We start from the raw sequence: 210297 nt of genomic DNA on the forward strand, positions 1-210297 counted from the left end.
CACTGAGCAAGGAGAGCAGCAGAGAGATAGGCTGGATGGAGGGAGGGGAGTGGGCTGACCAGGGGAGAGAGATAGAGAGAAATAAATTTGAGAACATGTGAAGGATGAAGTAGGGGAATGAAGTGGCTGGATGGAATGCGTTTCGGACACATGAAGGATGGGGAGGTGGAGGGGTAGGGGGGTCACTGCTGAAGAGGTGAGTCAGACACTGGAAGGCTCAAGGCTCCACTGATATGCAAGTTAAGTTTGGCCTAGACAGATTTAGTTGACATGATGTACTGACAAAAAACCATAAATCTCAAAAAAGGCAAATGTGGAATGTTCTTAAAAGAAAACTTAATTCTAGCAAGAAGCCAAGCTGATACTTTTGTTACTTGTTGCAAAGCTTTTCAGATAACAGCTTCTGACGTCCAACCATCTCTGACCTGATGCAACACAGGTGAACGGCCTTCCGTTTTGGTTATCAAAACGAACAAGGACACATTCTCACACTTTTGAAATCTTTCAGCACTTCAAACATTTTTCCATTCCCAGCCATTGTGATGGTGTACCTCAAAGAAATGGCAAGAGCTTTTAAGTGGTTATGAAACAGTCTTAGATTCATTGAGTGGACTCCATAAGACCTACATAAGCGGACAAGACCATCAGCAAGAAGAATATTTTATATTCATATTTTCTATATGGTCGTTCTTAAAGCCTGTACCCAGGTTTGAGTCCCCTGCAAAGTGATATATATATATATATATATATATATATATATATATATATATATATATATCGGAATAAAATAAAAGCTAAAAGGGACGGTGACAGAGCTTGTGACTCAACCTTGGTCAGTTATTCAACAGATTGAATTGGCCCTCTGAGACATACTTTTCATTAGTATGTGAATTCATGTTGGTAGTAATTAATCTTAAGAAGCCACAAATCCTATCCCTATGCATCCTGCAAAAATCGGTATAAAAAAAAAAATGAACATAGTATCAACAATTAGTTGCTTTATCTTTCACTCGCTTCCAAAACAAATACACGAATTAGACAGAACAGGATCTTAACTAAATGAGATGGTGGGGCTCTTTAAAACACTTTTGTCTGGGCTGCCACAATCAACTAATATTAAAATCTGGGATTTTGCACTCTTCAGCCAATATGCTGCAAATGAATGAACAAGAAAAAAACAACAATGATTCAATGGAAGTATAACTTGAGACATGACAGTTAATGTGCCTTGTATGCAGTGCACGAGTGCAGCACTTTAATTTAAAAAAATCAAACAAACCAAAAACCCCACCAGTAAACAAACCAGGGGGACATTTACTTTAGAGAAAAAATTCACAAAACAAATTAAAAGTATATAAACTTGATTGCAAAAAAAAGTTGCCATAAAAAGGATGTAATGATGGAAACAAAGTAAAAACTGCAAGCAACACACTTTTTTAGAAGATTTCTTTTTTTGTCTGATTGACCTGAAAAAATAAAGAGTCCATATTGAAATGGAAATGAGCCATGTTATTCAGCTACAGCTCGTTCAATCTTCAGAACTAGATTTCCCCTATACTGTATGCTGTCCGTGTGAATGTCATAAATAGTTTACTGGCATGTTTATCAGTCTATCAGCACCTGCTTTGGACACAATATTAGATCTTGTGGACACATGGCATCTTGGCAGTGAATGGAATACAGGCTGAGCTAAAGCCCTGTTCTGGGAATTCCACAGTTAGTGATTTCAGACTCAATAAAGGCACCATGTTTTACTTTTATCCTTGCCTGAGGAGAGAAGGCTGACTCACCAGAACGCCAAAGTTATTATTAGAGCCTCACATGTGTGGAGAAAAGCTATGCGTTTGTACGTGTGTGAAAGACAGAGAGAGAGACAGAGAGAGAGAGAGAGAGACAGAGAAAGAGACAGAGAGAGAGACAGAGAGAGAGAGAGAGAGAGAAAGAGAGAGGGACACTGAGCTCCAGCAGCAGTAAGTGCATGCAGGAGCAGCATGAGGAGCTCTTATCTGCCGCCTGCCAAGCCCTGACCAGGGCCCTGACTCCTGCTCTCCCTCCCTCTATCCCTCTCTAGCGGGGCTTCCCACTAGTCTGCTAAAGGCAAGGCGGCCAGGTGAAATGAGCAATTCCCATTCAGGGACAGGAGCGTCGCGCAGGCTCGCCTTGTGAAATGGCTGCTCACTTTGGCAGATCAATGCACTCCCTTTCCCTCCCGCACTGCCACTGAGTGATAGCCAGGAAGAAAAAGAAGGGGAAAAATGAGTATGGCTCGAGAGAAGGGAGATGTGGTTTTGTGCACGTGTTTGTTTGTGTGTATGTGTGAGTGTGTAGAGGGGGTAGGGTGTTAGCAGGGCATTTAATGATATTTGCCATGGTTGCTCTGAGTGAGCGCTGTTGAAGGAAAATGGGAAATGCTTTGCATATATTCAAAAGACATGCAATATTGCTGTTGCCTCTTTGGGAAGAGAAAGTGGAGTTCCCCGTCCCACCGGATATGAGAATATTCAGCCAGTGAACTGTAAATTTTGCGGATATGAATGATATTAGTGACTATCATTAAAATGCTTAGTTGGGCGAAAATGAATTCAATATCTCTACAATGATGAAATCCATTTGTCATTTGACATTTATGGCACAGGGACATATTTGTCATATAGTTTCAAAGGCAAAATAGCGAGATAATGATATATGTATATTGTAGACTAATCTCTAGAATAATCATACAAACTCAATAACCTGGGGATATCTATTACTATACTGTGTATATGTTCTTTGCATAGCATGTCTTTGCATTTCATTAACTTCATTTTGATGAAGCAGAATGTCATGAATTAGGATCATGAGAAGGCTGTTGGATTCCTTTACAATTACAACAATGTAAAATTACAGTATACATCCCAGATTAAAAAAAAACATTTAATTTGTAAAAATTAATGATATCTTGTTTATTATCCTCAATATCATTATTAAATTCATATTCAATTATATGCTGCATAAGAGCTATAATTATGCCCTTTTTAGTTGTTACATTTTAGTGGTACAGAGGTCTAAGCTGAACCGCGCTCCAGCAGTCTCTTCTCATATATCAAAATCATCCCCACAGAGAAATCACACAAACTCTCACCACATCCTGCACTTGCAGGGCCCCTGAATCATGTCTGGCTGCGGATGATTCCAACAATGCACTTTGTTGATTGGTTATTGGTTACATCATTGGCTCACGAGTGCCAAGTGATTCATGGTCAAATCTATTATTTAATTCGCAAAACTCACCCATAAATCTACCATCTGTTTGATTAATGCTCATGATATTCTGCTCATTTGAACAAGGGCATCAGGTATCTATTTGCTATAGTGTAAGCAATAACAGTGGTATTTGATTATTGTACTGTGTATATGTTTTTAACCTTAATACAATGTATATTATGGTTAAGCCTTGCAGCAGGGCAGCCTTAAGTACAACATCTTTCCAGACCATCAATAGTATTGAATGAGCATGATAAAATATGGTTAATAATCTGTGCCAGAAGAAAAAACATTTAATTGCATCATCCAGATACCAAATGTATTTTCCTCATGGGGAAAAAAACTGTAAATCAATCTGTGGATCAGGAGAATATGTGTTGCAATCACAGTACGGACCTTTCTTATATGAAAACCATTTACTACTGAAATGAATAACAGCAGTTACTTTTTGAAAAAAACTATTTATCATACAAAGACTGCACAGATCTACAATTCAACTGCTTTTGGAGTGGTACTTTGAAATTGTTAGAAATCAAAGTTGCTACTTATCACCCTTTTTTTAATTCAATACAAGTCCAACCAAGGACCTAAACTAATCATATTAAGATGAAATGTTTAAACAATTTTATTCTAGTTTTCCTCTTTGATTAGTTGATTAGTTAAGGTTGTTTAAGGAAAGTTGAGGTTTTTCCTTTACATATAACTTTATTTCCTCTCTGTAGTTTTATTATGCTGATGAAACAGTATTTTTTCAGACTAAAAAGTTGATGTTTTGAATTCTTAACTCTCATCTATGGCAGTCTCCAACTGTATTACCAGTATGAAGCTAGATCAGAAACGATGAGTTCAAAGGGAAATTGAAAGCAACCCGAGGTCAAGGAAAAGAGATCTTAAGCGCACAATTTGAAAAATCTTAAATTTCCTACAATCCCTCAGTTTTATCTAATAGTTAACAAGGAGTTCAACCACAAAGCAACCTCACTAAACATCAATAACATCTAATTTACTTGGGAATAATTTGTTCATGTTTTGTAGCCTTCAGTGTTCCTGTAAGCATAGCACACAGCTGTGCATCTCAGTGGAGGGGCAGATTAACATTTAGAAGAAAATGAAATCACCTTACTCCCTCTTGTACATCACGAAGGAGTCATAGTCTCTAAGCAATCCAGACCACTTCAAATTCATTAAAGTGTGCTTGCCAAATCTATTCTGACTTAAAATGACACACTGAACAAACTGAAGACATGCAGTGCCTTAATGAATGAGCAATGAATTAGGGGTTCAGTTTGAATAAGGAAGTTCAGAAGCACTTGACCTGAAGCTACATTTTATTCTGTGTATAATGTAAAAACGTGCCTTTTATAGTCGTGTCATAATTACAGCTGGAGTCTTAATCATTTGGTAGAACATATACTCTGATGTTACAAAATGCATTTTACAGTTTTACTATTCAATTTTACAAGCTCATGAAGGGTTTCACAAGTAATTTAAATGTAACCCTTACTGACTTATAGATATAGAAATATCCTGAAATCCCCATTGCTTTTGGTAGGAAATGTAATCTTCACGTTGCCAACCTTATATTGAAAGATAGATATTTCAGTGACAAATTTGGCAGACAAATTGATTTAACCTTTACTGCTGATGTTCAAAGAGCTCCCTTATTACAAAACTATGACTACATTCTTATAAAGTATTTATTTAGCCTATTTTCTCTGTTCTAAAAGGTAATCTATCATCCTTTGTTTCCCATTTCCAAACCCCTGAAGTCTGAACATCAATAAAGCCTGAGGTAAAAAATATTGTCAGACCTATGCAGACATGACAGCAATAAAGTGCACTTGATTACATGGTTGAAAGTAAGGACAAAGAGGCAGAAGAGCATAGGATAAGAAAATAGAAAAGCCTCTCAGCTTTGATCGCTCTCAACATCTTGAAGTTAGAAAGTCCCGTTTGTGTGCGTTCTTGGCAGAGGCAGATGCAGGAGGGTTGCATCTTGGTCATCAACTGTCAAGGCAGTAATGAACAGTGTTTACTAGTAATACCATGCGCTGCCACATTTCAGGGTGTGAAATGTCAAAGTGTCCATTTTCCCCAAGCTAGTCTGAAGCAACACTGTCAAGCCTTTGGCTGTAAACAATGGGAAAAGAGAGGCAAGACAGCAACAAGGAGCTTTCTCCGTTTCACCCATTACAGTCAGAGTGAGTGGGAAAGAGTGGTAGAATGTCAAGCCTAGAAAAATAGAGATGCTTGCAAAGGGTAGAAATAGTGAATTCCAAGTGGATTCCATTTGGCAGACACATAATGATAGCTGTTAAACAAAACTGAGGGAAGGAAAGCAGTCAGAGGCTGAAAGGGGCACAAAGACGCTGGAAGACAGACAGAGGATATGAGACAGACAGGCAGAGAGACACCTGCTGTTGCATCACCTGCTGTAATAATAGTGTTGACATTCAAATAGAAAGCTCTGACAATAGGAGCAGGCTGAGGCAGCACCCAGTATGCAAATAAAAAGAACACATCAGGAAATATTAGCTAGCGTCAGGACTTTTCATTGCACACATTGAAAACCACTTGACCCTTTGGCATCCCACAAGTGCTTATGTATAATGTGTGTGTGTGTGTGTGCACAAGCACAATTGACACATTAAATGAGCTGATTTACCTATTTAAGTCTTTTCATTTCATGCTAACCGTGCATCCAAGGCTATGAATAGGCTGCTGATGTATCTCTGTTTATACCATGTACAAACAGAGTGTACGGCAGCCATTAGATGCAATGAGTTTAACCTCTGCTATAGTGTATAGGGTTTGTTTTTCTTGATTGGCATTCCAATTCCACTCACACCTCCACCACTTCCTTCTCGCTGTCATGCTATCTTGAATACCCAGGTTAAACATAATTCAAAAATAGAAAGGATCATTAGTTGGCAAATTCATTCTTGACTCACTCTTTCATGCACCCTACATGGCCCCAAAGGGCCTATCAATCAAAATCAGATACAGCTGATATCACATTCACCATTGCACATATTTCATTCCCTTTTAAGTGCTCAGCGGTCTTTTGTATCAATGTAGACCTATGTTGATTGGAGTAGAAACTTTTCATGTCTGAACTCAGTGGGATTTGAAGGACTGCAGACATCAGCAGATCCTCGCTGATGCACAGGTCAATACCTATTATAGTAAAAGCAATAGTCAATATGGTGCTCTCACATTACCAGCACTAGATGTGGTTGCTCTCTAAAGCTGCGACGCGTTCTACAGCACTTTCATGACGAATCTGATGGTTTAACAACACTGTGATTGTTTGCCTTGTCAGATTCTTTTTCTTGTATTATGTGAGGTAAAATAAAAATAGATAGGACATCAACAGAAGAGCTTCACTTCTCCACTATACAAAGAATAAACTCTATTATAGCTGGCAGTTCCAAAGTCTAGATTGATTGGGTGTTTGCCATCAATGCTCTGTGGAGAAGTCTGTGCTGCTCGGAGCTTGCCAAAGCACTGCCAGTTTTAAATCACTCCCAAAAACTCATCTTTATTGACTTTTCTTTATGTAATCAACTTTAACTAATTGGTCTGGATTTGTCTGAATGCGGTACTCTCAATCTACTAGCATGATCGTCAATGGACACAATTTGGGATTGTCAGACCATGTTGAATTTACTTTGCCTCACTATACCTCAATCAATATGCAGTTCATCACACTTGAGGAAATACTTTTTCCATTAAATGACTGCTCTTTCGTATTGAGCAGTAACACGTTGCAATAATCTGAGCTTTTACAATTTTCTTTGAAATGTTAGCGCAGTCACGTTTCACACAATACTCAATCCCCCCACATTCAAATAAAATGACACAGTATCCTCACTGTGATCACTTTGCATGGACTGTTTTGATACAACTATGGATGGAAATAAACAAAATGAAGGGATTCATCTCTTTCTTTATATGGAGAGGAATTGTAAAGATCTTTTGTCAGAATATGACACAAAGGTCAGCTGAATGGTGGTATAGTGCTGCAATCAGTTGACAATGATTCATTATATTTCACACTAGCAGAAGCAAAATACGTAATAAATGAGGTCCCAATTAGGAGCCATGTGGCACTCCATATGTTTACTGATCTATTCTCAATTATGAGATGCAGTCTATTTTACAATAATTTAATTAGCACGCAATTAAATAGTGATCATCAGGTTGGCTTAGAGGTGCTTTGTTACCCAATCTCCCTACCAATTGTGTCTATCCAACTGCATTAAATGCAATCCAAGAATAAATGTTTGCTTCAGTTTCACAGTCTTTGTTTTTAGTTGCTTTAGTGTAAAAATTCCTAATATGTAAATAATAAATAAAAATAAAATACCTTGTATAAAGTTTTTTTTTTAAAAAACTGTCATTGAATTTGGGGTTCAGCAAAAGTGGCCATAGTGCATTAATATTGTCACAAAAAAGGAGCTGCAAGTATTACCATTGTGCTTGTCATTTGTTAAATCTTAGTCATACATGGGGGGAAATGATTAAAAAGAACAAGACTGTAGAACTTGAATTTCTGAATGTATTCAAAAAAGGAAAACGAAAGAAAGGGAATGCTCCCATTTATAAAAGGGAGCAGAGGAGTGCAGACAAGCTTGAGCGACTTTAAAGTTTTCTATGGGAAATGAGATTTGCAATATGACAGAGCTCCTAATATCCTTACGCACAGCTTTCCAGCATGTATGCTAATGCCCTGTCTTGACCAGAAACACACAACAGGAAAAGTGGGCTAAATAAAATGAAGGAGGGAGCTGTGAAATATAATTCTGAATGCCTATAACGACTACAGTATCAGCCGTCTTGGATCTGTACTTCTTCATTCGGATGTTCTCATTTGTATCCACACCTGTGTCATTCACAGCCTTACGTCTTAACCTAATTTCATGGTCTATGGGTTTGGATGGATGGCTCTGCTGCAACTTGTACACTGAAGGGAGGAGAGAGAGTACCATCAGTGTGTGTGCATCTGTGTGAGTGCACTCGCACAGTAACACAATTGTGGAAAAGCGGATGAGGGATAGAGAGAGAGAGAGAGAGAGAGAGAGAGAGAGAGAGAGAGAGATGGGTGGGGGTTGGGGGATGCGCTGCTACAATAGCATAGAGAATTGTAGTCACTGCCAGATATTAACCTTTTAACCTTGTACTTTTCTGTTAACAAAAATACATTAAGCTCCTCTGGATAGCTGACAGTGAATTGGGGTTTTACAGACTTTCACTGAGCGTGACTGAAGGATCAGAGGTGAACCATTTTTTGGTAATGCACTCCAATTACAGTAAAAGTCTACTAAAAACACATATGTAAAAGCGAGGTGATATATTGCAGAATTTGGTAATGTTATTACCTTTTATGATCTGAATGTTTTGACTGTAAAAGGTACATCAGGCAAACATGCTCCAAATTATATATAATGCACCCAATAACCTTAAAATCACAGCAAAGAGACATGTGATTAGATAACTGAGGTGCCTCGATTAAGTGTGAGTAATTCCTGTTAATACTACGACAAATTGGTCTAAGAGCTTTGTACAGCCTAATGCCCCCAAACCTTTTTTTGTCAGTGTAATTGCTCAGTATATTCTTAAGCAAAGTGTCAGCAATGCCCTTTTAGTTTGCCAGAGTATCTTCTGGTGTAATGGCTTATTTAGCCAAACCAGGCATGACACCAATTATACTGGAGGGAAATCGATTCCAGCAAAGCACTCTGCTTGGACAAACAATAAAATGATCAAAGTGACTGGATGTTTCCCTTGCGACAGGCAGCAAAATGAATGTGTACTTTAAACTTTTTTTTCCCTTTTTTTAAAATACTTTAGGTTCTCTTAAAAAGAAAAACCTAGATAAAAAGAGATACATATGTGTCAGCCAGATGCAAATCACACGCATGCATATCAATACCCATAATGAGGCTGCATTTGGATGAATTGAGACAGTAAAAATCTGCAATTCTTGAAGCGTGACATAAATACGCAAATACAAAGACAGACGGAAAAAATAAGCAAGAATAAAGCATTAAAGAATAAAAAAGATAAAACTACAACGGCTTCTACATTTCCGTTGCAACAACACAAGGACGATTAAGGCCCATCGCATTCCTTCATTGCCAATTTTCTTTTCCATTTATGTCTACAGAGTTCTACCAAAAGACACAATTCAAGATAATTGCTTTTCCGCACATTAATTGATAAAGCTGGTGACATTTTATTTCAAGAAACTGTGGCTCAAAATGCAGATTTGTTGTCCATTGTCCAAGCTGTGTGTTCTGTTCATCAAGTGCTGTTTGTTCTTCAATGGAAATGTTCTAGCAAGTACACTTGGGGAAAAATGTCATGGTAGAATAAAACCTCTTCTTACCAATAACTTTTAATTCCCCTCTTTAACATAAAGACTTCCATGAATTAGCTCAAGGTGTTTCAACATAAGCCCTTCCAGGAAGGTGATTGTTGGTGTGCTAGGTTGGACAGCAATGTCTCTTGATAGTCATTTTGTCCTTTTTAATTTATGTACACATTATGTACACTATGTGCTCAGAGAGAATACACAACTTATATTAATTAAAAGGTTACCTTTGTCTGGCACAGTAGAGGACCAGCGCCGCTGTATTTTATTATCTCTTACCTTGCCTCTGAGGCATTTAATTTTCTATGTTGTCATTATACATGCGAATTCTGAAGTTCAGAAGGGAAAAAGAAGCAGTGAGGCACAGTTTGCACTAAGCTTATATTAATTACTGTTGTATCTTCCTTGTGCTCTGATGGTACAGTCCTCACTGAAATATACAGTACTGTGGAAGATATTAAAATCATAATGAATATGCTAATAATCTTTATTTCATATTCAGAATCCCACAATGTTTTTTTATTCTAATGACAATAGTGCCATTTTATGTGGGCTATAATAAGTGCATGTAATTACTGATATTAGAATAATGTGAGTGTGTCATAATACAGTAGTGCATAGTGCTGAGTGCTAGGCTACAGAAATTACCATATAGTGACTGTTCTTGTCTGATTCCTTTTGTCTGTTGCCCCTGTGCCACTCCTTGTCAATCTTCATTCCTGTTTCCAGACACTAGTCTGTCCAAGATAGATCCCTCATATGTCAGAACCACACAGACTATTTCCTGGAGTCCGCTGTGACTGTCAGGCTCCACGGACCATGAAAGCCATATATGTGATGCCCGAAATTACCTCATCGCAGAATGCCACAGACTCCCACATTGGCGTGGTAACAACTATCCCTTCAAGTGACACAGAGGGAGCTCACTGACACGTTTTAGGCAGTTCTTTGCCAACAAACATAGTGGGACCTATTTCACATTCTCAGGCAGAAACATAAAATAAATCCATTTTACAGTATGTGGGTAGAAATTGAGTTGAGCATGAATTATCAGGTTAGTGGTGTCCAGGACATTCAGTAGGTTAAATCATAGATTTTGCAATAAAGAATTATGTGTTTCTGGCATTTTAATAAGGCACTATGGCACCCACAAAATACGGAATCAAAAACATTGTAAATCTGTGTTGAATTTTTGGAATGCGGTCTATAATGTCAGCACTCAGCAGCCTTATAATCTGTCTCCTGTCTTAACAAGAGGTGTCTGAGGCAGAAGAAACCCAACTCTCTCTGGTACAATTATAGAAGTGCACTGCAGTCACTTAGCCTGCTAATACACGGTGTGATATTAATTACTGTTTGTAAACAATGCACTTTGCAGAGATTATTGCATGCACTCGGCATCCTCCATTTGTGTTTGGTAATTCTCACAAGTGATTAAGTGGTGAAGCTGGGACAGCTGTTCAAGATGAGTTCATTGGCATGTTTAATTAATTGCACTTGAGATAATTATTCAATCATTACTTTGATTAATTTTCTGCATCCCAGATAATGCATCAAACGTCTGCTTGATGTCAATAGTTTTGAAAGTGTGAGTAGAACAAGGCTAACCAGTTTTGGGAGCGTGATTTAGCTCTAAATTCTGTTTTGTGGAGAAATTAATGTTAGCTGGTTGTGATATGATTTTATTATCATGGCTGCATGGTTGATTTGAACGATGTTAATGCTCACATAACACTAAGGGTTTCCTAACACCTGTAAGGGCTGCATGTGTATCCTTGTGTTTCTAAAACATCAACACCCTGTCACTGCTCACTTCAATGTTTCGAGTCGATTCAGTCCGCATTATGTTTGAAACATGCTTATTCTTCACCCCCTCCGATACGCAGGGTAGTGGCAACATCCAACTGAAGGAAAGCCAGGCAAATCGTTTGTGAGAGATCTTGTCAAACAGATTAATTCCCACCCTGGGCCTCGGGGTTCTGGGCCGTTTTTCTGTCATGCTGCTTTGCCAGGCTCCCTCTTGATAATACCCCAAAGATAAAATTAATTGTGCAGGGAGATGTGGGATGGGGAGTATCTAAAAGGACCTTGAGCAACACATGAAGCTCTCTTTTTCTCTCCGCTCCTCTGCATGTGAAAACACAGAAACAATCAAACCGTCAGAAGCATGACACATTGCACCAACGATCAGTAACTTTGTTAGGAAGTTTCTGGAAGTGGAAAGTCCTGTGAGAGATGTGAAGGGACAGAATCAACCCTCATGAAATATCCTTGTCTAAGAATGTCCATGCTCAAATTACCATCAAAGTGGAATCCCTCGCTTCATCAGCGGTTTAAAAGGAGGGCTGGCACGCCGATATTTGTCTACAAACGTCTAGTTGTACATCTGCAAGTTTACAGACATGTTCCACTGTTCTTTGACACTGACAATCAGAGTTCAAATGAGCTAAAGATGTGACAGCTGTATCAAATTCTGCACTGGGATCAGTCCACTGAGGAATCAACAAGAACAAGAATAAGAATCGACAGCCGTGCTAGGAGCTCTGTGAGGATGTACTTAGACACTCCAGAGCTTTGAGCTAAGTGCTAGTGTCAGCATGCTAACATGCTCACGATTATGATGATGGGAATGTCTTTAGTTTTTAAGGTATTTGGTCAGAAACCACTGGTTGATGGGGTGTTACATGAAAAGTCAGGGGATCACCAAAGTACAATTCTTCCTTAGGGCATCGGCTATCAGTCTGATCACGATTTAGCCTCTGGGGGCAAAGGATATTCAGATAATGGATATTTGAGCCAAGACTTTATTTTCCATAGTTATTATTTACAGTCTGATTAGCAACTTGACATGCAAGAATGGAGATGGAGTTGAGAGATAGGTTGCATTTTGCTCTCCACATGGACAGTTCACCTGCAGTCAACCAAAGCCCACTCAAATGTGTGACTACAAACAAGCAAACTGTTAAATATGGTCCTTTTCCCTACAGATTCATATGCAGCTTCTGTTTATAGACAATATGCATATGTGACATGACTGTGCTCACCATATGTCATGACAATAAACCTAGAAGTTCTTGAGAGATTTCACGAAAAAACCTTCAAATGTCAATACCATGGTGGAACTAAAAGATTCAGGGGATCCCTAAACATTAGGATTCATAATCTCCAAACCATGAATATCTGTACCAAACATCAGTATAGTTATCGTAATAGTTGTTAAGATATGTAAGCCATACCTCAAGTGTGGCTAAAAAACATTCCTCCCGAAAACATTTCCCATTAAGCTTTACTATACAGTATAGCAGTCAACAGCAGTCACACTCTAATGCAAAGCAGACCTTTCCCACAACCTCCTGTCACCACAATCACCATCAGAACATTAGCTAACAAGTGCTAATCCCTGCTGTGACTTTGTGCAAGCACACAATGTCTTAGTCTTTCAACACTGCCGGTCTTCAAAAGCCACCGAAAGACCAATTTTACCAAGAAATATTCCATAGAGAGGAAAGCAGATGAGCAGGTAGATTGTGGCAGCTGTACTACTTTTTTCAATAGCCCCTTGGCACTTGAGTTGCCCCTGTCACCTCCACTGGCAGATGGTGCAAATGAGCCTTTATGTACCGCTGCTAGACACTGTGGACAGGCAGCCAAGAGAGATCCAGGTTTGCATGGGTAGAAGACTGAAACAAAAGTATTTTTTATTTGGTACGGTCATGGTCAAAACACATCAGCGACTGCTGATGGTGGAACGTTTGCATAACTACGACTACGACTAAATCAGGTTTGTCCGCGGCCTTTTTTGCTGTGACAAATGCAGACTAGAGTGACAGTGTTGTTGCAATATATTTTTTGTTAGCACAGACGTTTGGGCTGTCAAGATTCACAGTGCAGTATGAATAAGAGATGAGATCATTGAATTTTTTGTCGGTACAGAATGCACATTTGGTTTTTTGTGCGAGGAGTCTTAGTGTAGTCAACGTGTAGTCCAAGAATGTTCTGTGCTTACTGCAAAACAGCCCTTGTAAAGAATATTATGTTTGGCAGTTTCCCTGGATATGTATTTGGATCTCATTTTAGTGATCATTTCACACACATACTTGTGCACACTCACGATGATACACAACCACACAAAAGCAGTCACAGTCCCTAGGCAGGCTACATCCAACAGTTTTGAGTTCAAGTAGTCGCCGCTGTCACAGTGTGACATCATCAACCGGGCTGGCAGAGGCCCAGTGGTGTCCTCCTTTGGAGCCAGAGATCTCCTCCAACAGAACTCATCCCGTGATGCTGCTGTGTCACTCAGGGGCCCAGACAGGCAGTGAGCGAGGATGACAGCCGGGAATGAGAGCTCAAGAACAGGTAGAAAGTATTGACAGGTCCCTGGGGAGCAATTATGAGAGAAGCCTAAGGGCTTGCTAAAAGGAACCATGTGTAAGTCTATTGAAACAAAGCCCCGACCTCTGTTAAGGGATAACAGTTCTTGCTAGTGAGATAGTCACAAAAGCAAATTTGATGCTCAACTAGTGACAGATTAATCACATGAACTCCAAGGAGACGGTCAAACTTAAGATTTTAGCTTAAAAGCAAGTTAAACTATTTGGCTTTTCTGTCATCTGTGAATCTGTAAAACAGAAAATGCAGTGATGTGATTAACAAGCTGACCTTTTTCAAGCTTTTTCACTGCTCAGCATTTGTATTTTTAAGCCTCTAAAAATCCAACAGGAATAAATTCAATAGCTGCCGTTGACACTCAGCACATCACTCTCCATAAAATACCTGCAAATGATCAAGGCAGACAGATAATGGCTTGGAAGAGGACTCGGTTTGCTGCCCTGTGACAGACATTTCCAATTAAAAAGGGTAAATAACTTGAGATTCATCTATTTCACCCTGTCCTGAAATTTATCAGTCCATCGTGCTTTAAATCCGCTCACCCCTGAAATGGTAATATCACAGATTTGGATTTCCTTGGCAAAGAAAAATGTCATACAGTTCCAATATCCTCACACTCCTATTTAAATCTCCCTGCCCTGTCTGTATCAGAGCTTTCATGAGGCAACCCAAGTGTGGGAGGGAGCTAGTGATAATAGTACACCAGCATGATATGAACAGTAGTTGGGACTGAGTTTGCAAAACTGTTGGATTTGATTTTGTGCATAACTTGTATATCAAGACACTGTATTTCCACAGGCAGGAATGGGATCTAAAACCCTAAACCTTCACCACCCATGGGGGCTGCTAGCACTATGTATAACCTATATTAAATGCTACTAAGCTATATGCTGAGCTACATTACAGTGTTTTATTAAAGAGCAGAGCCTTTTTCTAAAATAGTGCAAACATTGTTGTAGCAGCAAAAAAACAAGTCATACAGCAGTAGGTTTTTAAAGAAACCAAACACCCCAAGACTCTTACATTCCCCAGTTGGCCAAAACTGCCTTGCCTAACTATGACCTAAATCTGGCCCAGCTGGTTGCACAGACTCATGCTGCAGGTGTGATGAATGGGCCACCTTTTTCCCAAAGCTTGCCCAAGTGCTAATAGCTGGAGCTAATTCTGAGCCCAAATCGCCTCATGTCTGCATCAGAAAAACCCAGCCCAATTTTAAAGCTCTGGTGTCAGAATACAACCGAGCTTGCTGCCATTCAGCTGCAATCCCAGCACGACTCAGATGGCTACCTGGGCTACTCTAGATTAATTTTTACATTGCTTCTTTTTCGATTAACTGCAGCCAACATTAACAGAATGCTGCATCATGATAGTGGGGACGATCCATGGAAAAAAAGTCTCCCTTTTTTGTAAATAAAGTGACATGACTCATTAATGTGATGAATGACCATGCAATTCCCCAGGACCTCAGCATCAAGCCTCGGCCCAACCCCCTTCAGGCGTCCCTCTTGTGGGCCATTCCGGGTGAAAGCCGAACATTTAAACGTGTGCCTCTAAGTGCTGAGGCAAGCAGGTCCGCCGGCCAAATGGTTGCTCTTTTCAGCTGTTGGAGCTCCCAAGGACCCATTTCACTGTTAACATCAAATCATTAAATTCACCACATACTCAGTCACTTAGAGTTATAGGGAGATAGATAGCAAGACAAGGAGAGAGGGTAAAGTTAAGGAAGAAAGAAAAGAAAAGGTCATTGTCAGCTGGAAAAGCTAAATAGGCCACATTATTAGGTTGGAAAAAAATAGAAATAAAACTGACACTTATCTCTGGTCTTAATTCTTAGTTCCTTGTTGACCACAAGTGTAAATGACTGCATTTTAGTTCATAAAGGAGGGGATCGATACGATATTTGGCTAATGTGTCACTGTCAAAGGATCTGATAGTATTCTGCTGGAATAAAAATGTAATAACATCTCCAGCTGTGTCTGAAAATATCTGATAGCATCATACCTTCAACTCGTATGAATACACATTCAGATGTGGGCTAGAAGTGGAACCTTTCATGCAGATTTTTGAAAGGTTCCAACAAGTTCACTTTTTCTATACAAGTTTCTGACTTCTACTGCAAAGAAGAAATGGTGTGTCCATTCATTTTTTTTTTTTCATAAATAAATGGTATGAATGGAAACTATCCACAGCAGATGGTGTATTCCTTTAGATGTTCAGTATTTCTGGCTAAAGTGTTTTCAGAGTTCAGCCATTGTATTATTTCTTGCCAACTCAGGGTAAAAAACGTACTGTCGACAACTATCTTCCTCTTGTTTTGAAGGGAAATGTTTTATAATATCTGATATACATAATTTTAAATGGTCATCGGAGTTGTGTACAGATATGTGCTCCATGCATGCTTGTGGCTATATTTTTCTTTTATGTCGGACAAATAACTTGATACAAAACATCTAAATATGCAGTCTCATTATATCACTGGCTGTACTGTATAACAATGGCAGATGATTACTTGCAGATATGCAATTATGCTTATTACCTTGGCACAGGGAGCTCATACAGGATAATCTATTATAGCTAGACCACTTTCAAGACATAAAGTACAGAGGTGGTGTACCCTTAGCTCCAATGGGAGACTGGACTTGGTTTCTATGGGAACCAAAGTGCAACACAACCCAGTAAATGAGGATACAGCTGCTGTGCTCTCAGCAGAAGCAGTATGAGGTGGAATGAATGGGAATCTATTAAAACTAATAAAGGTGTACAGGCCGGGAGGAGAGAAAGGAGAGCACACTTTGTTTAAAAGAAAGATAGTTGGGAGAAGCACGGCACAGTGCACTCCAGGTTGTGTTTGACTTTGCCACTTTCATTACTTTGAGCTCTGTAATCTTGATGTTCAAGGCAAGTAGAGAGATAGCAGGTGAAGGCCGTCATGTTTGTACTAGTCTCAGTTGGGTACAGTATGAACTTACAGGTGCACCATGAGCTCGGAATCACTCGGATACAGTACTCTACGCTTCTCAAAAGATGAAATAAATTACTTTATATCATGTTGTCCTCCTTTGTATTCAGCCCTGGCTTCCACTGGCAATCAATTTTCTAAATCAATCAAGTAAAATACACAAAGAGCATGTTCTTCTTTTACAGTTTTATTTGTAGAATCTGTGTGCCTTTGTATTAGGGTTGTTGTTTTAATTGACAAATTTAATGAGCTACCAACTCGTTAATGGTGTAGCCTACAAAGACTGATTGACTAAAAGATTATGAGAAATGCACCTGCACTTATTAATACACAGCATGTGGTCTAGTGCATGCTGCTTATTAATTAGTAACTCCAGTGAAACATGTGCCAAATTCCCAGTCTGTACACCAGTTCCCCACTGAGTTAAGTCAAGTAAAGATTTCTCTTCTGTTTCCTTTATGTTCTATTTCCTTAACCCTTTATCGGGCGAAGAACCGTATTTGGTAACTTCAGTGGATATCAAAACTGGGTAATATTTTGAGAAAAAAGTAGCAAAATTTCTAGATTAAAGTGGCAAATCTACAAGAAAAAAAGTTGCAGATTTAAGAGATTTAAATTTGCAAATCTGTGCGAAAAAAGTCACAGATTTACGAGAAAAAAAAGCAACTTTTTTCTTACAGATTCACCACTTTAAATCTCAGAAATCTGCGCATTCTCGTAAACATTTTTCTCAAAATATTACCTCCCTCCCCTGGGTCTGTATGTTTTTTTAAACATTCTGGCAGTATGTAGTATCCTCCAATATTCTCTATGGTTGAAATTTGGAATTTGAAAGTATTTCAATGAGTGTCCTATTAAGGGTTAACAACAAAAATATGTGATTTATTTTATTCATGCAACCTGTGAATGTATGGTTATTTATCTTTACATACATTTGGGCAAATGTGTGTGTGCTCTGTCAAGTTTGGAGAATAAAAAAGTAGCAGCACCAGTCAGATGCCTCCCTCGAAGGGCCGTCTGTTTAGGCAAGCGCCCCCCTCACCCGCGTACATGGCATGAATAGAACAGAAAACAAATGTGTCCCTCCTTATGGTACGTCAGACGACAAGGCAGTCCAGATTTTTCAGAAAGTTTATTATAGGGCTAAATCAAAAACTGAATTTCAACACAATGCCATATGAAGCTTTTGCCTCAAGGGCCTGATTTCCTCATTCTCTGGTGTTTTAACAATGAGGCTGCACTTGTTTAAGTGGCCCTTGAGTTCAGCCTGTTTTCTGTAACAAAGTTCAAAGTACCCTAGAGGAGCAGACCACATCTCATGGGAGTGTGGCGAATAAAATCCTATCAGGACAGTCGTTATCAGACACATCAGGAATCATGCACAAAAACAAACTACAAACCCTTTTTAATCGACTTGTTGATCACTCAAATGTGGAAACACCAATAAACCATTGACAGGATTATGTGTTACATCACCACACCACATGCATACATGCATGAGATGCTAACAGTGAAGTGGAGACCCACTCAAAACTAAAAATAGTGCTTCAAAGTGCTTCTACTGGTCACAAACTCGACATGTTACTTTGACTTTTGGGACACACTGACATATGATTTACATTTTGGAGGGATGATATGATTTTTTCCTGGGCTTTGCCACAAAAAAACTCATCACATTTAAAATATGAATTAAACATTTTTTTTAAAAGGTAGCTGTGGTAGACATGTTGCTTGGTCTGTTGTCAAACATGAAAAAAATATTGGCCTTGTAAAAAAACTTTAAAAGTATTTTCAAAATCAAATTACAGCTAACAGTACACTTAAATTCTTAAATCATTTGAGGTGAGAAATATGCCATGCAAGAACGGAATCTTGATTCATATTTGATCAGCGCTGCATAGTTTCATGAGTTTTGCAAGTCGAACTGAATTTATCAAACTAGCTCCATATTAAGCAAACAGCTGTGCTTGGCCCATCCAGGGCTAGGACAAGTAGAAATCTGTCTGCCAGAATAAACCAAACAAGCTCGGCAGGTCTGTAAGGTGTCCTGGCCAGGAAAAAGGATGTTCTTGGAATGACTAAATGTCAAATGTCCCAACAATAAATAGTAGACAAGATTTTGTCAGAAACATTAAATATGCTAGAATATCACAGGAAAATGTGGCCATGATGGACAAAGGCATCCTGTAACTTTTGATAGCCTTGGTATTACTTGAGTTTGACTTCTGTATGAAATGAGACATGCACCTGCACAAACTGCTGCCTCAGACAGGATGATCCTCTTAGTGCCTTAGCAATCTGGGACACTATTCCCACTACTTACTTTTGCCAATTTGCTCCTGGGAGCCCCTGAGTCCTTGTCTTCATTAAGGGAGTTCCTCATTGATCAATCACTGTCAGAGAAGCTGCTCTGTAATTGCACTGTGGCCTAATCATGACTGACGTCTCAACCCCCCTCCCACTCTGTCACAGGTCTCAGGAGAGAGAATGTTCCATGACTTTCACACCTTCGACCTCAAGGTAGGCCTCTCTAAGGATTTTACTCTTCTCTCTGTGGTTTATCTTCAAAGCTATATGGTTTTATAATAGATATTATAACTCAAATTCAAATATTGGTGGGGGTGATGAGGACAGGTAAGTCAAGATAGCTGATGTGAGATGGATATTTTGAAAAATTGAGAAGCACCAGTGACATCACTGCTTTCTTATTTCTTATTTCTACTTCTTTTTGAAATACAACAAACTGTTGCTGATCATCACATGCACCAAAACATGCATAATTACTGACTAGAACTGCAAATAACAATATAAAAAGTCACAGAATACAACTACAATACAATAAGGCTTCAGTTGTAGGGCTGCACTTCCTGGCCTGAGTTCTCGATATTCATCATTCATACCACATTTTCACTGTGAACTGATTTATATGTGCTGTAAGACTTGCACTCTGTTTGTCACATTCAGTGAATAGGCCCTTACATCTGTCAAATGCATTACAGTGAATGTAAGACAAAACACAAGTCGTAACTGCGACAAATTAACAGCCCTTGACGTCTTTACTGAGGCACGTAGAGTGATCCACGAGCAAACAGCTTCAGAAATATGCATAGTTGCCTATATAACAAATTAAATGTTTTGTTAAACTACCCTTGTTAAAACTAATGCCTGACTTTTCTGCAATTGCAATGTTGTTATCAGGATACACTAAAATAACCTATCTAATTACCTTACATCACACACTCTGGAGCACTTATAATGAGCACCAATATACAGTATGTGGACTTTAAACTATTTTCTCTCTCATTAAAAGCAGAAGCATACCTTCTAGATACAAACATGCACACATCTGAACAGGTTATGCACGTACAATACACACTTGTGGCCCTGTCAAAAAATAAACTAAATTCCATCGAAATATAGGTTGCATTATGAAGCACATTACTTATCGGTAAATAATACAATTTCACCTCACAAAATGCTTCTCAAGGGGTCATGTACAACACCTGACACATTAAAGATTGATGTTATGTATTATGAACTTGCCACTTGTGTTAAACTAATGTTTATAGCAATTAAAATAAGGTGTCAAATAGTGTTCATTATTATGTAAAGTGTTGGAACTTAAAGTAAACAAGAAAAAATTCACAAAATACATTTTTTTCTCTAAGACTACTGATTCACAGATCTCTGCATCTGCAGTGCGTCATCCATGGACTCCCACAAACCTTACAGGAAAAAAAGTTTTATAACTATTCTTTTTTGGCTGCTTGACTACACAAAAAACACTAACAGAACAACTATTGTTCCAAACATAACTTAAAAAGTCAAATTGAGAAAAACATCTCTAAATTTATGTGAACAAAGCCAGCTGTGGAGTGATACATTTTACTGGCTTCAGGCAGAACAAACAGTCCAAAGTAAAAAAGTGTCATATATAAAATCACAGTTACTGTCACACAGCCTGGTTGTGATATAGAGAACATCTCTGTTCTGACCTTAAACTACTGAACTTTTCTTCCTCCTCTCCAGAGTTTTGTCGGTAGAGTTGGAGAGAGAAGAACACCTTTGAGCAGCAGTGGTAGCAATGCATTAATAAAGCCAAATAGTGATTCAAATTCAAGCCAGTACATTCTCATAAGATGTCCTTAAGAGCATGTATTTATAATATTATCTTTGTGAAACAGATAATCTGCTGCAGTGCTGCACAAAGACAAGCTTTATTCAGCTGTAAACTCTCTAAAACATGATTTTTCTTTCATAAAACTATGCTGTTCATTGATTTTCTTGTCTAACAACTAACACATGATGATGAGCAGCTGGTCATGGGACACCAGTGAATACTCCAGAATAACGTTTAAATATTCCTGCTCACGGTTAACTTCACACAACTGCAGCACAGTCAAAAAAGATGGCGAGTTTGCCATCAGCTTCTTAATCTGCGGTGTCACACCAACACAAATCTTTGGAGAACGAATTGGAAAAGATGCAAAATGATGTAAAAAAGATCAAGAGCGATTTTCTGGATTGAAATTGATATCTCTGCCATGATATTAAACCCACTGGGATGCAAAAGTTGAGAAAACTTGATGTGATTTTGTAAAATGATTTGCGAGTCTCCCATTTTTGTCACTGAAAGGGGTTTCGCACACCCCAGATTAGTCTCAGGCCTCTTGTGATCTTGCATTAGCACAAGGTTATTCATGCTTACAAACAGTGATTGGACTGAACGCCTACTAGACCTGCATTAAGTACTGTGTGTGTGTGTGTGTGTGTGTGTGTGTGTGCGTGTGCGTTCGTGTGTAAACATGGTGAAATTCTCCTCTCAACATGTGAATATTTTGAATCATTTTTTAAATTATTTAGATTTTTAGATTGCAGTTAGCAGCTCACGTAGGGTTTAACGCATGTATGTACATGACATGATCTGACATCTCCAAGAGAGGGCATGGACACAATTGCAAATACCCCCCTCCTAATATGCTAATGCTTTATCCCATGCCGTATTTCATGCAAATGCCTTTCATCGTATATTTTCAAATGTCATTTATATGACAGCTGTAGCACAAGCATTCATAATGTTTTGACTAGGGGGGAAATTGCAACACGGATCTCGGTCATTGTGAATTCTGCCCTCAGTCAGAATAAGTCAGGAATGCTGAACTCTCAGTCCTACAAACCTGATTGTTCTGTGTAACACTGAAAGCATGTTGTTGATTAATGCTAAGACAATACATACAAAGGATTATATGGAAATTGCATTTCCGCTATTGGACCTGGTCGAGATAATTGAGTGATATATATATATATATAAATATATATATATATATATATATATATATATATATATTACAATGACAGGTGGGTGGAGTTGGTCAAATAGGAGAATACATCTGCACATACACAGAATTGTACAATAAGGCTATACGCAGTGCTAACACAACTCAAATAATCATCCTGATAGATTTCAGTTTGTCTATTTGTAACATCCACACAACGATAGTTGTGTAACATCAACAACTAAAGTAAAAATTAAAGTGTGGTATTTCCCTCCCAGCCGATGAGATTGCAGGCACCTTGGCATTTACTAAGCCGGCTATGTCATTGTTTGCGATACCGTTCAGGACCATGTACTAGGAGGAAAGTTTTACATTTAAAATGCAATCAGCACAATCACCACAAGCAATCAGTTCCTCTTCATTTCACCTGATCGAGCCCCCCGCTAAAACGAGCCTGTTAAATAGAGCATCTTATCAGGCCTGGATTAAGTCTTGACTTTGATTAACATCTGTAGTCTGAGTTTAGAATGTCAAAGTTCAAGTTTGGGGGAAAATATAGTTTTTAAAAATGCAAAAGCACCAGGTGTCATTATCAAGTAAGACAATCACAGTGGCACAGGGTTTTTGGTCTTTTGGGAAGATAACACATTACAAAACATCTGAAAAACAACAAAAAAAAACTTGCCAGAAAAGGTTGACATTTTGGGAAATGCATTTATTCAAGTTCTTCCAAAAGTTAGAAGAGAAGACTGGTATGTTCCTCATACACTAAATATGAACCTGGAGCTAGCAGCCAATTAGTTTGCCTTTGAGAGACGACATCTAAAACCATTTCGGCAAATGAGTTATGCCTCTTTTCCACTCAACAAGGACTGCCTACAACCAAAGCTCACCCAAACAGGATGAACCAATACTACTCAGACTACAAACAGAATACAAATGGAAACCAGAATGTTTCCAAAATCTCATATCATTGCCTACAGATTCTGTATTATTTTCCATATCATCATGACTTGAGAGTAGAGTCAATCCTCAAATATGAAACTCTCAGCAAGAAAGCAAACAAGCATAGTTCCCAAAATCTTGAAATATCCCTTTAAAGTTCCCCTAGACATTAAGATTCACATCATGCATGTTGTTCTTAAAAAAAACTGTGCAGGAAAAAAAAATCAAATAATTTGTGTTAGGAGCAGTTGTAGAGAGCACATTAACATAACTGGGAACAAATGGCTTCGAGAGACCAACATACTGTGACATAAATTACACAGGTGCAGTTGCAGGTGCTGGTGCCACCTGCACACCTGCCCACTGCAGAGAGAAGAGGAGCGATACAGAATCAAACAGAACACCACACAGCATTTGTATTATGTAAGGCTTTGCACTCCTGCCTTGAAGTTAATTCTCAGTTTATCCGATAATAATTTGTAATTTGAGACCTAAATAAAATCATTCCAGTTGTTTGTCTACGCTGCTTCAGTGGGACATGGATTTAATTGTCTATTTTCTATCAACTGCAGGAGTTTTGCTATTTTTGATAGCATTGTTTAATGACTGAATCACAAAAGAGCAAAATATTATTTCCTTATTTTCCTGTGTAATTATTTTTAGATTAACAGTGCTGATACAGCATGGCGAGGCAACGACAACTTTAAGAAAACACTTGATGATTTGAATGATTTGCAAAAATTAAAATGTATAAAAGTGCTGTATTTGTTCATTAGAACATCCACAACAAGCAGTGCTGACTGACCAGCTATGAACATTTTATGAATTTCAATGTCACTACAGCTGAGCTCATTTGGGGAAAGGCAAAGCGAGGCCACAACGGGACAAAATAAACTGTCGCCCTGTTCACAGAGGCGTGGAGAGGTGAGAACACCTCCCCGGTACATCCTCAGACACATCTGTGCCCATGCCCCTCGAATGATGTTTCTTTTGTGGAAGAAATAGGTCAGCCGTGAATACCTGGCTCCTTCCATCTCAAAAAATCCTTTAACACACTTAATTAGGAGTGTAACTATGTGGATTTATTGAGTGTGAATTAAACATTTTTTGTTTTCATGAGCTGTTGTTGGGGAGCTGCACAATTTATCTATTAACAAAGGGAAGGCATTTCATTTTTCCACAAATCTTACATTTAAGAAGCTTCATTAGGAGCTGTAAAGGCACAATAATGCCAACTTGGCCCACATTTAGACACTGAATCATTCAGATAGCACTGCTGTGATTGCTTAATTAAATGCCCGGCTGTGTAATGACTTTGCTTGAAAAGGAATTAAATGTCTAAATGCTGCAGAATCTGCGTTGAGCTGAACAGAAATCAATGGGACATAGTGCTGGAACCCAAGGTGTTTTCCGACTTGTTTAGGGTGAACGCTTTGTATTGATGCTGTCCCTCAGTCAGTGAGTCAAAAGCTCATTCCTCTTGGTCCAAAGCATTGATTGGTGGCATACCAACGGTGTGCTTACTTTGTGCTTTCTGGAGAGGTCTAGGAAGCTAGTTTACAATGCCTTACAAGTCAGCAGTGTGTGTAAAGCTCCATTTATATTTAAATAGGTTGGACTACTAACATCCTTTATTTCACCCTTGAAAAATAGAGATATCCTTTCAAAACAATTTCAATATATTCAAAGGGACTATAAAAACATCAAACACATGATCAAAACAAGAAAAAAACGCCTCGTGGTTGTATGCCTCTGTCAACCAGTCACGTTGCAGGTTACATCCATATCTGTCTAAACTCATATATGTAGTGCATACTATGAAGTACTTTAATAAAAGGGAGTGACTCCACCTTTGGTAAAATAGAAGTTCACAATCACTATATTGAAATGTATCATTCTAGTGAATAATTTCTTGTAAAAACCACGATGTCTGCAGTAAATGATAATAGTGTAAAGGTGAGCTTTGACCTTTTGGATATTTTCTTCTCATAATTAGCATAGACATTTTGAATTATAGCCATTATGGATTGATTTTTTTTAATTTGTCCAATACATTGATTCATGAATACATTAAAAAAAATTGATGATGACAGCTTCAGCAGTACTTTGTGTTTAAACTAAGAGGGATACCTTCATTAACCGATCAAGGAGATTTTCATTTTCATAATTTTTACAATCACACATAACACATACAAGTACCCCGGAGCAGTTGGGGGTTAAGTGTCTTGCTCAAGGGCACCTCAGCTGTGCCCAGGAGGGGAACGGGCATCTCTCCAGCTACCAGTCCACACTGTATTCTTGGTCTGTACAGGGACTTGAACTGATGACCCTCCTGTTCCCAAGCCAAGCCCCTACTGCTGCCCACTAATTAGCACTAACTAGGAATTGTTGGCTTTCTAACACACTAATGGAGTGAACATGGAAAATGCTAAACGATATTATTTTGGCATTGCCATTGTGAACATGTTAGCATGTTGTCAGTAGAAATTAGCTCAAAGCCCTGCTCATGACAAAGCTGTGCATTACAGCCAAAAAGAGTATTTTTTCCCCCTAAAGTCCGCTTTATTAGCAAAGCGAAATACACATTTTACAGAAATATGCAGCAACAGAGGTTTATGCAATAAAAGTACTTATAGTTATATATTCAAACAAGTTTGGCGAATATTTTACATTTGGACCACATGTTTTCACAGCTTTTTGGTTGCAGCCAGTAGGTTAACAATGTTTTAAAGTCAATTTTAATTGCAAAAGATGAGGAATTTCTCAGAGGCAGAAAGTGAAACGCTGACGTCCAACAGCTGCAACACAACAAACTGGTTTTGTTTGGCAGCATAAAAAGTGAAAAGGAAGGAAATCAGTGCTGCGGTCAGCAGAGTAGAGGACCATTAACCTCCCGGCGAGGTGGGAATAGCCTATTTCATTTATGCATTGTGATATATATAGCCTAATAACCTATATTATATGCAATTATTATTATTATTATTATTATGGAGAAATATAATTCACTTCCTTTACATTTAGTAGTAATTATGTCCCAGTCAGAGGAGCGTGTGGCAGCGCTGATTGTAAATGTTTCTATTTGGGTGAAACCACTGGTGGAGGAGACGCTGACACTCCGGTGTCAGAGCCAGATAACGGTAAATATCAGAAGACAATAACATTTAATAGCCTCAGCTAGTAATCTGTTCAAAGAATTTCACAGTTGCAGGGTGCATTTAATTTTAATCAGGATTTTTGTGATAAATAATATTGCCTAAACATGCTTTGGTTTGTCAACATAAAAAAAAAAACACGGCAGTGTTTTATCAGCTCCAGGCATCGATACAATAATCTAAGATCAATTCTCCAAATTAGATGTGTGGACTTCACGCAGACTCAAATTTGTGTACATGAGCTAAGAGCAGACTGAGATCTGACCGTACCCTCCGCTCACGTCCAAACTGATAAATGCCGAGCCTTGCATATAAATGATCGTACGCCCACTTTACGCTCACTTTCTGGCGTACGCTCGTTTGATAAATGAGGGCCAGTGTGTCCAGAGCAAGCCCTAATTATACTTGTGTGTTTATGCTACAAAATATTGCATTCAACAACTGGTATGAGTTTACAATGTGTGCTTGTTGACCATTCAATGGCAAGACAGAATGGCAAAATTTTTCTCAAAATAACTTTTAGAGTCCAGATTTATCAGTCTTCCAGAATATTTTCAGAGTGTTTTACCATGAAAGCCTGAAGGCAAACATTAAAACCCATCCCACATGGAAATAGTTCTTGAAAGGAGTGCAGCCAACTAATCTCACAAACATTTGATTGAACCAAAGACCTTTAGAAACCGCCAAAGCTGGGAAGGGCGCACAACTCCTAAAATGACAACCGATTATCAAACTGCCTCTGGCTCGAGACACTGTAATCCCCCAGATGTTGCAGTCTATGAAATATGAGAGTCTGAATTAGATCTCTCAAACAATGTCAGCTTGTCTGCATTCGTAAACCCTCAGCATTTAAGTCACAAAATTAAGTTGACCCCGTCAGAAAGCTTAAGGACATGTAACAAAGCCCTCGGCAGTCTTATTACTTCATCTGCTTTCGTCTCATCTCCTCTGTGTAATAAGTTCCCACTCTAGCAAGACCACTGGGGCTAATAAGGGTTTTATCTGCTTTTGATATTAGATATTAACACCTCATCAAAGTTAAGCCAGCGGTAGGCTCGCGTCCTCCCTCCAAATTTACATTAGCCTAACAATGTCTCAAAAAGAAATCTTATCAAATTCAAATTAAGGGCGAGTTGAATAGCCAGAAGGACACCGCTACCCATCACTCAAGGAACATGTAATTTGGTTCTGCTGCAAAGAATACAAGCCTTCTTTGTAAATCACTGAGATCATAGTTTTCATGCAATAATGTTAATACTTTGAATTTGCTGCTCATAATCCTGAGCCAAAACAGAGCACATTTGTAGCATATGAATGATAAATGTTTAGCTGCTGGGTATGAAAATAGTTCTGAGTGACACAATCAGGATTTGCGGTTTTGAAATCTCTATAAATAGCAGCTCTAGTCAGCCAGTCTTTGTGAGTTTTACCTGAGGGGAAACACATTTGTAGCATGTGTTTTCATCAGACACTCGACACAGGTTGTAACCCTGTGGTTAGTTAGAAGTCATCTATGAATTAAATGCACATCAAAACTAAACAATTGTTAGCGTTTTATAAAAGCTATTAGAGAGAGAGGAGTTTGAGAATACAGCTTGTATAGCTCAAAAAGAACACGCCGATGTTGTTTTAAGTGTCTTCCTTATTTTAGAAGTCTTATTTCTTCGTAAAATTCTCAAGGTAAATCCTGTATCTGGAGCGAGAGTGCAAAGGTTTCAGACTTCTTATCATCCCTTGTGGCATCCTTTGTCAGGTTGTGTGAAAAAAAAAATGAAATATTAACTGGAAAATATAGCTTGGAGAGATAGAAAATAAATTACTTCAGTGTGGCAGGGAAAAGAAGATTGTGATATTTATCAAGTCAAGATGGAAATGCCTGCTAAGTCTGCGCCTCTACCTTGAAAAATTAAAGAGAAATCAAATGCCTTGGAGTACACAGCTATTGTGATGTAAAAAGGTGTGTGTTTATGTGTGTGCGTGCCTGCTTACTTGTTTTCTCAGTAATTTATTATTGAAATGTTATTGCTCAATATCAGCTATTTTTGGTGTGGTGTGTGGCAAAAGATAGAAGTCTCTATATGACCGTACTGCTTCTACATGGACTTTGCACAGTGACATTCTTATTATACATCTTTTCTTTCTGGAGAGTTGACTCACACAGTCCACAATTAGCCAAGCTGTACTCTCCAGTCTTTTAACACTCAACAGATTTTCTGTGAAACAGCTTGACTGGCAAAATCTATAATTGTACAGATAAGTGAACATGTTAGCTAGATAAAGGTTAAACTATCAGGGATATGTTCTCCATCCATCTAAAGCCAATTTTACACATTCAGCTCAAGCAATAGTGGGTGGGTAAGGGGGGGAAAAACCTGGCAAGTCAATATTGATTGATCTGAAGCCTTAGCAATTACCTCCATGTGCAGAAGACCATGTTAAGGTCAGTATTATCTTAGCTCATTTTATGGGTCAGTGCTCTGGCTTTAGCAGAAATAAATTAATGGGGTAAACACTTTAGTTCACCTTGATGAAATTTACAGCAAGTGTAAAAGCTTTGCAAAGGTGGAAGGTACAGTGCCGGGGAGTGACCCTTGATATTTTGCTGAACCTTCAGGAACTTGGGTGGTAAAATGCAGTCTATAAATAACAATCAATCCCCTACAATGAAACTGTAAGGGTGCAATGATAATGCTGTATAAATGTAATGAGCCTATTAAATTCATACACTTCTTAAACCCATTTTGTTTTAACTGCTGAATGATGACAACTGTCTCTACAAATGGCATCACATAAATAGCCACAGTTACAAAATATAACATTTTCAAGTTGATATAATACTGTATGCTTCTGCTTCTTGCACTTGCCATATGCAATGCACTTTATATGCAAATATGCTATCATACAGCAAAGACTATGTGGGTGTGACAAAATGTTTTAATACATCTATGTAACTGTGCATTTAAGACCCATCACAGTCTATCCAATAATAACAAGAGTTCTCGACTTTGCATGTTATTTCTTGACACCTGTATGTATTTCACTAGAGGGAACAGGGGGAGCGTTATTAGTCAACCAAAACATTCCATCAGCTTTCGGTGTATCGGCATTCTTCTGTGGCCTTCGGCTGACTCACAAACAGCTCTGTTATGTTCTTAAGCCCAAAATAAATTCAATTTCCAATGCAGTGATCTCCTTAATGAAAAGTCAATGTCCCTCACTCATTGACGAGCTCCCAGGGGGACAGTCAGAAAGATGAATTTATCAGCAGGCCGGAGACTGCGCCCTAGGGGACACCACCCCTTATGATCAAACAGAATGCTACAGAGTGTGTCCAACCAGTCCTCCATTATTACCCAGCTTGTGCTCTTAATGTGAGCCGACGGAGGAGGGATGACAGTATTGATCTAATGAAAGTGCTATTTATTTTCTCACAAATCCTCTCACCAGTGATTACAAAAGCACTCCACTATTGCGGCCAGCCTGTTCTCAATTTGTTAAGTGTACTGGGTGACAAGTTGTTTGCCTCATATGCATGCAGTGTTATCTTGCCATGCTTATTTCGACAGAGGGTCATGTAATGTTAAAACATGCCACTGCAATATCTTTTAGTAATGTCTTTTTGAACAAAAAATGTAAGCATAAACCTAATTTTACAACAATTTCCATGTAACTCTTTTTTTTTTTTGCATAATTTCAGTGGAAGTTCTGCATTGTTGGGCTGCATCCAGTTCAGAGGTTTTTGATTATTAATAACACCATGTCTTGTCAGCAGCTCTCTGTGATAAGGGGGACATGAGGTTGTTGTCACGGCATATGGTTAACAGTACTATAGATAAGCTTTAATCCCACTAGGCTCGATGTAATGCATAGCAAAAGTGATGGCAGCACAGAACATACACATGTGTAAACATCGACTGCGGTGGGGGGAATAGTGTCGAAATTATACACGGCAGAGAGAAGAACATGAAATAGGTAGCTTACGACGCAGATGTAATTTGTGCTCATCACATTCATTATTCCATAAGTGCAGCTCTTGTGTAGCTTTTACTCATGTGACCCACAACAGGAAATCATGTGTAGTTTAACATGCATGAGCATATTCTACCCGTGGCTATGCACTCATGAATAAAACACGGAAATATGGATAATGATCAAACTCATATGTTTAAGCATGAACCGCTATCCAAATACTTAAATGTGACTCCATACCGTTCTCATAATAAAAAGTTTAAGAATGGATGATCATTTAAAAAAGATTAAATCTCTCTTGTACGTATATATTTTTTAAGTTACTAGTATTCCGAAGCAGTAATTGCATATAGTTTTAATTGGTAATCATTATGTTATGTATTTTGCATATCTGATTAGCTGCACTGGTATGTGCTAAATGTTATTTAGATTATCAAATTATAGTCAGAGCACATACACTTACATATTTGTTTCAATATTGAAGTAAATTAGTGTGTATTGGTATGATATACATAACATCAATAACTCAAGGGTTTCCCATGGACTATCGGATATTACAGTACTTTTATTAAAAAATGCACAAAAGTTGGCTATAGCTGAGTTTATGGCATAGTAACCATGTCAGGTTTGCTGCAACATATGTAAAGCTCAGTTATGGGATTGGTTATTTGATACTGATAAGGACCAGAAATCTATGTATTTGTAATAAAAAAAATGATTTAATCATAGTCAAAAGACATGTGCACTCTGTCAGGATACACCTCAGCCATCCAGCATTTATAAATTTTTTCTGCTATTCTGTGTATAATTTATTTGACATTTATCACACAAATGTTATTTTAACATGCATATATAGAAGCATGCATACTATTCTGACAATTAATAAGTGTATATATGTTGTATAAAAATATGTGTCTTGTCTTCATATGTAGGATGGAGTAAATATTTGAGCATGGCACACACACAAAAACAAAAACTAATTGGCTAACTACCTATGGTTATACTATAGGTAAAATAGTAAGCCGTCGAAAACGTATAGTATCACGTCCATAGAAAGTGCAAGTTTGCCATATAAAATGTTTGCAGACTGCTGTAGATATGGCTGCTCAGCAAATCATAAAGTTTATATAACAGGAATCATTTTTTTTACTATATTTGCATCCCATGAGAAAAATACATACCATCCATCGCAAAAGGGGTCTAATTTATTGGATCCTTCACAGATAGAGGATCTCTGTTCATCTCAGTCTCCAATGTGTGAGCCTCTCTCTAATGTGGCTGTACTGCCCATAAACAGACATTGAGTGATTAGCGCTGCTCTGCCATTGACATCATTTGCATTTTAATAGACCATAATTACAACTCGGGGAAAATAAATTGCAGTTTGAAGAATGTTTGAATTACTCCAACTCTCCGGCTCTCCTTGCGAGATAGCACTGAGCATATGCAGGAGCTGCCTGGATGGTTAATATCAGGTTCAGAAATGTACAGAGAAGCAGGATTGCAAACTAAAAGGAGCAGAAGAGGACAATGTGGGCTGCATTAATGTCATTCATAGCATAAATCAACGGTTTTGATACTGAACATTTTTCATAAATTAGATGAAACACACTGCAAATTGGGTAGCAGTATGTTTTACAAAACCACTGAAAACTTATCTGGTACAGAAAAAAAGAACATTCTGGTAGGAGTTCAGCGTTGCTTAAGGATACTTCACTGTACAAATAGCTGTTGATAGACACACTGACTATTTCTGGGTCCAAATCTGTGACCTTTCAGCTACAGTACATGTCTTTTATCACGAGGCCCCCCTGCCGCCCTCCTGTAGATTTTTACTTTCTCATTAATGCCTGTGATAATTGCAGTTGTCCGTTTAATATCCCCCAGTCTGTCTTATCGCCGCACCTCACCTGCTGAGATGTGACACCTTCCTAGGATTTGCCGAGGGATGTCTAACCCTGGCAGCTAAAGCCCATGTGACCCTGTAAGCAAGAGTGACAACACAATAATACTCCCCGCGCCTAATCTTTCATTGGTGGATTATCAGATTAGAGGCCCCAGTTGTTTATGGGCTCGGTGACTATCGAAAAAGTTGATCTGTCAAGTTTATCTTACACTTGTCGTATCAAGGCAGTGTTGGACCATACAGTTGGCTGTGGATGGAAGATAAGGCCGACATAGCTGAATGGAACCGCCGGAAAATGAGAAACAAGGCTTTTCTTTTTACTCCAATGATACACTTTATCTAGTTTAAGAAATGGACCCTACCAAAAGCATTACAGCTCTTTTGGATTCACTTGATTTCTTTGACCTCTTTGGCGTAACAGAGCTGCCCTTTTTATTTTATTTTGAAAGGAGATATCAGAAATCATCCACCAGTTTAAGACTCAGGTTAGTGGTTAGGAATCAAAACTTTCAAAGAGGACATAATCCATCCCCTTTCAAGCTGCCCCTTTGTGGCATTTCAAAGACCTGAACCCATATAGGTTTCCTATCAATCTGTTGTTTTGACAAAGTAACAGGATAGAAGGAGTCCATTACTGGACCTTTGGATGGGGTTCACTAATTCAGGCTAACTGGTTTCTTTCCATTACAAAGCAGTGACTCTGAAGGTCGCGGCCTCTTCAACTGTGACTGTCAGAAGATATCTGTGAATAACAGTCACAGATGAGATCACTATCTTTATAAATCTGGTCTTATCGGATTTGCAAGGCAAGGTGTAAATGTTTTGACATCACCCCTGGTAGGATGGGAAGTTGAAATTCCAATTACTGGAGAGGCATCATTTATATGATCAGAATGATAAATAAGCACAACAACCGTAATGATAGAATATTATTCACGCTGTTTTGAGCAAACTGTACAAATATATCTGTCTCCTGTTTATGTATGCATGTTCAGAATAATTCTTTGTCATTTTTGCAAATTACATTTTTTATAAAAATGTTAAAAGGATGCTTTATGTGGGCTAAACTTAAACATTTTTTATCATTAAAAATTGGGATAAATGTAGCGTCTTGTTAAATGTTAACATTTTACTCCCCAGACTGAGGCTTTTGTGAGTTAATCTAACAGTGGTTGTGTCATTACATATGAAAACATAAGTTTTTAGCAGTCAGTCATTTGGTTTGGCTTCATCATCAGGTCAAATACCTGCAACATTACCTTAAGCATCAGCTGTCTAATGCTAACTAGCAAATGTTAGCATGCTAACACAGTCTCCTAAATTGGTTAATATTCCAAAAAGTACACCAATAGAGTAAACATTAGCATGTTAGCACTATAATCAGCATGTTAGCCTGCGGACATTAGAATCAATCGAAGCACTGTTCTCACAGATCCATTACTATGGCTGAAGACTCTATTGGCTGTAAGCACGCAGATCTGAATGATAATGTTGGCAGCAGAGGCTGTCACACATGTTTTCTAGCTTTTAGCAGAAAGAAAACTGTTGAATTTACAGGGCATTTTGTGGCTTACTCCTGCAGAATCCTCTGTCAGCAAACCCCTGCCAACTATATTCCACATTCACTGTATTTAGTGGATCACATTCATCAAACAGTGGCTTAACTGTTTGGGGATGCATGTCATCACAGTTGTGATTCATCTAAAGCCCCTTTGAGTATTGGGGCACTGGAAAGTGCCAAACAGCCTTAGTTTGAATTTATATGTATAAGCACATGACTTATATTTCAGAATAGTAACAGCAGAACACCCTCCTAAAAGGATAATAATGATTTCCCTATGCCCATTCCCATCTTATTTATGGCACAGCAGACTGGTTTGTCACTTCCAGCCAGTGTGATTATTCACCTGGCGTGCATATTATTCTAGCAAATACCACAGCTATAAAAAATTTTCATATTTCATTCCAGGGGTTTGATGAGAATGCACTGAATCCCATTTTCCAAAATATTGGGTACTCCGTGCGACAAGAATATGGCTTCCCTGATTACATTATGCCTCGGAGCTGTGTTTAGCCAAATGTGCATGACTTGCAAGTATAATGTACAATAGCCTGCTGCTAGTGTGTCACATTAAGAAAAGAAAAAGAAGATGGAGAGAAGGCAGGACAAAAAGGTCCCCTTTCATCATGCTATTTTCATGTAGATGAAATCCTCCAAGTTGAATTTCTCCGTCACTGAAAATTAAAACTCAGTGAAGGTTGTGTATTTCTAGTTACAACAAACTGTAGGGCCGTGAAATACTGAAATGTCTTGAATGATTGTATTTTAAATTGTGGCCTTGAAAGAGTTTAGTGTTTCAGATATTAAAATACATTTCGTTGGCTCAAAGTCATTTCTAACATAGGGAGCAATCACTTTTGAGCCCAGTCACATTGTTATATATTTATATTTGAATGTATTTATGTTATTAAAGGTCTTTGTTAATATTATTACATGTCACTGTAATTTCATTAAACACACACACACACACACACACACACACTATTCTTGAAATAATTATTTTTTACTCAGAAACTACCCATTTCATTCTTTCAAAAGCAGACAACTCTCCGTATATAAGACCAAAATCATTCCTTAATACTAAAACAAAGGGACCTAAGCCACAACTGGAGGCAGTCAGTAGCACAGATGTCCACCACATGGAGTGGACGCAACTCATTTGTTGCACTTTGCAGTTATTTATATATTTCCTGGGTCTGATATAGGCAAACATCTGTCACCTTTGCCTAAGTGCCTGCTTGTATGATCCATGGACTATGTTTCAGAATAAAACACCCCCATATTGTTTGGCTCTCCGATCCTGAGCTCAGGTGCAGAATCCTGTTAGGCATTTGGAATGCCCTGCTGTTGCAATAGAGGCAGGCAAGTCCCAAACACCTGGAGACCTCATGTGTGCCACCTGAATTAGCAGTCGCGGCCAAGCTATCATATGGCTTTGCTTTGTTTTTCAATGACATCATACCTTCCTTTCATTTCTTTTTTAATTATCATAGTCAAGAGTAGGTTTGCTAAGCTAGAAATATAATTCCCTAAAGTGTATTTAAATATATATAGCCTCTGAGTAATGAATCTATGGATATAGGTACACTTATTTAGTTTTACAATATTTGTGGAATAAATAAATAAATAGACTTCAATGCTTGTTTGCTGGAGTGGTCAGTGCCATAAATGGCCTTAATTGTTCCTGTGCCCATTCCCATAGGCCATTTGCTAATGGCAGTGAGCCCACCCCCAAAGTAAATTAATTAAATGGGCATAGTGCCACACTTGTGGAACAAAATCTGACGCTCTTGTCTGAAGCATTTGAAGTGTCACTGAAGATAAAGGATGTCGGAGAGCTTCTAATTCTCAGAGCCCAGCCCCAAATAGCCATCTGTATTCTCATTTCTGCAGCACTCACTAAATCAACACTGTCGACACAAGCCTGAGGATGCCTCGGCACAATCATGCATGACAACATCAAAGCTTTTCTTTATTGCCTCTCCTCTTCATTTTTCCCCTCCTCAGCCCCTCTTAACTGCTATCTGGAGCTAAAAGCAGTGGTAACCGCGGCAAATATTATCTTTGGGGTTAGTGCAAACACTGAAAATCCAAGCTGTCTCTTGTCAATGGCTTCAGTCGCAGCTGAAAGCTATGCTCAAGGATGATTTTATCCTGGCGGAGGCGCAAATTTAACATGGGAACCCGCATGCATATGGATTACAAGGAAAGGTTTGTAGCCTGATGTGTGAAACTGCGGCCTTAGAAAAGACCTCCTATCCTTTATAATAGACTGTTCAGCATTCTTCAGGATCTTCCCCTAATTGCATGTCTTTGTTCCTACCTCAACATATTGACAACCATAAATCTCTAAAATGTCGAATGAGCCAAATCCCCAGATTTCCATGAGCGGGATGTTTCAATGATAAGCTGGATCTGTCATTGGGGAGCCACTCAGCACCCACAAACAGATTGAGCAGGCATCCAAGATGGATCTGTCGACACTTCATTCTGCATATCTCTATTTAATGATATTATATTTCATTTCCCGAGCAAAGAAAACACCATTACCCAAAGCAGTGAGTTGGAACGAGCCATTCTGCAACAGATTCCAGGCCTCCTTGGTGGTACAGTAATTGAATTACAATCGCATATGACACAAAGTTTGGAAATTATTGTATTTGTTTCCATTTGTTCCTTCTGTGTTACATACTAAGCTCAACTTTGCACACAGTTGAAAACATTGAAGCATACAGAAGCATAGTACTGTCAAATACTACAATAGAGGTTCTAAGATCTTCAGTGGACACTTAATTCCACATGGAGCCTTACTACAAACTACAAAGAAAGTATTATGCTATGCACGGATGTGGGTAAAATAATATGGGCTGCCGTCTGTAGCATGCCATACAATTCCATCAACTTTTTAATTGAGCATATAGGAAGATATGGGTGGCCAACCAACAGAGAGGTCACAAGAAATGGCCCTTGGGCAGCATTTAGGTTGATTTCTGACAATCACTCTGCCCGGACCCATATTGATAACTGCCTGAAATTCATTTCGCTGGCAAATGTGGTTAAGTGCTTTGAAAGCCATTGGGGTTTTTCAAAAGTGTGCCCAGTTGTTTTGACCACAGATTGAAAAGCAGTTATCATTTCAATGGGAGCGATATGCTCATAGGGGAAAGGACAAAGAGGTCAGCAGAAGTGGAGTAAGTGCTCCCTCAGGCACAAACACAAGGCCATTCAAAAGGCCCCACAGAGAGACCAGAGGAAATTGATTTCAGCTTTATTCCTGGTCAAATGCATGACTCTGCTGGCGGGTGACCCAATGGTGGACCTGTCCACTCAAATTAGGAAACCATTTGGAAGATATGGCCACATGTGAATGGCCTATCACAATCTATGAATATTGTGCCACAATAACATTATTTCACACATCAAAACATCTAGAGGTCATCCAGTGCTCCTGTTTTGTGAGTGATGATCTTTTTGTCGGGGCAGACCCCCATCTACTAAAGTAGTTTGTGATAAGTGCACTGTATGGTCTCCACTGGCAAAACTGAACAGTGACACTGTAAAACGTTTCTGGGCCACTGTCATTGGCACAAATTACATAAAGACATAAAAGCTTTCGCTAACGGCTGCATGCATTTTGACAAAGGAGGAATTGGCACATATTTTTTTCCCATTGATAATGGAGAGAGAGTGCTTTCAGCTCCGCTGAGCGCCCCCAACACCGATCACCCATCATCATCCCCCTGGAAAAGGCAAGAGGGGTGAACGTAGGGAGGTGGAACATGCAGTATATCAGCTGTCTGATAGTTTTAACACCAGCTCAGTTGACAGGTCTTTGAATGGCTATGTATTTATTTACTTAACTACTTAGTTATTCACAAGCAGAGAGGAAACCATTCACATTGCCTAGGATGTGATGGTAATGCTTTAATTAGAGTCTCAGTTCGAATTTCCACGCAATCTGTGCTCTAGTGCATCAGTGCACCTAAACTAGAGCTAAGAGACTGGTTGAATTCCATGTGGTACAGAAACTATATTAACATGGCACACATACAATTAGACATGCAATTCTTCTTTTTAGAAGGAGTGGTAGTCATAGCAGTGAAAGAACAGCTGTGGCTTTGTTCATAGCATGTACAAAAAATCCTTTCTGAAAACATGCCTGTAAAGATGAAGACCATTCAATGATCAAAAGCCCAATGTATATTTAAGCTATAGTTTGGATCAGTTAAATATACCCCCAAAAAACTTTTTCTTTAGGGCTATTATTTGGTAGAAAGTACTCCCAATGCAAACTGTTAACAGCAAGATCTGTGTGATATCCTGAAACACCAGGGCAATGTTACTGGAAAGACACATATTTCTTTTTTTAATCTCTTCACAAATCTCACCACAGCAATTGAAATTCCATTCACCACCATTGTATTTGGGTGTCAGCTGATATCTTATAGACTGGTGTCTCAAAATGTGTTATCTGTTAAAGTTATCCACATGGCTCGGTAAATAAGTGAGAAAATATGTGATTTGGGTGTACAGAGCCTTTAAGTGTGCACAAGCTTCTTTGATAAATCTATTTTTTAATGCCATTTGCACCATTTCATTCATTGGCATTGTCATTCACCTAGTCTTCTTCCTCAGCAAACTCATTTTACAGTCAATGTGGTGGCCTGTCGGAGCTCTGTGCTTATAGCCACATGCTGTGTACATACATGATTTATGTATGTTTTGCTTGCATTGCTGCTTTTACAGCGGTGCAAATGTGGTTCAGTTAAGACCTGATTTTCAGCCATACAAAGAAAAAAAGGCTCATGTTTTTTTTCACCCACACAACCACCATGTTTATACACTACACTACAGTATATGAAGCAGGACAGGAGCATTGGTACGGAAAAGAGGGTTGTACCAACTATTGCTATGTTGCTTCAACACCACGGACCTCAGGGCTTCGCTTGCTGCCAAGCTGCAGTCACCCACAGAGCCGTGTGCTTATTTTCTCTGCCCTCTTCTTGACCATATGGAGCATAAGGGTCATAGGGACACGGTGTATCACAGATTTGTCTGTGTGTGTGAGAGTGTGTGTATACATGTGCGTGTGTATATCTATTGCCTGTTTGCAAAATGAGCCAAATCTGCTCGCTAGTGTCTGTGGATTTGGCAGCAGGGTGCATTGATTTTGTCAGCATTTGCATTTTCCTGCCAGCCAAGAATACTTTTATTAGCTCAACCAATATAGCTGCAGAAAACAGTTCATGTCTTTTCACATTCTGCTGTGTTGGACTTAACACAATGGCTGTGTTCCTTTCTCAGCTTATGCAGGGATTCCTTTTTCCCATTAAATTCAAAACCAAGACTTGTCAAGCCAGTATGAGCTGTTTCTGTTCCTATAAACCCTGGACTATTCCATGGTACAAGTGGAAGGAAACCCCTAGATGATAAATGTCAATGCCAAAGGTCAAAGACACTCTATAGGCACAAGATGATGAATTGTTTTTTACTCCATTGCCAGCTGATCTGGGGTCAGCTTGTCAGAGATGACACGGTGACATAGTAGCAACCTCTCATTTAATCACCATATTAATTCACCCATCACAAAGCCCTAATGACACTGCCGCTGGCCGATTAATCTCCGAATTTGATTTAGCAAGTGTCCATTCATCATAACTGACTGTTTCAGTATGCAATCAATATGGCCCTTTTAGCACTTCGGACACCTAGACCTCAAGAGGTACACAGTCCTGGTGTGAAGAGTGTTATGATAAAGTAAATGCTTGCCCAGGCCAAAGGGGAGAAGCATCGATTATGTAGCAGTGCATACATCAGCAGCACTTTTTCCTCAGGTTCTCTTGAAAGCTTCTTGGGACATGAAGCAAAGGGTGCAGCACAGTACTTGTCAATACTCATCAACAGTGAACACGTGTCTATCACTTCATAGCTTGATAAAACATGTCCACCCTGACCACAAGAGTAAATAATTCTTAATCTTAGTTGGGAAACATGTAGTGATACAGCCTCCTTGCTCGCGGCTCCCAATTTACTTGCGTAGACTTGTTTATATTCCTGTGTCTTGGAATAAGCTGCGTTGCTAGTGCACCTTGTCAGTATCCCTGCATGCTTGCGCTTGGACACACTCTCGCCCATACATACACACGCCATCAAGCCGCGGGGTGAAGGCAGCTCTGCTCACTCAAGGGGAAAGTGAACAGCTGTGCCTGTGACAGCTGGAGCAGTCATGACATCCCTTCACCAAATATCAGGGATGGCTTAGGACGCAATGGCGAATCAGCCGAGAGGGGTCCATTTACAACCTGGACGAGACGCCGAGGCTTTAGCCTGCGACCAGGCTGAAGCGACAGAGCTCAGTTTTTCCTCCTCGCATTTGTGGTGATAATGTGAGAAGTAATGAGTTTCTCCTTGGTCTACAGCCCATATAATAGTCCCCCATTTGCTTCAAAACAAGCCCAATGGAGCAAATTAGATAATGTTGTGCCTGTGAAAAATGAGCTGAATACTAATGTTTATTTTCAGAGGTCCAGTTTCGATGATTCCTCATCAGATTCTCACCAGAATGTTGTTCCATTGCTTACATTTTCTAATCTTATCTGGAACAACGTTTTCTTCTTCGGAGAAAAACATCTGTTAGATGGCTCGAATAAAAAATGTAAGCTGTACATTGAGAATTCACTCTGCTTTGCGAACTAAAATCGGTGGCATGTCAATCATTTCTTCTTACCCTGGAGATACATTAAGAATGCAAAATGTTATCGCACATAAACACTTTTTCTAATCATCCCCGAGTTTGGGTTTTGTTTGAAATATTAAAAATGATGGATGTCTAAAATGTGTTAGAACAGGTCGTAATTGTGAAGGCAGCATTAAAAAAAGAAATCAGTGTACTATGCAAATGAGCATAATCACCTTCAGCCCCTTTAGCACCAGACCGATTTTAATTACACCTTAATTTCATGTATAAATACCCCCAATTCAGACGAGCTGCTGCAGTAAGCCCCAGCAGAATAGACTGAGTGGGAGGACTGTATAGGTACAGATAATTACAACGTGCTGTTATGGACTCCTGATTATATGAGGTGGTGGCCAACATACTGTCTCCAAATACCAGTGAATGAACCTCACCGGGGTGATAGATTAAAGTATACCACAGCTATGACAGTGGTGTCCTGTGAACTGAGCAGTATTTCACACAAGGCCAAGACGGTTTCATTTTATCTTGAACATTCAGCTTGACCAGTGATGTTAAAGCAAGATAACTAAGACAGCAGTCTTGTCACTTCATATAGCAAAGAGTATAAGACTCAGGGTAATATAAAATCAGTCATAAAATGAGTCTCACACGTAGGGTACTGGTTATGTGGTTCATTCAGAAGCATGGTAGAGCTGGATTTTCCCCTATCAGATGTTCTAAAAACTGTTCACTAAGTGGAATTTTGAGACTGCTTTATGTGTAAAACAGACATTTAAAAAGGTTGCCATCTGAAGTTGTCTTTTTCCTGAGTGAGGTTATTTAAAAACCAAAGTCTTATGGTCGTGTTTGTGGGCACGTTTGTGTTTCCAATTCAGTGCGATTTGTCGACGGAAAGTCTCCAGCTTTTAATTAAGTTGATAACATTAACTGACTTTACAGATGCAACCACATGTTTGCTTTTTCCTTTTGATGTCATACATGGAAATAACCCAAAAAAAAGACATATGTTTGGTGAGGTTAATGCTCTCTACCTTCAGTATTACCTGGAAAATTAGCCTGGAATGAAAAAAGCAAAGCCGCAGTCCATCTTGAGGAACCATTAAAATTGAACTATAAATAGAGGCTTTTTTCTCCTGCAGGGACTGAAGATTGAGCATTGTTGAAAACACCGGAGGAACATATGCTGAGGCACAGCTTGTTGCGGCCTCAGATGTTCCTTAACAGTTGATTTCCTCAAGTTGCATTTCCTTTTTCACCACGTTATTGTGCTAATTATTTTTCGGCACGTTCCACATGGGTGGCTCACGGCGCGGACCGCACAAACTCAGTTTTTTTTTCTTTCCCCAGAAGCACCTAACACAAGGGCTGCTGAATATCAGCCCAGCTGTGTGACACATTGGTTCCTCAACACTATTGACTGTTTTGAAATGCTTATGAGAGCTGATGGAGCATTTTCTTGCTCTTCGCTTTTGCAGCCAAATAAGATTTGTGCAGACCAAATTTCCTGCAGAGTTGCCCTCACAGTGTTGATATTCAGGTAAATTCATATATAGAAAAAAACAACATTGTTTATATTGCCTGTTTAGGGTGATTTGTATTCCTCTGTATGAACTCCATCTCCTACCATGCTGGAAAATATGAACCAAGTACTTCTTTTATTCACAAAGTGCACAGTGATGCCACTGGAAATTGCCGTAGACAACAGACAACACACTGACATGGAGGCAGAACAGCATTGCACTAAAGAAAATAAGTGTGTCATTGTATTGCTTGTCACGCAGAATTTTCCGGCTATACATTTTTCACATTTCCCTCAAACATGCTGCCTGGAACCTTTGTTGTCTGCTGTGATGTGAAATGGGTCTGTACTGTGTGTGCACACCTGTGTACCAATGTTACAGTTTGAATCTGAACTGTTATTCTGTTATTCTGCTCTGAGTAACTACTGCGGTTTGACCTGACTGTAAAATCTCCTGACTTCAGCGTACCAGATATGATCTTGACTGAAATGCCAGCATGGAAATTCAGACTAAATCTGTCACTCTCTGTGATGTTTCTGATCATTTCTTTTTGGCTCTTACAAGCAAGCTGATAAAAAAAAATCAGCCCTGTGGGTGTTTTTTTCCCTGTAAAAAGAAGTTGAAAAAAAAAAAAATAGATGAGCCAATGCATATTTCACGTTCTTTTAAAAGAAAGGAAAGTGCTGGGTGTTCTATAATTTCAGACTTGCCTACTGAGGTCAGGGGTTCCATGCTTGAATGCCCACATTTGCATCTTTGACTCGCTCTGGCCCAGTGAGGAAGAATGAGCTGTTGCATCTCCTCTGATGTGCAAAAGTGAGAATGTACAACAGTATTCACTGAACTACATGCGCTCCACTGATCTCAGCGTGAAACTATTTCACCACAGCAGGGTTTGCCTTCTCTCATAAAAACTATACAAATGCAAAACCACATGAAAATGGGGCCAAGCTTTTATGGCAGCACATGAATAACTGCATCGCGATACAATAAGCCAAATATTCTAGCAAAAATTTGCTGCCTAATTCTATTTACATTTACTTTCAGTTAACAGCCCAATGGTTGTCATTCTGTGCCTATTTTTGCAGTTTATTTAAATTCCTTTGTGTGGCAAGGTATCTGCACTGGTCTCCTTATCACCTCTGTTTTCCATTCCCCAATTATGATTCAGGATCATAACAACAACATAACCAAAGGCATTTGCGGTTGCTGGGCTATATGACCCTTGTTTGTCATTCCCAAGCTACTACGCTCAGGATCCATGCAGGCAAGGTGAAATCTGCATCCATTCCTCATATTTACATATAAACTAATGATTCCCCTGTGGGCTGGCTGTGGCCTTCCAAATACTCTACGTGGTGCAACTGGGGTGATGTATCGTACATGTGGGCAACTGAAGTTGGTGACTAACCCAGTATGATACATGGTTTCACAGCCTAATTGCAGCTCCCAGCTGAATAGGCCATAAGCCAACAGAGACCTACTGACCTTGGTAAAAGTAAAAAAGGGCCCCATGCCTCTACATGACCCATTTTGTCAGTGAAAAATCTCTGCTGGACATTGAAAAACTCTGGAAGGCTATTGTGAATGGCCACATTTGCCAGCAGTTACGACACGGGCAGGGATGTCAGGAAAGCTGCTTGTAACTGAGAAAAAAGTCAACATCTGCCACATACCCTGGGGAGAGTACAGTGAAGTTATACAGTAAGCAGTGCTTTGCAATATTTCTGAGGATAGCAAATTTGAACAGCATGAAACAGCCTTTTATATCTATGGCCTAGGCCTCTGCACCAACTGTTCACATCCAGGATGCAACATTAAACAAACCACATGTCTGTCTGCATAACTTAACCAATATTGCTACATACTGTTGTGTCCAACTATATTAGACACACCTGGAGGAAATCTGCTCCGGTGGTGGTATGCCATACAAAGATATTGATGAAAAATAACACGCCATCTTTCAAAGAGGCAGATGCTGCCCTCTTTGTTCTCCGTCTTCCTACCCCGTCGAAGCCAACAGCTGTTCTTTTGCTGTGCACTCCAACAGCCAAGTAAAGGCAGGAAACAGATAATTGAAAATGTCGATCTCATTAATTATCACGGTGAGAGTTGAAGAGGCAGCTTTCATTGGGAAATAAATGGCTCATTCTGATAGTTTCAGACCTGAGTGCTTACAAAGCAAAATCATTTTCAATGACAAAACCTTTTGCCAATACTTAGCGATCTCAAAAGCCTAAAGTTGCATTAAATATATTTATATTGAAAATAGATCAAAGGGCCATGTGTAAAGGGGTGACTCGTAGTGAAAAATCAGCAGACAATAATTAGCCCTATGACAGCCCTGTGACACTTCATAACATTGTTCAGCTAATCTAGAAAAATAAAGTTAAAAACTATGAGGGTAAAAACAACAATATAAGCATTTACACCCAACTGCCCAAGGGTAAATGTAAAAGCCTACTAGATGATGGTGTGTTTTCTGGACCATGTGCAGCACAAGACCTTTCTTGTCCAGCTGTTGTGACATGAAGATCCCCTCAAGTGCAGTTAAAACACAACCCTTGATATCGCCACATCAACTGATTTGGAGTGAATGCAGCCTCAGAACTGAGTATGTCTCTCAGGAGTTGGTAGAAAACAAAACAGAGCTAAAACAAGAGTGAATATTATGACTTAAATTCAGTTGCCCTGAAACGCAACTCCAAATCAATGGAAATGTAGCTTTAGAATGGGTCAATAGACAACTGGTTTCAAAAAAGTGAACAGTATAAACTTGAAACGTAAGTAGCGGGGCAGTTGGAGAGTACCAAACGCCAAGGCCATGCCCTATCTTGCAATGTTAACTTAAGTTAGAAATATTTTCTGTATCTGCCTTGCGATTTGGGACTGCTTCAAAATGTTAGGGTTTTTTTCCTTGGCCCGTGTTACACCCATGCACCAAGCTTCATGCAAATCAGGAGAGAAGTTTTTCCATATTCCTGTCTGAAAAACAGACAAACGAACCAAACCAACTGAACCGAAAAGACAGAAAAAAAGTCCTTAGAAAGTAATAATAATCCAGTATTGCAGGTTTCACTAAAGTTTTGTGTCACAACACAATGCAATGCATTGGACAGGCTGCTGCTATCATTTAGACAAACACTAAAACTTTCACACAAACCCAAGGAAATTGTGCAAACTCCATAGAAAGCAGAGCAGCCATTGACATTTCTGCTGCAAGGCAATGGTGCTGTCCATTGAGCCACGATGCCATTCTCACTCTACATTATAATGCACTACATTGATAACTTCCCATAGTGGCATAAAAGAACACAAATTAACATAAGCCATAAGCCACATAAGTGGAAAAAAGTATTTCAGCTCAAACTTGCAACGTTGCAGACAGAATATACTTTATCTTTGCATTGCAAGTGCTTGCTGTCAAAACTTTTAAAAAGTTTTTTCAACAACTCAAATGTACAGTATGAAGCCACTCCCCACAAGACAAGAAGAGTTTATAGACATTTTGTGACTAAGTGCTGCAGATTATATACTCTTGCATGGTAGATTTAAAACCACTCTCTCATTTAGAGAGGTGCCAGCCAGTGTTGTACCTGTAACACATACTACAACTCCTAATTGATTTTACAAGGCAGCTTAGGCTCTAATTGCTGATTTGCCTGGGGAAATTCTTGATCCAAATGGCTTAGCAACTTCTTTTGTGGTGTGCTGTTTGGAGATTTTCATTCATGGGAGAGAAGATAGGACGGGGATTGAATGAATGCATCAAGAAACAAGTTGTGTGCTGCATTTAGAGTAAATGCAGATATGAGCACCCTGACGAGCAAACAGATGCATTCCATGTACCTTGCGTTCAGCCCACATCCAATTTGAAAGTTATCTTTTTTGGGGATGGCACGGCAAATATTGTTCACATTTGGAGTATGATGATAATGATGATGATAACATTTTTGACATTACATTTTTTTTTTCAAGATCAGGAGTGCGAGAAATAATTGCAGTGTGGAAATAAGTGCAAAATTGCTTTCAACGTGTTTCACAATAAAACATGTTCTTCTTTTATTTTTGTTAAAGTGAGGAAGAAACTAATTGGATGTGTTTTAGAGCAAACTACAGTATTTCATGACATTTGACACCATATCCGATGCAGATGAACAATTGGATAACAATATCAAAATGATCTAAGTGATGAAGCACAGCACATTGGATTCCAATGTGATTTATTTTCACTTACTTAATAAGTAGTTCTGTACAAAAGAAACAAACTCTATCCCCTGGGGGCTCAAATCTTGCAATCTCTATTGCTTTTCGTTTTGAATAAAGCTCTTTTTCAAAACACATGAATTAATTGCCTTGATGGTCATCAGCACAGAGATAGTAAACGCATCAATCAACAGGAAAATCTCATTCAAATTATTGCATGACTATTAAGCTAATGTAGTTCATTTTCACAGGCCTAACACTTTGTTGAAGAAATCACGTTACTGCAGTGGACAAGGGCAGTTTAGTCATCTGGCTGCAAACACTCTTCCTGCTCCATAGACAATGACTACAATAGTGACTTTGTGAAGCAATGCATTTGCCATTTTCCCTTTTATGCTCCAAAGAGCTTTACATAAAGGTCCAGAATTGTCAGCATTGCTGGAATGTAAAACTTATTTCAGAGTCAGATTTTAAAAATGTAATGGTGCAAAAGTCAATGTCGTATTCCCTCTATACAGCAGCTGCAGCCTTTCCAGTCATGTGGCTTCGCAGTAATTCACTTTAAGTTGTTCATGAGCAGGATTCAAAAAGACATTTTGGAGGTTGTCCAATATAGCACACAATGAATATTTAAAACTGCAACAAATCAATATTTTTATGTTAAAAATGGACCAAATTACTAGATGTAGTACAAAAAGGGTCAGTCATGGTGATAACCCAACTCTGCAGTTCCCCATAGTTCTACGGAGCATTTTGTTGTTTTTCAGTTCTTTCTTTTTTGTTACAGCCTGAAACTTTACTGTGTTGTTTCACTCTCAGGGCTCTCATAATCAGCAGAGGCAGGCAGCTGTTTCCAACAAAGAAAGCTTTGATTAACTGACTATACACTACCTACCCAACACCAAACCATACAGACAGAGTGTGCAACTAGATGGCAAACATAAGGGGTCATATAGGCCACTTTTCCCTTGCTTGCTAACAACTTTGCCATAATAACTTCATTTAGTGATAAGCTTGTTTGCTTTGCCTGAGTGGCAATAAATAAATACATTAATTTAAAAATCGACTTGTTTTTTTCCCCTATTAAACATGAGTCAGCTGTAATGGTGGGGTGATTTCCTCTTGGTTGCACATAAAATAGTTTTGCCTTGTTAGTTCTGATTTGTTGTGAAACACCATTCTCACTTTATATGATATTGTCTCTCTTGCAGCCATTTCATGCCCAACCCCAGCTCAGGCAAAGAATAAACAGAGACATTAAGGTCATTTCCTGGCAAATTAAATTTTCACTGTCCTCATCTTTTTTTATTGTTGGTTGTAGCCCATGCTTTTTTGTTCTTTATCTTTTACAACATAGCGACAAAATATATATTTTATTTTATCTCATAAGGGCATCTTAATGGCATACTAAACTAAATTGTACATTGTTGTCCCTCAAACTGATGGTTTGCCTATTAAAACAATGCATGCAGTAGGAAGATTAGGATTAGTGAGCTTTAATTAATAACTACTTAACATACATCCCTTTACCTTCAGCTGAGATGTTACATTTCTCTTATATAACTGAAAAACACTGGTTAGAATCAGGAAAATTAATATGTTATCATAATAATATCATGTAGTAATGTGCCACTGAGACCTTAAACATAACTCTAAATATATTCAGCACATCACAGGATCAGAAAACCATCAATTTAATTTTTAAAGCACAATGGTCCATCTTTAAATCTCTGAGGTGCAGCCTGACTCTGATCAGCTCACACATTCTGTGTTGTTTTGGCCCTCATTTTCAAATCTGCTCCTCAAACACCCGGGAACTAAACAGTATGGGAATATGATGGGAGTAATCTGACAGAATATATGCAGTTTCATAAGACTAGCCAGGCAGAAAATAGATTGGGGGTTGCGATTTGAGGGAGTTAGGATGGGAGTGGCGAGGGTTACAGAGAAATAATGTGTCACTCACAGTGCAGACTGCTGCCTCTGCAACCGAGGCTGAGGCATGACCCGCAGCCTCTTTCATGTGATGAAGCCTGAACATTTGTACCTTTCACCTTCAGCTGCTTTAAATGTTCTTACAGAAAAGAAACAAGAAATAGAGACTAGACAGGAAAAGAGAACCAATTCGACACCCTTTTTCTCATCATCTATTTTATCTTGCGCTGTAATGTAAGCCCAGTTATTTTGTATGTGCTTTGACAGAAGTGCAGGGTAATTATTGAAACATATGGATGGCTGAGCCCTCTCTTAACCCTCTCACTAATGATGCTTGGCTATTACAGAAGGGCATGGGAAGGACACTTCTACCATTAACTGATATATCCCACCAGAGATCCATGACTTATCTTACACTTGTTGGCTAAAGAGAGGCTGTTAGAGCTTTATAGAGAGGTGTGAAAAAAAATCTGACACATATGACCTTTTTTGTGTGCAAAGTATTCCTAAAAAAAGGGACAATGGACACTCCTATACGAAGCAGGATACACTTAATGTGTATAACCCATTGGTTTATAGATTACCAGTTTGAAGAATTATGTCACCATTCTTGGTCTTTGAAACCAAAAGGGACCATATTAGGACAAAAGTTTGGAGCTAAATTGTTAGTAGTACTAGCACTAGCACTTGTTAGTAAGGAACAAAAGTAAACAGCCCACTCCTTAGAGTGTCCGGTAGTACAACTGTGTTTTGGAAATGTGTCACAATTAACATTCATGAACTGAGAGCACACTGTGAAAGGTTCAAAGGACTAAGATGAAAACAGGAACAGCACCTAAACTGGACAACAATGTTGTAAAGACCTGTCAACAACAAGGTAGCCTTGCCATTGAGCATATCCTACTTGATCAACCAACTTACAAAATGAAAATCATGCTGTATTGAAGAATTCTACAATTCTACAATGTCATTTAGCAGATGCTTTTATCCAAAGCAATGTACAAATGACAGTAATACAACACAAGCAAGGATGAAGTCAAGAAACATAGCAAGAGTAAGTGCTGTGGGTTAAGTTCGAGTCCATTAGGACACAAGTGCTTTATAGGTCGCAAGAGCGATCAGTGCCATACTTGTCGTAGTCGTCAGTGTAGATCAAGAGTGAAGGTGATCAGTAAAGAGTTGGTCTTCAGTCTCTTCTTAAAGATTGAGAAGGACTCAGCAGAACGGATGGAGTTTAGAAGTTCGTTCCACCACCGGGGCTCTACAGAGGAGAAGAGTCTGGTTTGAGACGCAGAGCCCTTCAGTGGCAGAGGAGCCAGACGTCTTTCACTCGAGGAACGTAGTGGACGGGAGGGTTTGTGAATCTGAACAAAGGAGTTTACACAAGAAGGGGCTGTGCCCGTTGCTATTTTGTAGGCAAGAGACAAGGCTTTGAATTTGATGCGGGCTGTGACCGGGAGCCAGTGCAGAGAGATGAGGAGCGGAGTGACGTGTGCTCTCCTAGGCTGGTTAAAGACCAGACGCACTGCTGCGTTCTGGATCATCTGCAGAGGCTTGGTGATGCAGCAGGAAGACCCGCCAGTAGTGAGTTGCAGTAGTATAAACGGGATAACACAAGGGCCTGAACCAGGTGTTGTGTCGATTGCTCGGTCAGATAGGGTCTGATTTTCCTGATGTTGTACAGGGAGAATCGACAAGATCGGGCAATTGAGGATACATGAACCTTGAAGGTCAGTTGGTCATCAATCATGACATCCAAGTTTTGTGCAGAGCTTGTGGGTACAAGTTGCATGGATCCAAGCTGAAGATTGATAGGCTGATATAAGGTGGACGGGTTGGGATGACAAGGAGCTCCGTCTTTGAGAGGTTAAGCTGAAGGTGGTGTTTTGTCATCCATGTGGAGATGTCCACAAGACAAGCGGAGATGCGGGCCGAGACTGTGGGGCCATTTGGTGGGAAGGAAAAGAACAGCTGGGTATGATTGCAGATGATTGTGCCAAGTGAGGTGGTGTAAATTGAGAAGACTTGAAGTTAGTGATTGAGACAATAAACTCATTAGGAAATTGGTTACTGTCATAATAAATCAAGTAAGAAGTAGGGGGATTTCCCCATTGACTTCCATACAATTGGAGTTAGAATTGCCTCCTGCTGGCCATTAGAAAAAATGCAAGTTTAAGGAACTTTCAAATTGGCTTCACTTTTCTGACCGAGAGGTTGTCGATGGGTAAAAACATGGAACTGTTAAGATCTTTTATTCCATGACAAAATCTTGTGTCCTTTTTGTTCTCTCCACCAAACTCCTAACTCTGCCGAACTCTCACCAACGTGCTGACAAAACATTTGTTTTATCATAATCAGTTTGGATAGTGTGCCTCTCATCATACTGGCATCTTTTTTATAACGAAAAGAAGACAGCGCTGGTTCATGTTTTAAAAGAAAACATGCTGAACAGCTCCAACTGTATTTCACTGCATGTTGTTACCAACAGTGTAAAGCACCCACTGATGTACTAACAACATTTTAAAAGGGTTGCTCTCTGAGGCTGATGGTAGTCCAGGTTTGCACATAAAATTACAACAATTGCTTAATCTTTGCTACATCAAAGCCTTTCCATTGGCAGCAGACTCAATTTAACTGTAGACGACCCACTTCAACTCCATTAACTTTCTTTGCTGAATGGGATCGGGGAAGATGCCTCCCCATAATGCCAGCTCGCTTAGGGCAATTTTTCAGCTTGGAAGCTGCAGCTCTCTCTCATGTTAATGGACCCAGCAGTTACCCTCCCCAGTCCATGGAAAACATGCGTACATACCCCAGGTACATCACAGTGTGACCCAGCCAGCTGGAGCTTTTGTTCATGCGGTCTTGTGGCTATGGGCAAAAGTGATGGTGCTACACAATGGACTAAAAGCTTTGGCGGACAGCAAGAGTCCCACCACAATGGCTGTAGCCGCTCCAGAAGCAGCAGTTGAAAATAGCTTCACTACTTCAGCTATACGCAGCACTTACACAATTTAGCTGAAATGGTCTTCTGTTAAATAGACCTCAGCATCAGCAGCAGCTATATGGAAGACATATTTGCATTGGATCATTAAAATGTAAAGTGGATATGACAGGCATGCATAGCATTGTGAAAATCTCAACTCTAAACTCGGACAAAGTTTATTATGAGACCATATTTGGTGTTATCCAGGCCATTGCCACAACCTTACTGCGCTGTTGATTTTATCTTGAGGCAATAACGATGAAGTGAGCCACAAGTCCAGCTGAGTGGGGGAAACTACAGAAAAATGAAGGCCAGCAAGTACATCTGTTTAGTCATTCTAAATGAAATTATTTTAGCCCACTAGTGGACCACCTCAACACATTTCTCAACTGGCACATTGCACACATCTTTGATTGGTCCATAACACCACAACAGTTCTCACATCCATCTCTCCCAGTTGCTAATTGAGACAGGAGAAAGGCTTCCACCATTCCATTCTTCCCCTAAACGACTATGGGACGCTGGAGACCAGATGGTCTGTCTGCGAATGTCACTGGTGGCCAGTTGTTACATTTGACAATGTGGGCTGATCTGGCAAGTATCAGTACAATTTTTGCTGCCTTCAAGAAGGAGCAACTGGGAAAATAGCACTTGGATTGATTTCATCCCTCATTCGGCGCACAGCAAATATTTTTGACAAAGACATATGGTGGAGAGAAGTGAACAGCAGCAGGCTGCCCAGCCTCAAGCCTGAGCCGTTTTCACTTGATTGTTTCAGGCAACATGCGCATTTAGACAAGCAATGTATGCAATGTTCGCATGCAGGCAGGCTGACAGGCACACACGCTGCTTCAGCTCAAACACAGACACAGAGGCAAGTAATAAATCTCTACAGAACCACAAATATCCCCCACTTACAATATTCTCCCAAGAGCCTTTCCTTTTTTTCTCAAAGCATCATAATGTTTACAAATATAATTCAATATATTGCTTCATGCTGGTGTTATTAAATCATATTCATCAGCCTACATGAAGTCAAACTATTTGTCTCTGGACCACAACACTGCATGCCAGATGTTGGCTCTAACATGTCAGGAAGGAAGTAGCAACGCTGCCTCCAAGCTCCACCTCAGTCACCCTGTCTTCAGCTGAACCAATCTTTGAGAAATAGAGTCTTTCACCTTCAGTCTATTTGGAATTGGGGGAACCAACCTGACGTTCAAAGTTGCTTGCTGAAGCAGAGTCCCTGTCTGGGCTTTGGCAGCTGGACTGATAGCCAGCCCTGTGGAATGGCAGCTGTTGAAGGGCTTTTTAAATTGCACCCAGGTTGATGGGTGGCTGTCAGGAGGGCAATGGACAGAGAATTTAGAACGGGGAGAGGGAAAAAAAAAGATCAGGGAGGGAAGGGTGGGAGGGATGGGGAGTGGGAGTGAAGCTGGGAGGACGGTGACCCTGACACCAAGGTGTACAGAGAAAGAAATGTTTCAAATCCTGAAAAAATTAAAGCATATGAAGTGAAGGCTTTGGAAAAATGGTGAATGGGGAGTGGGTGGGGGGACGGGCATTAAGGTGAAGAGGGAGGGGGTTGACATTAGTGTTTGAATAAATGGAGCGCCAAGGCCTGTCATCACCAGGGTAATGTAGGTAGGCAGCACATCACCACTGTTCATCATGTTTGATATTCCCAGACTATGTTTACATACAGCAGGATAATATCACTTTCTTTGTAAGCTTGATCGCTTGTCAAAGATACAAATGGAAATGTCAAACGTCTGCAGTCTCATTCTCCTTTTCATAGTGATACAGTTACAGTAGCCTTTGAGCACATACAATCTTACTCTTCTGCTAATTACAATAGCAGTGACATGTCTCCACTGGCTTTTGAATAAAAATCATTGTGAACGCACAATAGCTTTTTAAATTAAGCAAAGTGGAGATACTGTGTTTTGCCATTTACAGTGCAGTGGAACACTGTGGGTGTCACATAATATGACTCTTTCAGCCTCTCTGACTAATCTTGCCTTGCTGTGGTTGTGCTGTGCAACAGATGGTGTTTTAAGAAGGTCATCATGTCTATTTCCCCAGTTGTTACACATGCTCGTTTCATTATTTGGGGATATTTAAGGCACAATCTAGAACCTGTCAAGGTGTTGTCAAACTGCGGCTGAATAGACACAGTGCTTGTTAAATCTATTAGACTTTGTGGAGATCTCTGTGGAGTGTTTGAGACTGAAATGTCCTGATGTAACACTGAGCAGCAAATTATTATAATAAACTATCCAATTAGTCATGTTAAGTGTACTCTTACAGCTCTGTAGAGTGACTAGCAGTAATGTCTGCCATCCTTACATTTTTCATACTATAATGTGAATACAGTCTTGGGCACCATTATGTGTGACTGTCTGTCTATTTTAGGAAGGAAGGAACATTATTGTCTGGAGCTGTTCTCAGATTCTAACAGGCTCAAGAATTTTCAGTTGGAATGTATTTTCTGTATTTTGTGTATACTCTCACAATATTCAGCATAAAGCAAACAGATTTAAATTATTCTGTTTGTATCTCCAACCAACTGGCTCTGTGAGGTTCTGATAGCACCAGACTGGTTACATTCATGGCCAATTATTAGCCATAAATCTACGAAGGGTGGTAGGACCTCTGACAGGTGGCTCTCTTATTGCCTGCTGATTGCTGAAGTGTAACTATTAATCATTTTCTGTGTTCCCCGCCGGTCTAGAGGAGGGCCGGATCAGACACAATGGGGCTACCGATTTCCTCTTTTCTAACTCTTTGTTGTATTTTGCAATATATATCTTAGATGCAAGACAAAATTGAAGCTACATATCATTGCAGATTAATTCAAAATGGTTTTTTTTTAAGCTCAAGTATCAGATTTGCAAAATGTCAGTTTTCACAGATAACAAGCTGACATGTCGACCAATATTAAGTACTATACAAATACTATTTCATTTTTTGAAATGGTAAGGATTTGTCATTTGCTAGTAAACGATTGTATGCTTGCAATGCATTCATTGAATCCAGGCGCAGCACCCATAAGCATGTGTCTAGAACAGCTCTGTGATTATACGCCAGGAAAATGACAGCATACTGTACATCAAACTGTAGCCATTTAGTCTCAGTAACTCCATGATATAGCTTGCATATAAACTAGGAATAAATTCCCCTTCAGCATTTTGACAGCAGCTATTCAGATACTTAGCCCTCATACTCTGCAGTCATATTCCTCTGCCAGAATCAATTGCGCTGGCAACCATTGCCAAGCCTGAATTTTATCTCCCAGCTGAAAAAAAGGGGGAAGGGAACAGAGCATGGAGATATGCTGTTTATCGGTCACACGACTAATTCTCTCTCCCATCTCTCTTGATTCCCCTTTGGAAAGTGAACTTGTATTAATCTACGAGACCTTGAGCGCCTTGTGCACACAATCAGCAGTGACGTGCTCCCTTTTTTCTCTTTTTTTGGTCAATCTCTGACCTTTTGAGTGCCGCCCACATTTTAATTAGTGCGAAACTAAAAAGCTGCTCAGTGCCCCCCCTAACTCCCATTTCCCCTTTGTTCTCACAACTCGTTTTTTGTGCCCCAATGAAATCCCTGTTAGATATACCACATTCAAGCAGTGATTGAATATCAGTGGTGAAGAAGGGGTTTTTGTAACGGCTTGGAAAATTACAAGGGCTTAAGTGTCAGACACATATGCCTGCCAAATGTAATCAGTGAGTAATAAATGTTTGCCCTTTACACTATAAAAAGGCAGGCAGTACCGAATGTGTGCTCAAGCTCAGGGCAGCAGATCACTGCGCTGTTGTGGCTGTGATTAAAATTATTTCCCAACAACAAAACCTACTGCTATGTTCACCCATGCCTCTTGAACTCTTTCCCACAAATGACATCAACTCCTTATCATAACAGCTTTTATGACGGTGAATAAACTCTAATCTAATGTGTGTTATTTTTTTGTGTGTGTGTCCTGCAGCTCTTGAACTGTTGGGAAGGTTGCTTGAGCACTGAAAGGTAAGCCTTTACAATCACATTTGAAGCAAGAATCACTGTATAGTCAACAACAAAGATGGGTCATGGCATTTTAAGCCGGGTTTCCATTTCTGCTCAGTCTCAAGGCTGTGTGTGTTAATGCTGGTTGCAGCAGAATGGATCCTCAGAGGGTAGAGAGTGAAGGCCTCTTGCTCTTTTCTCCCCACTGTTTAATTAGCATGGTCTCAGAGACTGGTGTGCCGCTTTAGCAATCACGAATCCTGCCCAGCCAATAAGAACTTGTGTTCAACCACGTCTGACAGAGATAAATGGCATGCCGCAACATCTCAGCCTCACCCATCATCTCTGTTACCCATGCAATAGTGCATTGTGGGAAGACTAGAGGAGTGCCACAAATCTAAGTGGGCATGTGGGTCATTCAATACCAGCATAAATCTGTGTGGGTGTTTTCAGTGTGTCTGTGTGTACGCCTTGTTTGCGAAATGAAGCAGATCTGCTTGTGTTTACATTGTATGCACGGTTGTGTGTTTGCTGAGCATACATTCAACATCCTGACAAGATTCAATATGTGCAAAGTGGAAAAGTTTGACATGAAAATACACCCCTATTATCAGTCGTTGCCACAAAGTGGGTCTGCATTAGAGAAGAGTGCCCTATATTTCCTAATTGGCGTGCTATTCATCTGCTCTGTTTCACCCAAATGAGGTTTTAGGGCTGGGTTTGGTCAATAGTTTGGAAAATTCATGATGAGTTTATGTAGCAAATGTGAGCCCATGACAAAAGACTAGGAGGATGATATATTCCACTCTCTCCAATTTGAAGCACTTTGGAAGGTTAGATTAAAAGAGTTGTTTGAGAGATGTCTGAAAATCGGTCCAGCATTGAAACAAGAAAACTGTTATTGAACTGGTTATTTAACTATTAAATTGATTTCACAAGGTTATTTCAAGTCAGCTTTGGCATTATGCCCTCTTCTCGGGCGACACAATGAAGCTACTAACTCTACAACATGTGTAAAAAGGTCAAAAGTCAGTTTAAGATTACAGCACAGATTAAACTGAAGTGGGAAAATACAATAATCTTCAAAGTTTACGCAATTGTGTTGCAACCGACCACGCTCCACAATAGAATACATTTTTTTAGGGATTTATAGCTGTTAATAGCCACTCGTGAACGTCTCAGTTAAAGGCAACATGCAAGCATACTGAACTCATCAGGTTGAAGCTCATCCAGTTGTCCTGTCCAAACAGGAGAATGTAAACCTGAGATCAGCTTCAGTTTACATATTTACATAGTGCAGTTTTAAATAATTGTTTCCGGCCTAATATATATTTACATTTAATCAATTTCCATTAGCTTATGAATTTAGAGGCTGTTCCAGATAAAGAGTAAGATAATTTCCTACATGAACTATCTAATGTAGTTGATCTAAAAGTAATTGATTACCTATTGCTGTGTATTTATTTCTATCATATAAGCCTGTTTAAGTTGGGACATGAACTGTGCTCTATAGACCCAGAAAGCAGTTCAAGGACAATTCACAAAACTAGTGTGACTGAACAATGGTAACTTACTACAAGTAGGGTGTCTTTATTAAAAAATAATTTCCCCTACATCCTGACACTTTCTTATGACTAACACACACTTCACTTATGGGCTGGTTTCAGCAGTAATTGCTGCAGCGTTTTCCCCTGTCTCCTGTTTCAGTGGATCATAGTAAGGGAACAGTTTGTAGCAGTGAGGGCATAATTAGTGATAGGCCTTGGACATGTCATACTCTGTTAGTCAGCCTCGCTTTAATTCCTTTGTCTCCTCTCTGCTCCTAGCATTCAGCCAGGCAGTGTGTACGGAAGTGTGTATCTTTGCTCAGGCGTTACAGTGCGTGCGCATACATAATGTATCTAGTAAAATTTAATTTGACCCTATATAATACTATTATGGTAATAATAAAGGAAATACATTTTAATCAGGATGTACGTTTGTACTTACATGCTCATGTTTGGCTTTTCTGTCCGTCTGTAGTGGGATACCTGTGCGAGTGCCCCTTTGATTTCCTCTGGAATAAAATAAAAGCAAATCATTTTGTCTTTGTCTCTCAAGCTAGAAAGGCTTTAATATTCAGCTGGCTCGCAAGACTCATTCTACTATAATTAGAGAAAACCTTTTTGGGCTTTCTGTATACCTTTTTAAGCAGTTCCCTGTAGCAACAAATTTCATAAAAAAAGCTTTTGTGTGATGCCAAAAGGTAGACTGGTGATTACTGTCAAAGGACGCTTTTTGGCTTGATGAGTGTGTGTCTATGTGTGTGTGTGGAGTTTGCAGTGGGGTTTCTCAACCTAGGCTGTTGATGTGAGGGCGGATGAAAGCCGCTTTGAGGATACAGTATACAGCTAGGAGGAAAAGCTCTTCCTCCGCCACCTTCCTTTGCTTTTCTCCAATTTTCCCTCTTCCTTCATCTCCATCCTTTCTACCCTCTCTCATTCTGCTGCCACTCTACCCTTGCTATCTCCTCTTGACTGCCTCTCCCCTCCCTCTGTTGTTTCCCTATCCAATTTTCCCTATACATACAGCACGCTCGTTCTCTGTTGGCTCTTTCCCCCACCATCTTCCTGCCTGCGCTCATCTGGAACTGCACTCTTTCTGTCATCCCTCTTTTTACTGTTTTCCAATCACTCCTGACCTATTCTTTTTCCCCCAATGTGAGGCTGGCAGCAGTGAAGGACACTGCCTATAGCATGCTTTGTCCAAGAAACAGAAATCAACAATTAAACAGCCAAAAATTAAATGTAATGTCCAGCACATTTCTCTCAAAATGTGCACTCTTCGAGCTCAACTAATGTGCAATACGTGCATCTCATTTGAAGATGTAAATTTATAAATGTGGAGCACGGGGTTCAGGTGTGTGCCCAGAGCCATTTTAGGGAATACTCCTTCAGCCATAGCACATGGCACCTCTGCAGATAGCAACCCTTGTGCTTCTGTTCTTTCATCACGCTATATTAGCTTTACAAAGAAAAGAAAAAAAAACTCTGCAGCGTGTTTGGAAATGACCCTTAAACTTAAAGCAAAATCAGAAAACAGGCAGCTCTGCTTGATCAGATTATTATTATAAAATACAATTCAACAAGCAAGATATATGGTGGAAGGTATGTATTTATTTTTCTATTTTTTTATGTCTGCGGTTATAGGCGATACAGGACAGCTGGTATTTAAATTGTATTATCACATCATTGTCACTTGCATTGTGCATATTTACCAGAATACTTGTTATTGTTCAATATAAACATAAATGGCACGTCATAAAGATTGCATCAGGGTTGTGCTGTTGTTATGTTAGACTTTACCCTTTCAATTACCCCTCATTAGACAGACAAGACAGACTTCGACTTTGGCTGATGCAGAAAGTCCACTGGTTGCACAAAGCTGTTTTGTTCTAGACTATTTTAAGTAGCACTAATTTTCTATGTATTTGGGGTAATCTAAGAGTGCTTTCAAACCAACAAATATGGCTGACTGAGATAAAGCTTCATGCTGCCTAGCTCTCTTCACAGCAGCACTAAAATATAAAATAAATATTTCTGGTAGAAGAATTTAACAGTTACAAGGACAGGTTAGACTCAATATTTAGGAAAGAATTATGACTTTATGTGGCTATTCTGGTCTCTAAAAACCCTTTCATTGCTTCTCACAAAACGTGTGAGCAAATGGAGAATTATGGTTCTTGTTTTCTTTTGTGTTAGTTGTCAACATGTGTTATTGATTCTTAACATGGAAACACAGTACAAAGCACTCTGGGTGCTGGTGTGTGGGTAGGTTGGTTAAAGGTGAAGTGTTTGTTTTTGTGCATCTGTGTAACTCATATTAGTCTGGTCTCAGAGCACAATGCGGACTGATTTGACATACCTTTGTACAACCAGTGCCTTGCCTCATCAATCAGTCAGTCAATACTCCAATCCAATAATTCATTCTTGAGATTTCTCTTTAGACATACATCTCAAATGCACTGTATCTTATCCCTGCTCTCTCAAGCCTCTAGCATTATTTGCCAGATTATAATTCACCATCTACTATTTGAAGAGCCTAGGCAGCTTGTTTGCTATTGATTTTATTTACAAGGCTTCTATATTTTACTCTGTGCAAATCAGAGCAATTGTTTCCAAGTGCATGCATGAATCAATGCTTCCCTGGAGTCTGCGCTGGCGACTGCATGCAGCTCAATACCTCCAATTTATGTTTTAATTACGATGATCTACTAAGTGTTGGGAGCTCGGCCCTGCTCTCACAATCAGCATCAACAAGCCCAACAACATGCATTGTATTGTACATTGGATTTTACTGTCTACATATGCGGACAGTGGTTTTGACTGCATTCACCAAATTGCATTTCAACTATGCTGATTTGTAGAGATGATGACAGAGAGTGCAGTTGCAAGGAAGTTGCCCCTTTTGCTGACACAGCTGACTCGAAACAGAAATGACATCTATACAATAGGAAATTGGTTTAAAAAGATCTTGAAAGCATTGCAGTTATTTTCATATTTACAACACTGGGTTGACTTTTGGGAAGCCACATGAAATAGCAGGTAGCGGTTTATTTTATGATTTGCTATCAATTGTGCAGACACAGAGTATAAAAACAACAACTGCTCAGCCCTGACAGCCTTGTTTGGCAATGTGGCTCCAGACTGGATTTTATACCCCTCAATGTTTGTTCTGTACTGTTTTTGTTTGGCAGAACAGTATATCATTTGATCACCTGCCATTAGAAGTGATTGCTCAACTCAGTATGCCATATAAGTGGCTTCTGGCAGGCCTGAAAGCCATACATTTATTGACTCCTGTAATTAGGGCAGATCAATAAAAGGCAGTTTCTCTCACTGCTTCCCAGGACTGTATTGGTCTGTGCAGTTCTCTAGGACTCCACAATGAAATGCTGAAGAACATGTTTATTGTGTATTTTACAAAAATATAGCAGCACAAAAGATTTTTACAATATCAATTCAATTCAAAATCATGAAGACATACAATGTAGTTTTATGGAGAAAGAGACCACCAGGGCTCCACTCTGCTTTCAGACATTTTCTTTCTTTATAATTTGTTGCTGTTGTTTTGTGTTACACCATTTGCAGATGCTCCACCAGCAATACCTAATATAATACAGTGGAAAAACGGCCCCATAGTGTGTTGCTGTCAAGCCTCTTAAGTTGATAGCTGTGTCTTTGCACACTGCGGGAAGAATCCCTTTCTGTCAAACAACAGCTGGTGAAGACAACATGATGCGGAGGCCACGGACGAGTGAGCCATCAAACCTCCGACTCTGACAGTACTTTGGCAAGCCACGTTTCATAAGAGTCTGTCTCACTCTGCTCTGCTTTTATGGTGCATGAATCAATGATAATTATTCTGTGTTCTCACTTGAATGGCAGAAGTATCCCCAATGCGGCAACAGTCAAAAAAGGGGAGTTTTGGAGGGATGGATCAAGGAATTCCCAGAAATTAGCATGAATGAAATGAATCACAGTTCCCCTGGGGTTATGATTCATTAGCTGGAAAATGTTCGGTTCAGAATGCATCAGCAGCACTGTGCCAGTACGGCTAATATAACATAAATATTGAGTGGCAATGAAAACCAAGGTTACACTATGCATGACGCATGCCTGTTGACATAGGTTCAAAAAAGAGTTGTGGAAGGCAATGAATGGACAAGCTGCTCTATGGCTATGGGTGACCCAATGGGGTGAAAAAGGTGAATGAAAAATGAAAGCTGTGTAGTATGTTCCATGTGAAGTGTAGATTTGATCAAACATGCTACTCAAAAGCTTTCAAGCAAACGGTGTTATCAAATCAAAGCCCAACAACCTTATCCCCAGCTCCATCAGGGCCTAATTCCATTCCAAACCAGGCTCCCATTCTCTTTTCCCTTATCCCCTCTGAAAAGCCCAGTGATTAGAAGTAGACTTAAAGTCGACTATAGCACCCCCACACACACACCTCACCCTACCCAATTCCTGACGGAACCTTTTTTGAATCCCCAAAGCCTTGGCTACTTTATCAGCATCAGGGGATCAGGCAATCTTCCCCCCCCACACACACACTTCAAACGGGGAGCCCAATGTGTTCCTCGGCCTTAGGTGTAATCTCTTTGGCTGTTGACAGATCTAGCAAAGGGTCAGCTGTGATAACAGGATCACTCAGGTGGAGACAGGGGAGGGGACCACTAAAGAAAGGGACAGACGCTAAAAAGAGAGAAATATGGGCAAGTGCAAGGTGAGTTGTTGCTGGTGAAGTGGAGCTGCCTGTTCAGATGAGGAAGAGGATTTTTGTGGTGCACATGCAAGGCCAAGGAAAAGCATGGAGTTGCGTGCCCACACATGATGAAGAGCTGCATTCAAAAGCACACTCAACCACTTATTAGATGGCAGGAACTAGGGTTGCAATGTATGGGAGCCCTGAGAGGCAAATGTGGAAAAAAAAAAAATAATTGTGATGCATTTCGAAGTCTAATGAAAATATTTCTAAAAGGTTTTTTTTCAGAATATTCTTTCGAGAGTTCCTTTGCTCTTTCTAAGTATTTAAGTGTCTGTTGTTGTAATATTCATTTTGGCCACCAGAGGGTGAAGAACATATATAAGGAACATAATACAATACATTGTATGTAACTTGCGTTTATGATGGGCGGATAAATTAAAACTCACCTGGAAGAAAACATGAATGCTTTTGGGCATAGTGCTGCACTTCATCCTCTTATGGTCATAATTAGTATAAAACACTTTATAAATGATCATTACATTTTTTTTTTTTATTACCTGCCAAAGGAGGTCACCAGTGTGGAGGCATAGCAATTTAGTAAAAAGATTATGGAAGTTTTTACCTGGGAATATTTTTTTTTATTTTTATACAGAAAAGAAAAATGAAAGGGAACAATTTAGATAGGACATATAATATATCATCTTCTTGTGGCTAGGAATGATTAGCCAGTCAACAACCATTTTATTTCAATGACTTGTTTAAGTCATATGCAAAAAAGATATTCCAGCTCAAGTGTGAAGGTTTTCTGCCTTTTTTCTGTCATTGTACAGCACTTTTCTAGTCATAGCCACCATTCAAAACCCTACAAGTCAACATTCACCCATTCACACACACATATTCATACACTGCTGAGGGTACCATGCAATGTGCCACCTGATCATCAGGTAGTTAAACATTCACACTCACCCGGACACCGATGGGTCAGCCATCAGGAGCAATTTGGGGTTCAGTATGTTGCCTGAGGATATTTCAACTAGAGATGGGTACCGAATTCGGTACTTTTATAGGTACCAACCGAATTCCGTCTACTACCGAGTACCGATTCATGTGAAATCAAACGGTACCATGTTTTGGTAGCTAAACGGCGTTAACTTTAAACTGATCATTGATTTCATTTTTCATTGATGTCTTTGATTAACAAGCGTGCTGACGATCACACTATTTTTAATTTTTTTTATTTACCTCCTCGTCTGGTCCTGTCTGCTCCCCGCGGCCACAAGCTGCTGCCCTCGTCCACCCCGGCGCAGAGACGAACAGCCCGGCTCTAGGCCTGCTAGCCGCCAGCTGCTATCTCTCCAATGTCTCTACCCGGGCTTGGCCTTCGTCTGCCTCCAGATTGGACCTTCCTTACTCCGTTTGCTCTCTCCATTCTTCTGTAGACCAGTCATTAGCAGCTAGCAGCTACCAGCTAGCTGCTGCATCTCCGCTAATACTCCGCTCTTCAACTCAGGAATATTACCTGCCACTTTACTCCAAACTGATTGGAATTGAACGCGGCTGTTCTCGCATTCAGGCTGATTGTTTACTTACTTACTTGATTCCTATGGTCTATGCCTAGTAATATCAGGTTGAATGCACTTATTGTAAGTCGCTTTGGACAAAAGCGTCTGCTAAATGACATGTAATGTAATGTAATGTAATGTAATGATTGTGACAAGCGTAGACCGCCCTCTGCCAGAGCTGTGAATGGTTGGAATTTCCAATGGAAGTGCAAAATTGCTCACACCTGGGGGTTGTTGCCAACCCTAGATGGCCACTTAATTGCTCACTTGAGAGATTCAGACTGCCCCAGCTGAAAAACTCTTACTGCCCCACTCAGTATAGATTTTTTAGTGAATTTCTGTATATGTTGCCAGTATATACTTTCACTTCTCTTAATGCAACGCAACCAGAGGACTTTCGTCTGGGTACGAAAGTCCTCTGGGCTTTATTACCACATAAACAAACGCAAAAGTACTGAAAATTGGTACCGCTGAGTACCGATACCGATTCCCAGGTACCGGGTATCGGTACCGTATAGGTTCAAATGTGAAAGATACCCATCCCTAATTTCAACACATCAAAACAGCAACCTTCGGATCTCTTATCTGAGCCATTGCCTTTGTATCAACTACTTAAACAATCAACAAGTAATAATAAACAGATTAATCAGTAATGAAAATATTCAAGAACAGGAAAATCAGCAATTGCTGCCAAATGCAATATTTAAAAAGAAAAGTCAGTTGTGTGTATTACAGTGGAAATAATAGAAAAATCCAATATTGGGTTACAAACTGAGCCCTATTTGACATGGCTGGCTGCCTGACAGAGCAGCGAGGCACCCTGACAAGGCAACTTTGGCCTGTCTTGCCCAGTCTGCCTCTTGCTGCATCCACTAGCACTCTGACCTGGCATCTTATTAAAACGGCTATCAACCGTAGAGAAAGAAAAATTGAAGCAGTGGACATAGTGGAAAAAAAGGAAAGGTGAAAGGTCATGCAAAACTGAGCAGCTACAATGACAATTTTACGCTTGGGCATCTAGTTGACATGGAGCAACAAACACACATAAGCCATTACTTACACCACACACGCAAAGTTTTAGTAACACATTTTGTTTGCATATGGACACACTGACATTCATAGACTCTCTCTCTTCTCTCTTTTTCTGACTCTCTCTCTCTCTCTCTTTCTCTCTCTAACACACACACGCTGAGAAGCAGCATGGTAGGCAGTGACACAAAGCTAATGCCTTGTCACACAGGCTGTCAGCAGATTAGCCAGTGGATTACACCCCAGCCATTAGATGTGCACAGAGCGAAAGGCCACAAACATGGCAAAGAGAGAGAGGAGAGGAGAGGAGAGGAGAGGAGAGGAGAGGAGAGGAGAGGAGAGGAGAGGAGAGGACATAGTGTGAGACTGGCAGTGATAGGGCACTGGCATTAGGGCATAGGAAACAAGTAACAGAGGATAGGTTAAAGGAGAGGGAAGGAAAGGAAGACAAATAAAGGTTGGTTAAGTAGTGCAAAGACAGAAGTCAACGTGACACAAAAGAGATTTTAGGTGGGAAGATATAAGGATAAGAAAAAGGGATTGGGTCAAAAGAATTTGCTGCTAGAGCAGTGGTAACAAGATAATCAGACAGACAGGACAGAAAAGGTAATAACAATGGTAAAGGGAGAGACACTGAGAAAGGCAGAAAATGTGTGAGGAAGGATGGGAGAGTATCCAACAGCACACGAGGGAGCAGAGAAGAGGAGGAGAAGTTGTGCAGGGAGGAAAAAATAAACAAAACCAAACGGATTGGAGGAGTGGAGGTGATGAGAGAGACATGAGAGGGGAGAGAAAAGGGGACGAGGATGCTAGAAAAACAGAATGAGAAGGGAGGAGAGGGTAGGGGAGAAGTGGAGAGAGATGGAAATGAAAGGACCAGGAGAAGAGATTAGAGGGGAGAGATGGGATGTGAAGCACCAGAGGAGGGGATGGAGAATACTCTGCAATACATCAAAAACAACGCAGCACGCAGGCGGCAGACTGATGGTCAGAAGTGGAAGATGGACCTTTATGTAGAGTTTGACAGTGAAAATGTAAAGATGGATTCAGTCAAGGACAGTGGGATATATTGAGTCAAAAATCCATGATTTTATGATTGTCCTATTTCATATTCAGGGATCTTTTCCTTCTTTGGTTAGCTGAGCTGATCCGGTCGAAAACATTGCCAAGGTCAGGTTCATGCGTTGTGACACTTAAAGCTGCAATAATTAATTTGTCTGGCTACTTGGGGGCAGCAGCACATGCTGAAAACATATCATCTGACATATAAACGCCTCACAAAGTTGAAATTGTGAACGTGCAAACAGTCGCCTTTTTTTGTAACCAGCAAACACGGAGTATGATAAGCGTTCATTTGGAGTCACACTTTGGCCATCTGACCAATGGAAATTCAATATAACTCTCCAATCAGCTCTCTTTTGGTCTCCACCAACTCCTGAGGAACTTCAGCTGGCTAGACATTCAACATTTTTCACCAGCTACTAGTTAACTTTATCTCTCACTTAATGCTGGGCAGGTTTACAGTGTGATGCTAGGTTGATGCTAGTGGAGATGGAGCAGGTCATAGCACTAAATCAGTAAGCTGAGGAAAAGCGAGAGAAAACAAAGATTGGTATAGCTTGGAGGAACAGCAGAGTTGGGTGGTTATTCTCTGTGGGTTAGCCACTATGAGTGATTGTGTTCACACTGCACAAAAGCATTTAAACATTAATAATATAAAAGCATTGATGCTGCAGCTTTAAAGGAGACATATACTTATGTATCAGGTTGTTCAGTAGCAGTCAGGCCACCAACTGGACAAGTTTGACCCAGCTTGACTCTGCATGAGTGTTAGAATGTATTTGGTTGGATGCAAATATCTCACCCCAACCTACATTTGGTAACTGTTTAATTTGCTTTTGATTTCATAATCTTGATCAGCAGATTGATTTTGCCAGTTGTCACATAGTCAAATTTTCATTTTTTTTGGATCTAAATGTTTATGTTAGTCCTAATCTTACAATTTTATTTGACCAGTTTGAAAAGCTCTTTCTTAAATTCTAAATTGTTAAAAAAAAATGTAATGTAATTATCAATGAGATTATAATTATTATTACAACTACTACTACCACAGATTACAGTCTCTGGACATTAAGTTCACAAAGACACCCAGCTTACTGTGACTCTTTTCAAACAGACACTCTGCTTCCCTCTAGACGTTGCTAACTGCAGATGGCACTATTGATGGCAGCAATGTCGAAAACTTTTCAAGCACTTGTCAGTTTAACTTTTACCACGGCACTCTTGTATCACCATCTGCTGAATAGAATGAAAGCAAATCCCTGCATTGTGAGGCAATAACGACTCTTAGGCTTTTTTTTTTTTGTTCCTTTCCCTTATTCAACCAGTCTCCGGTTCCAAGTGGAGAGGTGTCAGGCTTTCTCAGTTGGTGTTTCATTTTATGATAATCTACTTCACTGTCCGTGCCGTCACCACCACCTACAGCCCCCACCACAAAGCCACTTTGTGGATGTAATGGCACATAATTGTCTGCTGGATTTGCTTGTTAGGGGCTTCATTTCGAGCTGGTATTTGTGCAAGAATGGAAGGGAAGATGTCGAGTTAACGGGGGCTAATGGGAAATTCTGATATCTATTCAGCCTGGGAACTGTGCTCAGACAAGCCATGAGAAGCATGTGACACTTTCTTCACAGCATGCATATGTTTATTGTGTAAACTACAAGTGCACTATGCGATGTGAGCACATAGCGGTATATTCCCTGATTATTCTTGTTGACTGAGGTAGGAAGGGCTTAACATGCTTCTGTGTTTTGCATGTATGCCAACATGCGTGTGTGTGCATTATGTTTGTGCATGCGTGCATACGTGAGCGTATATATGTGTGTGCGTTTGACAGCAAGGCTGATGTCATTTAGGACGCTTTAGTTGGTTGAGTGATTTGAATGTGTGCTGTGGAATGAGCTGAGTCTCAGAAGTGCCGGAGGGAGATGGGGGGAGACTAAATGTGTGAATCCCCACAGGATATTTAGACTGTTTATTATGATAAGCCTCTGTGCGCACAGATCCTCCACATAAACATGCATAAGTACACACATAAACTCATGTGCACACATGTAAAGAAAGAATGAAAGAAGGGGTTACAGATGAAGATGTGGAGAAGAAATGATAAGGAGACAAAGAAACGGAAGGAAATAGAGTAAGAGATGCTCTGAGGCACGTGATGCACATTTGTACAGTGATTGGTCCATAGTTCACAACCTATAAAGACTAATTCCACACCAGCCTATCCATAGCCATCTCATGTGGGAGCCATTCCACCTTTTAAACCTCCTCTCACTTAAAGCGGGCCCAGATGTAAGTCAAGGGGCTGCTTTGGATTAGCCAGAGAGAAAAACTCATTTCCTTTGCCATTTTACGAGCATTTAATTTGAAACAATTAAGATATTACGGTGCTGCGGATTCACTACACAGAGTGACAGCTGGGAGCAATCCCATAAACCCCTGAGCCAGTGAATGAGGCACCTTGCTTCCCTCTTTTGCTCCACTCGCCTCCTCCTCCTCCATCTCCTCTCTGTTATTTCATTGAAGCATTTAGCTTCAGGCTCTGTTGAGGTGAATGTGCTACCTTTGCCTCAGCTGAGATCTCGCCACTACCGCCAATTACTTTAGCAGCTCATAAATGCACCAGTTGGCTGATGATAGAATGGCCTAATTTCCCAAGACTAAAGGGAGGAAGCGAGCTCAGAGGATGTTTACCTTCTGGATGGCTTTTTCCATCACACCTTTTATTGCGTTATTGGATTTATAGCGTACGTTGCATGACTCATCTTTGGAGAATTAATGAGAAAGATGCAAACTACAGGGGGCAGCAAATGGTAAGCTGAGATGCAGATGCTTGCACTGTATATTGTGGCTCTGTGGTCAACATCATGAATAAGCTCTTTTCATAGACTCCACTGGATGAATTGGAATTGGAACACTTGTTTGGCATCATGCAGTTGTTTATTTTGTGGACTTTGATGGCACATATATTGATGGCCCTCCATGTCCTATCTGTCCTACACTTAAAAAACTTTGTCACTCCTTGACTTGGAATTCAAGCCAGCTTTGTCAGCACCCACCCATCAATTCACCACCTCCTCCTGCCTTCCTCACTGGCATAGGAGGGCATCGGAGGTGTGAAATTGATGAAGGTGTGCTTGTGAAAATGTCAGCAGGGGATCACTGGCCAAAGAGAGAACGAGAGAGAGAGAAAATATATTTTGGGGTGGAGGGGGTGACAGATAGGAGTGGAAAAAGCTCCTTTTCATGAACACTGAACTGTAAAATGGAGGACCCAGTGCAAACAATGGCTGTGATCAATCGGCTATGGTGAGAGATTTCTCGTAAATACCCAATGCCAGCCCGCACAAGCTGAAAGAGAGTGAGGGAATGAGGGGAAGAAAGGGATGGAAAGGGGGCGGCAGAAAGAGACATAGACAAAGATGAGGTATGTGTCACTTTTAGTTTGGGGAAAGAAAGTCAGAGAGGTAGAGAGTGTAAAGAGTGGGTGTCTAGAGGGTAAGGAGAATGGGCAAATAAATGAGCAACGGGATAAGATGATGGCAGGAGAAGGGAAAAGGCTTTTAGAGTTGGGGATATTTAAATAAATGAAAAGCCAATGAAGGGAGATGGGAAAAGATCAACACACAGAAAAAGCAGAGCGTGTGAGTTTTTGTTCAAACACACCCATGTGAATTCAGGCAAGACGGAGAAAGTACAAAGTAAGGAAAAAATGAGATCCATAACAAAAGTATCCCAACAGTGCCACATTATCACATCAGCACTCTTCATCATAGTTGTTGTGGTTTACTTCATCATATCTAATCCGTCCATTTCTGCGTATAAAGGGGCCTTCCCAAGTAGATTTATATTGCACTCCTCAGGAAACAGAAGTAGAGTATAAAACTATATGACAATGAGCATGTAACAGTGAAAATGTCAAGAAGTAAAAAAAAAAAAGACTCAAGGTCAATCCTATCGGCTAAACAGGCCTCCAACTATGGGTGGCAAGATTCTACCGATCCAATATTTAATTTGACTTTTTGATTTTAAGGCCATGATTCAATTGAAATGTTCGATTTCAGCTTTTTTTTCAGCACTGATTGTGATGCCATTGTCAGACTGCAGAGTCTTGATTTGTCAAGATCCACTTATCATTGTTTTAATGCCTTGAAAACTGTCATTTGCATAGAACAATACTTTCAAAGTAATTTGGGGTGGTGGGGTATGTAACTCGCTATGTTCAAATTTTCATTTACAATCCTACTTTGATTTCAATAATCAAAACTCAAAGCTTTTTTCAATCTAAAAATCGAATTAAATTAATTAATTAAAATGTGACACCCCTGGCTGCAGCCAACAATTGTTTTTATCAGAAAATTATTAATGTCTTACACTTAAAAGAAGTATCATTTAGTCAATAACATGAATTTCCCAGAGCCTATAATATAAGGTAGGATAATTTAGGATTGACAATGATAAAAGCAGGAAGAAGCAGCAATTTTTCACATTACAGAAATTGATTGATCAGCCTTGACCATTTTAGTGCTTGCCCATAATGTACAGTATGCACATACATAGCATAGCATTTAACGTGCATGTTCATTCTTTTGGGATGTTCTGCATTTGCAAGGAAACGGCACACAATAAAAGCAGTGCAGCTAATGCATCTATCAGTATCCATGGTGACAGATGTTCCCTGCTTATGGAGGAGAGTGTTCTTCCTACTATTTATCTGCATTTATCTGGATGTATACCCTCCTCTCTAATAAAGAGTGCCCTCCATAGCTGCACATGTGTCTTGATGCAGGTTGACAATCAGTAGTAAAGTGCTTGCAGGGTTTAGATCAGGGTCTGTCTGTCATCCACTTCCACTGGGTCACTTCCCTTCTCTTGACACCTCCTCATTCTCCATGTCCATTTCATAATCACAGAACCAATGCCAACTTGTTAAGCACTTATTACATGAAGCACAGCCCCCACAGGCACATTTGCATATGCAGGCTCCCACTACACACACATTCAGATAAATTTGCACAGTTTCACCGGACAGGTGTCCTCAGCTGAGTTCCACAGAGGGACTTTGTCAAGCAGAAGTTGACTCAATCTGTCTAAACCCCTTTCCCTCGCTACCTCTATCTCTCTTTGTCTCTCTGCGCAGGCTGCTGCACACCATGGCTGCTGACGCCATCCCAGTTGATCTCTTAATGGACCTAATTGCTTTTCAGCTCATTGCACCCCATGCCAACACTAAACTAAATCAAACCCAGGTCCCATGCACAAGCCTCATCGCGAATCTGATTTCACTTGACATCATAATAAGGTGATATTGACTAACCATGACTCAGCAGTTCCAGAATAGATGACTAAGCATGTGCTTCTCATCACAGCGCGCCCTGTGACAGGCGAAGCTGTTTGGGTCATATAAGAGTTCAAGTTGCCCTCTTTAGGAGTGCAGCCATTGTGTTTTCACTGACAATATGCTTGTGACCCTCTCTGTGGCAGACAATATTATGCATTGTTGCATGCTGAACTATGGATTATAAGCGCTGCTATACACAAGGAATGGATGCTGTAGTCATGTCTGTTTCTGTGGTTTCACTACCCTGGCCTTCTCGTGCCACACTGGTGCCATCTTGGGTACTCCAGTCAAAAGCTACTTGAAAGCTAATCAAATCTGATCAAACATGTAACATTAGCCAGCAGTCTGCTTCTCCAATCTCAGGCAATGTCACGCTAGACTAAACATGTCGCCAGCTTCGCCAGAATTTAAGACTACGTGCAGTCAGTTTGGAGGTATTGTGACACCAGGCTGCAGTCAGCTGCTCCAAACATAGTTAATATCTAACAGAAAACTGTTGGCAGCAGCACCAGTAAGAGCTAATGTATAACCACAATGCTCTTAAACCTATTTTCTAAATCAGCTTATCCCTATGAACGGCAGGGTTCTTTATGAACACGACATTTTATGCCAAATTTAGAACAGCTTTGCTTTATTTTACATAGAATATTGATGTCATATATTTCTGTACACTTGTCAAAGTTAGCAACATTCAAACCCAAGTGTGATGACAGTTTTGGGGCTGTTTGCTCATGCTGCCTGCACTGTCAATCAAAGATGATCAAACTACAACCACATAGTCCTGATGAAGCAGACAAGATAAGTCTTGAGTGTAAAACTTTTAATAAATAATAACTGAAGATGTTTTCCTCAAATTTTAACTTCAACTATTGCTACAGTCATGCCGATTTAATGTGACAAAGAAATGCTTAATAATTGAGAACATTTCAGAAGGCTTTAAGATACTGCCTGATTGTGATCCAAAAACTATTTATTGAGTCTTATGTGTGATTAATAGCAAGGTTTCTAGGTTTTTCAACCATCCTAGGTGGAGGTGATGCTCTAGGGGGATGATTTGGAAACATAAATAGGGGAAATTTAATAATGTGGTTCCAGGAAGGGGTAAAGAGTGTTTCTCCTAGGGGGACATGTTATATGGCTGTCATTGTTTCCAAGTTATGTAGGTCAATAAGTGAATTATAAAGATGTTCTCACTGGTTGTGTAACGCTTTGGATATGACATCAGACCAATAAATTAACCACTTCTTCCCTATCATGTACATAATTATGGCTATCAATGCTCATGAAAGCACGGCTGTATGCTTAGCTATCCATCATGTCTGACAGATTCTAAGAAGGAGAGAAGTATTAGGTGTCTCGGCCAAGGACTACAGTTGGGTGTTGGTTTACATTTTGCGCGCCTTGGAGATGTGTGTAATATCACCTTGGCATTTGTCGCCCCCACCACCACCACCACCACCACCCTTCTTTCCCTCTCTTGACTGCTTGGGCAGCGGCCATAAACAAGTCAATCTCAACACATTGGATTAGATTTATCCGCTTAAGATAGATTGTTATCCCAAAGAGCGTGAGTCTCGCTTGATGGGGAAATTAATTTTACGATGACTGGTTTACTTGATCAGGGTTGCAGGGGAGGAGGGGACTATAAATGTATCAACTCTGGGGTGTGAGGAGCTGAAAACAACAGTCCTTGTTTTTGATTCAGACAAGTTGTCTCTCTTCCCCGCAGTATTATACATGGTGTTGTCTTTGGGTCGCAGAAACTAGAGTAATGACTTGACTGACAGTCATTTGTAATTTGCCAGCAACTTGTCAAGGGTGAAAAGGCCTGCACCTCGGGCTGTAGGGAGATTGACAGTGAACGATATTGTATTTTCACGTCTGTCTGTCTAACATTAAATGTGAAATTGACAGTTTTGTATGCAGAATTATGAATAGGCTGCATGATCAGAAGTACATGTGACTTATCCAGCATTAAAATGCTGTCCATGGAGGAGAAAAATCATTCTAAAATAACTGTCAACCCCCTCAAATCTAGAGTGTTAAACTGATGGCAGTTATTGGATTGAGTTACAATATAACTGACCTCAGCCTATGTGCAACAAAATCCAGTCTGAGCCCAGTACTTATTGTAAAATTACCTTCATTACCTTATTTCAGACAAAAAGAAAATCATTTAATTTTATGTTAACAGCTTGATTGATGTTCTATCTGTGTTGCCTGCCAACTTCTCAATCAGTCATTTTAAAGCTACTACAAAGAAGAAAAGTATGACTTTAGGAAGTAGTTTTATTCCCACCAAGATAAACACTGCATCCTGTAAAATAAATGACATAGTACAGAAGGCCACCACTGAGATAAAGTTTATAATTTATGTACATTCAAGTACGTTCATACGTTCCACCAACTTGTGAGTCAGAAGGGGTTGTCAAGGACTGAGCTTGTGCTAAAAGGTTATTAACTGTTATTAACTAAAAGGTTATTAAAAATAAGACTGAAGCCAAGCCAGTGGCTTGGGGAGGCTGTACTTGGACACTGAAGTGCTTTAAGCTAAATGCTATGACTAATGCTCACAATAGTCAATAGTAACAGGTTAATATTTAGCTTTTATAATGTTCAGCGCCTTAGTTTAGCTTATTACCACTTGCAAATTAGAGTTACAAAACAAAGTACAGCTTGAGGCTGATACAGATTTCATTAGTTTTACAGGTATTTGGTAGATGTTGAAATATCTTAAAAGATAAGTAAAAACTGCTGCGCCTGCTGGTGGCACTAGAAGAAAAGAGGATTATTAAAGTTATTAGGATTCATCCACTGGGGACCACAAATGTCCAACATGCTCTCATACCATAAATTATTGCTCTATATGACAAAACAGCTGTATGATCACATTTTAAAACACAGGTTTAACATCGTTAAACAGAACTAGTTTTAGCTAGATTTGGGCAACAAGACTACCAGGTTAATTTAAGGAAAATATAATGCTTTGGGTTAAAAAAACAACAACTATGTGACACAGTTCTGTTACATGATGTAGTTATGCTACGTGACATAGTACATGATGTGGCTATGAAACCATATAATGTAGTATTTAGCTAAAAAAAACTTAACGTTAACCTTTGTTTTTACACAGGCACCAACAACACTAGTACCCCTTTTCGATCAAGGCAGTTTCAGGGCCAGTTCGGAGCCGGTGCCTAATCTTGAACCAGTTCTTTGCTTATCGACAGTCAAAGAACCGGCTCTCAGCCAGGAAAACTGGTTCAGAGTGGCACCAACTCTCTGCTGGTCTTGAACCACAGACCACTTATCTCAGGGGCTGGGGGCAGGATTAGCATGACAAGCAAGACAAACTAAAATGTGTATCATTAATTTTATTGTATTTGTTTAACTGCAATGTGATTGACATGTGCTAGCGTTAGCGGGCCAACATTAGCTGAGAACAAAGTCTATCATAACCATCTTATGTTCAGTGTTAATAAATGTAATCGCCATCCATATCTATCAAGACAAGCAGCACATATGTGCTGTACCAGTCTTGGATGCGGATGTAAACTCGCAAAGCCATGAGACATTTGTAAAGAGACAATGAAGTCTGCCATTGCTGTTATTATACATGCTGAGAGAGCGGAGACGTATATAGACATATACAGTCCCGTAATGATGTGGCTGTGGATAAGTAAACAGGTTCTGACATGGTTTGCAAGTTGAACCAACTGCGAACCTCTACCATTACAGCAAAACAACTAGGTTTGCATTGGTCAAAAAGGGATATAAGTCTCCTGGGTGAAAGTCCTGTCTTAATTTGATCCATTCATCCACCCTGACCTCCTTCCTCCAAAGACTTTGTCACTCTTTATCATGCCACTTGCTCCCATCATGGATACTATAGCCACTAGAGGAGACTGTCTAACAACAAACATACATATGGGTAGTGATACACTTCTTGTACGTTGAACTATACAGTCGTACATTGTCTTGAATGTTCATACACATTTCAATGAAAATGTATCCAGTAGTTGGCAACATTTCTCCATTCAATTGTGACACTTTACATGATAATAAACAGAACAAAAATAATTAAATATTCATGGTGATATTTAGCTGCTAATAAATCCTAGCCATAACTAAACTCATAATTGACTATTGCATTCAAATTATTTGGCAGCCTATAAGACAGCCCACTACCATATTAATGTTATATTAAATAATTTAGTATTACAAATACAAAAAGAAACAAAGAAGAATTTAAAAATATTCAATGCTAATTAGTTTTGTGCAATCAGAATTGTCCCCACAGATTTTCTGTGTAGGCAGGTACACAGAGCAACACATACATCAAAAGATTTGCTTACATTATTCATCCAAAGCAAATGCATATCGAGATTGTATAACCTTTAGCATCTTTGGCTGCATTTGCATTGTATTTACATAGTGAATGTCAATCAGTGCTACACTTTGCCTGACCCCACACACGTATGGATGTAAACATGCCCGAGGCAGTACATCAAACCCTGTTGGCTCATATAATAGTAATGTGTTGTTATTGTCCTACAACAAAGAAAACATTTGCCAAGTGAGTTAAATGGTCCTCCTACTGTCAACAGTATAAATCAGCAAACTTGCAGCATGTGGTAATGCTGCATCTCAGCTCGGCACTCAGGATATCTCCGTCTTGGATCCTTCTTATTGAAGGACAGTTGGTTTATAGACTACTGTGTCCTGGTTCAGTCATGATAGGCCAGCAAGGCGGCCTCTTGATAAATCCTACCCTGGCCCCGATTTGTCAACAAGTGCTGCTGTATTACTGCTTTAGCTGGTGCCAAGAATATGAAAGCACAAGGTTAGAGGCAGAGCAGGATTGTAAATCCAATAACTAGTGTCATCCAATTATGTTTAAAGATCTTGAATACACGCGAGGAATTTGAAAAAATAAAATAAATAAATAAATAAATAAATAACAAGCCCCCTGCAGTCATGCATTTGAGGTGAATGTCATCATGCCTCTAAAGCTAAAGGACTGAAATCATTTTATTAAAGAAAGCAGAGGTTTATCAAAGATGGATATTTTCTTTATAACCAAAACAACGTCCCGACCTTCAGTCTATACCCCTGATAAATACGAATATTTTCAAATGAACTGCTTAATTGAAAGTCAGATAATCAGACATTTGTGATCTACCATACATAGTGTCTCTAGACACAACTAGCTATCACTCCCACGGTGTTTTCTCATTGCCAGCAGTTGAGGGGCAATAGTTCACATAACAGTAATTTCATCAAGTTTCTTTATTGTTCATTGTAACAAAACCAAGACTTTCTTTTGGCCTATAAATCTACATGCGGAGGCTGTATCAAATTCTGCCCTTAGGAAACGGAGCTTGGTATAATTTGCAGGTATAAATCACCATCACAGTTACTCAATCAGATACATGACAAGTCTGAGTGCAGGTAAGAAAACAGATCTGCTGACTGCAGTAGTCTGTCTCTCCGAGTACTATTGTTGGATGCTAGATGTTGGTGTCTGCAGGGCTAGGTTGTTCATCAGAAGGTTTGGGTTGCTGCCACAAAAGCAACTTTTCTCAAAACACAATTGGTCATAGTCATCTGTCTCCTCGGGCCATTGCTGTTATTTTTCTGTAGCCCTACATCAGAGGACTATGCACTTGACTGTGTTATCAGGAGCAATATTGTCCCTTTATGCATTGTTGTGCACCATTATGTCTACTCAGTAACGTGAATGTGAATATATCACGTCTTGGAATCATTACATGAAATGTGTGATCATTACACATGGATTATAGTTTACTGCTCAACTCAGCTGCTCTGTCAGGCTGACCTTGGAGTACATAATGTGAATGCAGCTTTCTTTCATACAGCAGCAATGCCTTTGATAGAAAAATAAACAAAATGGTAGATGACAGGCTTGCACACAGATTCAAGCAGAGTCTGACATCAAAATCAATATAATATCCCTGCAGGGACCTATAGTGTGTCTATGGCTCTTAGTGATGAGTTTATAGTGACCTTATCGTACATGATGGTATTTTTTAATGAAGTTTGCACTGACATTACCCTAACCAGAAAGCTCCCTGTATGCTAAGCTCCACCTATACCCTGCTTAAGGACGAATATAAGGAAGCAACTAAATACACTTACTCAACTACTCATAGTATTACGATAGAGGATATTTTAAAACAAAGTGAGATTGCCATGTCATTTTTAAAAAATGTATAAAGCTGACATAGGTTCTCACAGCCTGAATGCAGAAACTGCACTTTTAAATGAGCCGTGAGGACTTCTATAGGGTTTTGATGTCACAGCTATGCTATATATGGATAGAAAGTGCTGCTACAGTGCCAATATAGTGATTTACTTGCTGCAATGATGATGCAGAGACACTGAGCATGCAGATGCAATAGACTTTTTAACACTAATCAGTCAGAGCAGACTGAGCTTTTTGGGAGGGGAGCTTAAAGAGACAAACGTTAAAATTTCAGACACAGGGTAAATACACATTTAGTCAGATAGGCACTGTGCGAGAAAAATATGTTTTTTGAACATTAATACATAGTATTAGTCTAGTAGAAACTCAAAATACACATATTAACCTGATATATTCACCTAATATTATCCTAAATGTGCACAATATGTGCCCTTTAATTTCAATTGTAGTATTTTTTTTTTTTTATACTTTATGCTCAGATTTCACTACAGTCCAGGAAGTAATATTGCACTTCTGACTACTATTTTTATGGTATACAAATAATAGTATACAAAATATTTAGATGCTGTTTGTATTTAATGCAATAGCTTCATCGTGTAAAATTAAGGAAAAGGTCATTTTGCCTACATGCACTTGTTACTATTCATCAGACAAACACATACTGAGCAATTTTTGATCTACTCATTCTCAACTTCATTTTTTTTACCTACTATTCCTCAAACATTTGCATTAATTCTTATTATACAGTCTTATATAACATCCTTCTGCATAGCATAGCTATATGTGTAGTATATGCAGACACATGTGGTCCACACACTCTCTTCCTCGAAAACAGCCATGTCCAAGTGCACATTCCTGCAGTGGACTTGGGGGGGAAAGTTGATCCAGGAGAGTTGGGAAAGTGGGACCTCGTTGAGTGACGTCACCCCTCCTACTCACACACACCTCTCTCTCTCTCTCTCTCTCTCTCTCTCTCTCTCTCTCTCTCTCCATTCTCCCGTTTTTCTCTGCCTGAGGTTCAGTCCGCGCTCTGGTCTCGGCAAAGAGAAAAAGACAGACAGACGGACTGACAGACAGAGAGTGAGAGAAGGAGAGAGAGAGAGAGAGAGAGAGAGAAAGAGAGAGAAAGAGAGAGAGGAGAGCGAGAGAGAGAGAGAGCGCGAGAGAGGGAGCGCGAGGGGCTGTGCGTCCCAGCCACACCGCACTCTTCAAACACAACCAGTCTCGCCACGTTCAATCCAATGAAGATCTAACGAGCACAACACAGACAGACCCAAACCAGAGAATATATCACATACACGCTTCACGTGCGTGTTTTTCGTCCTATCGCCCTGAAGACCGTTAATGCGTTGCTGACGGGAAAACTCGAGGAAAGAAACGCAATAAGAGCGAACAAACGGGAAAAGAAGAACCTGAGGACGGATTTCTTTCCTCCACGTTATTTTATCTCCCCAGGACTAGACTGTCATTACTGGATGTAAAAAACTCTCGACTTCTCTTTGCACAGAAAAAAAGGAGAGACTGAGTTTCAAACTGACCGCAAAATGGTGATAAGGTAAGAGTGTTTGGCGAGCCTGTGAGTTTGGAGGTTGTGACAGTCGGAACTGAAGTCGCTGCCGCAGTGATTTCAGGTGTGCGTATGAGCCTCATGAAGTTGGCTCAACATATTGGCTGGAACCAGTTACACCTATTTGGACTGGCGGCTTACCCCCCTAATGCATACATGATATATGTTTTGAGCGTTATAACCGCCCTATTTAGCCTATGTGTCTGTAATTGTTTTATACATAGTTTGTTTTATTATGAATGCACGCAACCTTGGATATAGCGCGTTCCAAGCCACGTTAGGCTAAGTAAAACGCCACGAATGGCACAAAAATACCTCCGTTAACTGTGTGATCAATTTATTTATAATATGTGTCTGCACATAAATTACATCGGCGAATGTCCAGGTGGAATATTTTTGTAATGGTGTGCAGTTTGTGTTGAGGTTTGGAAAGACGATTCATGTCAAAATCATTTAAAAAAAAAAAATCATCATCACGCAGGTTATTAGAATAAATATATTGCATTGTTTTAATATATCGTTTTGAGTTAGCTCAAGTAGATTTGTTGCCATTTATGTTGGAAAAAAATAACAAATCCCGCCGGCTCAAGCGTGTTATTTTAAGCTCGCTGTCATGTAAATACAGTTCATATTAGTGGACCCTTTTAGAGTTGTGGAAGCCTTTTCAGCGAGTCGAATGTGAAGAATTTTTCAAAGTGCATTCCTGCAACTCTCCAGAGATCTCTCATCTTATCTGTCTTATTTTTAGAACGCATTTTATTTTCGCGGGGTTTAAAGTTGACTTTGCTTTTTAAAGAGCTCACATGTTTAAATAAAAAAAAAGGAGCCAAATATCAATGAGGCAGGCAGAGAGTCAGTCACGCAACATATTCTGTCAATCAGGTGAAAGTGAACCTTTATTTCCAGTAGAGCTGTGCACACCACTTGTGCTCAGTGTGCCAGTTAGGCCACTAGGGGACTCATTCTCCTCAGTGACTTTAGAAGGGGTTTTAGGTACTATGCCTATATAGAAAACAATTTCAACATTAATAGTCATATTGGTGTGCAAAGCTCACAAAATAACTGGACAAATTATCCATAACTTGGTTTTAAATTAAGAATTTTTAATTTGCAATACATATTAGGATGCTCTGTGCTGTAAAACAAAAATATCTGACCATATGCTTTGTAATATTTTGCTGTCACATGAAAAGGAAGAAAAGGCAGTGATTGAAGCCGGAGTAGGCCAGTGAGGTGATGGAAGGTCCAGTAAGAGAGAATGTGTGTGTGTGTGTGTGTGTGTGTAAGCATGCAAATCAGTGTGTATGTGTGTTTGCTCAAGCAATTTCCAGTTTATAGCCAGTAAGCACACCCAGCACCTCCAGTCTGTCTTACATGTTTTACTGTTCCCAGCTCAAACAATTAGCACTTGCCCAATTTTGACACAGCGCAATTAACGCTGTCGCCACACGTTCGATTTCCAATTTTGCTGTTGCGACAGCAGCGCTCAAAAGAAGAGACAAAATGGATAAGGTGGTGCTCGCTCAAAGTGCTGCTATCCAAAGTCGCTGAAGGGAGCAAAGTGTCTCAGTCAAGGAAAAAGCAGCACTGACACCGCCATCTTCTATCATATATCTCCTCTTCCACTTTATTTCTAAATCCGCCAAAATAACATAGATTATTGTGATAAATCTTGATGTAAATTGTGAACAGGAAATTCCATATTGTAGCGTAAAGGAAATGAAAGGAGAAATGAATCAAGCGTTCACCAGTGTGTATGTGTGTGTGCGTTTGTCTCTGTGTGTGAAGGATACAAACAGTTCATGGCATGCAAGCCATTAAATTGAAAAATGATATAAAGGGTTTAGAAAGTGCCTAAAAGGAAGTTGGGCCATTTTGCGTGCCTGCCGATGTACTTTTTCTCCAGCTTTTTGTGCCCGAAGCACATTTCGGAAATCATATCCCACATTTTTGACAGTGTCTAGAAGGGACAACGGGGTATTTTTAAGAGTGAATGTTAGAGCCAAGTCAACAGTGTCTTTCAAATGTCCTTTTTTACTTGCATTACTTCTCAAATGTACGCTCACCTGTCTAAGTGTTTTTACAAGCACGACTACATATGCGGGCGAAATGTTTAGCTCATCGATATAAGCTCATTGACAGCAGTGCACTTAATGTAACAGAGGCATCTCAAAGGACTACTGGTGCTTTCAACATTCCCTTATCCAAGTCCTTCTTCGGCACAAAGCCAAGCCCTCTTACAGACAAGTGTGCCTGCACCTCACAGTCCCATTGTCATAGCACAGCCAAATAGCTCTGACTCACTGGTTTATTTTCAAGTGCAGGCAAAAAAAAGTGAGAAAAAACTTTCTGTGCAAGTATGTTTACGTGTGCCCATGCCTGTGTGTGAGCACTACTTCAGGAATTCCAAGGCCAGGGCCCCTATTACGAGTGTGGAATGAGAAATCAACACTTACATTACAAAAATGGATACGTAAACATAGAGGCCACAATTATCAGGCGCCGTGGTGTTGGAGCAGGAGGAGATGGAGTGCCAATAGGTCTGTTAGCAATCAACCCCCTCACTGCCTGCCCTCTGTAATCCAGTGGGTGTATTCTAGCTTATTTTGTGCCAGCAACAGCCCTTAACAACTACCCACTGACTGGCAGGCCGGCTGGCTAGCTGGCAGGGTGGGTGGTTGGCGGATGCAGGGAAAGTTTGCCTTTTAGAGGTCATGTTGGAGGAAAAAAAGGCATGAGGGCAGCGAGGTGTCATATCAGCGTTGGTATGTGTACTGTATACTGTACATGTATATATATGTACATGTGTGCATGCATTTCATTTGAGTTTTCTCATGTTGATCAAGCGCCGTGTGCGCCTGTGCGTCAGGGGCCTCCAGCCGACTACAAACCCACTTCACTGAGGCCAGCTTGATGCATTGTGACAAATGAGAAAGCAGTTTGATTTCGCACAACACTGAGCTGCACTCCAGCATAATGAAGTGATCATGACTTTACCCTTGGTTCACTTTGGCCCCGGTCCCGCTGTGTTTTTCCCCTCTATTCAATCGCTTCACTCACTTATTTACTTGGCAAGCATTTCCTCCCGTAACCTCTAGTACTGCATAACTAGCGTCAAGGGTGGGTTGCTTGATAAAAACCACCGCTACGGGGCATTGGTTTTACACATAGGGGAACGCTAGCAGTTTTTTATTGATATTCAAGTTGCCACTGGGTTGGAATAATAAGAAGCCTATTTTCACGCCCAGGCAAAATCACCTCTACTGTCCATCACCTTGTCAGGGCAGAAAGCTGAGGCATAAATATTATTTGGCAGTGGAGGGAGCACGGGGCTATAGCTGAGCTTGTTCTTTCCTGTTTACTCTTATATTATGTGTTATACTTGTTTTCTTTCTGTCCTTCCTCATATTCTTCTTTCTTTCTCTCTGTCTCAGATGAGTCTCATCAAAATGATGAAAAAGTTCCCTGTCTCCTTTCCCCTTTCATCCTGGTTTTATAACATGTATCTCCTTTAGTGAAATTGACTTGCATGAATTCTAACACACAAAGCATAGTGTCACTTTCAACATGCTTTAACTTAACGTTGGGTACAACACATTTAATGCTTCACCTAGAGGCTCTGCCTCCAGGCTTGGCGTACAGGGGGAGTACCGATGTGTCAGAAACAGGGAGGACTGCTTTTTGCTGCAGCTGTCCTTTGCTTGCAGATTGGGTTTCAGGAGATATGATGGATGCCAAACGCCTGTAGCCAGTTGTGAAGACATGGGGGGGGGTATGTTGGTATGGATTTGGATCGGGGTCAGTGGCACTGGCAGAGGATTGGAATTCTGCCCTTGACCTCCATTTTGGATCATCCCCTATCTAGCAACTAACAGCCTGTCACTATTGGCACTATAAGCGAGTTAGGGCTAATTAGAAGACAACTAAAAAGCAAGTGAAAGATATTAACTCTGGTTCGAATATTGCAAAAATCTTGGATATATTTTTTAAAACTTCACTTTTATTGTGTTGCAACTCAAAACATTATTTCTTTTTATGCCCTTCCCATTGTCTCATTTTCTCTTATCTTAAATTTTGGAAAGGCTGAGAGCAAAATCCACTGAGGTTCATTTGAATAACCGGCGGAATGAGGAAATAAAAGCTGGAGGAAGAAAAAGAAGTGGCGGCCGGCTCTGTGCATTCATGTCACACAGCTTTATCAAATTATTCCACAATAGCAGCCACACAAGTGATGGAATTTCAATTAAAGTGTGACAGTTTTAGAATGTGTTTCTGCTCGCAAGAGAGCTGGTAGGGGTTGTGTTTCAGGGGTTGGGGGGCGAGGGAGTGGACGGTGGGGAGGGTCCCCTCCAGAAGACATATTTTCCAGTCTATATTCTCTATATATCCATCTTCTTCCTCACTTACCCCCATCCTCCATCAAAAGGGAATGACTTAGCTGAAACACTTTTGTTCAGAGGCGCTCTGCAGTTAGAGCCTGGAGCCGGGCAAAAATGGGGTGTTATGATAAAGGTCTCTGCGACGAGAAGTCAAAAATGGAGCCTTTCGTTGATAGGCTCCTTCCGAGAACAATTACGCTACCTGCTGTGCCAAATAGAAGGGTACAAGAGATAAGTGCAAGGGAGGGGTGCTCAGCTCAAGCTGGTGGCTACCTCGTAAACTGGGAAAGAGCAACGTATATATATGACCCTCGGGACTGTAAACTCTTTCGGGGCTGAATTTGTAACACACGCAAGCTCACAAACACTAGTGCACATACAAAAACCAAATATGAGCCGATACACACAGGAAAAAGTAAAAGGCCATGTAGTGTTTGTTGCTGCTGCAGCCCTGCTTAAAATGATTTGCATACGATAAACATAAAATAAGACAACTTCATTTTAAATTAAGCCTAAGAACAATGGTGATTGAGATTTGTATTCCTTGGCCATTTGCGTTTCCCAGACTCCCACTGGAATTGGCAAAGAGGAGAAAATTCCATTAAAAAGTGCAGTGACATTGCCACATAGCAATTTCACGAATGAGGAATGCATTTAATAGTGGATGGATTTTTCATAATTTGGAAGTGTTTCCCCAATTCGTGCCATAATTCTTGAAGTGACACGTGTTGTAATGGGATCCAGTGCCTCACAGAGTCTGGCACCCACATGTCCACAGGGAGATGTTTAAACATGTATGGATATTTCACTAGTAAAGTGAGAAACATTGGACAGAAAGAGTCTGGGAATTGGGACTAATTAACATCATCACTACGTAAATATTGGTTCTGTATGATTCCTCATTTATCCTTCCCTTTTTTCTGAATTCAAATTTAAATTCCTGCATCACTGCAAGGTTAGGAGTCAATGTTTAAATTCTGTGTAACCCCGGCATTCTCTCTCTACTCAATCTGCAATTATAGCTAGCTGCTTTGAAGAAGCCAGGCGGAACTAAAATGACTTTTCATGTCCGGTATAATGACTGCCATTTGGAAGCGAACATGGAGAGAGAGGGTGAGAGAGATAGAGCAACAGCGGAGAGAGTGAAACGAGATGGAGGGAGGGGCAGAAGGAGGGAGAAAGGGGGACAATCAGTGGATGAAAATGGTTTAGGTCACCTCTGGTTCTGACCAGACGGCCCAAACCAACCGCCTTTCCCTCTGTCATTCCTCTCAGATGAATCCACCACATTTTGGTTCTTTTCTTCCCTCCCTTTGCTGCTCACTGAAACTTTCACCCTCTTGTCCCTCTGTCTCCATCTTTCCTGCCATTGGTCACCATTCATTTGCCATCAACGGAAGCTTAGCAGCTTTAAGGCGGATTACAAGATGAATTGCACAGAGCGAGACGCCGTATATTCTCTTTAGGGTGGGCCACTACAGCCAAAGGCCAGAGCTGAGCGCCGTCACCTGGGCTAGCAGCTGGCTATCTTTTACACTTCCCTCGCTAATGAGGCCAGACAGTTGGGGCTGAAGTTATAGCGCAGGCTGGCTGCTGTGTTGGTAATCTATTATTTAGACTCTCGTGGGGAGGCTGGTCTCAAGAATTTCATGCATGCATTTTGCAAAGCAAATGGTAGCCTGGGGGGAATACAGAGCTCTGTGTGGGAAAAAAAATGAGCGAGTATTAGACATTAATGCGAGTTGCAGCGATTCCTTGTCCTGCCTATTTCAAACCTGCCAAGACCTGAAAGGAAACTTTTTGGTATTTTGTCATTTTTCATTGTACTAGAACAGGAATGTTGCTCATACATATGTGCTTCAGTGGTGCTAGCAATGCTGACAACTCCATCCGTAGCGTGAGACTTCTTTGTCTTTTTCATTCAGTGAATCTTCCCGCCTTCCTTCCTTCCTTCCTTTATTTCTTTCCTCGTTGTGATATTTTCGGGATGACAGATGAAGGTTGTGCTTGCGTCTTCAAACAGCCGACACAGAAGAACGGGTGTATCTTTCCGTTCCCTTTTCATGTATATTTTAGGAACTATTTCAGAGGGGTTTCGTTGAGTTGCATCACACCATTACAGATAACACTGTGCAGACGGGCCTTGTTTATATTTAGGCAGGCTAGAAAACTATGGCGCATATGACCCCACCTACGTATTAATAGAATAATACGAGTCTTTAAGTTTCCTTTGGTACCAGGGATTGCTTTTTAAAGCGCACATTTCCTAACAGTCCCACCCATCTAAACTTTAGAGACGCATACTGGCCTGGTACCACTCACAAAATCAGCAAATAAGGTGTCAGTATCCACTTACTTTCACATAAACTCATTTGGCGATTAACTATATTTGGGCCTGTGAATAGGGAAATCTACGAGGGGATGAGATGGCAACAGTTAAACATAGAAAGGCAGTTTTAGACAGAGCTGGTTAGCAGACTTAGGTTACTCTTAAATGAAGTTCATGCAGAATGGCTCAAGATACCACAAATAGCTCAGAGTTATAGATGGCACAAATAGTCTGCACATACCAAACCCCATGAAGTCACCAAGTTATTTATGACTTGTAACGCAGATCCACATCATTATAATTTAATGCTGATATTTGCAGAGGCGTGAAATAGGGCATGTGATGAAGAAAGGGACCTATCAAGTCATCAAATCATGGCAGTTACAGCAGGGGAAATTGACTGTGGGTGGCGTACTGTCACATCACAGTCACAGGCACATTATGCCACTGACACACCTCACACCTGCATACAGATGTTACAGATAAAAACTTTGGAGAACACCATCAGCCATCCATGAAATCCCCCAAACCCACAGGGTGAAGTTAACTAGAATTTCTGTGACCTCTAATCCTAAGATTTTCCACTCAATTTCTCATGCTGTTCAAGAGCAGCCTATGTCAGGTGTTGGGCAGCGTAACCCAAGCTGCCACACTTAATCCTCCACCTACCCCTACCTTGTCCTTGCATGTGTTCTCCCTTGGATCTACCCTAAAGAAACATTCCAGGAGAGTTTTGGCGTCGCTGTAACTGGACACTATCGTGCCTTGTGTGCGTGTTTGACAGTGAGAAAGGGAGAGTTTGTATGTGGGAAGTGGAATGCTTGGGTCCGGGCTTTTCTTTTTTTCCCTCCAATTTGTGAAAGTTCAACACAACATGCTACTTGGGTTTCATGATGTTAGGCAACAAATGAGTGAGGTCATGTCTCTAGGTAGCAAAGGCTAAATTTAGTAGCAAAGGCTAAATTCAAATAAATTTTTTTTAGGCTAATTTAGATTGGATGACAACATCTTGGGCATGTGTGGCTATGCACCCCACTGGTCAGAGGGGTGCTGGAATTAGATGAGGGGATGAGAGATAAAAGGATGCACACACACACACACACACACACCCATGCACGCACATACGCCCACACTATTAGCAGGGTTTGTAGTTAAGATAGGGATAAATGAAAGGTTCTGGAGAGTAAAACAAAGCAAAGGAGCAAAACAAACAATGGAAAGGTGGATAGACTAAAGACACATTCTTCAGTGGACTTAAACACTATTCATAAAGTAACTCAGAGGCACAAATGAATAGTTTAAATGCAACTCAAGAGAGAAATCCCCACGGAAACCTGACAATCACAACTGTAGTTGAAACTGAAATTTAGATTGCCTATGGAATGGCTTACTCGCTGTTGTCCATATTTGATGGCTTGCCTCAGGTGTAGACAAGAAAAAAATGGCATCAATTACGGCAGGTTTCATTTTAAAAGTATTCACTCAGAATGAAAGCTAATATGCACCAAAACAAATGTGTGGACGGAAGGCAATTTAGCTGTTGATGCTGTTTGTCACACCTAAAGCTTTTAATAATGTGAGTGGATTTTCTTTTTGCCACAGCTGATTTTCATTCCTGTGACAGTCTGAGAAGAGAGTGTGTGTGTTTTACAGTACTACGCTCTTTGTGTCACAGTCTATAGAAAGGTTCATTTGGTAGCCATGAAAACACATTACAATGCAATCCCTTCCTTCCCCTTCCTTCTGCTCTCTCCCCCGTCTTCCCACCCTCTGCCGTTATTTGGAAGCCTTCCCGACCGTCTATTGTGATAAGCTAAACACAAAGCTGTGAGGAGGATGTCCTGCGCTAGCTGCTAGCCATATTGTTGTCTTGCTCCTCCGCTTGGACTGCCAGCCTGCATAACACTGCACCAGGGAATTAACCTCTGCTGCTGTTTCTTTCATATTGTATAAATTTTTTGCAACAGCCACTCCAACAGTGCCGCGAGGGGAAAAGTACTGTAAATGTTGCCAAATTACTGACAGCTTCTCTCTAGCCTAGTTGCATAAATACACAGTGAATGTGATAAACAGCTCTGTCTCCCTTGCTTGTGGCTGCCTCTAGTGCAACCTTTACAGAAATAAAAGGGCATGACATTTTTTTAAAGACAAGTTAGTTGACGTGAAAGTGGGAAGTTAAATAAAGGAGAGTGTAGTTCAGTGAATGGGACATTACTACATTGTCACAGTTTGTGACCTTTCCCATTTGTTCTGACAAGCCAGGGTTTCTCTCTGTCAAAATGGCCTACGCTGTTTGTAAGCGATTCCTCCCTTCCTGTCCCTTTTTTTTCATATTTGCCATCTGCAGTGACTGCATGACGCCACAGCTTCTGTGTCATCAGTGACAACACTCTCGCACACACACACAGGGACTAGACAAGAGAGAGTGGAGAGGAAGAAAGCGGGAGACAGAAGAGTCAGTGAAAAAGAGAGCTCACTTCATCCTTTAATTGTGTCTCTGAATGTCCCAGTGGACTTCATTACCCAGGCATCCTAAGAAATCTCACTTGTTTGCTCTTGGAAACATGTAAAAAGCGTTTGTAGTTCTTTTTATGTCTCTACAGCAGCATGAAGTGCTTCAGTTGGGCTACTCAAAATTTCTCTGTAGCACAGATCGAGGCATATTTCAAGCAGTCAGTAAAGCAAAGGATTCCTTTGCAGTAAAAGTTTCGTTGATTATGTGCTGAGCTAATGAATCTGATGGCTGCCCTCAGCAGGCCCTCTATACCTCTGTCTTTTACAGCAGCAGAATTGAAGGACGGTATTTTGGTCCTAGTCATTTAACTTCATATAAAGTATTTAAATTTTGTCCTCTTGTCTAGTTTAACTAGACATTTATCGAACAATCTGAAGAGAAACTTTAAATTTGACCATATTTTAGTGGAGCTAATGGACTCTAAATGAGAGACAGACTGGTTCACTTGGCCATAGAAAATGTAATATAGTATTCAAGACTTTAAAAATATTCAAATTTCCCTGGATCGTGACATTAGTCATTCGATAAACTACCATGTTGGTGAAAATAACACCCTTTCTTTTACAATTTAAAGACAAATATTAGAGAGACATTCAGCTTCTGTAGACCTTACCGGAGGATTGGAGGTAATTTTTGACTTCATTAAATCCGAGGCTAAAAATCTACAGCATCTCTGCATAAAAACACAGCAGGAGAGGTGATTATCTTTGGAAATTAGCTCACTCATTTAGAGCTGTGTGGATGCAGATGCCTCCGTTCAATGGAAGCCTATTATTCCAAACGACTCTCATTAAGCCATAGTGAAATAAGGCAAGCTGTGGAAGCAGTGAAATAAAATCTTTAGACTGGCTGTGCAGAACTCGGCAGCGGTGAGCTACGCTGTCTTCATTAAGAGCTCTGACGTCAGGAGTGAAATGCAGAAAATGAGTCAGTGTGAAAGAAAAAATTGTATGCAGCTGATTTCTACCTCTTAAGCCCTATAGGAGGTTATTAAGTGTTTGTGCTCCGAGCCGGGGGAACTGACAATATAGTCTGAGCTTAATGAGTGAGTTTACCTAATACTGAGGAGCGTGATTCACAGCTGATGTATAATTTCTGTATTTCAATGTCGACCCGCTGATCAGGAGCTTTTGAATAATATTCATAGCAAGTCTCTTTCCTGATTAGTCAAGCTGTGCTGTGCTCACTTCTATATGACACGAAAGCAACTCGATACTTTTACCATAGCCTACAATACTGGTTCCCCACGCAGACCACCATAAAGGTCCACATCCATCCTATTGCCATTTGTTGTCTCCCGACAGCAAACACTTGTCTGCCACTGCTCAAGTCCCTTCTAGGTAGTCATTGTCACAAAAAGCAAAAAACCCTGTAATGTCTTGGTTAAGTGCTGCTTGTAGTCAGCTAACAGCATAGATCACAAAAAGAAAGTGTCATCGACCTCCTCTCCTTTCCAATGAACACCTTTCCCCCCCTTTTTTTCTTCTTTTTTTCTTCACAACACAAAACACGTGCATTAGGGGCCAATTCACGCCAGTCTGTCAATTATCCATTCATTATCCAGTCCATCCCCATCTACCAGTGCACACATTGATTTATGGTGCTTTCTTTGCAATGTGAATGATCTGTTTTTGGTTCTGTATGGTTAATTGACTGGGATGTAATTAAGATTAAAGGAACAGTTGAATTTTATCAAAACACTTTTTGTGCCCGGGTCAAAAGCCAGGTCCGTTTAGATTTACATCCAATACAGGTTTAACATGGGCCACTGTGTTAGTATGAAAAGGGTATTAGTGATGCTCATGTTCAGGTATCTCTTTGCAAACATTTGCATAAGCTTTGCAACAGAAGTAGAAAAAAAACATTTGCATGTACTGAACCTATGAAAAGTGTCTGCATTTTTCTTTATGAAACAATCCTAAAAAATGAGTATGTATTGATAAGTAATACCGTCAGTTTGATCTGTTTTTGACAAAACACTGACAAATGCTGCATTTATCTGATTATTTCAGGCCTGTTACATGACAGCATAAACCCATGCTGCATAACTAAGCACCATGGGACCATACAGCATCTGGACTTATTTTTCCCAGGATCCATTTCAAGTGTTTAACACCGGGGGAGCACAGTGAGAGGAACGAGGCAGGGAGGGAGATTAGATGGACCCTTGTCAAATGAGGAAAAATACTGATGGGTCTCACGGTTCCCTGTGGTCTCAACAACACAGCAGGTGTCCTTCATTTGCATCTCCCATGAGCTTACCCCCCTCCCCCCCTCCCGTTTCCGTTTATTTATGACAATGGCCGCAGGTGGAAATCTGATGACTGTCAGATCGCCCTAATGTTGAACAAGGTTCTGGCACACACACAAACACACTCACAAGCTCAACAGCCAGAGACTGTTTTAAGAGTGTTTCCCAGTTTATTACTGCTCTATGATAACCTCCATCCATAGATTCATGTGCTGTTTGGCTGGGGCCCTAAACATCAGTCGCCTGTATGAAGTGATGGAATGTACACATTAAAATTCGATCTCCTGCATCAGTACATCCAGTGCTGGTCAGGACGGCAACTATAAATTGCTGGCCATTATTTTCGATTAACCACACTGACACCATGGCCCATCACATTTCTTCCCATTTTTACCCCCTGTCACAGCAGCGCCATATTTTCAGCGCCGTTTCATTTTAGATTGTCCCGAAGCATGATAACACAGACCAGCAAACCTCGGGACACAAGCCACCGGGCGATCTTATTAATGGCAGAGCTGCGATAACAGTAGTCGTCTACGTCCTCAGTTGGTATCTCGATCTTCAGGCACATCCTTTCCAGGGCCTGGAGAGCAGAAGCGTCATAGCGGGTGCAAAGGGGCAATGACTTGACAGTTTATCATTAATATGCTGGGAAAGTTAAATTCCCTGCATCGCCAGTACAGCAGGATTCCCTAAATAGTGGTTCAAAGGCAGACACAAAATGGCTTCCTCTGATCGTGCATGTAATGTAAACTTCCTTTTAAAACGGTTCTGAAACAGTTGTTGAAGACTAGCACAATTTCAGAAAACTTAAAAAGGGAGGAAAAATATTGCCAGATAAACAAAAACAGCAGGAAATAAACAATAAACATCCATGTATAGACCCTATATATTGATATACACATAGTGAGGATGCATGTTACTATCAATGCAGCAGAAACCTTAAAAGCTTCACAATGTATTATCCATAATGTGTGGATAGGATGGAAACAGAAATGGTCAGCTGCCAGCGAACATCAGGGATAGCAGATGCACTACACAAGAGGAGTAGATATATGACACTGTTATCATTTGCTCATTCTGTAAAATAATGGCCAGCTTCCCAAAGCAAGAAACCATTGCCAAAATTTCAGTGTGATCAGAATTATAGTCATTTCATTACCCTCGTTGTTAAGCCATTACACTATGCATATTCACCTAAATGTCTAACTTCAGCTTAAAAAATAGTTAAGGAGAGCTGATATTAAAATCATTGATACAGCTCGGAGCTATAGCTCATTTGGAAAACAATGAGTTCAAAAGGGCAAAAGAGTCAATTGAATCTGTGAAAGCAATCTGACTGCTAAGCTCTTGTTTTGACAGAAACAAATTGTTGTGTCTGTGTGGAAAGTCCTTCTCTTAGTTCTTAATTAGTTTATTGGTAATCAATATCCCTCTCTCGTCCACTGGCATGTGACACTGAGGCCATGACCTAAAAGGGACCCTTAGACGGTGGAGTTGAGTAGGTCAGTGAGGATTGGTAGTCACTTGTTCATGCTTAGGCAGACAGGAATGCCCCAGTTTCACCCCGGTGAGACAGAGGCAGGAAATGAAAGAAGCTTCATCTCAGCACTTAGCCCATTGCTGGAGTCTTTTCTCAGGCATAATGTTTTTCTTCACTTAAATTAAGGAAATTGCCTTTCTTATTGTGATCTTTCATATCCCCCTATTTCTATCAAGGAATTATTTATCATATACATTATATAGTGCATGCTAACAGCTTTGGCTTGCACCCAATGCTCTCTGAAAGAAGACCTCCTTGAAGAGCTGGGTCTGCGTCCCTGTCAAATATTGCACAAAATGCTAGTTTGCCTGTCATTAAAAACTTTTTCACGGAACCTCTCTTCTCGTGATTCTGTTAGCATCCTGCTGACACAGGCGCTTTTTTAGGAGTGTTTTTTCTGGAAAATGGGGCCGGGACTCCCGCTAGGGGTCAGAGCGGTTGACCCTACCCTGGCGAGCTCTCAGCCTGCCTGTGATGGTTTTATTCAGCCCCACTCAGTAGAACAGCGGGGTGTGACCCGGGTCGATGTGGCACTGCCAGCGCTGATTCCATTGAGAAAGCCGAGGCCCTATGAGAGGCACTGATCAAGGGTGCCGGATGTTTTTGATTCACACTGCTGAGCCTCTATATAGTCAACAGTCAAATCAGTCTGCTAAAATTGTTTTTTGTTTTACTTTTCTGGAAACATTTGATTCAATTGAGCTGGCAGGGTGCAACAGAGCTAAAAAAGATATAGTCTTTCTACTATGGTTTATGTCAAACAAACTGCATATGAACATCATTCAAGGTTTTTTTTTTTATTATTATTATTTAGCCTGATACAAAGCAGAACAAAGGAGGGAGAGAAAAGGATATCTGGCAAATGAAAAACAATTTGGCCAGGTGCCAGGCTCAAGTCAAGCATGTGAGCTCAATAAAGCACACCGTATCGATTTGCGAGTTATTCATTATTTGTTTTGGATGTAGAGAAAGTTCTTTGGAAAATGATTTTGGTGTGCAGTTCAGACTCTGAAATAAATGGTTTGACAGATCATCAATGACCACAGAATATGATAGTAAATGGCCTGATATTGATTTATTTTCCAATGCCCCCCTTCTCTCCTCATGAGCGGTTATGCTTAAAGCAAGACCAAGCACTCTCCTGAGTATTGGATTTTTGTCCACCCTGCTTTCAAATGTGAAAATGAGGATTTATTTTGTCCTGCTGCTTGACTGATGCTTATAAGAGAGCATGGATTGGACTAGATGAATTGAGATGGAGAAAGGATATACATCACTCTGCACTTAATATCTCCCATGACAACAAACAGCCTTGCCGGTGGTAATACGCAAGCATCTAGACCCTCAAAATGCAAAAATGGCAGCTTTGTTTACAGCATTCAGAATAAATGGCTGAGGCCCCGCTGTCACTCACAGATGGCACTTCCTTTGAGGAAAAAAAACTGCCGAGCCAGTGACTCGTAATAATGCGTTGGCATGGCGGCAGCCATTTTGCACAACCTCCGGAGGCACTGATCGTCACAGAGAGGCGTTGGCATTGTCTTGGCACCGGCCCGACCCCAGGCTCAGAGTAGTAACTGATAGCCAAGCTGGAGCTTGTCAGGCCTGACGCTTATCACTTTTGACATCTGTCCACGCCATCTCTCTTCCCTTGTCTGTAGCCGGGCCCCGAACACTGACCTTGGGATCTCTTTCTCTGTTACTCCACTGCCCTGAACCTCCCACCCCCTCCTTCTATGTCCTCATTTGGCACTGCTTCCATGTGTGTTGTTTTGAGGCTATCATTTACCCTTTTAGACCTTGCTTTGTGGTCAGACATGACTTGCAAACCAATGTCCAAACACTGACAAGCCCCCCCTGCCTTATTTGGATTACTGCTTCTATGCAATATTGAGATATAGTAGTCAGTGTCTATATTGTAATTGTGTCTTGTCTAATAAGTCTGGGCAATATGGTTTCTTTATTAAACATTGATTTATATGAGTAACATACTTTGTAATTGCACCTTGGTAAGACCTGATAACAGATGTGGTGCAAGTGCAAAAATGAAAAAAAAAACATAAAATCGGTTTGTTTTGTTATTTTTAAATATAATTATGTAAACCATGGTTTAGCTCAAAACTTATTTCTGCCTGCAGATTGTATGAGTTTGTATATATTGCTGTTTCAGTGTTTGTACCAACAAGACAATAGAAAAAAAAGAAGGAAAAAAAAGACAAACTGCCACACACAGTCCAGTGTTGACAGCTGGCAGGGAAGGAAAATGTCTGACACGATGTGTTGTGAGCTAGTGCTGCTGCTGCTGCCGGAGTGCCATGTTACTGCTCGACAGCTTAAAGAAAGGGTCAGTGTGGCAAGCACATCTAGACACATATATGTCCATATGACATTCTGAGTCAATGTGTGTTACGGCTGGCAAGAAAAATATGCTAAACAGCTTTCAAATACAGTGACGGCCTACCAGTTTAGAAACTAATATTTTCATCCCCCTCACCACCAACTCACCCCTCATTCGAGCAAGTCAAGGGGGGTCTTGTGAGTTTTTGTGTTTGCACAAAGCAGCTGAGATATTAAAAGAGCTAGTTAGACTCCCACACTGCTTGCAATCACAGATCATTTTTGCTGAATAGTTCTTTGCTACTGAGTCACCACTCTAATCAAAATCCACAAATCGGTTGCATTTACAGCAGAGTGTATTGCATTTTCCTGGCTTACATCGCACATCCTTTTACATTATGCTACTGTGACTCATCCGCAGCCCTCACCCCTGGCCTCCCTTATGAGGTAATTAAGCCCCTGGTTGTTTGTTTAGCTGTCTGCATGTGTGTCCTGTATAAAACACAGGGGGGGCATATGTTCTTCCTACCATAAACCCATTGAAACAGCGGGACATGAGTGGTGAGGAGGGGTCGACTGTGCATGTGTGTGTGAGTGTGTGCTCTAATTAGGCAGGCAGAAGTGTATTAGCCTCACTGGGCAACAGCCAGCTGGGAGCATCTGGAATCGTCTTTCATACTCACCAACTTCCCCACTGCACACATACTTGTCAACAAACACACACAGACACACACACACACAAAATTAGAAAAGATATCTATGGAACAGCAGTGTGATAAGAGAGCGTAGGTCAGGCATGATGGGTCATATGTGCAGCTATTTACGTCTGCCACATTTTAAGCCTCCCTCACATCACAGCCCGGTCTAGAGTCCTCGTTTTAGAGTGACAGTGCCACTCTCACGTCTCTCTCGAGACTGGAATGCCAACAGCAGAGAGGGGAGGACCTCATCCATTCCCAGCAGCTTCTGCACTCCCAAAGACGCATCAAAGCTGTCTGGAAGGGCCTAAATACTTTAGTTTCAAAGCGGGCCTGTATCTAAAATAATCCTCGCAGCCTCTTGCAATCACTCTACTCTGCCAGTGTTTGGTTTTATTAATGGTAAATGAGATGAGTGTTTCGCTTTTTTACGCCCAGCATTTTGATTGTTACATTCTTTTAAACCCACTTCTTCTATTTGCCAAAATCTTGAAACTTTAGCAGTCCCTGCAATATAAACAGTAGAGCTATCAATGACATACTTGCTGCTCCCACTCACTGCATTCCCTCGAACGTCCAACTCATGTTCCTGCGTAGGTGCACACTTACCACTCTATGAGATACATCACTTCCTGTGTATCAGCTAAATATATTAAAAGAAATACTGCTGTCACACACTGTAGAAGGAAAAAAAACAGATACTGAGTTGGCACTCACAGTATTTCTTCTGTACAGAGAGCTCAGTGAGCCAGCTGAAATAGTGTTTCTCTGTGCTATTGATTAGCTGGTTAGGCCATGAAAAGCCAGGGACAAGACAGCCACTGAGCTCCCTTCCTCTGGCTTACCACTGCATGCTAGTGTGTCTCTCACTTTTCTCTCTCGTTCCCACTTTTATGCCCCTTTTTTCCCTCAATTTATCCCAATCCTCTCAGTGTACTGTATTTGTCACCCTCATTCTTGTGCTATTCTTATGTGTTTTACAATTCCTCTCACAGAGAAAAAGCCCCAGCAAGCCACTTGCAGAGTTAGATCACAGGAACCCAGCTGTTCACAGTCAAGGGCCGCTTCTTTTATTAGCCGTCAGTAGGCCGACCTGGTAGGAGAGGGAGAACGGGTGGGTGGCAGGAGGAGGAGCGCTAGGGCAGCGGGGAGCACAGATTTCCCAGCTGTTAGTCCACAAGCTCTGCCCCCCTGTCAGAGATTAAGTAGATCAGCGGGAACGCAAGTACATACACAGAGGCGAGACAAGACAGCTGACACAAAATGGATTGAGATGGTCCTCCTCAAGGGTGATAGGAGTCGCACGCAGACTACCAAACTCTTTAAGTTGTTTTTTTTGGCTGGGGACCGTAAAGTTTTACACACTGCACCACTGGAATGTACAGTGGGATAAGGCACAAGCCAGCAGGCGTGCAATGCCTTAATACCGCTACAAATCCCCCCTCTCCTGCCTCGCGTCCTTTTTATTTTTCCCTACCATCTCACAAACCCATGCCGCCTTTCAGTCTGTGGAGGACTGTTTTACTAGTGAGCCAGTTGTCTGGAGGGACACAAAGGACCTGAGTGTAAAATTATATTTCTAGCTATATAACCAGACCTCCATTGTGCTATTTTTACGATATTATTTTCATTAAGATTGCAGGGTTGGTTTTCTGTCTTTGTTGTGCCTCCCCTCTATCTGCTTCAATTCTAACCACAGTGGAAACAAAACCACTCAAAAGAAGTGGCAGTGATGAGAGCTGCACAGAGTGCTCCTATTTTGTATGATTATATTTACTGTGACAAGCAAGCATGCTGTGTTTTGGCAAAACATGTTGCAGCAGGAACCCAGAAACTTCACAATTCCTGAAAAAAAAGCATGCCCCACATGACGTGATCAAAAGACTTGACTCAAGATTTTCGAAAGGGTCTTCGGCAAGTCTTTGACTAAGTCCCTTTTGCACTCAAAGTACTCAAGATGTCTGTATTGTATTTGCATATTTATGAGAAATGGGTGTCACAGTGATTAAGTTAACTGGGAGCCAGTTCTGCAGAGTGTGGATAATAAAAATCATATAAAATGTGAAAGTCAAAGGACATTTTCTTAAAACATATCTCGTTCAACCTTGTGATGGAGTTGGTGAAGTTTGGTTAACAATCTAGCTTCAGCTAGATAGACAAATATTTGATTACTTGTGTAAAAAGATGGACCAGCAACTTTATGATTGTTGGAAGATGGTAAAATATCCATGATATAGTAGACTTTAAGCTACAGTTGACTTTCATACAGGTATGTAAGTTCATATTTGTTGAAACTGTCAATATATCCTTATAGTAATACATGAGATGAATAATCTGAAAAAATTCAAGAATCCACTGCGCCTGAACCAAAACAACCAATCAGAGCCGTTCAAGTAGTCCTGCATGCAGATATTAATAATGTCATCATGAACTGCATCACTGATCAAATATGAATCAAGATTATGTTACTGTATTGCTTATTTTTAGCATCTTTGCTGTTTCAAAAATATATTTTAGAGTACTGTTAAACTGTAAAATTCCAAGCAGAGAGTCTGTTTGTTTTTTTCATGTTTGCCAAGTTACCCACTATATCTTTAAATATCAAAACCTACAGAATGTCAATTTAAGTTCTCGTTTACAAAAGAAAAGAACTGAAGCAAACACAAATCCAGAGTCGCAGCAGTCAGGTCGAAATATTTTCAACACACATCCGTGTAGCGCTACATAAACATGGAACCAATATGGACTTCACTACTAAGTGCTTGAGACCAACGTAGCTCAGTGGCCCCAGACAAGTAATTAGAGTTCACACTGAGACCTGACTCTAAAATATAGTCATTATCCCAGCAAAAAATACAACCTTTCCAGGTCACATCACTTTGTTTGCAGCAGTAAAACAAGTTTATTTCTGCATTGAGCCACCATTATAGTAGCCCCAATCCACTTGCCAGCATTTTATGGAGCACAGAGTGATTGGGGGCGACTGAGAGATTCAATAAAAATGTGGTAACACAACTAGCACAGCACAAGGTAACCACAAGAGCGTGACAATTTTTGTGTGGAATTTGTGCTCGATTATAGTATCGTTTTATATACCCGTGTATGCGATGCATGTGTAGAATAGTTTTCATCGCCCTAATTTAACAAGCGCTTCCTGGATGAAGCCCCAAACGAGGGTACCAAATTCTTTACAGCCCCCTAAAGAGCTAATCAGCCATCTTGCAATGAAACACTAGAGTTTATATTGGACCTTCTTACACAATAGTCCCAGTGTGTGCTTGTTGTTGAGCTCAAAGGTCTTGGCAAGAATAAAACTCATCATGTTGCTGTCTTGGTGATTACTGAATGCAGACAGGAGAAAAAAAAGGCTATAATCTCAGTAGGTCCAATGCCCAACAGTGTGCTGGACTGTGAACAGATGTTTCTCACAACAATGCGAAAATGTCTCCCCAAAAATTACCCTTGGAATAGGAGATCAGCCGTGAATTTTCAATCAACTCCACTTTCCTCCTGCAAAACTTCTGAATCAGCAAAACATCTTGTAAATATGTTGTCTAACCACTTTTCAGGGACACAGTTTGCAGTGCTCCATTAGTTTGCATTGGTTTTTGGTTGAAAATGTATGATAAGGACAACATTCATAGTCTGTGCCGGAGTTTTGTTAAGCTTAAATTAAACTGTTATATTGTAGAATGGTTGTATATGTGGTTAAACCATTGTGCCAACATGTTGGTAACACTGATAATTATGTAATGAATCCAGTCAATGACAGGTCTTCTTTTGAGTTTCTCGTAATGGAGATTTATAATATACACAACAATTATTTTCTTGTCGAAACATCTGAACTGATATTACAAAAGATGATAAAAGAGATGTATTGGTACTTAAGCAGTCGTTGAGTCAATGGTGACTCATTGAGCATTAATATTTTTAGTGTCTTTTTTTAGTTTGTCTTTTTTTGAAATTCAATAAAGTACCCATTGTTTTTCTTAAGACACAGCACTTGAATGAGGATATGCGGGAGGATCCCGCTCAAACTATGACTTTAAGCATGAGACACAGGCTGTACTTTCAAAGACTATACACTTCATCAAACACACCAGTGAAGGGGAGGATGACCTCACTCACATATACACAACACTACTGGCACCATCTCCAATTTATCACAAGTAATTTCCTCAGCTCTTGACCTTTGACCCCTCCCTACGGCTGTGTTTGTATTGAGGGCAACCTGCCACTGTCTGAACTGTCTGTCTGAAGCCTCCCCAGAGGGACCCAGCGGTGTTTGCAGGAGAAGTACGCTGCTTAAGCCACTCCTGGTGAATCCACCCTTGTGCCCAGCATGCAGTTCTGTCTCTGTACGTCTATCATTGTCTTCTCAGCCCTCTTGTGTTTTATGCATGCTGCTCATTAGCCAGACAATAGCCACTTACGATGAAATGCCGTTCAGGGCAATATGTCAGCAAACCTTTGGGATGAAAGAAGGAAGGGTGGGGGGGAGAAAGCGGTGTGCTTGGAAAGAAAGGGGGGTGGAGCAAAAGGAAAGGGAGGTGAATGTGAGGGGAATGACAGGGAGAGTCTATGGACAACTCCACAACAAAAGAGACAATATGTGCAACAAATTAGGTTTTTCTCATTACAACAATCGCTGAATTAAGAATCAGCTAGACCTCAGTTCAACCCAACCTGCCTTTCAGAATACTGACATTACCAGCGAGCCCGGTGAGTCAGACTGCCCTGACCTCTTGTGTTGTGAGACCTAGTAGAACAAGCTACTGCTACATACATGCACGAGCCGCGCCGCTGCAGCCCTAAACGAGGCTCTAGCTCCATCCAGTATATGCTGGCTCCCCTCCCCTTACATCACCACGTCTGGAGGCGGAAGGTGGGGAGGGGTACAAGATTAATGATGGTGCTAACCGCGTATTTATCATCCGGCTGGAGAGTAATGCGACACCTTTCTAATCTGAATATATTTCATTGGGCTGTTATGGCACTCAGCCCTGAGCCCCCATATATGTGTGTGTACGTGTGTGAGCTTGCAGTAGTGTGTGACTGGGAGTGTATTTGAATGTTAATCATATCTGCACAAGTTTGTGCGTAAGAATGCGCGTGTTTTTAAAGACATGTGAGTACTACGATACCAACCAGCCGCCATAAACGCTCACACTATCTACCCTGGCAAAACGGCCCTGTGGTAATTAGATAAAGATGAAGTTCCTCTTCCCGGCACGTTGGGGCCACGCTCCCCAAGATCCTCTCCTCTGATTCCCAGCTGCCTTATCAGGTGAACACCCTACTTCCATCCTCCTCTCCATCTCTCCCTCTCATTCTCCTGCTACTTCTTTTTTGGCACTCAGCAGAAATCAAGATGGATGTCTCCCCAACAGAGATGGGGAGATAGTGAATGTGCAAGGCCAAGATGGGACCTGATAGGGCCCACATTGGGCTGCCGCCCGTTAGATTGGCTCGACTGTCACCAGGACTGCCAGAACTACAGAGAAACTTTGGAGTATAAACTACCTGGTTTGGAGGATCATTCTGCAGTGGGTGTTTTCAGATGATGAGGGGTTGTCTTCACACAAATGTTACATTATGCAATAATTTTACTAACCTTACATTATGCTATATTTACTGCTGCCGTACTAATCCATGAATGTGGTAGATTCTCAAATCAGGGCAGCAGCTCAGTGTATGAAATCTGTTTTGCACACGTTTTTAAATCTTTTCTGGTGTTTGGTCTTACATATGGGGTGAAAACGTGGTCATGTGCATTTGTCCCAAGATAGCATAAACATAAGATGCAGTACTGGTCATGGGGAAAAAGGATTTGCAAAATTCAGTGACAACATAGCATTTGGACAAACGCTCCCCATCAATAATTAAATGTCCCAGTCCATAGCTAATTACAATCATTCACAAGGCACAGCCTTAGTCTTAGGACAGCCTTTGTACTCAGGAATCTCCATTTTAGGCATTCACAGTATCGAGCATACCAGCTTACATTCTAGTCAACAATCGGCGGTGACAAGGCCGTCGGAATTTTATGCTGGAAGAGAGTACACACATCGGCACGCTTTCTCGCACAAAGAGGTTTTCTCTCGGAGATTATGTGTCTTGCTTTCTTGTGTACCCTTTGCCAACCTGCCATTTATGCGGGTGAATGTATTTCAGACGCTGAAGCTTAATGTGCGCTTCATTGTTCAAGTTCATTGTAAAGCAACAAAGGGAGAGAGGGAGTTAGACGATGATTTTTCAAGTGAGACACTTGGATAAGACATACAAGCCATTAACTAACCTACCCAGCTATCCATGCTTACATTTAAACCATCAACGACCTTCGCTCCTTGCACATTAGAAGTCAAAGCTCATGTTGCAGATATGTTGACTGCAGCTTGTGTTGTTGTTTTTGTTTTAATATCTATATTTATTGGAATTACAGTCTTCAAGTCAGGTACATGGATTGGCTTGAGATATATACTGTGGCTAGATGCTCAGCTACAGAGTGATAATCAAAGATATAATTTCCCAATGCTTTACAGCAGTCCAACGATACTTTGAGTTGTTATTATTGGCGACGTATGGACAGATTTCTCACCTGTCATGTTTGAGATCCAAGTTCATTTCCTCGCTAGCCCAGCAACCCTTTCAACCTCCATCATGTCAAAGAAGAGTAATAGGTCTTGTGCGAGACCAGCACTGACTGACTCATGATGTTTCAGTGTCATTTCAGCCCTGAGCATCTTTGGCTAGACTTCAGCACCATTCCCCACCATAGTGCTCATATGAATCCCCAGAGGGAGGGACAGTTTATCTGTAGCAGTTAGCAGCTGCTGTCTGCCCCAAAGACTCCAATAGCCCCCAGCTAGCGTTGCCACTTCAGATGCTAGTCATTTAGCAAACAAGTCAATCATGCGCAAGGCAACTGCCAGTGACTTGCCAACCTCCCCAGTGATCCCAAATATAGAGATGAGGGGGCAAGGGAAAGTCACAGGCTGCTGGGTCATGGAAATTAGGTCAAAATGGTCATCAGAAAAATATTTGGTTCTAACATGCTGCTCTAATGATTGTCGTTGTTGAAATTGTAATGACAAAAGATCAGGGGCCCCTGGTGTAGTCCAGAGTCCATCTCTTTTCATGGATATCAGCCCTTGTTGTGGACTCTGTCAATAACTTTCGAAAAAATTATCAAACAAAGTGTCTTTCACACGTCTCTGCACAGAAATATGCGAGTAAATGAGCAAAGCACCAATTAGTCATGTTGTGGAATTGCAAAGGAATCTGTGGCCACACAAAAATGTAAAATGTTGGGGAGGAAATTGGAGAGCATTCTGTCTGCACTGAACTGGTGGTATTTTTTGTCACATTAGCTTTGAAGATTTCAAGGACTTCACAAATAAAAGCTCCTTTTGAAGTAAATGTAACATTTTCTTCTTTGCCACATCAGAAATTCAATTTCAGTGGTAAACATCACAATGAGTAATTGTATTAGCCTAGCTTCTGTAAGGCAGATAAAAAAAGATACATATCCGTCTTGTATCTCATCTCTTGTCTGACAAAACTGCTTTAGATGTAGCACTGGAGACCCAGGGGCTGACACAGCGTGGCGTCAATGAGAGCATGAGTTTGATGGCCAACAATGTTAGCGGCAATAACTCGCTTGCTGTCTTTTGTCATTGGGCGAGAGGAAACTGAACAGTAATGTGTGCACACAAATTTCCCTTCTATTGGATTAAATTAGCTTCACAGAGATGGGAAATGTTTTAGCTTTGTAGTGTTTTTCTTCATCATGTGTAGCACAGACTGGTACTCTCAATTGTTCTCCTTTAGTTTGCAGCTTTATACGTCTGGCAATGACAGTGTTACCCAAAAATAGCAGTTGGAACAACTGGAGCAGAATTTGCATCACATTAACACAAAGACTACCTATCTACCCTCGAAGTTCTCTTTTGAGTATAGCAAGGGGCGAATGCCTTTATTTGTCAGTTTTTATCAAATAAATAAAGAAAATCTATGAAAGCCTGCATTAAAACATTATATATCAGCACTATAGAATGAGAAACTCATTAATTTTTCATTTGCTCATGGGTGGAGAGCGGAAAAATGTCCACTCAGCTAAGTCATACTGTAGATACAGTAACTTAATCATCCTTATGTTCCAGAATAAGTTGTGAATAATTGTTTTTGTTTTGATACAATCATGGAATATGAACTAATAATGACTATACATGCAAACAAAGCCCCCTCCTTTAAAATGTGTATGCAAACAAAGCCCCCTCCTTTAAAATGTGTAACTATATTTAGATTATTAAAGGTTGAACATGTGAAAGATCACAATATAGCTCTGGGAAAGTTGCTATGTATACTCATGTCTTTGAGTCAATTTCAAAAGGTGAATTTCAATAAGATTTGCTTGAACAATCATGTCCCAACAGTCTAAGTGCAATGTAAACAAAAAAGACATCCGTGCTAACAAGGTAACCCTTGAATTCAAGGTTACAGTCTGCTACAGTTCCAAAATGCACACACAGGCATATGCAAACCCACATACTCTTATCACAACCCCCCATACATACACACACACACACACACTGACACACACTCAAACACATGCATAAACACATGCATGCACAGGCAAATACATCTCTATCCCTGTAGTGCCCTCCTTGGCAAAATCTCAGTGCCAGTCTCTTAATGAAATGCTCAATTAGGGTCTTTAAATAGGTAATTATGCAGTGCCTAATCCCTTAGCTCCTGGGCCCTATCTCATTTAGATGACACTTGGGCAGGCGGAATGGGAGGGGCAGGCACTGGGGCCTTAGTTTCTGTCATCAAAGCCCCTCCGTGGTGGCACAGGCGGCCCTGTTAATGATAAGGCACATCCAGGCAGTCAGTCAACAGCGACTCCCAGTGAGGGCCACTGACAGCATGGGAGATGGCAATGTCAGGCTTGACAGTGTCTTAATCATGTTTGTGAGTGTTCGGGGGTGGATTGTATTGGGTTGGGGGAGCTTGTATAAAGGTTTCTAAGAGAATGTTAGATGTAGAGCGAGAGCAGCAAAGACTATTTGTGTGATGTGGGTTTATATGCATTTCTTGCAACGATTTCCAAGTTAATTTTACATGAAACAAGGACAGAGGGAGAGAAAATCACTTCCAAATGTCAAACTGTGTATTTTGCTTGATGCCAGGCATTGACAGAACGGTTTTGATTTCCTGTACTGACATTTGTTTGAAGGTGGCATTTGATTTGAATTTCAATCTCCAAACTGGGGCTGGAGAAAAGGACCTATTCATTCGTTTTCAGCAGCATAATAAAATGTCTTGTTTGAGAGCTACACTATACCATCACTGACGAGGAACTGCCCTTGTTTGGTTGCTAACGTAGCAATGGCAAGCATTTGTCTTAGTGAAACGACAAAAGGGGAATTGTTGCTTTTGCCTTGGGGTGAACCATTGCTTTCCCTCGACTGAGCTGCACGAGCAGCCTGCACTGCCTTTCATGAGAACAATAGCTTAGCTTGGCTAAAACACCTTTCAAGGGCGTCCAAGAACTAAAAAAAGTTTAGCTTTTCAAAACTATTAATCAGCAGTGCCCACATCAAAGAGCTCAGTAAACTTTAGTAAGGATACTTGAACCACTAAAATATTGAAACAGCTTTCTAAAATGCTGTTCATCCCCACCCTGCATGTCCTTTGACAGTCTTATCAGGATATAGATGGAAAAGCAGAAACAACACAATTTCACCTCTGTGTATTCAGCAAAAACATCTCATATCTGTGATAATATTTTTTGTCCCGTTGCCCTCCCTGTTGGCACTGATGTATTTTCATGCAAAAAGCTTTTGATAAGCTGCTGGTTCTAATGCCTCCTGTCTGTTCTTGAAGTTGTTGACTCAGGCTTTCTTATCAAATCTGAGTCATGGCTAAAACGCCAGTGCCCAGAGTACACTGAAAAACAAGAATCACTGTAAAGGTCCTCATGAACACCACCAGCACTGCAGACACTCAGACTAGAGTGAGACAGAATAATATTTGCATATTATTTGAAGGCTATTCATAAAACATAATAACATACAGAATTTATATTATGATAGTAACCTTTTTATTTTTTTTATTTTAGCCTAGATATTTAAAGACCAGAGAAGCACATGAGAGAAACACATAGATTGGTGCTATGGCCGTGACGAGTACACTTATTAAAACATCAGCCACATCACCTTAGGTAACGGATAGCATACAGTATGCTAGGCTAATTGAAGGGAAATTTACTCGCAGTTGCCTCAGTGCAGTACAGCAACCGTAATGTGGCGTTACATTTTAGCTCAGGGTATATCAAGGCAAATTAGCATTTAGATAATGGGAGACACTTGGCATTTTAATTATTTTGCTGCCCTATGAGTGTAGCGTGTATGCCCCGAGCGCCTCCTTACATCCTTCATGTACGCCTAAGTAGTGCATTTACATACCAAACGGCTTGGCTTGTGTACAAAAGCCACTAAAATGTCACCACCGCACAATGTACCTTGGTGTTCAATTGTTTCGAAAAGATAAGGAGGCATATTGTCGTTGACTTTTGCCATATGTATTAGGGGGCAATACAATTCCCAGTGCTGTATTATTCAGTTATTTTCAATAGAGGTCTGTTGTGATGTTTTCTGCCATGACGGCGAGTGGCAGTGGAATGCTGTTTTGTCTGTTCGAGGGCTCTGTACTTTCCATAAAACGACATGAGCTCAGGCTGGGAACAACCTCCCTCTCACCCTCCTTCCTCTCTCTCATTCTCTCTGCCTTACGGAAGTGAGATTATTCATCCTCCCACAGATCATTGCTGTGTTGGGGGTAGATGTCAAAGTGCCAGGAGCATGTGGTGCAAAGGGTTTGCGTGATTCTCTGTGTGTATGTGTCTATTTAGTGCATATGAATGCATGACTTTACATTTGTGAGCATGTATGTGTAGGAGTTGTGTTTTTTAAGCTGCATCTATTCGATTGGATGCGGAGCCAAGCCCCAGTTTGTGCTTTTACTGGTGAGAAGAGTTTACATGTGCCATGTTTCCTCTTCTCTCGTTTTTTCACCTGCTGTCATCTTTCCAGTTGCTTCCCTTCAGGAAACAATGCCTTCAGACTGTCAGAGTGGCCTCGCAACTATCATCTCCTCTTCAGCAGCGCCTGCTTTTTCTCCCTCTATCCCTCTTTCCTCTCTTCCATCTCTCTCGCGCTGCCTCTGTTAGGCATACAAGCACAGACGGAGCGTGAGAAAAGCTGGCAGTGAGGCACATTCCCTTGCTTCCCTCCCTCTGCCTCCACCTCTCCTGCGCTCTACCCTACAGCGTGCTCTCCTCTCCCTCCCTTCTTCCTTGCCTCCTTCCTTCCTCTCCCCTCCACATTACTTTCCCCTGCCCTCCTCTCCTTTCTCTCACCACCTCTCTCCCTCTCTGCCTCGTTGCTCCTCTTATCCATTATATTTCCACCCCTCTGCTCCGCCCTCCCCTTACTCCCGCATCTTTTTTTCTGGTTCATAATATGTAACATGATTTAGCCCTCCCCTGTTCATGCGGCATAAATTTAATCCCAGCCATTCCAGGTTGGCTGCTGCTGCTGCTGTCCCCCCCCCCATCCTGCCACACTCTACTCCCGAAACAATAGACTCCTCAAGATTCAGCCTGTTTTCATGATTGTTGTGAAGTTTTTTCCCTGTGCTAAATGCTGATGCGCAAGGTCAAGCACAACCCAAGTGGCACATGCTTGTATTATAGTAGTCGCCCACACTGTTACCAGCTAAAGAGAAGGCCTCCCAAAAAGCAGGCAATCATTTGAATAGTTTACACAGCTCACATACATACCCAATGTCTGATTCTGCTGGGTGTTATCTAGTGCCCATTGAAAAGGCATCAGTGGCGTTTGTTTTATAGGTAGTATGTTTATGTATGTCATCAAGGTCAAAGGGCGTGGAATGTGAAGACAAAGATGAAATATGTTGCTTTGCCTTTTTTTTTTTTTTGCTTTCCCCCCCTTTAAAGTGTCCTCAAAGCTTCCCCAGCAGCTATGTAACCTTGTGTGTGTGTGTGTGTGTGTGTGTGTTTGTTTGTGACTGCCTGTGTGTGCACTGTGTGTTGGTATGCTTTCAGGGAGCAGCACAACAGGCCACTGGGATAATCAGTCACTAGACTGCAGGTCAGGGTCTTGCACTGTGGGGACCATCCATCTGAACCCAACAGCTGCTGGGAAACGTGGTGAGAGGAATGGGGCGAGAGAGAAAGATGGGTGAAGAGAGAGAAATAGAGAGAGAGAGAGAACAAGTGGCGAGGTAGACCAGGTAGAGAGAAAAGTCAAGGAGAGGCTTTTAAAAACAAAAAGAGCACACCCAGAATGGGTGGGAGGAGGAGGAGGAGGAGTATTTGTGAATCGATGCTACGTGGTGATTTTTGTTACTGAAGTGTGTGCTCAAGGTCAGTTTGGGTGTGCTGAATTCTCATGAGGACACAACCTTGCTCTTTGCACCCAAACAAGGTTATAATTTTCAAATTGCAACATTCTCTCCTTGACCTATGTTTTCCAGTACAAGCTTGTTTATACAGCTGTTTGTGCCCTATGAAGATGTCTAACCTTTATTTCCGGTGGCAAGAATTTGCGTAAAATGGGAAACCACTACATCAAAGGTGCAACAATATCATTTGATTAATAACAGTGTTCACGAGCAAGGTGAATAAATGTTTTTTTTTTTTTTATTTGTGGTGTGACATTTCAAAGTCCAGATCATTTCGCTGACAAAAAGGGGGGGCGGCTTTGAAATCTCTCGGTACTAATTTGCAACGGACACACATCAGAGATGAGATTGTGATAGCTTCTTTGTCCAACAGCCACAGCAGGTGCTTTTAAAGCAATTATTAGACGGACAAATGTCATCAGATGCAATTAGCTTCCTGCTGTGTGTTTCATGTTGGGTGATTCATTCATAAGAAAACAAGATATAACCTGAGACATCAGATACTATATTGGCAACTATTGCTTGTCAAAAATTAATCAGGCTTGCAGGCAGAACTGTAAACCCTGACTTTCTCAAACAGAAAAGTCAGGCGGTACCACCCAAAGGATAGTTTATGACCGTGGGAGGCTTGTTTGAGGGAGATCAGGGGGAGGCGAGAAGGGAGGGGGAAAAAGTAAATAAATAAGTATAGCAAATAAACTCCTCTGATGTGTGGTTGTCAGGGTCTTTCATGTGGAGGCTGCACTTGAGGGCATAGCTTAGCTTAGCTTGAGGGATGTTATTACACATGCCGGCTGATCGGGAGCGATGTGTGAGAAACTGCCTTGTCACTCGGTCTTAAATCACACCATCGCGGGTAGAAGAAAGTAGCGGCAGATGAAAAAAATGAGTAAAAACACATAGGAGAGGAAAACAAAGGGGGAGGAACTCCACATATGGAAGGGACTTTATGCGGTGAAGAGAGACTGACAGACTTTAAACTGTGGCATTAAAGAAAACCTACTAAAAAAAGATAAAAGATGGCTGCAGCTACCATGTGAAACACATTGTGACTTAACCCCAACTTCACCCCTCTTGATGAGGAAGTTGGGATTGGCAAAGGAAGTGGGTGGGTAGCTGTGCCTTTGATGAGCTTATTTTATAAATCTGGTCATATGAGGTTTTTAAAAAAAAAAAAAAAAAAAACCCTAGGGGTACCGTGAGTGGGTGCCTGTCACAGGCAGCAAGGGTTTACTGTTACCAAATCTGTTGAACGAGGGGAAGTGCTGCTGCATAGCAACACATGCCCTTTTATTTGCCCTTTGACCTTGATGCCTTCTTTTAAACAATAAGGAGTTTCAAAGTTGTGAATCTTATGCCCACCTCTGCTTTTGAGCCATTTTAGAACAGCCGACTGATGCCACAATAAGTGTTCTCCTATTTTCAAGGAGAGAGACAAAACAGAGGGCAGGTCACTGACATCTATATGTCTACCAATATTATTTTACACAATTTTCATATCTAATTAAAATCAAACCATTAAACATTTTCCGAAAGCATTTTCATAATTTAATTCCTAATCTAAAGTGTGAGCATCAGGCAGCCTGTTAAAATGACCCATTATGTGCCACATTTGCTCAACAAATATGTTAAAGAATACAACGGCATGTACTATAATGTATCCCTTTTGATATTCTGTGCAATGATACATTAAGGGCTGGTAGATATTAATTTATTTTCATGGTAGCTATCAAATATCTCAATAATAGTAGTAAAATGTTTTTTTAATGTAGTCCTTTGCATGCAATATCAAAGAAGCAGTAGCAAATATAAATTTAAATCAGTGAGCAACAAGAAAAAACACAGAAATGATGTCTTGATTTGCACAATGTTCATAATTTGATTCGACAATGAAGAATTGTTACATGGCTCTGATGCAATACCACAACAACATATTTGCAATGATGTAGAACCCAACAATTGACGTTGTCTGAAACAAAATGTGATCATCAATATTTTATACTATTTATTAAATTGAGAACTGTACAAAGAAAAATGTTTTTATGTTCAAACTGGTTGTATTGTTTCATATTTGAAACACGCACAAACACAGGCACAAAGGGGCGACCAGAAGTTCAATACAAGTTCATGAAAATTAAACACCGTCACAACTTTGTGCCTTCATCAGCATGTTGTTTTGGTGAATAGTTTAATTGCGTATTAAAAGGAAGACGGTGGATTCTGTGTCTGCTGCAGCTCTGACTCTTCTCTTGCTCGCTGATACTTAACTTAAACTTGAAAGTGCTTTCTGAAGCAGGCTGTCTCTCTCAGCATCACGACAAAGTCAGAAAGAAAGATCACAGAGATCCTTGCAGTACTAACACAGTGGCCTTCCCTGTGTGCTCACGACTACAGCCCTGCATGTCATCGTAGTTTTAAAAAGTGTGCGTGTGGGGGGTAATTACTGCATTCTTTAACTCTGCTGAGGGAAACAGAAAGTCCTGCCTCATAAAAGGAAACAAATTCTTATTTGCTGTGCCTGGCTGGGCATGATACTAGGCAACTTTTTATAACCCAATGCAGTATGGATCACGTCCTCTGTAGTTTCGCTGTGCTTTGTCCTTGCATGTGTTGGGCTAATTACAGAGGGATTGGCCTTAATAGATTTGGTGGCATTTTTGTGGCTGCTTTGGTCTGTTAGGATAACATACTGTGAATACACTATTTCCTTGAAGTTCAATTCAGTTTGTGCATGAGCCTGAAATTAAAAACACCCCATTTAAAAATTCCCTGGAGCTGGCCAAAGTGAAATTAGTCAACTTGCACGAAAGATGGGCATAATGTGGTACAACTGCAATGCTCAAACCCATATTGAAATTGTTAAAAATGGCACCATCAGTAGCATTCTCGTGTCAGCACTTGCTCCCCACTGGTTTGTTCTCGGTTTGCCAAAATATTACAGCATGTGCGAGAACATGGAAAGACAAAATTGCTGTGAAGCTGATGTCGTGAACCTGCTGCTTTGGGGAGCTCATAACTATTCTGCCTGCATTCTTTCCCATAACAAGTTTATTGCAGTATGGCTGGAATATAAGATAAATATGACTGATTCTTTTGTTGTTTTTTTCCCCGCCTCAATAATATTGCTCGTCTAAATAGACCAGAATACCAAACACACGCTCAAATGAGAATAGAGACCAGCCATTATGGAGAGTATAAACATCCCACCCTCCTTCTCTTTCACATTTCTGATAAGGATCATGGAGAAAGAGAGAGAGTAGACAGCTCAACAGCCCCTTTCTTTTTCTTGCCACACACTCCCCCCTTTTCTAATTAACATTGTGCATGTTGTCAGGCTTTGTTTAATAATGCATGATTGCTATCAGCAGCAAAATCCTTTGAATGAAGCACCACTGAATGGGAACACAATAATACCACCAGGGGCTCAGGAAGAAAGACAAGATTGTTTTTTTCTTTCCATTGTAATAAATGTTCAATGGAAAGCATCAATGCCACCAAAAGTATGAAAGTGAAGGTGCAGGGCGCAATGCAAAATGGTCATGTTGAGGATAAAATGGTCAAAGGTGGTGTCGCTTTTGAGGTGGTCTTTTTATATGGACAAATGGAAGAGTAAGGGTCATTTGTACATAATTACATGCCCATACATTGAAATTTCACATGCATGAGCACAGGCTTTCATACAGAAAAGCTGCAGTGTTTAGGCTAAATCCATTGTCAGATAACAATGCAGTTGGCAAACTCGCTGCTTCTCTGCCAGGTCTGGCAGGTGGCCTGTCTCCCCTTAGCACATTAGGAAAAAATCTGCAATGCAATTTCCTTGTAAAAATTAACACCACAAATCAACACCAAATATAATTGCTTTCATTTTTAGTATACATTAAGGTTTTCAGAGGGGTGTTTTAGCTGCGCTTACATTAGCTTCTCCTTGTATTTACTCACATGGCACAGCCTCTTGGTCGTCTCACTGGTGGTTACACAACGTACAGATGGTTTTGTTTGCCTCTATCAGCATGTGTGTGTGTGTGTGTGTGTGTGTGTGTGTGTGTGTGTAAATGGGTGTATGCGCATGCCGGGCGTGTATAGAGAGAGGGAGGGCTGCTGAGTACTGTTTCTTGTGTGCTGCCTAATGTCATGTCATTATGGAAATTCACACATTAATTAACTCAAAGGCTATCACTTAGATTTGCAGGGGCAGATGCGTAAAACAATAACCGGAGGAGACAGGCAGCTGTACCTGCACTACGTATGATCACTGCAGCTTTATCCCCTCACGCCCTGCTCACGTTTTTCAGTCCAGTTGATTCTAATCAAATTCACAGTCCCTACAAACACTACTCATGTGAAAATTCTGTCTAGTGTGCTCAAATGTATGTATATGTATACACATTTGTGTTTGTGAGCGTGTGTGTGTCGGTGGTGGTGTGAGCGGGGGATGAGATTGCCTCAAATTGATTCCCTTCGCCACACGTCCCCCGCTCCTGCGCTTGCTGCTAGCCCTGCGGCGCTTGGAGACAGGTAGTCGTGTCTATCTCCCCCCAACACAAATCGAGTGTGACAGGTGCGCTATCTTCCCGTCTTTTCTGCCATTTACAGCCCACAGAAATGAAAGAGGGAGAGCTAGGGGCGAGAAAGAGGATGATTGGTAACAGGGAAATGAGGTACTTTGTCATCATCGGGCCTGCTGATTGGGCTTAGGGGGGGCTTGTTTTTCTTTTCTTTTTTTCATTTAGTGGGTGGCGGTCAAATCTGCAGATGAACAATCCAATAAAATATTATTTCTAGCAAAAGCATTTATCTGCACAGTTGCTGCCTCCTGAACAGACAGTTAGCGAAGCTGCAGAATCCCCTAACTTCAAGACATCTGACATGACGTGTGTTTGATCTCATGGTACATAAAGTGTCTGAAATGTGATGGTACATAGACTTTGTAGTGGTCCGCCTCCACCGGCCGCCACAGCTGAAACAACAATGTCCTGCAGAACAATGCAGGCAGACTTGCTAGCATGCTAACCAGCAGTACAGTATGTCATCAAAGCTCACACACTTGGATTAGCTTGGAGCTGTGTTACGAGCCGAAGACTACCGCAGAGCATCCATCACTAAGGATCAAGCTCTGGCTTAAGCAAATGGATGACAAGGGATAGAGCTGGTCTGCAGCTAATACTAGCTCACTGTATCACATTGATTTTCACAGCTAAAGAAGTGGCCCTTCGATAAAGGGCTGAAACATGAATGGCAACACTTGGCCGCTCTGTCTTATAGATTTTATTTGTCATTTAAGCGGTGCTGAAGAGAAAGTGTGTGTGTGTGTGTGTGTGTGTGTGTGTGTGTGTGTGTGTGTGCTAAAACTAAGCTACTCCATCACTTTGTATGGGCACTTAGAGCCATTAAAGCATCTATTATGGATTACGTGTAGTGTAAGGAGCATAAATATAAGCTTCAGATGAATTGGTTTATTGAATGTGTGTATCACACTGTCACTAAAAGACAGTTGGTATATTTTATATTGTACTTTAAAGAAAAAGACTTTAATAAAGTTGCTCCGTGCTCAAATTTACTTTACTCCTAATTGAGGAACAATGAAATGGCTTTCAGCATTTATGAGTGTTTCCTGTATTCCCATCATGCAACTGAAGCGCTTTTTATGTGAAACAGATATCAACACTGATCTTAGGAGGACTTAAAATGTACTCTTATTATACAGAGTATTTAATTGGTGCTTGCGACCAAAGCTGTGAAGACAAAATCTTATTAGTCCACCCTTTCATCTGTGTGGTTTCTCTCTCTCTCTCTCTCTTGCACTCTCTATCGCTCTCCCTCTCATGCACACGTGCACACGCATTGTGTGAAGTGACTATTCCATTTAGAGAACTGTCAGAACATACCCCGTGAGCACATCAGCCTCTTCCTATCCTCTGTCAGCTCCAGCCGAGGCTGTGTGGGGGTATGTCAGAAATGTGCAGGGATAGATAAAACCCGTGGAGCCAAACAGCTTTGTTTCATTCACTCCCTCTCTCTCTTTCTCTCTCCTTTTTTTCCTCCCTCCCGCTCCCTCTCCCTCTTCCCATCCCTCCTTGCCTTGCATAGGCTGTGAATACCCTGCATCTGAGAAATCAGACCAGACTGACTCACAGGGCTCTGTGAGCCAGCGCCACCGAGGCTGCCAAAGCATGCTGGTGCCAAGCTGTCCCACCATGCACAGAGCCAGACCCACGCTGCTGCTGCCGCTGCTGCTTGTCCTGGGTCTGTTCCTCCACCTCGCCGACGCTCAAAGTAAGTGGACCGTTGGCTTTCACGTGGGCCTCAAGTGTTGTGTCCTGCTGGGTTGGGGGCGGGGTGGCACGGGTGGGATTGGTTTTGTTTCTTTAGTTTCTTTTTTTTTTTTTCATTGAACATCAGACACATCAATATTTTATGTAACACATAAGAAACATAAATAAATACTTTATGATACTGCTGATACACTATACACTATACACTGGATGTGTACACTGGATGGATTGTGATATCACCACTACTGAAATGAGATGTTAGTCAAATTAGATATTAATAAATAAATAAATAATAATAATCAAATAAAAAAATATGTATATATATATATATATATATATACACATATTTTTTTATTTGATAATTATTTTTATATTATATATATATATATATATATATATATATATATATATATATATATATATATATATATATATATATATATATATATATATATATATATACAGTACTAATAAATTAAGTTAGGTCTCAGTCAATTTATGAAGAATAAAATTCTAAGGAGTAATACAGGATCTGTATAATTTATGGAATGAAAAAATATAAAATCACATTCAAAAATGACCTTCACTGCACAGAATAATGTATGTGCAGAGTTTGACACTTGATAACTGCTTTCACATTCATCTACTGAATGGGAAAAGTTTCTCTGTGCTCACCTTAAATCTAAGTTCAAGACATTTAGGTAAATGTTCACACGTACTGTGTGAAAACTTCAAGGCTCCAGTGCACATGCACTGATAACTAGCCGATGCCGATACCGATTATTTTGACATCAGTCTTAACCGATCCCCGATATGTTTCGCCGATTTTTTGGGGCCGATTCTTGAAGCTGATATTGCCTTTTCTCCCTCCCTTTACATGATAAAAATGACACAATGATAACAAATGTTACGCAAGTCTCAATTAAAACAAACAAAAGAAGCATTTATTAACAAAACAAACAAAAGTTGGATAGCAAACAATGTGTATGTTGTTTTAGGCCTCGAGGTGGTGGCGCCTCAGATGAGTCCACATATTTGATGTGTTTTTCTTTTTTCCGGTATCAGCACCCAGCTCACCAGCGAATGGCAGATGTTGCACTGATCCATGCCTGGTGTTGGCTCAGTGAAATGGGCTAATTGATCGGCAAACGCATGCACGTATCGGCCGATGCCGATACAAGTAAAAAACGCAAATATTGTCTACCTCTACTGATAACACACATTGTAAACATCCTCACTGATAAATCAAGTGATGTAGAAGGATAAGATGTATTTTTTATGGGCAGGAAATGATGTAATTGAATATGCTATGTTTCAATAATACTTTCAATAACACAAACACACACACACACACACACACACACACACAACTATATCGCACAATGGTCCATCTCCTCATCTCACCAAACTATCAAAATGTGTTCAATTCTCTATTTTACCTACTACTTTTTTCTGCCGCGTGAACCAGAAATGCTCAGGCCCCAGCCAAGAATCTCATCATGAGAAGTCATTGGAATTGAGTTACTTGACATCAGACACCTGCCCATTGATGTGTGACAACAGTTTTCAAACCTCATTGAGCTCTGGTCCTGCACCACAGCACCCCCCCCTTTCCCACCCTCCCTTTTTTTTTACACTAAGATCCATGAATCATTAGCTTCTGGAGTCACAGAGGGATGAATAAAAGTTTTATTGCTCCCTTTGCACCGACTGAAATCCCCTCAGTTCAGCTGAATATCTCTGACTGAAGGGATCATTCACCCAAGGTCATATACAACAGAGCCACGCAAAGTGAAATTGATGGGAGAGATTCACAACTTTGTGCTTGAGAAATGTTCCCTGCAATCTGTTCAAATGTGTTTTATTTTTCTTCTCTGCCTCCTGCCACATATGTCTCACAGCGGGGAAGAGCCAAGCGGAGAAATGTATTCTCCGTTTATCCCCCGTTTTATGTGCAGCTCCAGGATTTATTGACACAATTTAATTACGGGACCTTCCCAAAACGGCATTAACAGCCGATAAACGTTACCATTGAGGGGGCTCTTTAGTAGTTATCTTTTCAGAAACTCCCATCTTCCAGTCTAGTGTGAATTTACAAAACAGCATTTGATGAGAAAAACACTATTGCCAAAACCTTGCCTCAGACAACTGTCGTGACAAAACTTCCACTCTTGCGTGTCCAGACATTCCACAGTCACATGTAACAGAGACCTGCGCAAGTGTATTCAACAGCCCCCAAATCTTGACGCCTCCGTGCTCCCCATACCCCCCAAAACCCCCCATTAATTTCCTTCCTTTAGCCGTCTGGCTGTGAGCAGCTGCTGCTACCTCATACCCTACTTAGACAGCTGTGCTGGGTCATCATTTCAAAGCCAAAACAAACTTATCATGAGGTAGCCACAGTGGCTGTCTGTTAATGACTGAACGGGTGTGTGGGAGTCAGGGAGGTCACGGGGATGAGGTGCTTGTTCTGTCTTCAACTGAGGTAAGAGGGCAAGCGTCTGCTCATAGCCAGAACCACTTCAGGCAGCACATATTAGCCCTGGGATTTATATTCGTTCCATTCTGTTCCTGCACTGCCTGATCTCCCACATGCACGTGTTTGTACCTCCCCTTCCTAACTCCCTTCTATTGTTTTTCTTCCTAATCGCTCTCTTGCCAATTTTCTCCTCATTTCTTATTTGGGTTTTTTCTTTCTAATGTGTTTCCGCCTGCGTCTTTGTCTTCTCCCCACCTTCTCCCCTTGCTGTTTGGAAGCAGTGCAATAGCCCCTTCCAGCGTCTGAGCAGCTCCTTAATTTCCTCTACTATGCGGCTGCATATGCACACCCAGCCCAGACACTCTGGGGTTCTCTCCCCATCTGTGTTGTGCTCTGAGGACAAAAAAGACCACTCAGTTTAAGCCTGCTCCAGACTAAACCCAGCGAAAAAAAAGTGCATTTCTAAAAGGAAGCTGCCCTCTGTTGGTGCTCTGGATTCATTTGGGTGTGAGCTAGCCTCCGGCTGTGGACATGGTAGAGGATATGAGACATGCGAGAGCAGAAAATGGCTGAGTCGGCCTGCTCAACAGATGGCACAATCCTCGGAGCCAGTCCTACTTGCCACCCCACACAGTGGACACTGCAGCCCCCTCTCAAGAAAAATGCCAATCAGGCCCCCGAACAAACACACATTGCTGTTAATGTGTTAATGGGAGTGCTACCAAATGTGTTCTTTCTGCAAATGCTTCCTGTTGGGACCTGTGTGTAGCTGGGAAGAACATTACTGATTCAAAAATGATCTTAGAGGATTGTATCGCTGTGCTTCTGTTTGGTCTGTTGGTTTGTTTTCACTCTGTCATTGTTTTGTCTTTGGCCTTCTCTCTCTGTTGCTCTCTCTCTCGTTTTCTCCTTCACCCTGTCCCCCTCGCTCTTCAAATGCGGACCAATTAATTTGTGTGGCAAATTGGGCTTGGCAATAGCTTGAAAGAAGGGCATAATTGTCCCTGGTGAGCCAAGAGGACAGAGCGCAAGGGAGAAAGAGCAGGGAGGCAACAAACAATTCCTCTGTGTCGTTTGCTCAATAGTAATGCAAAAAGGAAGTGTTTGAGGATGAGAGGAGCGCTGGAAGCATTTAACATCTCCACCTGGGCAGGGATGAAGGATAAGGATAAAACTTGGGTGTTGGCCTCCACACTGAGTAACTTGGCAGTTCATTCACTCAATAGATTGTTTCATGAGTCGGACACTGAAATTAGGAAAAACCTGTTAGAGTATGTTTCAGTTCAATGTGTGTAACTAGAAAGTTTCCTCTAGGCAGCGTTTTGTGATTGAGCTACAGTATGCAACACATCGACCTACACTGATTGAGCTACATTACCAGTAGCAGCTGAACCGCAAAAGTCAAAATTGCTGACTGTTATAGGATTTTTTTTAATGTTTTCCCTCAGTGAACAAATTCATAAAAAAAACATACAGTAATATGCTTCGAGAAATTTGCTAAGATACACATATATGGAAAACCAGCTTACACACACCCACGCGCTTTTTACCCCATGCAGTGTTGGACCATGTCAAACCCTGGGCCTAATGGTGTTTTAATTGATTCCTCTCCTTGCTGGTGGATGGCATGGGGACTCCCAGCAAGCCAGCATGCTTCTCTTTAACACGTCAAATGAGTATCGACAGGCCCCTCCAGCCTCTCTAAACATTAAGATGTTAACACTCAAACCTCATCTCTCTCACTTATGCGTATTTACAGCCATATATACAGAAGCATGCACACACACAAACACACATGCACTTGCTCACAACATCCACAGATTTGAAATGTATGCGCAAATCCATTCAAGCCAGCAATCAAAGGTGAACCACATGGGACGAAGAACAGCAAATTGTCTATTGACGCGGCACTTCTTTTGAGCCAGTGCAGTTTGAGGAAAGCAAAGATGGGGTATGATGGGGGGAAAATGACTCCTATTTCAATGAAACAACATGAAGACGGTCACGTTTAAATGTTTGTTAAATAATCAGAGGCGAGATGTTTTTCTCCCCTTTTACACACAAATTTACGGAGGCCCTTAGAGGCAAGTGAGAGAATAAAACAAATGTTAATCCATTTTCTAAGTCTGATCTAAATTGTTTTCTCTCTTGTGATTATGACTTAAGAGAAGGTAGAATTTTTTTTTTTTCAAGGATAATCTTTCTAAATTCCTTATTTTATTTTCATCTGTGAAACAGGTGGAGAAAAAACAAGTTATGGCAGGATCATTTTTCTAGGTTACCTTTTTCGTCTGTGAAAACAGGTTTAGAAAAAGTTTTGGCAGTTTTTATTGTTGTTGTAATATGTATTTTGGCCACAAAAGGCTTAGGTGCAAGTGGTAAAAGCATTTATGTTTTCTATCTCCCTACACTCTAAACATAAGGGATTGTGTCTGAAATAAGTATTAAAATAACAAACACTTTAAAAAAAAAAAAAATCCTAACAGCCTTGTTTTTTACCTGGTCAAACTTTTTAATCCTCTTTTTTGAGCCATAAACACTGGAGATAATTAAGATCAGATGAAAAGAAGACAAGAAAAATGGATCTTTTTCTAGATTTTTTTTCCCTCTCTTGCCTCTCAGGGCTTCTGTATACATTAAAGCATCACGCTGTTTTGTGATAGGAATCGCTTTCCCATATGGTCACTATAAAGATACGTAGGCGCAAGTTAAACATTTATGATCTGAGAGTGTCTACTGCTCTATTTGGAGTAATTTGTTTCGGAGTCCTGCAGTAACAATCCAACAACATCTGCCTGCATTTTGAGTCTCTTCTGGTATTTTGTGGGTGGAATGCAGATGATCATAACTATGATTTGCAGTGGCGTTTCTATATCAGAGAAATGCATGTTGGGATGAACTGGGTACTTGAGCATGTACACACACACACACACACACACACACACACACACACACACACACACACACAAAGAGACACACTGGAGTAGTCACAATTACACACATGTACACACAAACTCATGCACAAATACCCCCTAAGCAGGATCACCTTGTAGCAAGTCCGAAAGCTAATGATACTCAATTCCCCAGATGACATCAGGCTGTAATATGTGTGCTTTATGCATGCCTGGCCTAATATGAATTATTGTAAAATAGTGTTGTATTTGCATATGAGCTTCCGGGCTATACTGAAATTAGCATTTTTACAACAGCTCAAATTAAATCCCTCTGCTTAATTTGCCTGCATGCTAATTTGATTTAAATTGAGTCTATTCCATTCCCTTTTACACTCATACCCACACAGCACTAACATACAAACCACGCACGCATACTTATTCAAGCACACACACATGTATGAATGCACAGTATGTACTCTTACCCCCCCACTGAACACACGGAATTAGACACACAAATAAACACAAGCACACACACACATCTTACATGCTAGTGTATCCACATAAATAACATTAAAGTAAGAGGAGAATTGAGCTCGTAGTGGTTTTGATCCAACTTTAAATCACTGTAATTCCTTCAGTCTACCACCTCGTTCATCATTCTGCCGGACACTGCTCAAGTGGAAATCTCATTGTTGGCTCCACTCGTTCATTTCAAAACGCGTCTTACCACAGTACGTCTTTAAAAACAGCATCAACATCTACAAGAGGAGAGAGTGTGCATCATGTTCACACTTCAAATACAAGTGGTGAAAACACCTTCACTGAGATTGCCAGCACTTAATTACCATCTAGTTGTTTGGATGAAGACCTTGTGACAAGACTGGGAATTTAAGATAAAAACAATGTTATCAGTGCCATGCAAGATGCTTGTTGCTCGCAGGTTGAACGAAATGAGCAGGAAGTCATTATCATTTTCTTTGGCTGAAAATCCCTGTACCAAGTCCTTGTTAATAATGTGCTGTGCAATTATGTTTTAAGGTTATATGAGGCCCATTATTAACTCCATGAATGCCAATTCATCTGGCAACTATGCCCCAGTGTATTATTTAGGGCCATTAGCCACATCTATGGATTGCAGTCATTTTTCTTTGCACTTAGACCACAGAATCGCACAAAAGCCAAGCAATTTTCAACACACTCCTGACCCTCCCACTCAAAGAGAAGCAGATAATCACACACACTATTGAGATGTTGTACAGGCCCAGATGCAGGTAATTAAAGGCTAAAACCCTGCCACTATCGCCATATCTAAGTGCACTTATGTCTCCAAGACACATTGACTTGAAAATGGTGTGGCAATTTAACCATGTTGCATCATTCATGTCTCAGAGTGGTAATATTGACAGAACAAAAGAACCATAATCAAAATTGTAAATCCATTGAAGTGACAATCAAAAAAAACCTCCCAGAATCCCTTTCTTTAAATCCATATATTTGAATGCCTTCACATGAAATGACTGGGTCTATCATACTGTGAAAAGGTATGGATTTCAAGCAGACACCTCCTTATCTGTCCTTTGAGCTTTTAAGGTGCCAAAAAAACAATAGAAGAGCACGTTAATGCAGTGCACCAGACTAGGTCTCTATCCTTACACAGTCTCTTTCTCTCACACAAAGGGTACCTTGTAGCATGCCTTTGAAGCTGGGATCAGCCAGTGAGCTGAGCACAATGCCAGCTGTTTTGCATCTGCCGGGCTTACACTTGGCATGATTCTGGCCTTGCTGGCATATGTACTAAATCTGATCACCCTTCATACGCTATGCCAGTGAACTGTATAACAATGCAGGTGTTTCGTGACATTGCCCCAGTGACAATGCAATTAATAGATTGATGCTGTAGCTGCAGTAATGGGATTACTGGACCAGTCAAGTCTGAAATACATCAGTGTCGCCTGCACAGATGATGTTTTACCGCAGTGTGCAGGCTGAACAATGAAATGCTGGAGTACATATCATGCACACATGCAGTATTTTAAGAGTCGTACTAGAATATAGACTTGACGCTAAAAGATGATGTTAGTCTGATTTAAGATGTTTTAATGCTCATAGTAGAATGCCATCAATAAAATCAACTCTTCTGAAGACAAAAATGGAAGTCAGAATGGTAATGTGCTTCTGATCATATCCATTCTGTTCAAGATCATAACATTCTGTCAGTGGTGGAGACTGTCTGATTGCCTTATTTGCATTAATGGTAGCTAATTTATCTACCGACTCTGGATCGACTCATTAAGCACTTTCTGGATACAGGTATACCAATATAAACGATCATTTATTGCAGGTTTGGCTAAAGCATGACCTCGTCTGCTATACCTTCACAGCTTATTAATCAACCCATGATTACAATTTCAGCAATTGTTAACACTGTGTGGCGAGGAAAAATATATCTTAATCATGTGGCATTCACAAAGCTATAAACACAAGAACAAGTTTGTATTTTGGATACCATATACAAAACAGGTTAACTTCAAATTATGGGAGCTAAGAGATAGGGAGATGGGTTAAGACAATAGATACTCCATTTTTTTTTAAATCAAAGTTTATGCTTAAAAAACAGGACATTATCTTGTTTAATATGTGCCATCCAGAACAGAAATCTGAACATTGGATAAAGCCAGGATCAAAGTATTATATTTAGTATCGTGTTTAATATCTTCTTAAATCTGAAAAGTACTGTCAACAGCCATAAAAACAAATATGTTTTGCCATGTTTGGGAATAAAATGTTCTATAAATCAGGCTATGAATTATATATAAATAAACCCCTACTGTAAAAAAAAAAAAAAACCTTCAGATTATAGTTAGGAATCAAAGCAAAAAGGATAATACAAAGTGAAGATTTCTGGCCAAAATTGTAAAACATTTTTTTAAACACATTTAAACATATGTATTATAAAAACTCCATACATTTAAAAAAAAACACTGAATTGAATTGAATAAGGTGACTACTTACATCAAGAAAATGCATTTATTTTGTATTACAAGTTTTCTGAAATGGTATGTTTAAATATCCAAAAGAGGAATTTAAAATTTCATTTTAACCAGTGCATGCAAAAACAATGTTTTTGCCTGTAGTGTCTCGCATTAATGATTCTTCAAAGTACTGTAAAAAAAAAAAAAAAAGGCATCTGCAAAAGTCTTCCCTCTTGTTTAAATGTGAATGTGTTTTTTGGACTTTAATAGCACATAACAGTTTGGTTATAAAAGCTTTTTTGAATTATCTGCCTTAGAATTCATAAATCTGAGTGTGTGTGTGTGTGTGTGTGTGTGTGTGTGTGTGTGTGTGTGTGTGTGTGTGTGTGTGTGTGTGGTCGTGCATGCGAGCTTGTGTGGGTAACACCTGGCCCTAGGCTGCAGCTTTGGTCTCACTCCAGGGGTCCTAAGAGTGCGACACATTGCACTGATCTCGGCGCAGCACATTTGTGTGCCTGTGGGGTATGTTGAGATTCTGCAGTGGGGTTAATGGTCTAAACCATTCATCTCCATGGAGTGCCTTGGGGCAATCTCTCAGTCCCAGCCAGAAAGCTTACATCCCCACCTTCTTACCTACAGCACTCTCCAATGCTTGACGCCGATTGGGAATCTTTATGCCCTAAGCTCCTCTTTTCACAGTTGATTTACATTCAGTGGAGTGATGGAGTGAGTGCTCAAAGTCCGTCTTTGGAGAGCCGTCTCTCTCACCTAATACTCTCACACACACTGCATTTGTCACTATTTTCTGTCACTCCGCCTTCTCACTTGTTTGTTTGCTTGCTCACTCATTAACTCACTCTCTTGCGCACTTTATTCACACACTCCCCGATTTACGCTCGCTCCCTCTTTGGCTTCTTTGCACCACCAAGTGAGTCATGCCATTTGAGGAGCTGAGATTTATTGTGACACACAGCTTTAGTGTGGTTTATTAGTTATGGCAAATGAGAGTGAAAGCCTCCATTGAGAGGCGAAAATGCTCTCACGCCACAGCCAGACCCATAGGCTTTTCCAGTTGAAACTGAGCCAAGCTCTTGTTTCTAATGGCACAGAGCTCTAAGTGCCCATCCCATCATGCCGCAGAACATGGAATACGCATTTCCACACACACATGATTACCAAAGGGTCCCAGGACATTTATGAGGCATTTATACAGCATCCATCATAACATCCATGAACAGTCTGTTTCCTCTTAGCTTTAACACTCCCTTGGTGCAGCCTTTCATGTCATTCATCATTCTCTCATCAACTAATTAATTACCACAATCCCCTCCATCACTTGAGTCATGATGAAGGATATTTCAAGTTAAGTGTAGATAATTAATGTACAACGGAGGGGGATCCAGAGTGGTCATTTGCCTCGAAAACCTCATCTGGTGTTCCTGGCTCTCTCCAAATATTTAAAGGCAAACACGCAGTCGGACATATTTCATCACAAACTTTTAGTCCTCTCAAGTTCAATCTCACTCAGTCCTCGCACAGTCATTCTTTAATCCACTCATCTCCCCACTTTTATCTCTCCCTCAGTCTGATAGTTAGTACAAGAAAGAGCACGTATGGGGGAAGAGGGGAGAAGGCTGTTGAGCAGGCTCGATGATGTCAGGATTTATGCCTACATGGATTTCTTTAAGTACACCTTCCAAATAAGATTTTCCCACTCTCCTCCTCATGCCCCTCGGAGAGAGGAAAAATAACACACGAGTCTCAGAGAGATTCCCTTTCATATGCTCAGTCTCCTTCCTGCCACTGCCTGGGTAAGACAGAAATTTCACACCGCATGAGCTGCTGCCTCTCATTACACGGCGCAATTTAATTGGCTGTGCTTTTCCCCCGTTGTGATTATTCAAGGAGAGATGTCAACGGAAAGGATAAACTGTAGTTTTGCCATTAAGTCCCACAGGGGACAGCCTTATTTTGTCTTTGGCCAAATTATGCCGAATCCAATGGGAGGGGAGTGGGAACGCCCAGCAGTCAGTTAGCAGGCAGCAAAGTGCGACTGAAAGGCCTGGTTAAACATGGCTAAATGAGATTGTTGAGTGTGTTGTAAGCTAATTGCTTTCAGTCTGCATCAAATCCAGAATTATCACAACTCACATCCTCAAGCATCTTATTTGCACATATGATAATGAAATAATTTAAAATGTATTTTACAACCTATGTAATTTTACACATGGTAGTGTGAAAAAAAACCTGCATGGATATATAAGTACATGTATTTTATTGTTTATACTGCCACACAGACCGTATCTAATATTTGCATATTCCTCAGGCATACAGTATGGATAGTTATGCTAGAAGTTGCAGCTGTGTGGGGTTGTACACATTCACAGCCTGCACAGTATACATGTATAAAAATAGTATTGTGTTCTCCACACACATACTGGACACCTAATGGAACCAAGAGATGGACAACATGGCATATCTGTAATAATATGCTTTCATTCTCCATTACTGCCAAAGAGCACCACTGATCAGATGGTCTGGAAAATCCACTTTGACCTATGCTAAAAATAACTAGAGATGTGATGTCTGCCTCAGTAATTTACGTAGAATATACGAAAAAAACCCAGGTTTGTTTCCAGAAAGTAATGTTATATATATAATATAATATAATGTAATATATAATATAATATAATATAATGTAATATATATATATATATATATATATATATATATATATATATATATATATATATATATATATATATATATATATATATATATATATATATATATATATATATATATATATATATATTTATATGGGTCAGATTGACAAAGTGTAAACTGCCACAGATACAGAATTTCAAGATACCATGGAAGTTAGAGATTAGGAGTAGGTAGATAGAAAAGAAAGCCAAAGACGGGAGAGAAAAAGCTTAGATAAAGATTAACTGAAAGAATGGATGGATTGACTTTCAAAGGCATTCGAACCAGATGAGGTGATAGGAATGAAGGAAAGGCAAAGCTAATATGAGTTACAGGGATTTCTTTTATGTTCCTTCACTGCTTAGTCACGACTCTTCTTCCTTTGCAAAGCTCAAAGATAATTTATAAAAAGTAATCCTGGAGCCTACAACTTTAATCCTACAGATATGATAAGGTTCCTGACATCTTATGAAATTATCTCAACCGTTTTCTTTTTTTTTTTTTAAGGATGTGAAATTCGGTAGTGAAAGTCAAAGGTAAACAGATTAAAGGTATTGTGTTTTGTATTGAATGTCAGCATTTTGATCTTACTTCAAGTCTTTTGTCACACACAATGAAAAAGCCAACGTTTGTCTAGAAAGTATCAGTCATTAGGTTCAACTTCAACCAACTTCTATCAAAGAGTGGTGTGCACAAAGGGAAGCACTCTGGCTGTTGGTATTATTATCATAGCAAATGGAAACTAAAGCATTATTGGGAAAAAAATGAAAGAATGATGCAGGTTTATAATGTGTGCTGGGTGAGGAAAAGTGAGCTGAAAATGCAATCTTATGTTAAAATCATAATCCAGTGCAACAGAGAGTAAGGCAATAAGCAGGGAAAATAACCCAGGTCTAGGCAACTTAGTAGTAATCAATTGGTTGCATAGTGACTAAAGCGATTCAGGGATGGAGATGGGAGTCACAATAATAGCAAACAAAAAAAGCAAAACAGAACCGTGAGAGGGTATTCTTATCTCAAGATGACTGCTATCTCGTGGAAGACGGCCACTTTCGTTTTGCAATGCCTCATTGTGTGGTGTCTTTGAAATGCACAAGGGCCTGTTACACAGCATTCATTTTGTTTCATCACTCACACAAAGGCTTGACTGACATTATTTGAGATAGTTTGTTTCAGGTACAATGAAAGTAATTATTCTGGCTGCATTGAGAACAGAGAGAGTACAAATAGAAAGTAAGCAATATTATTGGCAATGACAGAATATTACAGTAAATTGTTAATAAAAGCGAGACAAATAACTGCATGTTTCTTTTTAGATCCATAGCCCCATTTCATCAGTACATCACTCCTGCGTCATACAAAGGCTTTTTTGAGCTTTGCTAGTAAATAACAATGTTTGAGTAGCACCGAACTATAATGGGCATTGAGTCACATATTTGGTCAAGGCTGCTTTTAGTACCAGAAAAACAGAACAAGAATGAGAACAAAATGGGTTTGAGTTTTTAACCCCAAGCAGTTTCAATGTGCTTTCTTTTTTCTTCTGTTGCATTTTAGTCACGGTGGCCTTGTTTTTCACTGCAATATATAAGTCGTGCACCTCTATGGAAACAGCAAAAACATGGCTATAAGTAGGGAGAACTAAAGGATGTCCTGCAATGCAGTGTAACACAGTTATAGAGCAATAAATCATAAAAGTTGAATTTCTTTTACAAATATTGGAATAAAATTGAATTTATCATATAGCACATTTTTCCAAGTCTCCACAAGTATTGAAAACATGGGGCTCCACATGCTATACATATTGAACTTTTTACATTTTTACAACCTCTACTTATCTCTCTTGTCCTCTCCCCTCTGCTCTGTGTTAAAAGCCTGCAGTTCAGTCGAAGCCCTACTAATGTTTTTTACGATTTAACTATTTCTCACTGCTGAGTTGTTGTTTTTTTTGTTTTGTAAAATAAAGTGACTGCAATGCAACATAACTTCTCAGTCAAGGCTTGACAGGAATTGTAAAATCCAACGATAATTTCTGTTTTAAAAGTTTCTGGCTATGATAAATGCTGTAATTATGGCATTAAAAAAACAAAAACAAAACATGCCTTTCAAACCTGTGGCTAGGTTGTGCAGTTCTATTTCATTGTTTTTAGCTTTTGCATGTTTTTCGCTCTGGCACACCTATTAGTTTGTATTCCTTCCCGAACATATTCAGGTAGAGACTATCAGTGAAAGAAGTAAGCCGTTGGTCATACATGCAGAGAGGCAGGCTGCTGTTTACTGCAACCTGCTTCTGTTCCCAGCTGCTCATGTACAGGGCTTCTCAGAAGGCAGATCTATCTGCCCGGTCACTGCTCTACATCTGTACAAGATCTGGAAATATTGATTAGGTGATAATTAAATTGTCCATCCCAGCTTGATATGGATTAATAATTGCCCACTAATGCCCTCTTGACATTTTGCTGTATTGACTCGATACTGTTTGCAGCAGTGCGCCAATAATTATGACGCTTGGCATTCTTCATTTTGCCCCTAATGAGACCAATCAGAGTTGGCTCGACTTTTGCCTAAGAATTAGAAAGGAGTGAAAGGGAGTTAGAAGCAGGATAGATTTTCTTGTAGGACCCATTATTTAATGCTTTGGGTCTTATCACAGAGATATTTTCTTATCTTACAGGAGCATGTCTTTTCTTACATTCATCATTTTGCGATGTGTAATTAGTGCTTTGTCAGGATAAAGATAAACTGTCATACTGTGTTGGTCCAAATCACGTAAAGAGGACATATTTGGAGAAAATAACATCACCACTAGGAGTACTATAAATACTAAGATGAGAAGGTGGTATGGGCACCGTGCCACATCACCGCTTCGACTTCCTCACTGCCATCTGTGAGTGTTCCTCCTCTGGCATTCTCACAAAGGCCTTTTGTGCTTTTTTCTTCTTTGTCCCTGTTTGCTAGGTTTAATTAGGTTATTTACTTGAGCCTCACCTCCCAGTGTTTCATTATAGTGGGCATTGCAGATAGGGCTTCACACAGGGCAGGGGCAGATAAAAAGTTAGGACAAAAGATGATAAATGTCGCGAGTGGGGACCGGAATGCAATCTGGCCGCCACGATGCAGAGATGCTCTAATGGCTTCCCAGCAAGGAAGGGGGAAGGCACTGTCGAGATGGCAACGTGATAAATGGTGCCGGGATGGCTGTAAGGACTGTAGGCAAGACAAAGAAAAAGAAAAGAGTCATGGAAGGAGGAAAAAACGAAGATGACCACAAAATGGAATCTAATTAATCTGGACTTGGTTCCCCCTCCTGACAAATTCAGTGCAGGAGAAGAAGGGGAAGGGAAATTGTTTTTTAGGGACGTGTTCTGCACCCCCCTTCCCTCCCTACTATTCCACTTTCCTCCCAGGTTGAAAAGGCAAAGGGACGTATGGGTTCTGACAATGCTCCTGCACCTGTGGAATGATTAATGACAGCGGACTCGCCTTACATGCTGCAGAGTGAAAATATCAGCTCCAAAAACGCACCAAGGAGAACTCTGCCATAAACATAATTCTTCTGCTGTTTACCAGTACATTACACAAATGTAGGTTTAGGAGTAAAAAATAATCACTGCGGACCTTTTCACTTAAGTACATAATGCTGTTTTTCTGTATTATAATGCATTTCCAAATGTTTTTTTTAGAATAAAATGCATTACTATAATATAAATTTATGTAAAAAAATAGACACAAAAAAAGCAAGAAGGGAAAGCGAACGTTTTTTATACAGGAATACAGTGGATAACACTGCATAAGTACCAGTATCTGATTAAAAGAGATGTATGTTGGAGAGATACTGTTATGTATATAAGTGTTCATGGAAACTAATTTACATGCCAGTGTCCTATGCTGTGACAAAAAAAAAAAAAACTACCTCTCCATCAGTTTGACCCTCTTCAAGTTGAAAAATTTGTCACTTTGTGTTCCCTTTATGTGCTTAAGTGTGCTAGATTTGCTAGAATATTCATGAAGTTAACAATCATGCCGAGTCAATGTGCCAGCTTACTATTTAACCTTTAATCTATGTGAGAAAACGGATGAAGTCATTACTTACTGAGGACCATAGTACCTTGTGGCATTTTGTGACAATGTCATTGGCTTTTTACTCTCTCTTCCTCGCAGTTTCACTACTCCACATTAAAAGCCAATAGCCCCAGCCATTACTCACAGTTGTGCTTTTAGAATAATCCAGATAACTGTGAAAAGGGCATTGTGGATAGATAGGTCTTTATACTTTTACTGGGAAATTTATGTCCCTCATCGAGCTGATTTATGATCAGGATGACTCCCTTTACAAATACACAAGCACATTATGTAAGCACACAATTACATTTACTATACTGTCTGTGCAATATGTCTATGTACATACACTTAATGCACATAAAAAACACACAATTTCACTCATCCAGTGGACTAGAGCCCATTACTGCTGGCAAACATTTGCACTTGAGGCCAGCGTCTTTGTGTACCCTCTCCCTCTGTCAACTGAGGCTCAGTTTGGCAAATGGTGAAAAGGACTAAGAAGAGAAGCGCAACAAACTCAGTCAGTCCAAAGGCCACATCTTCCGGTCCCCAACAGTCTTTTACCCTAAGGACCCTGGTCGTCTTTAGAAATCGACCCCTTTTTTAAACCGAGCCTCAGTGAAAATATGACACAATGTTTAGAAACACAGTTAGAAAAAAAATAGCATACATGAACTCTTATTTATATACTTTATCATATTATTATCACAACCAAAATTGTATTTAGCGCCTCTTTTTTTGTTTCTCTTTTTTTCAGTTGCTTCTTAAATAGTAACTCAAATTGTCATCTGTGGTTCCCTTTTAGACAGATTGACAGCTGGAACTCCACCAAAGTTGTGTGTTTCACCGCCTCGATCACGTTTGTTTTCATCACCTGTAATATGACGCAAATGTTTCCAAGGGTAAAACAATTATAGTTTGGCTAATCACCACACAAAAGCAGGATTTCAATGGAAAGTTTGAACTATTTGCAAAAAAGTAAAAACTTTTGGAACCAGACACTATGGTACATTTTCTTTTCTCACAGGTTGATGAATATAATGAATATAAATACACATTAAAACTTAAAACTGGCTCAAAAGCCGAGTGTCTAGTAACACCTACACACTGTAAACAGACAGACACATGCGTACACAGTCATCCTCTTTCCACTTCCACACATCTCCCGATGAATCATCCCCACATCCACACACATCAAGAAGGAGCCTTTCAAAAGTGATCTGAAGCACTTAATTTTGCTGGATTATTTTAATTATGTCCCCTGGGGGTTGTTGTTTTTTGCTCCTGAGGTGACATTGCACTGTTTGCTTCCAAGCTAACCCCCCCCAATCCCCCTTATCCACCAGTCTGACCCTGATACCACCCGCCCTCATTTGTTTCCCATCTGTAGCTCTTCAAAGACATAGCCACACATACACACGAGCTGAACCGTTTTCTTCAGGGGTTCGCAATTAAGAATTCAAAGACCTCAACTTAGATTTACTGCATGTGGTTTAGCTGGAGACATATTAATAATGTGTAACTGACAAAAACAACCCACTAATACGCAGCTAATATGTTATCCTGCAGTATTGCATGTCAGTCATTTAATGTAAAACAAACTAATTAAAAATCTAATAAAAAAAAAACATTATGAGTAATCATTTAAATTTAATTAATTTTTGCGATAATTTGGCATTTTGACATATCAAAAGCAACAGCTTAGAGGCAATATTTTGACCACAAAAAAACATTTAAATGCTAAGTGATTAATTATTTTATGAAACTTTGATAAAATCAAATTAAGCAGAGAGCCAGAAAGTTGACCAATTAAATTGTAAAGTGACAGCTTTAAAAGCATATCCCAAACGTGCCAATAAAATATTTAAGCTACTATTTCAGTCATACAATTACTGTAGCAGTTTCTGTTCAAAGCCAACATTTAAACCCTGCAGCAGGTACAGTACAGTATAAGAACCGCACAATACGGCTCTCAGTTAACCACATCAACCAAATAGCAGTTTCTGACAGTATTAAGGAGTCTTTTATGCTACTGTATTCTGACAGATCACGATCATCGTTGGCTTCAAAGAGAAAAAGGTGATTTTTGCCTCAAAAACATTTCAGTCACCATCATTTTTCATCCTCTCTTTTATGTGCAATACTCTTCCTTCACTGCTGCATAAAATTAGTGGCCTGTGAAAGGTCACTTTGGTTCTTGACTGACTGTTTGTGGTACCTCCCCTGCATATTCTTTGTACCAGTAATGGGTTTTGGTTTGAGGGTAGCCATGACACGCTGCACAGAACAATATGCAGAAAGATTGCCCTTTTTTTAGAAACTGTATTTCATTTGTAGTTTGATATGTTTTTTTTTTTACATAGTCCTTTATATTTATTCTCAACAGATTAGTGAAATATTCCTTTGACCTTAGAATGTAAAATGGAGGGAAAGGGGATGGTTGGACGTGCAGTGGACATGGGAAAGTTGTAGTTGAACGATCTATTTATTTTTCCAAAAAAGCTTAGTTTAGGTGTAACCTCGTTTGCTGAACTTAGGAACATTTGCTGGATATCTGAGCTGCTGAAAGGAAGCCAGTTGTCATCAAGCAGGATTGCTGGAGCATGAGCTAGTTTGCCTGTAAGCGCTTGAGAAAACACAGTGCAGGGAATGTGTCACTTCTTATGGCCTGACAACTGGCATCCATCGGAAATGGCTTGGCACTACTTATCCATAAAATTAGAGTCTGTTTAAATATACAATGTCGAATCCCTGGAATGATTTGCTACATAATCCATCTCTGCTCCTACGGAGACAAATATGAGGCAAGCTTTTCCGCTCCGTGGTCGAGGGCAAAGACAATTATGTGAAGTTTATGCTATAAAGAAATAGGACAGGCCCAAGCAAAGTGTAATTCTCTCTTGAATACAGCCAGTCAAATGTGTTGCTTATTTGATTTTCCATTCCACTCTTCCCATCTATATCTTTTGATTTCTGCTACATGTAGTGAAAAGCCAGCAGCTTTGCAGATTGTCATCTGCACATGCTGTCATGGTGATATTTTCTTATCAATCTCACATAAAGATTTCCATCACATGTGGCAGAAGCATCAGAATCATTCACAGGCGTGCTCTCCTATTATCTACACGTGTGGTTCCATTGGCAGTAAGCTGACATGGCCAAAGAATGTTTATCACTTTTGCCATTTTTTTTTTTTACATCTTTTTAAGTCTGTGCAGCCCCATGATAACTATTGGCCATTTTGCTGCAGCACTGCCATTTAATGAATCGTTCCATTGCCTAGTGGATAACAGAATGAACGAATGGCTTTCTGTGTTAGTGGCTGCCACTGCCTATCCTATCAGATAATTAACTTTTTGCAAATAGACTGCGCTGACTACCAAACAGAGTAAGCCTGCACAATTAGAATTACTTATCTATGTTCTCTTTTTTCCAGACATTGGAGGAAAAACAAACAAGACAAACAAATCCAAATTTCATACTTCTTGCTCTGCTGTTTTTTCCTCAAATGGTCACACATGAATTATCCCCAGATTTGTGTATTCGTACACAAATGAACACGTTATGAACGAGGGGGAATGTCTTATTGAAATTGAAGCTTCTGTGTTATTTTGCATATTTGCTTGACAACATCAGCCCAGATGTTCAGAATTTTCAACAGGAGGGTCTAGCGTTTTCCATCTCCCCCTCCTGCTTTTTTTTTTTTTTTCTCTGGCGGATGGTCTCGCGCCAACAGTGGCGCAATTCAATATTTATATGTTTCCTTCTGTTTGCTTTCCACCGCAAAGGGAGGTGGGCTTTCATGTGTCTGATTTGCCACAGCAGCGATTCAGTTCCAGCTTTTAAAGCGTTGGGGGCCGTTTGAACAAAGCCATCTGTTTGAGTGGGCCGTTTTATTAAGTGACAAACTGGATCCCTCTACCTCGCTAATGTGTCCCGTGGGAGATGGCGGTAGCTTGTGTGTGTGTGTGTGTGTGTGTGTGTGTGTGCATCTGGTAGAGAGACAGACACAGAAGAGAGCGTGAGATAGAGAGGGTACAAGTTTTCCTCTGCAAACATTGTTATATACCACAGAAGGGACTACATCACTGATGTAACTGTCATTGCACAACTGAAAGGTTTCTGCCTTTATGAATCTACAATGATAATTGAATAAGGGGGCCTTTCAGTTTCCATCTTGCCCCATGAAACATAGACTAAGAAGCACAGCACAGTTCTAAAATAACCCTTTATATTTATTTAATGGAACCTTCCAGAATTTTCTATTGTCCCCCTCCCCAATTTATTAATGTCATTTGCCCATTTGCAGTGTTCTCTCCATTCAGCGAGAATATTCTAAGACCCTTGAGCATGTCTGTCAGAGTGTTGCATGCATGTGCACGGTAGGTTGTGCACCTCTGGAGCCTTTTTCTCCCTAACCACCCCATCTCGTCAGAGAAGCTGTCAGTGCATTGAATGTGGGACAAGAGCATTAGCCATTCTTTTTGAAGCTGTTGCTGTTGTCTGTGCAAAAGTGCCCTATCTCCTGCAGAGCCCTAGCCAGAAGCTGAGACCTTGCATAGCAGTGCCACTGAGCATGAGTAACACACACTCACCGGGGTTAACAGAGTCCCATTGGAGTAAGATTTTTGCAACCTTAGTCACTGGGCTGAATATTTGGCAGGGAGAATACGCTGGTTTATTGTGTATGATTATGCATGCTGTAGTTTTCCGGCCTTTGAAGCCGTGTTGTAAGTGATGATATGCATTTATTTATTCACAGGAGACTCTTGGCGGCTTATGAGTCAAATAAGAGAGCCTGACCCTATCGCAAAATGGACCTGCAGCCCTAGTATCCAGATGCAGTCTCAATATTAATGTGTCATTAAGCTGCATTCTTGTATGTTCTATTGAATTAGTTTTACATAATGACTGTTATGAATTTTGCTTAGAGAGCACATTTAAGCAGTTGGGAAGGGAGGGAGCAGTGCAGAAGAAGACTTGTATTATGAACTTCATTATGTGTGACAAGCAGCACAATATTGATGGAGGAGCGGGTCCCCATCATTGCACTGCATTAAAACCTCTGCAGTGAATTAATGTACTATTCCTGATCCAGTAATTAACAATCATTCGGGGGCCATATCCCTTTTCAAGTAATCACTAATTGCAATAAGAATTTCAGTTTCCATTTAAGGCAAGATTACCGATGAGCATGCAATGCAAATCAGCCAACAGTTCTAATTAAGCTCCAATTCCTTTTCTTTCTTTCTGCTTTGTGAGCACATACAATGTGGAGTTTGTTTCCTCAGCATTACAAAAGACACATTTTTATCATAACGCTGCAGATAGAGAGTTGTGTAGTGCCCCAAGAAAACGGTTTATGTTTGTGTTTGTTCCACTGATTAGTATGTGTGGTTTATCTTTTTTTTTGCATTGTTTATCTCTGTGTTTGTGTGTCTGCATTACTACAGCCTGTTTTTATTTTGGCATGGGGTCAGATGTTCATGAACATTGTATAGACAGTTAATTAATCCATAGAGAGGATGTTGCTTTAGAAAACAACTGCATTCACAATCACCCACAACGCTGCACCTTTCTTTATTTGAATACAATGATCATGATATTGCTGCAATGGACTTTCAGAATACTTTAAGGATTACATAAAGTCAAATGTCCTAGGCAAAAATACTACATGCGCCACTTTTACCCTCTTCAAAAATTAGCCATCCCTTTGAGTTGTGACAATTCATCAATATCACAGAACTGATATGCTGCGGCTTAAAGATGTCGAATGAGGTTAATGGCATCTTTAAATGCTCCTTTCTTCCACCAGTATGTCCAAAATGGAGCAGGGTATTTGCAGACTGCCACCCAATGTGTTAGGATTAATTATCGCCCTCCACAACCCCACCTCACCCTGCAAGTTAAAGATTCAGAGAGGAAATGGCCCTTTTCATGCAAATGAAATTGAATATGTCAGTCAGTATAATTGTGAAAACCGAGCCGTCTTGGACTGGTGTCTGTGCCGAATAGAGGTTCCAACTGAAAGTGGGTTTATTAATGTTCTCCTCTCCACTCTCTGATTCATGCTCTTTAATGGCTTGGCAGATCAAACTTTAGTCTATTGCAGAGCCCTGATGACTTGAAATGTTTTGCCCATTATGAATGAAACCCACACTCTGATCTATTTGAGAACTGTATTTAAATGCAATGTTTGGCTGTGAGTTAAGCCGATATCAAACAAACTTGTAATGAATGCAGATCTGTAAGATGCTCTGAACTATCCTACTCCAACTAAATTCATCATGATGATGGAAAAATATATCATTAGCCTCAGTTACACAGTCCACTCATTCAGTCTTCCCCTGCAACAGGTACTTAAAGTTCACACGACATGTTGTGCCATGTAAACTTAATGTAGTTAAGCGCATTTTAAATTTTACTTTCCATTCATGTGGCATTCAAGAGAAAAAGCATTTAGCCTGAACCTAGGGCAAAAAGTTGCCCCAGTGTGTTGATAATCCCTTTAAAACGACTTGTTTGATTGATCGGACCGCTTTATTTAAATTGTAGTTAAGACCTCAAAAAAGGCCCAAATGATCAGGATAGTATTCAGTAGCAGCAGCAGTAATCAATTTTAATGGTTTATTTATGTACTACCCACATTGTTAAGGGCTTCCAATTTCCAATTATGTCTCTCCATTATAAATATATGTATTTCCAGTCATGAAACGGCCTGCCCCCTCAGCCCTGTAGACATGGGTGTTCTTAAGAACAGTAAAGGCTTTCAGTCAGCCACCAAATTATTAACATGGTGTTGATCCATGAAAAATAGAGCAAGGGGATGCTATGAAGAGCTTCTTCCTTTCCAGGGGCAGCAAAAGTGAACAAGGTTACATAATGACCTCGAGGGAAGCAGCAGGCACAGGTCCATGTCACTAACCTTTTAGCTCGTGACAGGCTTTACACTCCTCATTTGTTTGCCGGCGACAGCTTAGCACTGGATTAACAGGTGCCTAGCCACGGTATTAATTCATGGTTACCTCTCAAAGGAGACGCCAACATGCAGCAGAGGAATCAGGGGCTTTTAATGGATGGCTATTTAGATTTGTTTTATACGATTAGCAAAAGCAAAAACGTGCAAACACACTATACTGATTCAATTATTTTCTGTTAGAATTAACAAGATTGCAGATAAATCTTTCCACTTCCTTACGAGAAAAGCTTTAATGTTGTAATGGCTGTTGTAATTAAAAAAAAAAAATCCTGGTTCTGTGGTAAATGTTTTCTTTGTGGTGCATGAGTTTTCACAATGCTTGTTCATATCTTTTTGGTTGCTGTCAAGGTGCTAGTCATGGTATTGTTCAGAGAAAACAGAGGTTTCAATCAGCCACTGTCTACCTGAAGCCATACGAGGAGTCTACCAAAATGGATGTTTGTCAGCGGCAGACCTAAAATGGGGGTATGATGGTGCTATCAGCGGCCATGTCTGTGAAAACACCATTACCTCCATGTCACGCCTCAATCACTCCCCATTGTGCGATGACTCTCCCCCCACCCTCTCCCCCTCACCTCCAGTGCTGATCTCCCGTACATGTCCTAGCAGTCTATCACAGCCGGCGTAGGGAGACGCACCGAGCCATAATGGATGGCCCCGGAGCGAAAACAGCCCCAATAGCATATCAATTACCCATCAGCACCCTCTTGGCTGGATGCCAATGTTCACCACACCCCAGCAAAGTCAATGAGATAAGGTGCAAATGCAGATATAATGGCGCTTTTTGCCGCGTACAAATTACACAGTGTCAACTCCGCTGCCCACCTGTCGGATCTGTCAGCCGATGAATGAGAAAGAGTCTCTGGGAAGCGTGTGTGTGTTTGTTAATGTCTGTGCACACACAACACCGTGTGCATGTCATGAGGCAATCAGGTGATTTCCCGGACTCATTTGCCCAGTGGAAGCCCAGCTGCTTGCCTGTTTATCTGTTCGCCCTTTTGATTGCTGACCACACATCTTATGTCACCTCTCTGCGAATCCTGCAGGTTAATTTGTCCCTCGCTCGCAGCATTGCTGCCACCGCTGCTGCTGGGCAGCACAATCTGGGAGGGGAAATCAGTCTGCACAAAGGCACGCGAACAAGCACAATCGCACATTCTCACATGCACAGATGAGGTGATTCAGATGGTTGGCATTACTGCAGCTGTGTGGCCCCTAATGGCCTGCTGAAGTGATTGATAAAAGGCAAACAGTTGCTCCGCAGGGGGACAGATGGAGCTACACCTCCCACTGAAGCTGGCACTTGAGCTTCAGAGGAAAAATAGTAGGGGGATCTGACTTAGCACTATGACATTATTGCTATTGAAATGTGCCTTGATCTTCATGATAAAGCTGAAATGTAAATCTTAAAATCAAACCTAATCAGGGATAGACGCGTTCCTTTGATTACTAATCACTTTCATGTGTTTTGATTTCATTGTAATAAAAATGTTGCCTCATGAGCAGGAACTGATTGTCCTGCAGGAGAAAAAAAATGTATAACACAAATTTGGAATTGAAAGTAAACAGGGCATTGTTGTAATAGCTCACACAGCCACATCACACAATTATATTGAAGAATAATTTTACTTGGCCAACTGTTTTTCTTTTTTTAATCAAACTGCAGAAACAGGGTTGCAGCTCTCTTCACTGCTATGGAGTGAGAGTCTGACCAAATGCACCACAGTAGATGGGAACGTCCATGTCCGTGTCCACACAAAGCAAACACTGTTCCACTCTGCTATTCTCTCACCTCTACTCCCCTGCATTTTTAGCATTTTTATCCTCATTGCTTTTACACTTGACTTGTTGTTCTGAATTGAGGGACCAATTAGGAGCAACAGAATGCTCACATTGCCGCTCAGAGCATTGCGAGGACCTTATCAGGTGCGTGTCTCATTTGCGAGGGGCACAACCACCGTTCCAATTGGTGGTTTTCTAGAGATTAGTGTTGTCTGCTACTGAACCGATAGACAAGCTTCTGTTCCTCTGCAACAGTTTGGAAAATGTTAGCCTATTTTATAAGTGACACTGAAAGGCCACACGGTTTATGTCCAGACAGTGTGATGGGTAACAGTTTGTTAAGATAGGTTACTTAACTGCTGAGTGATGTGTTTTAAGAACTTTAAGAAATAATTCCCCATATAGTAGCATTATAAATTAGCTACCCACAAACAGCTTAAAACACCTAATTACATTTTCGAAAGCAAAGGGTTACAAAATAGTAGTAATTTCCATTAAAGCATCCCCTGTAGACTGTGATGTGAACTAAATGATTCTTTCCCACAAAAACAATGTCCTTTTATCCAAGAATTCCTCCTTAAGCCCCCCTAAAAAGTCTGTGATCCTTCAAAGATTTCAGAGTTACTTAGAAATACTCCCAGAGTCAAGATAAAATGCCCTCTGTCCTTTAACTTCTGATCTCAACCACTGATCATCTGTATCCACTTGCACAATAAAGTCAGTACAATCTCTTGTCTTGACCTCCAAAGACAATCCTCTTAACAGCCACATGCTGAAATCTGCAACTTTGTTACTTTCCAGTGCGTGCGGCTTGATAAGAGAGATTAATTGCTCTGTCTGCAAAGCTTAGCATGCTCACTAACTATTTTTGTTATCTTTTATTCTGTTTCTGTCTTTCTCCAGCACCACCAAAGTTTTTAAGAACCCCCAATGACCAAACAGGCGTGCAAGGAGGCGTGGCATCCTTCATCTGCCAAGCTACAGGAGATCCACGGCCGAAGATTGTGTGGAACAAGAAGGGGAAGAAAGTCAGCAACCAGAGATTTGAGGTATTAGGTCTATTGTTCTGATGTAAAATGCTCGACAAATGGGAATGCTTCAGCACTGCTTTTGGCTCTGCTCACACATAATCCATTGCGCCAAGCCAGCTCGCTTGCTTTTCGCCCTGACTTGCCACCACGCATTAGCAGGCTCTAATAACCATGCTGGCCAGGCTTTTAAACATGCATGAGTTTTAATGAGCAAGTGCACAAAAGATCTGGGGACAGATTTGTAATTAAATAAAGGACAAGAAAAGAGCAATTGGACAGAAGAAAAAACAACTTGTGGTGTGACCCAGATACCTACATTAGCATCACGCCACATTTGCCAGCTTAATGCAAAGTGAAAGGGGAAACAGCGCTTTCACTTCAAAATATCCTTTTGCTTTGTGGCATCTTTATCTAAATGCATGTCCTACCCTCCTTATTTTGGCTGAAGCTTTGATTTCTGGTCAGCTTTAATCTGCACTTCGGCTCAATACCCATGAGAAATAACACATCATCGTAGAACACTGATAAGATTTCTATTAATTTCTGTGTCAGTCTTCGGGACTATCATGGTGTCACTTTTTTCCCCCTCTGCTCTAGATGCCATATATTTGCTTGCTACTGCACAGCAGCAATGGCTTAACAGAGCTTGGAGATTTAGTCCCGCCTCTTCTTTGCATCTCATGCCCACAGAAATCTAATCTTATCAGAGTTCATCACGTTTGCATTGCACGTTGTGCTGAATGCTAACACGCTAGTTTCCATTCTGTCATTGCCTCACAGGGCTTGCCTGCTGCCATCATTCCGTGCCCATTCAATCATGCACTGCCGCCTCATCTTCTAACAAAAACCCATTTCCTTTTAGAAGTCTCACAAATTCCTTTCTAATTCTGCTGCTTTGACTAAGAAAGGAGGCTGTTTTTTCACCTGCTGTCAGCTTGAATGCCAACACCGCTTTAGCTTGGCCAATGAAATGTTAAAGTGTATTGTAAACTAACACATGCAAAGATATACTGTGAACTTTTAAAATGTACCTAGGCCTATGAGTGAGTTTGTGCGTGTGTTTGTGTGGGTGTGAGTGAGTGAGTGAGTGAAGCGGAGGTCCCAGGCCTATTTTTGTTATTGAAATCTACCTCTATGCTTAAAAGAGATTGAGTTATGACACAGGGCTTTCTAAAATCAGTGAGTATACAACATGTAGCATGCAAAAATAGCTGAATAAGCTTCAACAAACACCTGTTTGTAAGCATTTTATGTGTCGTTCGTCCAATACAGTCGGTCCTGTCTTTTGTACCACAATGTCACCTCATGGTACAACTGTCCGTTACCGTTTATCAAGCCACCTTTAACTGTTTGTGCTTGTTTCTGTCCCATTGACACAATCCAGTGTGATGCATTTTCAAGGGATAGAATGTTAACTTTAAGAGTGGGACACATTCAGATTGAAATTTCACTCTTCAACCCGATATCCGAGCAAAAATTCTGACCATGATAAATTTCCCCATTCTTAAAGTTAGTCAGCCGCATCAATTTCTTTGCCAACTAATGCACAAATTAGTGGTAGATAGTAAATTAGCTACTAAAAGACAGCATGTCTGAACACATAACAGATGGACATTCCTACAACCCAAAGGCTGATTGTTAAAAAAAAAATTAAAATCAAATACGCTCACTACCTACATGTGCCTACAAGCTTTCTAATACTGCACAGATCCTGATATGACTTGTACATGTTTAGTACCACATTATCGACAAATTGACACAAAATCACTAATGTAAGATAGGCAGCAGCTTTTGTTTCTGTCATAGAAAGCACATTGTGTCTCACCATCAATGTTGTTAGCCAAATGTCCTCGACATTGTTGTCTTTTTTCTCTGCGGAAGGTCCCTCGCCCATTGTGAACCAAAAAATCTCCTTTAACATATCCTGTCTCTCGCACCTGCAGGTGATAGAGTTCGACGATGGTTCTGGTTCAGTGCTAAGAATTCAACCATTACGCACGCCCCGAGATGAAGCCATATATGAATGTGTCGCCTCCAACAGTGTTGGAGAGACGAGCGCTACCACCAGACTCACTGTTTTACGTGGTAGGTCCTTGTCTGCAACCCAAAAAGAAAAAAAACACACACACCACTAACATGCCCTTTTTGTACCAGCTAACCCAGGTAAGCTTGCATTTATTTGTTTTATGTCTGTCCTGTCCTCTTTTCTTTGTTTCTTTCTGTCGTACCGCACAGTCAAACCCAATTAGAGACTCTGGTTACACTCACGTTGTGTATTCTAACTTGATAAGATTTAGTCCATTAGCCATTTAGCCAAGTAAGTTTCCGTTTCTAAGTGACTTAAGTCATTTGCATACAGATTCCTGACACAATAATTAAGATGCCAGTTAAATTATGCAAATAGCCATCCATTCCTAGCCTGCGGTCGTTTAATGGAAAAGCTCAGCAATAATTTTCAAATCAGTCATTTTTCATCTCTGCACTTCAGCTTTGATATTCTTTTGGCCGTGTAAAAAATAAAGCAGTGTATTCTCATGTGATTAACAAGCAGATATTGTTTATGGTTTAATATTTTAGCTGCAAGTTGCCTCAATGCTGATGTTGTTCAGGGACCGCTGGCTGTTAAAAGCCAGCACTCCTCTGCACAAACACGTGTAACAATCCAGGCGGGAAAGGTCAGCCACTTTGTTTACTTCCAGAGAGAATAAAAGTCAGAAGACAAATATCAAGTTGGTTGACAGTGCCTATTTTATAATAAGCACTGAGAAAATTTTTATCTTGATTACACACAACATTCCATTCAAAGGCAAATATGTGGTGGCCCTGAGCTCAAAAGGCTGAGTAATATCTCTCTAAAACATGACTTGTTTGGCTGTGAAAGGAGAAAATGGCTTTAGAAAAAAGCCTTGGGCTGCCTGAATGAGGTGTGCTCCATTATGTACCACAATTACACAACATGGCAAATGAGTTTCTATTGAGAGGGGTGCTTCCATCCTATAGAAAAAAAGCTGGCTCTGCGAGTCTCTGAAGCCCCCCCCCTTCCCCTCCTCTGCTTCTTATCTCACCAATGAGCCAACAAAGGGCCCTTTGCACTGTCTCCAGAGGCAGATTGAAAGAGAAAGGTGGCACGTTCACATGCAGCTCTCTCCTGTTTACTCTGGAGCACAAAGTGAGTGTGTGTGCACACGCGCTTTCACATGCAATATTGTGCACATTTCCTGTTCCCTTTCGCTCCTGCTTGGTCTCTATCTCTGTTTTTCCCCTTCACTCACACACACACACACACACACACACACACACACACACCAATAGATAGCTGAGGGACGGGTATAGAAGCGGCTCTTCCCGGCTCCACGGCCTAGCATTAGCATGTTTATTACCATTTCCATTTTGCTCTTCTGCTCGCTCTCCTTTCCCATCAATGTATTGAAGGTGAGTAGAGGCCTATCACGGCCCAAAAAAAAAAAAATAGAAAAACAGGGAAAAGCTTTTTCTTTCTTGGCTTTGGTGCAAATAAAAAGGGTGTGCTCTCTGTCCTCACAGTGCCTCCACTGGATACACATAAACAGAAAATACTGACATTGTGAATGATTAGGTAATACACTGCAAGATTTCTATAAAATATACTATATTTTTATTTCACTAGCCTCTGTCACCACTTGCTATTACACAACAGGGATTCAACCAATACCCAGTGTGAGCATTTACATTTGCTTGACATCTGGCGTCTGGCAGGAAATGTATTGTCATTAAATACACAGCAAAAACTAAATAGAAGAGCTGAATAATTACTATGAGCAGTGATAACAGTCGGAGTTTGATAGACAAAGAAAAGGAAGCAAGATGACAATCAAATCTAAACAAAAGGGAAATGATGCCACAGTGCTGGCCTCAGACAAGGATATCACATACGATAATAAGATAAACACTAGCTAGACATATTATTTGTGTTCACACTTCAACAGTTATAACTTCAAATTGTTGACATCCACAACACAGCCAAACTGATTTCCTCTCTTATTCAAAGAGCCAACATAAAGATGACTTTCAAGCAGCTGGGAGTAAGCTGACACACTGCATTGAGGGCATTGTACTGTATGGGCAACTTGAGGTAACACAAGGTTACCTCAAGGAGGCATTATATATTATTTAGGAGACCAAAAAGCTCCCTCCTTCCAAAACTACTTCGTACAGTACCATAAACACAGCACTGCTGCTTTGCTACCCATCATTCCACATGACATAAACTGCAGTTTGAAAAATGCAACTGCACATTTTTTAAGTCCGATCTGTCACCATGACCAGCAGAAATTATTTCTCTCCTCCTTTGGCTCTTTTTAGTGGAAAAATAGTAAACTTGCACACAAATGTGCAATGCAGGATTGGAGAGATAAATAAATAAGCAAACACAGATAAGTGCTACTACACCAGGGCTTATACATATAAAGTGACTGTTCGTTTAGTTCATTTGGGCTCCAATGGTCTGTGGAAACGACTGCAAAGCATCTGTTGTGGGAAGCTCGCCACAGGGGGTGATGGCTAATGCCATGAAGGAAAAGCACATTGTTGTAATTGCCATGCTATGAGGAGAGGTGACTCGAGGTGACAAATCCAAAGTACTGGGGGATATTAGTATTCGGATGGGTCTCTAACTTGATGGGATGTGCCATTAGTAATGAACTTCCAGGCTTAGGGAAGCGATTTGCATGAAAGGCGAACCCTGAAACGTAATGATGTTCAGAGTCAAATCTGCTAGGCCGCGGCATGAGCTGCGGGTTTCCTTCGTGCACTTTTTTTTGTTGTGTCCTCTGTTTTGATTAACTTCGAGATGACCCAACTCATATGCAACTTGTGTCTTTGAATTAAGGTCGTCTTGATTTGCTTTGTAATTGAGAATGACAGGAAGGGATTGAGAAATGAAGAAACAGCACATTTTGGGTGCCACGGCTAGAATATGATTTCAGTTAAGTGGTATTTGATCTCATTTATGAATATGCCTCCGTGAGATATTTGCTTATACGTGCGGACCCATGGAGAGCCTCTAACAAGAATGTATGTCAGTAGAAGATGTTAGGATTTCTTTTGTACATTTCTGACTAGAAGCAAAGAAAAAATACCCTGAAAATGTAGCTAAACACCTCACAGGGTCTAGACTCTCTGCTAGAAGTAGTTCCAGCAGAATGATGTGTGGATTTGAGTGCTGCAGTTCATGATTCAGGCATGATTAAGGATTTATATTGCATCCTCACACTCCCATTATGCTGTCAACAGCCATTTCCTGTGCTCCACACACAAGCGTGCAAACTTATGCAGCTGTGTACAACTTGACAGTGGGAGCGGAAAATGGGAAGCTGCTCTCCTGTGACGGAAAAACAGAATGCATCATTTCCATTTGTATGGAATGGTGCAACGGCACGGTCAAAGCCATGAAGCTGAGACGGATCTTTCCACATACTATGAAAGGGCTGCTACATGATCAGTGATTATTCATAGACAATGTATGCGCTCGGCTCTTTGTCATTGTCACGAGAAAAAAAATGGTGTCCACACTTAATAAAAGACACCAAAAGCTGCTTATTTTATATTCCAGGCTTAGTTAACCGATTTCCATAAGATGATGGTCAAAATAAGCTGTATGGAGCTGCCTGTATAGCAAAAACCCATAGAATATTGTTCAGAGTGGGTGATAATAATAATTTTAAATGTACCTTAATGCTCATCCCTAACCAGCATTTTTTAATCTGTGTGCTCCTGCACCATTTCCTCAATGTATAATGCTTTCCTTCTGACAAGTGCAGAGTGAGGGATGAACAAAAGCTGGTCTGCATGCTCAAATTGCTTAGCAAGATAAATGCTGTGTCAGCTGTCTCGGACTGTCGGAGCAAGGGATGCAGTGGGGATGAAGCAAGTGACCATTGTAAAATTACTGCAGGGGGCCAGCAGCTACCATACCATTCACTGGTTTACTGGCAGGAGTTCTATAGATGGCAAGACCTAAGCCGCCACATGGAACATTCAATTTTGTTAGAAAAATAAATTTTTGCTTCAGAAATGGGGCTGTGGAAATATGCTGACTCACTGTCGGACTTAAACTCTTTCGTTAAATATAAAACAACAATATTATGAGCTTTTAGAACAGCAATTTAATAAGTTAGTATAGCATAAGTTATTATAAAGTGTATACAGTGATTTTTCTTGTCACTATGTACTGGTGTTTAAACATGATTTTTTCGTAGTTATTTATTGCAGCAATTTTTCCCAGAAACCAACATGCTTTTTCCTCTCTCTCACCTCAGCATGCTCGGACAAATAGTGACTGAGTGCAACCAACTGAACAGACCATCAATTATCTTCATGTCCATTAGATGTTTCATAAAATATCCACAGGCAGAGTTATTGCTTGGGATTTGGCCAATACTGACTTGATGCTACTCTCCCCTCAATTCCCAGCTCATACGTCACAAAAAATGAGCACATGATGACAAGTTATTCATTATTGTAATTAAAAAGATGGAGATGACTGTCTTCACAGAAATTGATCTCTTCTTAGAGAAAAAAGAAAAAAACCTACTCCCCCTTATATCTTAGCCAATCAGTATCTGTGTATTATACAAGATGATTTAAGGCATAACGACTGCCAACGAGATGGATGCTAGACTTTACAGGCTGCATAGTGTGTGAGAAAACATCTGCTGGAGCCACAAAGGCACTTGGACTCGCCACTGAACATGATAGATAACTCTGCACATGTTGTGCCTCTGCATTTCTTTGTATAAAAGGAAGCACAGCCTCCTGAATTAATAATTATTGATTCACACGCAAGAGGAATGTGTTTTGTTTGTTTGTTTGTTTTCCTTTTCCCTGGCTGACCTTAGATGTCACTGTTCTCCACAGTAACCTCACAATGTGGAAATGGAATTTAGATGATGAGTGATATTACATTTTTTTATCTGCAAATTGTTCTCACATGTTATGGAAGCATAGTTAAACAATAAATATCACAATATGGTACAGAAAGGTTAGGCCCCTGAAAAAAATGTCTTTGCTAATCAACATATTTGATAAATACATTGTTGTGCAGGCAAAAGTAAACAAGATTCTGCAGCTGTATCTGCACATCAACACTTCGATGTGTTCATGTTAATAATATTACATTACAGATTGCATGTGAGCAAAAAATGGATATGCAATATAGCATTTTAGTCCAACATGATATTATGTAATATGTCAAATTGGCAAGTCATGAACCGAAATTTTTGCCATGTTTCTGAATATTTCAGCCTTGAAGGGGTATATTTGCCTTATCAGGAACTCATGTTTCCACTTATTCTGTCACCACATGATTGCTGGGTAGGATCACTAGACATTTTATTCATATTTTTTATGTTATTTAAGCTTGACAAACCATCTGAGCTTGTGCTGATTACATGATGCGCTATATGGCAGAACATAAGGGAGAAATATTCCATCGGCTGGGCTGGAAGGGACACAAGATCTTAAAACGAGGAGTGTGTAAGTCTGAGCCAGGTAGTCGAGGGGTGCTAATGTTAGTAGCTTTGATCTTAGCTGCACTCAAAAATTATTTTCTACAAGATTAATTGGGTACTGCAGGGTCATCCTTAATGCATCTAATGATCTTGAGAAAACTTTTCAAGCTGTGTAGGGCTTCTTGCTAATTACAACCAAACAACTTTGGAGTGAGAAAACGTGATGTGGCAAGAATTGATTTTGGGGTGTAATTAGTTGTCTATACATTATTACATTCACTACTGCAATGATGAGTGCAGTGACTAATTAGATGTTTTATAGCTGCATGAAAGGAAAGGAATGGGGGGGGCAAAACCTTACATATTCTCATCACCAAGTTTCATCAGCGTTAAACCCAGCTGTCAAATCTCAAAACATGTGGCCTCAATACCTTAATTTCCATAATATAATAATGCCACCCACTGCCTGCTGTGACACCCATCGTCTCCTCGTGTTTGGGGAGAATGCCCGTCTGATAAATTTGAAAAGCCTGATATAACCCTGTTTTCCATTAGGGTTCTTTCAGAGCCAAGAGGTCCTTCTCTGCAGGATGTCAGCAAGCATGAATAATCTCTATACTCCCCTCTCCTGTAGCAAGCTTTTAGCTATATCAATTATTGAAATGGCTGGAGCTAGGTGTTCCCTTTCTCAGGAGGAAGTGAACTTGTATGAAGTCGGTTTCCTTAGACATTTATACCAGACAGACTCTTAGAGTAGTCCTCTGAGTCTGATGATACCATGTTTAAATTCAAGAGTCTCTAGCCTTGACCCATAAAGATATCTGGCACTGTCATGCGTAATATGCTAAAAGTGATTAAAGCTGTATTAAAGTAATATACACCTCTGCATATACACAAACACATTGTTTCTATAAATACACAAATAATATGCCATGTGATAATCCATGCCAAAGTATTAGAAACGCCCATTTGATCAAACTGACCTGCCTGATTTTGAATGTATAGTACATGAAGGTTAATGAAGCAACTCAGTGTCTCACAGTTCTACCTTCTGTCTTTTTTTCCTGCCCGGTTGGAAGACCCACCTGGTTGCTGATACTCTCTCGGGCCCCTGCTGGCTCCTGCTCCTGGCTCTATCAGCTTCCCCTGAAAAGATAAAACAACTAAATGATCCTAAAGAGTTCCTAATTCATTTTATGATAAATGTTGATACAAGCACGTATAGTTTATTAAACTTTAAAACTTCAAGCATCATATAGTCATCCCAAGTGGGTGGTAAGGGGGTGGATATACAATGAACAAGCCTGAAACATAAAAACAGAACAGATGTCTGGCAGTATATGCTTCAAAGTGACAGGCGTGTCTCTGAGGAGAAGGTAGTGTGTGGTTGTTTATATATTCCCTGCCACGTCCTCTTTATTTGTGGATGTTTAATGCACTCATGAGGATCAATGAGGGTTGGTGGACTGTTAAGGAAAAGCTAGAAAAAAAGAAGAGGCTTCCGAAGGTGCGTTTCATGGAGTTGAGAGAAAATAAGCGACATCCATTTTAGCTTTGTGTTTGGCAAATAGCTCAAAGCATTGTCAAATAGTTTTCTCCCTCCTCCTTTGAATATTACTAATAATAACAACAGGAAAAAATGCTGATGGCAGATAAGATGACAAGAGCAGAAGTTTTTTTTCTTTTTTCTTTTTTTCTCCTTCCCCAACTCTGAATAAATGGGGCACTGTTTTCTGAAGTAAATGGAATCATTGCTCAAGGTAACAACCAGCAAATGGAATATGCAAAGTGAAATCCTGAAGAGGGTGGGAGAGGGACAGAAGGCAAAGAAGGCGGGAGACAGACAAAGACAGATTGAGGGAGAGTCTTCAACATCAAGCATCTTTTAAAGTCTCAGATGAGCCGCGACTGGATCGAGGCAGATGAAGTCAGTGCGTAAGGCAGATTCAAAAGACAATGGCAGCGTGGGAGAAAGACATGATTACAGGTAGAAGAGGTCTTGAAATCTCTCTTTCTCCCTCTCCACCTTCCCCCTAGGTGATCTTTACTCAGAACACTACATCTGGCTGAGCTGACGTGCAGTCTGTAAAGCAAGAGGAGGATAGAGGGTGGGGGGGGTGGGGGCATCTGAGCGTAAATGGAGCTTTGTGCCTGGCTTCCTGCCTGCCTTACTGCCTGCCCAGCCAGGCCTGTAGAGAAAGGCCCCCTCTCCGCCCTTCCTGCTTCATCTCTCCTTTTCATCTCCCTCTTTACCCATCCATTTTAGCACTACCCCTAAGGGGCATCCGACACTAACACTCACTCTCTGCTTTCATTCTCTTCCTCCAACTCCCTTCGCTTATGTTGTAAATGGAGGAATATCACAGCTAATCCGTCATGTTTATGAATGACATGGGGCCTAGGGAGAGTTGGGGCGTCTTGCCAGAAGTGGCGTACATCTCTGTTGCATGCCCTCTGCTTGGCTGATGCAATCTGCCCCAGCAGCGATGGCCATAAAAAAATGTCTGTTGGGGATGGCAGGCTTGGAGGAACACCAGGCAGGGAAATTTTATAGCATAACTCCAAGAATTTCTGACCTGTTTCGTGCTTCTCAAATTCCAACCAATATCCCCAAAACTGCTTCTCTTGGAGGTCTTCAACACAGTCCTAAAGGCTGTGGACACCTTTGAATGTCAACAGTATGGTTACTCTATACTCAGGTGAGCATCTTTCATAGTGGTATATTAATGGTGAAAAGTGCATTTTTCTCGTAAGCACTCCTTGTTTTACTATAGGTGGAAAGATATATTTAAATGTTTTAAAGAAGTGATGTATCATGACACGGGTATGTCTACTTAGAGTTTTACAACTAGTTCTCCAATGTCATTCAGAATGAGGAACGGCTCAAATTGTTCATCTGTGAAGGTTTTTCAGGGGGAAAACAGGCCTGGTGATTAATAGATTGACTCTACAATGGTTTCCTCATAATCTCAGGCATTAGGCGAGGCTTTTTAATGACAAATAAGCAGCATTCAATTAATTATACAATCTCAAAGGGGATTTATGGAAGAAACAATCAGTGCGGGGCAAAGGGGGAGACGATGCTATTTTTCACCGAGACAGAGTGCCATGAACCTCGGGTTACGAGAGCTTTCTGTGCCTTCACCTCCCTCCTCCTATATTTCGTTCCAACGTTCATCATCACGGGAGAAGGAGCACACTGGATAGTAATCCACAGACTATTCCAATTTGGCTCCTTGAGGCAACAAGGGTAAAATAAAATTTTAGTGGATACTAGATGGTCCCTTGCTGTCTGCCCTCGGGTATTAGCACTTTTCTCAAAGAGACTGTATTTGTTCCGCACTTACTGAACTACCTTTTAGAGGTACCAAGCTAGTGAGACTTAATGCCATTTGTGTTGGAGTGGGCCTGCTCCTCTTAAAACTCTATTATAGTAAATTGGAATTAGCTGTTTGAGCCAACTGTGGCACATTCACAGTAATATTCATTAAGGTGCTCTGTACCTGTTGAATCAACTAATGAACTTGACTAAAGCATATTTTTCTCAGCCCAGCTGCACTCTCACTGCTGAAGGAACTAAAATTGTCATTGCACATAATGCAGTAGACTTTGTAAAACATGTTCTGTGGTGTTCAAGTTTTTGTGATTGTGTGCAGACTGTGTCGTAGTCATTAGAAATTAACAGGTCAACGACTTTAGACAAAGACTGTTTCTTGTTATTTTTCACCTAAAATCACCCTACCAGTTTGTAAATGTCTGCCTTTGTCTCTGTAGATATGGCCTTGACACACACAGTAGAAGCATGCAGACACAAACATAATAACTTACAGGGCCCGCTGACAGAGTCCTCTTTCTGAGTTACCCACTCCATCAATGTTATTTATGAAGATTGAAACATACATTTGTATCCTCGTGAGATAAATGGATCATGGGCTTTCATCGCAAAAGTGAACTCCCCTCTGCTAGATCAAACAGGATTAGTTCTGACCTGCACGTCCTGCACAGACGCATTTGTAAACCTAAACTGGAAAGCAGTTATGCTTTGCCACTTAACATTTCTCTTTTTATCAGTCCGTCTAAGGCTTTGAAACATAAAGAACCGAGGCCCCAGGCATATAATTGGGACGTGCTCTCACATTTGAGCTCCTCTGGATTTTTTTCCAGTCTGAGCAATAATAGAAACCACATCAGTCCAGACACATGCCACGTTTTAAAACAATCTGAAGGTTGACTCAGAGTTCACTTACATGTGAACCCTTAAAAATAACAACTGGGGAAGATGAATTTTAGAATTGTCCCCCACCACACACCAGAGTATGTCTTATTAGACGGAAGTGCTGAGCATTTTGTTTTCCATTATTGGATTACTTAGGCAATATCTACACAGTGCAGGTGCCAGGAGGCTTATTTGGGATATCTGGCTCAAAGGAAGCTCAAAGGGGAAACCTAATCTTATTTAGACTGGACAACATATGTGCCAAACAGCACTGGGATGTATCAATGAGATAAATACAGGCTTTGGATTCTCTGAGGGCATTTACGGAAAATTCAGACATCTCCATTCGTCATTTCTTCTTTTCGCTCAGCAATGATGCACATGTGCTTTTATACTCTATGTGCTTGTCTGACTTGTTGCCCTGTAAATAAATGGTTATATATGTCACACATGAATGATACTTTAAGGTTGTCACTTTCACTTGTATCTAAACTATTCCAAGTATTGTACCCGAGGCATTCCTGAAATACCCCTGGACAATGTCCAGGCACGTGTGCAACAGCGATGATAAAAAAGTGTTGCATCTACTAAGTCTGGATCTACATACTGTGTATGTTTATCAGCTTTACTGTCCTTTGTAAAGCAGCATCATATGTAGATACTAAGTTAACAATAAAAGCAATATGTTTTTTTTTTTTCAAAACAAGTTACATTAATATAATAAATTGCAGAAATGAAGGGATACAAGCTAAACAAGTATTAAGATGCCTTAGTCCCATGGTCAAAAATTGATGTGAGGACAAGTTTCACCTCCCCTAAAGTTTATGGGCAGAATGATGGATGGAGTGTTGAGTAAAGCAACTCTGTCTGAGTCCAAGTTAGAGATAGTTTACCCAAGCTGCAGGTAGCTGATAAAGCAAAGGGAAGGCTCAGATTTAGAACCTGTCAATCATTAGGCGCTAGATTGTAAAAGTACACCTTTTTACCACAGCGTTAAGTGTGTTAAGTGTTAAGTGTTGTAGAGCAAGAAAATCAACAACAATGTGGATGAAAGTGGTGAAACATTAGAGAGAGGGAGAGAGGAAAATAGAACAGATGCCGTCATGGAATTGGCACAAAATGGAATTGCTGTCTGCCTTTGTTAATCAAGAGCTCTTACGTTTGGTTGAGTAATTTTGTTTGTGTGAAAACAAAAGCATAATTAACAGTTCCCTCTCCCATGCCAAAGGGAAAAAAATAATTGAATATGTCAGTTGAACAGGAGCCTAACAGAACATTTTGTTGAAGAGGATTCAGGTCGTCTCTGAACGGATGTATTAACAAGGCTCGCAACGATTTTTTTTGAGAACTGTAAACAAATTATAATGGACAATGTTGCCGTGTTAATGTGTTCCAAATCAACAACCTTATTTTGAAAAAAAGTTGATGCCATAAAGACCAAATGTCTGCTCTGAGACTCTGTGGTTGAATTACATTTATTTCTGTGTGTGCCTGTTGTCGGATAAGTCTTTCATCCTTAACCTTTGTATGTAAGGAATATTATAATATTATTCTTTATTAATTACCTTTAACTAGTTCATAAAACACCAAGTCCTAATTCAATCTAGGTCAGCTAATGCATTAGCAAGCCATGAAACAAGCCAATTCCAAATGATGTCCTTGTGAGAAGTAAGAGTGCTGTATGATTAACATGATTAGTACCCTAACCCTGCTAAATTCTCCTATCTTCTTTCTCACTTCTTTTGGATTTTTAAGTGTGGAAAGAGCTTTAATCAGTGTTCCTCAACTTCAAATTATATGTTATAGTGTGGTGCGGGAAAATGGCTTTGGCTCAGACTGCTGAGAAAAATAAGCAGTGCTGTCACACTCCATGGGTAATGTTTTGTGGCTCGTCTTTTTGTTCTGGCTGAAATCTTATCAGGGGAGGGGTAGCGAGAATCAGATTGATTTCTAAACTGGGCAAGGATAATCTTTAGGGCAGAGGAAAAAGAAGTGTAAAATGTAAGAGTGTCATACTTGAAAACATCTGCCCCAAATTCCCACACTTCCATAATCCAGCATCTTTGGTGGGGATGGATCCCCAAACAACAATATGTCTTGACACACACTTTTCTCCACCACGCTGCCACAGCAAGTGACCTGTGACAGCCTCTTTGAGGAGATTGTATCCACTCACATACGTCCAACAAATATATCTTATTATGGCCTGCAGGGATTTTCCCTGAAGAATAACCTCAACCACGGGGTGAAAAGTCTTGTTCCGCTTGGGAAGAAAAGGGTCGGACCGAATCCAATCCTTGTGCAGCAACCACAGAACTAAAGCCAAAATGTGAACAGAAAGGTTTATGTTTTTATGGCTTCACTTGGAAAGTCTGCTGCTACAAAGGTTTATTTTCTTATCGAATTCCTTTGTACTAATTCTGTAGTTTGGGAACAATTGTTTTCTAGGAAATGTTTTCCCTTTTTTTTGTCTGTCAACAGGATTATGGAAAAACTACTTGCCCAATTTCCCAGAAACTTGGTGGAAGTTTGTAGCATTAGCCAAGGAAGAACCCATTACATTTTGGAGCACAGATATTTTATTTTATTTCGACAACATTGCATGAGGTAATATAGAGATAAGATATTATGAACCTACTATTTAAATGTTTATTAAGGCTTGCATTATCAAAACAATATAAAAATGTCCATTGTATGTTGCATTTCCCTCCATTGTTTCCATTACAACATGGAAGACAGAAATATTTATGTGATTTGGACGAGTATGGAGATTTAAAAATACGCTTAAGTAGTTATTTATCCATTGAATAACCAAAAAATTTGTATCGCAATATATATTGTTGAAATTGAATGAGCAATATCAGGCTAGATGATGTTGGCTGTATCGACTAGCACTAATGTCAATCATCATTACAAATACAATTTTTAACCCACTCCACTTAAAGCTTTAAACCTTCAAGCTTAAGCACACGTAATATAAGCAGACTACCAGTTTCTGCCAACATCAACTCTATGTGCAGTTGCTTTGTTCAAAATCTATGTTGTGTGTACAGCCTCTATTCGCCAATGAAAAAGACTGTATACAGTGGTAGGAATAATGTAGGTGCTATGCAGGAGAAAAACCAAAACATGCTTCTAATTTTGGCCCTGGAGACTAAGTGTCCCTCAGCTGTCAACATGTGAACAGAAAAAACTCAAGCAGACGCCGTGGCCTTAGCTTTACTGTCTGGTTTTACTATCTTTTTAATGGATTCCACTCTAACTGCATTAGTCCTGTGATACCTTGTAAACATCACCTAGCACTGCACGTACACACAAGTGCCTTGGTGTAGCACTAACTGAGCAAATATGTAAACAGTAACCCATCACGTTTGAATGGTACCTTTATCTGCTGAGACTCAATTAGGCTTATTTAATTAGAGCCTAAACAAGGAGGGAAATACTTGAATTTGTCACTCAAGCCGTTATGCCACAGCAGGTGAGAAGGTTACTTTGAACAGAGAGTGTGTTTGTGTGTGTATATTAGTAGCGGCTGCAGTATGACAACAAATTGTGCTGAATTTATACTGCGCTTTTTCTGCAGCTGCAATGCAGAAATGGCTACTGTTTTCATACAAGGAAAATGTGATTTTTGAACGCTCATATTTTGTATGAGTGATCAATAGATATAATCTGCTAATGGGTTGAGTTTATGTCCAGTGGCCTTATGTCTTCAGCAGAAATCTGCTCACTGAGGTACTTTTTGAGCCAATGTCCTTTTTATACTCCTCCCATACTTGGCACCGCACACTCATATGGCCTGATAGCCTGGCAGTGGCTAATGTGTGCAAATTGTCATTGGGAGTCTTTTTATATCAAGCACCAGTGCTCAGCACTTCTCTAGAAGGTGACTTCAGCATTTCTCTCCCTTCCATCTCATTTAGTGTGTAGATCCATTGTTGAATATACAGTATGGGTCTGTAAAGCAGAAACTGCCCTTGTCTTAGGCTGTCCTTGAGATTGCAGTTCTCAGCGAGGTAGAATAAGGAAGCGGGAGAAATCTGTAAAACCCTTTTTCCTGCTATTTTCACCTTTTAGCTTTGACTTTCACATATTGTACAGAGTAGCTTGGGGCTGTATGTTCAAGTCACACAGCATATAGTATATTATCCCCAAAACGCACATTCAAAAACAAATGCACTACAAGCAAATCAAACTTGTCCAATTTCCATTCCTATCAGGATGCAGCTCAGGGTTCCTAAAGGAGTAATGAAGTAGCTCCTTGCTGATAATTTATGTAACCACAAGTCAAAAAACAGCCTCTTGACTGTTTGCGGAACTGCAAACATAGCACATGGGAAAAACTACGAGTTGGGCTGATTAATTATTTAATTATTTACTTTTAACACATTGTCAATAACTCAGCTTCTCCAAAAACAGACTGTGGCTCAAATTACATAGTGATTAATCTGATTTAATTTTGGTCTCTTTGCCTTGTAAGGGAAATGCTGCAGCAGCCCTGTCGACTTGAGTTGTTAATCACAGCACAAGCTAGAGAATGTGTTCAATTTCCCTCCCTTTATTTATTATCACAATGGTAATTCTCTCTGTGATGTCAATGAGGGTATAGCTGAGAGTTGCAGGGAGCTTGAGTTCAAAGTACTTGTGTTTATAATTCTTTCTAAATCTTAATCTCAAGTCCTGTGGAGAAAAAGTTTTAGATAGCTCACGGTTGATGTCATGACTTTGTGGCCATTCTCGATGAGCACGAGTGCACATAGCAGCTGTAAAATACATTTCTGGGCTGAGCAAGAATGCATTCAAAAGGCCAGAGACCTTTGTAATGGTTCATTAATTTTAAATGCACTGCCTGGAGCCATATCAGCTGCCTGCGCTGCAGTTACAGGCTAGCATCATGTAACACATGCATTCTATAAGACAGGGAAGATGGGTTGGGTGAAAGTGCCCTTTGTTCACTTGACCTAGCCTCATTTTTATACGTTTTTACAATTTCAGTGCGTCACACTCAAGTTAATAAGTAGTGTAAACCACAGGTACTGTAAATACTATGGCTTTACTGTCTTTACATTTTACAGGACACTGATTTTGAAAAGCTATCATGTTGGAGACAGCATTCACAATTTAAAATGAGTGTTTTCCTACACCCTCTTCTTTTCTCCTTAGAGCTGAATAACTAGAGACATTGCATACTGCAGCATGAGAACAATCCTGACTTCTTAAAGGACAGCTAAATTATGATCTCTTGAGCACTTTGTTTTAGAATACATTGCAATTTCACAGGAGTTGCTTTTTAGTTCGCATGGATTGTCACATCCAATTACTATATTCAACACGCATCCATGCTCCGAGGCTTGCTTCTGGCTATTGTGTTTGATCAGGTATACTTTTGACTCACTGTAGAATCGACTAATTGTCTGTTCGACCTTGAACAGGCTGAAGGGAGCTTGGACAGGAGCTACCTTGTACAATTAATTCCTTTCCCCCTCCTCCCTGTCCGTCTCCATTTGAATGAACACCTTTGAAAGTGCAGTTTTTCAGATTAGACTATTCCCTCGCTCCTTGATAGTTGTTAATGTGGTGCTTTTAGAAAAGATAAGTAGTTATGACCAACCTCCTGTTATTTTGCTCTTATTCATGCATGGTCTTGAGTTCCATATTATTTATTTGAAAATCTGAGCAACTAAGTGTAAAAAGCACACAGAAATATAAATTCATGTTCATGTGAATGATGATTGCAGTACATAATTGAATGCATTTTTTTCCTCTGTTGTTATCATTGTAAATCTGAAATACAGCGAATGGCTAATAGAGTTCTTGAAGCTGATTACATCAACACTGAAATTAATAGAATAAACCATCCATGACCATGCAAGCATAGTGGCAAAACAGCTAGTTAAAACAAAAGGGACATTCGTGGTATTTCCAACAATTTTTATCCTAGAATTGGTTCTGCCCTTCAGCTTGACTTTCCTTCTTTAACTATGATAATAACTAAATATGGCCACTGTGTGACTGAGGTGAATCGACTAAGTGGTTATTGTTTTAATGAGCAGCACATCAATTTTGTGCAAACAACGAGCAAACACACTGCCAGACACCTACAAACTTTTAACAAGAGTAAAGCCGGGGCAGCTCTCATTACCTTAATGGATACTGAAAGGGATAAAGATAACATATATATATTGCACACCATGTCAAGGACTAATAGTGATAAACCATATAAGGATGCATGAGCCAAGATGCCCAGTATAACTAACCGTGCACAACTGCCAAGAAAATGACCAGTGTTTAAAGTATGCATTATATAGGATGGGAACTTATTAATCCAGGCCAAAACATGCAATAAAAAATACATTGCTATTGAAACATATGTCAGTTCAGGCAGGGACACAGAGTTGCATTGGAAAGTTTTGCAGTTCAGTCTGAAGTCACTCATTTGTAATACAGTCTATTTCTGAGAAGATTTATCCATCGAGGTGGTTTCGCATGCCAGATACCCAAAAGCATTGTTGGAAGGCGGCCATGATTGTCGTTTGGCTGTGTGCAGGCTATGGCATCTCAAAGCTGTTTCCAGACTGATGTCTCCTCATGAAAATTTAATGAAGAAAGTGTTTCCAAAAAGGTGCCGTTTACGAGAGCGGCGGAAGACACTAATTAGCCATATCACAGCAGGGAAAGGAAAACTTAAAGGTGCACATAAACCTCATTGGCATGGGGAATAAGCAGGTCTTGTTTTGCAGATTTACACTCAGCTAACTTTGCGGAGAGGCAGACATTTTGCATATGGAGATCTCATTTGTATGGAAAATTCCTCTTTGTCCTCAAAGATCATCACTTGCTGCAAGCTGAAAATACTTCCTGTTCAGAGCCGTGAGCTACAGACAGAGCTGTTCTAGGCTTTGATTTTCTTTGTTTTGCTAAAAGAACATGTTTGGAGCAAGGAGCAACGTGAGTTATCTTCTCTCACATCTCAAACGGCAGTAAGATGTAGCCCGCCCTTGTTCAGTCGGTAAGTTGAGACACAGGCAGGAACAAGACAGCTTATTCAACATGGCAAAGCCACCTGCCATCATCAAAGAACTTCAAAGCTCTTCCTCACCTGAATACATGTTTAGCAAGTGTCACTATGGTTTCATCCTTTCCATCATTGAAATAAATATGTTTTGGGAAATGTTCTTTTAAGATGACTCCTGGCTGTAGCTTCATATTTAACAGACAAATATGAGAGCGGTATCTGTCGTCTCATCTAACTCAAAGCAGGAATTGGAATGTGTTTATGTCCCAAAATATTCCTGATCTACTCCTTTAATTGCTTGAAGGTGCCTAAACCTGTACTGTCTAGTTTCACTCTATGTTCTTTTTGTGTCCTTGTCAATACCAAATATGTATGAATGTCAAAATTGTATTAATGGCATGCCACTTCTGAAATGCTGCATATTATGTACATGACGCACTACAGTTGCAACAAAACTACTTGGTTAGGTTACGAAAAGATCATGTATTGGATTAGGGCTGGGCGATATGGAGAAAATCAAATATGACAATTTTTTCGACCAAACACCTCAATATGGATATTGGGAAGGCATTGTAGGGGCAACTATTTTTGGTAAATAATCATCAGTAATACGGATACAGACTAAGTGTTTCAAGGAAAATAATAGAACTGTTTGAACAGTCAGAAAATTACATCACTTATTACATATACACATACATTACGATATCCAAAACCTGAGACGGTATTAAGTCTCATATCATGTTATCACTAGAAAATCAATATATTGCCATAGTTTGGGTTAAAACAAGTATGTTTGTTACATCAGTTAGGTTTGGTGTATTAGTAGTCAACACAAATAGTCAATGTTGACTTTTGGTTTCACACAAGACATTAACAGCAGCCTCCTGGATAAAAGTCATACGACTTCACCTGACTTGCGGAGCACTTGCTCTGAGTGTCTAATATTGTTGTGGCGTGAAATGACATGCATATTGACTACAAAATATGTAGTGATAACAAAATTAGCATCTTATTCATACAGCATTTAGTGATAGCAGGCTGGTGTCTTTGTCACTACACTGCAAAAAAGCCAACTTGTGTTTTTTGACCTAAAACAGTGATTTATGTTGGTAAAACTTGGAAATATAAATGATTGACATTTAGGGCAATAATGTAAGTTAGCACAACAAAGGAAGCCAGTTGTCTGCTCAAAAACAAGTTTGTGAGTTTTTGTTGCTAATATCTTTAAGTTGGGGTTCACAGCAAGGGACAATAGTTCTGCTAACTCTAATTTCTTTGTTGTGAAATGTGGGAAAGCGGTGAAATTCGGTCATTAGGAAAAGCTAGCGGCTAACTGATGCTAGCGGCTAACTGATGCTAGCAGCGCTGCTTGTTACAGCTACAAGAGTAGCCATTAGCGTATCAATGCTAACTCAAAATTGTGGTCACAACATTAGCTGATATTTCAAAGCGGCGTTACAATCGTGCCAATTCAGCACATTGCAGAAGTTAGCAGAAGTAAGGATTAAAAGTTATTACAATGTAAAATTATAAATTAGTACAACTTACAGTTGAGTTGACAAAAATCTGAATTCAGAGTTGAGCAAACTCAAAAACAAAACTTAAAATATTTAGTTTAATTGTCCAATTTAAAATTTTATTGAAGTTTGTTGCCTTGAAATTTTGAGTTCACCCAACTTTTCTTTTTTTGCAGTGTACACACTCCCCTCAACATATGACCAGAGACCGTAGATAGATCTTTCAGTCCTGCTATTCCTCTGCAGTCTTGTGACTATAATTTCCTCTGGCTTTCCCTCCTCATTAGCTCATCACAGGGTTTGAGGAGGACCACTGACTTTGTGAATCTGACCTCTGCTACAATGTCTCTCATCTTTTCCAGAGGACCAGCTGCCCCCTGGTTTCCCCACCATAGACATGGGCCCACAGTTGAAAGTGGTGGAGCGAACACGCACTGCCACCATGCTCTGTGCCGCCAGCGGCAACCCAGACCCAGACATCTCCTGGTTTAAAGACTTCCTCCCTGTCAACACCACCAACAACAATGGACGCATTAAACAGCTCAGATCAGGTAGGTTTCCTCTGCTGAAAACTTAATTACCAAACAGGGAGTCTTCTTTCTTGTTATCCTCTATCTGATCTGCTCCCCCTGTTGTCTCCTCTGTTCTCTCATCTTCTTCTTCCTCCCATAATTTAACTTCTCATTTGGCTTTTCATTTTTTAGGTAATGGCATTGTTTCTACTACTTCCTGTCCTCTACTCTCTGTACGCCCCGGTGTGTGCTGTCTGTATGTGTGTCTCCCTTTGTCTTCCAGTGTTGTCATGGGCTGTTGGGATTGTTCCCCCTTCTGTGTTTGCTGGCTTCTGCCCTAACTTCTGCCCTCATTGCTCACTGCTGTGACTTTTTACAATTAATTATTTTGCTGTTTCGTGTTGATTTTCTTTCCACTGCATTGGTGCAGTATTTTTTCGGATCCATTTTCTTCATTTCTTATGCCTTTTTTTTTTTTTTTTTTTTTTTAAACAATTAATATTCAACATTCGGCTTCATTCTGAGTCTACTAAGGAGTGCACATGACTTTAAAATAGGAAAACATGAAGAAAACAAATTAATCATTGTCCTTGTGCATTTGTTGAAATTTTACATTTAAAAGAGGGATCCTTTAACCTCCTCTGAATAAATATTTGCTTTGCATATACAGACTTTCTTTAGGTGAAGAAAAACATTTATGTCTGGACACTAATCAGCCACAGTAGTGCGTAAAACTTCACAAGGCTTTTCCCTTACCCCTTGATTCTTTGACTTTACAGCCCCTGCTTTAATGTGTAGCTTTGTTTTTATTTGCCTGTGACATGACCCCAATATACCCATTCGCCTGAATATCCCGTTTGATTTCAATATCTCAATACAGAGAGATTATTCTATTTTCTAAAAATGTTACATTAATCATAGCTTGCAGCTTTATGTGCCAGCTAACGGCAACACATTAGCGCAACTACTTGTAAATTTTAAGTCTTGTATGTCTGACCACCTGTCTTCACAGATTTCACAGCTGTCCTATGTTAAACCGTCTTGTTAACCTTACTTACATGCTGACTTGTTTTCAACAGAACTGTGTAGAATTAACCCTTATTTCTAACTTTGATTCACGTAGAGTTGCTAAAGCATTAACAAAACCTTTGTTAACTAAACTTACTTAAAAAATATAATCATATTCTTATGCTGTCTTTCTTCTCTCTATATTTTTAAATCTACAGAATCCTTTGGTAAGTGCTTAGCTCTAAAGCACACATCACCCCCACTAATTTCCATGTTTCCAACAACTATTAAAATGCATGGCATGCATTTTACTAACAGATAGTTTAGTGGCAGGGCTACTAGAGGCACATACACTTTTCCCTCACCCCACGGTGTTAAAGTTTCCCACCACTGCCAGCTATAGTATCACCTTTATCTGGAGATTAGAATCACCAAACCTTAGCTTAGTATTGTCATATACTGACCTGGATAATGACCTATCCTCACATGTTTGTTACTCACTCACTGACCCACCACTTACTCACTTACTGAATCTTAGTAGGTATGGACATTTCAAGACTTAGCAAGGTGACCAACTCTGCTTAGCTCAGGTGAAGCAAAGGGATCTCAAGTTGTTTAAATATGTCTGCTCTCAATCTCACACATAAAGTCCTCAAAGTCTTTCCCTTCAGTAGATGGTCTTCAGAAGCTATTGCCACTTCCAAAATGGCACCTCCCCGTGGTACATCAATGTACAAGTTCTTCTCTCTGACCTATGACTTTTCTATGATGAAACCTGTCTTTCTTTGCCAGTAGAGTACAGAAAAATTCTTATTCTCTCTCTCTCTCCTTTCTCTTTCCTCTAGTACCTTTATTTACGTACCCTGTTAAATCTAATTTGATTCTTCTTCCAAAGCCCCCAGCCTCTATCTACTCGTACTAATGCTTCTTCTTTCTAATCTTATTTGCATTCATATTATCCACCCAGGTGGTACACCAATAAGAGGTAAGAGCGCTGAACTGACGTTCACAGAATGAAAATAATACAAATTCATTCTTGCTGTCAACCCATCCATTCACTTGAATCACCTCCATTTTTGTCCTGTTTATCAAGACCAAATCCCATTACGTTCATATGGACCTTCCTTTTTATTTGTCCTGTTTCGTTCACTAAATTTGTATTCCATCTTTTCTGTCTATGCTTTATTTACTCCTTTGTATTCTGGTTTCAAGAGCCTGTTTAGCTCAGTTGTGATATGCTTGCCCTGGCTCAAATAAGCATATCCAATGACAATTATTTTTTTAAACTATATTTTTTCCGTTCATTTTTGTTTTCTTTTTGGCCATAGCGAATCATGTGTCCCTCTTTTTGTCCAACTAAAACAACCAAGCATTTTTCCCCCTTAGCTGTTCTTGTTCAGCACTAAAAATATGCACAGATGCTGTGGAATCACGCAGGCATGCTGAAGACAACATTGCCTCTCCTCTGCTTTTTTCTCCCAAAGAATTCTTTCTATCTTTGCAAACTATTTTTTTTCCATTTCTTCTATTTGCTTTCCTCTCCTGTACCTCTACAAAAAAGCCCAAACAACCACTTTTTTGATAAAGTTTCTACGGTGCTTTTTTTCTCTTTCACCTATTTTTCTTACTTTTCTTGGGTTTGGAGACTATTTTACTTTTTGACTTTTTTTCTTCAGGGTTTGGGGAAGGCAAACAGTAGAGTCTGGCGAGGACCCGATTGGCTCATTTTTGCCGTGTGACATGAAGCTGGAGAGTTGTTGATGCATAAAGCCATTTTTCCCTGGGTCATGTGACACCACACTGCTGATCCCATTGGTGGATTTTTATGGGTGTCTTTTGTAGCTTTCACAAGCTAAAGCAGTGGTTGGTTACCTTCTTGTCGGCTCAGGTCGATATTTTGAATTTTGTCTTCTAATACAAATGCATTTTATTTTTCAGCTAAGGGTTGTCAGAAGGTTGTAAGTTGTGCCGACATACATTTCTTGCCAAGTTTTGCATGTCAAAACTTTTGTTACAGAGGGTTATATGTTGGTTTTGCCTCAAATAATACTATTTTTTCCACATATATGAGCAGCATTTTTCAATTTTTGTATAAGCTGCATTTTTTCAAAGTGACTTCACGTAAGTCCCAAATTATCCAGTTAGGTCACTGTTACACTCAATCTGTGATTGAATATGCTAAAATTCATACCTAAATTTCTTTCTTTCAATTGTCCTCCCTTGTTATGCTGCTTTCTTATACTGTAAACCTTCTTTTGTTTGATCCATGTTTCCCTGAAGCAGTATCACTCATCCCCATATTGACCAGTCCAGTGATATGTTGTACATTGAAGGGCTTGCCCCTATTCTTCAAAGTGATTTTTCTTCTTACATTGGCGCTAGGATGAGTGTCTATTTAGACACCATAGCCTTAAAAGTAATCAGGCTTTTTTCTGTAAAGAAGTCATCAACAAGGTAAATGGCATTATAGACAGAAGATAGACTTGTTGTTTCTGTTCTTTTCTTTTGGATTTGGTTGACAATGTGTTATTTTATTTCCCCTTGTTGTTACTTTAGCTCTGTTAAGAGGAACAATATATATTATTGCAATGTCTTGCAGGATTACCATTTGCAGCTATCCCTCACCTATAGTACGATAACACAGTCATCAGCCAGTGGATCAGGCTGTGATAATGATGGGGGATACAATTTAAAATATAGAATTTATAGTAACAGATTTAAGAACTTAGTATTTCATTCATGCAGTTTATTTGATATTGCTTACTTACAACTTTCCTCAAACTGTTCAACTACTGAGGCTTGAAAGGACAAAGCAAAACTAGAAATGAAGGGGGCTGATGTTTGCCTCCTTGAGGCCGAACAACTTCTTTTCTTTTTTTGCTTGTGAACTTGATAACAAGCAACATAATTTTAACCAAACATACTCCGCTACCCCATTTGCTATTCCCAACCAGGAGCCCTCCAGATAGAGCAGAGCGAAGAGTCTGACCAGGGGAAGTATGAATGTGTGGCGACCAACAACGATGGAACCCGCTACTCTGCTCCAGCAAATCTTTATGTCAGAGGTAGGAAACACGCATTGACAACACTGGCATGCTTCTATCAAACAATATATTTCAAAATGTAAAAGTTACCTTTACATGAGCCAATGAAGTCTACAGGGGTCATTTCCTGTGGGGCCACTGTAAGTATGCTTTGTTTTGGATGTTCTGGTTCTTTTTTTTTTTTGCACTTGACTTACCTGCACTTATTTGAACCTACAGTATCTGCTCTGTTTTGTGTTTCTGGTCCTTTCTGTTGATAATCCTGAATCTAACACCAATGACTAGACTGCTTGCTGTGTTTATCTACTAATTGCTTTTCAAACCTGACTGTCGGAGGTGGTAAAGGGTGGCCGGCCCTCCTCCATCAGTCCCAACTCTTTCCCCAGCAGTGAACAGATCCTCTCTGGCCTTTTTTCCCCTATTGATCAACATTGGAAGGACACCTTTAATCTCACTAGTTTTACTGACAATTATATTTAGAAACCAAAAGTTAAAACTGGCATTAAATAACCATTAGATGTAACATTTAATGACCCTATTTAATTATCTTGCTCCATATGCAAACTTATATTACTTAGATTATTTTTTTAAAAAGTCAAAATTTTGGTTCCTACACATTAGCCGTGTTTCCATTCACTTATTAGTATAAGTGACATATAAGTATCACACTAGAAGGACTGAATGGGAAAATGGAAAAATTAGAAAAAGGAAAAAATAAAAAAATAAAATAAAAAAATAAATAAAAAATTAAAAAAATGTATATATATACATGCTCAGGATGGGATGTGAGAAAGTTAGGAAGATAGTTCTGATGTATGATACATTACATTTATGCAAGAACATAAACACAGCGGCTGAAAGAAAACATTCAATAAGAGCCGAGTTGTCTCGAACGCAGTACTGCTCTTGTGCAGCACTCAAACTGTGCAGCCTCTACTTATTCTACTTTGATAACTGGAGGATTATAGCAATAAAAAAATGAAAAAAATGACACTGTAGACTACCTGATTCTTTCCAAGACAGCTGATAGAAACCTGCATTTCTTTTGTATACACCATTTGAAAAGGTTTTCTTAAAATTACCTTGCCAACTGAATAGAAGCACGGCTAGTGTTAGAAATGTTACGTTTTTAATACAATAAGTGCCGGCAGAGTCGCAGCAGCGGCTTGCTTAAAGTGACCTTTTTTCCTTTCTTGCTTTAAAAGACAGTATAATGCAACTGTTACTGCTTCTCTATTTTATTTGCACACAAAATTCAATGCTTCCTTTGTCTATTGTCTTAATTTTTGTTTCTATAAATACATATATGTGTAGCTGATATATTTTTATCAATTTTTTTTTTTACAATTTTCATAGAAATTTTGCTATGCTCTTCAGTCTTATGGTTAGCTTTTGTTATTATCATCCAGTTCCCAAATTACATAATACACAATAAATAATAAACCTAAATATGTTAAATTATCATTATAAGCTAACCACATGGCTTGGGCAGAATTTGTATTAAAGTAAAAATATTTTAATTCAAAATGTTTGAACTCAGACAGGTCAGACTTTTATAATCTGGGTGCCAGGGAGATACACGGGGCTCCCTGCACCCGAGAGACAGACGGTCCTTCGAATTGTTTAAGTCGCATTTGAACACCTACAACATGGCCTTTTTACTCTCTGTGTTTCCCTTGTTTTTCTCCTTTCCTCATTTCATTTTGTTCTGCATCAAATTTCCTACATTCCTCAGAGCTGCGAGAAGGTTGGTGTGTTTTTACTTTTTGAACACAACACAAAACAGAAACAAGTTCATTTGTTTGCCACAAAAAAAAACTTTTTTTCAAAATTTCTTTTTCACTTCTATTGATTGATTGATCATTTTTATCTGTGTTGCTCATTCAATGTTCATGTTCCCGTTGAGAATGCCCCTGGTCCTTGTCAGAGTGCTTGACTGTCCAACAGGTGGTGCATGTTTGCATCTTTGAGGTGGGGTGGTAGGGACAATATTTGCATCTGTCTCAGGGTCTATTTGCATGGTCCCCTCTTAATGTTTGAGCGAGCTATCCCCTTTCCCCAGCCCTTGCCCTGTCAGTGTTCCTGCTTGGTTTCTCTGCTGACTATCAACACAGCTGATCAATAGGATAAAATAAAAAAAATGATAATAATAAAATTCTATTTAGAAAAGAAAAGTCATGTCACAAACCACAACAGCATGAACAATGTCCTTGATTTCTCTCAGATCGTGGAACTAATAGCTACTGTTCTACATAGATGCAGAGCTGCTCCATATGAGTACTGCATCTTTCTCTCCATAGAGCAATTTAAGCATCACTACACTCAAATTTTCCCCGTGGTGCTCTCTCCATTTGAAGTTTCTCACAGATAAAAAATATGTTAAAACAAAATCCATCCTTTGTTGTAATTGGCACTAAAGTCAAGCGCCAAGCTGTAAAAACAACCTTACCCTCAGAGATTATACACTTCCTCTGAAAAGGATGTTTCTGCTCAGGAAGTCATGAAAGAATGATGTATTTAGAGCGTTATCCACAAGACTTGACAAATGTAATGATATTCAAATGAGCAGGATAATATTATGTCTGTGGGGAGCGTGATCCAATTGGATATTAATTAAATATTGAGTGAGAGAAACGTTGTATTTAATAATGCAAGCAGTTCCCCTAGATTTCCTCTCTGGAGAGCTGCAGTCTGCTCAACAGAATGGGCTTTGTGAATTAGGATCAGGCAGCAGGAAGCTTGTGCCTGTGTTGCAGCCAAATATACCTGCACATATAACTACTTTAGAGACACAGGAACTACTATAGAGGCTGTTTACAAAGCACGTTCAATGAACAGGCAATAAATACATGCATTCAGATATTTAAAAGTGAAATATTCCCTCACCGCTTTATTCAAGATTCACTGATGAATTTAATAAGGTAACAATAGCATGCTTTGTATTTTGAAAACCATGAGCAGTAACACTGACTTTAACTATGATTTAAATATTCCTTGAACATTGTATAACAATACCAGGAAGTCCCTGTCTGTTGCCTTTATTCCTGTGCCCCTTATGCCTTATTCACTACACAACTTCAGCCCTGATATTTCACTCACCAACAGTTTCTGGAGCTTCCCAACAAAAGCCCTAGATTGCAGGCCAGTCAGCATTGGCTTAGCGATCCGAAATTGGCTCTCGATCGCTATGTTCAATGATGCAGGTCCTGGTACAAGCTAGAGCCAATGAAAGTGCAAGACACAGGTTGAGGAGAAAACTGGGGAGGGGTCGTCTGTGACAATAGGAACTTTACTGTATATGTTGCATTTGCAACACAGACCAAAGTTTTTATTGCACCCCAAGGATAGGCTTTAAATAGTCGAGAACACGTGTGAACGGCAACATCAACAATCATTACTACAAAGAAAAGTTACACGGATGACATGCTTATCACGGATTCCTCTAAAGGTCTTGTAATGTGTGATGTTCTGGTCAGTCATAGTGTAAAAACAGTATAGCAAGTTTTGTAGTGTGAACAGTACAGCAATCTGATGACTTTGAAAGTCTTGCTGTCACCTGCACTTATATATCATTATATCTAAATCCTCACAACAAAAAAAAAGAAATAAAAGAGAATTAGTAAATAATAGTATTTTTTCTGTCCATTCATTTACCCTTTTTCCTCTAAGCCTTCCTTAGCTTTTGCAGGACCTTGAGCTTGTGTCCGCCACATTTACAACAATCAAGCACTACCAGACTAGCCCTTCCGCTTTTCTACCACATCTTCCCTCTGACCCCATTACTACTTTTGTTGCCCCTGCAGCCATCTTCCCCCCCGACTCCCTCACATGTTTGCCTCACAAAGTCACGTATCGTTCCTGTATGCATGACGGATTCTTGCTTCCCTCCAAAAGACCTTGAAGTCTTCCATGTGCATTGTGAATGTTATACATTTAAGTTAACTTGAAAGTGTAAGCTTTTCTTTGAAGTTTAAGGCTTTTTCGTTGTTTTTTTGTTTAGTTTTCGATCATATTTTTTGGGAAGATGTATCTGCTAGAGCTGTCAAATGATATGTTGTTGTTTTTTTTAAGAATCCAGATTAATACACATTGCTGTAGGTAATCATGATTCTTCAAAATAAAATTATACTTGATTATGTGTTGACTTACTTGGGATATTTTGATATTGAAAATAGTACAACATAGTTAACATAGTCAACTAAAACATAACAGTAAGTAAGAAGTACTGGCTCCAATAGTTGTTGCAAAGCTTTTATCAGTGATATTTCCTGCAAATGCCTCTGTCTTGGAGCATCTCATCTCCTTTCTATAAGACATGTGGCCTGTCTAGATCCTTGACATGTTGCTCGGAAAAGGGAAAAAGTTACATTTCAGAACTCTGAATCTGAATAAGCTCTCTCAGCCCTCTATCTGAAACTGCACTGAGGCCTGCAGTCCTGTTGAAATAATTTAAATTAGCATCAGTCTTGATTTTGATTCATTCACAGGCTTGGACTGATTTGTACAATCATAGAACGTAGTGTAGCGAGACACGTTAATGCTTTAAGCAGCAGCATAATTGGTCCTCTTGTGATAAGCTAAAGACCTCTCATTCGTCATTGAATTTCACCAGTCTGCATAACTTTACTTTCATCCTCTGAGCAGAGTTCTAAAGTCCGAAGCCACTTTGAAAGGTAAAAGCAGGACAGGGAAACATGTTAAGGCTGTTTGTTTTATCACTCTAAAGCTGATCGAGGATGTGAATGCATAACATTTGATAGCCCTAGTTTCTAGTTTGAACTGAGCCTGAAAAGCACAGAAAAACATCATTCCCCCTTTGACCCATGTGCAACTTCTCTGGAACATTATCTATGTTTGTGTGATGTGAGAATGTGATGAGGCACATTTTCTCACATCAGCTGGAAGTACGCAGCCTAAAAGTTGTTTCTTTGCATACAACTGTGGAGTGCTATTGCCTCTCCAGCACTTTGTGCAGTTCTGTATATCTGTACCAATGGTGATGCAGTATTTTGTGCATGGTGTCCGTGTTGTTCATTCACCACTGAAATCCCTTGGATCGAATGTGTTTTCTTAACCTTCATTAAACGATCATAAATTATCTACGTAGAAACAGATTTTGTCTTTTCATTCTAGAATTAAACCTTAAACATTATGCTAATCTTCTTATTATATAATGTACAATTTTCAACCATCAGTCTGTTTTCTTTTGGCAACATCTAAGGAGAATTCAGGACATTTTTCTATAAATGTATTCGTTGTTCCATTTTCTGCTAGGTTTTCACGCCATGTTTTGTCTTTTTCAGTACGCCGGGTGCCACCGCGATTCTCCATTCCACCTACAGACAATGAGATCATGCCAGGCGGCAGTGTCAATATCACATGTGTGGCAGTGGGTTCTCCCATGCCATATGTCAAGTGGATGCTGGGTGCTGAAGACCTTACGCCAGAAGATGACATGCCCATTGGACGGAACGTCTTGGAGCTCACAGACGTCCGGCAGTCGGCCAACTACACCTGTGTGGCCATGTCAACGCTCGGGGTGATAGAAGCTGTTGCACAGATAACAGTGAAAGGTAAAGCTGCTTCCTCTTTATAATTAAAATCTGAAATTTCAGCTCCTACAAAAGATCCGTGAAGGTTAGAGCTGGATTTAATAATAGTTAACTCAAAACTGTTTCTAATGCTGTATGTGGTTAAAAAAGCATATATCAATTTCCAGTTTATGTATGTTTGGAATAAATATCCGAGCTGTGACTACTGGCAGTGCTTTAGAGCAAGTTATTTACCTCGCACTGCCACAATAACTCATCTGTGGAGGATTCTTTAAAGCTTTAGACAAGCCCTGGCACCGGCCTCAGTGCATTAGATGCCAGATTGAGAATATAGTGAAGTGCTTATCTCTCAGCTGGAGAGCTACGGAGCCACAAGCCTCACCATTTCTGTTAGCAAGAGGTAGAGAGGGGGAGGGGGCGTGAGAGGGGTGTGAAACGTAGTGAGTATTGTTTGGTGTCCTCTGTAGGCATGGTACTTATCTGAGTGTAATCATATCTACACAGCAGCCGTACCAGAAAGATATCCGAGATTGGTGTCGCCGTGTTCACGTGCACACAAGGGACAGACTCACGTACACACACTCAGCTTTGTTTTTCCTAGACATAACATAGAGATATTAGTCACAATATAACAGTCTGGCAGCAAGCTCCCCCAGAAGCATACTTCAGATGGCGTATAAAGACAATCTATTGCCCTGATATCTCTTGCCATGTGCCACGGTGCGGGGAATTAAAGCAATAAATTTACCTGTTAAATTATTAAAGTGATAAACACTGGGAAATCTGAGATTAACGACAACAGCGCTCAGCTGCTGAGGATGGGGTGTGGAAGCCTTTAATCTCACAAATTAGTTCACAAGGAACTTCTGTTTTTTTTTTTCCAAATGTAAACTCAAAGAGTGAAATAGTATTAGGATGATCCACCCACCTAATAGACGGCATACAACATATGAGTCTCTCATGACTCCAGATATAAAGTATATTATTAGTGTTGAGTGCAATGAGCTGGTAAATGAATATAATCAATATAATTCAACCATATACAAATTAAAATAAAGCCTCTATGGCCCGTAACATAAAATAAACTACTCTACAGAGGTTTTACTTTCCTGTAAACTTTGCATTTCTGTTAATATTTATGCAATAATTATCATCACAGCACTGCCCAAGGCTCCTGGCATCCCTGTGGTGACAGAGCGCACAGCCACCAGCATCACACTGACTTGGGACTCTGGCAATCCCGAGCCAGTATCCTACTACATCATCCAACACAAGTCCAAGTACTCAGAGGACGCTTACAAGGAGATTGATGGCGTGGCCACCACTCGCTACAGCGTGGGAGGCCTCAGCCCGTACTCAGATTACGAGTTTCGGGTGGTGGCAGTGAACAACATTGGGCGAGGGCCACCCAGTGAGAGCATTGAGGCCAAAACAGCTGAGCAGGCACCCAGCACAGCACCAAGGCAAGTTAGAGGTCACATGTTGAGCACCACCACAGCTGTCATCCACTGGGATGAACCGGAGGAGGCTAACGGGCAGATCATGGGCTACCGAGTCTACTACACCATGGATTCCAGCCAGCATGTCAACCTCTGGGAGAAGCAGATTGTTCGGGGGTCCAACTTTGTCACCATCCAGGGCCTCATCCCCAATAAGACCTACTACATCAAGGTTTTGGCCTACACCTCAGTAGGCGATGGACCTCTTTCCCCAGACCTTCAAATCATCGCCAAGACGGGAGGTGAGCACAGTTTGTTTTTGTCATTAGAGAATCTATAATTGAAGCAATTCAAAGTTTGACAAATGTTGAATGTCTGCGTAATTAAACTTGGAGTGACACAAACTTCAGAGCCGGGTTTATTTTAGTCACACATCCTCATTAGTGGTTTACTATTGTAAACACACAGACATCTTCGGGCTGTCAGCAAAAACTTAAATTGGCTTTCTCAAGTGGGAGAAATAGTTTTGTATGAGAAAAGTAACCTAACAACAAGAATGTTATTTATTTTCTTCAGCGTTAAGTAACCATGTCCAATGTGTCTGCACTGTACTAATTCTGCTTAAGCAACTGCAGCTCCTGAAACATAACGTGGCAAACAATCTTTCCCCAAAGTGGCATCTGTGCGAGTATGACTGTAATGATAACGAACAGTGCAGGGTGCAGAGTAATGAATTAATCTCTTCATTCCAATTGCAGTTCCCTCTCAACCAACTGACTTCAAAGGAGAAGCCAAATCAGAAACAAGTATTCTGCTTTCATGGGTCGCCCCAGCACAGACTGGACAGGAAAATCAAATCACAGGATATGAACTTATGTACAAGAAGAGGGGCGGCAAAGAGGAGGTAATTATTTTCTGACTTGACCCATTTCAGCCTGCCATTAAATTAAAAGTCTGCTATAGTCAAGAAAATGCTCTGATTCAGGTAGTAACCAATGATTAACTAGTAGATCGATTATCCTCTATAATCATGCTTATTTTATGTAGTGTCATGAAATCCTCATTTTCTTGTGTTTCCCAGCATGTTAAGACCAACACCAAAATCACTCATTAATAAGTTATATCTACATGATACCTATAGGGTTAAGTTGGTCTTTTTTTTAATTTGTCTTAATTCTCATGTCTCTGCATGACACGGGCTATAGCAAATAAAATAAAAAGCACTGTAAGAAATGAGTATAATTTCAATTACATGGCGCAATACACAGATCCAGTGCTGTTTAGCACAAGCAATCATTATCAACAGCTTATAATCAATCATTTTGTATAATAAGGAGTTGTTCATGCAGTATAACAAATCTGTAATGTAAGGGGAGACTTTGGTCAGACAGTATTATAGAATGAGTTTGACCATGTAATTTGTCATTCACTCTAAAGTGTACTAAATTGAGTGTCACACTCATTTACATAATCTGACAATTTAATTTCTGACAGCAAAATCTTATACCTTCAAATTTGATTTTATTATCACTTACACTTATGTTCTTTTTTTATCTGGAACTTCCTGTCTTTATTTAAAATCTGACAATATAAAACTTTCTCCACAGCCACCTATCAGGTTTGAGCCGACAACAACATACCTGCTGAAGGACTTGAAGCCCTTCACTACTTATACTTTCCGGCTGGCTGCCTCTAGTAAACATGGAGTTGGAGCTTACACCAATGAGATCTCTGCGGAAACTCCACAGACACGTAGGTCTTCTTCCTTATCTGACAGAGTTTAAACTATTTGGGAAGCAACACATTTTCAAATGCATTCCAAATTTTTACGTGTGCTGCAAAATCCAAAAAGTGACAAGAATGTCAGGAAGGTCCTGAGCACAGATAAAGCGAAAATGATTTTTCTTTAAAGGTTTGATGCATTTGAAAAGATGTAAACATTTGAAATAGTAAATAAGAGTTACCCGACTATGCAGTATTCACTTTGAAAAGGTTGCATGGATAGCGTGCCCAGGCTTTCCTGTGAAGTCAGAAGACAAGGTTACAAAAATGACCCCTCTCCACCTTTGTTGTGCAAAAACATTCTGGACTGAAATGAATGATAAAGCCTTGAATTATTTATATGAATGTCCGAGTCTGTGTTACCCAACTGTTTTTCTTAAGTCAAAGGGCATTTTAGGAAGCCTTGTCTCTTGGCATCACATGTCAGCCTAAAATAGAGAGTAGAGAAGTTTTGAGACTGAGCTTTCTATGTAACTACACTGCCAAGAACCACTTGGGATTTTCCCTTTTTCGGCATTGATGCTTTTACTCAATTCAAATTAGTGTCACTATAGTTATGGAGTAACAATATCATAGAAAGCTCAAAGCAATTACTGTCTCTGTAGTTAGGGACTTTCCTATCCAAAAGACCCCAGATTTATGAAAAATTGAAAGATTTGATTATGTCACAAAATTGAACTTAATCCATTTCAGTTTAAATCAGCTTGATGTCCGGTCAGTGAATTCCCCTAAATTATAAGTGAAAAAAGCACTGTACTGTTTGACTTTGCACAGCTTACATAAATCTGAGGTCTCTGAAAGACAAGGGCAGGGATCAGGTGGGTATACAAGCTCAAACTCTGCCCAGATGTATGTTCTGAGGTAAATGATGAAGTAAATCAAAAAGTGCATGCCAATGTCATCAGAATCTAATAAATCAGTCATGTCTCCTTGGGAAGTTCTCTGTTGTACAATCAGGCTTTTACCACAAACCAACAGGCTTCGGAAAGGTTGGTGACAAATACAACATTTTTCTATTTTAAATAGTTCAAGCATCAACCTTTATGTTTTTGGATTGATGGTAACTGCTTGCCAAATTTGTCTTAGGTATTTTATTTTGGAATGGTTTATCTTGAATTATTTCTGAAATACATTCAAATATGTTTAGGTTTTCATATTAGACTTACAATGATCGAATAAATATATTAGGATAAATAATTTTTCCCTTTTATACATATTTATATTTTCATGACAAAGGTAGGTTACATATGTTAAAGCTGTCCTTTTCCCAATCAACACCTTTCATTCATCATCAGTGTGTACATTTTTCTGTTGATTTTTGCCTTCCGTTTTGTTTTTGGTTGTGATGTTTCATTTATTTAGAATACTTTAATTTACCCACATGAGTCCTTGTGCTTTTTTCTCATTTTGTGTCATTTTATTTTCCTCCTTTTCCCTTTCTTTGGTCAATTCTACCATCATTACCCCGATCAAACCAAAAACCAAAACTCCTTTAAAACAAAATTCAACTCACTGAACGCCCTGACCAAACAAAAAACTCTTCACCTGCACCAAATCCAACTCAACATCCAGAACCCTCGGGCCCACCTCAGGATGTCAAGTGCCATAGCCCCAGCTCCACCAACATCCTGGTAAGTTGGCGGCCACCCCCAATGGAATTACAAAATGGGATCATAACGCAGTACACCGTCCAATATGCTGCAACTGGAGGCGAGGATAATACTGCTCATCAAATCTCCAACATCCCTCCGGAAAGCTCTCAGTACCTTTTGGAAAATCTGGAAAAATGGACAGAGTACCGTGTGACAGTCAGTGCTCATACTGACGTCGGGGCAGGACCAGAAAGCTTGCCGCAGCTCATCCGCACAGAGGAGGATGGTATGTGTTCGCTAAAACAAAGCTCCAGCTGCAAATCCAATCTACCCCTCTTAACCTACCCCGTCAAATACTAACAACCTCGCCTATATCTACAACTCCCACTTCTTTTCTGCCCCCTCTGCCTGCTTCTAATAAAATGACTGTCACCACTTGATACTTTTAGCCCCATTTTGGACTGTGCACTTTTTCAAACAAACTGTGACTCACTTTGCAAAAGCACATTTTTTTCCTTTTTTTTCCTACGCTGCTCAATTTCAACACATGGTATGGCATTTTCAACTGCAGGCCTCCAACTTCCAGTCCCAACTGTCATTTTTGAATTATTTTCTGCAATATTTTTGAACAGCAGCATTTTTGTAGAACTCACATTTTTTGGGAACTTGGCAAAAGGGCAAGTTCTGGACAGTGGGAATAACAAAACGTGGAAGATTTTTTTTAAGGCCATTTTTTGAAAACTTTTTTCCTCCCCTCATGTGATAGAATCATATTTCTATTCATTTTTTTTCTCCATAGCCAAAATTCTTGTAGTGCTTCAAGCATTTGAAACACTTGAAGCCCCCTTTTGGCTCCACTTTTCTATTTTGGCAAAACACATTTTTATTCCATGTTTTAAAAATCCACTCTACCCATTTTTAATGTTTCAAGATTAGGTCAGTTGTCAGACCTGTTTTTGCTGTTGTTTTTTCCCCCTTACCATTGTTGAAATATTGATGTCATGCAGTGCTTGTTGCAGTTTGCTGCACTTTTGTGATTTTTTGTCACCGCAGCATTTTGCGCTACGGCTTTTGGGCAAGATTTACAAAGAGCGTGAAGGGGTTCGCTATAATTTTGACCTTTTTTCTTCTATCCCATGGTGTTCCTCCAGTTCCTAGTGGGCCACCTCGTAAAGTTGAGGTGGAGGCTGTCAACTCCTCATCAATTAAAGTGATCTGGCGTTCACCGATGCCCACCAAGCAGCACGGTCAGATCCGAGGGTACCAGGTGCACTATGTCAGGATGGTTAATGGGGAGCCCACAGGACAGCCAGTCATCAAGGACATCCTGATTGATGATGCCCAGGTAAAACACCCTTCTCAGCCAGCCACCGCATCTCTCAGACACATAGTACCGCTTTCTCTCTCACACCTTTACATGTGCTACAGCAAAGTCTTTTATTTGGAGTGAAAAAAGTCATGTCATATCAATAATTTCACTCTGCTAAACTCAGTAAATAGTGACTAGTTAAATGTTATGTCACTAATTATAATTCTACTGGATGCACGCATTTATCTTTTACTTTTACAATTCTTTATATCAACAAATTAATTGGTGGTTGCAGACAAACTGTGTGTGCATATGTTCTCACCAGTGATTAGTGTCTCTACCTGGCCTTATTTGTTGTCTCTTTTCTCTCCATATTCTGATATCATAATCAGTGGGAATATGATGATTCAACTGAACATGTGAGTAGTTAAACTTGACAAAATCCCAACCTTGTTTTTCCCTTGCTGTCATCCTCTGCATGAATGGCATGTGTCTTTTGTGCATTAAGAGTTCACGACCTCAAGGTTTTAAGCATTAGCTTGAGTGCTTTTTCAAGTTCTTAAGATATGAAGACAACTATAGGTGGATTATAGGTGGACTAACACTAACACTGACCTAAAGGCTTTAAACAATTGTGTACTTATGAAGCTATTTTATTATACAACACCGGGAGGCTGTGTAAATAAAAATAAAAACAGAATATGTATATTGTGTGTGTGTATATTTATGACAAAACATAAAATGTACTGATTTTACAGTTTCTAATTTAATTTATATCAAAAAAGATTAGGAAATTATTACAATATGTTTTATTTACGTTTAAGACAAGTCCCATCTTTTTTGGAAACATTTGTACGTACTCTTTGTCAAATTATCTATTTACCAAACCTTATCAACACCATCCTTTTCCACTGAAGCATGCCTCAGTTGCTGAGAGAATGTGTCTGTTGTGTTACATCCTACTTTTATGTCTATACTTGCTTGTATTTGCAAATCAGCCAGTGACTGTCCTGCAACTAAAGACCTGCATCTTTACAGGAAATGATCATCACAGAACTGCAGGCTGAGACCACATACTCAGTCACTGTGGGAGCCTATACGACAAAGGGCGATGGTGCACGCAGCAAGCCCAAACTGATCACCACCACTGGCGCAGGTATTGTAACCGTGACCGCCGACAAATCTCCTGTGGTTTTCTGATAATGTACTACAATTTCACTTGAAACTGCATTTCTGCTCTGTAAAGCTGGGAAACTGCTGCCAATAAGGAAAAAAACGCTTAGCAAATATTCTTGTCATCAAGCGTGCAAAGTGTGAATGCAGCTAATTGCTGTCTCATTTAGTGCAATAACTCTTACCCACTGGTGTCACACAGCAATGCTCAAGGCATTTTTATTAGATAAGGGAAAATGTAGAGGGATAGAAAGAAAGATTGGAAAAAGGACACCAGTTTAGCTCTTTACTCACCTCTATTGACAGTGTTATACCACAGTAAAATGACTTAGTTGCACTCACAAACACACCGCAGATCAAACAATAGTGAATGCCTGCCTACTGCAAATATCTCCATATTTATAACAAGTTGTCCATTTCTCCATTGGTACTGTTTTAGTTCCTGACAAACCTCGACTAATGGTCAGTACTACCAACATGGGCACAGCTCTCCTCCAGTGGCATCCCCCAGCATTAACCCATGGCCCCCTGCAAGGATATCGCCTCCGTTTTGGCCGTAAAGACGTGGATCCGTTGACTGTTATTGAGTTCCCTGAGCGAGAGAATCACTACACTACCAAAGAGATCCATAAGGGAGCCTCGTACACTTTCCGCCTTTCTGCGCGCAACAAAGTGGGCTTTGGTGAGGAGACAGTCAAAGAAGTCACCACAAATGAGGATTTCCCAAGCGGCTACCCTCAGAGCATTACAGCAGAGGGTGCCACCACCTCCACCATTCAGGTTAGCTGGCAACCTGTTTTGCTGGCAGAACGAAACGGCCAAATTGTGAAATATGCTCTGCAGTATAAGGACATCAACAGCCCACGCAGTCCTTCAGAACTCTTCATCACCGCCCCGGAATCAACAGTCATCCTGGATGGCCTTAAGGCAGATACCACTTATGATATTAAAATGTGTGCCTTCACCAGCAAGGGCTCTGGTTCCTATAGCCCCAGTGTCCAATTCAGGACACAGCCTTTGGATCAAGGTAGGACCAGTCCCTGAACCTTATTAGCTCTTTCCCTTTTAAAAATCAACCATTCCCTGACCAGCCCCTTCCAACCACAGCAGCTTCCTCTGAAAGCCTCAGATGGCAGAAGTTAACAAAGTATGGAATCAACTACAGGACACTGGTGTTAACATAATGTCCAACCCTTAGTCCCTTTCTAATCTAAAAATGATTTAAGATGGAGTAAGTATGTATGTTTCTTTGTGTCTCGTCAGTCAAGCAAAGGTCAGTCATTAATTTAAGTTGGTGTTGGTAAGAAGGTAAGAGGACAGTGTTGAGTTCAGTGTAGTACTAATTTCAGCCTGGTTTGGAAGGAGACATTCCCCAGGTAAGCACTGTTGTGGGACCATTAGTGTAGATGGGTATAGAAGATGTTTTGTGTCTAAATCACCCGCTCCCCCTTTCTTTTAGCAGTGTTTGCAAAAAATTTTCACGTGAGAGCTGCCATGAAGACATCAGTGCTGCTAACATGGGAGATCCCAGATACCTACAACGCAGCTCAGCCTTTTACTGTGAGCAATTTATAGATAAATCCAACATTTTCATATGTATTGACATACACATTACTATGACACAGAACGTAAGCCTAACGTCAAAACCCAGACTTAACATGAAACATCAACTCATTCGCATCCAGATCCTTTACGATAACGGGCAGAGTGTTGAGGTGGATGGGAAGCTAACGCAGAAGCTAATCACGGGTCTTCAACCTGAGACACAGTACTCCTTTCTCCTGACCAACCGTGGCAACAGTGCTGGAGGTCTGCAGCATCGTGTGTCCACCATGACGGCCCCAGACATCCTACGCACCAAACCCTTCCTGATTGGCAAGACCAACTCAGATGGTATGGTGACTGTGGAGCTACCAACGGTGCAGACAGCTGAGAGAGTAAGGTGAGTAAAGATGATCGTACTAAAGCTGGTTTCTGTTATTAAGGCTCCCTGAACGTCCAAGATTTGAATCATTAAACGAGAGGCCCCTGTCTTTTTGTTAGTCAAATAAATGCATGTTTCTTTTTGTTGTGTTATTGCACAGAGAGTATTGCAAGATAACATTATGGCAGGCTGTAATCTTAAACAGAGTCTTGTACCCCTGACTCAATTTATAAAACTGAAGTGTCGTCTCTAAGTTGATTCGGGTACTGCCCTATTTGTAATTGGCAACGTGCATCAAGTATAATATGATTTGACTGTATAAAAATGGCTCTATTGTTGGATATGTGGCTGGTAAAGACATCACTGTGGTGCCATGGAACTTTCTCTGCCCGATGCTAATGTCTATATTACAGATTATTATTTCCTACTGATGCATTATGAGTAGAAATACAGACGATAACTTGATTGACCTTGTCACGGGTAATTCTTCCAAAACAGAGTCATTTATATTCATCCCTACATTTCAGTGTAATATCCACTTCACCTCAGTCATTACACACTGAAGCAGCCCGACTCATTTAAGCACACTCCTCTAAGCCCTATAAAGTCTCTCATAGCTTTTCAACAAAGCCCGGGTTGTCAGAAGGCCAAGGAGCACATCCGATTGTCGACTGATGCTTCAAACCCATCTTGGGTTTTTTGATCTTGCTGGATGCGTTTGGCCCACTGTCTCCCATGCCAGAGCTTAAGCTAATTAGTTTCCCATTAGCCTGCCACACTGCCTTTCTGGCTAACGCTAGCTTGTGCAGTGTCCAACCAGGAAGCCCAGAAAACTCTGGCAGAGGCCGTTATCTCGACTGCCACCCTGATGAAGGGTGATGAAAATCCCTCTAATTCTGTATCTTTTCTGCGTTTGCAGAGGTTTCCGAATTAGCCCACGGTGGGCCTCAGTGAGGTGTAATCGTATTTCCAGATTTCTCTGATCATGCTCAAATTAAATTAAAAAAAAAACAACCACAAACAAGTGATAAAGAATTGGACAAACTGCAAAAGGCATGATTACGCATATTTTTCTCATCCGGTCTGGTAAGCAGACGAACCTCTGTAATACAGGTCAACATGTGGACAATGTTGTATTTATTTTTGCTGTCGTTTCGTCTGTTCAGCAAACAGTGACTTGCAAATAGAGCTAGTTAACTTGTGTCTTGAAATGTGGTGATGATCTTTAACCATGTCTCGATATGTTACATTTTATTTTTCAGGGGATATTACATTGTGGTAGTGCCTCTGAAGAAGCATGGTAACGGCAAGTTTTTAAAACCCTGGGACAATCCAGATGAGATGAATTTGGAAGAGGTAAGTTTAAACGCGTAGCTGTTTATGATGTATCTGGTTCCTAGCGTACAAAAGTTGAAATATGACATGACAGAATCCAGTAATTTTTCTATTACCCAGTTATTGTACATAGCTTCTTCATATGGCCTACAGTATATAACAGTGTGCACATACCACACATTACTTTTCTCAGAACTGGAAAAAAATAAAAGTAAGTTGAGGCTGTAAAGAGAGCAGGAGGAACAGGAGATGAGGCTCACTGATTGACGCAAATAGCTGGAGAGAGCACTGTTCATATGGAAATGAGAACATGAAGTAGCCATCAAGTGCACTGCAAACTCAACCCCCATCCCCACCTCCTCCTCCTCCTCTTTGTGTCTGTGGTAATTACCTGAAGAGCTGCATCAGGCCTTCATGTCTCTTCTCATTCCAGGCAAAGCTAGGCTACAGCGTGTGCACAAAACACTTGACAACTTTTATATTTAGTCAGTTGAGATAATTCAGAAGCTTCTGTGCATTGCAGGTATGATGAAACGCGTGAGCAAATGAAAGCTTTTTATCATGTAAGCTGTGGTTATATTTTAGGTATTCCTTTTATATGCAGTGTCAAGCATTGAAAGCTATTGGTTCCATGCCATTCCATGCAGCATTTACAGCAGGCTCTGTCCTAGAAATGTGTAGAAAAAGTGATTCTTATGCAGGTTACCAAAAAATTGAAATTCTGACAAGCATTCTTATTTGTGAATCGATTCCTCTGGCAAATTATATCATATTTTGAAACTGAGTTTTAAAATATTTATTCCTATTGTATAAACATCACAATATATCACGTGGTTAGGGGGCAAAAAGAAAAAACACATCATGTCTCATCTGGCATTGGCTTTGCAGCTCATGCCTACAGGCCCATGTCTGTAGCCTTGACCGATTGCCCAAAAGTCGCCCCTCTGTCAGAATTTATTTGTTTGTCAATATTGGCACTCACCTTTTCACAACTTTTCCCAAGGGCAGCTAGATTTAGCCGTGTTGACAGGAGAGATGATTGAAGACATTATCGGGCAGCACCAACAGCCCCGCAGCCAAAACAGAGCACACACAAGAACGCACACACTCTAATGTGAATGACAGGCACACACAGTGCGCACACACACACTCATTGGTGCACACAAGCCAGAGATATGAAATCAGACGCCCAAACTAGCCAAGCTTGATTAGCATAATTATGATCCACGCTTTGTAGTGGAAGTTTAAACTTTAAAGATGGAGCAGACGTGTATGAAGGGCATACTTGATGTGATTCTTTCAGCCTATTAGCATTATTATTATCGTTGGTTGAAGGAGCAGAGGTGGTATTTTTGACTCTAATGTGAATTACTGTGGAGACCATGAATGTTAAGATAAAAAAAAGAAAATCTGTGATTTGATACGTTATAATTCTGTCCAAAACTGGCAGTGACGTTGGAGAAAAAATTGCTCTTTTTTTTGGGTAATCCCTGCCAATAACATGGCTGTTTTTTTAATTTTGAGGATATGGTTTGTTATACTTGGCAAAACGTAGTTTGAAGTCATTAGTTGACACATAATGTAATTTATCCTTGCTTTGCATATCTTTCATTCATATTTATGAAAAAGAGAATTGGAAAATAAATAGCAATGCTAATCAAATCCAGCAAAAATTAATTCTGTCTCTTTTTTACTGTTTGAAGCTGTTGGATAATCCTCAACTGTTTTACATGCTGGAAATTCACACAATCTTTTAATCGAATCACAATCTTTTGTAGTCAAAAAAAAAACCCAGATGAAATAAGTCATTGATCTTTTCTGTAATGTTCTGCCTATTGCAATCAGCATTTTCAGCTCGGCAATCAGAAAGAAATCTAGATAGACAGATTTGGTTTGTGTAGATGTGTTTTCATGTGTGCTGTAACGTGTCTTGATGTGTTATCAATTGTCTGCCTCTTACTCCTCACTGTAGCTGCTGAAGGAGATAAACCAAACTAGCAGAGGCCTTCGGTTCCAGAGGCAGGCAGAACCCAAACCCTATATCGCTGCCTACTATAAAGAGCTGCCCACCGATTTCACCCTGGGAGATGGCAAGATCTACCGAGGCTTTGAAAACAAGCAACTCCAGAATGGCCTGGAGTACATCTTCTTTGTGCTTGCTGTTTTGGAGATGTCTGAAAATGTGAGTCTGCTCTCTGGCACATGAATTATCTCCATTTTATCCACATGTGTCTCATATTATACTTGAGTTCAGCTTAGACATGAGCTCGTTTGCCTCTGGGATACCCCATACTCGTGATCTTGTGGTCTTTGTCTTCAAAACTGTACATGTTAATAGACACAGAGGGTTAAATCCACTACACCTTGGTGGAGGGTCGGAGTTAGTTGATGTGTTACTCTGAGCCCTTGTGAGGCTTTGACTTAGAAATTTAAAGCTGCAGCTGGCCCAAGAAGCTGACCCTTGCTGCTTTGGGGAGAGAACCCCCTTAAGACCTTAGCTGATCGCAAGAATACCACGATAACAGGGCTCCTCTTTAATTGCGTCCTACGTGCGGTCCACCTTATCTCCGCTGCTGCAGCTAGTGTGTATGTGTGCATGTGCCTGTCTGGACTGAAGACCCGAAAGCCGCATGATTAGGCAGCCGCAGGCGTGATGATGGATTTGATGAGCTGCAGGGTCTATAGTGCTGCCTCACACTCTCTCCGCTAACCCTGAGTTCAGGTAGAGCAAAACGATAATGGTGAACGGAGGGAAATCTCTAATTTGCCCACTGAAGCATATATTTTCTTCCCACAAGACCTTTTTTTTATCTCCTCGTAGAATGTGAAATAGTTCAATCAAGGCTCCTGTATAGGAGAGATATTGAAGATAATTTTGATTGGTCAAACTGCAGCTTAGCAGAAATCACAGCAGCAAAACTCTGAATTGGCTATTAATTCAAATTGTTGGTCATGCTGTCTTTGTCAGAGTCCTGTTAGATATGCTTTATAGTGAGGGTAAATTAAAGTCTTGCAGTAGTGCTTTGAATATATTGAGCTCAAATAAGTCTGGATCCATCTGTACTCAGTTCTGGATATTGATACCACTGGCAAGAAAATATCTTAAATACCAGATTATAGATACAATGATGGAAGCAGGATTATGTCCAGTATATACAATCATCATATGAAAAAACATATTCTAGCATGTGATATTGATTAGTGATTTGCTTTTCCTTCGCTCAGATCATGTATGCCACAAGCCCCTACTCCGACCCTGTTGTGTCAGCCGACATCGAACCCCTGCCGGTCATCGATGAGGAGGAAGGCCTCATCTGGGTGGTTGGCCCTGTGCTAGCGGTGGTCTTCATCATATGCATCGTCATTGCTATCCTCCTTTACAAAAGGTGAGAATATTGAATGATAATCTGCACAGGAATCCACCTCAAATGGGACAACTACCATAACACAAATACTATATGCAGTCACCATTATTTCTTACAAAAAAGCACTTAAAATGCATTATGTATGACCATTCAATATTTAACATTCAGGACACCAACACACTACCATGCACAAATCTTCAATTAGCACATTGGAATACAGACACCAAATGTAAGACTTTAACTTAAAGCCTGAGGCATATTGATCTTCAGACTATCCATGACCCTTACTTTCTGTAGCACACACATGCACACTCTAAATCTCAAGCATACAGCTACCCAAACTGTTAAGCCGTCAAATGCAGACACCCACAATCCTTCACACAGACGTGTGCGTTGACAGAAAGTTAATCAGACACATCCATCTACCCCCTGCACGCACAAACACACACACACACAAACACATGTAAAACTGTGGAAAACACTTGCGGTCATGCACTTTCACACTGAATCAAAACAGCTTTTTTTGTCTGAAACCCCCTAGTGGTAGCGAGACCTCGTGCTGTCACTGCTCATCAGTCAAGCGTAGGAGGGGAGATCTTTGACTATCTGCTGCATGTCACTGCATGTGTGTGCAGCTTTAGAGAGGCCCTGGGGCATGGGCAGGCATCCCAGCCTCCGCCCCCCCTCCCCCGTTTACTACTACCCATTCCACGAGGGAGACGAGCTCTAGATCCCGACTCTGACCTTATGATGCCCTCCTGCTTTGCCAGGATACACACATGCGCATATCTTACATGCATGCATCCATACAGATTTTCGTCCTTCACTATCTTGTCTCTTCTCACCTTTTATATAAGGCAAATTTTCTGCAGTCTTCTTTCAAGCAAATGTCCAGTCCTAAGCAGAATTTCACAGTAGTCCTCAAGAAGTAATTTATTGAAAGTAAGATTAGTAAGTGAAGCGTCAGCACAAGATAATCAGTAACAGAACCAAAAATGGAGACAAAAAATACATAAATGGTATTGTAATATAAGAGGTCTGCAGCTGTAATGCTGACACCTTATTGTCCTTGGATGTTATTTATATAAGTTTTGATTTGGATAATCCTAAAGTGAACAAAGATAGTGTGTGCGGGGGGCTTCAGGGGGGAGTTTCCATTTGTGGCAAGCAGATTTACACACCGATTTCCAAGATGGTAGGTACGACGATACGTTAGGGAACATTCAGTGCATAAAGATATTTGTCTTGTCAAGATCAATTTTTATGTGACCCAATGCTCCTTTTGTGCAAAACAAAGGGCAACAACCATGTAATGTTAAACTCAGGGAAAGAATGTGAGAATAACAATGTGCTTTGTCACAGAGAGACATAAATCAGTATAATTTGTGCACCTACACATTGAATAATTGAAGTCAGCTCGTGTCTGCTAGCAAACCAATGGTAACATGCATCTTACTATGGTATATGCTTACATTCATTCAAAATTATGATCTCAAATGTTTGCCGTTATAATATCCCATGCATCAGTCTTGAATATGCATAATTGTTGATTTCAATAAATGTAACAGTGGTAGGCTTATTCACAGGAAAAGACAGACACAGCAATTAAGAGTCAAGAGATGACTTTTTATGCTTGAACAAGAAGCAATCAGCTGAAACTGCTTGAAATAGCAGAGATACAATGTACAAATCTTGGATGCACCTGGGAAACTGTAGTATTTGAAACAAAGAGCCCCAAGGCTGCATAATTGAGCATAATTTCTGAAGTGAAGCATCACTAATCTTGCACGCAAAGCAAAAGGAGATATGATTGGTATCATTTGTCTCTTATAAAGTTAATCATTCACTTATTCTATAGAAACGTTTCTGGAATTCTCCATTATATAAAGCCAAAGGTCTTACCACCTAATGTTGTGTCGATATTTCTTCCCTTGCTGACCAATGGAGCAGCAAACCAGACAGGTAAGAGTGAGAGAGAAGTAGAGAAAAACTAACTCCCTTTAAACCCCTTTTCTCCCTCAACTTCACATATTAAACATAAAACACACAGAAATTGGTCGCCAACTGGAGTTGATGTCATTCATGAAATCATGCTATGTGCTTAATCAAAATCAACATCTGTTAAACACATGTTATGTGCTGTTAGCAAAGGGACATTATTTATATGGCAGCTGTCAGGAGGCAATTATTGGGAAACCCAAGCACAAATGTTTTCATTTTTACCTCCTACTCCTTCTAAACTTTAAATTCATAATGTCAAGATATCCGCCATATCGTCTCTACATTGTTTATACTGTACTAATAGTGACCTCCTATAAAATGTTTTCCATGTCAGTGACCAATTTTGTGTTCATTCTTATGAATAAATAAGCCACAATTCTTTCTATGAAACAGACACATGGCATCTTGTGTCAGAGGTAACAACGTTGTGCACTAAAAATATATAAAACAAGACTCTCTACAAATAGGAATCCTGCATTTAAAAGTGGAAGAGGAACAAAGAAGCGAACCCACCAATACAACAAAATGCACTCCAGTAGTAATAGCCCAGCAGTAAATTATACCTTTGTGAAGTGTGCAGCATTTTTGTTTGTCTTGTTTCTTTATATACAGTAACAGGATGAGGTTACACGATACACGATAACTATAGCTTCAAATTTACTATCAGTGACGCCCTATCTGACACTTTCACTGAAAAGTGAACATTAGGCTTCACTAAAGGTAGCATTTACTGGTTACGGGCTATTGTATTAGATTGCTTTATACTGTGAAGTGATGATGTTATTTAGTCCACCCCCTGTAGCCTTATGTACTGTAAGAATGCAGTCCTGTCATCTCCTTAATTACATATTTGCCTGCAATATTTATTAGAACACGAGACAAGATTTGAGGTGATGCAGTAAGAGCACCAAAAGAAATTCCAATTTGCTCTTTGTTCTGCAGAAAAAGAGCAGAATCTGAAGCTAGGAAAGGCAGTCTCCCCAACAGCAAGGAAATGCCACTGCATCATCCCACTGACCCCGTTGAGCTTCGACGCCTCAACTTCCAAACGCCTGGTACGTATTTCAAATAATGCCACTGACGTCCATCTCATCCATTGTGAATTTACAACTGAATAAGCTTTGTGAAAGGAATGCCAATGCTACTGATGCTTACTTAAAGGACAATGTCTATTCACAATTAGCTTTATATCAAATCTTTTCTTGGTTTGCATTCAATGCTGACATTGAATCCTCATACCGTAACATACTACACATTATCTTTGCGGAGAGATTGGCATTGCACAAGTGAGCAGTTTGCAGGTAGACAGTGGACAGGTGCTTAGAGCAGGCACAAAGGGTCAAAACTGACAGATTCCTCCCCAGAGACACTTCTCAGTGGAAAATGAAGAGGCAGAAATGCAAGCTTGACAGTTTCATGGCAGCTGTCGTCTTCCTCTGCACCTGGGTTATCCAGGTCATCAAGACTTGTCATGCTTACTCAGAATAGCGCAGTCCTGCATGGATGGTATCCTGCTGCTAGGAGACAGGGTGCAGTATTGTGGAAGGTGAGGGAAATACAAAAATGTGTCATGGCTCTGTGTTCCATTTTGTATGCGAGCCAATGGATAGCAACGGAAAAGTGGTGGCAGGCTGTAAACACTAGTGTTTACCCGCCCTGACCTTTAGTGCTGAGGTGAGTGGTGGTCAGTGGTCATGCCTTGGCTCAGTCATGTGGCCTTTCCCTGCCCGGGGAAACGATGGAAGTCACAGTCCATTTATCACCTGGAAAGGAGGTATGCATCTTTGCCCTCATCCTGGCCGAGCGAGACACACTTAACTGCCGTTTGAGTTCCTCTGGCACCAACTGCTTTGGGGACAGGTGTTCAGAGACTGCCAATAATGTTGTAATATCAAAGCCATATTTTTCAGGTCAGCTAGTATGAAAGGAGGATGAATTATCCCTGCAGGCTCATTTTTGAAAAAAGATTTTGCATATTTATGAAAGCTCTTCAATGATGTTAGGACCATTACTGGCTGTTTCATCCTGGCAGAGGGGTATTTTTCCTTTTGGCTCAGAGTGATCTCAACCATCCTCCCACTATTTCACTCGCCTCTCAAGCCATCATCTTTCCCCCAACAGCCTTTCTGAGAGCTGGTATCTTGGCTCTCTCGCTGCTCAAAAAGGACTAAACATTTTTCCCCGACCACGTGACCACTTTCTCTCAATTCCTGAAGCATTTCCACATTAGACCACCTCTCTCCCCTACTCTCGCTACCCTTTCTTCCACCTCTTTACCCCTCAATGGACATTTTCATCTTAAGGATGCTTGATATTTGAGCGACGGAGTGTTGGAAATGGTACTTTCATTGTCCCCTAATGTTGGAAATGGATTTTGAGCAGTGGGCTGCAATAGAAACACCCTTTGCCGTCTTTCTGAGAGACGTGAGAGTGGGTGGGAAAAAAACAAGGCAGAGCTTCCATTAGCTAATGCCCACTTGTGCCAGCAACCAAAATGAAACATCACCTCAATGGAGAGAGAGAAACTGTCATGCAACTGGCGTGTCAAAATGGCACCTGAATTCTCAAGTTTGTTGGATTGCGGCAGCATATATAAAAGGGTGTCTTAGTGAACATCAGCATTGTTCAACCCGACATTTTAGATTGTTTCCCTTCATTAGAGCTCTTGAGCATGCTGATGACACACCTCAACTACCGAACATATTCAACAATGTCAGTTCTATATTGTCAAAGTCAAGTGAACTTAACTGCACACTATGCAAGTAGCATATCACTATGTCAGCATCCTCAGGTTAAAATGAATGTCAAATAATATCCTATGGTTGCTTGACTTTGATTTGTGTGGCTAGGATTTTCATTCCCTGTATGCTTTCTTATTTCCATGAAATACGCATGGTGGCATAGCTAAGCTTCTAGCATGACGATTTGTATGTTACTAATGAATGTACCATTTACAATACACATAATCATTCAACTACTTCTTGTCACATTATACCCTCTGTTTGTGAAGAAAATAGTCATCACATTGCTAATGACATCTGCTAAGTATTTAATTACACCGCCGTTTCCTCCACAGGTTCAGGTGCGTCCAGTCACCCCAGTAACCTCCATTTGTCAAGTTAGTTGGTCTCGATTATGCATTTGACATGATTTGTTTTGTCTTTTTTTTTTTTTTTTTTTAGCTTTAATTACCTTCTTTTCCTTTTTTCTGCCTAGTCTTGTACTCCCATCCCCATCTAATCCATCTGGTATTAATGCTATGACATCACAGGAGGCGGAGTTTAAATATGACAGCCTGAAAACATGTCATCACTCAAAGCAGACATCAACATCTGGCTAACATTTTGAATGTTTTCTGTTTGCTTTCTGGGATGTTTGTTTGTGTCTTTGTCTTAGTGCCATGCTAACTACCCACCGCAGCTTTCTGTGTGAATAACGTTTTTCTCTCTCAATAGGGAGAGTCCCAGTGGGGCAAGTGTGCTCGGTGACTTCTCATTGGCTTCTGTGTCCATATTCTCTATATGAGCATGGCCACTGCTTTGAGTGAACAAACTAGCCTAACAAGATCCACTCTTCCATTCCCCCTGTTAAACACACATGCTGCTTATCTAATGATTCACTGTTGGCTTGTGCTTGGGTGATGCCCTCTTACAAGACAGGTCACTGACCTTCAGTCTATTTGATTGACAGGTATGGCTAGCCACCCTCCAATCCCAATTATGGACCTGGCAGATCATCTGGAACGCCTGAAAGCCAATGACAACCTCAAGTTTTCACAGGAATATGAGGCAAGTTTTAGAAGTTCCAATATGGATTCAGCAATTGTACTATATAAAAGTGAAATTTGTGTTATTGTTGTTGTTTTTTTTCAATTAATTTAGATAATTAAATCTCAATTATACAGTGACTGCATTGGAAAGGAGTGGTAAAACACTGAAATTAAGATGCACACAACTAAGAAAATTAGACAGCATTAGGGTTTGTTTACCAACTTTGTGCAATAATCCAACTAAAATAATATGACATTAACTCAAAGGCAGCACTACACTTTGCAATACAAACGTCATAAATGGAACACCCATACACGACATACAGTGTCCTATAAATAGAATGGTATTCACTATGGCTTATCCTTGAGGAACCCAATTGTGTATTGCTTTACTGATGGGAGTGAGTAATGCACTCTTAGACTGTTTCAAAGGCTACAGCTCACTGACACTTGTCTTTGCTTTAACCTCATTCTGGGATGTATGGCCACTATCGAAATAAAAAAGGCATAATAGAACAAAGGTGATAGTTTTATTTATGTATGTATGTATGTGAAACGTAAAAGTCCTTCAAATTGAAGTGCCCTCAAAACCCCTGTGGGCTGTAGGTAGACAATGAGAGTGCTTCCTTCATTTGGCTTTGCATTGTAGATGAACTCATATACCCTGAAAAATTGTGTGAGCGAGAGATCCTTTCAGGAGCATTTTGTGAGATAGGACTGGTCACCGTTTCTCTGCCCATTTCTCTATGCGGGTCCTGCAACGGCTCCAAAATCTATGAGGTCACCATATGGGTGGCTGCCAAGCTGCCCAATCATTACTGCAGCTTAAGTACATTGAATTCCAATTTCATAGTGCTTATTCGAGAGTAGTGGAAAGCAATTTTGCAAGCACAATGAAATAAAGATTTTTATTATGAGCAATGTTGCAGCCCACTGTTTCAACATATTTTGATAAAATATCAGGCTTAGCCAGTGGTTTGTCCCCAGCATATTGCAGCTTAAAGTGATTTTTGCAGATAAACAAATTGGTGCTGAAAAGTATTGTCGTATTCACGGAGAGCTCATATGCTCTTAAATAGCTCTTACTGTATTTGCTTCCATAGTCATAGTAGTAGTTGACATCGTTAAAAATAAATAATTAGGCTTATTGTTATGCATTTATTGCTCCCATAAATTACCCCAAAGTCGTAAAAAAATATGATCATATTAAGATTATAAGCAAGGTCACTGTACTAATGTAGTGATGTGGCTTCCATTTGCAGTGTGTCTTATTCTACTTGAGTTTTTTACTTTCAGTGGAGATTAACTCATAAAAGCAGTCTGTAGTCATTAAAAACACAAGCACAATATTTTCCCTGTAATGTGAAATGGAATGCCATCTTTCATGTCTTTGTATTTTCCCTTTGTGATATTATATTTTATAGCTCATTTATCGGTGATGAGGGAGCATTATCAATCTCTGCTTTACAAAGCCGAAAGAGGGCTTGGATAGCAAATTCTGTCGAACTAGTCTCAAGTGTGGTATTCTAGTATGTGCCGTAAAGTCCTTCTAATCAAATGAGGAAAGCCGATGGAACACAAGCTTTTCCTTTGAGGCCAATTCAGAATGTATGTTTCTGTAAATCTAATCATTTATATGTAGCAGTTATATCATGCCAAATACAACACATTGTTCACTTAGTTCTTCAAAGTAAAACTATCCACTTTTCAAGTCAAACTTCCACGCACAAAATGCTCTCTTTTACTTTAAATTAAAGTTTTTGCAGACCAAAAGTGTCAACTGAGATTCCAGTGTCTGTTGACACCCCATTTTCTACAAGATACTGAGAATTGAGAATAGATTCTACTTAAATTAACTGAGAAGAATAAAAGTCTGGGTTAGACTAATCATCAAGTGAATCAGCCTTCAGTCAGAGAACAATAATTTCCTTTGGACTCAATAACCCCAAAGTGCTTTTATATCATGGTCACAACTAAATTCAGGAGGCTCCACATTTTGTGTGCTGAGAAAGGACACTCACTGGTTATTATAGTATGCCAGCATAAAATACAATGCATGTGATTACGATGCGAAACCATTTATTTTTTAAAACATCGACAAGTATTCGATGTAGGACCGAAGCAATCTTGAAGATGCAGCATGCTGTCTGAGAGAAGCATGCTTTAACTGACAAGGTTAAGAATGCTTGAGTGATCATACTAATTTTCATTCCTTCTAAATGCTGTGTGGATTACTCCTCTTCACTTGGTGGGAATAGTCCGCTTCAAGTGGGCAGCCTTAAATATTATTTGACCTTGAGGGGAAACACTATTAATGCAAGACAAACTCTTCCATGCCGAAGGGCTAGAGATGAAGCAATATTTTATCAATGTTTTCTGCATCACTGTTTTGCACGCATGAGGAGGTCTAACAGCACTGCTAAAAATCAATAGCATGCATGCCATTAAACACAAAATAGAAGTGTAATGTCATCAGTGTGGAGATATGCAAAAATAGAATAGGAGACATGGGACTGCCATCATCAGAGCTTTCACTTTTATAAACTACCTTTTTCATATTCTTGACAAACAAGGGCCTGTTAAACAACGCCTCAAGCACTCTTCAAGGTTCTGTATGCAACATTTAGAGCATTGCTATGACAGTAAACAACCAGCACCATTTGTAAAGCAACTGGCACAACTATCGCCATTTTGAGAGCTGTTTGCAGGCAACCGACATGGGAAAATGAGTAAATATTTTTACAAAGTATTTCCAAGTTCTCTGTGTAAAAGGCATATTTCAATAGGCTTTCTGATATTGATCTTACACAAACAGCTGATGGGAAAATGCTATGCAGTAAAACTCAGTCTTACCAAAGATCTATGAAGTTTTCACATTATGTAATAATGAAAATTATATAAAATTATACATTTCTTCTACTTCACAGTCCATTGACCCTGGTCAGCAGTTCACGTGGGAGCACTCAAACCTGGAGGTCAACAAACCAAAGAACAGATATGCCAACGTGATTGCCTACGACCACTCCAGAGTCTTGCTCTCTGCTATCGACGGTATGCTACCCACTAACATCTTCCCTCCCAACTGCTGTATTGATTCTACAGACAGCCAGAACAACTGTATCTGTTAGACCTCAGGAGAGCATCCACACTGTACTTTAAAATTATAATCCTACACAAGAATGTCAGACTACTTATTTTCTTTCATACCACAGGGGCAAAGAAAGAGACGTCAACTAAAATTGCCAGTTGTTTTACCAACTTCCATTTCTCTGACTGTATGTCAGGTGATTATTTTATAGTGCCCCACACTTACATTTTGTCTGACGCCATATCAGATAATTAGAGAGTGTTACAAATTATAATTAGCAATTTACATTGCATAACTGATACAAAAGTATGCATTTGCTAATTTTACCAACACAAACATTTTCGGTAACGCTTTATATTAAGGTCCTTGTAATAACCATTAATTTACAAGTAATAAGGCCCTTGTAAGTCCTTACAAGATTCTTATTAACATTACTGTGTGTTTATAAGCCTATATAAGTGTTAATAATGGCATTATAATACAGCTAATAGCAGGCTATATGAGATTTATAATAAGAACATTAATAAAATCCTCATGAATACCTTATAATTCTTCATAATAGCATTACAAACACCCATAACCCACCCATTATGTCTTTGCCATGCCTTTATTAATCTTTTGTTTGCTTATTGATATTAAAATATACTTTTTTGCTCATCTATTATAAGTTAACTATGCACTTGTTAACAGTTAACTATGCTTTTTGCAGCTAAAGGGATCTAAAGCGAGAACAATGCCTTATTACTTGTTAATTAATGGTTATTACAAGGACCTTAATATAAAGCGTTACCACATTTTCACCAACATTATATGGGCTCACATAACGTGGTTGCACAATTTACATTGAGCCCATCACAAACATGGTTTGAACCAGTCCAATAAGTCTTTGCCACATTAAGAAAGTGTTGCACTATACAGTACAGCTTCAAAGGAATAAAAGGCCATTTTGAAATGGCTAGTTAAGTGCTGGCTACTTCACCAGTTTATTGGATTGAACACAATTGCACACACACACACACACACACACACACACACACACACACACAGCTATTAATTAACCATTTCCATTGAGCTGCTCCCATGGAGGGCAGAAAAAAATAAACAAAGAAGTAAATGGCTATTGTGACAAAAACAGATAGATGAAGACTCAAAGAGCCCTTTCTGCAGTCTCTCAGAAACAACACACAGCTTGCGTGTTGATGGAACTCCATTAGCCAGGCGTATAAACACATCTGCACAACCACATTGGAGCCTTTGTGCTGTAGCTCGTGAGTAGTTCTCAGCCAGGGGGACATGAGGGACTTCCTCTTTTCCTTCTCAAGCTTAAAGCCTTTTGGCAAGCGATGTGTCTATTGTTTACTTTGATTGAGTTCTTTGAATAAAAAGGGATTTGGGATTTGACATCAGAATTTGAAGACAGCCACTTTCAGAATTTATTGATGTGGGGATGGATCAGCAGAATCTTCAGAATACAGGCGATCTGATGCTTGAGTACATAATGTGGACTTGGCTTGTAGTGACATCACTGAATTTGTTCAACTTTTAACAACTCACAAAGCACCTCTTGCCAAGTTTCCTGACCATACAATACATGTGCTTTATAGAATTAAACTTTTTTTTTAAGTTAATCACTAAAACCTTGTCTTACCTTAATTTGCTTTTTCTAATTTCAATTAGTACGCATCAGTTTTTGTTTGCATGATCCACCTAAACTCCTAATTCCATCAATTTGATGTTCTTTTTGGAACACCAATGCTGCAAAATCTTTTTTTTCCCCCATTGATCTATATTTAGTGTGGTAGCTGTCACAAGCCTGTTGTTATTCTACAAACTGCTCATTTATTAGGAAAATGTAATCAAAATCTAATGTGACAACATCAAAACTCTGTTCTAGAGAAAGACAATTTAGTAATTTGAGAAATGTAAGTTGTCATCTGCTTGCAAATCCACAATGTGTTAACATTAATATACTACCACCACTAAGAAGCATCTTTGTCACCATAACACCCCAAAATCTTCTTGCTTTTTCTTTGAGATTCCTTTGCTTCACTACAGGAGTACTGAAAAACGCTACAGCAATGTTTATTTTTCAATAAGCATATTGACAGAGAAAATGGTAGAAATTATACAAATCCTGAGTGACAGAAAGCACAAAGGAAAAATCCATTTGCAAATGTGCATTAAACAACTTGCCTCATTCTCATTAAACCACAGTAATGTCTGTTTTTGCTTTTCTTTTCAATTTGAAAACGCACTGGGCTTAATTGCATTTATCCCTTGTCCATCACGGAAATGTACAGCCGCCTTGGCTGTGTGGACAACTTCAACAGCAAACGAGAGGGCGGGGGAATGCTTGAAAAAAAAAATGATGTGGGTTGGTCTTTGAATGTGTTCATATTCCATTTTCTTTCCTTTTTTCTGTTGAATAAGTTACCTGGGAGTAAAAGGGAGTCTGGGGGAAAGAGGGGAGGGGAAGCAGTTGGAGTGAGGGGATTCTCTGATACGTGGCGTCCATGCAGATGAGACTTATCTTGGTCGACCATGTGTGCACGAAGCCCCTAAACTGCCAGTCCTGAAGCATTGACTAGCTGTCAGCTCTGTCTCTTCCGCCTGGATTCGAAAAGGCTGCTGTGCCTTTCATTTAATATAAGCAAAGGGAAGGAGGAGTGAGGAAGGGAGATGGGGGGAATTGTTTTGCTAGGTTTTTGTTGGTTTGTTTTTCTCCATGTGAGGTGATAGACTTTTACAGACCAAGCTTTATCTGTAAGTGAGTTGCAGATATGGGAGAGGGACACAAAAACTGTGGATTTAAAAGTGTTGTTGATAGCAAATACAAATCCCCACAGACTTTACCACTGGCTCCAAATCTCACTGTTTTATGCTATTTTTCCATTTATAACTTAAAGGCTTTTGCTTAAATGACTTTTTCAGGAAAAAGATTTTAGGAAACACGGAGCATAGCCACATGCAATGTCATCTGTACCTTATGTGGGAGGGGATCTAATGTGACCTTAAAGAACTGGAGGGAAAAATCAAGACTTGGAACAACTTGGGAAAATACCACTATGTTTATTGTCTTTTTAGCAGCATTGTGTTCGACAAATAATGTTAACCATTGTATTTAAGACTACCACCATCTAAATGTTTCCGTCCTCTGCAACACATTGATAACTGAAGCAATGCTTAGTTGTTGTTTTTTTGCACAGTAACTAAGCTTGACAACAGAATTTGCACCTTGTCTGTTTTTAGGTATTCCTGGAAGCGACTATATCAATGCCAACTACATCGATGGCTACAGGAAGCAGAATGCCTACATTGCAACCCAAGGATCTCTCCCAGAGACATTTGGTGAATTCTGGAGGATGATCTGGGAGCAGAGGAGTGCTATTATCGTCATGATGACTAAACTGGAGGAGAGGTCCAGGGTAAGAGATACAAATACAGATATAGCTATATTTTGGAATGTGGAATGACATGGTTGAACCCAGAACCCATAAAACACACTATTATTTTACATTCAGAAATAAATTTCCATTCTTGATTTGACATCTAAAATTTGCAGAATACATTATTCCAATTCTGTTCACAATCAGTTTTAAATCCCAGTCCTCCTAAACTCCTGTTTAATTTGTGCAGTATATTTTACTCTGGCCTCCCTAGATGCCTCTGTATTAATTCTCCAGGAACAGCCAAGTTCCATCCTGTTTCCCACTGATATCCTCAATCCTTTCTTCACAACAACACCCTCTGTTGTTATTTAGTCCTGACTGATTAGTGGCATGGCTCTCTTCATTAGCTTTGCACTGCTGAAGGCACTGGATTACAATCAGTGATAAAAAGTCTCAAACACTGAAAAGCTACATTGCCCAGCTGTATGCACTCTCAACTCCTTTAAAGTTGACATGGTCAATAGGCACCTCATCCCTTTCTCTTTCTCTTGCACATCTTACAGTGTTTGACTGAGCACATGAAAGCTTGCAAAGAGTCCACAAGCTACTGACCTTCACACTTGTATGCCTTTTCTAAGAGCCTGGCATAGTGTTAACAGGGGTGCTGACTCAATCCATAGAGCACTTTTCACTCAGTATCTGTACAATCTGCAAAGCAAATCAGCTGCTGTGGCTCATATTCAATATTATAGGTGTTGTAAAATGCATAATTTTTTAATTAAATGCGCTTCATGGTGTTAGGTGTCTGTTTCATTTTATAGATCCTTTGTGATATGAGGGCTTCTTGGCTCTGCTGTAAAGGCTTCCTGCAAGACATCCACCACTCTGATCTTTCCATACCATTATGTTGTTTGACATTTGTAGTGCGTAATGCGCTTTTTGTTGCTGCCAACAGCTCACAGCTTTAATATTAATCAGTCATATCATTCGTTCGGAATTACTCAAGCTGTCTTTGTGTGACTTTCACAACCAAACCTTGAGTATTTGCAAGTAAACACCAGTATGAATCATTTCCCCTGGTGTTACAATTACTTAATTGCTACTTGCCTGCTTGCCATTTTATAAAACCTGATCAGGAAATGAAGGGAGTGGCTAATACATGCTTTAGATATTTAAATACACCAGTGGTACAACTGAACTGGTGTCCAGCTGTTATACAGTCGCAGAGCACCGGGCAACATACAGCTAAAACTACATCAGTTCTAATGGACAACACAAAGAAAAACAAGTGAATTGGAACCTAGTTATTTCCTCCCCAACACCAATAGTGATTCCCTGTGTCAGCTAAGCTGTAATGCTATAATGGAACAGTTTTTTTATTGGCCGTTAACTGGGAAACAAAGCTGTACACTCGAATGGCAATAAAGCTGAGCCGGTGATATGATTGGAAACTGTGGTTACCTTAGTAATTATAGAGTATGTCAGGACAATTAATAGCTCCGTCGGCTCTACACAAATATCGCAGGCCATTTAATTGATTATAAAATCAAACATAGTCAGCAGGAATAAAGGGAATTCGGACATTTATTTTACCGTGTGAATGCGAAACAGGGCACTGTTGAAAAGTACAAAGTAAATAAACCTCAAAAGGATAGAGATATATAATAGAAATTTAGATCAGACTAATCAGGACTAATCCGTTCAAACTATAGGGCGGGAAGTGTATAAATATTTCTATCCAGACCCTGTCTAATGTGTTTTTTCTCTCCACTGCAGGTGAAATGTGACCAGTACTGGCCTACAAGAGCAACAGAGACATATGGCCTCATCCAAGTGACACTGCTAGACACAGTAGAGCTGGCCACATACTGTGTCAGGACATTTGCACTTTTTAAAGTGAGGGGCATCTGGATTTTTTTGTCCTATAGTAGCTACTTAGACCACACAACATCTGTCAAGTACTTGATGTGAACTGTATGGGTCACTAACTTGTCACTAACCCGTCTCCATAATTCAGAATGGCTCCAGCGAGAAGAGAGAGGTGAGGCAGTTCCAGTTCACGGCCTGGCCAGACCACGGGGTACCAGAGCATCCCACTCCGTTCCTGGCCTTCCTTAGACGGGTGAAAGCTTGCAATCCTCCAGATGCAGGGCCCATGGTGGTACACTGCAGGTAAGAAACAACATGGTTTCACAAAAACATCCCGAAGCATGAAATTGATTTTTTTTCTCTCCATTTGCTTTAATGAATATATGAATACATACAACAAAAAACAATATATTCAGGGTTATTTAGAGCTTTATATCCGAGTCATTTGTGTACTGATAATGGAGTTTTTTTGGTAAGAAATCAGTCCTGAACCAGAGTTGGCTAAAAGTAGAATTTTCGATTAGGAGTAAACTGTGGCCCCCTGTAAGCCCAAACAAATCAGCCTACTAGCTTTCACGGAAGGCACTTTAAATCTGAAGGTGTTTTCAACATCACAGCACAAAGAATACTAGTGTCATTGCCCTCAGCAAACTGAAACATCTCCTCCCACTCACTGACACACAAACACACGCAGACCTGTCGTGTTCCTTGCTACACCACTAACATGTCGCACATCAGCAGCCCACAAGTCCTTGGCTTATCCCTTGGGTTATTGCATCCGAAACAAATAACTTTCACTTTAACGCCAACTTCCCTTCCCTCAGCTACATAAGTGGCCAGACTCCCAACAGAGAGGCGCGGGGATATAACACAGACTTCTCGCTCCTCCAAACTCAGGAAGTCATCAGAGGCTCTGCACAGAGAAAGCAAGTGACTGAAGGGGGAAAAAAGACAGTAAAAATGAAGAAGCAGCCATAGTGAGTGTAATAGATACAAACTTGTGTCAGAAAGTGACAACAAGGGAAGGGGGATTACTGAAGAATTAGAATTACCACATGCTGAAGTTAATTAGAGCTAGTTGCCGAATCGCTTCAAATTGAAAATCCTGACTTTTTACAATGAAGCAGAATGCAGGAATTAATGTCACTCTGCAGATGGGCGTTTTTAATTCCTCTGGCTCCCTATCAGATACAGTCATTTCCAAGCACCAAATCCTTTCAGAGGCATTTTCTCACTTCATGTTTGACCACAATTTTTAAATAGAGTCTTCTTTCATCTCTACATCCTTGCAAAATAATGTTTTTTTTGGTTAAGCAGATATATAGGGTAGATAAATACACTCTGTACCATAGAAGCTGTTTATGCACATGCAGAAAGGCCTAAAGAAAAGCCGAAAGAAAGAAAAAAAAAATACTTTTGTTCCCATAATTAGCAGCATGGTACAGTCTCTTAAGCAGCTGATTAATTAGTTGGTGCACCAAAAATTGCAGCTTACCATTTACGTACGCGCAAAGTGGCCTTATGCAAAGACCATAAAGACATAAACATAACCAATCAAGGGCTCTGATTTGTTTGTTTGACTAGTGGTGTATGAAGTTAAAGTTCAAACTGTTTTAAATAACAACACACTGTTCACATTCTCTGTAATTCACTAATTAGAAACATGTTAATTTATTATGATTGTCATTATCTCCGGACTACCATAGGAAAAACAGATCCTTAGATTTAACCACCCAATCATTTTATCTGTATTCCTTCACAGAGACACCACAAGACAGAGATTTTTTTTACACTGTAAATTAACTATACTATATGTCTTATTCAAATATGTTACTAAAATATTCACAATTTTACTCAAGTGGTAACACAAATCAGGTGCACATGCATAACATTCTGCAGTAAAAAAAAAAAAAAAAAAAAGTGCATAATTGTTGTTCAAACACTTTTCTCCTCACAAGGTGAAACAACAGTATGTCTTATCAAATCCCCCGCTGACATTTTATATGTTTCCTGCTTTACTAGTTCCTGCTGTTTTCACTAACCTATAGGTCAGGGACTATTTTGCTGTTCTAGCTAAAGGGCTACACAGGCATTGTGAGGTGACAAAAAAGGTCAAAGGGTCATGATTGAATGTCATGGAGAGCATTGGCCTCTCCCAGTGACTGGAAAGGGAACTTTTAATAGAATAAATCACAATGTGAACTTAACATTGACCTACAAAAACCGAGCAATATTTTCTACCAGTTTTCCCCCCTTTCTGTTATTTGTATTATTGTAGCTGCCTGCACATAATATAGAGTGCTGTTACTTGTTGTTATTGTTGTTACTGTCCTTTCCTTTCATGTGAATAAGTAACATAGTAACAGTACCTATGGCAGCTGCTTGCTTGCATTGCCAACTACATGCCTGACAAAAGTCCAGCCTCACTAGTAGTGCCATGGGAGCTAACATCCCTGTTTAAAAAATTAAACATGGCCTCCTCATTCATATCCTTGCAGGATTGCCTTGCTCTCACAAAGGGCCAAACTACAGTAGTGATTCTAACACAGCGAAGGAAAGGGACGACTCAAGAGTGCTGCAGCAAAATTCCCTGTCATCGTGGCATGTAGCATGCAGGGGGATTGTGTGACTGTTGTTGGCCTGTCACAATGGACAAGAATCAGGAGTTAGTGGGTAAAGCCTGTTTGAAGGAACAAAATTCCCCATCTCCAAGTCAGACCGAATGAATGGCTTCTTTGATTTATATTCCACATTTTAAAAAGTATTCAAGGACTCAAATTATTGACTCCATTAACAGCAATGAGGTGATCCTGGTGAGTCTGAGTTAATGTGTGCGCGTTCAATAGGCAGTGTAGGGAAATGGTGACAGGTTAGCTGACGGCAAGAGATTTGGTAACAATACACATGTAATTACTTTCACTGCAGCTCATGCTTTATCTTCTCGAGACTCATTGCAGCTGTATTTTACACTGCACTCTTTCTCCCATCCCCTATTCCCTAAACTCCTGGAAAGCATATTAGTCTGACACTTAATGTGTGTCAACGTCCAAAGCAGCTGGTCTTGACTGGCTGAAAAGGCAGTGTCAGGTCATTAGTGCAGTCAGTCCGCCAGCTCCCCTTCAACTGCCAAATGTACCGACGGCTTTCTACTCTACCTCACCCCACCACACACACACACACACACACACACACACACCATTACTCGTCGATAAAGGAATATTGCATATGTTCCAAGCATTTCCTAGACTTACATTTATGAAAAAAACTGTTCTTAATACATTACCTCTTGTGTTCAGTCTTTTAGAAAACTAACTAGACAACTTAGAGATAACTGGCAGCATCACTACCTTCAGTCTCCTCACCTCCCTCCCCCATTCCTCATCTTCCTCTGTCTCTGTCTTTCTAGCTCAATGCTGTCACTCTGTCACTTACTCTCTTGCAGGTCATCACTCTCCCACATTCTGGTCTACACTGTAAAATGTTTTCAGATTGGAAACAGCTGGGGTAAAGGGAGAAATCTCTCCTAGTTTCTGCATCCCTCGCCCAATTGCCGAGGTGTTCTAAGACCGGGAAGCGGTTTATTCCTTAAATATCCCTCAGACACGGTCACATTTCTTTGCAGCCTGATTCTTTCTTTGACTCACATGTACATTTTGTAATTGCCCTAAAGCTGTGAAGATTTTTTTCCTCAAAAAAAAGAAATGTTCAGCCAATGTCAGCCATTTTGAAAGTGATCATCAGATCATTTGTTAAAGCCAATGACTCCCGTATGTGTCTTTATTCCATTCGCAGCACAGTTCCAGTGCAGCATGGCACATTAACCAGACTTGGCCCCTGGGGACTAACTTTACTCCCTCTTGAGTTTTCCTTCTCAACCCTTTCCCCTTTCCTCAGAGCAAATGAAAAACAAATGCTCCATCAGAAGGAGGAGGCACGAGAGCATGGCTCACACCTCGTAGGCATGTCAGCTTAATGGATTGAATAACCTATTTACTTTGGAGAGCCTAGCGCAAGGTACTGTCTTCTCAATGCTGTGCATTGCGGGAGGTGGGAGGAGAGTTAACGAACAAGATTTAACACCGCCATGTCGCCCCACGGTAAATAAATTGTCACCAGAAAACATCCTCTGTGCTGAGGCATGCGCTATTAAAACATGTTATGATCAGGGGTGAGCATTTTTAAATTGTCAGCAGTCTGCAGAAGGGAGCTACATTTGTACGGCATGTCTCAAGCTGTTCAGCAAAAAGAGGTCAAAGAGAACCAGTAAAACATTTTCCCTCGCTGTTAGAGTGTTTTATTCACTTGTGCATTTTTACACACTAATGAAACAATGTGCCAATGTGAATCTTAATGAAGAGACCTGCCTTTCAGTGCCTCTTCTAAAGCTCTTACGTTTTTTGGGTGCACTGTGCTAATCTAATGGCATTAATTGAAGTCAGCTGCACTTCTCAGAAGTTGCCCGGCACATTAACGAAGCCCTCAAAAAATCATACTCTGAAAATTGCGTCTGTGCATCCACATTTCTGTGTGCATTTGTTGTAGTGGCACTTTTCAGAACCATGAGATAAAGGTTAAATGTTGCCGTTGCATAAGTGATTAGTTGTGATGGATTGGAGAGCACAGGTGGGGTCCAGAGAGGAGGGACTAGATTGCAAAGCCAGCAGTGAGCCCGCTGAAGGCTGTGACTGCCAAGCCCTCTTCTCCACACAGTGCCACTTCAGATTTAATTACACTCCAAGCCAAATGGTCCATCCTACAGTGGCAAACTTGGCACAGAGAGTTTACCTTTTGGCCTCATCGCTGGGAGGAAGGGAGTTCTTCAAACCCTTGTACATGTTTAGGAAAGACATTCCAACGGGGAGCTCACATGGACCATTCAGAACCTTCATATATAATTTGTCCTTACAATGTATGCATTTTTAAATTTTAATTTATTATAATTAAATATATAATTGAATGACTCATATTTTGTACTTGATATCCAGTAATATTATTCCTTCTTCATCTTGTTTTTGACTACAGTGCTGGGGTGGGACGCACAGGTTGCTTCATCGTGATTGATGCCATGCTAGAACGTATCAAGCACGAGAAGACTGTGGACATCTACGGGCATGTAACGCTAATGCGTGCCCAGCGCAACTACATGGTGCAGACAGAGGACCAGTATGTCTTCATACATGACGCGCTCCAAGAGGCCGTCAACTGCGGCACCACCGAAGTGCCCGCCAGAAACCTATACGCCTACATCCAGAAACTGACCCAGATAGAGGGTGGAGAGAATGTCACCGGCATGGAACTTGAGTTCAAGGTACAGACTATTTACTGAAGCAAACGCATTGGGGAAAATGGTCAGGTTGGGGAGTATTATTAATGAGCTGGGTTTTGCTTTAGATTCCTACACCTGACCTTAAGTTTTATACAAACATTTTGCCAAATGTAACTAGAATTTACAGGCATCACATTGGCGCCTGTATTCTAATTCTCATGCAGGCCCCTATGTCATTGATTGGCCATTCTCAGTACAATTCCTCAACCCTTTTCCAGTTCCCATTAGGCTCGCTAGACAGCATGGGGCCTGTGGTTTCCTCTCTATTCCAGTTAGTTGAGTCTCTTGTGTAATCCAACATAGGATTAATGCTCCCTTTCTGGTTCCCCCCTACCCATGGCTCCCCTTCCTTGGGTAACAGGGTTCTTGGTTTACATGAATACGCCAAACACAGGTTTTCCCCACCACAGAACAGCTGCAGGAGGGACTTGAGCAATATACTCTGCATTTACAATGAGAGGCTCAACCATCCTTATCCAGCTTTTTTCAGTCTGTGGTGTTGTTGCATGGACGGTATTGCCTTGCTTGTCACGCACCTAATTTCTTGCTCTGGGATGGATGCTGATTCCACTAAGAGATGATAAACAGGTTAGATTACACCGTCTATGCCCTCTCCAGGTTTAAGTGGGTATCCATTTGCCTGACTTTTCATCATAACATACTATTTTTCCCCGCACATCAAACCGTGATACTAATCACTGTGATGCCATTTCTGTAGTTCATGGTTACATGAAATTGTATATAACAATTGAACACTTTTAGTCACTATAGAGTAGATTCCATCACACACCATGTGCAGCTAATTAGCTTGAATTCTTCTCTACTCTCATGAAAGCAAGAAATAATCCAGATCGCTCATAGTTTTCAGATATTTATTATGTAGAATCCACCTCTAATGTCAAACAGTCGGTCACCAGGTAAATTAAGAAACACCAGAATGTTTGCTCAACAGTTGTCTTTTTTTTCTTGTCTTAATGCAGCGTTTAGCTAACACTAAAGCCCATACATCCCGATTCATCAGTGCCAATCTCCCCTGCAACAAGTTCAAGAACCGCCTTGTTAACATAATGCCATACGAGTCCACACGAGTGTGTCTTCAGCCCATTCGAGGAGTTGAGGGCTCTGACTACATCAATGCCAGTTTCATTGATGGGTACAGGTAAGTGCTAATGTACTCTGATACCCATTACTGATCAGATGGACAGTATATACATTCATCTGACTAAAAAGTGGCTCTGCATTTCAAAAAGGCAACTGCATATTTGAAATAAAAGAGTCAGCTAATTTATATGAGAGCCATTGGCATGTTTTGGCCAGTCATCACAAATATGGCCCTTTCAACAACTTCAAACCATTCACAGTGAAAGCCCTTAAGCATTGCTTTTCTGATTGTCTCACACCTTTTTCATCATGTATTCCCACAGGCAACAGAAAGCCTATATTGCCACACAGGGACCACTGGCAGAGACCACAGAGGACTTTTGGAGAATGCTCTGGGAGCACAACTCTACTATTGTCGTTATGCTTACCAAGCTTAGAGAAATGGGCAGGGTATGCTTATTTTCTCTCCATTTTTTGGCACATTAACCTCCTTATCCTGGCTACAGAACACAAAAGCATTGTTACAAAACAGCTTACATGAAATACCATACATAGATTCAGCCATGAGAATAAAAGCTTTCAAGCAGAAGATACAGTATGAATTGAATGAAAATTCTGGGAATTAACACAATGAAGCTAGTGTATGAAGAGAATGTTGTGGCTGATTGTGGTATTCTATTTTTCACTCCATACAGGAAAAATGCCACCAGTACTGGCCAGCAGAGAGGTCGGCCAGATACCAGTACTTTGTGGTGGACCCCATGGCCGAGTATAACATGCCCCAGTATATCCTGAGAGAGTTCAAAGTGACTGATGCCAGGGTAAGCAGACATTGTTTCACAGAACAAAGTTTAAAGATCAAAACTTGACATTTTTGGAACAGAACTGTAGTGCTATTGTTTACAGTTTGGTCTAGTGAATTGCTTTTCAAACTCTGGGCTTTGACCTATGCTTGGGTCATTGGGTACACCGAATGCATTACTGTAATAAAATAACATGATAAAATGTTTCAACACTTGCACAACATTGGATCACTTGGGTAAAGAACTTGAAATAAAACATAGGTGAGTTATTTAGTATAAAACCGACTATTTTAATTTCTGAAATCCAATTATGCAATTTCTTAGTCATGTAATTTTGTTTGAATGACAATGTTGAACATGCTGGATGGTGAACACTCATGGAGCACCGGATTTAATATTGCAGTAGTCATTAGCTCAAAATATTTGGCATTGTATCAAGTATTTGTTTATACCAAACTATGGCCTTAAGTGTAACATAAGCATAAATATATATTTGTGGAAATTATGACACATGTCAAAGAGTAAAAACAAATGTGGTGCCGGCAGCAGCAAGCTGCCAGAGTTTTTAATTCCATCAAAGGCTTATACAGATAAATGGCGCAGGCTCCCTCCTTTGTAGTGCATGTTACACTGTCTCGTCAATGGGATTGCTCTCCTTATCAAGGGGATACAATATCACTTAAGTAATGCACACCCTCAAAGTCGATTCGCCAAGCACCCTGTCGAGGGTGGCACATCAAAGGAATTAGCATCTTCAGTGTTCATGTTTAATACATTCAGGTAAAATGGCAGGCATCTTTAATAACAAAACATTTTTTTGATACTCTTAACTTGGCGCCATTGCTAGATTTTAAAAAAAATGCGTTCTTTGACTGTAAAAGCCTCAAAGGCGTGGCTCATTATGACGGAAACGGTCATGGAATGGACTGCCATCGGTTGGCTGACAGCGAAACACCAGATTGGTTTCCAAGCTAGTTTCACTTCATTAATTTTTCTTCGCCTTTCCCCCCCCCATATTTCTGGCTAATGTTCCATCTAAAGAGCGGGCTTTGTACATTCTTTTTCTCTCTCTCCCATCTTCTGTTCCCAGGATGGACAGTCGCGGACAGTAAGGCAGTTTCAGTTCACAGACTGGCCTGAACAAGGAGTGCCAAAATCAGGAGAGGGCTTCATCGATTTCATTGGCCAAGTACATAAAACAAAAGAGCAGTTTGGCCAAGATGGGCCTATTTCGGTCCACTGTAGGTAAGTGATCAAGCAGTATAACCAATTAAACCATCTCACTTTCACTTTACAGAAAATGACACTGAATGTAAATGTCTTTAAGATACAGTCTATCTACACTAATACTGAAAATACTGAATTAGCATAATGGTGCATTGTATAATTTACACTCTATATTTTTGTTTTTCTTGCCTTCACCATTGCCTTTTTTGCCCTCTGGCACAGCGCGGGTGTTGGTAGAACTGGAGTTTTCATCACCCTCAGCATCGTCTTGGAACGAATGAGATATGAGGGCGTAGTAGACATCTTTCAGACAGTGAAAATGTTACGGACACAGAGACCAGCTATGGTGCAGACAGAGGTGAGGTGTTTTTTCCACTATATATACACAAAGAAAACAGAACTCACAAACTGTACTGAGGTAGAAATGCAACTACTTTTTGTGACACTGTAGACTACACATGGAACTAGTTACTGTGTTACCTATTTGATAATTGCCTAATAAAAAGAGCTGGTTTAATTCCAAGTCGAAGCCCAACAGATTAACTAAAGCAAGCCTTTTTAAAGACCATAATTAATTCAGTAACTGAACCAGTCTAGAGTACGGTAGTTGTGTCTGCTCTCTAGTGCAAATTGATCACATTATTTATTTATTTGCCACCTTTGGAATAAAGAAAATGTTTTATCTTGGTGGAAAAGGAAATGTAATGCAACTTGAGTATGTAAGCTATAACAACAGAAACAGAGTGAACCAAAAATGGTACAGAAGATTTGGTGTGCGCTTAAGACTTCTCTTCTTTGTTTCCAGGATCAATACCAGTTCTGCTACAGAGCTGGCTTGGAGTACCTGGGAAGCTTTGATCACTATGCAACGTAAAAGACCCAGTATTGGAAGAAAAAAGCAGAGGGCCCTTTGGAAAGAAAACCCAGTGAGCCTCTCTTCTGAGCCATAAATTCCTGCTTGAGAAAGTACTCCTTAACTCCTTGCTAACAACTCATTAAGTGTTGGATGTGTGACATGACTTGTCAAAAAATGAAAAAGATGATTCCCGGAGGACCAAGTATTTCCCAACCCCAATAAAACCTCGCCTTGATACGAAGTGAGGGAATCCTGACTGTTGAAGCATCGTACGGAATTACCTTTTCTTTTGCTTCAAGGATTCATTTTGGGGCTCATAAAACTGAATGAAACCAACACAACAAAAAAGTAAATGAACAATAATGACATCGTCAGAAATGCATCAGTGATTATGAACCATTACGAGAGGCATTGGAGGCACACAGAATTGCAGGGGGGGAAAAAACTTGATGCACATTGTAAAGAAAAAAAAATCTGTTTCACAATCAAGTACACACAGACAACCCATCGAAAAAGAAGACAATGCTTGGTCCACAACAGCAGGACAGACTTAAAGTAATAATGAATAAATACCCCTTTTCCTGTCACAATGTTCATCATCTAAATTTTGGGAGAGGGTAAAGCTCAAATGATCTATGAAATAAATACAAATTATTGATTTAGTTTTTTAGTACTTTATTATACAGCTGATGTGCTTTTTTTGAACTGTGTGAATTTCCTTTTTTTACACAAATTTATTGCTTGAAAAAAAAGTGATAAAACGTATTTACGTAAATGTTATTTTTTTTTAAAGCTGTAGAACTGTTCTGACGTATGTGCTATTTTGCAGAGAATCTCTTTGCTCTTTTTTATTTCATTTCGTTTCAATTATTTTTGTTTCCCTGATTTTGTCGCACTTGGTGCAAAGAACAGAATTCACACTACCAAAATGTAAGTTTGTTCAAGAGTTATTTTTGGTCTTGATTTTTGGTTTTGTCCATGATCACATACATGGTAACTTAATTACTCCCATAAGATAAACTGGGGCTTTGTGGAATCAACAGGGATGAGCAAAGTATGAAGTTGCTGCTACCGATTATCTTAGTTCTTCCATGTTAGAAGGATGATAAGAGAGAACCTGATGAATTGGATAACATATATGAATATATAGATATATGGTACAGATTGTGGAATATACATGAAATATATATATATTAACACATAAATATAACATTCTAAATATATTGATAAAGGACATAATTTAAGAGTTAAAAATATATGAAATATGGATCGTCTATGAAAGCTTTCAGATTGAGAGTTGTGTGCTATGGGGGAAATGAAATGAGATTTTTCACTGGAATGCACATCAGTAGGACAAAATTGTATTCTGATTCAGTGCATCTTTTCTTGTGCAATAAATATGTGTGTTTTTAGATAGGGTTTTATGTGGATATGTCATTCACTCATGACATTGTTGTTCCCCCCGCAAGTGAGGTGTGGGAGTGGGAATGTCAGCTGCCAGTCAAAGCATCACTGGCACATTTATTTTTTATGTTTCTCAAGCTCTCATACAGTCTGTAATTATAGACAGAGGGGTCACACAGCCGCAATCACTGCTCCACACAATAGGGCAAGGTACAAAGACGTCACTTTCTTGTGGTTCTTTAAAGACATCAATGGTAAAGATTTTTTTTTCATTTTGCATTTAGAGTGCCTTATATTTATGCCTGTTTTTATAATGTTTCATTTAACATATTAATGTATCCTTTGAGTAATCTAGGCATTTAGTATAAATGTAACTGTATAGTTTATTTACCATCAGTATTAATTTGTCACATGATGAGATTATATATGCAAATAAGAACATTTCAAAGCTCATATTTTTCATTTTCAGTGGCCTTATTGTGGCTGAGTGAATTAGAATAACTGTTTATATATCACTGACCTCTACAGAAAATTGAAAGAATACACAATGGTCATGAGACATATAGTTTAAATTTTAAGACACAGAGAGAGGGATGAGATTGCAGAATACTGGTCTCAGAGCTCAACAGGATGAAGGCCCAAAATAATGGTAATGAGCTTTTTGCAGAGTGTCACCATGGTCACGTTTTATGACAGCAATTAAAATCAAACTAAAAATAGATTTGGTCAAAAAGAATGCCCAATGCACAGGTCATCACCGCAGGGTTTCTTCTTCATGCCTTAGGTTTGAATTCCGGACTTTGTATGTGTCACTTCAGAGAGGAGATACAGAATCTGCAACTAAATATCTGTTCTGTTTTCCTGACAATCCTAAACGGTGTGTCATTTTCCTGTTTTACGACATTAGAGTTAGAGACTGGGGTTAAGTTATGGTTCTGCATCAGTCTTCATGTTGAGCAGTATCTTTAACTTCTCCGTACCCTCTTTGATGGCTTTGTGGATGTGCATTCCAGGTGCTTTCTTTCCCTTGTTAACTCAAGCAGCTATGTGTTTTATTTTTGTCAACTGCTTCACTGATTACTTTTGTCATAATTTTGAGATATAAAAGTGCTTTTATTTAACTTCATTGTGGCTAATGTTACATTATGTTCAAGTCTCTGATGTTTATTTTCTCATCTCAGTTTTTCCTATTTTATAAAATTGATTTTTCACATGCAGGGTGATACATTGCAGAATGGCCGAAGCTGGCCTGGTAGGAAGATTTGCACTTTCTCTATCTTTGTACTATGCACTGCCCTATTGATTCTAAACCCAATAATATATTACTTGAACCCATCTATAAAAAAATCTCCTAAACGTTCACTTTGTGTGTATGTAAATAACACAAAAAAGGTATCAACTCTTGAAAAAGACAAAAAAAAAAAAGTTTGTGGCGAAAAAGAGCATCCATTCTGATGCCATGGTTACTCCAGCAGATGACTTCAGAAAAATCTGTCCCCCAACCATCTGTTCTTGTGGCTTTGCCATTCAAGCTTGGAGTGTCATTAACAGAAATAAACGTTGTGTTCTCTGCTCTCTCTATCTATCTCTCGTCTGGATGCATAGACTGAAAATTAAATAATGAAATTGTAAAAAAAAAATGGCTTGTTAAAAAGATCATACAATTACCTCTGATTAGTTGTAAGCGTAAACTGTTTCTTTTTCTGAATGAAAGGAGTGCTTTTTATTTTCTTACTTAGGTTATATTGGTGGCGAAAGAAGTCTGTATGAAAATCAGTTCTTTGCTGACACAAGTTCCATTTGTTATAAATTAATTCTATTAAAAAATGTCAGTGTTATGCATCGGCGTTTCACTTGTTTCCCTTCACCTCACTTTGACTTGAAAAGACTGATGGAGCTATTTTACTCCCTACTTACTGGTCTGGGTCCAACATATAATCCACAGTTCTCTCATGAAAGGGGAAATTGAGCCTCACCACATTTGAATAGATTTCCATCGCTCTGGGTTTTTTTCTGTCGCTGATGTCAGCTACAATGAATCATTAGCGGAACTTTTGACACATGAAGTGCGATGTTTTTCAAAGCTGCCTTGTGTTTTCACCACAGATTTTTTTCACCAGTGGTTAAGAATTGTAACTTTGTACATTATTTTGTGTACCTTTCTGCTTCACAATCCATTATGTATATTGATAACAAAAGAAGGGCACCAGTAAAACCAGGAACTTCAAATTTGGTCACATTAAATGACCAATTTTCAAATCATAATTACTGTTCGCAGATTATTTTAAGGTGCTATAAACCACATTCAGATGGGATTGCCTGAATGCATACGGCTCTCACCTCTTACAACACCAGCAAACAATAAGATGGCAGTAGAAATGGCAGCAGCTAGCGGTGCTAGATGCACTAAAGGTGCTAACAGCGCTAACAACAGCAACAGAGCTATCAGAGCTAACAGTGTTAACGGGGGTTAGTTCACACTCACCAGGGCCCCAACAACTTCAAACTGAGGGTAGCTTGACAACACACAGAGGGAATGTTACTTCATTCTCTGCTAACCACGCTATTAATGTTATGGATGTCATACGTACAGTAGCACCTTTAAACCTTCATCAGGCAAAGAACTATATTTGGTAACTTCAGGTAATATTTTGAGAAAAAAGTTCCAAATTTACGAGATTAAAGTGGCAAATCTACAAGAAAAAATGTCGCAGATTTAAGAGATTTAAAGTGGCAAATCCGTGCGAAAAAAAGTCGCAGATTTACGAGAAAAAAGTGGGAAAAAAGCAACTTTTTTCTCCCAGATTCACCACTTTAAATCTCACAAATCTGCGCATTTTTTTTTCTCGTAGATTTGCCACTTTAATCTCATAAACTTTATCTCAAAATATTATTTAGGTATGTTTTTTACACATTCTGGCAGTAATATCCTCCAATATTCTCTAGGGTTAAAATCTGGAATTTGCAAGTATTTCAATGAGTGCCCTATTAAGGGTTAAAGTGGTGAATCTGGGAGAAAAAAGTTGCTTTTTCCCCACTTCTTTCTCGTAAATTTGCCACTTTAAATCTCTTAAATCTGCGACTTTTTGTCTTGTAGATTTGCCACTTTAATCTCGTAAATTTGCAACTTTTTTCTCGAAATTTTACCTGAAGTTACCAAATATAGTTCTTTGCCTGATAAAGGGTTAACACTATAACTAACACGTATTAATGCAAATACATAAAATTAGAAATGTAAAGTGCCAGGAGCAGCTCCACACATATTTTGACTTAAGGCCTACTAAAGGGAAAATCTTTAGAGAAGGCATTTAA

The 210297-nt window shown here is 40.1% G+C and overlaps 1 protein-coding gene across 6 annotated transcripts; it reads left to right on the forward strand.

Moving 5' to 3' along the window:
- The first annotated feature begins 19437 nt into the window (after positions 1-19437).
- LOC131989545 (receptor-type tyrosine-protein phosphatase delta-like) lies at positions 19438-208823 on the forward strand. Of its 6 annotated transcripts, XM_059354782.1 has the most exons (35): positions 19438-19490; positions 55115-55152; positions 112796-112981; positions 137755-137900; positions 139826-139967; positions 158480-158668; positions 160605-160622; positions 162592-162702; positions 167985-168254; positions 169393-169974; positions 170431-170576; positions 171280-171424; positions 173027-173332; positions 174198-174391; positions 174748-174774; positions 175394-175511; positions 175968-176555; positions 176988-177088; positions 177214-177470; positions 178715-178808; positions 180760-180969; positions 182013-182173; positions 185096-185208; positions 187844-187941; positions 190850-190973; positions 194260-194435; positions 196176-196295; positions 196417-196571; positions 201291-201576; positions 202575-202753; positions 203019-203145; positions 203391-203516; positions 204589-204743; positions 204948-205083; positions 205531-208823. In XM_059354782.1, the coding sequence occupies exons 3-35, from the start codon at positions 112879-112881 to the stop codon at positions 205597-205599; spliced, it is 5772 nt and encodes a 1923-aa protein (XP_059210765.1). In that variant the 5' UTR covers positions 19438-19490; positions 55115-55152; positions 112796-112878; the 3' UTR covers positions 205600-208823. The 6 variants fall into 6 exon arrangements, with proteins under 6 accessions (XP_059210765.1, XP_059210766.1, XP_059210767.1 ...); XM_059354783.1 differs by lacking the exon at positions 160605-160622; XM_059354784.1 differs by lacking the exon at positions 160605-160622 and having other exon boundaries at positions 176991-177088.
- Positions 208824-210297: the final 1474 nt, after the last annotated feature.

This window comes from Centropristis striata, chromosome 17 (genome assembly GCF_030273125.1).
Source record: "Centropristis striata isolate RG_2023a ecotype Rhode Island chromosome 17, C.striata_1.0, whole genome shotgun sequence".
NCBI lineage: Eukaryota > Metazoa > Chordata > Actinopteri > Perciformes > Serranidae > Centropristis > Centropristis striata.

Excerpts from the sequence above, each read along its gene's own strand:
- LOC131989545 (XM_059354782.1), top strand. The coding sequence starts at position 112,879 with ATGCTGGTGCCAAGCTGTCCCACCATGCACAGAGCCAGACCCACGCTG. Across the intron at positions 194,436-196,175 it reads AACTGGAGGAGAGGTCCAGG|GTGAAATGTGACCAGTACTG; the intron begins GTAAGAGATACA and ends TCTCCACTGCAG. Across the intron at positions 196,296-196,416 it reads GGACATTTGCACTTTTTAAA|AATGGCTCCAGCGAGAAGAG; the intron begins GTGAGGGGCATC and ends TCCATAATTCAG.